At 34.6% G+C, this 288,358-nt stretch overlaps 1 protein-coding gene across 1 annotated transcript; it reads right to left on the bottom strand.

Moving 5' to 3' along the window:
* Window positions 1–64,185: 64,185 nt before the first annotated feature.
* Window positions 64,186–164,665, bottom strand: LOC150098086 (LIM/homeobox protein Lhx9-like). Its single transcript, XM_090406244.1, has 4 exons — window positions 164,328–164,665; window positions 88,976–89,403; window positions 70,535–70,779; window positions 64,186–64,905 (listed from the first exon to the last, which is right to left on the bottom strand). The coding sequence occupies exons 1-4, from the start codon at window positions 164,540–164,542 to the stop codon at window positions 64,558–64,560; spliced, it is 1,236 nt and encodes a 411-aa protein (XP_090262370.1). The 5' UTR covers window positions 164,543–164,665; the 3' UTR covers window positions 64,186–64,557.
* Between the last annotated feature and the right edge of the window lie 123,693 nt (window positions 164,666–288,358).

Raw genomic sequence — 288,358 nt, 5'->3', positions numbered from 1 at the left:
AAAACTACTTAATCACCTTGTAATTTTGTGCATTAAAAATGATTTGGCTAAGCGAGTTGATTTTACTGACATTATTGATAAATTTGCGTCGACAAAAGCTAGAAAATATACTTTGAAGTAATTTTGAATATTATTATTAGTTTCTATTATGTAGATGTTGGTAGTTTTTTAAATAAATATTACTTTTGTGTTATCATTTAAACTAATTGATCCTAAACCATGGAGACTGTATAGCAATGCGTTGTCCTTAACTTGAGCAACAGGTAGGGGGCCCGCCAAAATTCCTGGCCTGGGGGGCCCGCTTCAGGATGTGGAGGCCATGCATACAGGAAATTAAAAATACTAAAATTTCGGAGTTTAAAGGCGAGTCTGTACTGGCATTTCATTTCATAAAGTCATTAAAAAACAAAAATATAATTTAAATAGATACATTCTTCATTTTGCAGACTTCTTTTCTTTTCTGTTTTTTTTAAAAGAAAGTTGGCTTTATTTTTATTTTTTTAATTTAGCATTTTGAACAAAGCTAATAAATTGTTATACACATTTGTCTTTAAACGTATTCTTCGTTTGATTAAAAGAGATGCATTTTGTCTTTCCTCCCCTTTTTTACCAATATGTAATAAATCTTATATTAATGTTTATGTGTAATATTTAATATTGAATTTTCATATGGACACTTCCTCCATACATTTCTTCTAACATCACTAGCTTTGAATATAAGAGTTACTTTTCTATCATGACATTATAAATTTTGTTTCTTGCGTGCAAGGAGTACATCCAGTGGTGTAACTAGACTTTTGTCGCCTGGGGAGGTCCCTGAGTTTGCCGCCCCTATCAATACACACCAAAAATACTACAAAAAAAGTCAAAATGACACATAAGGAAATAAATTAAAACGCTATGTTTATTTTTGAAGTAAAATTTTAATTCCAACATTCTAAAATGTTATTTTTCTTGCTTTTTCGTTAGCAAAATCGTCGATGACATTGTCGAAGTCTATTTCATCACTCAGTTGCTGTTCTATAGACAGTATGGCAAGATTTCTTAAACGCAAAATGCCGCTCAGGGAGGACCGCCCCCTTCGACCCCCTCCCCTAACTATGCCACTAAGTACATCTACGTATATTACTATTAGCTGATACATACACGTGTATTGCTATTAGCTAAATAATCCAACGTGACCTTTGTGATCCTATTCCTAGCTCAATTACAACCGAGAGGAGACGCAGCTGTAACTGCCTTGCATCGTTAGTTTTAATATGCAAGGACGACGATCACAGACTCTCTTGTTCTATTTTTCTTGCTGTGACCGCCTATCAAAGGCATTGTTCTTCTGTGCCGTTTGCCTTAGGGACAGAGGCGAAGACTGGGACACAACGTTGACTGTCCTTTCGAGAGGGTCAATGAAGAACAAGCGTCTTCCTGTTTTAAGACCGAAAAAAAAAAAAAAGAAAAAGAAAAAAAAATACTGAAACGAAACATACATATACAGGCATACTGTGGGGAAGAAAGCTGTCATTAAGCTAGTACGAAAACTCTGCAAAACGCCAGTTATCCGCTACACCATTATCAACACAAAAATACCACATGACGTTTGTTAACACCTGTTAAATTTATCGTGCGGTTAGCAGGTGCAGGGAAGTATTTCGTATGCAGCGAAATGATTAGGTAAATACACATACATCACCTATTATATCTACGTTAGAAACAGGTTTCTGAGACATGTTTTTTTTTTTTTTTAATTATTATTTGTTTATTTTAGTAGTGGTATTGTTAGTGTTTTGTGTCAGGGTTAACATCTGTCCAAATCTTTGTCTTCCCCTTTGTTGACGCCCTAGTAAAAAAAAAAAAAAAAAAAAAAAAAAAAACCTGCATAAATTTTATAATGTCAGGTACATTATATGTTTGATGTTATGACACCATAAAAACTATTTTCTTCAAGTTTCATTATATATGACAGATATATATTTTTAATATTAAAAAAAATTTACGAAGATTTCACTTACTATGAAATCTTGGGTACTACAGCGAAGTGGAAACTCAAGTTACAGTGAAGCGTTCAACAAATTGTTAGTTTGTATTTTATACCTTATTAATTATAAAAAAAAAAAACAAGTTAATTACCATTAACATAACAATATTGTTCAGCACCTTTCCTTGCTTGACTAGCGACCCCTTTCCCTTGACCCACATTCGCTTTCTCTATAGAAGGAACTCTACGAAAGGGGGATAGTTCTCAAAATTAAATTACCATCGTTTTAAAGGATATTACATACAAATTTAAAAATGAGTTTTGCGCGCATGCGCCGCATCCATGGAAACCTATTGCTCATTGAACAATATCTAAAAGCTGATGAAATGTTGACAATTTTCCATCATCAAAGGATGTTCTATTACAGATTTTAGCGGGATCAAGAGACTATACTCTATTAAGTTAAGAGATACAAAATAGCATCTGAAAGGGAAATGAAATTTTCATAGAGCTTATGTTAATATATTTTCGCATAACTCTCCTTGTTTTTTTTTAAAAAAATTTTTTAACAAACAACACATCTTAGATATTCAGCTGAAACCGATTTTGAATGAAATATGACTTAACATCTCAGATGCAGAAGACAACAGCTGTGATGAACCAGCGTTTAAGTTTCCATCACATTGTCCTCGTGTTTTCGCTGCTAAGCAAGGAAAAAAAAAAAAAAACTGTTTGCACAATCCAGATGTTCAACAGGTGGTGTTCATTTGCTAATAAAAGTACCTGAGATCGTTAAGATAAGCAATAATTTTTATGTCAAATATCATTATGTATCTTTCTTAGTTAAAAAAAAATGTAGCCTGTTAAAATCTCGAAATCTGTAATTGGATATCCCCCATCATAAAAGAAATAATTCGCGGTACTTATAGGCTATAAACTATCCACTACGCTTCGTGACAACAATATAACATAACGGGGTTAGTCGTATGCCTAATATGTATTTTTAGTGTAAGCTGCATGTTTTCTTGCCAGTTTTCCTGGTGGAGAGATGAAAAATCAGAGTTTCGGGGAGGGAAAATTCTTTCACTTCCTTATGAGGTCGGCTAACAAAGTAGGCTATACTTAGACAAACTTTTGAATAAATTACTTGCAGGAATAAATTCTTGCAAGTAATTTATTCCCTTGTTGGAGGCATTAAGCGGCTTGGAAAAAAAAGTATCATGTTTTTGATCTCTAGAACTATATTTCCGAATAATCTTATCCTTAAATAAACTGCCGTAATAATCCATTATAGGTTCACAGCCCTTAGAAAATTGTAGGATGCCAAATGTAATACATTATGCTTACGCATGAGCAGCATCGGTGCCAGATTATTTTGCGCCCTACGCAAAGTTTACAAGTGCTCCCCTTATTTCACAAGTTGGATATTTTTTAAAATGAAATTTTAAATATAAACATTTTGGCATGCTTTATTAATAATATACAAAGTAATGTACAATATGTATACTATATGAAAATCAAAATTTAATTTTTTTTTGCTTTCAATTTTGCAAAATTTTCTACCATTTCCTTTAAATCTAGTGTAGAAGCTAGCTCGTGTTCGATTAAAATTGTTGCCAAATCTGTTAACCTGTTTTGGGACAAGTTAAATAGTAAAATAGTGTGATGTGTGAGGGATAAGGAAATAATAATCGATACCTAAATCATATATCACTATTTAATTTTGATATTTTAGTAAAGTATGAATAAAGCATAGCTTGAAGTTTTGCGCCCCTTCATGGCTTGCGCCCTAGACGGTTGCCTAGTTTGCCTAAATGGTAACGTTGGCCCTGCGCATGAGGTTATCCTAAATTGAATTATTTTGCAGGTCTTCTCATTTACCTGTAGGAGCCTGTGAGCTATATTGGACCCACCATTTTGATTACCTTAGGTAGCTTGCCTTAAACAGCGCAACTGTTCTGTGTGTTTTGGTCTTTTGTATTTTTATTCCTTTTCTTCTATTCCCCCCCCCTCTAACGATTATAGAGATAAAACGTCTTTCTGTTTCATAATAAATAAATAAATAATCTGAAAAATGGATTGCTGTAGCTGCGAATAGATTCCCACTTGAAGCAGATTACGTCACTTGCCAGGATTGACCTCGGGAACTTGTATTTACATGATCTGGCTAATCAGAAACTACTTTACATGCTCTGTTTATTAGAGGCAAAATCCAACGCTCGAGGTTACAGTGGCCGTGCAGCATATGCAGAAACAAAGCGAAATCGATCCATACAGTGGACACAAAAAATAACAGGTCAAGGGATGTAGATAGCGTACTGGAAACAAGTAAGCAAAATTTTGATTTTAACTTAGGAAAAGGAGATAACAAAAAATCATCGAGACATCATAACATTTCTGGAATTTCATGAGGGAGATTCGACAATAATAGCGTTGAGAAGGTGTTATGGTCATCAAGAATAATCATAGTAATTGAACAATATTGCAAACTAAACTAAACTAAACTTGCTAAAGAAAATTAAACACTTCGTACGGAATTGAATATTATAAAATTAGCAATAAAGTAATTAATGCAGAAAATTTTTACATAAATCCACAGGCAGACGGACTATCGAACAGTAGAATACAAAAACTATAAGAAACAATTAGACAATAAATGACGGATTAGGAGATAAAATAGAAACGGAATGTTTCAAAGCAGTCGACAGAATAACAAAAGGAAACTCAGGAAATTCAAAAACAAACTTCAGGGTAAGAGTAATCAGTCAAGAAACAGAAAACTAGCTGATCTCACTTTGAACTACAATAATGAAATTGTTATAATTACTGATATGAAAATCAACACAGCTGAACGAGACTTATCTTCCACATCAAAATACCTGGATATATTGGTCAGCAACAGATTTAGAAATTCTATGGCAGTAACTAGAGAGGAAATTAAGGAAAATATCCTGATCAGCTCATACATCGATCACATCAGCGCATCCGCCCCAGATAGAAAAATCGGCACTAGAACTTAAGGTCAGCTCAGACTATTTTATACGAGATTCAACGTCCATTCAACAAATCCAGAACACTAATTATGGCAGCTTAAGCTATGCAAATCCTCTACAAGGAATATAATTCTGTGATGAATAAAAGAAAGCAACCCGTTCACCACGAAACAAAAGAAAAATGTGCATGCACCTTGGATTAACAATGACATTCTTCTCTTAATAAAACAGAAAAATTCTTCCCTATACAGAAATATTAAAGATGATTATAAAATATTGCAGAATTTAATAACAAGTGAAGTAAGAAAAAAACTCATCTGAAGATGACTTCCTAAAGAGAACGTGAATGGAAGGAACAGCGTTGGCGTCTCAAAGGCTCGAAAAACAAATCAGTCCAAGATGGGATCAGATCCGCCGATATAAAGAACAACTTTAGCTTTCTAAAATGAAAACGCTCATTACTCTAATTGAAAGCGGGAACAAGAAAGACAGAATAATGGAAATAATTTAAAAATAAATAACTCTCTCGCTCTTGATAAGTATATAATACCATATAATAGTTATATTGCAGAACTTAAGTAAGGCATTTGCTACAATATAGCACATTGTTCGAATTAGAGTACTAGCAGCAATAACTACCTCTCAGGAAAAAAAATCAATGCGCAAGAGTAGGCAGGTAATTCGATGCCAATAGAAATACGATGTAGCTTGCCTCGAGGGGCTATTTTGTTTCCGAAGCCATTTAATACTTTATTTACATGAATGATCTCTACACGCTGCTCATAAATATGCATCTATTCACGATGCAGTGACACGGCACTCATTGTAATTCAGACCAACCTACAGAAAGAGCAAGTAGAACAAGCACAAAAAAGATATACATCAACTTTCAAAATAGTTCCGCAAACAATTCTATTCCCCTCAACATGGTAAAGACACAAAATATGCCCACTAAAATTCTCGGACTTTAATCACCATCTACTGAAAAGCCAACAATTTTGCATGAAACAGATCGTGGCAATTTAGAAGAAAAATGCTATGTATTTCCACAACACGTCACAATAGTAAAATATTTCGACCTTTACATAGATGTGAAGATAGATATTCGCATAGATATTTACTGCGTTTAAAAGAAATTAAGAACTATCGCAGCGAAACTGTTCCAAGTTAAAAACATAACCCTACCCAACCTCACAACGGTGATATAGAAATTTTTGTATATCAGAAGCAATAATCAGTTGTTATCAGAGATAATAGTCCATTTATGGCTTAAATGTACACGGAAGAGCAGGTCAACATAAAATACAGAAATTGATAACTTGAAAGAGAGAGAGAATCGTGCTAATGGCAAATTACAAATGTAATTTGCAATTTTTTGCGTTTACATTGTAAAGCTATGACACTACTACAAAGAATACAGAGTTAAGTTATTATTATTATTATTATTATACACAATCGAAACACATCTATCATTACACATGTTATTCACAAAATATTGACTGATGATACAGTTAAATTTTACTCAAGAATCTAAAAATTGTATGTCAGATGCTCTTTCGTAAAAATCGGACTGTTCCAAGTAATGCCGGTTATTTTTATTTTTATTTATTATTTTACTTTTGCCAATCATATGTGTGTTTAAATCTTTGAAACTGCACCACGTGCACGTGGGATAATCTTGATCTGTTTTTGTAATTTCTGGTCTTTGCCGTTGATCAGCAAAGAATTTGTTAACCGAGTACTACGCTATCAATAATCCAAATTCGGATGTTCTATAATTATAATATCAGGTCGATTGTTGTCAACAGGACGATCAATTTATATTATTTGCTATCATCATTCTAAAACGAACTTTAAGAGCATATTATGCAGGATAAATCTGTCGTTAACATACCTTACAGAGACATAAGATGCACTATAGCAGGAGTTCAGGAGTTCCACTTCAATAATGAATCATCGCATTCCGTATCTCTGTATGTCCCATCCCACTTCAGTAACGTGATATATATATATATATATATATATTAGATCTATTTTTAATGCATCAATAAACAGCGCTAACCAAACCAACGTCATCCTCAAATAAGCTAAACAGAATTTCTTCCTCCTCCCACTAAACAGAATCTATTCCAATTCATGCTTTTAATACCACTCAGATTTCCACTGAAGAAGAAGAGATTTCCCTTTTTTAGAATAACAATAATTTTCAAGCATTCCCGGACATGAAATAATCTCCTTACTTAGGATAAAAATTTTGGGCTCTTTGCTTCACTCTATGTGCTACTCTTTTCACTGAACAAGCTCTTGACGTCTAGAAATCTCAAATCGGTCCTGGTAAACTAAAAGTAATTAAAAGTTCTAGATTCTATTCAGCAGAGAGCAATGAGATGAATGAACTTGGGAGAGTAAATATTTTGCGTGGCAAATAGGATTTTACATAATTTGACGAGGCCTGATAATGACTAATTCATTCTTTTCACTCATTATCTCTTCCCTAGAACATAAATTATCGAGCAGTATTACACAAAATCATCAGGAGAGAGAGAGAGAGAGAGAGAGAGAGAGAGAGAGAGAGAGAGAGAGAGAGAGAGAGAGAGAGAAGTCTCAATAACATTTTACTTAATCCCTGACCGACTCAGGGATCTGTTCTATAGGTAACGAATGTTGCGTGTGTGAGATTGCTACTAAAATTGTTGATATTTATAAAAAAATTTATAAAGTACAAATTAATAAATATTAAAAAAAAATAAATAAGTAAAGTATATATATAAGTAAATTTATAAAGTATATAAATGCCAATATTAAAAAAATCTTGCTATCGAACGCTATTTTATTATTTTTACAGTACGTATAATGAATTTGTATTTTCTTATATTTTACCAATATCCTGTAAAACGGGGGGGGGAGATCGGAAAGCTTATCTGTTTTAAATATTTTGTCCCTTCTCATATTTATGGAAGCTGGGTCTTTCTGACACTACAATTATTATGTCTGTTTACACGTCTGAGAGATGTATTTGTTTTGCAATTTCGTAATCTTATTTCATGCTTTCTTGAGACTGACAAACATTCTTCAGTTAGGAAAAAAAAGATTTTCTTAATAGCTGAGAAAGAGATTGTGATCTTTTTCAGATCACAATCTGTACAGAGTTTCTTTTTCTTAAGTTCAAACATATAGGAAAATCGTATATAAAGAACGACAACAGAAATGCTTTATCATTCGCCATATGTTAGTTTATTTTTAATAGCAAATTGCTGAGAGAGAATCAAGCCTCCTTTCAATAAGAATTCAAAATTGTGTTATTATTGCAACATGTTCTTCACACGTGTGCAATTTCTTGTTTATTTGTGTTTCATCTTTATTATTTTTTTTTAAATGAGATTTCTAACTTTCAGTAGTTCGGTGATTATCAGAGATTTTCTTCTATTGTTCAGAATTCTTTGTTTTTAGACACGGATAGTTATATTATGCAAGTTTACCTATCTAAAAGATAATACAAAACACCAATAAACTCAGACTTTGATCTACAGATATAACATAAACATGGCAAAGACTGGCATTTCAATCATAGAGAGTAGCCTTTTAAATAATTCTCGTTGCAAAAGAATGGTAAAATTCTTAAGTAAGAACAAGAAACAAACCGTATTAAAAAAAAAAAAAAAAAAAAAAAAAAAAACAAGTTGATAAAATTCGTTAAAGATAGAGAGACGAAAGGGGGCGCTTGTGCATTGATATAGCAGTCGTACATGATGATATATGCATATGGTGCGATGGGATAATAATTGTAGTAGGCGAAAAAAAACAAAGAAAAAAGAAGACTTAATTTCGTTAAATTTTTTCTAGACCTTTTTTTTCCCCTTCAACTGTGCTGTAGAAATTTCACCACCGTTAAGTGCTTTAAATACAAATGTCTGTTATTTTCACATGTTTCACACGTTCTGGGTTTGTTTCTTTGAATTCCAAATAGAAATAACCTGTTTTCACCCGAGTATCATTATTATGATCGAATCAACAATAACATGGATTTTATTTAACGAATGTACAAACTAAAATAAAACGTATTCAGCGCAAATGATAATTTTACCATGTATAATTTATCTGTGATAAAAACTACATAAATTCTAATAATAATTTAATATGGTGAACAAAGTTTATATCCTGAAGGAAGCATATTTTGGGACAGTTTTGGTTTATTGATTTATTTTTGTTTTTTGATATTTGGAAAGCTTTTAAGTTTTGGAATTCGAAAAGATTACATTCATTACGAAGTCAAACTCACGTCAGAAGAACATTTATTCTATATAGATACATTATGAAGCAATTTAATTTATATAATTTCGGTTTTAAATTGTCTCGAACATTGGTTATTTATGAAAGTCAATGAATGAAACATGTTTAACCAACAAACATTAATAAAATTCAACAACAAGGTGTCTTCTTTTTTCCTCTAAAAAAAGCGTGCCAGTGACTGACAAGTTAAAATAATCCAAAACGGATAATATGGACTTGTTGTTATTATTATTATTCCTGCGATAATAAAATGCATCATATTACCTTTAGTAATATGATGTCTATAATAATTATATATACTTTATTCACTAAAGCCTTTTTTAAAGGGTGTAAGCAAAACTTTATCGGTCTTTATTTTCAGTTAAGGTTCCTTTTGCGGAACGAAAAAAAAAAAAGCATTAGAAAATTTATATATAGAGAAAATAATGTCTGTAACACTGGGGTCATATAATCTTTAACAAAAAAAAAATTGAAGATTATTTCATTGTAATTCCCAGTCGTCCTATATGGCTTACGAAACAGCTGTTTATTATTATTATTATTATTATTATTTTAAATTCATTTGTATTGCTAGTAACAGATGGCGCCACATATGAAAGTACGTTAATTTCAACTGAGGGAAACGGGGGTGAGGAAACTAAAAGATTTATTTTATTATTAATTAGGCACTGGATTATCATGTAATTCTGTTTCCACAGAAGTAGAATGCATTCCCACTAACAATGGCAGAAATAAGTAATGTTCAACAGAACAATAATTAGAGGAACAACGTTCTTTGCATATTGCTAAGGATTATTGGATTTCTCAATACAAATCGAAATACTTTTGTTATCGTGATAACAAAAGTATTCACAGAAACCCGAGGATCATTGTCGGAAGCATAGCAGCTTTCTTTAAGTCGATCACGCAAGAAGAACCTCCGTATCGCAGGACAATGTTCTTTGAGTGGAAAGTCCAGGGTTCAACGTCCGTCATAATACGAGCGGAAAGATGTATCAGACGCATTTTGCTCTTCTGTTTTCCCCCCTGTTTCTTGCAAATCAGACAAACTGGAGAGCATACACAATTCGTAGATATACTATACAGAGTTGAGTTAACTGCTTTCTGCTACTAATAATTAAATTAAGAAAGCTAAACTTCATAAACGTAATTTTTCTTTAACTTCTTCCATTCACTTATTACATGATTTGGTTAGTATTTGAATGGAAGAAAAAGAAGAAGAAGAAGAAGAAGAAGAATACATCTTTATAGAAAGAAGCCAAAATATGTGTGGAATAGGAGACTAGACTGCTGATGCGTGTTAATTATAGACCTGAAATTCTTACGATTTATTCAACTCAGTTTCTCAATAAAACCAATTTTCAAATTTCTGGTGACAGTCTTTTATTTTATCAGAATCTGGAATTATATGCAGGGCCGGCGAAAGCGGACATGCAGGCGCCGTCGCCGGGGCACAGTTCATAAGTTCATCCTTAAGAAACAAAATTTTTATCATAAAAACAAAAAATTCTTAAAATGGTCAATATTAAAATAAATAAGGCCGGATACACCAAATAAAAATTTAAAAAAAAATTATATATTGCCGCCTCTTTGATCAGCCGGCTGTTTACAATTTTGCAGCGAGAACAGGCTAAATGCTTGCCTGCAGAATGTTGTGTCTACTGCAGTCTGTCTAAAGTGAAACGGTGAACAGTTTTTATGCGCAGAAACGATTTTTTGTATAAAACATTTGTTGCTAGTTAACCAGTCATATGGTATGCATCTCAGTAGGCTACTGACAGTAGCGCAGTGCGGACTATTATTTCGTCTCTGTGTCGTGTTGTGTAATAATTTCTTGTGGGTATAAAATAGAAATGGAATCAAAAATTAAAAAAAAAAGTTATCCAGTGCACAAAATCGTAAGCGTCATGCTGCGAAAGAAGCAGATGTTAAGAAACAAACTGGGGCTCTTAATAAATTTGTTAAAATATTAAAATATTCTGATGCAGATTGTAACCAACTCGATACATCAGAAATCAAAGTTGACGAACCGTGCATATCATCCAGTTTTCATGAAAGTACTATTGAACAAGATAACAAGACGCATGATTTAAGTGAAAAGCAGTTAGGAGAAGATTTAGTTGTAGTTGACCACGAAACTAACACATTGTTAGTCTCTGTAAATTTAGAAGATCCAGGTGAATGGGGAAATATTGATGAAAAATTACGAATTGTTTTAATTGAAATGGGGCCTGTTCAACAGAAAAATATAATATATCCCAGAGATACATATGGTCGTAAATTTGGCTACACGTATTATAATAGAAAAATGGAAAACGGGGAGCTCGTGCCAAGAACATGGCTCATTTATTCCGAAACTTTAAATTGTTTTTTGCTTTTTTTTTGCAAACGTTTCGCACCTGCTGAATCAAGTAGTCTTGTAGAATGTTATAACGATTGGAGAAATGTAAGTACAACTTTGCATAGACATGAGACTAGTTTAACTCACATGAAAAATTTATTAAAATGGAAGGAACTTGACAAAAAATTAAAAAAAAAAACTACTATTGATTGCCAAGACTCAAAACATGTATGAAATGGAAAAGAAACATTGGACGAGTTTTAGAACGTTTGGTTGAAATTATAAAATTCCTTGGTAGCCAAAATTTAGCTTTTCGCGGATCATCCGATAAATTATATGAAAGGAATAACGGCAATTTTTTAAAATTAGTCGAAAATCAGCGAACTGTTTGCGAAGTTTGATCCCGTTATGGAAAATTATGTTGAAAGGGCCCTACAACGAAACAATAGAGTACAGTATTTGAGTAAAGACAGTCAAAATGAAATATTGGAAACTTTAAGTAACGCAATCAGGAGATAGAATTTTATTATCAATTCGAAAATCTAAATATTATTCCATAATTTTAGACTGCACACCTGATGCAAGTAAAACAGAACAAATGACCATTATTATTCGCTTTGTTTCCTGTGACAATGGAATTGCCAAGATCAGGGAAAACGTTTTAGGTTTTGCAGATATATCAGATTCCACAGGACATGGTTTATGTGCAACAATAGGGGAACAACTGGAAAAATGGAACATTCCCATTGAAGACATGCGAGGTCAAGGGGGGGGGGACAATGGGGCAAATATGAAAGGGAAAAAATATGGGCTCCAAAATTTGCTTTTGAACAAAAATCCTCGAGCTCTTTACGTGCTATGTGCTGCTCATACTCTAAATTTAATCATTAACGATGCAGCCAAAGTGAATGCAGATACAATTAGTTTCTTTGCAATTATTCAAGAAATATACAATTTCTTTTCATTCTCTCACAAACGTTGGGAAATCCTTTTAAAGTTTGTAAAAATTTAACATTGAAATAGCCATCAGAAACGCGATGGAAAAGTAAAATTAATGCAATCCGCCCTCTACGATATCAGTTAGGAGAAATTTGCGATGCACTTTTTGAAATTTTAAATAATGAAAATTTTAATAAAGAAATTCAGCATGAAGCACAAATATTATGCTAAAATAAAGGACTACAAATTTATTTGCTCTCTTATAACTTGGCATGATTTACTTAGCAGAATAAACCCTGTGAGTAAAATGCTTCAAGACAAAATATGAACATTACACTTGCTTTACAATCTATCGAAAACTTTAAAATATTCTTACAAGAGTATCGATCAGATACAAATTTTAAAGAAGTTCTAAAAACGGCAAAAGAACTGAGTGAAGAGGTGGATGGAGAACAAGAATTTAAAACTGGTACGGAAGTTCAACGGCGAAAGAAGACACGACAATTTGACTACGAGCGTCATGACGAAACGCCACAATCGCCAGAAGATAAGTTTAGAGTGAATGTGTTTTATACACTTCCAGACGTTGCAATGTGTTCCTTAATAGAACGTTTTGAACAACTAAAAACATATTATGATAATTTCAATTTCTTGTATTACTACAAATTAATAACGAAGATTTACGAAAAAAATTGTGACGATTTAGAGATTCTCTTGAAGGACGGCGACAATAAAGCAATATAACTATATGACGAGTTATGTGCTTTCCGGGATATTTTTCGGAAGGATAATTTAAATATTCAAAACCCTTTCGATATTCTTAATTTTATTGTGTCCAATAATTTATCTTTCCCTAACTTTTCAATTGCTTTAACAATACTATTAACCTTACCTGATAGTGTAGCGAGCAGTGAACGTTCCTTTTCCAAGCTGAAATTGATTAAAACCTACTTAAGAGCAAGTATGTCACAAAAAAGGCTTGTTAGTTTGGCGTTAATAGTTAATGCTTCACGATTAAAGTGAAGCGGCTTTATCAAAATTTGCTTGAACTTTTTGAGAATTTTTTTTTAATATTCTGGTTTTTAACGATTATCCTGCCTAGTCAACATCCCCGGTTCGTTACATTTAGCGAACCAACGTGTGGCTGTTCTGTTAAAATTTATTTAAGAAATTTCAACTAATTAAAATTTTGATTATCGTAAAAGACCCACACACACGCCCGGCTCGTTACAGGGGCGCTTAGATAGAAATTGAATGCGGGCGGCAAAGACCTTAGCGTCGGCACTGATTACATGTACATCATTTCTATTGATAATTGTTGAACTTGCTACCTTAAAACGAAATCTAAACAATTCAGAAATTATTAATAGTTGCTTCCTGGAATTTTTTAACAGCATGAAACAATAAATTATTTTTATAAAATAAAAATGAATCATATAACGACTTTTTTCCCTTCAGAAAGGAAATAACTTTGGCAACCACAGTAAGCGGATCTTACTCATGATTATCTCAAGTATGTAGGAGGGGGAACGATCTACACCCACTCTTAACCACTGTGGAAGTTGAGCGGCTTTCTCTCAATGTGCTCGATGGAAGGTGATGAGAATACGGTAGACAACAGTAGCCATTTTCTGTTTCTCATTCCAATTGGTATTATTAATGCACATCGATCATTATTTCTGGATTCTGAAGTTTAAAACCTATGTTTCTTCTTGGAGGGAAAATTCTATTTGCCCGCTGAAAAGATCGACTAACTCTGGAAATGGACATAAAAGTTCGTCTTGTGGGTGGCTGGAGTTTCTATTGTAAGTCTTTCTTCTGATGACACAGATTAATGGAAGCTGCAAAGACTGCAGGCACCAGAATTCTTTTACAGATATAATATTTTTACAGTGTCGCTAAAACTAAGAACAAAATAAAAAAAGGTGTGAAATAGAGTTACCAGTTAAAAATCTTATCTATAGTTTATTGTATAAAATAGCAACACTTAAAACTGCAACGCATATGTCTGCATATTGTATTTATACAATATTTCTGAATGCGTTCATAATTGCTGAAACCAAAGTAGCAGTTTGGTTTGAGCAATTCTGTTTTTTTTGACTAGGATACACTTTCCTTAAAGACTTGCAACCAATTATTATTCTGCTGTCTTCTGGCAAAGGAACTTCGCCAGAAGAAGTTGTTTCCTGTGTTTGTTCGACTCTCGTTGTGAAGATTCAGAAATTAAGATTTTTCTCAAATAATAAATAAATAAACCAGATGATTCACTTTAATATTTATTGGGATAACACCCTTTCCAATGGATTCCATCCATAAATGTGACTAAATTAGCTAAATATCGGTTAATTAGCTTTTCATCGGTTTATCTATAAACGGAAGCTTAATCCAAGAACAATCTCAATTAATCAATATACGGAGAATCAGAATCAGCGAGCCAACGAAGTCATGGATGTTTTAAATGTCAATAAAGACATTCATAGACGTAGTTGTCTATAAATGTCTTTAGGTTATAAATCACTGGAAGCCTGAAGTGAATTGAAAAAGGTGCGGTGTGGTCTCAAAGAATAGGAAAGGATACAGATTATCTAATCCTTGGCCCACCCATAGTGTTAAATGTAATGAAGGTTTCCAGTTCTTTTCGTGAGTGTGACTCACGTTAAAAGGAAGAATAAAAATCTTTCCTCAATGTAAATATGAATTGTTGAGTTAATTTGTCAAAATCTGTAGTGAATCACAGGATAGGTCCACATTTTACATCTTTTCTTTCGCACAGAATTTTCATCTGCATTTTTCTCATCTTGTTTTTGTTGGAAGAACAAAATTAGCGAGCAATGATTTATGTGAAGAAATATTTCACATAGTCATCGTCCGTTTACAACCTGGTGGACGACATATTTTCACTTTCTTCAGGCAATGATTTAATGAAATTACACTAAGACTAATTAAACTTTTTAAACTTCTTTTCATAAATGGGAAAACTACATGCAGCGATAGCACCGGAAATGATCAAGTGCACATTTGACCATTGGATCAGCGAAATTAATTTAGGAATGGGTCAAGTGAGTTCATTACAATTATGGTTAGCTGATTTAATAAAATAATAATTTATTAAAATAATTTAATTAAATAATTAGAAAAGTTCCGAATTATTAATATTGTTTTCTTTCTGTCCTATTATCCTCAAAAATCGGAAAGATAGAGAAAGAATTTTAGCATCCGCCTGATGAGACTAAAGAGGCTCTATCAATCGACCAACCTTTGCCAGCAAAGGTTGGTCGATTGATAGAACCTCTGCTACTAATGGCTCAGTTAAGTAAGTTTGAGCGCGGTTAGTAGTTGGAAGGGGACCAATCGTTCGATGCTGTTGGCACACTCTCCCTCGATGAGTCTTTGGACTCCCTGGAGGTGTCAAATAATAATAATAATAAAAAAAAAGTTTGTGTACGGCAAATGGACTGATCATTCTTAGAACAGAGTCAATGACTGGAAATGCAGATGTATAAATCTGCATAAATCACGAAGTTACGGCATTCTGATCGCAGTTTGTGAATTCTGTTGTGCATTTTCATATTCAGGCCAGTTGTTTTTAGAACAGGTTGTTAAACACTAAAAAGATTAAAATCGTCCACTCGTTAGTTTTAAACATATGGAAAATTTAGAGTTCATTCTCAATAACTGAGAATGAACAAGAAGAAAAAAAAATCACAAAAAACTAGCTTTTGTAGTTCGTGTACAAAACCACGTGTAGATTGTGAATGTGTGTGTGTGTGTGTGTGTGTGTGTGTGTGTGTGTGTGTGTGTGTGTGTGTGTGTGTGTGTGTGTGTGTGTGATATGCAAAAACGGTTTCAGAGAGCAGCAGCAAAACGTTGAAATATTCACCCTTCATTTTTTTAGAACTAAAACGTAATCCTAAAAATGAAGGAAATGGGACTACAGTACATTATTTGAAAATGATTATTGTGTCCCAAATAAAATAATAATTAATAAAATATTTCAAATATAAATGCATGAGAAACAGGTAAAGAATCGATTGCATGTAATCATAAAAAAAGATGTCGCAAAAAATCTTTGTATTGAGGCCATTCGTTATCGCAATAACTGAACTTAGAACCCATTTTGGAAGATATACACTAAACATATACGTTTAGTGTATATGTTTAGTGTATATCTTATTATAATCGTGTGATTATAACTTATTATAATCGTGTGAATATTGGTAAAATTCCTAACATCAGATTTCAAATCCATCCAGCAAGAGCCATTAATAATTTAGTTTGTAAGTACATGCGTACGGACGGACAAAATGAATCTAGAAGGTGTTGACACTCACCTCAAAACGGAGGAACTTGAAAACGTCAGTCGGGATCATCATTCATACTCTATTGCATTTTTATTACCGAAGATGACCTTTTAGCTGCCGTGTCTTGAATTTAGCTATAAGGGGAACATTTACAAACACTATTCGGTAAAAAAAATGGAGATGGTAGGTTTCTTTAAATCTCAGTTTGTTGCTGTTGTTGTTATTATTATTATACCTCCATGGAGTCAAACGACTCATCGCAGGTGGTCTTGCTGTCACATGCACAGTTCATCATATCAAACTTTAATATATTCACTGTCTCCACTCACCACAGTCTTGTGCAATGCATTTTTAGATTTAGTTTATTTGTAAATATCGCAGGGATCTATCTAGGAAAAAAAAGTATAAAATGTTATTTAATTATCTGATTAAAATACAGTGGCAGCTCGTGGCTTGAAATCGTGGGTTGCCGCAACTTTCGAAATATACGTACACACTGTAAGTACAGTGTATACGTGTTTGGATAAAATATCAAAATTATGGTAAAAATTAAAAAAAAATAAAATAAACATGAAAAAATATTGGTTATTATCAATTATCAACAGAAATCACGAAGACAACGTGATTTCTGTTAATGAAAAATGAAAAATGTTATGGAAAATGACTAAAGCCCTTCGTAGTTATAAATGTTATAAATTATACATTGGTATAATTCAAAATTACTTAAAAATAAAATATATTCTTCTTGTTTTGCTTCATGAAAAAGTATTGTTTATTATCGATAAAATTATACAGTTTAGTATTATTCAAAATTACTTAAAAATAAAATCTATTATCATAATCCCAATAATGTTCTAAAATAAAAACTATAACAAATATTAGGTATTTAATCGTAATGTCTAAATATTTAAAGAGACGGAGTAAACACGATAAGCACTACGAACACTCTACTACTGGTGCAAACTGCATATAAACAACAGTGGGACTACGCACGGACCGTCAAGTAATCTTCTCAATGATAAGCAATGACTAATACGCCTGCTTCAAATAACTTCATTCAGATCGCATTCTGGAATGCTAACGGTCTAAGCAACAAACTTCTGGAACTACAAGAATTTACTGTACGATATAGAATAGACATCCTCTTAACCAATAAGAAGCACCTTCGACCCTGCGACAAACCCAAACCAAGGTACTACACACTACTTAGGAATGACAGACTCAACGCCAGAGGAGATGGCACGGCTATTTTTGTCAAAAAAGACATAAGGTACAACGAGATCAAGAAGACCACGACCACAAACCTGGAAGAAACTGGAATTAAGATACACACGAACAATGCAGGTAACCTAAAGCTATATTCAGTCTACAACCCTCCAGGCAAACCACTCCTAGCCTCGGATCTCTCCCAGCTCCTCGACATAAACGAAGCAACAATAGTGGCGGGAGACCTAAACGCAAAACATCCCGCATGGAACAGTAAAAACTCCAACAGCAATGGCAAGAGCCTACACAAGTTTGCTATGAAAAGAAACATCATCATAGGAGGCTCGACCAAACCAACACACTACGGACCGCTGGGCAGACTTGATGTACTGGATAGCCATTTTCAGGAACACCTCGCACCAATTCCAGTTACAGGTGGTTAATGATCTTAAGCCTAGGCGGGGAAACAGAAATCACCCCCAGACAGACCTACACAAATTTCACAAAGCTCAATGCTACTCTCAGCAACCTCACAGGCCCCGTCCCAACCATCTCCTCCCCCTAAAGAAATAGACACAGCGGTCAGTAGACTCTCAAACACAATCCAAGCTGTCCTAGCAGCAGCCTCCACTGTTACAGATCCCGCTCAAGCCAACCTGCTCTCAGAAGAGATTCTAAAGCTAATAAGCTAATCCGCAGCAAAAACAGGATCAGACGCCGTTACCATACAACACTATCCCCCCCCCCTCCCAGGATAGACATGAGCTAAACAGGGCAACAAACCTAGTTTCCGATATGCGATCAAAGATCACAAGAACCAGCTGTGGGAGAGGAAGCTAAGCTCCTGAAAACCGAAGACAACTCGTTATGGAAAATGACTAAAGCTCTTCCCAGTGATTGCTTCAACATACAACCAATTCATGGAGAAAGGGGCAAGCCTACAGAGACGACGAGAAAGCAGAAGCTTTCGCGGATGCTCTGAGCTGCAATTCAGTCCAAACTACACGCATGCGGACTTGTGCTTCATTGAAAAAATCCGCAGGCACGTCCACTGTATACTCCATCAACCCAGCAACCGAGAAAACACAAGCTATGTTACGCCAAAGGAAGTTTACGAAATCATCAAGAAACTCAACAACAGAGAGGCACCGGGTCCTGATGAGATTAAAAAAAAAAAAAAACCATAAAAGCACTCCCTCATGAAAAAGTTTTGCATCTGGTGGCTATCATCAACGCAATGCTAAGATTCAACCACTTTCCCACTCGCTGGAAGCAGGCAGACATAATCCTCATCCACAAACCGGGGAAAGCGCCTCAATTCCCCTCAGAATTACAGACCTATCATTTCTGGGAAAAATCGCGGAAAAGGTAATTTTAAACCGCCTACAAGGCGAAAAGGACAAAATCGACCTAATCCCGAAAGAACAATTTGAATTTCGCACAAGCCACTGCGCAACTCAGCAGGTCCACAGACTAATAGAATTCATAAATACCGGATTCAACTGGAAACAACACACAGGCAATCTTTCTGGATGGCGAAAGCCTTTGACAAAGTGTGGCACAAAGGCCACCACAAACTAATAACTAAACTACCCACTAAACCTCTTCAGAATCATAGACTCTTATCTGAAAGACCGAAAATTTCAAGTCAAGCTATGTGGCCTCAGATCCTCCGCGAGAAATATCACAGCAGGTGTGTCCTGCAAGGCTCCTTCCTATCGCCGCTACTCTTCAACATTTACATCTCAGACGTCCCAAGCACAGCATCAACCACCATGGCTTTCTATGCAGATGACATGGCGATACTGACCACATCACTCAGGCCACACAACGACTACAAAACGCAGCAACAAATCTCGAAAAATGGTTTCGAAAATGGAGGATAGATGTTAACGCCGGCAAGAGCACGGCCATACTCTTTACAAGAAGGAAAGCAATCACCACAGAGAAGTCACGATATTCAACGCTGATATCCCATGGCAAAAAAAAAAAAAAAAAAAAAAGTAAAATACCTGGGAATCAAACTAGATAATCGACTCATCTTCAAATCCCACGTCTTACATGACTGCAACAAAGCCAATTCAGCTCAGCTCAACTCTGCCCTCTACTCAACCGAAGAAGCAAAGTCAGTACAGAAAAAACAAACTAAGAATATACAAAGCAATCATCAGACCCACGCTAATGTACGTATCGCCCGCGTGGAGCCACACCTCCCCTAGCAACATCAAAAGACTACAAGTACTCCAAAATAAATGCCTCCGAATGATCTTCGGAGGAAGGCTTTGTTAGGAACGCTCTCCTCCACCAAGACGGAAACATGCCAGACATATCTACGTTTCTCAGCCAGATTGCTGCCAAGTACTTCGCACAAGCATCACTCCATCCCAACCAACTCATTCGTGAATCATCAAATTACGATGAAAACGACAGATGGAGACACAAACCCCCGAAGGCAGCTTTGATCATCGATTCAAACGATTCTACACAGCCTAATTTGGGCGAGCCAGACGCTCAAAATTTCTCCCACTAAATAATCAAAACCTAAGCGATGAAGGGATAAAAATCCACGGGATTGACGTCCATCTCGCCATAGAAGTTAACAGTAACAGCGATGGACAGTGCCGCATTACGCTAATAGCTCGTATCTCACTATGACGTGCATTTGCTTGTGCGCGTAGCAATATGACACTGTGGTAAGCACAGTGCTGCTAGCGTCCTTCGCCCTCCTAAGTGCTACAAGATGGATTTTTATTATTTTTTATACAAAATAAGAGAATGGTATAGGATTGTTAATGATAAAATTAAATATTACAAGCAAATATAAATAAATTAATAAATATATTTATATAGCGAGAAAAATTGGGGCTGCTGCAGTGCCTATGCACGAGTCGCCCCTGCTAAAATCTATAATTATGATAAACTGGCAGCAAATTGTGAAGGATTTGTTTATAGACGAAGTGAAAATAACATTTACCAGCACTGAATGTTTTAATGTTACTTCAATTATAGTGTCTTAACTAGGCAGGTACAATGAGTGCACAGGCACCGGACGAAGGGGGGGGGGCTGAAATGGGATATCAAAAATTAATCAGTATAATATTTTAATTTCAAATTTTAAATTTTGTCGCCATGGGGGTGCCAAGTCAGTAACGTTTTTGGTTAAAGTTAAATATTAAGCGATTTATTTCTATCATATATATTTTCCCTCCAAAACAGGGGGGAGAATAAACGCTTGCACAGAGTCATTGAAAAGCTAGTTATGGCACTGATAATAGCATTTAAAGACATACGTATATAATTAAATTAAATCCAAATACGTAGTTCATTCCATCCCTTTGTGTACGTCTGTTGAAAACAATCATATCTAACAGCAACAAAGGATTTCTCAGTTGATTGCACGATAACTCAGAATTATCAACGTGTTTTCAAGTTCGTACAGTTGTAATGGGAACATTGCATATTTTTGTTATCCGCGAGTGATATTTGATATTACAAGGAAAGAGGGGAAATACCAAATAAACAACTAGGTTGGAATTTCATTAATATCTTGTTATAAAAGATAAAAGAGTAAAATATTACTTTCGATTTGCATACTTTTTTAAAACTGTTTTAAAATCTCTCTCTCTCTTTTGGAGTTAAGTCCAAACTATCAATGAAAAATGCATATGTTTTAAAGTTGTTCAATTTTTTTTTTCTAATTATTAAACTTCATATTATAACTTTACTATCGAAACTGCTAGAATTCGAAGCTCGTGATGCATGTTTATTTCATTTACTCTCTAGATGGAAATAATTGTTATGAAAATAGTATTAAAATGCATTTATGAATTGTTTTATTATGAAAGATTTATAAAGTGAAACGTTACCAAAAAATGTAATTATGATTTAGAAACGACAAAAGACATTACTAGACAGTAAGTACAGAGAAAAAAAAGTCGATGAGCTAGTTCCTTCTGAGAACACGTGACAAAAAAGTAAAGTTGCATAAATATTACTGGAAACAATTTATTTTCATTACTATAGTTTTTAGGTTACTGATTTGTACATTTTTTCAGACCACTAAGCGAAACAAAGCAAATAACAGAAAGTGTGTGTGGATTCCTTATAGTCTGTACAACAAAAAGCTAGAATGAACAGACTTAACTGAAATCTATAAGTTAGTTCAGAGCATACGATAGAAATCTACAGTTTGTTACACTTAGTTGATGCAGGCTCTATTAGAGGACATATTAAAGCGTTAGTGAAGAGAAGAGTTAAGTATATAAATACATGGGGGGGGGGGCAGTCAGCCAAGGGTTATAGAAGCAATGAATTTAGGTCACTTTAAGAAATAATGAGCTAATTGTTGATGTAGAACGTTGATAAATTAATCTAAATGGAGACATAGTTTGCATGTAATTAGAACAGTTTATCATGTCGACATTGTTTGTTTGTTTGTATGTATGTGTAACAAATAAAAATGACATAAAGATGGGAGAAAATGAAAAAGGAGAGTTCAAATTACTCATCCTTCCACTTCTCTCTTGCACATATGGTAACAACAATAAAGCCTGAAGATATTTGAATTGAATTTCTTAGGACTGTGGATTTTTAGGGGGTGGGGGAGATGTCACCCCACTATATTTCAAGCTTATGGATTTATAGTGTCGGTCTTGTGAATTGTCGGTCTTGTGTCGGTCTTGCCTGTGGTTGATTTCATATACTGAATAATCATTAAGTGCTATTAATACAGGGATAGGCCCGAGGGAGGGGGGGGGCGTCTGGATAGTTCTGATAAAGATCTAGAACAATAAGTTTTAAAAGAGGTAAACCGTGAGTAGACATATCGGTACACAATAAATAACGGAAAAAACTCACGTAGAAAGATTATTTATTAGTCTCTTCAATTGACTCCTACCCGGAGTCAATTGAAGAGACTTAATTCTCTTATAGATAATGTATCTACATGGAATGAAGATCAAAAGAAAAAACTTAAAACCTTCTTCGGTCGTCCACCTAGATTGTATGGTCTTCCGAAAGTTCATAAACCAGGCATTCCGTTGAGACCAGTCGTAGATTGTATAGGTTGCCCCACTTACAAAATCTCAAAATTTTTATCAAATTTACTCTCCTCTTCCACTAGAAGAACTGATACTTATATAAAAAATACTTTGGATTTCAAAAATAAAATTTCAGATCTTCATTTGGACGTTTCTGATATCATGATCAGTTTAGATGTTGTTTCTTTATTTACAAATGTGCCTCTTTCGGAAAGTATTGAATTACTACAACAGGAATTTCCTTCGGACATTGTAAACGTATTTGATTTTGTAATAAATTCTGGTTATTTTTCCTTTAAAAATAAGTTGTATCAACAAATTGAAGGAACAGCAATGGGTAATCCTCTTTCTCCTGCTATCTCCAATTTCTTTATGGAACATTTTGAACAACGTATCTTTGACAATATTTCTCCCAGACCTACTCATTGGTTCAGATATGTCGATGACATTTTTGCTGTATGGAATGGCTCTTCTGATGAACTTCAACAATTTCTCACTAAGTTAAACGCATTTCATCCTAGGATCAAGTTTACCCTAGAAGTAGAATCAAATAAGCAGTTAGTCTTTTTAGATCTTCTAATTCTTCGCCAACCAGATGGTAACTTACATTTCTCAGTTTATAGAAAGAAGACTCATACAGGCCATTATATCCATGCGGAATCTCATCACCATCCTCCCAGTCAAAAGGCAGGAACTATTAAAACACTGGTTCATCGGGCCCACTCCTTTTGTTCTACGGACGATCTTTTACAGAAAGAACTACAATACATAACTTCTTCCTTTCTATCTAATGGTTATAAGAATTGCTTCATTAAAAGAACTTTGAGTAGTTTTAATATGTCTTCCTCTTCAAACACAGAGGAAATAACGCGCATTACTATCCCTTATGTACAAGGCATCAGTGAACGTATAACAAAAGTTTTAAAACCACTGAATATTTTTGTTGCCTTTCGACCGTTTAGAAAAATCTCCACCTTTCTCACTTCTGCTAAGGACAAGCTTCCACTTCTTAATCATCCAGGTGTCTACCAGATTCCGTGCTCTTGTGGATTATCTTATTTCGGACAAACGGGAAGATCCGCCTCTATTCGGCTAGAAGAACACCAATCTTATATTGAATACTTTAAACCTGAAAAGTCTGGACTTTCTGAACATGCCATCTTCACTAGACATAGAGTTCATTGGAGAAAGACTAGAGCTCTTCACAAAAGTCAGTTTCTCATGGAACGCCTTTATAAAGAAACATGTGAAACTCTACTTCATTCTCCTAACTTAAACAGATCCGACGGCTTACGTCTACCCCTTTATGGGAGATAGTACTTTACAAATCAGCTAATCTTTCCTAACTTTTTATTGTATTAATTTTTTTTTTTTTTTAGAGTTATTGACCTTTTTAGTTATCTTACATCAGCTACTTAGGTGGCGCTTTTTGGAATTGTCAGTTAGTGTTTAATTTTGAGCTTAATGTACTGAAGATGCCTGTGACACACAGGCGAAAATTATACTAATAAATAATCTTTCTACGGGAGTTTTTTCCGTTATTTATTGTGTACCGATCTAGAACAATAGAAAAATTGACATTAAAGCAACTGATATAACCACAAGAAAGAACATACGAGGATAGAAGAATATAAGAACATAATAGGTATCTTCTTTCTTGTGGTTATATCAGTTGCTTTAATGTCAATTTTTCTATTTGTTCTAGATCTTTATCAGACCTTTCCCTATCCCTCTCGTATTAGCGCAGTCGAAAGGTTTCGCGTGAATTGTGAGCAGCTATTTGTTAATCCATGTTATGATGCAAAAAATAGAAGTACATACAGTGGTGGCTCGTGGCTTGAAATCGTGGGGGGTGCTGCAACTTTACATACACACTGTAAGTACAGTGTATACGTGTTTGGATAAAATATGAAAATTATGGTAAAAATTAAAAAAAAAAATTAAACATGAAACAATATTGTTTATTATCGATAAAATTATACAATTTGGTATAATTCAAAATTACTTAAGAATAAAATATATTCTTCTTGTTTTGTTTCATGAAAAAATATAATTTTATTATCGGTAAAATTATACAGTTTAGTATAATTCAAAATTAGTTCAAAATAAAATCCATTATCATAACCCCAATGATGTTCTAAAATAAAAACTACAACAAATGTTATGTCTTTAATTGTAATGTCCAAATATTTAAAGAGACGAAGTAAACACTACGAACACTGTACTAATGGCACAAACTGCATATAAACAACAGTGGAACTGCGCGACGGACAGTGCCGCATTACGCTAATAGCTCGTATCTCACTATGACGTGCATTTGCTTGTGCGTAGCAATATGACACTGTGGTAAACATAGTACTGCTAGCATCCTTCGTCCTCCTAAGTGCTACAAGATGGATTTTTATTATTTTTTATACAAAATAAGAGAATTGTACAGGATTGTTGATGATAAAATTAAATATTACACACAAATATAAATAAATGAATAAATATATTTATATATCGAGAAAAAGTGGGAGTGCTGCAGTTCCGCAGTGCCTATGCACGAGCCGCCCCTGAGTACATATCCAGTGTTGCGCAAATATCAGCATTGAAAATGGTTTTAATTTTAAGAGATTAAGAATTTTCTCCTACTTTGGAAACAAACTTTTCAGAAAATCTTTTATTTCTTTTGATCACATGAAATCCGAGGAGAAAACGGTGGCTTGTAATATTTTCTCAAGAGACTGGCATTGTGTACTCTCTTGTTTCCCTCGTTTTCTACATCATTAATATTACTACTACTTCTTGTCACTTGCAAGAAGTCATCATTTGAGATTATTTCTTCCGATTTGTCTGCTAATCGTGTACAGTATTTCTTGGACCAGTTGTAGGAAGAATTAAGTCGATTTTCAGTAAACATCTAAACATCCTGCCACTTCCGTATGAAACAACTCATCTTCTTATCTTTGAAATGCCAGAATAACTGCACGCATTAATGCTGAATGAAAATTAGAGTAGTTTATTTAATATTATTTAAAAAAATTCACTTATAATAACTTCATTTTAAAGCAGAACAAAATAATTTACGTGCACTAATACTGGAGCATTTTTGGATTTTTATTTATAAACCTATCCATCAGATGGCAGCACTAACTGAACTTGGTGTAATTAATTGCATACACGGTGCTACAAAGAATAATATTTCAAAGATCTTTTGTTGTTATTGTTGTTGCTGACATGTTTTGAGAGTCATAACTGAATAACGTTCTGTAAATACTGATTTTTTTTTTTAAATATTCGAGAAAATGGGGATGCAAAGTACGAGTTTTGCTAACTGTTTATGTTTTAGTAATTTTGATAAATGGGGTTAAGAACTGGCAACGTTAACAAATCTGAGTTTTTTAAATTTTATTTTTTATATTTTTAAACATATTTGCGTAATCCAGAAACCCTGCTTTAGAGATCAAATATTTAAGTTTATCAAGTCATTTCAGGCCTCCAATGAGACGTGCTGTGGTTCATAAATTAATTTTATCTCTTCACAATACTTATGCGTTTTTTTTTTTTTGTAATTTCGTCGAGTTTGCTTTGCTTTTTAACACAGCAAAGTAAATTATTATTACTTGGCAATCTTAATATAATTTTACAGAAACAGTTAAATAACATAGCTGAATAATAATATCTTTAATGATTTCTAAGTTTTGATACTTGTAGAAGTCCATATTACGGGAATAAAAATTATGTTGCACTGGACTACGGTGAACAAATAAACTGAACCTCTCAATGGTAAGAACTTATAAAGTTTCTGACATGCTTGAAAAACGAGGTTCTACGTGTGAGATTAAAAAAAAAAAAAAAAAATTACGCATATTGCTTGACAGTAATGCTTAGATTCAGTCCTGGTCCATGATTCTTCTTTAAAAATTCAGTGACGTCTCGTAGTTGTCTTGTAAATATTAGTCAGTATGCACGGGCGGCTTGTGCATAGGCCCTGCGGAACTGCAGCATCCCCAATTTTTCTCGATACATAAATATATTTATTAATTTATTTATATTGACTTGTAATATTTAATTTTATCATCAACAATCCTGTACAATTCTCTTATTTTGTATAAAAAATAATAAAAATCCAAAATAATAAAATAACAAAAATCTTACCACAGAGTCATATTGCTACGCGCGCAAACATATGCACGCCATAGTGAGATGCGAGCTATTAGCGTAAAGCGGCACTGTCCGTCGCACAGTTCCACTGTTGTTTATATGCAGTTTGCTCCAGTAGTAGTGTTCGTAGTGCTTATCGTGTTTACTCCGTCTCTTTAAATATTTGGACATTGCAATTAAAGGATTTAATTGTAATTTCCAAAATTGTAAATCCATTTTTTTAATTACAATTAAAGGAATGGATTTTATTTTTAAGTAATTTTGAATTATACCAAACTGTATAATTTTATTGATAATAAACAATATTTTTTCATGAAACAAAACGAGAAGAATATATTATATTTTTAAGTAATTTTGAATTATACCAAACTGTATAATTTTATCGATAATAAACAATATTTTTTCATGTTTATTTTCTTTTTTTTTTAAATTTTTACCATAATTTTGATATTTTATCCAAACACGTATACACTGTACGTACAGTGTCTATGTATATTTCGAAAGTTGCAGGACCCCGACGATTTCAAGCCATTAGCCGTCACTGTCAGTATGTATACTGTGTAAAAAATTATCTGAAGGTGGCCTACTGATTGTCTGGGATGATTCTACTTAGTGCTTCGAGGGATTAGAAAAGAGTGTCTATAATTTAATAAATTTTGGCAGCCATTTTATTAATCTTAGGTTGGTCTGTGGTTGCACAGACCACCGTTTTCGCTGGCTTTTAACTATTCTTCTAGTACTTGGGTTTTAATTTTATTTTCATCTAATTATTCAGCTACATCACTAACTTATCTCAGTGCTCTAATGCTTGCTGGACAACTGAAATCATTCCAAGAAAAATTGACAAAGCGTAAAGGTTTTTACGAGTATCTTGTGGTATCTAGTGAGAACAAATCTTCAACATAAGAAATGGCTACCTCTAGAGTTACACTCGTAAATAATGATATGCCATACAAATTAGCTAGATATGTCAAAATGATTTACCGGAATTCTTGAAAGCTCACCAAAACTTAATTTTTGATAACCCATATAGGCGGTGCTGATTTTTTCATGAAATTTTTTTCTCATTTCCTAATTCAGGTAAAAACCATTTTGCCATTTCAGACTGTTTGAAAGGAGTATCTTTGTTTACGAATACAAAACACAAGAAGTCATTTTTCTTATGTATAAAAAAATTAATTTTTTTTTAAGATAAAACGTTTGAACTAGTTTATAACATTCTCAGATTGAAATAATTTCGACTCATATAATAATTATTTTAATTAGTAATGGTAAGGATTTACTTCCACAAGCATACATCTATATACTTTGCCGTTTTGAAATATGCGACGCTAGCTTATGAGAAAGCCAAATACTATGCATCCCCATATATATTATCTTCTCTGTATGCGATCTTCAAATATTAACGTTCGATGGCCACAGATCGAAGGTCGGAAATGCAAGAGAGAGAGAGAGAGAGAGAGAGAGAGAGAGAAGAGAGAGAGAGAGAAGAGAGAGAGAAGCACATTCATGCGCCTAAACATTATGACTACCTATGGCGTGTCAGGTCTTCTTTGGGTGAGATGGCTATCGGTATTAAATCCACTAAGCCACAGAAGGTATCCTGAGGTATTCAGAACTAACGAGACAGAATAACGTCCGGGAAGTCACGACCGAATGAGTTACATTTGCGTCGATCGGCGGATATCGAGTTCTATATGATCCCATAAATGTTATATGGAATTCAAATCAGGAGAATTAGGTGGCCAAGGGGAGCACATGATATGCTCTTAGGACCATGGTTAATCAATGCGTGCCTTGCAAAACGGGTCGCAAAGCTTACAAAGGTCTTATTGAAAGAATCCAGATTCATTGGGCCACATTGTAACCATTAGCGCAATAACTGGTTCGAAACAGTCCCTCGTTGAAAATTAGCAGTTAAGGTATGTTAAATTGGAATCAAAGGAATCAGTGATGTCCATGACAATAATCCCCATACAAAGATATCCCACCAACGGCCTGTTTCCGACAGTGGCTGATGCCATCAGCCAGGCCGTGAGATTGACTGTCTTATTTATTTTTGTTCCTTGAACATTAGCAGACTTTGAACTAGTTTCAAAAACAAATTCGTCTACTGTTATTCGTATAATTTCCCCCCCCCCCCCAGTATATCTATTCTTTCTTTTCTTATCCTAAATAAGAAAACAGCATTTTCTTTAAAATGAAGAAAAATAAAGATTTATGGCTTCAGGCAGACAAAGCACAAACCTGACCTCTAATTTATGGTGGCACAGGTTTCATTTACCGAATGTGGTAAATAATTTGACTAGGTTCAGGAAGGACTTTCTGTTGGATAGCTCAGTATATTTTAGACACTTTTTAAAGTCATGATTCACTGCACTTAAATCCATAAAAAGTTTTGAGCATTAATGTCTAGACGTGTTAATTTTTAGATCATCGCTATCTGTAAAGTAATAGTAATAATAATAATAATAATAATAATACCTCTTGAATATGGGGCGCACTCAACACTGCGTTCTATAAACAGATTATCATGTCAGTATGCAATTAGAGAAATCATTCCTTATATATTTCGAGTAGACCGTGATATTCACTCTAAATCTCAGCCGCAATGATTTCGTTTGCATGAATGAGAGCTAAGTTTGGTTCCCTTAACCTACTTTGATCTAAATTTCCTGTTTGGATTTAGAATTGAAGTCAGTCTTAGACATCAGTTGCGACATCGAAATATTTTTTTTATATCATCAAAACATTTGGAGCGTTTTGTTATACACGAGCGACGCTGTTTGCATAAGAACATAATACTGTTGTCGGATTAGGTGATAGGATATTGGATCCAGGGTTAACTGTAGGATTTTCATAAAGTGTTCTTCATCACTTTGGAAACTTGAGCTATGGTATGTAAAGATAGATATGTCTAGCGCTATAGTAGACGTGAAAAGTTTCATTGAATAGTACATCAAGAACCATAGTGCCTCTTTTATCACTTGACTAACTTTATACAGTGAGTTAAAGAATAACGACTTTGAGAACTTTTTTGCGGTAAACAGTTCATAAAAAATTTCAAACATCTAAGATAAGAAAAAAAAAACTGCAGTGATCTTATTTCAATGCTCTTGTAAATCTATTAAAATAAGGAAGTTTATAGACTATAAGAAAATATATCAATTTCAAAGAGAATTCGATGGATGCATGAATTAGAAGAGAGAGAGATGAAATATGCGGGAGGAGGGCTGAAAAGTTCTGATAAATACTTAGAATAAAAATGATATTAAAGCAACTGATATAACCACAAGAAAGAACAAATCTTAAAACCTCATGTTTCATCAAATTGTAATAATTTATTCTTTTTCACTGGTTCTACCTCATGGTTCTACATGGCTCTACCTCAATTCCTTCATGGTGATTCTCACAACTGTTTAGCACACCCTCGTATAATTTACTATGAATGCATATATGCATACATTGACTAACTTACGTTTACAGGAAAACTAATCAACCTCCAACAGCAAGTAAATGGATTGAAATTACTTAAAGAAAATATGGAGAATAATTCAATATATTATTATCTAAGTTAAGAGAACTAGTTAATGAGTTCAGTTCAAATCTGGACTGTAAATTGACCATTCCGGAATATTAAATATACTGTATTATGAAATATACTGGGTGGTCATAAATTAACTTTCCCTCTTTGAAGGTATCTGTGGCTAAAACTAATACACGGAATGAGACCACATTTTATATTGAGTCTTTCGAAGGCATGGGAGGATGAATTCCGCGAAAAAAGGATTTAGTACCAAAAGTTTGCCGATAGGGAAATTTTGGCGCTTAGGAAGCCGAAAGCAGTCAAATATTTGCAGTAAACGCAGGTAAAAAGGATTATGCAAATTTTACTGTGCGTACATAACAGCAGCGCCACCAATTCCACTTAAAAAGGGATTGGAAACGTTCAGGCAGTTATTCGAATGACTGACGAATTGTGCTCAATATGCGTCTACCTTGCCTCAGCGTGCTTTACTTGTTAAGTTGTTTTACTGGAGAGATTAATCGATGAATGCTGGAAAATTTTGTCATTCCTGCATTGCAGCAAAGACAATGTTTGGACTCCATTTTTATGAAGGATGGAGCATGGCCACACATTGAACGTTCAGTAAAGAATTTCCCCTATCGGCGGCTTTTGGTACTAAATCTTTTTTTCGCGGAAATCATCTCCCATGCCTTCAAAAGTCTCAATATAAAATTTGGTCTCATTCCGTTTATTGGTTTTAGTTACAGATGTCTCCAAAGAGGGGAAAGTTATTTTATGGCCACCCTGAATAATATAAAATGTACTATCTTATTCTATCAAGTGACATCTAGAGGAGGTTGGCTAGTATCAATCTCCATGTATTCCTATCCTGATCTATTATATTCTGCTGTGCTGTAAAGTCAGTTTGTTTTTTAGATAATATTACACAACACTCATCGGAAAGCAGAAACAAAGGACATAGTGTTGAGCAAGAAAACATAATTTCCATTTGCACATGAAGCACGTTTTGTACTTTTGGTTTTTCGAAAGTTGATTAACATCGTTTTTGGTATTTCTGTGTATACTAAAGGCGTTTAAAGCTTTGGAATATGACAAATCAAGACAAATAATGACAAATCCCACGTAAGGTTGGGAATTTTGCTCATAGAGAAATATTACATACTTAATTTGCATAATAAAATATTCAGACTCGTTAAATAAAGATTTATTGTATATTTTAATTCGGAATCATACTATTTTCATTTTTTTCGTTACTATATCATTATCATCATCATTGTCAAGTAAATGAAATGAATTCAGTCCAACAACAACACCACACGTGCTGGCCTGAATGGTGTAGATAGTTTATTAGTATGGTGAAAAAAATGCTTTGTTGCCGTATAGTTTATTATATAAACTATACGGCAACAAAGTATATGTGGACTGTGGGTTCAAATCGCATGTAAGGCATGGATGTATGTATATTCTGCAGAGGAGCTGAAAAGCTTCGAGAGTGCGTGTGTCATTTGTCCCCACTAATTTTGTTAGGGAAGCTCGCAGGATTGCTTGGTTATTGAAGAACACACAAACAAGAAGAGATAAGGAAGTTAGCATTCCTCTTTATAAAGTCTTCATATGACCACATCTGGATTACTGTGCTCTCAGGTCTGGTCACCTGGATTTCTTGGAGATGACGAAGTGATGGAGAGGATTCAGAGGAGAGTGACCAAGATGGTGCGTGGTCTGTGGAATGCTCCCTATGCTTATAGACTTAGGGTTTGTGGGTTGCAAAAGTTCGTTGATAGGCGAAAAAAAAGAAGGGATTTGGTTAAAAACAGTTAAATTACTTAAACGATTTGATAGGATTAATACAAAGGAAATCTTTCACCACTTGGCTAGAGGGAACAAAACAAGAGGTTATCTCTGGAGGTTGGGTAAGAGCGTGGTTAGCAGCTGGACGAGAGACTAGATTTTTCGCTTGGAGAGTGGTGAATGAATGGAATGGGTTTACCTGAGTCAGTTGTAAGTGCTTTGTCTGTTAATGGTTGCAAGGAGAGGTATATATATATATATATATATATATATGAAAGGTAGCAAATGTAGCAAGCTAATAAAAAAATGCTTACATTTGAAAATTTAACGTTTATGGTAACTTCAAAAACTGTAAACTACCAACTTATTTTTACATGTGTCATTATTTATTTTGTACGCATTGTTTCAAACATTACATTCAAAACGAAGTCAGAATAAGTAAAAAAAAAGGCATTATATTAAAAATAAGAATATAAGTCTAGGTTTTGAAATAATAAAATATATATATGCGAGTATTGGAATTTCAGTGAATGGATCTCTTTTCAATAAAGAATCATCTAAACTTTAGTATTTGAATATTTTAATAACTTATATTCCCACTAGATGGCAGGCACAGACGGTCCAATGCAGTTCCATACCTGTAGTGTTGAACCACAATGCATATTTTACAATAAGTCAGTGTCCAGTCGAAATGATAGTATTTTTTTAAGACTCATGCGGAGCACTCATATTTATCTTGAAAGGAAATAACTTAATAGAAAAAATTCAAAGGTTGTCTTGTGAATGGTAGGAAATGCACAATCACAAAGATATCCAAGGGTGAAACTTCGGTGTAAAGCGACAGGTTACCTGGCATTGAACAGCCACGCAAACAGGTACACAAGAGTTATAGCAACGTAACTGTGAGAACCCTCTGACCTTTGACACATGCTCTGACAACTCACAGCAGGAAGCTGTCATGGATTCTTAGTAGTAACACATCTATACTATTCTTAAGACAGTAGCGGAAAAACGAATAAAAAATAAAACGAATGAAAACAAAAACAAACTACACGCAGATTTAAAAAAGAAGCATAGTATATTGGCTTTAGATAAAATAGCAGAAAATCTTGGAAGGTCTAAAAACAAATACTTAAAATACTCTTATACAGAAAACTTTTTTCTTTCTTTGTTAATCATCTTTGTTCTATCAAAAAGTATAATTTTTTTTTGTTCCTATTTTCTTTCCCGATTACTACGTAATCAAGGGCAAAATTATATTGGGACCAACCTGATAAATAGGAAACAAGATATTCACCTTTCCCAGGGTTTTAAAATTAAAAAAAAAAAAGTGCGAACACAGTTATTCGCCTTTGGATATTGAATTAATAATCTAAAATTTACTGTCAGAAGTTAATGGTGAGATCGTTTAAAATGTAATACAGGATATATTTGATGATGTATTGTTCCGGTGTCTCTTTGCTTGCTTGACAGCATTTTAATGCTTATGTATGAAAAACAGAAACTATATTATTGTCAGTGACCTCTAATCACAACAACCTATCTGGAACTAGTCACATGCCGGAAATATGTTTATAATGGATGCGCGCGCGCGCGCACACACACACACACACACACACACACACACACATGATATTCAGTTTTGGTTTTCATTTTTTTAAATTATTAAATATTAAAAAGTATAAAGATCTCTTCTGAATTACTATATTTCATTACATTCATTACTAAAAATATTAATACGTCGTTTCAATGCGCATTGCATTTTTCTAGGTATTTTCAAGCGGAGCTAAACTTCATCCTCTCTCGGATAAAGGTCTCAAAAGTTGTTGTTTTTTCCTGGTCCAGTTTTACCGTGACAGTTACACCAATAAATATGCTAATCTCTTATGTATTATATTAACATTATCGAATTGTAATCTTCGCTGTTTTGAACTATTCATGCAACCAAACCAAACATTACAACGAAACCTGTGTGGTTATAATCTAGACAACTAAAGTTATGACAACCATAGCCTAGATAACTAAAGTTATGCTGGTAGTGTATTATATCTATTAATTGGTTGTATTTTTAGGCTGTGTCTGTTTTCTGAGATGGAAAACTCAAGTTTCCGACAAGAAAATCTTTTTTTTTTATTTTTTTATCTAAGTTATCTTCAGGAACCATCATTCAAATCAAATACCCGCGTGACACCGATTCAGACAGGCACCATTGCGACTTGAGTTAAGATCTCAACCCACTGAGAATTCTGCACATTTATGATCCAAATTCACATCTATCCGGCTACAGATATGGATTTTATGTTATTTATGGAATTCATACTATTGCTGCTTCAGACTATGTCTTCAGACTATGCCACAGGTATAAGTCCAATAATAATAATAATAATAATAATAATAATAATAATAATAATAATAATAATAATAATAATAAACTGGAATGTTGGGTGTATGCAGACCAAAATGTCCAACAATGGGATGTGGACTTGTTATGTTGAGGAAAGAATGGTTCAAAATATTTGAGTCACGTTGTCACTAGAGAGTATGCCTGAAATAATGCAAAATGTAAGCGGGACCAAAGGAGATGCCACCTACTACTGAAATATATGCAGTTTAGTTTTCTCTAAAGTATAGTTCCATTCAAATATTTATTCACCATAGTGTATTTCCGATTTAGCGTAAATGTGTAACTCTCCATTTTATTTAGCGTCTGTTTGGCTTCTGTTCCTTCGATGATATTTTGATTTTTTTTTTTTTTGTTCTGCTTGTTTCTGTGAAACTTGAATAAAACGATTAATTCCAATTATTCAGCCTAACCAGAATGCATATCTGAAAATCTAGCCGTGTTTCTTTCTGGTAGCTTTCGTTTTTTTTTTTTTTTTTTTATTTAATTTTTATATCATCCCATTCGTAAAATTTTGTAAATCTATTATACTATAATCGGACTATGTCGAAACCCTTTTCCAGATAGCAAATATGATACTTTTTCAACTACGCGTGAGGCATCCAGTAAGGTGAGCGGTACTTTCACACCGGACAGTGAAAATAAACCACTGATTTTAAAATCATTTCTAAATTTAACTTCATATTGGTATATTGAAGTCTAACCATATCTGAAGTATACTGAAGTATGGGTATACTGAAGGGGGAAAAAAAAGCTTTGGGAAGGGATGTGTGGGAATGGATTTCAGTGTATCTCATGGATTCAAGAACTTGACTTTCTATGGGGTTTAACTTTGCTCCTGCTGGGATTCTCTAACTGTTTCTTTCACTAGAAAAGGGAGGGATGGAAGGTACTTCTATCGCACATGCAATGCCTTAGTATTTCTCTTTTTGCCATATAATAGAAGAAGATTTAGAGCTAAAGACGCTTCCTATGGTCATACATGGACATCACTACAAATTGAGTTACACTACAAGAGAAGAAACGTGGAACTTCTGTGGGAGTTTAGTTTTACTTCTTTAATGGTATATAACACCCTTGTTACACCATTTGTGCCTCGATCCTTCTTATTACCACTAACCACAGAAGTGCACATAGATCGCCTGTTTGTTGTCTCCCAATCCATCTATTCACTGAACTTTAAAAATTGTTTTTAAAAATCATTTAATGATTCTGAAGTTCTATTCTTTAATCTTCTTCATGTGCTTTTTCCCGTCTATTTGAGGTCGGCTTTTTTTTTACATGATGCGACTTTTACGCGCGCTCCCAACCAACTGGTCGCAGAACTTGACGTTGGAGGAAAGGTATTTATATTTGTAGATATGTGTATTCACGAGACCGGTTTGCCTGCTCTGAGGGATGATAAACCCGAGTTTCCGGAGAGAAAAAACCTTCCACCTCTGTATGAGACCGGCTAACTCACCTTTAGTCGAAAGAGACCAAATAAAGGTTCTCCACGTCATGGACGCGAATCGAAATTGGCCTTTCCGACCAAAGGGCTTCGTCTATGCCTACTGAGTTACGAAGGCTCTAGTTCTGTTCCTTAACATTACAATATAGTGACTATTGGGATATACTCGTTTGTCATCTTACAGAATCAGTTGTATACAAAGAAGGAATCAACTCGTACTTTGAACAACAAGCTTAGAAATTTGTATAAGTAAGACGAGGGAGGTTACTTATAGATGAAATAGCTTCTGACCGTTTCCTTTCTCTGGAAAAAAATGCTACAGTTATATAAAAATGATTTTGTATTTTCCTATTTAACTAGATCGGAACACTTTTCACTCCTCTATAGAATTCGAAACTCTTGCTTAACTGAAAGAGATACTGCCACTCGATTCATGGCTATCGTTACCCTAACTCGCAACAACAACAACAACAACAACAACAATAACAACAGTATAAATACTGCAGGTTGGCAATAATGTTGATGTTTCAAACTTATAATAATATTTGTTATTATTTCCTTCTTTTTCCTGCCTTTATCAGTAGTCTTATTTATGAATTTTAGGTCATTTACATTTTAGGAAGGTTAAAAAGAACATAATTTAGGAAAAGTTCTGGGGAGTCGTAGCTCTGTCAATATTGTATTTTAAAATCGCAACATGTGTGCTTGAATCAATCACTCAATCGGAGGTAAAGAAAAAAAATAGTTACTTTAACCTAATGAAAGTTAATATTTATAGATAAAAAATTAAATATTAAAGAGAAATAACTTTTCCTTTCTCAAATGGATTGAGAAAGGGACGGTTAATGAATGAATGAAAGAAAAGAGAAAAATGAAAAAGTTTTATGAGGAGAGAAGATAGTGTAGGCATGAAATTTCTAGAATTTTCTTATTACTGTCGAACCAATATTGCTAAGATTCTGTTTTGCTGCATCACAATGAAGAGTTTAAAGTATAAGATATCTGGAAAAAAAAATGAAAAAAAAGTGAAGGACCTTATTTTGGAATTACTGCATGCATCATATAAAATGGTGAGTTTGTTTAGAACCAGTTGTAGTACCATTAGCCGATGACTACTCTTCTTGGCAACTGTCTTACCGTTAATCAAAGTAATTCACCAAACGAACATTTGGAGAATTACCTTTGTCCACTGCTGGAAGTTCACCAAACGTACACCTGTGTCTACTAAGACGAATTTTTCTGGCCGCGAAGCATCATAAATAAGCAGAAATTGATTCACCACTTCTCATAAGCGTGTTACCACTGATTCTGCCATCTTGTAACTGATGGTCTTGCGATTCCCACATGACACTATCTCAAGGCTGTATGAAGAAGGCTACATGCACATTCTCTCTTTACGTATTAAATCCCCTGTGAACGATGTGCTGCTATCATTTGATGTGCTGTCATCTTATTTTATGAAGCATCTTCGTACTTAGACACTTTCCAAGTTGTTGAGGTTATAGCCTTTCGGCTGTTCAGGGACAGCTGTACCCCCACCATCTAGGGAAATGACTATTGGTTTCTCGTTGCCTTCCTGTACTATATCCTATAATTGTGTGTTCGGGATCGGTTTGTCTGTTTGCGGGATGAAAAACTCCAGATAAACTGGCGGAAAAAACTCTGCTGCCCACGCCCTAAACCGACTAACTTGGCTCTGGCCGAGGAAGATCCCTACGCTCCTCACGTGTTCGACGAGAATCGAACCTTGGACACTTCTTCCGCAGGCATATGGTTGTGGAACGCAAAGCCACTAGGCTAACCGTACTGGCACTTTCCAAGTATGACATTTTAAATCAAAGTATATTTATTTTTCCCCTGAAAAAAACTTCCGTCTTGCCTATCAGAATTATACAGACATCGAAACGATGTATACTTGGAGTATTATTTGAGAGGCTCCATCTTGTCAACTGAAGATAAATAAACTGATTTCATACGGATGGTGGAGTTTTTCCTCCAAGAAACTTGACTTTTCTCCTCCCGTAAAATAACGAATTTGCCAGAGAATACTACAAGGATAAAAACTTTACCTTATTTACTTAATTTAAAGCTTAATCTGTTTAGCTAACGCACGGTATTTGGTGTTTTAAGTTCATTTTCTACTACGTCAGTTCTGTGATCTTTTACCTTAGAGTGCAGCATATTTCGTTTCCAAGACTGTTGAAAGAGCCTGTTTTTCCAGATAACATCTTGAAAAACAGGCTCATGTAAAAACTTTGAAGGTAATGTATATGAAAGAAAATGTTTGTTTTTAGGCACAAAAAATTCTAGTACCGTTCATATCAGGGCTAACTTACTTCCCATTGAAAAACCTAATAGTATTTATTCACATCTAAGACAAGATTCGAACCAAGTTTCTTACTTTAAGGGCAAATTGGTCTTTCTCACTACTGTTCTTGGTACAAAGAAGACTGCTAAGTGAGAATGGAGTTTCGTAGTAGTGTTTCTAGTATAAGAAAGAAATTTGAAGCCAAGATCTTTGATGTGACCATTTAGTACAATGTACATTATCAGGTTTAACCATTCAAAAAATTCATTTCATTCTTCGTTTATTTTTAGTAGCCATTAAAATGCTTAATGTAGGTTGCAAGTATTTTAAGTAAACGTAAAAATGTCCAGATTCCCATAATCTATTTACTTTTTTGTTTTGTTCTTCGTTTTGCAAATTAAAATGAATGATCGAAGATTAAAAATCTTGCAAATGTTTCTATTGGATAAATCTATTCCTGAAAATCCATATTATTCACTCTTCGAAATATCTTTTTACCATTTTTTTCATTTATGAAATATTCTTTGGACAAAATGAGAGTAACAGTTATTTTAATCTTACGGTAATTCTGTAATCCAAAAGCAAACGATATAACAACCATATAAAAAGAAATAACAAGCCTTTACTTTGCCAGTTTCTTTCTTTGTTCTTTCTTCTTTTTTTGAAAGTTAGCCACTTATTGCAATCACATACCCAAGTCGCCCATAATTTTATATCGAACAAAAACTATACAGAGTTGGAAATCAATTTTCGATCGATTTTTTCCTTCTGTTATTCTTTAATAACTCAGGACACTGGCTATAATTGTACGTACTTTCACCTTATATTTGACACTGGTACGCTTAAAATACCGAACATTCACCAGTAGATCGAAAATTAACGAACAGTTGAACAAATTAAATCAGAACACATCAAGAAAGAATATATGTAAATAATCGACATAACCTACATTAAAACGAAATATAAAGAATATGGAGGTAGAATCTCCCCCCCCCCCCAAAAAAAATAGAAAATTTTACTCTGGTATGAATTTTGATGTAGTACAATTTATTACATTTATTAGTTTTTATTATTTATCTCACCGCGCATGTGCATTGTTTTCATTTAAATCGCTAGGAAAATGAACAATACAAATTATAGAGCTTCCTGAAAAGAGGTTGAACTATCGTTTTCATCATATGTACCTGTCAGGAAAGAGGGAAAAGCAAAAATGAGGAAGTGAAAACATGAGTCAAAATCTCAGAGATCTATTGAACGACACAACACGGAAGCGATGACATTGAGGGATCGGAGAAAGTAATATAAAGGAGGATGGCGATGAGACGCAGGTCACGGTACGGTGCAGCGAGTTTAGCATGAACAGAAAGGAAACATGGAAGTAAAGGATGAGAGAGAGAGAGAGAGAGAGAGAGAGAGAGAGAGAGAGTTCTCCACAACGACACCAGATCAGAACCAACGTCCGTTAGAGCTATCGACCATGCGGTGCTCATTAGCGAAAAAAAAAAAAAAAATCTGGAGAACGTCGGCAGTTTCCAGGTCTTCTGTCGGAAAGACTTGAAGTCCACATCGTATGAGGAAGAGAGGGGACAGGAGGGGACGAAACTCGGAGCTTATCGACCGACACTGTCCTCATTAGACGAAGCTTAACAATGCCCTGCCGACGTAAGGATAGCTAGAAGAGCTCTTGGGGCTCATTAGTACGACGCCCTCCCCCCTGCTTGTGGCGGGACTATGTGCTTGTCGTCCGAGCGCCTTTAGACACGTACGACCTGCGTTCTGAATGTCACCGTGAATACACCGTATTGACAGCAGCAGACGCCCTAGCCACGAGCAGAAGCCCGAGCTTCGTGACGACACAATAGCTCCCACACTTTGAGTCTGGCATATCAAGTGGTGGGGTTACGAGGGACAGAGAAGCTTAAAAGCACAAGCAAACTTGAAGGAGGTAATCTGTTGGACATGTAAACAAATAAAGAACATCTGGCTTTCTAACCATTGCCAACTTGTAGATTGTAACTTATTTTATACACAAAGTTTCCTTAGACAAACCTGTGGAGAGTTCGAAGAGAACACCCCGACATACTTGTGATTATTGAAATATCTACTTTAGAGATCAAGTAAGAAGTTTACAGAACTACCTTCGTACACTGCAAATCGAAGAGGTTTGAACGTAAGAAGATTATAAACTATTTATCAGAGATCAGCTCGAAAAGCGGATGTTGCTACCTCATTAATTTTATTTGTTGTATTCTACGGAAAAATGCTTTATCAATTAAGGTAAAGAGGGGAAAAAAAATCCTTCACCGGAAAATTGCCAGAGTTTTGATGATGTTACAGTTCAAGAAATCCAAACGTACAGTACGATAAAATCTTTAAAAAAAATTAACGATGTTTTCAGTTGAATTTGCTTTTTTTTTTAATATGACTGTCAGCTACCTAGCTCATAGTAAATCTATGTCTGCTTAGTTTCCAAGAGGTTAAGAAAGAATCCCAAGACATTACTGTAGCTGACTTTAGTCGTAATTTATTTTTAAAGCACCATCGAATACATTTGCAGAGTTGTTTAAATTTTAAATATTCTCTTATATAATGTCACCTACTTTTTTTATATTGCTGCTACTTAATAGTCGAGAAGTGATTACTGAATCGGAAGGATTTAAGATTTTCTCTTGAAGTAAAATTTACAGTTTGCACTTTGTTCAACATTAGCTCCAATTAAAATAAATAAATATATAATAAAAAATTGGCAATTAATTTTTATTCTACAGGCGAACAAGTTTTATATTTTGTATTCAATATATATTATATTGAATATAAAATAAATATAAAATACAAATATATATATATATATATAGATATACTCGTATCTCAAACAGCATTAATCATTGCTTTAACTTATACCAAATTAGGGAGTCTGTCACTCTGTTATGCTTTTCAAACATTTCTTCCCTACTGTAATTTGATTTATGATTCTATCTACATTTTCATATCATCACATTGTGATACTACTGCAATTTGTATTGCCTAATTACACTGCTTTGGGAGTCCTGAAGTCCGTGTTAGGATTAGTATTGGTTAGATTATACCAATTTAATTTAGGTTGTGTGTTATCTACGTGTGCTTTCACACACCGATTTTCCTCTTTTCCGAGACCGGCAGTTTCACATGAAAAGCGTCTTATGGTTGTCCTTTCATGTCCTATATGAAATTCAAGAGCAGGTTTCCTACCACGGCATTACAGAAGCATCCATGTGAGGACATCACACGTAAGCGTATCATAACTAATTTAGACTGATGATATACTTTTGTCTCTATTAATTCTATATTAATATGATTTAATTACTTCAATTGTGTCTAATAATAATTGTAATATTTTCTAAATTTCAATCTCGAAGATGGTTATGTAATCATGTGCATCCTTATTAAATCCAAAAGACTGAAAGCAATATCGAATGGTAATTTTAGAAGAACTGAAATTTTCTGCGAACACGGAATTACAGTAGGCGTCATCCCTTCGGTCAAAACCTCCAATTTTGATATCAAAGGCACCAGACATCCAGGCCCCAATCTATAGTGTCCGAAGCGGAAGTGAGTTGAAAAGAAAGGCCGCTAGAAGGCAGCCATGCAATGCAAGATTATCTCTTCCTAATGGTTTTGTAAATTACAGACACCATGCCAGTGCGCAGATCTATCGCCAGATCGAGGGAGGACTTACAATCATGTTCTTTTACCTACTGAACTCGCCGTCTCCAGACTTTCCTATCAAGCAGTCTTCCGGTCTTCTTTGGGTCGTATTGTCGCCATGTTAGCGATCTTACGTCAGCTGCGACGCAAAGTTTCTTGGAAATTTCGTGTATGACTGAAAAAGTTGAAACACGTACACACACATGTTAGAGTGGATCACTTCCCATGTTTTTAACCTTGCTTTAGGATGTTGACTTTCTTACAAAGATAGTGGATTGAGTTTCGTTTTGATGGGGCCACTTTGAAAAAAGGACGATGCCGACAACCCGCAATGAGGTTGGCAATTTCCAAACATTTTTATATCTGCCCCCCCCCTTATGACGTCAATGAATCAAACTGCAAACTTTCAATTTTGTAACAATTCAGAATTATTATTGCATTTTCATTTAAAAATTTCAAACAATTTTTTTTTCAATATTGAATTAATTACTACTATTTTGTTTACAATTCATAAACATGAGAACAGAATATTAATTTAAGATTTCGAACTCTTTTGTATTGTATTTATATTTATGTAAACTTAATCTTTTTGCGACAATAGTTGTGAATTCTATTTTCAAAACCACGTTATTTCAATAAATGTCATTTCTCAATCAACCACGAAAAATGAAAATTATTAACTAGTATAAAGACATTTCTATTATATTAATCAACCAAGAAGTAAAAATTGTTTGCATTTTCCCCGATTTATGAAGAAAGAGAGAGTCATGACAATGATTTTTCCGATAATGTAAAATAAACATGTGATAATACATAATATTATAAATTAAGTAACAACTCTTCTAGAAAAAAGTCAATTTAATAAAAATTCATATTTCCACCATTCATTGAACTTTTTTTCCCAAAAAATACGCCTAATACAAGTATAAACATCTGTATGCTCTGGAGAACCCCGGCAAGTTGTCAAAGAACCCTAGGATTTCCCAGAATACAGTTTGAGAAACACTTATGTATAGCCTCAGGAATATTTATATAAGCTTTTCAAATGAAGAAAATTTATGTAATCCATAAGGAAGTGAAAAGGTTTTTCTTCTCAGAATCTTTGGTTTTTGATCACTGCAAAACCAACAAACACTGTAATACATACATGTAACTGCCACATTGAAGATTATGCCAATAGCATTAACCGTCCTCCCATAATTAATGTTTATAAAACCCAACTGATTTGTCTGTAACAAATCAATGAGCTAGGTACGTTAATAGAAGATGAAAACAAACAAATAAATAATTGAGCGTAGTCACCAGACAACGGGATGAGATAGAAGCAGTTTTCAAAGCATCCAAGCGAGTTGAAAAATCAGTGGTGTAATCACATTACCATGAAATTCCAAATTTGGGTGCTGAAGATCTTACTTGGACCCTGTGGGTTCTCAATAAGCCATATGAACATTCTCAAGATCAAAAATAGCCCATTGAAAGTTTGTTTATGTGGGGAAGAAGAATAGAAGAAGTCGAAATCCCTTGTTTACTGATGTGACAGTTTTGGTAGTGAAGTTTGGAGTGTATTTTTCAGGTTCATTTGAGTAATGATTCCTTTACTTAGCTGTGCATACTAAAGTTCTGAATGATAGCAGAAATCGCTACCGAAAATGGATAACTAAAACAACTGAAATAAAAAGAGTTGCATATATCAGGTTTTTTTAATTTAAAAAAAAAAAAAACGAAATAAACAACAACAACAAAAAATAATTTGACTATATACCAGTGATTCTCAACCTATGGAGCGATCCCCCTTTGGGAAGGGGAGCGAAGAAAGTGGAAATCAAAGGAAAAGCTACTTTATTGAAACAAAAGCATTTATTGAAACTATTTATGACACAAAAACAATATAAAAACAAAACATAAAATACACTCTGAAAATAAAATAATAAAATGCACTGTATTGAATAAGCTAGTTACTCTTACGGGACGATGTCAATATTGCGAAACATACCGAACAACTAATTACAACTAAACAATAACAATGAATCTAAAAATTAATGGCAAGAATTGCAAGGGGGGGGGGAAGGTAGGGGCATCACAAAAGCTAATATTAAAACAGTGGGGCATACATGAAAGGAGGTTGAGCAGCACTGCCATATACGAATCATTGCAATTCTTTTTTCAATCCAGAGATAGCTTCTGCTACTGAAAAAAAAGTATTCCTCCTCAGCCAACTTTATCACATAATTATAAAAATGACCAATTGAAGTGTTTTGTTTTCAAAAAGTTTTTTTTTGCTAAGTAGGTTTCTTTCTTTTACGTGTTTTAATGCCTATTATAACCTCATGCAGGAAAGTTATCCCAGTGTTTATAACTGGTTATTGGTTGAATTCAAGCTATACCATAAACTGATTATAAACAGAATCCCACATTTAGTAGTTAAGGACAGAAGGTTGCTTATAAGTTTTAAACTCTTTTACAAACTTAAAAATTTTAAATGATTAACCTCGTATTGAAGCTATGATAATAAAAATAAATATACTTTTATTACCAGTATTGCATAATGGCATTTTGAATAGAGATAAACAAAAAAAAGGGGGGGAAGCATTTCAAGAACAGCCTATTTATTCAGTACAATGCCAAATTTCACTTATATTTTGGAAAAGGCGATCTATTCATCCAGCTAAGTTTTAATTAAAAGAAAGAAGAAACTTTAGATTTAATGGTTAAAGCTTCTCAATGAGATAATATCGATTAATATATCTTAGTGATGAATCTTTCCCGGAGTATAACCTATTTTCGCACCTTCATCAAGTCCTGAGGACTAGACAATCTTACGATTATTCTTATTAATCCTTGATATCTGTCTTTGATAAATATTTTGACAGAAAAAAAAATAAAAGAAATAAAAACCATTCCGTTGTCGATTATTCATGACACTGACAGGTGAAAAACTAAAAAGGAGGCATCTCCCTGAAGAAAGGGAAAATATCGATGTGGAATAAGATATCCATTGAATTTAGCGGAAGTTTTGGTTTTCTTTTATTATTATTCTTTTTTTTTTTCATTTAAGAATTTAATTTTTCAAACGAAATGACACAATGCAGATTACCGATTATCAGAAACCTATAAGACATTAGTGCCATAGGTGGTGCTATAAAAACCAGAAACAGCTCTATAGACTAAACGTAGTCTTTTCTCACTGTTTCCAACAAGTAGAGTGACAGAGTAATACCCGGCAGCGAAAGATCATGCATCAACTAAAGTCTTTCACAAATATCAACGCAGCTGTAGATTTGAACCATAGACCAGTGATTACAAATAGACATAGTTCACTTGGTCACCCCTGCTGATCAAGGAATGCATTTAATCTAACGAACTCAGTTGTCATCACAATTTTTAGTGCCTCAGTATTTTCAGCATGCTCCTTCCTTTATGTTACTGTGTAACTGTTCAATCCCAAACACCATTGGGATTGAAAAGTTACAAAGTAATTAAGACTATCAGGAGAGTTTATATGTCTATTAATTCAGAATGTAGAAAGAGGAAAAAACCCAAGTTTAGAGAGAAATTGAACTATTCCATGTCAGTATGAAACAAATTAACTCTGCTTTAGTAGAAAAGCCTTTTTACGTTCCTAGATGGGATTTGAAACCCATTTTTCCCCCCCACTCAACGCTACCGAGATGTTTCAATATACACATTGAAATATTATATCCATTAACGTTAGAATTAGTCATCAATACTTTATAATAATTATCTTAATTGCGATTTAAATCAATATTTTTGAAATAAAATTTGATAAATTTAAAAGATCAACATAAACGGGAAGGGCGGGTCTGATAACAGGTAGCAAAGGAGGAGAAAGGCAGTATAAGATTTTATACAGGTTCAACTTTAGATCTGCCATAGGAAAAAATATAAGATGGATAAAAAAAAAAAATTGACAAAATGCTGTCATAGCAAAAACAAAATCTCTTTAATGATTTCCTACATTTCAGTACACTTTAGTTATATTCAAATGAATTATCTGACGGACACAGACCAGTTAATAATTATCCCATGCGTGTATTTAGTACGTCTCATTTTCAACAATAATAAAGTATTCATCATGATAGGCTCTCGCTAGAACCCATCTTTTTTTTTTTTCTCTCTCTCTATGGAGACACTCTCGGTATTAATCCATATCTATATCACAACGTTTTTATTGTCTCACAGAATAGTTTCCAGTTACAGGTGCTAGTTTATAAGAAAAGTATTCCTAATTAATATACAGTTCGAAGAAATTGAACGAAAACGAAATCAGACTCCGTTTTTTTTAATCGCAAAAAAAATCCACAATGAGTTGCAGTTTTGAATTTGGAACGTTATTCCTAGTGACGATGTCATACTTTGGTTTCTTTTGATGCTATGAGGCAGCTGACACTGTAAACCGCCATTAGAAGAGTGAGCACAATTTGATCCGACAGTGGCAACAACTGTTAGGTCTCAGAGGGTTGTGCTCTATGTCTCTCTCCTCGCCCCCAACTGTGAAGTAAGGGTGAGACTCGAATGTGCCAAGAGTGAGCGCTTTCAGAATATGCGGACGTGCCTTATAGAGACAACTTCTTAGAACTCGATAACCTCTAAGGCCTTTTAATTTTTCAGTTTCTTTTTTGGTGAGTGACCTAAGATACAGAGTTCGTTCCTCTCCGAGCGACACTATCCTCTTGGGAACAACAAAATTCAGCGAATTGTATAAGAAGTGAAGTGATATTGACACCTAAAGTTAAGGGCAGTTTCGCTATCAGATGGCTTCCCTGCTCTCGACATGATTTTCCGGGTCAGTACGAATGATGCTGGAGAAAACAAGAAATGGGATCAGCATCTAAGACATTAATGGCACAAAGACTTTCTCTGCGTACATTTTGGGAAATCCGTTAGTATCGGCTTTCATCTCAGCGTTTATGTTAGACAGAAAAGTGCTTGGATTAAGAACCAAGAATTCAATGTAATCTAGATGCCTATTGAAATTTGAAATGTGACAAAGGCTCCATTTAGTTTGGAAAATCGCATATAATTCTATAATGTTATCATTGTTCTCTTGACGATCTCAAATGATAGCAGTCAAAGGCAATAAAATAGAAACAAACATCTTCTGCTAATCTATGCTTTTACATAACTTTAACTGAAATGGAAGAGAAGAAAATTACAAAATGAAAGAAAGTGCTTACTTCCTTTCCTTATAATTCATGTTAATATAATTTTTATTATATAACTTAAGGATAACTTTAACCCATTCGCTCATCATTCTAATCCCAATGAGATGTCGATTTCATCGATAACGCCTTGGAATGTCATTGGTGTGGGTATTTTATCTCTTACCTTTCATGCTGTTGTGTGTCTGATCGATTACAATCATCTTCAAATAAAATTGTTTCCTCGTCAGCATACAGAATAGTTCAATAAATAGAAGTCATTTCATATTATGGAGATAACATTATTTCAGTTAATAGCAAATGATTTCTTGCTTGAAGATTATATCTCATTTATGTATCGGAATAAGTTCGATTCCTAAAGATTCTATCTTGAAAGAGCTATAATATGAAATTGAAACCAGAATATGATCCTTGAAGAAGTAATGTTTTCGTGAATCGATATACTGAACTGTTCCTTTGTAATTCCGTGCTTCAAATGCAAATTTTGACTTTTCTGGCTGGGCTTTGTAAAGAACTCTTGATTTGGTTTTTGGATGGGGAAACCTCTCGAATCATATTTAGGATGAGAATAGAGTATTTTATAACCCAAATATGAGTTTAGCCGATCTCATACGTAGTGGCAAACAGGTGTTTTTTGTTTTTTTTTTCCAAAAAACAAACAAACAAACTTGACTTAACTAAGAAATGCTCTCAGCCGTCATTCTGGATGTGTAAATTAGGTTCGATTTGAGATGAAGAAAATTTGTTATAGTTTGTTATATGGAAAAAAAATTCTTATAAAGCCTCCCATGAAGTATCGGTTGTAAACCGATTTACAAGTGCTTCCGATTTTTACAAATTTATTCATTTTTACAAATGCCTCCCATGAACTATCGGTTTGCAACCGATAGTTCATAGGAAGCATTCGCAAAAAACTTGCATAATTTAAAGCAAGGAAATTATAATAAAACTAGTTAAATAAATCATGTTGACATGGTTAAAAAATACTCGGAAGCTGCATTGGCACTTCATAGCGTCCTTGCATAAACGCTTCAGTTTGGCTTCCAAGATGTAAGGGAATTCAAAATGCTTCTTCCGGTTTGGAAACAGCTGGAAAGAATTAACTTGAGTTAGTAAAGATGAAGCATATTAAAGAGAGACTGGAGACAGCACCTTCGAATGAAGAAAGGAAATGCACTCGTATTCCATGGAAATATGACGAATGGTTTTAGCCTGGATGGTTTGCATTTGTAGGCTACGTTGAGGAGTACATTTTCAGATGTTGAAGAAACATGAAGAAAAACATGAAATAGTAGTAAAAAGGATAACAGAAAGATTAGAAGTGATAGAAATTATAAAATTACAATGAAAAAAAAAAAGATTAAACGTGATATGCTGTTCTGGAATGCAGACTCACCGTTATCCACAACCTGGAAATCCATTCTTAAGAGTGAATAATGGGAAAGAGACGCTACTGAAGAGTTACATATCTGAAAATACAGCATGGAATTCAGCCAACCACATTTTTGTACAGATGAATAATGAAGAACAGAAGCCATGAATCTAATTTGAATGATGTTTAGACCAAATACTCATGCCGAAAGCGAAATGTTCTGGAAAATACATTAGTACTATACGCTTTTGTTGATCGTGGTAAGCAAGGTAATGGTCAAGCGGATTTCAACATTTTATATGCATTAGATATCTAAATCAGTTATAACGAATTGGAACTGATATTTCACCAGAAGCGATCTGCCTTATAGATGTCTTTTTAAATGATTGTGAATTACCTGTTAGAAGCATTCATCTTGCAATTTGAGCTAGACAGAGGCGTTGTTGTTGTTGTTGTTGTTGTCGTCGTCGTATGAAGTTTTCTCCAATTTCCTCACTCGTCCCTTAGGACAGGTTGAGACCGCCAATGAGGGATTTTTAAGTATGTATTTTTGATGGTAGATCCGTGCGTCTACACAGGTTGGTTTGCCTGTTCTGAGGGACGAAAAACCCGGCTTTCCGGTGAAAAACCCTCTACCTCTACCTAAGCGTATAGTATGAGACCAGTTAACTCACCTTTAGTCGTCATGGACTGGAATTCAACCCAGGTCTTTTCGACCAAATGGCTTCGTCTATACCGGCTAAGCTACGGAGGTTCCGACAGAAGCAATGCAACACCATGATCAAAATAAATAACCATGATCAATAACCATGATCAAAATAAAGTGGAACGTCAAATATATTTTTGGATATGTATATACACACTTAATAAAATCAAATGTTTATATGCCTATTCAGATTTGTTATTAATAAATTTAATTAAAAATGCTATAAAATTTACAAATAAAGCTAAGTGAACTATGTGAATATAAATTTTGGGCACAAGCAGCCGCCCTGTATATTCTGCGTTCCTTTTATTTTTATTTATTTATTTATTTATTTTTTGTTAAAAAGCGAACTTATGAAAATAAAAAAAAAGCGGAAAGTATGAATGCACATTTACCTTTTATTCTTTGGAGAGTATGGAAAGATACGTAAACGATTCTTATTCTTACATACTTGGAAAAATTTCAGTGACTTTATGAGAGAAGGCTTAAAAATTGGGGAAAGAGTGAGCGATGAAATTTAAATCAAATGCATCTCCATGTTAGCAACAGATAAAATTAAGATGTATTAAATTTTTTCGAAGATGTGGTCTTGTTTTATCTGTTAAGGTTTGGTCTAGATTAAAATTTCAACAGAAGAATAATGTATAAAATTGGAACCAGAGTTTAATATAAAAGACTTGCCATGATTTTAGGAGGAGAGAAAAGCAGAGTCATCGTAGGCAAAACAAGAGAAGAGGGAGAAGATGACATCTAGAAGTTCCTATAGGATACAAAAATAAATTGAAATATAAAGACACACCCAACAAAGTGTTTTTATTTAGTGTTGGATTGACAACAGCAGATTGAGTTGAAAGCTCACATGTGGTTGATGAACAGCCGTATTTAGAGAGGATCTCGTTACTATCATCTTGTGCCTGCTTTTTTTTTTCTATTTTATTTTAAGCAGTCCAAAGAACAACAACAAAAAACTTTCTATTAGATATATCAGATATTCTATATTTAAGATCTAAGGACGAAACTTCTTAACCACAATTGAAGGGTAAGAACAATTGTTTCATCTAATTTACACTCCATTAATAACTCCTATAAGATAATTATAGAAAATCTATTCCAATTATAATCCCTATTGATCATTTTCATGTGGTGTATTTAAATCAAAAAATAATATATGATTTCTCGATTACAGCGGAGGTGATTAAAAATGTTCAAATCTGTCAAAGACCTCTTAGTTTTATGACAGTGTTTATTTCTTCGATGTTTTGCTTTTCTACGAATTAGTCAAAGTGCAGTCCGCAAACAACGTCAACTATTCCGTGCAGTGTGAAAAAATATTTCAGGGTAACAGATTGAATTACACTTTTTTTTTCACCTCTCTTTTTCTCTCTCTCTCTCTCTCTCTCTCTCTCTCTCTCTCTCTCTCTCTCTCTCTCTCTCTCTTAAGCCTGTACGTGCGTGAGAATTCTTTTTCTAGAGAATTAGGCTTAGCTACTAGGCATAGCACTTAAGCCTAACCTAACACCGTTTGTCTATCAGCATGACGGACACCTATCGCATTTCTTTCTGGCACGAGAGTTACGACCTGACGCGAGCTTACCAACAATGACTTTTAGTGAATCTCTTCTTGGAAGTGTATCGCTGTCCTCCTATGAAACCTTAGTAGCGTCTGCAGTCCCGCAGACCGCAGTCTAAAAACCCCAGGTCAAAGGACACACTCTTATCTCGGTAATCAAGATGTGATAGCTGAAAAGAAGGACTTTTGATGTTGGTTTTTTCTTCCACCCACATTACTGCCTTTCCCGAGGTTTGCTGTGTCTTTCGAACAGATCGGATTCGTGTGCTGACGGATTTTGATATTTCGCAGACTTCCCTCTTGTCTACAGGACGTACCCCAGTAGGCCAGGAAGTTGGGCGCATAATTCGTGCACGCGCCGCTCATGAGGTAATTATTCTGACGATAATATCGTCTCCGAATATAGAGCGTGGACATCTGGAAGAGTTCCTTTGGGTTTTTTTGTGCACTTTTTGAGCAACCGAAAACATATTAAAGATTTCACGATAAGTCGAACAAAAACAGAGATGTCCGAAAATCCTTTTACTCCATTGGATAAGAACAAGGGGATATATGCTTTGATCTTCATCATAATAGCAGGCAAAGTTTTCATGACAGTAACCATAATGAGATGAATACTGATATACAAATTTAAACAGATTGATTCTTTAACATTCCAGAATGTGAAATATAAAGAAATCCTGTTAATTAGCATATAATGTAACACTGAATTGAGCAACAGCATTTCTAATTTATCCTCTCATGTTTGTATTGAGCCTCCGCAGGTTAGTCGGTATAGATGAACCCCTTTGGTTGGAAAAAATTGGCTTAGAGGAGCGAATAGCTTTTATCAGGACTTTTCAATTGAAAGTGAGTTCGCCGGTCTCATGCAGAGGTGAAGAGTTTTTCGCCCAGCTCGGGTTTTTCATCCAACAAACAGGCAGACCTGCCCCGTGAACACACACACACACACACACACACACACACACACACACACACACACACACACACACACACACACACACACACACACACACACACACACACACACACACACACACACACACACACACACACACACACACACACACACACACACACAAAGGCATGAATGTTTACTGCTGGGTGGGAAAGGCAACAGGAAACCAACTTGTTCTTATTATTTCCTAGTAAAAGTAACATTGCTACCCACTAATCATTAGGTTGAGGAGAGAAGAAGAAGATATTCTACTCCTCTCCTATTGTAGTGGCCTGCTACAGGAATGAACGTTTTTATGCCTTTTCAGCAGATTCCAAGTTAGTCGATCTTTGACACAGCAAATAAGTTTTTTCTCAACAAACAAGTAGATATCTATAATTGAGGTTTTAACCTCACAACTCAGAAAATTAACCTTAGTATTTACACTATTTAAAATAATAATAATAGTTAGGGTTTAGGAACACAAGATGGCAGTTGTCTATAGTAGTCTCACTCCGAAGTATTCAAAAAGTATTCAAAAATAAAAAAAAATAAATGAGGTATTTTTCTGACGATAATATTCTCCGAATATAGAGGATCAATATCTGAAAGAGTTCCTTGGAGTATTTTTTTTTTTTTTGTGCACTTTCGGGTTTAAGAACCCGAGATGACTATCCTAGTTTCACTTTGAAGTATTTAAAAATCATCGGTGACCATGAACTGTGACTAAAGATGATATCAACCCCTTACAGGTTTCAAAAGATTAGTTAAGACTAAAGGAGCTCATGCTCTATTTGGGGGAAATGAAAACTGTGACAGAGGATTTATTTATTTATTTATTATTTATCCTTCCCTTCCATTCACAGATTCTGTTCGATGCAATGTCACAACCAAACTTGTTTTTACAACGTTTTCTTTTTATTTTCATAAAGCTTTACGATGTCACGTTGTATTCATAGCACCTCACGAAATCTATATCAATAATGAAAATAGATATTATCTGAAAATTGTATCATGGAGCTTGTAAATGTATTATTTTACATAAACTAAATTTATACAATTACATTTAATGCACTGAAGCCAGAAGTAAAACTGAAATTCAAGAATGCCATAGGAACAGAGCTTAGCTTTCAAAGCACAGATGTAGAATTCTGTTATTCCATCAATCGAACAAATGGATAAGATATACGAGACTCGTTCCTTCCGATAGAAAACAGCCTACCCTGGATTGGTCGACTGCAATGCAGCTAAAGAGACTAGCACTACCTAATTCTTCTTTTTGTTATTGTTTTGTTTTTGGATATGAAAATTAAGTTGAAAGAGCGCAGAAAGGAAGAAGTTCAACATGGAGTCGCTGGTAGCAGCAAATGTTATCTCTGAGATGGTGTTCAATGCTATTTTCGGAGGAACTGGAGAACTCACCACGTTATCAATTGCTTTGAAGAGCATTAGCATTGAAAGTTTGTTTCTGTTACACGAGTCAGGATGTTTGCGAATACATTCCCAAAACTTTTGGAATGAAATTCGTATGTTCTTTTGCATGTTTCTCAATAGATTTATTCGTCTATTGGGAACGTTGCTTTCACACTAAAGTTTGGGTATTTCAGGTACGCCACACAAGTTATTTTTTATTTATTTTTTCATAATGCCAACAGCGAGAAGATCCTAATGAATGTCGACCTTATTGTTTAATGTTGAATTCTAGTACGATTATCTTCAATACTTTGTCATACTTCAGGAGTGAAGCTCCGTACATCTAACTTTGCATTCACGAATTCTGCTTCAAAATAATCTCACTCAAGTACTTGTTTATGTCAGTTTTGTTATGGTCGTTGTTGCGAATGAAGATAAATGATTATCTGAAATCTATGCCTATTAACGAGACTTAATATGAGGGTTTGAAAGTCCACATATATTGTCTCTTTAATGTTTATTATACGGGCTGGATTAAGGATGTTTTTATATTTTTAATTAATTTTTATTTATTTTTACTTGTCCAGAAACCCCACTCTAGAGACCAAACATACTTTTCCAAACTACTTCAGATCTCCAATAATCGGGGCCGTAGTCTCAACACTTAAACAAACAGCCAGTTGGTTAGAGAGCGGATGCACTAACCACTCCAGGTCAGAAAAATATACTCTCCCATGTTAAATATTAAATACAAGGCCTAAGAGAAGTTAGGGGGAGACTCGCATAAAAATTGTGAGGTCCTGCAAAATGAAGTCAGTACAAACATATTATAAGCTACCTTCATAAATTTAGAAACTTGGGAATCAATGCCAAATAGGATAAATGCTATACATATTCAATCTTGTAAGTGAGGCTTAGTTTATATCTAATGTTATCTATTTATTTTTATTCTTTGTTTTCGTCAGAAATGCTTAGTGTAGTTTAGAGCGCTTTATTTATTCATCATTGAATTCTTATACTCTTTAGTATTATTCTATGGAACGCACAGAATTTCAACACTCTGTGAACTTATTTGAATGCGCTCTTGCATAAAATTGCTTTGAAAGTGGCACGCACTATATAAATGTCTCACACTTCATTTTTATAGCCGTTAAATTTACTTTCTTCATCTAACACAGCTGTCACTTTTTGCGTGCTAGTTCCTGCTTTAGTTTTACGGTACTAAGTCGTCCTTTCTGAAGAAAGCCATACGTTTCAAATTAATTAGTTCTTTGTGAATTTAGTGAGACTATTACATACGTTTTTCTCATTCTCTTTGCATATGCGTTGAAATTTGTTATTCGCCGTTTATATAACTTATTGGGACCATTTTCGGACCAACTTTAGTTGTATTTTACACACAGAATTTGGTGACTTCTAACCATATTGATTTTAAAGACTATTAGAAGAATTCAACAGCACTTTTTACCTGAGCATTTTATTTTAAATATAAAAGATTTTTAAAGTTGAAACTTGTAAAACACTGGATGCAATATCGCTATGTGATAATAATCTAGGAAAGCCTCATGCCGTACAAACAGGTCAATAATACAACAGTATAGTATAGTCTGTAAGCTGCCGTTGCCCACAAACAGTAAAGAAAATAATAATAAAAAAAGTAAAGGAAAAAAATATGTGTTGTAATAGAATATTATCAATTGTCGAAGCAAGTGAATGTAGAATTGCTTTTTTTTGGCATAAATAAAATCTTTTTATACTAAAAACTCCCAATCATAAAAAAATAAATAAATAAAATAAAAATAAAATAAAATAAGAACTCGACGATTCAACTTGAACCTGAAAAAAGAAAATCACTACACTGCAATGCGTGTTATCAATTTACAATACAGTTTATTGGTGTTATCCAGAATACTGACCTTTCAAAGTAGGTATTTCTCATGTTTTTGCGAGAAAGAAGCAGCATAATGTTTGTGACAGATTTATAATGTCTAAATAGGACTACTGAAAGTAGTACTGTAAAAACGAATGTTAAAACTTAACACTGCAGTATTTAATTTTGGCACATTTCGCCTCTTTACTACACTGCAGTTATCCGACTGAAATCAAAACTGAGATGGTTCTACAAAATTTGTGGAGTAATCTTTCGGATTATTTGAACCTCTACCTGAATACTCAGGTAGAGGTTCATAATAGTCAACCATTCTAGATAGAGATGACGCTTGATAGGACACAAAAAAAGAACTTTACTGGAATTTCTCTAGCATACGTTAATAAAGGAAATTTATTACAATACTGGATGATATTTATGTCAAAATATAGAGCGTTAAATAAAATATATTTCTTAATATTATAAGCTAATTATCTCAAAATTAACAATGACGGGATTAAAGTCTGATTTCTTTGGATTGCTTATTGCGTGTTCTAAATGGATTTTGGGATTTTGGAGATCTGAATGAAACATTTATTACACTGCTACTTACTTCGGTTTAATTTGTTCATGAATGTCATTAAGGATATGCCATACTAGATAAAGGCTCATGCTGGTCACACACACACACACACACACACACACACACACACACACACACACACACACACACACACACACACACACACACACACACACACACACACACACACACAAATCTAAAGATTTGTTCGTTTTCTTGATTTTTTGCACTCCTCTCTCGCCATTCAAGACCGTGCAGATGAAAATGGGAAATCTCTGTACCCTCCTCCCATCAAACTACAGTTCCCATTGACGTGCTGCAGCTATGGATTCACTTCTGAAAGCGAAAGCAAAAACACTACGCAGGGTTTAGAGCTGTGAGTATCTTCCTGACAGCCACTCACGAGTGAGTTGTTGTTACCGTGGAGAGACCGTGATGACAATGGGGTTTTTGTGCTGAGCCCTGACTGGAGGGCTCTTCACGAGTCATGCGGGCCACGTGCAGCGACACAAGGAGGCGTGACCGCTCACATGCGGCACACGAAACTTGTCCTCTTGAAAGAAACCCGATTTTTCGGGGAAAAAAAAAAAAAGGAAAAAAGGCACGAGAGACTGTTAGAGATGTTACCGAGATACTGCCTTGAAACTATCGTTCGACATGTGACTTACGAATGTCGCCATCAGAGAACAAGCCGGATATACTCAAGATCGACAGGAAGGGGGGGAATAACAGGGATAAAACGTATGGCGCAAACCAGAGGAAAAAAACGCACATTGTCTACTCGTTAAGATTTTCTACGGAAACAGCTCTTGGAAGAGAATGTCAGGAAACAAATTGCAAAGCACGTAATGATGGCAATATTTAACTCTCGTAATGCACCACTTGAGATCTGTGATTTGTTTTTCTCATGCATGATACTCGAAAGAATATGTCGGATTTCTAAGGTATCTTTTTCTAAGAAGCAGCTTTTATTATTATTTCTTTCTTTTATTTCTTTTTAAGAAGAGAAATAAAAGAAACTCTATGCAGGAGTTCTATCGTAGGGGCATGTTAGCGTACACATAATGCGATTCAGATCTGTGAGTAGAGTAGGTAAACATCATATCGTCTCTCTCTCTCTCTCTCTCTCTCTGTGTGTGTGTGTGTGTGTGTGTGTGTGTGTGTGTGTGTGTGTGTGTGTGTGTGTGTGTGTGTGTGTGTGTGTGTGTGTGTGTGTGTGTGTGTGTGTGTGTGTGTGTTGTTTAATAGTGGAGACAAATTTGACAAATATGCAACAGGCTTGTTACACTGCTTATTTTCTTTCTCTCAGAAATAATAACGTAATTATATTTTACTTATAATCTGCAATTTAATATTTTCTGAAACTTTAAAAACATAACCTAAATGTTTCGTATCATAATATGACAATTATAATTGTCACAATTGTCACTCTCACAATTGCTGTACCCATTAATTGCTGTACCCATTAATTGCTGTAACATAGCATAGTCTGCAACGTTATATACAACTACTATGTTGAAGTAAGTATTGGAGCAACGCTATATCATAGCAGAGAAATTTAAATTGCACACATCTCGACATTTAGCTTACTTTGGAGCTAATTACTTCGTGCTCATCTAAGCACGATTTCACCAGTTTGTTATAATATCACTCAGATATTTTGATCACTCTTCTAGCAACATTATCACCAGTCTACTTATTGCTGGTGAATCCGGAGATCTGGACAATATTCCGAATGCTCCAAAGGTATTTAATTAGGTTAGAAAAGACCCACAAGTATTGCATTTCCATCGATGTTTATACTTCCGGACAAACACTCTGACCAAGGATCCGAGGTGATACCAGAAAAAATAGCTCCACACTATACTGTCTCTACATCACACTAGTTGAAATGAAGATATGACGTTTACTAGACATGTACCAGAACGATACTCGTCCATTCAATCTGGTATAAGGTACAGTATGACTTATCGTGCAATTTTACAGATTTCCAGCGGCCTGCTGACCACTGTTTTTTTTTTTTTTAATCGATGCGATAGTCGATTTGCGGATTGATACTTAACTAATGTGCAACTTCTCTTCTGTAGAAGCGGAAACTTTGCAACTCTTTGTTTAGTATCCTGTCCTAACACTTAAATTCTGATTGATCGTTTCAGAATTTATCTTAAGGTTTCTCTACTACCACTCTTCTGAGTACTCGTTGGCTTCTTTATGTTGTCTTTCTTGGTTTTCATGTGAATTTCTTGGCTGAGGTTTCGCTCTTGTATTTTCATCTGTTGAAAATGTTACTTACAGTTGATTTTGGATGATGCAGTCTTTTTACCAATATTGCGGACAGATAGCTTACCGATATATCATTCTATGATATTACCTCTCTCTCAATGTTCGTTTTTCCCGTGTCATCGACAGCATACAGATGTTCAGTCGATTCTAAGGGGTTATCTGTTTGTCCTATAATGTATGATTTATTCTAAAAATGAAGTAAACCAATAATTATTTCAGTATAGTAGTATATGAACGTCTTTTCAAATTATCTTGTGAGGCACTTCCATATCACCTTAATCTTAACAAAAATATAATGACCCCACACTCTCGTGGAGTAGTTGAATATAGAACTAAACATATAAAAAAAACTTGTTTTTGAACTGCCTGCTGCATCGTGGTGGTTTTGCGATGCTTATTGAGACAATGAACGAAATATGACCTCTTTAAAGTAATACTAGTTCATATTAATTATTCGTGTCTTCTCTCCAGTTTAATAAGTTTCATTGATTCCGTATGTTTTAACATCAGAAATCTTTTAATGGGTGTGATGAAGTCGGTAATATCAACGTATGGTATCGCATAGCGTTCTGTTGAAATAAATTATTTCTAATGAGGGGGCACTTCTTGGATGCGAAAGATACTATGTCTCAGACGATTTCCTTTACTAAGTAATTACGCTGATGTTTTGATTATCAAAATATCGTGTTACTTTGCGATACATTTCCAACATGTGTTGCCGTTGTTGTGGTTGTTATTATTTATTATGGCCTAAGTAACAAAGGCTACAGCCAGTATATTGTGTCTACTAATCGCATGTGTTCTTTGGCCTTTTTTCCTTTATTTTCGGGATGACAAACCTGAGTTTTCGGGAGGTAAAAAGTCCTTTCGGCTCCGTATGAAATTGGCTAACTCATCCTCAAAAGAAAAAAAAATCGTTATAAAGGTTCTTTACATCTTAAACAGAATTTGAATCCAGGTTCATTCCAACCAAAGGGCATCGTCAATACCTATTGAGCTTAGAAAGCTCATATGCAGAAGAAGATACAAAGTTTGTCTTCGGCGTAATTTTATTCTGAAAATGAATGAGAAAGTTTCAGTCCTGATAATGTGGCATTCGTTTTGAAGAATACTGTGATTCCAAATTAATCAGAAACACTTTGATGCTAATCCTATTTGCCAATTAAAATGAGTTCCGGACTACAAATACGATTTCTTTAATGCTAACCTTCATTAATGTCTTGCTTCGGGATGATAAAGGAAAATAAATAAAGAAAGAATAAAATAAACATAAACAATATCAAGAGTGTCTTGGATATTTCCTTTGACTACGTTTTTTATATCCTTTTCATATTCCAATGATGTGATGTGCTGTTGCAAAATTCAACCTTTTTTTTATTTAATCTCTGCTTCGAGTTATTTTATGAATACATGTTATACACATAACACAGATTAAGAAAAAACCGTATGACTTGTTGCATTTATTTCTTGAATGTACGTGATTTCATGCTATTCACTCCTAATATCATTATAATGAGATATTGAATGGTGTTATAATTCTCTGGAAGGGCAGGCAATGAAAATAGAAATAACATCTGATTAATGTTAATCTGATGTGTAACAGTTGCGAGGACTTTTGTATTGATAATTTCGATTCAGGAGTTCTAAGATAAAATAGCGTTGTTTTAAAACTGAAAATGATCTCCAATTAATGAATTAACACCTTCTATAATTCCTTCCTGTGGTTACACCTAGTTGTTTTGCTATAAAAAGGAGAGTGCATTTTCGATATTCACTATTCTTAATTCTCCTTTACTCTACAAGGAGTTGAAATTTTACATTTTGGGATGTTTAATCCCTTTATCAGAATATCCATCCACCTAAAGTATATACATAGTTGTTATTCCTAGGATTATAATGTAATGTATTGCTAGTGTGATGTATTTCTTTTTCAATTTCCAATTTCTAACATGATAGTCTCCGTCGCCATTTTCTAGAGCTCTTGCATTGCACAGTGGGCTCACTTTTCAATTAAATTTAATTAATTAAATTTAATTGAAATTAAGAGTTTTTCATCCTACATAGACATGCAAACCGGCCTGAGGATACACCCAATTTATAGACATTATATACTCCCTTCAGGATCTTAATTACTTTGGCAAATAACTTTAGGCATCCAACTTAGGCAACTGTTTTTTTCTTTATCTAAATAGCAAAACTATTTTCCACTTGGATCCACAAAATTCTATAGGGTCGTATAAACGCTTTCACAGACAGTTTTCATGTGTTGTTGTTGTTGCTTTGTTTTATGAGCAATTTTCCCTCGCATTGAGTAGAATTAGTTTTATTTCAAACACTTCTTCCTAGTTTGTTCAGAAGTAATACGAATATGTACTGATCTGTCTGTAAAAAGAGATAAGATGCAGAAAATTTTAAAGTATATTTAAATCGTATCTATTTCCAAATGGTGAAAACTAAACGTGATTGGTTATTGTTTATGAAATACGAAATCAAGAAATAAGAAACGAACTGAATAAACCTAATAAATAATAAAATAACATTGAAAGAAAAACAGGAAAGACATACTAGGAATGAAAGATAAAAGACTATCAAAAGAAATAATTAAAAATAAACCTAACAAAAAAATAGATACAGAAAAGCTTTGGAAAAGCTTTTCTATATTTATTTATTCGTTAGGTTTAGGCAGTAGATTATTTTTATTAGCAGGTATAAGATTACTCATACCTGGTAATAAATCCCACCTTGCTTGTTGTAGGACTAAAGTGATTTGAAGTGGAAAAAATCAGGATTGTTCTTAGAGTTTCCTAATTATGTAACGTTAGTGATATTGTCATGAACACATCCTATTATAAGATAAATTGGTTCATTATTGCTCAGATTTCGGATTAATATTACTGGAAATCAGTGCACCACCAATCTTATTCTACCTTTGTTTATTTATTTTATTGATTCCTTCTTATTCTTTTTTTTTTATGTATCGTTATCTTCATAATCCTCCTCTTCATAGTAGTTTTTGCTGCCCATCCAAACTAGACAATTACTGTGTTTCCCTCACCATATGGGAAATATAGGGGAAACGTTAAGACTGTATAAAGAAATGAAACTTCTCTCTGAAGGAAACTACTTTTTTTGATCTGGTTCATTTTCAGTTATTTTTAGATGCAAATGCGGTAGTGAAGTGTTAATTAAAAGAGCTTTTCAAAGGCTTGCATTGGAATTCAATTTGTTTTCCCTCTCACATATCGTTTTCGGTGTTCAGGAAATAAGCTTTATTTCTTATGATTAGTGCAGAAAAGTAAAACAACCTTGGCCTAGTAATGAGCGCGATACATAATGCAGTCTACTTTTAAATATTCTTCAAAACTGTTCTCAGACGTCTTTGAACTATGCAGCAGAAATTTATGATGTTGTTTTTAATCGTGTTAGGAAATCTTAAAATGTCCAAAAGGTCCAGTGCTTAGACTTATATATCAAAACGGTTTGAACATTTTTTTATCTCTCTGAAGTATACTCCCAAAATGAACTACATTTTTGGAGATTATTTTTATAAGGAAAGTTATTTACCCTTTTTTAAAAAAAAATTCGTTCAAAAAATTAATCGATGTCGCACACAATAGTAAGGGTGATATTATTGATTAAAGATGAAAAACTTTCGAATAAATAGTGTTGCTAATGGCAGTAAACTTACAACGCTTGCCGTCAGCAAACAATGCATTGTATCTGGATTTTAAGTAGGACAACACGAATTATTGCAATCCTGTTTAACTCATTTACACTAAGTAAATCATCTGAATTTAACTGAATTTGATTTAACCGATATACAACTTTTTAAAATCATCAATAATTTGGCTTAACCTGTTATTTTTATATAAATAACTGATGAAACCGAAAGGACATAACTTGGTTCGATTTAGATGAATTTTTTAAGACTATGAATCAGTGCCTTTTGTTTGTTTATTGCATGTTCTCTGGTTAGTTTGATAGTTTTGCGGGAATAAAAAAACGATGCTGTGGGGCAAAAAAAAAAAAAAAAACATTCTACTACCTCCTCACCAGAGGAACCAAAACCTTATAAACATTTTGCAGCACTTCAATGGGATGCGAACTCATGTCTTAAAATCGACAAGTAAATGTTACGGTCCGTGGGACTGCGCTATGAAGACACTGATTTTTCATTCCTAAGATTTAGTTGCAATTAAGAACATTTATAATAGAAGTAATTAGCATCTACCAATAACTTTCTTTTCAAATATTGTGTCATTTGAGTTTGTTAATTGATTTTTTTAATGAATACCGCTCACGAAATGTAAAGTTCTTTAAGTACTGGAAAGAGGTTGAGGGATAAATAATCCATGTACTTTACGCAAAAATAACAAGCAGGCATGGATCTTTTTCAAGTCACTCCGTAGCTAGGTGGTCGACGATAAACTTTTGGTTGAAGAAAACCTGGATTTAAATCTCGTCCAGGACACACGAAGAACCTTTATAAGGATTTACAATAAGGATTTACATCTGAAGATTAATTAGCCGGTCTCATATTAGCGGCAAGCCTCCCCCCCCCCCCTTTCTGGAAACTCGGTTTTTCAAACGTGTACTTCCAAAGCATGTGTTTTATGCCAGGATGATTCCAATCTGCTTAAGTGAACTTACCATCTTAGATGTGACTTTTTCGTTCTGGATAAAATCCATTTCCTTGTGTTAAACTTAAGTAATCAAGACAATAATATGATGTGACTGTTCGTTTGTTTAAAAAAAAGTCATTAAGTCATTTGTGGCGATCCTTGTATCGAAACTTCGCTTTCGAGAAAAATAAAATAAACAACGCAATCGTTTAGTTGTTGCAACCCGGCATAAAAAAAGGATTCTTATTTGAGTATTAAAACAAATTTAATGACATCAGGAAGATGTCATTAGCTCAAAGTATTATTTTCGATTTTTGCATTCTGCTGATTGCAATTTTTGTTTTCAACATCTGTCTATCTGGATTGGTTGCACTTATTCTTCTAAGTAGCGATCTATTCAAATAGACAAGCGTTGATAACCAAACTGCAATATAGATTAAGCAATGTGACACTGTGAAAGGGGAGATGGGATGGAAGTAGTTCGGGAAAATATGATACTCCATGATAAGGTGAAAAAGGAGGGAGGTAACAGTTACTAAGAAAATGTTTCGTCTACACAAAATAACCTAAAATACCATTTTGGTTTACATTCGAAGCACAAACCTGCAACATACGCGTATTTTAAAACTCATGGAAATTAAAAGGGTCCAACAAAAAACCAGTCCAGTTATTGCCTTTTCTTATGAGTTCATTATATGGTATTGTATTCTTGGCGTAGTAGTAATCAAACAAGTTACAAATGTAAACACATTTATCAGAAATTTTAATGTTTTTTTTTTTTTTAATTGGACAAGCAATACGGTGGAGGGATAAGAGAGCGTTGCGACAGTTCAGCAGATGGACATGGGTCTAAAAGGTCCAGAGGAAATTGAAAAATCATTAAAGAATGACGTCGGAATCGTTGTCTGTACAACATCTTAATGCTTATCAATACAAACTGACTCGTTAGACAGCCATTCGTTTTCTCTTGCTAATATCTGGTTTATTCAAGAAAAGCGAAACCATGAGATCGATATATTAAAAAACGGTGATCCTAAATAATATTGCAACAGCAATATTATTTTGTTCTGAAATGTGTAGGTTAATATTTAGTAATTTTTTATTTCTTAAATTACTCAGCTCATAAAATAATATTATGCTAATGTTGAACTAGAAATTCTTCTTTGTTTATCCATATAATCATCGCTAAGGCTTTCTTAAGCATGCTATTGTTCGAATCGTGTTTGTGGTTTGCAGCTGCAATAAAAAGACAGCCAACAGAATTACTTTTATTTGAATTTATTGATTTAAATTACTGATTTGGCATCATGTCACAATACATGTAGATGAATCTAGTTAAGCTACATTGCTTAACCGAACGTCAACACTGTTACTGATTGCTGTTTCACTGAGCGTTGAATTTCGAATCCGACCCAGAGATATTAACTGAAGGACGACAAAGTGACTGGTGCTCACGAGGGCGCGCGTGAGTCGTGGCAATGTTTCTTACCCTCTCATAAGGATGTGGGAACCGTGCAAGAAGACTGTGTTTAAATTATTGGAATCACTAAAGTTACAACGTTTATGGCAGTCGACAGTAATTTAGTCAATCAGTCAGTCAGCATGCATGAGCAGACGGTAACACTGTCTCGCGGCTAAAAAAGTTCTTGGAATGAAGTCAACGGAAGGGGCTCACTGCTTCCCGGGCCCGAACCAGTAACGTGGTGAGACACTAACGAAGTTATGGTGGCACCGGTATCGTATTCTAATGGCGTCATGGACACAGCAGGATGAGGCGCGACAGAACCCACTGTCGATTCAGGTCCAATTCCACAGGTTGCGACGGGACTGGGCTCGGAGAAGGAACTTGTGGCTCCAGGACTTCCTACATTCAGGCTGTGCTGTTGTTGTTGTTGCTGCTGTTGCTGCGTTGGTTGGGGATGTTGTTCCTGTTGTTTAAGATTGTTGCGGCGCCACTTGGCTCGTGCATTCTGAAACCACACCTACATAAGTACGAATTGCAAATCTTTGATTATAATAATTTTACATATTTTCACAATATATATATATATATATAAAATATAATATATTATGAATTTGATTTTAGAGATTATAGAATTGGTGTCTAAAATGTCAATTCTCTTTATTTAATTATATTTCGATAAGCATTACAGTTAACACAGTTAATTTAAAGGTTACTTTAATGATAACTCATATTGCTTTCGCTAAGTAACATTTGTACGGTTTGTAATCTAATAGTAGGGCAAGCGATTCTATTACGATTTCAGCATACCCTCAGTGGGTATCTTTAAATCGTATTTTTTGAAGAACTTCTTGTAACCATTTATTACTAAGGTGGCACACGAATTATTATACAATCATTAATCATGCTTGTAGACTGAATCGAATCAAGTTTATTCGTTGGATGGAGAACTGGGATTTATTAGCTGTCACTCTTACTCTCCGGAACTTTTTTACAGCATTACTACTGAGTACTAGTTATGCTAGTTATGTCGTTTCCATATTATGTCATGTACAAGGCTCAATTTTTATTTACTCCCAGAAAATTAGCATATCCTCTCCCATGTCGAAAAATAGAAAAACTGCCGGAGAAATACACGCTCAACCGGCACAATACATGGCTCAGTACTTAATAATATTCAACAAACTCAATATAATCTGATAATCATGAAAGGTTCATCCAAGAGTAGTTTTTATTTTTTTATTTTTTGCTTTGACGGCAAGCCTTATAAAGTCGCTGAAGCTCATTTAGAATAGGCTTTTACAAACATCCATGTCCATGTCTGGATTCGAACTCAAAACCCACTGGATGGAGAGCCGAGTTTTTCAGAATCATTAGAAGATATTAGTTCGTTTGTTCTCATACCTGAAGTTCAAAATAATGTTCTCATTCGAGAATAGTTTGTGTTCTCTTTGCGTTCTTGAAGACAAGATACTAAATAGAACAATGTGTTGAGCACAAAATTACCATGAATCGAACGAATATTTATCTCATTATAACAATAATACTTTAGAAAATTATCACCTGTTTGTTATTTGCGATATTACTTTCACGGTACATATGATTCCTAATAGATCATATATAGTATGATTGTAAATTGTAGCCGAAACGCTTTAAAAAAACGTTTTATCAAGAAGTTTAAATTTGCTATTTCACTGTTAAACGATAACACTCATATAACACTATATATCTTAGTCTCTTAGGAATTGAATATTTATGCCTGCAGTTCGTATAATGCCAGCTGTGAACTGCTGACTGTTGGTAAGCTTGATTTAGCCTAAATGGTATCGTCAATTACCAAATTTCAGTCAGATACCAAAATTCTGCAATTTTGGTATCTGAAATTCAAATTGTATATCTAAATGCAATTTGAACGAATAGTGCATTTATGGTAACCTTAAAAAGGGAACATTCTTTTGAAATAGTTTGCATACCACTTTGATATCGTCTTCCTTTATGATCTTTCCTTCTTAAGGAATTATTTCCCAATCATTCTGTTAAGGTACAATGACCAGACTCTTTAAGCTGTATCATGTTCTAATACATGATGAAACGACTCCAAGGACACCGATATATACCATCCAAAGGTCAATAACTTATTAACAGGTAAATGGACCATTTAGGTTTAATGCTGCCATTACTAGGTTTCTCCATCTGTTTCTGTCCTAGGCTGCATCTGGTGGCAGTCTGATTGGACATCAAGGAGAGGATTTGGGAGATCAGTTGTATCAAATCTGAAGTTTTCATTTCCAAGTTATCTCATTTTAAGGCATCCAGAAATTAAACATACTACCATAAAAAGACTGGGTTGTTTTAAATTAAACACAAGCAACTACTGCTATAAAATGAAGGTATTGGGTCTCTGGAATGCATGTTGGATGGGTTGTATTTTAGAAGAAAAACAAGAGAAACCTAAAGGAAAAACTCTCTATTCTACGACTAACTAATAAATCTTCTGGTTTGATAGCAGAGAAAATAAGCTACCTGAGAGGCTATGGTTTCGTATTTCTGTGGGTGTGGATATTTGTGAATGTCTTCAGATGGAAAATGGTTTTCATCGCCTGTGCGAGACCATCATCACCACCATCCTGATTATTGGACTCCTGAAGTAGATCGAAAATTTTACGTTTGGCATCTAAAGAAACAGTATTATCTAGCCTTCATATGTATATGTATACTGTAGGTTTACAACCTTCCTTGGGTGAGATTCACATTAAAAAATAAACATTTATCTGAAAAGCTATTATAAATGATCTGTCATAAGAAAAACAACAAAATTCTTACCGAGGGATGATCTATTGGATCATTAACAAAAAGGAAATCAGTGTATTTAACTTCTACATCGGATATTTCTCAGCTTAGACGTATAACGAAGTTGAGAAATAATTATCTGAGCTGCAGTTTGCAACTAGAGACTTCAGTTCTCTACTCTCAGCTGTCGTCAAGAAATTATGCGATCTTTTCAAGGATTGGCGAGTTACTTTTAATTAGCCACTGATTCGTATAAAATTTACTTAAATATCTATAGTATTATCGTATTGTTGAATGAAACAATGAAGACATTGACTCTGCTTTTATGGGAGTACATATTTACTTTCCACATGCCAGTAATCCTATTAGAAATCTCTTCCAGACTCTGCAGTTACCCTCAGGCCACATTGGAACGAGGTAATCGGGAGAACAATTCGCCGCTAGTAAAGCTTCCGGGTTAGTTGTCTGATGGGTGGTGGACACGCTTTTAATGTCAAATTAAAAACTAGTTCTCTGCACTTTAATCTGCGCTGTTGACAACATCTCGCTTCTGATGTAGGTAGCATTTTCGAAGACGGAAGCATTCTGTGGTAGTGATCGCCTGTTATGATGGTCATCTGGATTATTATCTTGTATTGTTTGGATCACCAATTGTATGCTGCTCACGTCATTAAAAATAAATAAATAAAATAAATGCTGCATCAATAAACCACATTCATATTATCTACACGCCCATAGCAGGAACCATGTTGGCCGTTTTCAAAAGAAAATAATTCCATTTTCTAGATTTGAAGACGAATTTTATTTTACAGTTGAAGTATGCTTCAAAAATAATTCACAAAATATCTCGACGTGCCCGTTATAAAATATATATGATTTATGAAGCGGTATCTTACGTTCATTAAAATGTATTTAAATAAACTGTGAGCAATAACTTATAATAATAAAAATCTTAAATGTTTATTTAATATTCGTATAAAAATGCTATGTGAGTGGAATTTTCATTTCTAGCAGGTTGGTTCAAAGACCCGAGTGGGCGACTGGCCATATGGAGGAATGTAATTTGAATCGGTGTTTGTGTCGGGTAGTGAAGTAACCAACTGAAAACAACGATAGAAACGTCTGGAGTTTGGAAAGTCTGATGGGCTGTTTTCTAAATATGGGTGTAGTTATAAAGCGGGAAAAGTGACGCAACAAACAGTCTGTAAGGGTATTTTTGCTTTGTTGTTGGACCTGCTGACTGTATAAAGTGGACTGATGATCCCCAGAAAGAATACATAATAGTACGAGTCAGTATATAATTGTGCACAGGATTATAAAAGTAGGAGTAAAGGCAGTTAAAATTTTCGTTGTTTCCAGAAACTCATTTTAAATCTAATTTCACTGTAAGGATTTACAAAGCTATGCATCATTATTATTTCTATTATCACTGACACGATTCTTGACCAGAGAAAATGCTAACTAGAAAGACTGTAAAATTCATTTAAGAATTGAATAGTCTTTAAGACAATTTAACTTTATTAATATAAAGTGGGTCATTTGTTGCAAACGTTTCGAAGAAATTTAACCAGGAAATTCTCAAGAGAACCATTATATTCTTTTTTATGTTAGCTGTTGTCACGAGAATGCTATGAGCTTCATTAGAATCGTTAGCGTATATGAAACAGGAAAGGATTCACTTCGTTAATTTGCATATCATTCTAATATTATACATTTTTAGAAGATAAGCTGTTTTGTGGACTGGCTGCATTATTGTTATAAATTAAATATGCAGTAATTCTGTGGGAAGTATGAGTTTGGAGTATACCAAACATGGCATATACTGGTGAGCGATCTTGTTTCGTTGTGAAGACGATAAAGAATCACTGTAATAAGTTTTTTTTTTCATGCTAGTTGTCCTGGTTGGTAGAATGGATAGCGATCCGGCACCCTGCTTATGGGAGGCCTAAATTGGTTTAATCTCTGTTTTGCCTATAGAGCACGGTTTCCAGATTTCTAATTCTTAGTCCACACATTTCCTATCTAAGATTAGCATGCAACCATTCGGTAGAGGATTGTGACTGGATTGCCATTATTCCCAAAGAAACACTATTTGTATAGAAGTAAGGAGTCCCTATCTAAGAACAAAATGGTTCGAAGCCTAAATGACAAGTTCATAAATGTAGTCAGCTGAATATTCGTTTTCCTTTCTTTCTTTTTATTTTATTTTATGTTGCTATGTGACTGGAGCGAGTCAACAGGTGAAACGAGCCAGGTATTCAACATCTATTTTAACAGATATTGGGTATATGACGAATAAACTAAGCTAATTTCCTAGCATTTCTCATGTACTGTGCCTTTTTTGAGCAACTTGATTTGTTAAACCAATCTCCCTTCTAAAAATTGTCATCCAAATAGGTGCAAATAGTGTGGAAACCTTCACGATAAAAACAAAACCATATTTTACTTTGAGAAACCAATCACTGACCTTCATAGTGCAATACTAGACCTGCTTATGGAAGGGATGTAAACAAAGCAGTATGAGAATTTCAGCCTGGGATAGAATTTTTCTATCCATCCAGAAAGACAACATTCACTTCCTGTTTCATGAAAAGATGCCCAAAGATTTGTAAAATGGACAAATCTCGCAAGCTTTCCCTGTCAGTACAAGTTGCTCTTACACAGAATGCTTTAGGATCCCTGAAAGGGTAGAAAGCTTTTTGCCAAATAGTAGCAATTTCACATAAGCGATGAAATCTCTATTCGATTACCCTCAGTGAGACTTATTGTACAACATTACGAAGTTAGGAGCTTTTTTGTTATGGAATTATATTCACTCTTTAGAAAGATTGGTAGGTTTAGATTCTAATTCGGAAAATCTGCATTATAATTAGCTGAAAATATCTGCCCAGAAATAAAATGTTTGTATCCATGCATAAAGTTAATTCGTCTTCATTAAGATTTTCAGAATATCCTTACCATAATCATTTCGAATAATAAACCTGTTGAATTGTTTGCGGTTATATATGTAATATGTAGGGTCACTCTCTGAATTACTTAAAAGAAAAGATAATAAATAAATAAATTATCTAACTCATGTACTGAAAAATTCGGTCTGAAGAACACAGCGTTGTTACTTAAGAATACAGCATGAGCTGCCATTAATTATTAGTTGCCATGACATCGCTCCATTTTTATAAATTAATGTTTATAAATACGCAGAGTACATTTATAAAATAACTCACTAATTGACTAAAATTTTTGACTAATTTCTTTTATTTTAAAATTTATTATTATTCAGTACAGTTATCAATGTCTTCAAAAACTGTCACTATATAAAGATTAAGCAAAACCATTTGTCTCAATCTAGCTCAACTCACCTGTAATACCCGTTTCGATAGACCTGTCTTTTGAGCTAGCTGTTTCAAGTCTTTGGCATCGGGATTCTGATTGATGGCAAAATATGACTTCATTGTCCGAAGCTGGTGGTGTTTGAATGAGGTTCTCATGCGCTTCGTACGAGATTGACTGTTGGAATGAGTGCCGTGGGCATTCTGATTTGGTGTCCCACCTTCCATCTGAGGAATGTGAAGACTGCATCCAGAGGGATCGAGCACCGGGAGACCTGCGGTTATCAATAACAATCTGTTAGTAGATATAGTTCTTTGTTTTTTTTTAAATATAGTTATTTTTATTTGACAGAAGTGTTGCACATCCTATAATTGTAGTGCTATATAGTACCAAATAATGACGGAAATCTTTCAAAGAAATGTCCTCACGCACTCGCATATTAATCATATCAGAGATCAATTGTGATCCGGGTCATTAAAAGATGGAAAAGAGATGAAAAAAAATGGAAAATAACTAGGCACACCACACAAATTGACAGAAAGGGATAGGAGAGTGTTAAACTGAATACTGTTTATGTCATAAATCCTACGCCTTAGTCTACCCGGAAAGCTGTTGTAACCAAGCCATAAACCACTTCAAAGTGGGCTCTGGTGTGGCTTATGGATTTAAAAATCAAATGGACTAGATATATGGAGCTACTTATTACTTAAAAAGACTTATTACTTTCATTTATAATCTGATATTTCACAGACCAGTTTAAAAAAAAAAATATATATATATATATATATATATAAATATATATAATAGTGGGGATTTAGATGATGTGAATCACTTTATTCTTTTGGTTAGCCCTTCTTGGTTATTACTGGTTAATAAACTACGATTGAGCAGAACATAAAATTGTTTAAGGCGTAAGGCGACATAGAGGTGAAGCGGAAGTGCGCTGTCTACAATAAGAGAGAGAAAGAGAGAGAGAGAAAGTCTGTTACCATCAGCAGTTTTAAACCAAGGTGAAATATGAAAAAAAATTACAGATCATTACATATAACGCTGTTATATTCCCAGTTATGGCTGGCTGGCAAAGTTGCAGACATTTCCGTTTCTCTCTCTCTTTCTCTCTACGGGATAGGAAATTAGTACCTGGTTGAGAACACAGCAGGGGAGAGTTAACGTCTAAAGCAACTGCGATAAAATCATAATATACCAAAAACTATTCTTGGATCTGATATTAAAAAAAAAAAAAATAGAAAAGACTCTCAAGTGTAAAAAATTTTAGTGTTGATAACGAAAATGGGCTGTAATTTTGAAGAAGTTAATTTCTTGATATTTATTAAGTAAATTTAAGTATGTGTGTAAATATATATATATATATATTTACACACATACTTAAATTTACACACATACTTAACACATACAACAGTATATATATATATATATATATATATATATATATATATATATATATATATATATATTTACACACATACCAAGTTAAAGATACCAAGCTATTTTAAATATAAACCTGGATTTTTACTTCAGTCAAATTTGCGCCTGCAAGTGTTGCAAGTCTAGCTGATCCTGCACGTAGTGCAAGCCAAGGCAATTCGTGGTAAAGGAAGAATAAGCTCTGATCACTATTCTTAATATTTACCTTTAATGCAAAGCACATCTCCTGGAGGAGATGTATGATGCTATGTATTAAAGGCAAGGGGCCACTATCCAGACCGGTTTTGACCTTTATTGAGGTGTATTTTAAGTAAAGACCTCTCTAAAAATTAGGACGATCCCTAGACCACTCCATAGTGGCCGAAACACCGTCCAACTCAGCGTTGTTACACTCAGTGACAGGCTCACCCCGTCACCGAGAAGAACTTCTCAGCGTTGGCTCTACCCAGTGGCAGGCTCACCCCACCCCACCACCAGTCAGAACCATAATCTCAGCGGTGGCCCTACTCAGGGACAGGCAAAAATCTATCCTCAAGCAGAGCCTCTCAAAGCCAGCCCCACCAGTTCCGACCTCTATCGAGGTCTCATCAGTGGGAGCCAGGCTAAGAAATACTAAGTTTTAAGTAAATACAGAGCTTATAAATATTTTACGAAAACAAGTTACCATAAGGTGCTTTGACCTTATTAAATAAAAATCTCAGGATGAGAGATAGATGTAGAAAGATTTTTACCTTGGGTATAATATATGTTAAAGATACCAAGCTATTTTAAATATAAACCTGGTTTTTTACTCCATTTCCGAGCTTATTCTTCCTTTACCAGCTAGCTGCCTTGACTTGCACTACGTGCAGGGTCAGCTATACTTGCAACACTTTCAGGCGCAAATTTGACTGACCTGTCTGTTTGCTTACTTGGGAAATGGAGTAAAAAACCAGGTTTATAATTAAAACAGCTTGGTATCTTTAACATATATTATACCCAAGGTAAAAATCTTTCCACACACACACACACACACACACACACACACACACACACACACACACACACACACACACACACACACACACACACACACACACACACACACACACACACACACATATAAAAGACGGAAAGCTTTCAAAGGTCACTTACTAGCATATTAGTCATATTAAAGCTCAATTGTGATCAGCGTCATTAAAAGATGGAAAAGAGATGGAAAAAACTGGAAAATAACCAGGCACACCACACAAATTGACAGAGAAAGGGATAGGAAAGTGTTAAACTGAATACTGCGTTTATGTCATAAATCCTACGCCACAGTCTACCGGAAAGCTGTTGCAACTAAGCCATAAACCACTTCAAAGTGGGCTCCGGTGTGGCTTGTGGCTTCAAAAATCAAATGGACTAGATATACTCTTCAGATACATCTCATGGTTTGAGCTACTTATTGCTTTATAAAAGCAAAAGCAACATCAAGGAAAATAAGTATAGTAATTTCAATATTTAAAAGAAAAATAATAATAAGCAGAAAAAAACAACTAAGTTTAGAGGAATTCATTTAATAAATACACGCTCTAAAATGTAAAGTAAGATTATTAAACGAAAAAAAAAATAATAATGAAAAAATACCATTTTATATAAAAAAAGACATTTAGAGAAGATCACTTTCTACGGAAAAGATTCTGCATTTTCCTCGAAATTGCTTATTAAAAAAGAAGAAATTGAATTGAAATAGTCCAATTATAATATTTAAACTGTACTCACAATTTGACTGGTATAAAAATATCCAAATACCTTTTTTTAGGAAAAGAAGTTCAACAATTTTCAAATGACTGTTGAAAATAATAGTCAGAAATGCACTCAGTTTCATAAAATAATAGGATAGAATAAAAATCTCGTTTGTTGATTTAATTGATCATAATAAAATATATATATATATATATATATGCTTTGCAGTACTTACACTTGGGTAATGGATGAAACAAGAATATGATTTCTTGTAAAGTTTAATATGTTATATTAAACTTTACAAGAAATCAAGACATTCATCTTATTATAAAATATAACACGAACGAAACAGGCTGAAAAATTTTAAATTTGGCAATTTATTCCAGTTTTAAAATAATTTTTTTTCTCTTTTTTGAAAAAAAAAACCTCATGTTAGCGATGTTATAAAAGGCAGGTGTTGTAACTACAGAAGTCTCTGCTGCTTTTTATACTATTCGTTATTTTCGTTCGCTACGTGAGACATTTCAAAATTAATATTTGATTTCAATCTCAAACATATCGATATTTTCAGTTCCGAAATAAATTAAATTTAAATTAATTTAATTCGAAACCAATTTAAATAACAATAGTTCATAGTTTACTGTTATTTAATAATATCAAATCTTAAATTAATTTATATTCAATAATTAATAATTACACCTATTTGGGACGCGCTTTCTGATAAGGTTGCGTGGATGATGCCTGTTGATAACTCAAGGTTTCTGATTTCAAAAATTGAAGGAAATTTTGTTTCATGTTTCACTTATACGGTTTTAAAATATAACATGCTTTAACCTTGAGAAAAGTTACAATGTAGCAATTACTTTATGTAATTAATTTTCTCAGGGCACCTCATTAACACAGATTTCTGCTTCATTAGAATTGTTACAGCAAAAATGTGTTCAAACCTTTAAGACAAACTCCATTTACCTAACAAAGGCTTTATAATAACTTCGATTGAATTACCAGTATTCAGGGACATTCAACTACTGAGATTACAAACAGGGTATTGAAATATTATCACGCCTATTTATACACTGACCAGAAACTAGTTTTAGACAGTCATAATGGAGTCTTTGTTCATTTTAAAGACAGGAGTTGACTATTTTTGCTTCATCGGGTACTAAGGAATAAGGGGTAGTTAAAATATTTAAGTAACTATCGTTTCTATTGATTGTCGGCTGTTAAATCAATTATTAATGAGTAATAATTTACATTATAAAGAAGAAAGCAGGGTGTAATCTGTTGATTTAAGTCTTTCATTCACTTATTAATGCAAAAGTGTAAACAAGGTTAAAGGTCACCCGCTCTTCATCTGTTTACATGTGTTAATAACTGGTCTCTTAAATAATACTAAACATTTACGTAACATCTGATTGTGGTGAAGTAAATTTAAAAGCCAATACACGAAAGAAAAGATACTAAACAGCAGAGAACAAATCACGTAAGGCATATGCTAGCATAGTATTAGGTTGTAGGTATCTTGATAAGAAAAACGTATGCTCAATCTGCATCAAATGTAAAGTGAAATTGAAATTTTAATGAGGAGACCGCATACTCAATGATTTGGTATACGGTATGCTGACTGTAAACTGGTGATATTCCAATCCATTGAGCTATGGATTCGAATTCTACCATGGGTACAAGTGTTCGTAAAGGGTGGTATATGAGTTTCATTACACTTTAGCAAGGCTGAAGTGACTTGAAAGAGTTCCACGTTTGTTTGGTCTTTAGAGCAGGATTTCCTGATTATCTAACAGGCAGCTCAGGTGGTTCTAGTTGTTCGGAATTACGGCCAAAGCAGCTGTAGTTAGGAATTTATTGGCACAAGGTAGCTAAAGCTATGGAGACCCACGTATTACGCTTATAAGTTGTATGTAGTCTCTGGCCTGCTTGCTTGTTTAGTGGGATAAAAAAACCCGAGTTTCTGGGTGTGTGTGTGGGGAGGGGGGAAGGAACCTTCCAACTCTGTAAGACCAGCTAACTTATCCTCAGATGAAAAAAAACTCTTATAAAGGTTCCTTGCCACCTATTTAATCGTTGGCCCGCCTACTGTACTAATATTAATACGTGTACTATCGGTTTATATATTTCGTAGGTGGAATTCATATAAAAAATGCAACAAAGTATCTCAACAGAAAAAAGAGTGATAATAACAGAGCAATGTTTGACAAAGAATTATCCTAATCGATACTACATATCATAAAGAAAATATTATCCCTAAAGAAAAGAAAATAAAGAATAAGTTTTAAAAATGATGCAGAAAAACAGATTTAAGCGTTTCTAACATCGTGTTTCTGAATGTTTGTGATGAAACATTCAGTATGAATGTTTCATTACGAAAGGCGAATTTGTAAATGGATTCATAATAATATTTATCAGTCCAGTTCCAGTGGTTTTAAGGATCATAACAAAATTTCTCTACGTTGAGAGAGAGAAAGAGTATTGTGGGGGGGGGGGAAGGTTTATAACTGAATATTAGTAAAAGCTGTTGTTTTATAATGCGACGATAACACAGTGCAATACAAGAAGGGGGGGGGGAAGTGGCCTGTTACTGGGCTATCTTTAGCCCTTCTAAACCGTACCTGTTCCGAGGATAAGGTGGTTAGCCGTATGCCTCCCGGTGTGCCCTATGTCTGAAGATGCGTGTGTTCACGGGGCCGGTTTGCCTGCTTGGGGGAGGAAAAACCCCAGATAAACTGGGGAGAAAAACGCTGCTATCGACGCCCAAGATCGCTAACTTGGCTATGTCCGAGAAAGATCCTTAAGCTCTTCACGTCAGCGACGGGAATCGAACCCAGGACACTCCTTTCCCTGGCATATGGTTGCGAAACGCATAGCCACTCGGCTAACCCCGAGGATAGGAATCTTGTAAAGGTCTGAATTAAAAAGAAGAGTATTATTCTTTTACCTTCTAAGACGGAGTGAGTTATTTTGTGGCCGTAATGTTTTAATATTTCATTCTGTATATAACACAAGACAGTGCTTTCAATTTAGGGACTAAGACTTGACGTGACATTATGCTTGCATATGTATACATGAAGCATGAAACAACAAATATCGCCATACACGCAAGTAAGTGACTTCGCTTAACATTATTTTTAAGTGAATCTCTCTCAAGAAAGGTTTTAGATATATGTATAATACACCGTGCGTAGATCAAGATAATCTAGAAATCTTTTCCTCTGGAGACAAATTATGGAATATTTTCAAGCCACGTTTAGGCCTCCTATAACTAGAATGGTGATTGTGTCACACCAGGTGATGATATTCATCTATTACCCAACAATTTGTACAGACATCCATACCACGGTGGGATTCTAACTCCTGCTGTTGGTTGTGCAACAGAGACATTATCCACTCGGCCAATTGACGGCAAAATAGGCACTAGGCGACGATATTTTCCAACAGCATGCTTTTTTTTTTCATTTTCATTTTCTTTCTTTAATTTTCTTTTCTTCTTTTCCTTCTTTTTTTCTTTCTTTTTTCTTTCTTTTTTTTTTTTTTTTTGAAGACGTGATTGCTTAATATTTCTTTCTATAGTTTGAATATAAGAAAAAATGAGACCTAGAAAGGAGGGCTAATATTTCTAATATTTGTACTAACACGGCACTATGTTGGGCAATACATAGCGAAAAAATATAATTTATTAAATGTATTCATTGAGCCGGCATTCCTTTATGGAGATTCTAGTTATTCACTCTATATTTTCCCGGTGTTGTACTACCTTACTCCAGTCCTGAAGATACTTTCAGGCGCAAACTTTGTTTGCTCACACTTGGATAAAGGATTAAACTAAATTTATTATAGTCTGACCAAGTGAAAAATAAACTTTCAACATCTTTCTCTAAATCCAGAGTAATTTATTAAAAAAGTGGCACACCTTTTGGCAACTCCTATAGGTAGAGATGACCTTGCTATTGCTTCTGCCTGGTATATCCACATCTGGGCCTGGCTTCCACTGAAGAGACCTCAATAAAGGTCGAAACTAGTCTGGGTAGTGGCCCTTCCCTTAATGCATAACAAATCCGCAAGGAGATATGTTTTGCATTATAGGAGATACTGAGATAGGAGTGATGTAAGCTTGCTCCACCTTTGCAACGAGTTTCCCGGTGTTGTACTACCTTACCCCAGTCCTGAAGATACTCTCAGGAGCAAACTTTGTTTGCTCAAACTTGGATAAAGGATTAAACTGAACATACGTTTATTCTGTGAGTCTAGAGATGAAGTTTGAATGGAGAATACCTCATGCGTGTCTTAACAGTTTAGAGGAATGTGAGGACATTCTATTTGTCCATTCTAATAAATAGCTGCCATGGAAATAAGTATAAAAATTTCATTTATGTGAAGTAAACCTATCTCTGAAAGGAAAATAGAGTAAATCAGTGGGATGAAGGGATTTATTTAAACTAACTGCTCCTTTCTGCATGAGAAGATTTTCTTAGCGTGCTCTGGTAGCACAACCTGTCCACTGGAATGTAAGTTTACAATTTGCTGTAAAGGAAATAAATATTTTTGTAGAAGGAGAAGTGTTCGAGTCGATCGCTTTTGAATCTTCAGTTATAGTAGTACACAAAGTAAGACATTCACAAACTCCATGCACACAACGAGATTCGAACCCGCAACCAAGTTGGTTGGAGAGCGAGTATGCTAACAACTCGACCAATCAGGCTGGCCATTATCAGAAGCAATGTCAGATTTCTAAGAAGTCGCAACAGCTACTTGGCTGGTAGGGCCATTAATCTTAACATGAAAGGGAATATGAGACGAAATGGGACTTGAAAACAATATTTCAAATTTCAGTGAAAGTAAGCAAATTAATACAATACATTATCTGCACAAAAAGCTACCGGAAAAATTATACTTCAGTACATATTGTGATCTGTGGCAACATATCTGAAACGAGTTTAATCTATTTTCTTGTCTGACAAGCTCATTCAAAGAAAAATATGTATCACTAGTGCGTTTTTCATCATGAAAGAAACAGAATACTAATTGCGGCCATCTGGGATATAAACAACATAAAAAAAAAATCAAACAAACTCGATCCTGCCACAGCGTGCTGTGTAACAGCTAAACTATTTTATCACACCCTAACTTCAGCTGCCGAAAACAGAGTCTCCATCCATTACAAATCTTCCTCATAGTATGTAATGACACCTTCCTCTTAGTCAGCTCTCGATGCTCTTTTAAACGGCTCGGTCGGTCCAATGGCACTTTTTCTTTCTCCATACTATTAATTCAGTTACATATATCAATATATAATATGCAAACTATTTCCGTGTTTTTCTAAAACTCGTCTAAAATTTTATAACTTATAGTTGTGGCTCTCGCCTCATATTTGAAAACATTTCACCCTCTCTCTCTCTCTCTCTTATCGAGTTTCTATGATTGATTATGGTTTTCCCATTATATGACTCTCTGTAGAACTGTGTTCTAATCGGTATAATCAGATTTACAACAGCAAAATCATGACTACGGAAACCATTATCAAGTTTTTTGTGTAGAAGTCAATGGACATTTACACGGAACTTTAAGCTAAAGGTGGGTTAGGTAGTCTCATAGCTAGAGGGAAGCGTTATTCTCAAAAAATTATTTTCTTTTCTATTAATTAAATAAACTGTAGAGAACACAGACGTTAATGACACAATGCACATGAATCATGCATGATTTAATTGTGTTCTCAAAGGCGTTTGAAATTGCGGGATAACGAGTTACATTTGAAATGGATGACCGAAAACAAAAATTACAGCTACGAGAAAATATTAAAAGATGTATGTACAAAAGGCTATTGCTGTTAATTATTATTTGATCTTGTTAGCAGCACCAAAATTTATACGGTCTCATACAGTTTCGTTCCTGAAATTCAAGTTTCTTTTTTTATCCCTGAAAACAGGTCAAAACACTGAAAGCAAAATACACAAACCAGCCAGAGGAACATAACTCTATTATGTCTGTTAACTGCATGATTAACAGATATAATATTGGTCTCTTACCTTAGCTGCTTCGGCCATAATTCCTAACAACCAACCAAATTCTAACAAGTATGTTTCACATCATAATTCTGTTTCCATAGTTGGTAGTGCTACTGCTGATGGATCAGATTTCATCCCCAGCAGGTGTTTTATTAAAATGCATGTTAACCTTCGCCATCCCAGATATGCACTCTTCCCAGTAAAGATAAGCATCGTATCACAGCAGGTATGAAAGCTTCAACCTCATTTATCTGTAGATAAAGTAATCCACTCACAGCTAATTTGAATATTTTAGCGCAGTGGACGTCTGCATTCCAGAATCTCCTTAACTTAGATCTGGCATTTCTTCCTTCGTCTTGTCAGTAGGAAGTCTTTAATGAGAAACCGGTACTAGAATTGTTTTTTTTTTTCTTAATTCTGTTCCTTTCTTACAATTAAATCGTTTTTATTATTGTGATAAGAACAATATTCTTATCAATATAAACTATTTAAATCTCACATTTAAATATTACTAAACATACAAATTCTTCATTCATCCTACTTCTCTAAATCTTGACCGCAATCACCTACAACATATCAGCTCGGCATCAGACAGACGAAAGTCGGCCTTTGAGAAACGGTAAAATGTTCCGCTGCTTTGAAGATACTAATCTGTTGTGCTGCCCTTCAATAAAGTATAAATATTCCTTATCTATTTGAAATTAAGGCAAAAGGTAATTTATTTACTCGTGAAATTATCCGAAGCAATGACTGCTTATAATGAGATCGAATGTTCATGATATTTATATCTTAGCTGAATTATTTTGACTTCATACAATAACCGATTTATGGTATTTAACGGAGTTCAGGGTTGCAGTTGAAAATCATCGCACTTTTTTTAAAGATAACAATCCTCGGTTGATCGTATGTGTTATATACATACAAAAATTTAAGGATAATCACGTCTGCTAATAGGATTCCAGTTTTGTTAAATATTAATTTGAGCATTTTTCTAGTAAAATCTTATTATTTTATTATGAACAATTTACTCCGGTTCGTCATTAAAAACTATTGTTAGATTTGACCCTATTTGATAAAGATTTTCATATCTTTCAAAACTAATTTTCGATAAAAATGAAAAAAAAAATCACAATTCAAGAATCTACATTTTATTAATTCAATCTGAACAGTTTCTTTCTTCGCACAATAGTTTTACACTTTTAAATTTAATTTACTAGAAATCAGATAAATAAACTTACGGGAACATCTAACTGTTATAGTTTAATATTTTTAATAAAATAAATTTGGTAATTCATATATCTAAATTAGAGATCAACTAAAATATTACATTTTTCCTTGCTTTTTTACGAGAAAAATATGAAACCAATCCTAGATAAGGAAAACGCAAAATATCAGTTGGTTAGAAATCTGTGATGTAAATCGACATGAGTGCATGACCTTAAAAACGGGAAAAAAATTTAGAGTTCAAAATCATCCAAGAAATGAAAGGTTTGTTTTCATTGCCAACCTTGAGCACTAACTTTAGTTTTCCTCTTAACTTGGAAATAAAGCAAACGGTTTTCCATGTAGCCGATCTTGATTTTTATCGTTCTATTTACTGATTTTTTTTTTATAGTCTGCCTCATTAAAAAGCTCAAACTTGCTGTAGACGAATTTTACTCTGTTTGTAGCGATATATTAGATTAGCGTAAAGGTAAGATGTAAATAAGGAAGGTATTTATGTAATGAAAAAAAGTGACTTACGTCAACGGAGAAACCAAGAGTCAACAAAAATGGTGAGTCAGAGAGTGAAAATACACACACACACACACGCGATGAATTGTTCCGCTGAATCACTGTGCTAATAGGGAGAGAAAATCCCTTAGTGACACATCTGAGAATGTCAGTGAAGAACTGGTAAATATCTGAAGTCAAATAATCATTATACAATCGAGTAGAAGCTTGTTTTTTTTATTATAATGAATAATTGCGAAGAATGTGGAAAAATCTTTTTTGTCATTTTGTATTAGAGAAACAAGGAGTGTGTAAAAAAAGGTTTTGATATGAACTCAGTTCAACTCTTCGAATTATAATATCAAATGCACCTGCACAAGAAGGGATGCAAGGCGAAGTTTTCGTTTATTATTTTTTGTCTTCCATTTTTTTCATTTTTTTTTCTCTTTTCATGTTTTTTCTTGTAGGAAACCGGTTGTCCAGTTCTAGCAACCTATAAAACTACTTCGTTTCACTCGAACAATACATTTAGATATTACGTTTCACTTTGGCAAGTTGCCAAACAGTATATAAAGAGAAATGTAATATTAAAACTTCGAAATATGTGATCACTGTAATTATCAAAAAAAAAAAAGTTGTGAATTGAACCCATGCCAAACTCCAACTAACACGCTATCTTACTCAGAAATGTGCTTTACTTTTCTAACCTTGCACATATCTTTAGAACTCCGTAACTAGCACTGACGATTTCCACCATCCATTGCAATAAGACATTTTCCACAGCCTGCTATTTTTTTTAACTTGCTATTTCACAGGGGGAGAAAAACAACGTTGTGGTAAGAATATCGTTCGTAGAAGTTTTACGATTTGCAATTTAGCAGAATTTATCGCATTGCCAGTGCTATTAATTTATCATTAGTAATACAACTGAATACGAATTTAAGAAAGTCAAGTATCGCTGCTAATAAAACATTTTTATTAGCAAACGTGCATTCTCAGGAGCATTCCTAGCGATGCGCTCGTAGCTCTACTCCTGAGTGCATCTGAGGGGAAGGCGGTCAGTATCGTGGCTTCGATGGTCACCAAGTAGACTCTCTGTTACTATTGACTAGCCATGGATTTCCTAATCTCACTGCAACATGGGTGTTTGTGAAAGTCTTTAGATTGTAGATGATTTTTAACGCTTGAAAAACATTATGTTTGGTTGGAAATGCAATGTAGAAGCATCGTTCTACCCTTACTTAGATAACATATAATAGATAATAAAAAAATGGAATATTAGCTAAGATTAATATATTTGAGGCAGAGTTTTTAAGTGTAGCAAATTCTAATCAATTCTTGTGGGCATTCATGCATACGTTAAGTTGCAAAAATTATAAGGCACTTGTATTGTTTCAAACCTTTTTGTTTTCAAGCCTCAGTGCACATTGCTGGCTCAGCATTGGTTTTCATTATAGATCCCTCTGTCCTGAGTGCATTTTCTACTAAATGATGATAAATGAACAAACGTATTTTGGCTCAACAAATCACAACCAATTCCTGCATTGAAGTGTAATGTAACGTAATGGTCTAGCCCTCATCCCTCATGAAAGATGCCATGATCCTTATGTCATAACACTATTGCCTTCGTGTTTTTACAGGTGGGACAATGTAATGTAGAAAATAATGTTCTCAGGCATCTTCCATACCCAATGCAAGTCGAAGCTGAGAATGTTTCGGGTAATATTCGGCCACAAACTATAGCAGAAATCCTATCCAATCCTTCACTTAAAGCGGGGTTATGAAGTTCACTGCTTTCACAAACAAACTCGTATGTCGTTATGGTTGCCCTGCATTTGTGTTGACAGAATCTACTGATGCAGACGGGAGGATGATACACCTTTTTCAACATTCTCGTAGCCTTTTTATCAGTTTATATGACCTTCCTGCTTTTCACCACCGTGTTTCCATATTTTAAATAGCGCCAGTCAGACTTTATCTCTGATGGCTAATTTGCACGTTATTTGCACAGAATGATTGAATGATCAGGCATCATATTGATAACATTTATCAGTCTAAACCAGTGATTTTCAACCTTTTTCATAATATGGCACACCTAGACTAATTATATTAAAATTCTGCGGCATACTAAAAATATATTCTTTTAATATTTTGACGATCTGGCAAAAAATAGGCATAATTTTGATTGATTTACATACAGAAGATATTAATAATAGTAATTACTTATCCTTCTTGGGAATAAATGCGCAAATTACGACATTATTTCTTTCAATTAATTTGTTTTCACAAATCTCGCGGCATACCTGAAGACCTCTCGCGGCGCACCAACGAAAATCGTTGGTGCGCCGCGAAGTTTAGACCAGCGATTTTCAACTCGAAAATCGCTGGTCTAAACTATGTTCCATTTCACGTACTGTGAACAGTTTAGCGAGTATTTTCTTTCTTTCATATTTCAGGTGTCTATAGTCTGTCAATAATATGCAAAAACCGAAAAAAAGTGGAGTGTTAGAATACTATTTACAACGCAGTGTATCATTCATCACTATTTATTTTTAATTCTCATAAAATTTGAAATGTTAAATGGCCTGGTTGTCCGAGTGGTTAGCGTATCCACTCTCCAGCCAAAAGGCTGCGGGTTCGAATCCCGCCGTGGGCATGGATGTTTGTGATTGTCTGTAAAAGCACTAGTGGTGGTAGTCGGTGGTAGATGGCGTTGGTGTTAGATGATGAAGGTTGGTGGAGTAGTGAGACGAGGAGTTGTAGAGTTGATGTCCTCCCTCAATGAGTCTTTGGACTCCCTGGAGGTGTGATATAATAATAAATGGGGAACAAGAATTTCCTGTTCCCCATTAGATCAATAATCTCTTATTTAATATGAAATGAACTTCGACGAATGTCCTGGACTTTAACATATAAATCACGTACGAATCAAACAAATAAATTAAACTTATTCATTTGATACGAAATTATATTATTGTTTTTATCCTTTATTCAAGGATAACAAATCCAAATATAGTTTCTTGTCAAACAAAATTTACTTTGGCACCAAGCGAAAACATTTTTTTACTTTTTTTATTTTATTTTAAATTATTCCTTATTTTTAAATCATTGAATAGAGTTTGTTAATTTCGGATTTGAATGGGTAAGGTACAAGCTACATAAGACATTAGTATAACTGACTAAACTTATTAAGATGCATTTAAAAAGACAAGTTTCATTTGTAGATTGATTAGATGATATAACTAAGGAGACGACATTAGGTGATAATAAAAGTCTTAGCTCCAATACCTTCGTTTTACGATTACACGACAATGAATAGGTCCAGGATTTTTAAATCATTAAGAATTACAGAATAAATTTAATTTCAATGTTTATAAAGATTTTTCAAGCTTAGTCTCTTTGTTACATAACTGTATAATAAAAGATCATTGTGATATGCTGTGAACAAGGGTTTTCTAATCTTGAACTGAAAGGTTTCATGAGAGTTTCGTGTAATCTCTAAATACCAGAATAAATCCTTTGTCTTCATAGATTACGGAGCGTTAGCATTGTTTGTAGAAGCGCTATGTAAGCTCTACTCCTTTAATGATATCGTACCTCTCGTAGTTCAGTACAATATTGAACAATCGCAGAACAAACTTGTTAGAGAATAAACAAACAAGGGTTAAACAGACGTGTGGCAATTCGTAGTTGTTGTTTTTTTTTCTAGAAGATACAAGAATAATTCCTGTAAAAAAAAAAGAACCTATGGAATACAACGGACTGTCTAAACCTTAAAATGTCCAAATACACCCTTTATCCAAAAAGAAACCGAACTTTTCGAAAATAGAAGAAACTAGTAGCGCCACCTGTTGCCGCTTTCGATACCTGTTGTATCGAAAGCGGCAACCTTCATTAGTGTTGCGTCAACTGTTTATGACATTTGTTTCATTAGAAGCCGAGTTATTGGGCCAAGAGTGAGTGTGTTTTGACGAACAGTCGGTCGTCACGATATTCATGCCGTACGTGACGAATTTTCGCTATCAATCGCTTTAAAACTTCGAGATGGAACTCACTATTGACAGGCGGAAGGAATTCTTTGTGGATCCCTTGAAATCGTAGAAACAAATCAACATTGTCTTTACTTTTGACTTCTCCAAGCGACTTTTTTTCGGATGCCCCTCTTCTGGTGGTCTCCACTCGGCACTCTGGCGCTTTGTTTCGGGCTCATACTCAAAGCACTACATTTTGTCACCAATAACAATCTTTTAAAGGAAGTTTGAGTACTTACGAGCGGTTTTAATGAGGTCCTTGCAGTGTTAAATTCGATACTTTTTTGGTTGTCGGTCAACTTGTGGTGTACAAATCGCGAATTCAATTTACGAAACCCAAATTCTCGGTTAAAATGTTGTGCACAGTTGACTTTGGAATCCCCAATTCATCTTCAATCAATCTCACGGACGATTTCGGGTTTTCTTTGATGAAATCACGCACTTTGTGGATGTTAATTTCGCTCAGTCCAGTTTTTGGACGGCTAGGCTTTTTGTCGTCCTCAAGCATCTCACGATCACTTTGAAATCGCTTAAACCACTCGTAAACTTGAGTACGGGATAAGCATTCACCACCTTTTTGAAGCATTTGATGAGTTTCGGTAAAACGTTTACCAAGTTTAACACAAACGTCAATCGCAGCTCTCTGTTTGAAACTCATTTTCCGACCGTTCGTCAAAACACACTGTCACTCTTGGCACTATAACTCGGCTTGTAATGAAACAAATGTCATAAACAGTTGACACAACAGTAATGAAGGTTGCCGCTTTCGACAACAAGAAGATACAACAGATTTCGCCACTACTACTTTCTTCGATTTTCGAAAAGTTCGGTTTCTTTATTGACAGAGGGTGTATTATTCCTAGCTTAACTTTCATTCCTAACGTTAACTCAAAATGTGCATGAAAAATATAAGGTATGATGCGTAAGATGTCCTTTTATACCTTCAGATTTGATAAGATTAACAAACTTTAGAAATTATAAATTAAGATTGTTGGATATTCATTAGCTTTTGTAATCAGAGAGCTTCTGTATTGCAGTAACGAAGACGAACTGATATTTGATCTTCGGGGGCTAAAAATGTCAGGGATGCGAGGAAATTTTATAAAGGCTTTTAAATGAAGGTGAGTGTTAGTCGGTTTCATGAGTATGCGGTGGTTTTTTTTTTTTTTTCAGGAAAAAGCGAGCTAACCCGCGTATTTAGCAAACAGCACACTGACCTCATAGCCTTAATTGCTTTGATCGTAATTTCAAATACGCACCCAAATTTTGAAGGCCAACAAATTTTTTTTACTTGGTTCTGGTTCCTCATAACCAAAGGAATCCCTAAGTTATTTTAAATAGCTAATTTTGTCATTAGACCAATCATAAACCAATCATCATGGCAGCAATAATAATAATAATAATAATAATAGAGAAGAAAAAAAAACGAGATTGGTTTCTAAAACATTGAAACCAGTCAATATAAAATGTTTTTGGAATTAGTGAAGTCAAGTATTCATGTTGATTAATATTAACATCTTCTCTGGAATTAAAATATTAATTCCAGAGAAGATGTTAAAAAGAAAGAGAATAAATGGACTACAAAATAATCGTAGGTAAACTACGAATTACTGTTAAAACGGTAAAAAAGAAAAAAAAACAAACAAATAATCGCAAAACACAGAATACCTGATGCGCAGTGACTCCAAAAAATCATTCAATGTGTTGATAAAATAACAATATTTGTTGGAGTCACGCATTTAATAATATGGTGTTGTCGCGTGAAGTTTTTTGTTTTCCCCTCAAATTTCTCATTCAAAATGAAACTGTATTTCTTCTAGCTTCTCATTATGTATCTATCTGTTTTCCAATTAATATACTAGAAATTGAAGTTTTTTTTTAATCCAAAAAAACAACGTTGTGCAAGTTGGAAGAATCATATGACTTGCTTATATTTCTCTTCGAATAATTTTCATACTATGTTTCATTCTTACTTTTGAGGTGTGATTTTATTCCAGTATAGCATCCAAAGAAACACTTCATAAGCTATTAAAGAAGAGAAGCGAAGTTAAAAATCATAAAGAAACTTTATATTTTACAGCTTCCCTGTTTAAGAAGCTACGGTTTTAATGACGTACTCCAAAACAAAGCAAACACCTGCAGGGGATTTGTAAAAGTCACACCCTTCTGGACTCTTCTTGAAAGCTGTGTTCCTAATTATGAAGCACCTGTAACAATACACAGCTCTACGATAAATAATTTTTTTTTGATCCTAAAGAGGTTGTTCAACCTATACTGCACTAGTACCCTGAATGAGCACAAAGTGAAAAAAGAAGGAACTTGTTAACGTTAGTTTAGAACACGTGCATTGTAATTTTTAGGAAATATATGCGAGGGAGGATGGTCCAAACGGCAGCAGTATGCAGAAGAACAAGAAGTAAAAGATTCTGCACGTTTGGAGGTGAATTGTAAAGCGCTAGTGACTATTCACGTCTTAGCAGATGAACAGAAGACCAGACAAATTACAATTGCCAGTTCTGATGAAGCAATGATCATGAAAATACATGGTGTCCCAAAACTCCTTGTTCAGTTTGAAGCTTTAATAACTAAGGATATATGAATTTCCAAATTTATAGTAAGGACCATTCTAAATTAATTCACTTTTTATATCCCTTGCAGGTTTATTTTCGAACTTTGACATAATCGCCATCATGCGCGATACATGATTCAAGCCAATTTTCAAATTCAATAAAAGGATTCATCAGCTGTTGCTCAGTGACTAAATGGATTGTATTTGCAATCATAACCCTAAGATCAACCAAAGAACAAGATTTTGATGTAAATAACTGTTTTGTACAGTTATTTATTGTTAGTTAAAACTGAACAAGGACTATTGGGACACTCTGTATTTGTATAAATATATGTAGTAAAAGCTAAATATCTCTCTACGAAAAATAAATAATTCAGGAACTCAGGTCTTCTATCGGTGGGATCCTAGTCGCATATCGCGAAAGAAAAGCTGGTACCATTAACTGCTGTCTACGGTACCGAATCAAGGATTTTTAGGTTGCCCTTTGGCACCAAATGCGAGAAAAGCTGGGATCTTAAGAGTTTTCAATGGTTTGTCGGGTTTATGATTTTGCGGATATTTAGGAAGTGATAGTCATGATAAATGACACACTAAAAAAATGAAACCAATTTCAAGTAAAGGCATTTCGCCTTATTTAGAGATGTGGGTGCTATCAAAGTTCGGAGTGGAATTAAAAAAGAACCCATTTTTGCGATTAAGAGAGAGAGAGAGAGAGAGAGAGAGAGAGAGAGAGAGAGAGAGTTGTTGATATATAAAGAAAAGAAAGAAGGTAAAACACCGGCATCCATTGGTACTTCAGCATTAGTTGGAGTACCAAAAATAAATATAAAGACTAACGATGAAATGTGATAATGCCAAAAGATAACAAAACCTTTACTGATTGAAAGAAATTCATAATATTTATTACTGATAAAAGTAAGATTCTTATAACGAAATACACGAGTCTCACCATGTAAGGAGATCAACATTTTACGATAAAAAGCTTACCTAGATTTTGCGTCGTCATCCCGTCTATCGACATTTCCGCCGTCTTCCTTTTTCGCGGTCTTCCTTTCCGCACTGTACCTACACTGGGGAAGGTGTACGGAGTTGGGTGGCTGTCTACAGTTCGCTCTCCAATGCTGCCGTTTCCCGCGACACCGCCGACGAGTGCTGCACCGTTACCGTGCGGCGGAACTGGGTGCCCCGTGCCGTCAGTCGCAAGGAAGCTGTCTCCGTGCACCATAAGTTCATAATGTGTCCGACAGTACACCAGGTTGTCCCTAAGTCCGAAATAGTCCCCCTGGGTCAGAGCAGCATTACACCAAGCACACGTGAAGCAGTGGAGATGATACACTAACTCGCGCGCCCTCATCACCAGTTCGTTGGCGAAGATCCCTCTCTGACAACGGGCGCATCGTTTGACTGCGAACAACCTGAAAATCAAATAGAAAATGACTTGACAACAGATCTAATCCTCCTCCTCCCCCCTCCTCCTCTTTGAGTGAGGAGATTTTCGTTAGTGTTAACAGCTATGTGTAAATTTAGGCACAAAGAATCTGGAAATTTTCCAGGTGATTTCGTTTTTCTTTTACATTTTTTAAGAGTTATTTTTTAGCAAACGTCTAGTTGAAAAAAAAGCATGTCTCCAAAATCCTAAAAATTATGCAATTAACTAATTTTTAGTAGTTTCATTAATATAATTTACTCCTCCTACTACTACTCTTACTACCACTACTACTAATAATAATCATTAATCAACAGATTAATGATTATTATTAATTTATTAATTTAATTAATTATATTAAAATAAACATCGAAACAAGTTTATTTTCCGAATCATGAAGGGAGAGGGACACTTTTTTCCCATTTGGTAAATCTGTACCAGGTTACTTGATATTTCGTTAAGAATTTCCAACTGTGGACGTTATCGATGAATTCCATCCACACTTATTGAATTAACTAAACCTATAACTTTGTTCATTTATTCAACTACATGCAGCTTTGAGAAATGAACAAAGTCATAGGTTATTGTTTTTATGTTAAAATGTAGAATTTTTTTACGTTTCGCTTATATCAATAAAAGTATAATTCGCTGTTAAGCTGTTCCTCTTGCTCATGTAGGTGATGGATACAAACCTTTTTTTCTCCATTAACTTAATATATTTTATCAGTGAAAATAAAATTTTCCAGAAAGAACTTGTACCGCTTAGGACTATTTTTCTGGATTGAATTTTGACCAATAACAGTTACTGTAAATATGTGTCATACATATTTTTTTAGTAATATCGTGTTAAAAAAAGTTACAAACTCAGTGCTGTTATTCATCTGATAGGCTACCGTATGTATGAATTAAAACAAGACTCTATTATCAGTTTTTTTCTTCTGTTTCTGGTTTAAGTATTACGATTTTTGAATTTTCATTTCCTTATTTTTCTTCTTTTTGAAATCCTTTTATGAAGATTTTTTTTCTTTATACGAACTCTTGCATTACTTATTACGAGAGTGGTCGGAAAAGCGATTTCGATGAACAAATTGGTTCACTTTTTTTCTATTTTGTTGATGCGATTTGCTTTCAGAAAATTTTCGAACTCTGAACTCTGAAATTCTGTACGTTATGGAACTTGAAGTTTGAATCCATTGATTAAGACTTAAGAAAATTAAAATATTTTCCTTCAACCAGCGAGTCCACTATCTGAAATGATGTATAGCCTCTGTTGTTCGTTGCAATTTTTGTAAATATGATGCGTATATAAGAAAAACTGTAGTGATATTGTGCGCATGCGTATTTAAGCGAGTTACCTTATTCAAAAGATAAAATCCTTTTTTCTTTCTTTCTTTTTTTTTTTTTTTTTTTTATAAATGAAGCACTTCTTTAAAATAAATGTCCTTGGTTATAAATCGAATACAAGGGTATCGCTGTCAATCCTAAGAAATCCTTGGAACCTTTAACGGATATAGAAAAGACATTTAATATCAAAGCTTAATGAAATAACAATGTCTCAAAGTTTTCAAGTAGACATTTTCTTTTATACCTAAGACGTTGAAGAAAACTTTAATGTTGCCGCTAATAGACAAACTTTCAACATTTCGAATGATAAATGATCATCTCTACAGACCACCACAACAAGGACCTTGTTATATTGCGTGTAGCTAAGCATAACACTCATTGCTAGGCGGTCTGGGAGATTTCATAACTAAGTATTGTCATGTCACGCACAGCTAAGTTACATTCGCTGATATTCAAAGTACACATTGCCATTCCTTATGCGTTTTTTCCCTTTTTTTTTTTTAGTTTTCATATAGATATTCTTGGATGCAAGTCGACATCAAAGCATATTTTGAAATCGTGGCGTCCATGCATTCCACAGTCCTTTCCCAAAGGTCAAATCTGCGACCTTTTGGATTGTTTCAACAGAATTGCATTTCATATCTAGGATTACTTCGTGAAATAATAAATGTTGTTATAAAAATGAACAAATTTAGGACTGTTTTATGCTTTCCTACCTAATAAAAAGAATCCTTGAGTTACGCTATAAAATACAGTCATGCATTGTAATTATTCATATTAGTGGTTAATGAAGTAGGGATGTTAGTGGAGACAAGAACGGTTTTATTTTTTAACTTCCTATGTGTTTATTAGAGTTGATCATATTTTAAATCCACATATTTACTCTGAACATTATAAATTTTGATGTGATTAAGATAAGCAGTGAATTTTTAATTAGCCTGTATGTTATTATCGAAGTCATTTAAAAATGAGATATTTAAGATTCAAATTAGATATTTGACCGAAGAAATCTCACAAAACATTGGTGAATTAGGACAAATAAATTAAATTTCTTGAATATGCATAATGATATAAAAAGAAAACAAACGAAAACCCAAACGACAAGAAAGAATATTTGATGTTTTTAAGCATACTTCGGCCGGCCTGGTTGGCCGAGTGATTAGCGTATCCGCTCTCCAGGCAAAAGGCTGTAGATTCGCATCCTGCCCAGGCATGAATGTGATTGTCTTTCACCTTCATACGCTCATTCATACAAGTGTATAAATACTCTCCCAAGATTAAATGGGTTACCATGGGAGAAGTAGACCCCAAAACCTCCCATTACGGGAGTTTTAAGGGTCAATATAAAATCATTGAACTGCATGTGATTTTCGAACGGCTTGTTGGTTTTGTGATTGGCAATATCCGAGTCGTTGGAGGGGAAAAGTCCTGTCGACTCACCTTCACTTTAAAAGCATCTTATAAAAGTTCCTCTCAACCTATAAAGGATCAAACAGAGATATTTCAAGCCAATGCGTGTCATTCATCTGCAAAAATGCAAAAGAAAACGATCTCTGCATATATAGATGACTCTGAGTCGTTGCTAATTGAACTATTTTTAATGATAGAGGCCCAAAATATTATTTAGCATAAAGTTTATTAACTTTCCTAATGGACAAGAAGAAAGTGATGTGTGGATTGACAGACTTTTTTTTTTTCCTTTTTGATGGAGTGCAATGAAGTTAAAACTTGCTCTAACTAGATTGCTAGGGATTCTGTGCAAGCTGGAACAAGAAATTTCAAATGAATGGTAGGTCCATTATGATTTTAACTACTTGCCGATATGCAAAACTAGATGTAACAAGGAACTCATATTTTGTGGGTTTACTTACGCATGCGCATAATGTTTGCATTATTTCCTTTTTAGTAGTATGCTTGTGTAGCAGTCATTTATTAACTCTGTAACTGAATTAAAAACATTTTTTTGTTTTGCTTAAAGAAACACGATTTCGTCTGAAGTGTTTAAAATACAATCTGGAATGAATGCCATCTTAGTCGCACGTGTTGTAATATTTTTGTTTTACCCGTGGACATTGTGAAACACCTGTGAAATAATACCTGCAGGTGTGAAGATGCTTACGTTAGCGCCGAGTCTTCTTTTAAAGCAAATACGTTGGAAATTTATATGAATACGGAGACTGAACAATAATTTTAAATATAGATAATCATTTATATACAAAAGGAGAAAAAATCCCGTTTTCATATGTAATCGGTATAAATCCGACCTATAACGCGAAGAACTTTCATGAGGAATTTTAAGTAAAGATGTGTTAGCCAGTCATCTGGAAGTGATCGAAAATATAGCCATTCATCCCCTTAAAACATGCCACGATGCAAAACACACGCAGTTTACAGACGTAATACAAAGGCCTCATCTTATAGCCTTAGTTACTTTTTTTTCTTAATTTAAACAACCCATTCCAGATTTCTATCGATAGTACTCTCTAGATATTCCTCAAACAAACGGTGATGGAAAAACTGTAACCACATTCTAGAGTGTTAATCATCGAATTAATTTATTTACGGCTAAGCATGGTGGTAGAGTGTTAAAGTCGCAGCAATTCTTTCTTGCTTATAAAATTTATTACTGATAAAAAAATGACAGGTGTCACATCGCCTGATGTGACAGCAATGTTACCTATCCTGGAGAGGGTGTCTAAAGTTTCTGAAGGGAAAATAAACAGCGTACCAACAACATGGTGCATGTCGAAACATTTTCATTTTCCTAAAATAAAAACAAGCAACCCCCCCCCCCCCCTTTACCCTTTTCTTCCTGAGTCGTGTGTTTCGTGATGTAAAAAAGTACTCCAAAACCAGCATACGTACAATGAATTATTCAAGTAGTGTCAGCTAATGTGGTCACCTTTGATCCAGACAGGTGGAAAATTAGCAAATTAGCAATACGTCTTAACATTATTATCAAACTTAACTCAGCCCTGAGTAAAGTGTGATAATAATGTTATCAATTGTTAGTGTAGAATACAGCTAGAAAAACATTTTATTCGAGAGAGAGAGAGAGAGAGAGAGAGAGAGAGAGAGAGAGAGAGAATGCCTGTCTCCTCACGTTACAGTAAAGTCATTATCACGACTACCAAAGTTTTACAACAGTGCGTGCTTGTGGATATGAAAAAACCCTTGAGATAATCCATTATGGGGGGGGGGTTACTCCCAGTACTATTACCACTACACATTTTTTATTTTATATGTGAAAATGTAAATTGTATAATCAGGACAACGAGAATTGTTAGGATTAGTAATTTCTTACATTCATTTTTCGTAGATGTTGATATATATACAATATTAAATAAGGCTAAGAGAGTCTTAAGGAATCCATCTACTAATTCTCTGCTCCTGTGTTTACTTCAAAAAATTTATTATTCATAAGTTGTACTGATCACTTGTATAAACGTTTTTGTTTGTGATTTAAAGCAGTTTACTAATCAGCAGTGTCTAAACGAGTTATTGGACGTGCATGCCTTTTCATGTTATTATTATTGCATCGATCACTGCATCTTCTGGTTTAGATGCGTTTCCATGGTGAAATCAAATCAAGGAAAAACTTTATGCGGAATGCAAATGAACAAATTTTTACTTATCATCGAAAAGCAAGCAAACAAGAACTCTTCTTATAGTGTTATAACATTAGTAAAAGAAATATTTCAAACAACATAACAACGAAATAAGTTCGTTCTGTTTGATGTAAAAATCATAAGAAGTAAACACTGATTCGAAAATTTTAAAAGCATTAGCAAAATCAACAGTGTTTTGAATTTCGTATCATGATAAGTACTATCTAAATTTATAAAATCAGTCAAACTGCTTGCCCATAGGCTATTGGACTTATGTAAAAATATATTCGGACAAATTTATCTACTACCTGCAATGCTTTAAAATGTAATGTAGTCCTTGGAACACTAACTTCTTGGAATTAAAAATGGTGGTAAAAGTAGAGTCATAGCATTCTGAGATACTTTGCTGAAGTTAATATTTGAAAGATCATACAACGGTAGAGTATTTTTATTTTTTTTTTTTTCAATAACAAATAGAATATGTTTAAAAAGTTTCAGCGCAGAGCGGGCTGTTTACATTCTTTCTTAATTATTTCATTTGGCAAATCTAAATTCTTCACAATCAGACAATTTCTTTGCGAAAGACTAAAAACCTCTCGCTATCCATTTAAAAAGGGTTAAAATAGTGTTAGCAACTGAGACATTGAGGCCAGAGCATTATGTTTGTTAATCGTGTGTATTCTTCTAGCCGGTTTGAATAATAAAAAAATAAAACAGAGTTTCTGAAGTAAAAATCTTTCTAATCTTTGTATAAGCCCAGTTATCTTATCTTCGATTGAAAACTCTTAGATTCCCCGTTATAGAAGAGATTCGAACCCAAGTTATTCCAACTATAGATAAATGTCACGAAGTCTTCCCAACATATCTACAAGACTTCTGAAACAGAACTTCTTAGTAAATAGAGTAGATATCCCTATCTTTAGAAAGCCACATCTGATTTACTTAGTGAATTTGAAGATGCGGGTTACTCTATATGATAAAATTTACGCTTCATTGACTATAGATATCAAAAGATATCTTTTAGCTTAAGCAAAAAATGTTAGGTCATCTAAAGACTGATTTTATAGGATAATGTTTAGATTGCGAAATGAGTAGAACTTGACAACCATTTCATAACATTGTAAAATGATTTCGAAGTGCTAAAAATGTAAATATACCAGTATATATTTATCATCTTCAACTGAAGTGTTATTAATAGCATTAAGAAATATCCTCACTCAGGCAAAACGATATTTCTAAACTTAAAGTCAAATTAGAAGCATGGGGGAAGTTAATAAAATCCGTAAAGTACAGCAAATTCTCAGGAAAGGTTTAGTCGACTACCTTTATAACTTGAATCTTAAGGAATTTAAAAAAAAAAAAACAATTTCTAATGCATTTTTCATTATTTATTCATTCGTAAATCACGATCAATTTATGAGGATCTGAACTACACTTTACCGATTATAACATAAAAAATTGTTCATTTTTTTACAGTTTAAGAGCTTGCTTCATCATGCAGAGACTATTCTGTTTAAATATACGAAGAAGGAATTATTCCTAGCGATTGTCTGCAAAATCGTGTAGAATCGCCCGCTGGAGATTTTCACTTCAACCATTCCCGTCTTTTCACTAGAATAAGTTTCTTCAATCATTTTTGCACTCGCCACCTTTGCATCCTTAAGATCGAGCAAAATGGGTTCCCATATTTATACGCGAATTACTTTAATCTATTCCTTATTTTAAATTATTCAATTCCACGAAAACTTGAGCAAGTTATTCCCTGTTTTTACCTATCGTCTATTTCTTATGCTTCATTTCAGAGCATAACGCATTAGTTGATGACAAGCATCTTCGCACGGTGTTACTCGTGCTGTTTCTATGGTAACACGGTGGATAGCATCGATTTTTGATCTTCAGAATATTTAAATTTCAGTTAGAGCTAGGAGGTAAACTGTGAAGTGATAGAAAAGTTCAAGAAATTCAAGCGAGTAGGTCCTTGAAGATGATGATACAGAGGAAAGGAAGTCAGAAGAAAATGCGGATGGCACGTGAGTTTATAATTCATTTGGGATAGAAAGAAGCGCTATATGCGTTTACGATTGAATATAGAAAGAACAAAGCCTTTTTTTGTAAATTATTTTAGCACGAAACATCCATTATTGTTTCCTCTTTGTCTAAATATTTTGATATAAAGTTTTCTTCTTCCTCGGGCAAGATTCGCTATCACAGAGGTTCTTTAAAAGAATAAGTTAAAAATCTTCATAGTAGAACACTTCTTCATAGATATCCAATCTGTTCTATTTCACAATGTTTGCACTCACTGAGTCCTGAGTATTGGGAAAGTTGGGCTTTTGATGAAATAATAAAATCAGTGAGGTGATGCGAATTGTTGTGGTTATTGTAGTCTTCCGAAGATCGTCACATGCCATTCTTAGGACGCGAGAGACCTTTGTACTGATTTTTTTTTTTCTAAATGAAGGTAAGTTAGTCGTTCTCATATCGATGAAGTTTTTCTCACACAAAACTCAAGGAATTAACAGTCAGCGTATTAGCGTTGTGCCTTTAGCTGCCTCAACTTTAGCGTTGTGCCTTTAGCTGAGACTAATTTCAGTTACATACCCAGTCGACAATTTTAGCAAGCATCCTTACTAAAAAGAAGTGTTTCACTAATTATGCGTTTTCTCCCTTTATACATAGAAAACACATAATCTTCCAAAGTAGGCATCAGTACCATATAACAAATATTATGTTACATGGGTACTGTTAATATGCATTACTATTATTAAAGTAATACATCTCAACAGTTAGTAATATTTCCATATGCGAGATGTATATTCATGAAAATATTACTCATTGTCATAGTAATACTTATCGTACTTCAACATACGCTTGATCATTTTCTTATTCTATGATGTAATTTTCTCTTCACATTAACGAATTTACTCTTGATGTTTGTGAAAGTATTTTTTTTAGTATTTTTTTTCCGTAGCAGGAATGTCAATATTGATAAACAAACAACTTTTTCAAGCAACTCCCACATATGGGTGATGCTGCACGTTATGGGAGTTAGCTTTTTTCAGCTGCTTACTTATACGCGATGTAGGAAGATATCCGGTAGTAAACCCACTCATTTGCAGTAGATTTTGAGAAATTCTAAGGAATCAGCTTATGATCAAAGAAGAAGAAAGATGTTTTCCCTGGAAATACTCCCACAGAAGTCCGTATTATAAACTTGTGAATGGTTACATTGCACATCTTGGATACTGTTTTTGCTGCTTCTCGAAGTATTTGTAACGACCGTTACCTCATAATTATTTTGATATATCTACCTAATGAGCAAAATATCATGAAGGGACATCTACGTAGCCTTCTCTGGATAATGAAATAACACGGAACGAGTGCTTATGTTTAGCAAAGGATGTGGGATGTGTAATACTCAACATACCATGTTCTCGTAATGTCTGTTTGGTTAATTCTTCGAGTAAAGTATATTCGATCTAAAATTATGAAACAAAGTTTTTGTCTCAATTAAAACTGAAACTTAAAGACAATTTTGATTTTCGAATAAAATTGCATTTTTTCAATTTGTTTCTCAAAACTGTTTGTTTTAGTATTCTTCAAATGCAAGAGCTTCGATGTTGCATATTTGAAATTACTAATCCCTTTAGGAAAAATGCAATGTCTTTCTTAATAGTTCATACAACAGAAATCTAGACATTATAATGTAAATTTGGAAATATTGCTTTTTATATTAATTTTTTATTTGTCTGAGGGAAAAAAAAAACAGAAAAATTCCAGCTAGTATTTGCGAATAAATCTTTTGTCTTAAATGAATGCCTTCTCTTTAATGGATTATTTCATGTTCAAAATACTAAAATTGGTATACTAGTTATCGAATTGGTTGATTAGATTGTTAAAGTCTGAACTGAATCTCGTTTTGAATTCAAAAAACGTTTTTCTTTTGGTTCATTACGTAACACTGCATTAATCTGTTGAGATGATAGACCCTCAACGAATACATCAAAGCATACATAATGAATGCTCCAATTCTTCATACTTTAATGCACCAATTCTAATCCATCTAGTCCAATGTTTCTCAATAATTTTTAATAAAAGCATTGCGAATCTTTTAATAAAATTATCCATGTAAATTCAAACATTTCTACTCCACGACCTTGTATATGTTATTCACTCATCAAAGTGAATGATAATAAAAAAGGTCAAAAACTTAAGTATTTCAAACATCCCCGCTTAGCAAGTCTACTAAAATAAGTTAGCTAATCGTAGATACTTGAGAAGAAAAAGAAAAAGAAATAAAACAAAGCAATAAAATATACGAAATCAGTAAAAATGAGAAGTTGCTTAAAGTACTATTAGCTATGTTGAGTCATTGACCAACTTGGGTGGAATTTTTTTTTCAAATTTCTCGGAAAACCACTTCAAATCCCCTTAAAATAAGTGGTTAGAAATTATTGACTTAAACCGAACTCTCGGAAAGGCTGATCGGGGGAGGGGGAGAATTCAGTTAATCATGAATGATGTGCTGTATTACAGCAATCTTTTCAATCAGCCTGTCGCAAAAAAAAAAAATTAAAAAAAAAAAAAATAAAATAATAATAATTTATCGTATTATAGAATACCGAATAAACTGGTGATAAGAAATTTGATTCTCTGTCAACTACAGATATACTAAAGGTTTACACAGATAATCTAAAGACAAACTTAAACGAACTTTAGACATGCTAAAGATACAGAGATAAACTAAACATATACAGAAAAGTGGAAATATATTTCTATAGAAATCCAAAATTTTAATCACCACTTTATTGAATGAGGAAATAAGTAGCGTTGATATCAATTTCACTCCTGTTTCATTTACAGCAATTTCACTTACGATAGTTTAAAAATCTGTGATGCCAAGTTCCCATGAGATCGCTAGCTTGTTTCCTGTGTGTCCTTGTCTCCATGAATAAATGTATAACCTTGGAAAAATTTATTTGCTTAGAGACCTTGATGACATACCTGCTGTGGTTTCACCAGTATTACGTTTCCTAGCGGACCATTATGAGGGTCACAAAGTTCGAATAATTAAAAAAAAAAAAAAAGTCATGTATATTGTGGGCACGTTAAAGATTGCAATCGCCTTCCATGCATATTTTGCACGCAGATAAAGCCAAACGAAAAGCAGAAGTAAAAATTCAGAACAAAACTCTTTGAAAATAAGTAAGTAAAGAATTAGGTGGGATGCGATTTGATTATGATATGAAGAATGTGATAAACATGTAATTATTATGAATTACTACTGTCTCGCGATAAGAATTGTAGCTCACATTAAGCCTATTATAATAAAGACTAACCCCGAAAATAATTTTAAATATAGAACACCGGGAATTAGCTTTTTTTACGATGTGTATAAAGCAGAACAATTATTACATCTTTATTTATAAACTGGATTGAAATTCTCCAAATTCTTTCCGCATCTGTTTAGATAGATGTCAACTTTGTTTAAACCATTAAATGCAGTATTGTACAGCATTAAACGCGTGTAATTTTTAGAAGTTGTTTCCTTGTATTAAAGCCCACCTTCCTCTTTTTAAACTTTCATATAGGTCTCTAAGAATGTACACGAAGGAAGTGTCCAACTATCTGGATTCAGCGATGCAGTAAAAATGCAATCACGAACACCTTACTCTAAAGTCTATCAGGGCTAACTGAGGTTCTGACTTGTCTTTGCATGCTGATTCCCATCAAGATAATGCGGAGGACAGAAGTACGAAGCACAAAGTTAAGTGTTTGCGCATCCATGTGAGACAGCGCATAATTAGAAACGTAACCTCCCCCCGTAATTATGGAACGCAGTGTTACGGAATCATCAGGTGCATCATCCGTCGCTGCAGGGAAGTGCCAATGACACGCACGTCTGTAGGGCGAGGCGCAGACAGGAAAGATGGCATCTGTAATCTATGCACGCGGTAGGGTAAAGAAAAGGAAAAAAAAAAAAAAAAAACTCCCATTTCTTACTCATAATGCTTGTAGTTTTAATGCTTTTTTTTGTTTGAAGGGGAAAGACACACTCTGATGGCTTGGGGGCGTGATTTTCGTGCTACGAAATAGTCGAAGTAGCAACACATAAATTAATTATATTCTTTCATAAAAGTAATGGACTTTCCGCGGATCTGTTAAGAGCTATATAGAAACATTTAAGGTTTACGGATAATAATGAGTCGGCGAAGACAAATAATAATGTTGATGTCAGTTTACAATGCTGCCTTTTTTTATTGTTATTATTGAAATGTTTACATTTTCTGATCAATGCCTAGATTGATTAGTTAGATCTCTGATATATTCTTTACTAACACAAAGAAAGATTAGCCAGAAGATTGATCTCTTAATTTAAAAAAAATATATATGGCTTCCATCTTTAGATTCTGTGTCACCGTACTTTTCGAATAACAATTCTATTTAATATCTATCATGTTATTATAAAATATTACAATAACAGAAAGAGTCTTCGTAGCTCATTCGGTATAGATGAAGTCCTTTGACTGGAAGATTTTCACTTCTGTATACCGAGAATGTTTTGCATAAGATGGCCTGATTAGTATAAAATAAAACTCTTAAGGATTGTCATACTTGAAAAGTTGTGAATCTAATAAACATTAATACCGTGGATGAAGTGAAGGTTTTTTTTGTAATGCAGGAAACCCCCCCCCCCCCGATTTAGTGATTAAACGACATTTTTACATGCCATTTCAGGCCACTATCAAGTAGGATGGTAGTTGTAGATCATGCTGTGCGGTGAAAATCATTTGCCACCGAAAGAAATTTAAAAACACCCATGTCACAATGGGATTGAGGATTAAAGACACAATCTCTTTAGCCAGAGAACAGACTACCTTTTGCTGAAACTCTAATATATTTCTACTAAAAGTTTCACATCAACAGAAATATAGATGTTCTTTTAAAATCCACTTTTAATTTCCTTTTATATAGGCTTAATCTTTAAGCCTATTTAAACATTTTTATTTTTATAGGGGCTTAAATGATTCCATTAAATATGGTGCTATGTGAAAATTGGTTAACTCACACTACAATATTTTACTATTTTATTTTTTTTTTGCTATGAAGTTTTCGTAATTTGGAGAATAACTCATATTTTAAACATCTGTAATGAGAACTGTACAAAATACGCGATGAAAATTTCTGTTGCATTCATCAGAAGCTTTTGTCGGTATAGATCACAATATAGCATTTACCGGTTATCCATTTTAGTGTAAGCACGGCTTGCAAGGTAAAATTAATCTGTCAAGTTGTTGACTAACATGTTGTCTTTGTCTTGGACACTTTATATCTCAGAGTGTCGTTTAAGTTTGAAAATAGCGATGGGTATACAATGCCAACTTCGCATCAAGAATTTCTCAACCAAAAATTGAGTGACGTCATCTCCATTAATCACATCAGTCACTGGTGGCCTAATTTGCTTTAGGCCACCAGTGAGCCATATAAGCAATGCTTTTAAAAGCTCCGTCAATTCTTCTCTTTCTTAATGTTTGATATTTTATGGAACCTCTATAAGTTTGGCCATTAGAGCTGAAATCTCTCTTATCGCAAGATCCATGCTGCTCTTCCAACCGCGGAACGTAGGTATCTCCCAGAAAGGAGGGAAATCGGTCAGCACTTCTTGCTCAACAAACCAAATAGAGAGGTTGACCACTCACCTTGTAGTGCTCCCATAAAAACAAGTATTAGCGTTATAGAATGTTGGAATCTCAAGAGGCTGAACATCCGTGCCATGACTATGACGACTTTTGACAATCCTGTAATATTTGCAAGATGGAGTATGAGCAAAATACTATCGATTAGAAAATAATTTATTTGGCATTTTTACTATTGGTTAAGCAGCCTAAATCTATAAATTAAGAGATGTTATTAATTAATTGATAGATTACTAAATTGAAAATAATTAACGCTTGCCGGCCTAGTTGGCCGATGGTTAGCGAATCCTCTTTTCAACCAATAGGATGCGGAATAGGAACATTTAGAAGAAAGGTTTCTCAAAAGATTTGTATGATTTGTACAACTATTCAAGTTGGTGGAATGATCAAAAATACTCGAATATCTATATAATTTTTGCAACGCAGTAAAAATGATAATGAAAAGAAATATACTAATACGCCCCCCCTCTCAAAATGAGTAATTGGGGTCGTTTAGCAATATCATTTTTGGAATTTAATATAAAGCTGACCTTTGTCTAAGCCAGTGCAACGATTTAACTCATATCAGATACTGGAAGAAGAAGATGAAGAGAATATGGAAGATAACCACCTCATTTCATGCTACTAATCCTAAATGGTGTCATTGGTATAAATGATAAGAAGTTAGGATTAGTTCCTAATAGGTGTTATTCATACCACGTCTTGGAGAAAAACCTGCTTATTAACTGCAAAGATCGAGTCAAGATCTCAAGACCAAATTAATTCAAAATTTGATAATCAGATTTTGTAATCAGTCAGAGTGGAACTGCCATGAAACAAACCTATGAATGAACTATGCTTATGTATTAAATGAAATGCAACCAACTTAATCTGCTCTGGTTTGGTGTAACTGGAATTGTGCCCAAAGCGACTAAAACAACGAGGGAGAGACGGTTTCCGAAAAAGCAAACTTACTACCTTCTGATGAAACTATCTGTCTCATTTTCGGTTGAAAAGGCCTTATAGAGATTCCTTGCATCCTAGATAGGATTTAAACCTAGGTCTTTCCAGAAGGGGGAAATGAGTTATTCTGTTTAACTTCTTTGGAATGCACCCCTGCAACTTAGGAATAGCACAAAGAAGTAGTTTCGGAATACTGTGGATAAGTAATATGTCTTCTGAAGGGAAAAAGCAATAGTTAGTCTGTCCGTTAAATTAGTAATGTATCCTCGATAAGTTTATTTTGTGATTTATTTTCATCTTCCTTTCAGATGGCAGGGTATGGAGCTAATCAGTGGAATGTTTTGAACCAGTTTCTCTTTTGATAATTCCAACTAGGTTCTCGTGTGACACATATGAAGGACACTGATAGTGTCCTGTTATCATCTAAACATGTTTCTGTTGGCGTCGTTCCAGTTATTATAATTTAAAAATGAATGGAATTCCGAAGAAAAATCATGAAAGTCCCAAACAATGCTGCAAAATATTTTTGTATGTTATTTTTTCTATTATTATTATTATTAAAAATATTATTATTATGCTATAGCAGCGATGAGGCCTATGCGGACAACTACTGCATCATTTTATTAAACTAGTAGTTTGCTATTGTTGTATGTATTTTTGGCTGGAAATAGCCTGTATTCTGTAACCTGTGTTTGAGGGATGAAAAACCCGAGTTCCCAGAAGGAAAAACCATACCATATCCGTATGAGACCGGTAACTCGTTTTCATTTGAAAAAAAAAAAAAAAAATCCTTCAAAAGATTTTTCGGTTCCTGCACGAAATTCAAACCCGGTTTTGCACTAAAGAGCATCGCCATTACTGACTAATTTACAGATAGCAGTCATTTATTAATAATGCTCCATCGAGTACAAAATTCTGAACATAGTGGTTTGCGAACAATTATAGCTTATTGAGACATTTTCAAATAGACTATGATCCTCTGGAACTCAAATAAAATTACATGCTACAGGGAAAACTTAGAAGCATATTCGAAATCATGTCGCTATCAGTATAAGCAACAGATCACGTATTATGCAAGAAATATAATTCCACGTGACAAATATTTATTTGAATTGATCGATATTTGTAGCAAGAGAAAATATGTTGTAAACATAAGGACAAAATGTAGTGTCTTTTTATTTTGAAAACTTGTTCAAGTGATTAGATTTATTTTGGAGTTTAATGATGGGGATGGGTGTAGAAAATCACGACGTTTTAAGTATTATAACAAAGTGAAATATGTCGCTCATGTTTAGTGGATTTCAGTTTCAAACCAGCTAACTCACCACTTGATTAAAAAGATCCGATGAAGATTCCTCACATCATAAACAGGATTCGAACCTGGGTCTTTCCAACCGAAGACTCATCTACACCAACAGAGCTGCAGAAGCTCATTTCTTTGTTAATTATTGTAAATATAACTTTCATTTCTTCATTAATCGTGTACATTCTATAGCATCAGAAGCAGTTTTTGAATATTGGAAACATTTTCCAGTTTGAAAAGTTAATAAATTAAACTCTGGGTAAGGTGTGAAGAGTGAAATGAAACTCTGGTGAATGAACAAAAAATTATTCTATTGTAACACAAAGAAACAATAAGGAGCGATTTATTTATTATGCTGGTCATTCCCTCCAATGTAAACTCATGTGGGCATACAATATGAGAAGTATTTATCTTAATTTTGAAAACGGAGAAGTTTTTCTGTCACGCAACATATTCTAAGTACAGTATATAACGATGAAGTCGTATTTACAAAGTCGTATTTATGAATTCTTACACCTTAAATTTTATGATAGTCCCGTCCCAAAGAAGATCGAGAACCATAACACATTAATTAATGTTATAGTTCTCGATCTTAGATGGGCTAATGGTTAGGATAATCCAGAAACCCTGCTCTAAAGACTAAATATGAAACTTTATCGGAGAAAAAACATAATTTCACTGTTCTAGAGACAAATATTGCTGGCAATGAGTTATTTCTGTAAATCAAATTACTCATCAGTCACTCATTTTTTTTTTTACTTTTTTTTTAAAAATTATGTTCAGCCCATACACGAGAGGTTGGTTGATCAACCTATAGTATATTAGTAACTCAGTAACGAAGTATCTATTTGGCAAGGATGAATCATGTATAAGAAAAACTGCAGCTAAAGGAGGCAGATCTTAATATGCCAGTGTGGCATCCTAACTGCCACAAGATGCTGCCATACGAATTTTATTTCTACTAGAGGCCATTTTTCAGCAGATATGGTTTTTTATTATAGTTATTCTTCAGGTGTCGTATTGTCATTTGACTGTACAAGTAAGACAGTTAGTCGGAGAATTTTTATGGTTATTTGTTGGGTGTGTAGAACCTGCACAAAAGGCACTTTCAGTTGATGAATTCTCTCTCTCTCTCTCTTACCTTCCAGTATTTCAACGATCCTCTTGTTATGTGTGCAGATCGTCAGCCTCTTATATCGAATAAACGTCTAAACTCTAGCGTATAATAGATTTGAATGCCGCCTCATGTTCGGGTATTGGTGTGGTTCTCTCGAAGGAGGAGTGCCTTCGGTGCCAAGAAAACAGGTAAGTGGAACCATACAAAGCACGAGATGACAACTTTATTGCGAATTTAGCTGCGAGTTATGTTGTAACGGCATCGAATATAACACGCGTCGATGCTACTGATCAATAGACGAAGCGTTTCTGAAGCAGCGTTCAAACGTAGCACGTGAAGCGTTCGCGCGTGGCCTCAGCGAATCAATTGGCCGCAACTATACACCTGTACAAAATTTAAAGTAAGAACTTCCCCTCGAAACCTCCTCCCCCTTTCCCCCAAACCTCCCGGAGGCTTGTCGAGAACCGAAACAAAGTTCTGCGCAAAGCAATGCACACATATACATAAGTGCGCGCGCTCCCACACACACACACACACACACACATACGCACATCCACTCTCACGGTTGACCCGGATTAGAGCGCCAGCGTGAAACGGTTCGTAGGCACGCGCGCGCCCGTGCATAAGTAAATGAAAGCTAGTATCGCACTTGTCATGGAGACGCCTTCATACGGATTCGAGGCCTGCACGTTCATTCGTTCAGTAATTGCATTTGTTTCCTGACTCTCAGGGCAGAAGTTTAATCCATGTGTGAAAGGTTGGATGGAAACTATAGACAGAAGACTCGAGATCTTTCACACTCTACTGGACGATCGATGGGAGGAGGATGGTGGACCGAACGAGACACAACGAATATTACAATATTAAGAATAGAAAACTAACGTCTTATAGGAAATCATCGTAAAATAAAAATAAAGAAATAATAATAAAAAAAAGGCTTGTTAAAGAGAGCTTCGAGAGAGACTGGTTTCTTTGGGTACGACTGCTTATCTGGTCGTCTGCATTTTATTTCCTTTCTCGCTGCCTTACAACTTTTCTTAAGTAGTTTCGCTTAGTGGAACTAACTTTGTTCCTTTGTTTTCAACTTATGCTCCTTTTAGTCCACTTGAATCCAGGTCTTTCAGAGATTAAACACACACGCGCGCGCGCGCGCGTGCACACACACACACACACACACACACACACACACACACACACACACACACACACACACACACACACACACACACACACACACACACACACACACACACACACACACACACACACACACACAATGAAATGAAAAATGGAAATTCTTTTCAATTCCCATTCTTCAAGATATTACACTAGAACTCCATTTAATAATGAAAGTTCCTAACCGAGAGAAAATTTTATTTTCTATAATGAATACTCATCGTAATTGATTAGACATTTAAAAAATAATTTTAAAATGTTCAGAATCTAATAATAAATATCGCAGTTATCTTTCTTTCATTAAAAAAGCTTAAAACAAAGGATGCCCAAAAAGTCTTAAAACAAAGGATGCTAAAAGGATGCACAAAAATTCTTAAAACAAACAATTACCCAAAGTACGCAAACAATGTTTGCTTTTTGAAACTAAAAGTTTCGAAATTTATCATCCAGCATGAGCTGCTTGAGTAGTATTGCACTACTTAGTCTTTTAAATCTCTTCAGGAGCTTATAATTTGTAACTTTTAAAGTTATTTCTACAATATTTATTTTACTATTTTACTATTTATTTTACTATTATACCACACTGGTTTTAGGCAAATTAAATAACATACTTATTTTGCTGAGAATTTACAATCAATCATAAGAGAAGGCCATTTGCATAAATTTAAGAACCCCTGCAGAACATTCCTTTACTCATCTTTCATAAACTCAAATTGTAACATAATCGAAGTTCATACTTCGAACGTGTTAACTATGAATTGGAGCAAAATGAAGTTTGCATTATTTGGAAGAAAGTGAAAAATAACACTTGCTTTTAGATTTGGACAAGTTACGTAACTTATTGACCAATGCGCTCAACCTCAGCGATGGTGATTGAAAGTGTATGGAGACTAGCTGTTTTTCTGATTCGCCAAAACTTTGACCTAAGAGAATGCCACTTTACTTCCTTTGAGAAATGAAAAGAAGTTTTGGGGATTTATTATTAATACTATTATTATTATTTTACTTTCGTAATCCAGGTCACATTAAGAAATAATAGAAAATCAAAACATTTCCTCTCTCTTCCGCATTATACTGTCTTCAATCTTGGGTGAACAGTTTCTCTTGAAGTCCGTATAAGATTTCAGAATAAAACTTTATAAGAATTTTCACGTCCACTATATAGTAGAAGAACATGAAAATCTGTGCAACTAGCTATAAAAAATATTTCATACGTAATAGGTTTATCTGAACTCTGTAAATTATAATTCCATTAATATTAGGTATTCCACATTTTGTATTATTAAATTATACAAATTTCATAGATGCACTCTTGACTTCAATGTGTTTAATACTCTCTCTCTCTCTCTCTCTCTCTCTCTCTCTCTCTTTTTCTCTCTCTCTCATATTATCGGATAGGAATTCTTAGCATGTTAATCAAAGTAATCTTCATCTGGATGGCTCATTATAGTAATATTTATTGCATTTTTATTAAAAAGTTAAGCGGGGAGATGATTAAATCATTATTTATCTAACCAATTATCATCATTCTTAAATAAAAAAGAACATTAAATACAAGAACTAAAACAGATAAAATTAATGGGACATCATTGTTTTGCTATGAAGTGTAGCTTTACCTGGATGATATGCTGCTCTTGGAGCATAGCTATGATTTGTTCCGCATATTTTGTATTCGATTTTGAAACAAATATCGCTGTTAGTAGCATTAGAGAGAGAGAGAGAGAGAGAAAGTAATTCTCGAGCAGGACAATAGGGTCTTTTGTTCCTACTATTAGTTGTTTTTTTCATTTGCGCAATTACTATGGGGTTGGGAGTCATAACAACTATGTATGTTGCAATGCAATTAAAAAAAAAATGGTGTCCAGCGTTGTTACGGTCTGATTAATATGAGTAAACTGCATGGTGTCCTTGCTGCTAAACTCACCTCCTTGGTTAGCAACTAATCCTTTCAGCGTTCCACGTCGGTTAACATGTCAGAGAATGGAAATTCCAGTAGGCTGTTGTGTGCTACCTCGAGGTCCAACAGGCGCTAGATGTGCGCGTTGCACTTCGCTGGTTGGAGTTAAGTGTTATTAATCGCTTGTATTATGGACAGAATTGGTAATGTGGCCTGAATAATAAACAGGTAGAAAGAACCGGGGAAAAACACGGCTGCGAAGAAAAAGAACAACAGTCACGCTGGAAAGATGATTGTTGATTTTTTTCTTCCTTCCATTAAACTGACCTTAGAACACGCGCAACTGACCGACATGACACTATGTTAGTGTCATGTCGGGCATAAAGGGTGCTTTCGTTTTCTCGGGATGATCTAGAATGTGCAACTCAATGTCATCCTCGGCTATTCTTCTAAGGTATTCGTTCTTTGAGAAAAGTGTGACCCCTTGAGGAAACTTAGATCGTCATTAAGGATTGCAGTCGCACAGTGTTTTATTTATACATTATAAAACAGCGATAATACTCTCATGATATCTCATATGATATTAAAAGTACACCTGTATTGAATTCTATGAGTCTTGTGAAGGATTGACAATATTTGATAATATTAAAATGACTTCTCATATTTGAGAAAATTAGCTTCACATTCTAACTTGAATCCTTTATAAATATTCGGCAGTTTAGTTTTGTTTTGTGAAATTACCTGACGTACAAGAAGCATCCTGTGAGGTTGTTCGCCAGGAAGTTAAATTTCAGCGAAATGTCGCTACTCCCTCTAGAAATGTGCTTTTGTTTGAACCTACAGACTTAAGTTTAAACAGCACACTATTTTGTTTCACGTTTTGCTAGTCTGGACTATTGGAATTAGGTCAATTTCATCAAGTGATGTCGGTTACCCTCTAAGAAGAGACCATCTTTCTCTTGGCGGATAGGAAGGACATCTTATCCACAGACTTTGTGAGATAATTGCATGAAGACTTTATAGAAATGAGTAGTTAACGTTCCAGTTTGGATTATGGAGAATATTGACTACCTTCATGCTAGAGATTACAGTTTAATTAACGCCGAAGAAACATTTACTCACGTATACTGCGTACAATACAATGATCTTCGAATGAAGAAGAAAAATAATGAATTGCTAGCTTACAAGAGTAATGTTCCTGAAACTACATCTCTTCTCTCTCTCTGAAATAAATTCAACTACATATAAAAAAGTGGGGAAGAGTTTCTGCGAAATTATTGAACGAGTGGTTCGACTTCTTAGTTTTACGATTTAGCCTCTACACATGAATATTAAGCATCATTCATATTTTTTAAACCCAGTTAGATTAAACTGATGAGAACAAAAATTGTTATATATCACTTGGTTCGCTATTTTCAGCGAATTCAAAATACTGTGTTCTGAAATAGCAAAACAATTAATCTAAAATAAACTGCAACAAAGGTAAAAAAAAACTACGAAACAGGAAGTGGTAACTTATAATAACCAAACTGCTGGCAGTTACAAAACGGACACACATCAGTGAAGCCTGGATAAATATTTTTCCATTTTTTTAATGATACAGCTGCCGTAAATACACATCTGGAATAAAATAATAATAATAAAAAAAAACAGCTGAAGTTAAACATTGGGTAGATCACTCTGCATAACACGACATTGAAATGCCTTCTGAACAAACATGAAGACAATGCTATTCTTTCAATACACCGCCTTCTCTCTAACCTAAACATGCTTCCATGAGATATGTATCCTAAGGAAACTCTTTGTAGTGTCTATTTATTAATGTTGGTTTTGTAAAAGTAGTCTTTCGGGATTTGATATTTCAAATATTTCAAGATCTGAAAAATGCGCTTGCTTGTTTTTCAAAATTTTTACGTCATCAAAAAAAGGGAATATTTTTTGAAAATCAGCGTACAACCATTGATATAGTAAGTTATTCAAATATAGATCCTATTTAACGAGATGCAGTTTGTCCACATACATATATATTACTGATAAAAGACGGCTTTGTTTTTTTGCTATTATTTAATTTGGTTACGTTTTCTTTCTCATGATTTAAAAAGGATGAGTTAAAAGAACGATTATTTATAATGTGTTGTTTGAGTAATTAAAGAAAATAGATCATTTTCACATATGACTTTCAAACGCATCGAGCACATCATATAATTACAGTAGGAAAAGACAAATCGGTTTGTGTAGAGTTGAGTGAAGAAGTTTTGGTTACGCCTCTTCCTAGTTCTCTTCTAATATTTGAAATTTACAAAGCTGCAATTCGTATTATACAGAAAAACAATCAAAATGTTTTTTATTCTTGACATTTACTAATTTATTTATTCCCGAAATACTTACAGAAATGTCATTTGTATGCAAAGTGGTATCCCGTATAATAGTAATTTTGAAAAGTTGCTTTCAGTGTAATCGAGAGAGAGAGAGACAGAGAGAGAGAGAGAGAGAGAGAATTTTAATTGATTCTCTGGAGAGTCATTAATATTTAATAAACATGTAGATCTCTTCACTGAATAATGTACTGCTAATGGAAAATATTTCTTTTCGTCTTGTCTAATTACAACACATTCTGGTACAGAGGGACTCAGAGTTTTGAGATTAAAATGCAGTAATAACTATTTCGTAACACGATTTTAAAAGAACGTTCTGAAATTGCTTAAAATACCAGGAAAACGCAACCTTTACATTTTCAGAATGAAACAGCAACTCAAAACTCTTTTCTTCTGATATAACGCAGATAGCATCATTGATACCAGTAGAGGTGAATGTCTTTTAAGATGTTCAGGTTTGTGCATGATGAACACACACACACACACACACACACACACACACACACACACACACACACACACACACACACACACACACACACACACACACACACACACACACACACACACACACACACACACAAAGAAACCGCCGCATAGACTTATCACTTAGAATGCCCAGAAATTTATCGCCAATTGCCGACATATAATGAAGAATATTAAACAAATAAATCCAAAATGAATAGAATTCATTTTCGATTTATCCAAAATGACATGAAAACAAACCTTCGAGGCCTTTACACTAGAAAATGATTACAATGGTGTGGTTCTTTCTAATTTTTAATCTTCATTCGAAAAGCAAATGACTAAAAGGATTCTAATGGATTCATAAAAATATATTTTAATTTATAAAGTCCTCTTTTAAGCAAATAATTTTTACTTGTTTATTAATCATTAACATGAATTCGGAAAGCCGGATATAATATAAAAAGAACTATTAGGTTAAAAGTCCATTTCAAAACAATAAGTTGTGTTTAATTATAGTTAAAATTACTTTTGTTACATTCGAGTCTTTTGGAGAATTAGTGTTATCATAATCTGTACTCAAAATGCAGTGATTTTTCATTTTAAAAATTGCCGTTAGGAGTACTCATCGGCAGAAACACTGATCAAGTCCAACATCGATACTAATTAGCAGTTAAAAATGAATGAATTTATTCTCATAGATCATTAAAATATTTCTTGATGATATGTTAAAAAGTAGCAAAACATGTTGTGTCTGTTTTAGCTAGTCTCGGAAGTTTTGTGATGAGGTTTTTCAAGTATAAAATATCCCAATTAGTGACTTCCACCTTAAATTAAGGCTAAAGGTTTGGTTGAGAATATCTTAAATTATTGTTTGCAGAACTGGCAGCTATAATTACGTCAGAAGCTTGCCTCTAGTAACAATCCGTGAAGGCAAAACTTTATGAAACATAGAGTTTCATAGTTTTTTTATTTTTTATTTTAGTATCCGCTGAGAATAACTGCGATATACTAATCTTTATCTGAATAGCAGATTTTCATTTGGTTTGCTTTGTTTCTAAGCATTATCAGTGGATTAAAGCATTCCATTGATGTCTAAAATAATATAGAATCATTTTAAAGATCATTGAACTTCAGAATGAAGTTCTTCTACCTATTCTTAGTTACAAATATGTTTCATTTAACATTCCACTGTTTAGTTATATCTGAACTCTGTTCTTGTTCGGTACAAGCATGCGCACTTTCTGTTATATGAATCTTCATTGCATTTCTTGTGAAAGACTGAATTCAAAATTGCGGGCTAATAAAACTGAAAGGAAAGCAGTTCATAATGAAGTGTTTTTTGCACACGTTTGAGAAAGAATGACATGTGACGATTTCTATTCATTGTCACATTGGCTTTCAGAGTTTACAAAACTGAAGTATTGTTATATTCACATTGTACAGAACAATCGAAAGGCATGTTTGTACCTCTCACTATATTTATCCTCTCTCTCTGCGCTGTATATTGTCATAATATTACCTTCACTCTGACCCAAATATGATTAAATTTAGAAATTGATTAGATGCAGTAACAAAAGCGAACGTCCATAAACTCTTAAGAAAGCAATTCTGACCCAAATTCCATATGGTTAAGCTTTTTTTTTTTTTTTTTTTCCAAAAACAGCTGCAAAATCAATTTTTTTTCTCCCCTATTTTATGCTCGAATACACTATTTTGTAACGCCGAAAAAAAAAAAAAGTTAAAATTATTAATGAACGTCGGCTACAAGAAGATGGAAAATAAGGGTCAGTCCCACACGGTACACTTACACCGACCGTTATTTTACTGTCCTTCCTCGCCTCGGGCTTCGTATGTCCACATAAGTGAACTGCTGGTGACTGCTGACTGTGGTAATCAGCTTACGGCTATTCTTCCGGGTGAATGTTTGTCAGTCATGATAGAAAGTTTTTACCAAACAAACAAACTGCTTCTATTTGTGTGCAGTTCACCTGCTTTGAGTCTTTTTTTTTTTATTATTATTTTATTATTTTACTTTAACTACTATCTCTGTTGCTTCCCATAGTTTTATCGCAAGAGTAAAAGGATCATTCAATATTTAAATATTTGCTATCTCTATGAACACGTGCGGAAATGTATTGTTTAAAAGCAAGGAACAAGAGCTACACTTTTTATCATTCATATTCCGCTTAATTTAGTTTTTCACTATTTCTAAACGGAAGCTGGTTCAGTTAGTTGTTTAGATCACATCTGCGCAACTAAAGGCGCGAGAAGAGAGTATTATGGGCCCATGCTTTTCAGAGAAAAATGAACCCCCGTTAGCTCACATTCGATTGAAAAGTCTTGTAAATATCCAAATGTCCCTTAGATAGTATTCCATGGGAATCCTTCGCCTCTTCGAGGAAGAGGGGAGGTCTGTCTTTTTTTTATAAAGCATTTATGAGTATATTCCAATGTATGTGTGTGTGTGTGCGTGTGTGTGTGTGGGCGCGAGCTAGCACATTTCAAGGATAATGGATCTACAGTGTGGCCTAAGAGTTTGCTAGGACAAAAAACATAATGAATGAAAATAAAACCAAAAAGGAATAAAAGAAAAGAACATTGCTAGACTTCCAGAGAACAAGAATCACTGATATGGCGTAACGTCAATAAATTTGGAAACATTGTTCTTTTAAGATGAGAAAAGAGGAAAACAAGAGAAAACTTCAAAAGATGTTTGCACGTTTGTAATGCAGCCGAAAGAGAGACATTTGCCTCTGGATTAGAAAGCCCTCTACTAAAATACCTTCCAGAACATAAAGAACCCTTGACGAAGCCAATGCTGTTGATGGTGAATTAGCCGATTTGATGCACTGGGGGCGGATGTTTTCGTGCCTGAAATTTGGATTCCCTCCTTACCTCGAAAACTGACCACAGAACACATTCTGTTGATTTTCCGCAATCTTAACGAACACATCAATCTAAAGGACATTGCGTTAGCAAAGAATGCTTTAAGATAGTTTCAATTCTATAATGGGATAAATGGTAGGAAACATGAGACAAGCTTCCGATATGGTTTAAGGAAGAACTAAATCTAATCTATAAATTCCCGTTGTTATACGAGCCGGTAAAGGAAAAACAGAAAGGTATGTTAGATATGTTTTTTTTTTTTTTTTTGTTCTACGAGGAAAGAGGAAGCAAAAGAAATAATTACTACGATAATGAAGACAAACTGCAGTACGAATTGGTAACGATAATATTGCTATTTAACTATACCTTGATATCGAAATGAAGTAAGCTACATTCGGGATGATCAGCAATGGCCCAGTTCTTCAGTTTGATTGCTGATGAGTTCAATGAGCAAATAAGGAAACTAACACTTTTCAGAATTGCTTTCTGCTAATAACCTAATCATTATAACGTCACTACACTTCAGAAGACATTTGAAAACTGGCGAAAGCCTAAATGAAGTGGAATAAAAATTAATCGTATTATTTAAGAAATATAGAGCATGATAAGAAGGGTAGGGGCATATCAAGAGACGATGAATTTGAGCAACAAAAAAAAAAAACGAACAAACAATGCAAAAGAAAGTAGGTGTAAGAACAGGTACGTGTAATTGTGGTACCGAATGAACTTAAAGCACATTCCGGTACAACTGTTTTCGCAGTAAGAAGTGTAGTATTCATAAAAATGATCCTGGGATGAGGTCTCGTGAAAAATATCTTCAACAGATTTTTTATTTTCCTAGGGAAAATACTACCAGTATCGAAATAGCAACTGGAGAAGACAAATACATCGGATCTCAAGTCCTCAGCCATGGACTTGAGAAATTTCCTTCAAATCCATTGTGAAATGGATTTGAAGGAAGAAGTGAATCTGAATAATCCTCAACGTGCATGAGTCAAGTTCGGCTGCACGTTGTATACCTAATGACCATAGAGAAGCATGAAATGTACGAGTATCGACCAAATGCGTCAAATATCCTCATCATTTATTTCGACGAGGTTATCTGGTGCATCGTCAGGATCTTTTTCTCTATTCCAGGCATAGAATCAGGCTCGCAACTTAGCCATTCTCTAACTTGTCCGATATGCATTTCGTAGAAAACAACTTCACAATTAGTCGTTCGACACATGTTTTCTGAAACACAATGGCGCTCGGCTCTGAACTCTGAGCTTCCTGGAAGTGGTTGTCAATCGCACTATCCTCGTGATTTCCTACTGTCTTTATTCACCAAATGTTCACCAAATTTGTGTTCTTGCTTTGCAGACGGGTTAGCATACTCGCTTTCCAACCCAGGCTGCAGGTTCGAATCCTGCAGTGCTCATGGATAGTTGTGAATGTGTTTAAGCGGGAGATTGATTTCATCGCCCGTGGTGTAAAACACTCCTCCCCTTATTAGAGTTCTGAAATGACCAAAAATTTTCTTGTTGATCTCTAGAACAGGGTACCCTATTATGTAAATAACAATAGAAAAAATAAATAAAATACCATAAACATTTCTTATCCTATCCTCCCTCCAAATGCACTAGAGATTTACAACTTTTCGTTGGTGGGAATCATGTTAAAAAAATCAAAATTATATACGTTTTGTTTTGAGTTCTTACTCAAAGTTATTCAACACTTTGTTATTATATTTAGTTGCTATATTAACTTGAGAAACACAGAGGTTATTTTTATTTTTTGAATAATCCTCAATATACTTCTATCGCGCTGCTTAGTTATTTTATTTGTTCTTTCATTTCAGATTAATTTCTTTGGAAAACACTGGTGGACTAAAATCACGAACACAAGCCAGACCAATGTCTAGTTGCTGAAAACATTTTGTCACTGTATCTTCAACTGAACGAACTATTAATTGGACTTTTTTTTAATAAAAAGTGAAGAAATTATCTTAATAAACAGCGGTATTTTATAAAAAAAGCTATCGAATAGTTGAAATGAAGCAAATCCAAGTAAAGTCCAGGTTATAAGTACCAGATCTATCCATCGGAAGATTCTTATTCCCAAACTGTTTCGTTTGCGAATAAGAATCTTGATGTGAATCTTGTATTAAATCTTCAGATAACATGATGGACTTGAGTCCCTAAATCAGTGTTTCCAACGTTTTTTTTGGATCATACCCTACCTCAACGCCTCAAAGATTTTGATGCCCCCACCTCTAGCATAATAGTCAACCAAGTTCTGAAAAAGTATAATATAAATATGTACTTTAAATAAAAAAGGAACATAGGTAAAACTGTTTTTAATTTGACTTTCTTCAATGAATATAAATTTTATATTACACTTTGTGTATTATAAAATATAAATCGAGCTGAAATAGGAAAAATAAGATCCAAGTTAATGCGATCCTTGAGCTTGATGTCTGCTTGCAAAGAGTTTTTATTTGAGGTACTAATTTAATTTAGTCATTTTCAATCTCAAATCCCCATGGTTTATGATATCCAGATGATTTCTTTTTTCCAGTCGCAAGTCATTTACAGCACTAAAGCCACATTCAACTAAATATGACGCCAGAAAGGGCAACAGTATTTTTTTCGCTACAAAATTAATAATGGAAAGTATTTTTTTTTTCAAAACGAGTTGAATTTCGGTATTTCGTTTTTGTCTCGTCAGAAAGCCACGCCATTGTTCCTTTTATGTTAAATAAATTTCTGATAGACTCACCATTTTGCATTTCTGAGAGTTCTTCTTGATACTGTATTTATGTTGACTGCTGTACTATTGATGTCAGCTTTTTGTCTCGGAAAGTCAGGGTTGCAACATCGACAATTTATCGCCGACAACGGTGAGATTTTTGAGTATATCGGTGATGAGGTGACGAATGCAACATCATTTTCTAATTTTCCCCAAAATATTCAAATTACCCATCCCCCTGTGAGGCGTACGCCCCACGTTGGGAAACACTGCCCTAAATGCTAAGCTATGACATGTGTCTCTAGGTAACGTTGTTAGGCAATTATGTTTTCCCATCACATAACTGTCAAATGACATTGCTTACGGTTACATTTGTTAAAGACAAGATGGCTCTGGTTATTATTATTATCATTTCAGACAATATCCGGTTCCAGCAAAAACATCTTCCCATGTGTGTTTAGTTGAGAGAGTAAGGAATAAAAACTACTGAACTATTCTTATGTACACCAGCATGCATTCGGTGATCAGTAAACGGAGAATCTCACCAATGTATCATTTTTATTCCAAGAAAAAAAAATTCCAATATTTGTTTTAACAACGTGAAATATGTAAGAGGTAACAAAAGAATATTAGTCTTCCAAATGTTTCTTTAACGTGTTTCATTTTGTTAGGTACGTTCTCAAATATTGAATAAAAATTGTTAATGATATTTTAGATGTTGATTATTTATTTACTTACGAGCAACTCTGCTCAGCATAGCTTCATTATGCTATTTAAATAAACAAACTTAATTGTTTATTTCAATTGCATATGACAAGATCCTCCACACTTGAGAATTATGTGTATTTACACATAATTGTCAAGTGTGGAGGAGCTTCAAAAATTACTGCTTTTTCTCAAATTTCAAACAATATAATATTTGTAACAGAATTTCTATTGAAATTATCTTCAGTGTTCCCATATTAGTTTCATTTCAAATGTAAATTAAAATTTGTTTTAGAAAATTGTCAGATGTCCAAATAATATTAAGTGTAAGAGTAAGATTTTCATAATCACAAAAGATAATGTATTGCACTAAGGAATTTTGCTGTTTTTGTTGTCTTGCTAAGCGGACACTTCTTTGTTGACTAAGTCAACAAAGAAGGGAGAAAGCCAATGAAGAAGGTTCACACCACTTTCGAACCTCTCTAGTGATTTAAGCAAAAATATACAGCATGAAACATTGTGAACTTTACTGCAGAGGCCTTTTCTGCAGATCGAGTGAGAGAAAGACAGATTGAGATTCAATATAAAATTTGTTGGTGGCATTACTAACGATGAAAATTTCTACAGAAGACAAACATACATGCGATAATAATTATACACTGCTTGGAAAGAAGTCAATGGACACCATAGTGTGAGGAACAAACAACCATGGCGCCCACCTTAATAAGATGTAGGACCTCCTTTCGCTCCGATGATTGCTGCGGTCATAGTCATATAATTTTTACAAGCGTACGATAGCGATCAATGGGAATTTTGGACCATTCTTCCTGTAGGCATGAGGTCCTGGACTATTGTGGGGCAGACGTCCCTTGACCTCATTCTATATTCCAGTTCATCCCACAGATGTTCAATAAAGTTGAGATCAGGGCTCTGTGGAGGGCAGTCAAGCGTGGTTATGTTTATGTCTACAAACTACGGAGTCACAGCAGTAGTTTTATGACAGGCACATTGTCTTGCTGAAAGAGACAATGGTCAGTTTCGTAGAAACGCCACAAAGTAGGTAGCATTGTATTATCCAGAATGTTGAATTCAATGTTCAGTGTTCGTGGCACTATAAACAGAAATCCAAATCAGGAAAAAAGCAGGACTACACCATCACATCACCATCCCTGAATTTCATACTTGAATTTCATATGAAATTCAGTAATAAGAGTATGAAATTCAACAATAAGAGTTGTTCACCGGGCATAGGCTCGGTAGAGGGGGTGTAGCGTGATTCATCGCTCCACAGCACAGTTTTCTAAGCTTCCATGTCCCATTGTACAAGCTCTTTGCATCACTGAAGAAGATGTTGCATGCTATTTCGCGTAATGTGGGGCTTGCATATTGCGATCCTACCATGGAAATCCATGTTGTGAGCCTCGGTTCTGAATGTTTTTGTGCAGATTCGTGTTCCAGTCGATGCCCGGAACTTTCAACGGGTTGTCCGACAAATGGCGGTTTTTACATATTATCCTTCGTAGCACTACGGTCACGTTCAGTGAGCTAGACGTTATTCGTGCTTGAATGGATGTGGTCAAATTCTGAAATAATATTCCTGATTCGTCAGTCTAAATTACAAGAAAGAATTATCATAATTAGTGACACAATATTGTTTTTTTTATCGATTTCAACATACCGAAAACTTGCAGTTGTATTGAGCTAATGAGCGACCAAAGGATACGAGGAAATCCTGCTCTAGAGATAACGAAACATTATTTTATACTACTGTAGGCCTTCTTCCATTAAGCAGGGTTGCATAGTCGTGGTGATATCATATAAGGTGATAGAAATATACCATATGACATGTCATGGGAGATTTTTATGCACCGTTACGCATAAAAATAATTGAACGCATATAAAATTAAGTGTCCGAGCGGGTTAGCCGAGTGGCTATGCCTTTGAAAGGGGTGTCCTGGGTTCGATTCCCGTCGCCGACGTGAGGAGCTTACGGATCTTTATCAGACAGAGTCAAGTTAGCCGGTCTTGGGCGTGGACTGCAGGGTTTTTCTCTTCGGTTTATCTGGGGTTTTTCCTCCCGCAAACCGGCCCCGTGAACACACGCATCTACAGACATAGGACACACCGGAAGGCCACCTTACCCTCGAGACGGGTACGGTTTAGAAGGGCTAAGGATAGCTCCGTAGCAGGTCACTAGGCCTAATACGCGAAGGGAAGAAGAAGAAGATAAAATTAAGGTAACGTGTTCAAGTTAAAAATAAAAGTTTGTTAGAAATTTCCTGACCACATTTAAGGTACATGAAGTAAAAAAAAAAAAAGAGGTGGAAGAATATGGAGCTTGCAGGTTAAATAAATACGACGATATCTATTTTTCTTTACTTTTAGCATATTGCGTAATCTCAATTGTATACTCGCATGCAACTTTATCCGACCAATGAGAAGGCAGAGTTTTTTTAAGATTCATGTCTCCTCTAAGTGACATTCATCAATTCAGTCTGTATTATAAACGCCTTAGCAAAAGTTTATTATTTTTTTACAGGATTTTAACGAAGATTTTTCTGTGAGGCTTACCGTCTATAGCTCTATGGAAATCGAAAAATGCCGAGGTTTCAAATGCATAATGAACGAAGAGCGAGAGACCGAAAATAATTATCACTAATAATAATAATAATAATAATAATAATAATAATAATAATAAACTGAATTTCCTCTCATGAATAGATGAAAGAAAGCGGGATCTTTTATATACTGAACACGAATTGCTATTGGCATAATGACCCTTGCAATCTTGCAGTTCTTATCTATAAAACCGAACTTCTTGCTTATTTAATTTTAAGCAGTTAAACTGGAAACGTTCTTTATTTTATAAGAACCACTTGAGCTATATTTTGATAGAAAGAAATTAATCGATTTTTTGTTATATAATGGGTATACATAATATCCAATATACATAATATACATTACGTAGTTCATGTATAAAGAATAATCGGTATCATCTAAAAGTGTCAATATTGCACTTGTTAAAATGTTAACTGAATCTTCTTCTGAAATTCTAGGTGTCACGAATTTACAGTACATTTGTGCTTCACAAACGTATGCAGTAATATTCCTGAGTATGTTCGTACATTACATGATAACACAGCACGTACAGTGATGTGAACTAAAGACTGCAGTTTATAGCACAGATGATCACATCAGCTGGAAATGCTGCGTTAACTTACAATCTTGACCACTATTGTCATGGAGGTAATCATATAGTTTGTGCTCGTTCTAGAAAAGATACATCCTACGCTCATGTATTTTCTTATTTATTTCCACGCATTTAAAAATGAATACAGATTTCTGATAGGAATTCAAGTATGGTTTGTGTGTTGCAGACTAGTCTTGCATATTTGAATTTTCAGTGCAGTCATTGGGTCTCCGTAGATCAATACTACTGATGTGATTTAGCCCATTGCATACGAAAGCGGCCAGGGTTTTTCATCCCACAAAGCAGGCAAATCGACCAGAAGAATACCCGCAATTAACAGAGATTTTTGAAAGATTCTTCTTGCTCATAACAGTCTTGTTAGTCCTGGCTATTTATAGAACATCAGAATCGTCGTATTTCGATAACTAGCAAAGAGTGGTATATTCAGCTTATGTCCCCTACATGGTGTGAAACTGGTTCTAAAAAAAGTCAAATGGTTCTATAGAACCATTTGACTTTTTTTTGTATTTGAATATTTCAATATCCGAATTTAAGAATGACAAAATTTCGATTATGGGGAGTTAGTCATTGAAAATGTTTCCTTATTACAATATTAAAAGATGAATCTCAGGATTTCTCTCTGACATTGCATCTTTAATTTCAAACATACATTGCCGTTTCATTAAACACTGTCTGTCATGTCTGTTCGTAATATGCGCTGTTGTAGAAGTAAAATATAACAAATTAAAAACAAATGTTGACAGAAGCCTTTAGCTTTAATGTACGTCACTGCACAAACCGTGTTTACAGCTGCTGATCGTATGTGCACAGGACTGTTGCTGCATGCATCTTCAACTGTGAAATAGACATATAATGCCGATCCTGACACATGGAATCCGAGCGTGAACTGCAACCAAAATATACTGGACTCTTGAAACTTTTAAATGATTACTGTATATTCAATGCATCCTTGTAAATATATGCAATTTCTTCTCTCTGGTTTCGTAAGCATAAGTAAATTTCTAGTTTCAGGATATAAGATCGAGAAAAAAAATTCAGCTTCATGGATAAGAACTCATAGATTACTAGGGTCTTAATTACAGTTATTACACTAATGGAGAGTGTTACATGTAACTAATGGGGTGTATTACATGCACGTTCCAGTCTGCATTTCTTTATCTGAGTGGAAATCCGCTTTTCTAGTTTTTCTGCTGTTTCTCGGTTTCCTTTCTATCTGTAGTTATTTTTACTTTTAAAAATATTTTTGTTCTTAGAATGAGAATTGTTTTCCAGTTAATGACCACTGTATTTCAACGATAATTGCCTGTACGAACTACCTTAAATAATTAAAATATTCCTCTATCAATATAGCATGACAAGTCAATTATTAAGAAAATTTACTTACAAAGGAAATCGCTTAGATTCAACATTTAAGACAAGTTTTTCCCACGTTTCCTTTACTAGGGAGAAGATTGTTTTTCTCACAGTCGAGAAAAATAATCTTATAATGCACGCGTTGGATCAGATACGTGGTTATTAATTCAGACGTTGTTAGTGACATTAAGAAGAAATTTCAAGTCCAACTAAAAAAATCGGAAAGTTTTCTTTGATCCCATTCATCCTAGACGGAAGTTGAACCCAGAAATATTTTTGAGTTTTTTTATTTGAAAGTGAGTCACGTAGTGTCATAAGGAGGAAGCAGTAATTTTCTCAACAAACATAACAACAAACCAACAGACACGAAAATTATTCTAGGCTCATAGAAATCCTAAACTACAGAACAGGAAGAAAATATTTTTAAAAATATTGCGGTAAAGAGTTTTGGAAATGAATAAAATTCTTATAAGGTTTCCAGAACGCGAGATTCAAATTTCGACCCAAGCATTCGATTTCCTAATTTCTTTAAGTCGCCTTCAATTTTTCTTTCTTAGAAAACCCACTAACATCGTATTTTCTATCTAATCCTATACAAATTTTCCTTATTTATTTTAATACATTTACATTTGTTTTATTTCATCGCTAACTTCATAAGACTCTCTCAGACTTTAATTTTCATTGTCTGTAGTTCATCTTGCTCAAAATCGTGTTAACCGATGACGTTCCTGTGCGAACCTCCAAATGGCTCTTTTCTCTACTTTGATCAACTCAGAAGGAAAAAATGCTTTTTTTACTCTAAGAGTACCAAAGAAAATGACTACTCTTCTTATTCTTCTTCCTCCTGAGAAAATTAATGCTTTCAAATTTCAGATCGCAACTTCCTTTCCACACATCACGAAATAATTTTAACCAGTCTGAGTATATTGTTCTTTATTCCATTTGAATTCTCTTAGTTTTTCAATCACATAAAAATGAATTGTAGTAAAGTGAAGCAGGAAAGTAAAGTGTAGTAAAGTGAAGCTGGGGATTTTGATTTTAACCTGGTCTGTTAAGACCAGGTTAAAATCAAAATTGGCGAAACTTGTCGGTGTTTTTATTATTAAAAATTCTTCAGTCAATATACAACCCTGTTTATGTTCATTTCTTATAGAATATTATTCACTGCAGAAGTAACAGTTTATCCGTGTCAGTCTCTTTACGAATCAGTTCTTTTGCATTTCTTCCAAAGATATCCACGTGACATTTACTGCTTTCTGTGCATCTAAGAAACTTGGTTTTATTTTCTAGGTTTAGTTACTCCTCTGCAATTATGCTTTTATTTTACAAATGGCAAACATTATATCTACCAAATCTCCACTCGAATCTCCTACAAATAAATTCTATACTCTCAATACTTAACAACTCGTTAATGATGTCTCTCTCTCTCTCTCTCTCTCTCTCTCTCTCTCTCTTACCGACGATGTTTGCTTCTTTACTTTCTCGAGCTGCTGCTATAAATACACATCTTATTTCTACTCTTCAAAACTTCAACAACAACACACACAAAACAGAGCACGAGCTGGTTGTCATAAATCTGCAGTCCAATAGTGAACTGACTAAGCTAACTTCCTTCCTTTTTATTCATTCGAGATGCTGCTGTCGAATGCAAGGCTTTCCTCTCTTTCCCTCCTCAGTGTTTTCACAAACTACAATATACAATCCTTTCAATCTGTATTATATTATAATTTGTCAGTAATAGTGACCGATTATCTTAAATGGGAGATAGTAGTCTCTACCTGCAACATTTATATAGATCCTCAACAGGGACAGTAAACAGACAAAACAAAAAAAGGAACTTCAGCTCATTGAATTAAATATTTTGAATAATGACGATCTTAAATAATAATTTCTATCCTAATATTGAAATCATTTTAGGAAAAATAAGAGGAAACTCAGCTATTTCCGCAATAGTTAGTCACAGTGTTTATAGATCTCCAGGGAAATTTACAATAATTAAAAGCTGATTTTATCAATTTTGTGATTGTTTTTATTCCTAGCATATGTTGGTTTGATCTTTACTATAAGAGAATCAGACATTCGCTGTTGTTTGGGTGAAGATGATCTTAGTGCAAAAACAAATCAAGTGTTGGTAACAAAACTGAGGAAAAAAAGTATACGTGTTTCACAAAATTTTTAATTTTGTTTCTCATTTGCGATGATAATAGATCCATTAGTGTCTCAGAAGTCATGGAATGCGTTGGACAATGGAAGTTGGCAAGCAGAAGGAGGAGGAGGAGGGGAATGAACCTCCAGGATAAAATGAATATCGTTTGTATTTCCATGTCTGACGTGCCTGTGTAGCCTTATGGCAAGGTTTTTTTTTTATAATGCTAGCTGTCAGAAGAAAACGTTATAGGTTCTATTCTAGTGGATGACTAGAGGAATAGGTCTCTTTTTCAGCCGAATGCCTAGCTAGCCGATCTCTGGCGTACCAAGTGGGTTTTTTCCTCCTGGCACTCGAATTTCCAACACTATAACTAAAATCGACCGCAGAACTCACACTGTTTCAGACAATAATATATAGCTCTCAGGGTTTAGAACAACAACATGGCTGAATTATCTCCATGAATTCTGAAAATTATTTAATAGCCGGCTTGGTAACGGCCAAAGGTGGGCCCGTTACCCATCAATTTCCGAAGGCTAGCTAAAACAGTTGAATGTACTTCTTTTGAAAAATAAAAAGGCATTCGACTTTATTTCTTTTTTATCTGAAATTTGGAATAGCTTCACTGGGTATACTTGTCTGTAACTTTGCAGCTCTTTTTTTTGCGACATTGCTAAACAATATCTGGTTCTGTATGTTTTTTTTTTTTTTTTTTAAAATCTGAAATTAGAACACAAAAGATTCTAAGCTATTCAGGTATTTTATTTAGATTATTTTATTTAGATGTGCATGATACATATTACTCTATCTTAACTTGTTTTTAACATCAAAGAATTGTTATAATACTGGAACAATCAGCAGCATGTTTGCAGGAGGAACGAAAGAGTGTAGCGGAGATGAAATTAGTTTAACCTAGTTATTGCTCTACTGCTGAAGAAGGAGAAGGTGCCATGAGACTGTGCAATGAAACTAATATCAAGAGGGCAAGTCAACTGGACTGCAACTATTTATTTATTCATAGTTTTATTTATTCCTCTGTATTATTTCTTCTTTTTTCCCGCTCTCGAGTTTAGAGACTCATCAAGGTGAAGAAATACATCCATAATCATGGATGTATGATTATGGATGTATTTCGTATTTTAAAAAGGTAATATGTCGAGATGACTATATTTTTTTAAATATTGTATTTTCCCGCCAGATGGCAGTTTGACCATTTTGTAGTGTAGGGAATTAGCACATTTAGCAGCATTTTGACCTAAAACTAACTGGCAAATTACAATTGACGTAATTAGCGTTAAATAGATCATCAAAATACCTGACACAGGACGCACCTATCGAAAGCAGCAAGTTAAACCCACAAAACATTAATTAAAATTAAATTAAGCAGTAACAGGAGCAATTTGGTGCGAATATTTGGCAGACAGAAAGGGTGTGCTTAAAGTACAAAAAAAATCAGCTTTTATTGGTTCCTAGATCAGTAACATTAAAGACCGTTAAATTTTACGATGCCATAATGGTCAAGTGTTTTCTATGTCCTTGTCTATTATTCAAAAGAAAAACTTTCTTAATTTTTTGCAAATAAAATCACTCGATTCTGTTCGCTTGAACTAATGGTTCATGTTCAATTGGTGGTGATTGAATTATACAGAAGTGCTGCTATCCCTTGATATTCACTGAGTCGTTCATTATGATTTGTCAGTTCGTAGAAAGAATAAAGGCGTTAGTTGAATTGGATTAGATTGTTTGAATTATGACCGAAGCAACTAAGGCTTCTGATCGGATTGCTTGCTTTGTAGGATTAAAAACCCAAGTTTCAGTCAGGAAGAAACATTCTCCCACATTCATATGAAACTGACGATCCAGTTTCTTGAAAAGTCTTCATTAGAGTTTGCCCGGAAGGGATTCGAGCCCAGATCTATAATATCGGGAAGTGATATCTTAAGATTGAAAGTACTTTGCAACTACAACATCTGTAACCAGATTTTGAAAAGGTTAAGTAATCAAATTGACGAAGAGTTTCAATTGTTTTTAAACTGCTTAAAAGAGAAAACCAAAAACTTTTTAAAATCATCTTTCTCGTGTTGTCTTGTTATGTTTGCAGCCAATAATTGATAGTGGCAGTGGAGCATGCCATTTTTTATTTCTTGTTTCTCTTTTCTTGCTTTTAACCTGAGAAAGGGTGGAAGAGGATAAAGCAACTTTATCCTCTTTAATTAGTGGTGATTATCCAAATTATTGACTAGGATAATTTTTAAATCACTTCAATTTCTCGTTTGTAACTTGACATCTGTACTAATTTAAATGAAGGTTTAAGATGTTTCTTGGAAATGTCAGAGTTTATCATTCGTTTAGAAAGATCACAACAAACACGATTAAAAAGAACTAAAATATCGTAAACTGAAAGACGATCAGAAATATCCAGAATAATGATTAAAAATTAAGAATGATTATCAACGTGGCAATCATGCAGGATATTTGACAACATCACCTGACAGTATCTATCAGAAAATAAAGGGGGGTATCTTGACACAGTCAGCAGTGATCTAACATCTAAAGTATTCTTTTCTTCCTTAGTGCTGCGAAATGGATGTTTTAAGGAACAGCTTCTGTGAGCATCAAAATCTAATGCAAAATTGGAATTAAAGAAACGGAATACGAATATGAATTAAGAAACACGTTCGGAGAAAGAGGATCGAATCTGTCCAAATTGCTTCTTTTATTAGCGAGAGTTCGATATGTCAGGAATTTTCTAGCAATGGGCTATGAATTATATTGAGCGATTTAAATGGAATTCTTAGAGGAAATAATATAAATCTTATTGTTTATAATATTACAAAAATTACATCATTCCATCCTACTTTATCATGACATATTTTCTGGTATATTATGATGAAGAGAGAATAATACCCGCATGTGGTGCTGAAAATATCATGAGTTAACTTTTCTAGTGTTTTCGGTTTGTTAGATGCAGTTTACATTTTAACGAAACTGTGCATTAACTATAATTCAATTCCTAACTGGAAGTGTGTGGGATTCACAGACATGTTAAAAATATGCTACAATAAATACGATCTGATTGTTATTAAAGCCGAAGCAGGTAAGGGTATTAAGTCGACTTTCGACATAATATCAAATTATGACCACCTATCAAATATCACGTGTAGTCGCTTTTCACTCTGATAACAGTCCGTAAACTCCGTGATATTGATTCCATTGGATGTTTAAATAAGGTCGGTGTGAATCTGTGGCCACGATATCTGCAATGCAGCTTGCAGCCTCTGACTGGAGGTGGGAGGCAGAGGTGCCTATGAATCTTACAGCATGTTCCAGAACATCCTACAGTTGCTTCACTGAAGTGAGAACCCTTGAAGTAGCGTCATTCGAGATGGAGAAAGTAATATGGTGATTGAACACTGAGAAATAAATGCAAGTTACCAAAAATTCGCCTGCAATCCTTGGTGATGAATTCTATATTAACAAAGAACTTTAATTTAATAAATGGTGGTACTGTAATATCATGAGTCTCCGTAGCGCAGTCAGTATAGAAAGAATGACTCTCTTATTTGGCTGGGAAGTCATGGGTTCGATTGCCGTTTAAGACGCAAAGAATCTTTGAGGGCTTTTTCAACCGAAGGTGAGTTAGTAGGTCTCATACGGATGTGACAGGGATCCTGAGTTTAATTCCGAGTTCCCGGAGGATTCTTTATCTGGGAACTCAGGATTTTCGTACCGTAACCAGGCAAACCGGCCAGTAGAGCACACGAAATTTACAGACAAAGAATACTTATAATAGGCATAAGACTAACCGCCTTATTCTCGAATTACGGTTACGAAATCCAAGGGAAGCTGGAAAGTCGTGGGCACTTAAGGGCCTCTTAGAACCATTGATGTGCAGCATTCATCTAACACAGAATGTGTCTTATTCGCAAACGACAATACTGTATTCGAGGATACAGTTTTGTTGTTTGCTGTTGTTCCAAAAACGTAGCCTATGAAGGTTTTGAGAGTCCATCTTCCATTTTCTCTCTAAAAATATAACAGATGGAGCAGCTTTTATGATCTCTTGAATAGTTATTTCCATACTTATTGTTTCCAATTTATAACTCTCTTCGCTGTAAATATAACAAATATATCGCGAGCTTGTGTGTGTTCGGTCAGCTGCATGTGTTCGTAGATCAGTTTATCTGTATTAAAGAAGAACATCCTAAATAAAGAAAACTCTGCCACTTCATACAAGAATGTGTGTCATTCCCAGCAAGACATGTAATGAAACCCCTTAGCCATGGAATTTTCAGATATTATGCACAGATTTTAAACATAATCCTTTCGCAGTATAGTAGGTAAGAAAGCTTCGAATCCGTCTCTGAGAAGAGGGAAATCTTTATGACTTTTCAACAAAAGATGAGAAAAAAGGCTACTATGGCAACCTATGAAAATAGGAAGAATAGTTCTATAATTATAAAAATTAAGATCTTAAGAAGTCCGATTACTTGCCCGTTAGAGGGCATTAGACTTATTCATATAAGAAGATGACATGGGACATGTACACATCACATGTACACATTATCAAGAGTCGTAACAGTGACTTTTGAGAATCATGCACTGCAGCTCACTGGGTACTGAGTAATAAGTATTACAATGATTAAGGCCCAAATTCGAAGCAGACTTATAACTCTGCTTTGAATATTAAATACTGTGGGCCAAAATATTATTTGAGTATTATCAGTGCATCACTTTTCTTAGTTAATTAATGAATACTAAATACAAAACAACAACTGGAGAGCATTTGGAAATAATAAAAAACGAAAAATGTCCAAAATGCATGCTTGTTTCTTTTTGTCATCTATAGATACCTTTAATAATTCCTTCTCTCTCTCTCTCTCTCTCTCCTCTCTCTCTCTCTCTCTCTCTCACACACACACACACACACACACACACACACACACACACACACACACACACACACACACACACACACACACACACACACACACACACACACACACACACACACACACACACACACACACACACACACACACACACACACACACATTAACCAATTTCGAGTTAGAATTTAGAACGCAGTTGTTTCTTGTACAGGGTGTTCGGGATAAATTTGACATATTTATAATTAATTATATTTTTCCGTAAGTTACATGTATTAACACACACTTCTCTTCATTTAAAAGTTTGGACCCTTCTTCATTCATATACAAGATGTCAGAAAGGATGGATAGCTGGAACCCACCTGAATCATGGAAGAGAATAACTTGTATCATGATGATTCGTGCCCGCCATCAAAATAAGGATATTACGACTGCTGCCCAATGCTCCCTGAATACAGTAAAAACAATCAGGCATGAACTAGAGACTTGCAATGGTGACTACGAGGATGTAGCAAGAAGAAAGATCCCTAGCAGACGATCTGATTGCGTTCGTACAGCAGAATTCCTCGCAAATCTGCAGGAACAGGTGTTGAAGAACCCTGGCATTGGAATTCGGGCTTTGTTCGTGGAGTTGCTAACTGTAGTCAAGCCCTGGATAACAAGGGTAGCCAATGGTAGGCCGTATGTATGGCAGCAGGATTCGGCCCCTTGCCACACCTCTGGGAAAAGTCAAAAATGGTTGTCTGAAAATTTCTACGACTTCACCAGTCCAAATGTTTGGCCTCCAAACTCCCCAGACCTTAACCCCATGGATTATTTTGTATGGGGCGCAGTTGAAAAAGACACCAGTCGTACTTCCAGTAATACAAAAGCCCAGTTAATGGATAAAATTAAAACAGTTTTTGCGGCCCTTCCCAGGGAGACTGTAGCATCAGCTTGTTCGAGGTTCCGAAGCAGAATTGAAGCTGTGATCGATGCTAATGGTGGTTATTTTGAGTAAATCTTGTTGATAGTATTGTAATTAACTCTGCCTGTAATGTTTTTTTGTCAATTCATTAAATTTAATAGATACAAAGAAGATTTTCTTTTTCCTTACGAAACTGTCAAATTTATCCCGAACACCCTGTATTTGTTGAAGGTCCCCCTGAGCAGTTCAACCTATTCGAACTAAAATGAAAGTTCAAATACCTCTGCAGGTCATTTGATTCAACTGATCGAGGAAATTTGGAATTTAAGATATATGTTACTTCGCTCAATAGGAAAATATGGAGTTGCGTGTTAAGTGCAGGGGGAGGATGCGTCTTTCACATACTTGTAGAGGTCACATCGTTCAACCGATTTCTTTCAAATCGAGGTTATAACGATTTCCTGCATTGTTTCTTGATAAAATTAACCTAATCTAATCAAAGCAGTGATGGTTTTTTTGGGGGTGGAATAATTTGGAGGAGTATCTGTTCTTTGCAGTCAAATACCTCTACAGGTCGCATCGTGTCGCTCAACCGATTTTAACCAAAATTATGATGCGGTTTTTTCTTACTCTGCTAAATGTCTCCTGAGAAATTAAGACGTAGGGTACTAAGATGAAAGAAGGATTGCACTGGGGGTCTGTTTTTCGTTGAATAACTGTATAGGTCACATCGTGCAATGTTGAGTTAAGGACCCTAATAATTTCAGTATATGACGGGACCAAAATAGAGATCACAATTGTAGAGAGGAAGTAGAAGAAAGTAAACTGCTGTTGTCACCGCTACAGATTGCGTCGTTCAAACTGATTTCTACAATTTATTCATGCAACGCTTACCTTATAAAAATCTTTTTCTTTATATTTTGAAGAAGTGAGCCATTTTTTTTTTAATCCCACACGAGAACCTTTAGCACATTAGTGCCGTGTGTGAGGTAATTACCGGGGATGCAGAGGTTTGCAACAATTTATAAGGTGCGTCTTGTCTGACAAAGTTTTAATTGTTTTGAGAATGTAAAATTTCCTTGGAGATTAAAAGAATACCAAATAAGCAGCAAGAACAACCATACTACTTATTAAAATCAATATTAATATAGTATCCTTGTCCAAATTGCAGCCAACTTCCTGCAGACTTGGCTCACATTCCGATTATTTATTTATCTTCGGAGCGATGTAATCGATCGTATTTCTGAGACATTCTAAGAAATAAAGGAACGATTTATTTAAAAATTATTTAAAGCTGCAGTCTGAGGTTTTTTTTTATTAAGTCCCGAGATATTATATTATATTTTAATATAATTTTAATATAATTTTAATATAACTTTAGTATTATTAAGAGGCTCATAAAATACAAACATGAACACAACATAAAAGTCTCATATGAGCAAGGGTTACTTCAATACCTTTGCGTTTGGTGTTTATTAAGTGTCACATCTGACGATGAAAATCATATGCACTTTTCTTCACTTTTTTTTTTTTTTGTGGAAAAGAAACAAACGGAAAGCATGAAAATAAGATTGGAAAAAAGAGTGCTATTCTTCATTAATTGATGCTTCAGTCAAATGCCTTTCTTCTTTGTATACTAAGTGATATTAGAAGCATCATCGAAGAAATGAAAGCTACCTGTCAATGACAATAACTTCTCCCTTCATCTTGTATGACTGCACGTGAATATTGACTTCCTTTTAGATAAAATGTCTTTCTTGTAGACGACATTAACTGATTTCGAATGTTTGTGGCGGACACATAAACACAACACACACAACTTTCAAAGATGTGAAGGAGATGCTACCGTCTGTGTGTGTGTGTGTGTGAGAGAGAGAGAGAGAGAGAGAGAGAGAGAGAGAGAGAGAGAGAGAGAGAGATTTCGTCTTCTACACAGTAAACACATGAACCGTGTTTTTTTGTGTCCGTAGAGCAGCTGATAAAACAATACCAAAATAACCAGTCTTATTGTTTCTCTTTCCAAGAAGCTACTGTTTTCGCAGAACTTTCCTCTCTCCAGATATATTTAAGTCTTAACAAAGGTCACTGAACAACTTCTAACGGACATCTTTGTTAAAACTAGCGAGTACTTCAAAGCGAAACCTGGTTCTATGGTTTCACACCTATCAACAGTTTAAAAATCGAATGTCACAGCGTTATCCACAGATTTATTTGTATTATTCCAATATCACATTTAACGAATCAATTTCTAATTTGATGTAGCGTATTCTTTGAGTTCCACAAGCAGCAGCTGTATAGTTTCCAAGGGTTACAGGGAAGCATTGACATTAAGATGTAGAAAATGCAGGGCATCGGATTGCAGTCTTTTTAAGAGTAAAACGGCTTTTTAACTTCAGACATGCTGATGAGTACTCGGACAGCATATATTCTTGATTTTCCATTCCTTGAGGGATATGGGGTAACCCTTGAAATTGATCTTTAGGCCTTCAAAACCAAATAGATCGAAATTATCCTTAAAGATACCATTGGATTCTTGATGAAGTTAGATGTGGAATTCAGATGAGTTGCTGAACAATTATATGATCGAAAAGTATTGATATTTAATATCCTGTATCACGGGATATTTAAAAATAAATATTAAAAATAAATATAAATATTAAAAAATAAAATATTATCATCGGAGGTTCATTATTAAAAGTATATACTAAAGTGAGACTGAAATGGTTAATTAAACATACTGCTGAGAACTGCTGTAAATATAGTGAATAGATTTTTATATATTTATTTTATATAAATTCTGTCCAAAAGATAACTTAGATAACATTGCGAATGAATTAATAGAGCTTGGTGTAGTGAAAAGTGACAAGCATCATGTAAAGCTGAACATTCAATGAGTTAATTAATATCAGTGACGTCAAAGAACTGCTTAATCTGAGTGTACCAATGAAGTTTGATACACTCAATCATATGAAACAAATCTGACACACTCGGTGATATGAAAAACCTCAAGCTGTAGTTAAAGCTTCAGCTTCAATCAAATTCGGCAGTTGATTGCTTGAAATAAACTGAAATAATCGTTCTCTCTTTCTCTCTCTCTCTCTCTCTCTCTTTGCTCGTTTTACAAAAATGGGAGATATGATCTTCATACCTCCTGGTGGTTCGATATATTTGTCGTCCACCAGAATTTTTTCACTGCATGTTGTGACTGTTACAGTCGTAAAAAGAATTTATGGGTATCACTTATTTCGAAAAAGTAAAATAATATTAATAATAATAATATACTGAAAGTAACAATAGGCTAGCAGTAACAGTGTATTAGTTATGCTCCGGCAACAAGAATCGTTTTATTGATCTCTTATGTATGAGTATACATAATCTCAGACTTCCTTTGGTGACTTCTGTTCCTTAATAGCTATCAGCGAGACAGATATTCTAGACACAACAAAGAAGAAAAAGGAAATTCTACTTTGGGTATCCAAAAGCTAAAGATAAACTACATTTTCACGTGTATATGAAAACTTTTTCATGACTACAGCCAAATGTTTACATAAATTTATTCGGTATATTAATAAATTATATTACACAAAAATGTGTTATACATTTCATACAAATTAAATTGTAATACTTTTTTGGAAAAAGTTACAAATTTCCTAAGGACACAGTAAAGGAATTAATGTACAGTTGCATAAGACTATGCGAAGAGACATTTAGTATGGAATATGCCCACCCCGAACTGTGATCCAGCTCTTACAACGTCGTACCATACTTAGAATCAAGTGATTCAGGAGTTCTTGAGGAAAACTGGCCCATTCCTCCTTCAGAGCAAGGATAAAGCCCTGTTTGTTTTCTGGCGGGGAATATAGGGTATCAATGCGTCTCCCTATTGCGTCCCAAATGTGTTCTATAGGGGTTGAGATCGGGAGCGTGCTGGCCACTCGATTCGATGAATATCCTCTGTCTGCATATATATATCTCGTGGTGTGATGTGCGATGTGTTGTGGTACTGTCATCCATAAAAATGAATTCTTCGCCTGCAACAGCACGGATCAATCGAACCTGACGTTGAAGACTTCGGTGCAGTATCGTTCACTAGTCATAGTCACTTGTAGCTCGGTGCGTCCATTAAGCATAATGTCTCCTCACACCATGAATCCAGCACCACCGTATCTATCCCTTTCGAGGACATTATCGCAATGGTGAGCAGTATTCATTTCACGCCAGACCTAGCATCGGAGGAAAGATAAAACGACTCTTATCTGTAAAGAGTACATTAGCCCACTGGTGCCTTGTCCAATTTTTATGGATACAACGCCATTGAAAACGTGCTCTACGACCAGGTGCGGATAAAGAGACGCAGACTACAGGCAGTTTTTAATTCAGTACAATGAATCCCTTTCTAGAACTTACAATTTCTTCTTAGTTTTTTTATTATTTTTTTATAATAATAATCATATTATTAACATTGATATACAGTATATTTGTTTCTTGAGACGAATGCACGAGTTTAACTATGACATTCTCATTAATAAAATCTGATTTTGCTTTCACTGTTGTTTAGGCACGTTTTGTTATGAATATATTTTAATTATATTATTGTAATACATAGTAATCCACCATACACAATTTAGAACATGCTGTGGTGCATTTTCTGCTAATAGCATCTCAACAATTAGAGGTGTCTTTTCATTGCGGTCTATACACGTCAACTGAATATACCCAAATATCTCTGAATTAATAATATTTGGAAAATGAGAATTTGTTACTACCATACTTTTAAGGATTATGCAATTTAAAAAATGCTGGACATAATTTCCGACACTTAAAATGATCGAATATACGAAATCCTTATCGTGTTCAGGAGTTTAGTCGGATGTATTTGAATTATCCTATGTAGCTGCTAGTACTGTGCTTATTTTTTATGGTAAGACCAACTACAAAAAATTGTAAATCTATAGCACAGTAGTGTTATCGTACTGAAGGTAACAATCAGATCATCCGGGAACCCTTTTCTAGAAATCAAACACGGTGCTTCTTCAAACCACTTCAGGTCTTTGAGTAGGAGGATTATCTTCACCGTACGATGAATTTCATCTGTCACGAGCAGTTCACAAACATTGGCTCCAGTGAATTTCAAACCCACCAACCGTTGGTTGTTAAGCAGGAGATATTGTCTACTCGGCCACCCCACATGGAGGCGGATCCCTCCAATCGGCGAAGTGTCATCACGTAACATATCAATCATTATTTGTTCCCAAGTGGCACTTGGCAGAGAATTGGAATGTGTCGAGAAGCATCCATCACGGTCACCGAAAGGTGCAAAAATAACCCAGCGTAGTAATTTTGTGACTACGAAATGCAATGAATAGCCAAAAGCACTTTGAAATGTAAAAAATCGATTCTTTCTGCTGTGTCTTTGTGGGATTATAATGTAACATTTTGTTCATGAGATGGATTTTCACAGGTACTCTTCCTTGAAATGCTTGGCAAATATCCAAACAACTTTTTATATTGAGTGGAAGGATAGTCAGATGGACAAACAAAGAAGTTTTGAAGAAATGCAGATATCTTTTTCGTAAACAAAGTAAAGAGAAGGTTTTTTTTACCAAGGAAAACCAGACCCTAATCAAATAACAAAATCGATTACAAGTCATTCAAACTTCTCTATAAATAACTAGTTATCATTTAATAAGAATCTTTCTTAAATGAAATTAACTTCTAGATACAACTAGAATGACTGTTTGTCTTTTATAAATTGGAACTGTGCTAGCTGAAATAAGTAAATCAATCTCTATTCATTCTTTCCAAATTTAAGAAGATGAGGAACGGTCATAGAGATTAGTATTTATGGATTAACTTAATACCACTACTAACGCGATTTATAACATTTACAGTGATTTCCGGTCCTTTAGGGGAACAGGTTAAGTTTCCGTAATCCAATTCTCTCCACCTTGACAAAGAGCAACGGTACTATTCAATTAATGGAAGATCTTGCTACGATAGATCGCATTTCTTTTCGAACAAGGGAGTATAAACACAATAGTGAAACCTTCACAATCCTTTTATAAAGAAGGGACAGATAATTCTATTATGGGGCATTTAATTTTATTTTAAATAATAATAATAATAATAATAATAATAATAATAATAATGCAGTATTAATTGCAACCATAATGCAGTATTAACGGCTTACCTTCCTTTTTTTCATTAGATGGATTAACATATTCGTTAATACTGACACGTGTTTCATTTATTGACATCATTACATTATTCTGAATGACGTGGCATTCTAACACACGATAATTTCACAAATAAAATGCGAGCGTCGATCTACACCCTACCATACAGACTCCCGAATTCAGAGTCGACAGAATGGGGGAGGAGAGGGGAGGGTAATTCTTATTCCCGTAGTATTTTATGTCTATACTATGTGTGTTCTTCTGGTCAGAAGACCTGTTTTGAGGATGAAAAAACCCAAGTTTCCGGAATAATAATAAAATAAAACCTGCCACCTTCGTATGATGCTGTCTAATTCATGAAATGTCCTAATAAAGGTTCTCTTCCTAGACCGGATTCGTACCTCGGTTTCTCCCATGAAAGTACGTCGTCGAAATCGACTGAGCTACGAAGGTTCGCTAGATGGGAGTAACTAGCCGCTATTTAAAAAAATCATCGATATTGTGCACTAAATCATTTCATTCTATCATTAAACATAATACTTGTGCATCATGATGAAAGCTATGCAATGTTACTGCCTTGCTAATTCCAAAATTATGATTATTACATACAATGGCATCTCCTCGAGTTAGCATAACCACAACTACATTACTCTGAGATGCACATAGGGTTTGTGTGTTAAGTACACTGGTGACTCATTTTCAGAAACTGCGTTGCGTTTTCATCAGTTTATAGGTGATTATTGTTCAAAGATAGTTTTAACTTTAATTTAATTTAAACTTTAAAATACAATACAACCCTATAAATCCTAATAGTTACTTATGTTGCATCCTTATTTGCACACGAGACAGAATGCACCTTACACGCATGTATAAGACACATCTGCACGGACAATAAATAGATACGAGAGTCAATTAATGATGATATTATCATAGGGTAACTACTAAACCCGGAAATGGCTGGAGATACTCACCTTGGTATGAACCAAGATTAATTCTAACATAATATAAGAGAGTTATTATCAGAAAAGGAAACAGATAATAATAAATTAAGGGATTGGAGATCAAAAGTGATATCTTAATAATTAATCTAGAATTTCTTTACTTCTCCAAAATGTAAATAACACTTAGTCCAAGAAATCTTTAATAAATCAGCTCACTATGGTTTGAACATTACATTCCTTAGATGAATCTATTTCTTAGAACAACTAATATAAATCATCCCTTGAACGCTATTCGATTAATATAAATTTACAAGAACTGCTTTATTAAATGTATCTTAATGTGAGGGGAGAAATTCAATCGGAAGATATTCTTTGAATGTGGCCTAATGTGATGGATGCTCACTTCGCGTAAGAAAATTCTTTTGCAATTAAAGCTACATAAAAATTTACAATTTTCGCATTCACTATTATTTGTATGACTATTTGGATCGCTATATTGATGTCTTTTATTTACATGCGTTAAATGGTTTGCAACCTAATTCTGTTCCAAACACAATACCGACAAAATCTCCACTTTAAACAGGAGACCCTAATTAGTTGAAGCTCATTGATGTTTGTCATTAAATGTGAATACAGTTAATTAGCTGGGTGATTACTACTGGCTTGATTCGCACACACACACAATCTCTTCAAGAAATAATATACAACGAGAACAGTCTAATACGAGGAGGCCATTAAGAGAGGACGTTCGACTAACTAATACTTCCCAGAGTGGCTAAATAAGCGTTTCTTGAGCTTCTGTAGAATGCTTTACAGACTTCGAAGGTGTTGATATTCGACTATATAGGAAATAATTAGTGCCACAATAGCTCGTGTGACAAGACTTTACAATGAATGAGTTCTCTTGAAACTCTCGTGTAGAACATGAATGAAATTATCTATAACGAACCCCTCCAGCGATCGGCAATACAATTTATCAAGTCCTTTCGTACATATCTATAGCTGAATTTTCATATTTGATGAAATCGTTTATTATTCTTTGCAAATGTTTGGCATTTTCACTACTTAAATTCATAGCTTATCGTGTAAACGACTTTAGAAATGATGTAGATATCAATGACATGCATTGACATCTACAAAACAGACATCGTAATCTGCCAGAAGCGCAGTTTATTAGAATTGCATTGCAAATAGCCAAAAGAAAAACATACAATTGAAAGTGTAAAAAACAGACAAACCTTGAAAAACTATTGTTAGAAGTAAACTCCGTGTGAGTAGAAATTCCTCAAAGGATGTCTTCGATACTGATTACTTTGCGCAAGCACTTCTGGAGGAATGGTGTATAAAATCTGTGCATGTTTATACACTTCTGGGATTTAATTCAATTCAAATTTGTCACGCTGGTGGCCACTCTGAGGATCCTATTTACGACTCTAATATAGTAGTATGGATAGAGTGACTTCAGCTAACTCATTCGTTGTTTCAACATGTTCAGTTTTAAAACATGCAGACTCCTCTCAACTTGTCTTCGTGTGTAATTCTTTAAAATTACAAACACTCCCCTTCCCCTTCCGAAGTTCCACTATTGACTTTTCGGGATGCCATTAGTTGAACAACGTCCTGTTGTTGGGGTTATTGCAAAAATAACAAAACTATACATCATTCAAAAGTTCCTGGCGATGTAAGAAGTACATTTGAGTTGATCAGGAACAATCGCATATAATTTAGCGTATCTTTTAAATTTCAGTAACACAGATTCCTCTTCTTCTATGAATGGATTCAATAATAAGATGGGAAAATTATCTACAGGGACATTATTATTTCATAAAGATGGTATCGCATCTTTCAGTTTTGAAGTAATAGAAGAGAACGAATCAGTGTATTTAGCAGAAGTAGTCATGGATGCAGAGAAGGAAAGAAAAATAAGTCATTTTGTCTATTAATGGAATTACTCCCGCATGATGTGCACAATATTAATGGAATAAATCATAACAGAGCGTGTTAAAAGCAGGGAGGGTAGAAGCATGTAATTTATAATGATGTTTATTAGAATGATAGAGTGAGGCGTTGGGATCCGATAATAACGAGTTCTTTACTGCATCAATTGAATTACAATGTCCCGTTGAACAGGATACAACAGAATTACTTAAAAATATAAAAAAAAAATTCATTCAGTTTATTTTATACTTTTTCAATAATTCCTTATCATATTTCATTTACAGGACAACTTACGTTTAAATTAAGAAACGAATACAGTTGTTATGTGGCTTCGTCAGACCTGATGATCCTTCCTAATCTGCTGTGTTTCTTTGCCTACTGTAGGCGGGCCATATTTTTATTTTTCCCTGGGAATATTGCCGCGTCATGTCGGACTGTTGTTGTACATAATAAGATCTATATTGCATTCTTGACCACAACGTCGTTTTTCCTTCCAGAAACTCAAGTTTTTCATTTCGCAAACAGACAACTTACAACAACAGTGTTATTAGGACATGAATTGAACCCAATGTAGTACGTGGGAGTTTTTGATAAAGTAGCAACTGTGTGCGTAACTGTCTTGTTTATCAATGGAGTGTTTTCTGTCAGAGTGCAGACTGTAAGGTTTAGTATCCAGTTATTATAATGAGCATAATAATGACACCAGTTTAAGACGCTTGTCTTAATTCACGATGCCATCCCGTTAGGTTACAACAGTAGTTTTCATCTTCATCAGAGTGGAACATTAAATATCAGAACTTATCTTGTTAAGTCGAATAAAGAACAAAGTTGGTGAGAAACTCGTTTTGAATGGGCTTCCTTTACAATGGACATTCAGAGATCATTTATTTATATTAAAATAACGTAAAAACATATCGTGCAACATAAAAATGCAACAACAATTCAGATATAATTACACTTTATGACCAAACGTTCTACGGTTTAGTGAGAAGTTCGAGGGAATACACATAGCTGTAAAAATGCCTTGCATGAGAAAAGACAATAGTCAAGCAGACGTACTTCTATTCCATACTAAGCTAATAAAATATGTCTTCATCATTGTAGTTTCTGATAACGCAGACCAAGCTAATGATGCTTAAAATGAGTGCGTGTGGAAAAAAAAGACATCGAAACATAAAACTTGAAGGCCAGGCGCTACTAGAGAACCCTGAAAAGGATGCTGCAGGATTATAATATCTTAGGACGGGATATCGAAGGATTTTCTGACCAAACGGCTACTTCTCCGTAGTCAATGATACAAGAGGTGTCTTCTAGTTCCTTTAAAGCTTCTTTGCTTGGCCATTTACTTTCAGGTAAAGGGAAGTGTTAGAATGAGTCCATCAATATTTCGAGAGCAAAGTAGCATCCGATTTATTACTTCGCATTTATTACTTTATTACTTCGCATTTCAGTGAAATAAGAGTAACGAGGCTAATTTGAAAATTTATATTACTAAATCGAAACTGTAGCTATTATTTTCATGATATTCGTTTTGATTACTAACATTAAACATTAACAAACATCCAGCTTAGTTTCTTTAGGCATCCATCTGTGTAAACTGCATATATAAATTCATTTATCTCCGTTTTTACAACCTTATTGGTTTCTGGGGAACTGTCGTTAAGCGAGCAGTCGTAAATCGAACCCTGATTTCCCATAGTCTCCGTGTCATGAAATGAAGTTACGTTCCTAGGTTAAAATACGGTTTGAACTTTATAATATAACACAATATAAACTTTTTCTGTATTCTAATTTAAGATAGTGCTTATCGTAGAATAGGGCAACTGAACCTACAGTAATTCCATCAATTTTATTCTGGATTCGTAAGTGTGTATGCGTCTCTTTTTTTAATGTTATTGCTTTATGTTTCTTCTCAAATTTACTTTTCCATTTTCCGGATATTTTAGTACATAAATATGTGCTACGCTGTAATTAATTTTAAATTAAATCAACATTATTACAAACTGGAGTTCGCTTTCACCGTAGACTTCTCTGCACATATATGAAATGATCCAGTCATAGCAACTCACGTTCTTGTTTTTTTTTTCTTTTTTTTAAAACGCAAATATATATTTTGTGACTTAAAACTGAGTCATTGGGTAAAAAAATAAACCATGTTGGTTCAGTAGAAATCATTCATACTAATCAAGATAATTCATTCTTGACTATGTATCATCATCACAGTCAATCTGCAACCTTAGGTGGAAGGATAGGTATCCCGATCGCCTCATATTTCATACAGCTGTAGTAGGAAATTTTGACCCTTGCTTAATGCCGGAAAGGCAATGAGGATATCGTGAAGCGTACTGTATAGTATATAAGAATGATATGCAAAAAATATATTGCACACTCTTCTTAAAAGAGTTAATAAAAAGTGTAACCAATAACTGACTATTTTTCATAAACTAAACATGTGGTGGAAAATATTTTTCCATAATAGAAGAAATGATAAAGTAATGCTTAAAACAAAGGACATGAATTTGTATGACCTCGCTAAGCATACGATACGATGTTCACAAGTATACAATACTAGTATTAACATATCATTATTTTTACTGACTCGAGGATGACCTCGGTGGTGACTGAAAGACCAGGTGGTCACTTACATGTTGTACGAAAAGATGCATTTAAGTAGTACATTTCTATCAGTATTGGAGTTAAACGTAGATTCACTAACTGAATACACAAGCGCAATTTAAAATTTAAAATAATTCTGATCGTCAAGGTTGCGCATAAAGCTAATTCAAAGAAAGATGAAAGGTTATTATCCTTTTTTTTTTTTGGAAGATCACATAAAAATTAATTGCTTATAATATCGTCCAAGGTTTTGATAATATTAATTAATATTCTGTATTTACTGCTGCTACACACATATGAGTAATTGCTTTAATTTATGAGCCGTTTATAATAATTAAAAATTTGGTGTAATGTATTTGAATAGTTCAAAAATAATTGTAGTTGTGTTTTAATACCAATTGTTTGATGTAAAAGTTTTATTACAGTTACAGACTGTAGAAGTTTCTCATGTGATAAGATTGAAAATATTTTTGCTTGCTGTATTATACGAGAAATAAATTTAAAAAATAGTAAAAGTCATAGATGGACAGACAGGATATAAAATGAGGATCTCCAGCAAAAAAGGACTTGGTAAGTATTGTTAAAGAAAAATATTGCTGAAGGAATGAAGATTTCGACTTTTTCGTATTGACATAATAAGTGCGTTCAAATTGAAATGAAAAGAGGTGTGTTCTTCCAAATGACGATACCGTTGAATGTAGACATTAATTTAATGCGTCCAGAAGATCGGTGGAGAAGACCAAAATTGTGATTGTGCCGATGTAGTGGCCTGTGATTGGTTTTCAGTTTGTCTTGTGTTGGACTTGCAAGGATTATTGTTGATCTTCTTAAGAAGAACATTCACGGGAGATTCTAGAAGCATGGTCGACACTGAAATGCACAAATCTGAATAGTCTGTGGCTAAGGCGGTGGTTGATTCAGGCAGGTGACCTCGTGAACACATATATACAGACAGAGAATACTATTAGACAAGAACGGCAATGGAAAAGTACCTTCTTATGTGATCACTATTCCCTAGTAAAGAAGCAGAATCTTCGTAGCTCAGTTAGTTTCGATGGAGCCCTGTAGATGGAAAGACCTGGGTTCGAATCTCATCTATGATGCGAGGAACCTTTATCAGGGTTTTTCAGTGAAGGTGAGTTAGTCTGTCTCAACACACACACACACACACACACACACACACACACACACACACACACACACACACACACACACACACACACACACACACACACACACACACACACACACACACACACACACACACACACACACACACACACACACACACACACACACACACAGGTAGTACTAACGGAGAGAGAGATGGAAGAGATCGGATCCTCGCCATCTTATCTTTCTATTGCACGTTATGGATCTGAAGTAAAGATCCATAATAGTTAACCTCATGGATGGAGATGACACTTGACAGGAAAGTAGAGAAACATTGCTATCCTAACCAGTCTTTGTATTGATGCACCAGAGAGAAGAAGAAGGAGAAATCACCAAAATTATGCAGACTGATCTTTACGTGGTTAACGATGACAAAGTGTTAGGAGTACTTGTGGGAATTGATGTTTTATTAACAAACCGTCTCTAATACTTTACAGGAACTTAGTTGCATTCGAGTTATTCGCAGTGCTTTGGTATTTGTAAGTCAAATTATTAAATAGTCATTAACATTTACTGCCCTACCTTCCTCCCACATAAAGACCTGTGGAAAATGACATTTATAGTTAAGCAAATGTTACAGTTCGTTCTTTCCACAGACTTACCGAATAACAAAATGTATTGTCGTCGATATACAGAAACCAACTATTAGTCTGCAAAAAAAGAAAAAAAACTGAGGAATTAAAGGCAACAATCATAAATTCAGCAAACGCAGAAGAGGAATTCCAGTTTCAGTCATCTCTCCTGGAACCTACGCATCGTTCTAGTTCTATTATCAAAGCACTCCTCGACCACATGGAAATGATAATTCAGAAGTTTTCAAAACACGTAAGTCTTCATACCAGCCGAATAAGAATTTGAAGAAATTCTCTGTATATTGAAAACAAGTTGTTTCGAGAAAGAGTTACGTGTAGGACTGTTAAAAGATAAAAATGCTGTCATAGACATATTGGCATCAGCGAGAATGATGTCAAAATCAAAGCAGAATTGAACTAAAACTCCAAAAAATGTTAATACAAGCAACAATAGATTCGTTTATTACTGATAGAAAATCATATATTCAGGAAGCGCTCCTCCAGCTCATAGGTGGTAAAAATGGAAGAAGTACCTCCTAAACTTCATATTAACTTGATTAGATGCTGAGTGTGTACATATTTGACATATTGAGCAAAAAATGCCAGTTTATATCTAATGATCGTATCGTATAGTTAGAAAGCCCTGAAAGTCATCCGTAATTTGTAGAAGCAACCCAACCCTGCCTTCAATTCAAACATATTTTTTTCTAAAGATAGTAGAGAACCTACTCAATAAAAGAAACAAAGGCAACATTGAGTTCCCTTAAGCAATTAATTGTGTTTTTGTCTATTAAACTATTTTGCCACCTGCATCCAGGTCAGAGCAGAAGGAAGTACGGGCTATTACAGATAGGATATCGCAGTGTAGGTTCGATGGTGGCTTCCTCATACTTTTCCGGTACATTACCTTGGTTCAGGTAAGGAGACCATGCGATAGGACATTATCGCATCATTTCAGAATCGAGACGCCATATTTTCCTTTTTTTCCCTGTTCATTTTTTTTATGTTACTAATTTGTTTCGCATGCACTGAGATGTTGTTGGTGATTACGATTCGTGTACTAACATAAGGGAATTCTTTTGCTCGTATAATATTTTACAATTAAATTAAGAACATAAACACACGTGCTTTTTTTCGACTTAATTAAATCAAGGCAAAGAAGCATCCTCCTGCAGACACATCACCTGAAGTTTTTATTTATTTAGTTATTTCTTTTTTGGTAGGAAGACTATAGTTTGTTCATGCTTAAGACCTCGCTTCACAACAACAACAACAACAAAAAAAGATATAAGCTACACTTATCTGCAATAAAAACCTTAGGAGTTGCAAGCTTAATGTCAGTTATATTATTAATAGGCAACTATTAAGATTGCAGATTTTTGTATTGCAAACAAATTTTAAATAGCATGCTCTTCATATATAAGAAGTATTTTTTTTTTTCATTTAAAACATTTCTCTTTTAATTCATTAGTTCCTTTATAATTAAAAATCATTTTGTATTAATAAAGCTAATCATAAAAATACTTGAAGGAAAACATGTCGTGTGGGATTTCTTTGCTGGATTCTACGACTCCATATTTAATGAGATTTCTAAATGCTTTATTTATAAATTGGGAAAACATAAAAAACAAACGATGTTATTACAGTCAGTATTTAAAACGTAGAATTTAGAACGATTATTGTATTTAATATTCGTTTTTTTTATTATATACAATCAAATTATACATCCACTAGTTTCGCTCACTAAGAGCTTCTACAGGATTGGCAGATGAAGAAAGGATTATACATTATAAAAACAAAACTCGGATAAGTGTATGAACAGTAACAAATAAAACGAGGTTCCTGTTATGTATGTCACGCATCAAAAGACTGATTAAAGATGATGGTTGGAAAAGTTAGACTAAGTACGTTGAGAGATCTTATTCCAGGCACAAAAAGATGAAACCCTGATTTCTGTTGAGGGGTTGTGTGAGTGAGTGAGCAGCAGTGGTTCTTTGATAAAAAGTGGTGGCTGTCTCACAATCGATGGCGTGATTTGTGATAGATGAATAATTTTAAAACCGATATCTTCTCTTCCGTATTCAACGTTGCTGAGATGTTTTGCTTTCTAATTTTGAAACTTATGCTTGCCTAACTCATTTAAGGTAGAACATAGAATTCTGTAACACTCGGATGTTTATAAATGGGATATTGTCTTTCGGAGATCTACCGACATGGAAGTTACCTACAGTTTTGAATAAGTTTGTAAGCTGCTTTGATATTATGGCTCCTAAACAGAACCGAGAATTTGTTGGAAAGATTTCTGACCTACGGGATAGAAATAATGACTGGACTGGATGTACGGATTTTAGTGAGGAATTTGATGGAATCCAGTGTTTCACTGATATGACTTCTTTAACAGAAATCAGGATTTCATTTCAATGACGTCGTTGGGAAGCAAATCTCCCAACATACTTAAATTTAACTTTTCCAACAAACGTATTCAATTAATTCTAATCAGTAAAGATAAATCCTAAAAGACTGGTGCCTTCTTTGATTGTTACTATTCTAACTGTTATCTGAATTTTGGTTTTAAATTTGTAGTCCTTTTTTGTCTGCCACACTGAAAAAGCAACTGGTTCATAACGGACGCATTCCGTTTTTGGATATATTGTTTTTTTGACAATCACTATAACACATTAATGGTGTGGGTATACTGAAAGGTTGGTAATTCTTTACCCACAGCTGTAGAGGGAGACCAAACATAGAACTTTTCAAATATCCAATAAGCAACATGGTGTTCTTAAACAATGTCATGAAATTTTCACTCGCATGAAGACATTCTCGTTGTGGGACGATTCAAACTCACGATTCCATAAATTTGGTCAGACATCCAGGAAGACAAAGTTGGCTGATTTTCTAAATGACAGAATAGCTGTTTGAGAGGAACAATCATAAGAAGTGAACCTGAACTGGTTTCAGACCGGAAGTTTGGAAATGTATATTATAATGATTATTAAGAAGGGTAATCATATAATCATACTATTACAGTCTAATACTAAATCGAGCTATTTATTTATTTCGTATAGGATCTCCTCCCTTCCTCCTTAGGACGGATTGAACCGTCCTAATGAGGGATTAAGTATGTATTTTACTGTAGCCGTGTTTGTTTAGCGGACAGATTTGCCGGCTCTGAGGGACGAAAAATCCGAGTTTCGGGATGAAAAAAACATCTCTCCCGATATGAGACCAGCTAACTCACCTTTAGGCGAAAGAGACCAGATAAAGGTTCCTCACGTCATGGAAGGGAATCGAACCCAGGTCTTTCCGACCCTTTGGTCGGAAATACTTCGCTTACCTATACCGACTGAGCTACAGAAGCTCTACTTCGAGCTATAATATAAAAATATATTTTCTTAAATTGTATTTACTATGAATATCACAGTGTATTATTGTAAATATTGTACTATTTTACCTTATTCTAAAGCTGCATCCAGAGTTCACGTAATGTTTGTTACACGTTTTTGCAATTTTTGCCAACACAGTGAAATTGTTTGCGAAAGGTCAGCAAAATTCGTATAATTTTATTAAAACTCAAAGTGAATCATTGAACATTTAACGTAAGCCTTTAAAATTCTTCCATATTAAAAACTTTAATATGGAATATGGAAACGTTGATGCCCTAGGATAAAATCCTGTGTATGATGTGGACATTTAAAAGCTTTTCAAATGAAGGTAAGTTGGCCAGTTTCATATTGAGGTAGTAAAGTTTCCTCAGGTTATCTTTCCCTTTGCAAAACATGAAACCGGCCCGAGAATAATAGTAAATCTACAAATAATATTAGTTGAAGTCTTAGTTTTTAAGGGTGATCAAAAGCAAACAAACAACCATACAAATTCATGTTTCCTAGTTATTTCCATTTCTGTATTAATTCGTACACTTGGTAAATGTTAGATGCATCTAAGAAAAGCAAGTTTACCAAAACCTTACAATACTATTAATAAAAATATATATCTTTGAGGTAAGGATTTCTATTCAGATTTAAAATAAAAAATAAATAAAAAGAAAACCCTTCTAAAAACCGGAGTGCAGCAGTCTCCACCTCTAATCATCGAATGCATTCCCAACGTGTATCAGATAAAAACAAAAAGTTAAAATTTCCTCATCTTAACTCCGTTTTTATCTTTCTCTTTCTCTCTCTCTCTCTCTCTTTCGTGTGAATTTGTTTGTGTGTGCGTGCGTGCGTGTTTGCTTGCGCGCATTGTATTGCGGATTAACTTATTAGATCGCATTTTTCTAGGACTTGGGGGAAAACTCTTCTCATCAGCACTTAACATCCACTAACTCTGAAAATGATAGAAAAGGCCTAGAAAAGCTCCCTCTAGTTGGTGACTAGAAACAAACCTCCGATGGACATTCTTTTGCGAACTACGCTGGCCTATGAGAACTAACTATAAACGAAGTTAAAGAAGACTGTTCATCTGCCTAACTTACTCGGTTTACTAATTCTATATATTTTCAGTCTTTTAAGTCAAAATGAAATTTAATTAATCTATTTCAGGTAGCTGTAATTGTTTGCATTCAGTTTTAAATATCTCCGCCCATTCACAGTGAGTCCGTGAAACTCACAAACTATAGTTAAACTACAAACTGAAGAGGATAAGAGTTGACTTCTCTCCTAAAGGTTTTAATATTTTACATTCTTATTCTTCATCATATTGTGGAAAGGGGATCTCTTAAAATATTTGATTAAAAAAACCATTCTGTAAGAATGATTTCTGAATAAAGCTTTACTTCAGCAGTTGTAATTCATAATTATAAATACTTTTTCAAATCTTGATTTTGATTTGTAAGAAGATGATCCATTCTTTTGTAAGTGAACTTCGCTTAATAAGTTGAAAGCTCAGTTTGTTGCTTCATGAGTTATACTAAAGCAACTAACGCTACAAGACAAATGTTGAAGCCCCAGTCTACAAGTTAGTCGTAATGAAAAAGAAGTTCTCATTCCGATGCGTAAGGAATCAGAGTATGCCACAGTGCTGACAGCAAAAAGGAAGAAATTATTGAGCAATTCAGTCACACACACACACGCGCGCGTTCATCGAGAAATGCGGCAGATTATATCTGGCTAGAAATGTGACTTAAAATCTCAACCGATCTTTTCCAGAGAAAATAAACGTGTCATTTGCTAATTCCAAAGCGAAGCTTTTAACCATCGTGTTGTATTACGTACTAAACCTTGCATGATGATGTACGCGTCCGTTCACCACGAAGAAACATGAAAATAATACTCCAGTTCAACGAAACCCTTTACACAGGTTTGTCAAAGTCAGTAAAAGTAAGAGTATGCGTGTGTGTGTGGTCTTAATAATCTTGCAAAAAGTATTCACGCGTTTGAGACTTTCACAAACCTCAGTTCATGATTAAGACCATCTTTCACAACCATTACAGATGTCATTTACTTTCCACTAAATCAGTGGTTTCCAAACTGGACATAGCGGGGCTCCAGGGCACCGCAGCGAACTATTATTAGGTATTATTTTTTTAAACGCCTTCTAAGTTTTTAGAACACAAATGCTTAGTAAGTAGCTTGAACCTAAGTACTTAATAAACGGAACTGTCGGGTATTTCTTTTGGCCTAGGGGAGCTGTGAACTGAGAAAGTTTAGGAACCTCTGCAGTAAATAATGATAGGCAGGCAAGGGTATTTTGGTCTATTCCTCGGACAAAATATCAAGGCAGTTTAGTAAAGTCTCTCCCCCCCCTCCTCCCTTTGTCGGTGTTCCAATCACTGCTAGAGGAATTTCAGTGGTAGTTTCAGTAGGAATTTCAATAGCACTGAGTTCCGATTCTTATCGGATGTCATTTGGATAGTTTCCATGGAAAAGCCATAGCAATGACAACATAAAATTGTTTAGAATATGAATATGAATGTGCTTGTCTGGAGTAGAACAATCGGAGTTTTCAGAGGGGATAAAATCCTACTATCTCTGTATACGTGATCGAGTATTTTTTTAATTGAAAACTTTATACATATTCTCGAGTACCAGATTGGATTCGAATTGAAGGGAGAAGATGTTAAGACGTCATGCAACTGTACTACGGAGGCACCCAGAATATCAATATAAAATACTGTGGACAGTGCGATAAGGGCCCTGGTCCAAATCAGGAGGTATTCTTGCATATCATAACATCACCGCCACCATATTAAACAGATGGGACGATCCATTTCTTGTAAATAACGCTTTCATGGCAGTTGCCATATCCCAATTTGTCCGTCTGATTTTGGAGAGTGTGCATCGAGATTTGTTATTCGGTACATCAGCATTCAAATTACAGCGAGTTCTTAACGACAAAGATCAAACAGGAGCATTATTCGAGAGTGATATTTGTCTTGTACTTAGCAATCCTAAGAAAGCAATTGAGATGGTGCAGTTCAGTACGTAACGTTCTAGCCCATAATTGTGAACAATTTAGTTGAAAGAAAGCTGATATACCACCAGAAGAAAACCATCAATTTTGTATTTTTTTGTAATGAAATCAACAATAATCGATCACTGATGCTGTACATGTATTTGTAATTGCATGAGTCGACTGATAATAAATATCATATCCTATGAAAACTCATTTGCTGCAATTTGGTTATCTACAAACCACGCCCTGTTTCAGTACAGGTACAGCATTTGGCGTGCAATCCGCTGTTGCTTTGTACCTTTCTGTTGTGGGGAGGGTGTCTATGTAAGTTTTGCAACGTAATGAACTTACCGAATTGCTTTACTCTCTCTCTCTCTCTCTCTCTCTCTCTCTCTCTCACACACACGTTTCAATATTTCCATATATATTTCTTTCTGCCAATTGGTCATCTAAAGCCATTTGTCAATGTCTATTTTGATCATTAATATCTAGGTTATCCAATCGCTACTGATGATTAATAATTAAGTTAGACCGAAACGTAGTTGCGAAATAAAAATTATCATAATGGAGTAGAATTTTGTTGTGTAATCGAGAGTTATAAAAAAGATCTCCGCTCACCTTTGCTGCACTGATCTCCAATATAAATTTGAGATCAGTGCAGCAAAAGGCCAGAAACTGTTGACTGATTATGCAAAAGATAAAAAAATAGACTGCGCAATAAAACTAGCTTAAATATTACAGCAGCAGAAGAAGGTGAATTTTTCGCAAATGAAGTAAGTGACGAAAAGTGTAGGCACTTTCATTACTAAAAGAACTGTATTAATTTAAGACAAGATTAAAATTTAGGATATAGAAGTCCAATGTATAATCAGGACATGTACTTATCGGATGTGTTTTTAGAAAAAAAAAATGTTAGAAAAGAAAAGGGAACCGTTCCCTATTTTAGTTTTCTTTCTTAACACATTTTTATCAAGTAAGAAAGTCAAACAAAACGTGTGAATAAATAAGGAAGGACGCCGATTCATGGGATTAATTTCTTGCTTTATTAAAGAAGGATGGATGGGCGTTTCCCATTCAAAGTGCCGACTTTTTTTTTCTCGTTTTTGATCCATAACTGGGTCATTCGGTCTGCACTTTTTCAGTACGAGTTTGATCTGGCAGTCGTGGCTTCTCTACAACAATTTAACAAGCCTGGGAACAATATATAAAACTGCTTAGTCGTTTAACACACTTCAAATTAAGGTTCTGAATGTAACTAGAGACAGGGTACCAGATCTAACGCAGTGCACAACATTCCATCGTTTGGAAGATGAAGAATAATAATTGAGTAAGGAGTAATATCTGTGATATCTTAAAAACTATTCGGCGTAGAATATGTAAACACGAAATTGTGAATCTATCAAGATAATATGTATTTATTTTAGTACAACGAAAGAAGGCACCTTATTTCTCCTGAAGCTAGTCAGAGATGCTTAATAGGAGGTTTTAATGGTTCTTTTTCTCCTGTCGGTAATCTCAGGGTCTAGTGCTTACAACCGAGCCGACCATTGTGCTTATTTTCAAGACCTTGCATTATATTTCACTTCGTTATGCCTAGTAAAAGTTGTATGCTACAATGCTCTCCTAATCATGTAATGAAAATCACCGGGTTATTTCAGTTTTCTTTCCATTTCCTTTCTTTTAGAATCTAAATGATATACTACTACCCTTTAATTAAAAACATAGATTTAGTTTCCTATTACAGTCGGTAGAGGTCGTCAACCTATAATTAACGTTCTACTTTGAAGTAAAAGAGATGCTCTAGAATTGTGACCCTCGATCATGACTCTTTCACATCAGTAACTTTATATGCACTTGTGTCATTTGTGCTCTTGGTTATGGAGATTCCGTATTTACGAAACATCTTCGAAACATTGTGAAGTCTTAAGTTCGACCTTTCTAATTCTTCAAACAAAGCATCACTAAATTATAATCCTAATGAAAGTTCTCTGTTTGAGTCATTCATTTTTTTTATCGATAACTTAGAACGTCGCAGTTGCCTAAAGGAAAATACTTATCAAGACATATGCGAGTTTTTCTTAAACTATCCAATCTCGATATTGGACCGTTCATTATTTCTGACTTTAATAAAAAAAAAAAAAATAACAATTGTATACATCGTACAAGAAAATGTGCACATTTGGTTTTGAATAGCCCTCAGGATGTTTCTAACGGATCTATGAAGAATTGCACTGCGTATACGTTAAAATTATATTCCACACTGATTCAAATGAAAGGGTTTTCTCCAGTTTGTTACATAACTTTAATACTTCCGTTATTATATCTGTAAATTTTATATGCTTAGTTTATCCAAAGTTCATTTTAAGGAGAAAAACTCGAAGGTTTGGTTAAAAAAATTCCAATGTCTCTCTGAAAATACATTGAGACGCATTCGGCATCCCTTCCAAATCCTAACCTTAGACATTTCAGTAGCAGATCACAGTGCGTTATGCAGATAGCAAATTTTCGCCATTAAAAATATAATTAAACCAGATTTGAAACAAGACGCAAAGTCATGATTAATTTTGAACTGTTTCTCATGTATTCGATAAAGGGGATTAATGCTTGATAGTTTCTACGATATGAATATTATGAGTGTTAATATTTTCTGTGCAAAGATTTTTTATCGCATGATCGGAACCAGATTTTTTTAGTCAAGACGGAGGTATAGACATGGGAGGTTTTTTTTAACCAAACCTTTGAGTTTTTCTCCGTAAACCACTACAAAGGCACGTCACGCGTATAAAAATCGCCAATGTGGACTAAATAGACTCATGACCGCCCCATCTCGTCAATTTTCCGGTAATGCATAAAAAAAGTCTCCCTCACGCTGTAGAATGATTTATCACTGATAGGAGATCCTGCATTTTGGGATATTTTTTTTTAGACACGCACACACACAATTTAAGTATTTTTTAATATTTTTTTTTAATTTCGAAATGTACATCTGAAGTTGAATTTTTCATTCTCTTTAGTTTGGAATTGTCGCTTTCGTATTATAAATTACGAAAACGCAACCCCCCCGTTTTTTTTTTTTACGGTTGAAATCATTATCTTTTAAGGCTATAATTGTGAAAGATAATATCTACAGAAAGTTTACATTAATATAATTTTTAAATATACTTTATAGAGTTGTCGCGTTTGAACAAGAATTTTACTTAAGAATGGAGATGAATCACCGGCGTGTACTTTATATCTTTACCTAAGATACAATTCCAGTCATTTATTTAAGTTTAGATAAATCATTTAACGAATCAACAAAGCACTTTGCGAGCATCCGTGAAGTACTTCGCATCTTATAGTTCATAGTTTTTTCACTGCCATTTCAATGTCTTCTTATTTAACATTAATACCCAAATGCCTCAGTAACTCTTCATTCTTCCAGTATCGATGGATTTTTCTGATTCAAAGTAACGCATCTTGTCAGGTACCTACGATGAACTCCATCTATCGACTGTTATGCTGAATATGCCGTGGAATGATGCTCCGTCAAAGTAAATAATTAAAAACTGAAATAAATCTTGCTAATTGGAAATGAAATGTTAATACGTGTATAACTTTGATAAACAGACTTTGAAAATCTTAGCGTGCTCGCTTTGTTTTATTGACAGTAATGCTTATTATAAATTTCAGGTGAATTAATCATTGCAAAGCATCCCACTCCAGTTTTTAGCAAGAATCAGTCTTGAGAGGATGAAAGAATGCAAAGAACTAATATTAAATGGAATTAATCGCAACATGGCAAATTAAGTATGAGAACAACTCGATTTGTCGAGCAATAAACAGATTTCGTAATAAACATAAATAAAAAAAATCAGACGAAAATCTTCAGATACGAATATCTGTTCTCCTCATTAAAATATTAAATCCGAATCTATTCTTTGTTCATATTGTATCTAATAATCGTATTCTGTCATTTTAACGACTTTCTTACTTATATCTCAGGCTTTAAACTTTTATAAGATTAAATGGAGCAAAGGTAGGTAATATCTTATATATGATCATTTCATTATTATTTTTAATTTAAATTTAAATAAGGTGCAGTCCGAAAAAACTCGTTCTGATCAATGGTGTTCCATAAGCATAAAGGTTTGTTTATCTCACTGTATCTAAGATTATCAAAGGAGCTGCATGAACCATAGGTGAAGAAAGAGAATATAAAGTCCTAATTGAATATATTTAGTTGAAGATCCGAAGACAAGATTTCCAAACTTCGTCAAGACGGCTCTGTTATATGCCTCCATGTTACATCTAATTTTTCAGGAAGAATGCCTCGCCACAGAGTGCCGGCGAAACACACTCTTGGAAAGCTTAGTTCTTATTGGATGAGATACAGTGACAGCATTAATGCAATACAGCTTAAGATGTATACTTTTAGAATGGCCAGAACAAGACCGGATAACTCTTCATTCACAATCTCTAACAATTCGAGGTTTCAGTCATGTCTTTACCAATAAATTTCCAGCAAACTGAAAATTTACCCGAATGAATTAGAAATAAAAGGTTCGATAGAATGATAATATTGCAAGAAAAACCAGAAAAAGCTATAGGGAAATAAAAAGTAACATAATTGCCGAAGTTCGCTAGTATTACTATTATTCAGCAACGTCATTAATTTTGGGTAGCAAATTGGACAAAGCAAACGGCCAATTCTGTTCATTCACGTTGCCAGCGATGAAAGGAATGGTGATATAGATATACAGGAAGGAAATACCATAAAGGAGTCATTCTTTATTTTTTTAAGGCGTAAGCGAATCTTAGAAGAAACCAGATGTAAAGAACGAAGCTATCAAATTCCGAATAGTTTATTAGTAAGTATGTCACAACATCGTTTCACAAGAAGACAGCAGGTGACATCTAAGGTTACAACTATGTCGAAACGAAAAAGCTAAAAACAGTATATTGTATATTAAGGAACGAATTTAATGTGAGGTGCCTTGTGACGTTTCATTTGACACCGGAACAATTTTTCTAGACAATTCTGAGGTATTTATCGAATAATGTCTTAACGGTTGATTAAATGTAATCCACTACTTCGCCATCGCGTGTATACCTAAATAAATACTGGAGGAAAGCTAAGAGAAGATCATAAAAAAGTCCTAAAATAATTGAAATTTGGTCCTTTATAAAGTGTGAAACGTATTTTTTAGGATAGAATGCTTACAAGAAAATCAAATATTAATTAATATAAACTCGATTGCATTACATGTTTTTCTTGTTCATATCATTAAAAAGAATTAAGGACTATTTTAAATAAAAAAGACACTTCCTTAATACATTTTCTACATGAAAATGTAGTATCGTCAGTGGCAAACACACCACTGAAGATTTTTTAAACTGAAACTTGTTAGTTTTTTTATTTTTTTATCTTTTTTTTATTCCTTGAAACTCGGAGATTTTTTTCCTCCTGTCAGAAAGGCCAATCATAAAACGCACTAAACGAACACAAACGGGATTGACGTTCTTATGTAGATGGCAACTTGGAACTTTTCAAGCCATTTCGTGCCTCCAATGAGCAAAATGGTGGTCTCATACCTAGCAATGAACACCATCTTCTGTTACCATCTTCATAACAGGGCCTAAAACGTAAATGAAAGTGGAGTAGCTATACACTTGGTGCACCAATTACGCCGAACAGTTTATAATGCGGTGAGCGAAGCTTTCTCGGGGATGACGCATTTGCTATTAAAAGAATATTTTGTAATCAAAATAAATGTTGTGCTGAAAGATGGTTTTACGTCGACCAGTACTTAGTAAGGCGCTCGGCAATACCTTAACAGAAAAGAAATAGTACGCAAATTGCAACTTTATCTTATAATAAAATATCTTTGAAAATTCATTAGAATGTCGGATAAGATCCATTGCATTACATTTTCCGTTTCAGAGTCCAATAGCCTCTAAATACGCCCTGGAGAAGTATGCGATTCAAATGGACACCTTTTTGTGAAGTTTTTGTTCTCATTTAAATGACAAAAGAAATGCGTTTTAATTTATTGCACAGCTAATCTGAAGATAATCAAAGAACTAACCAGTATTTAGTTGATAATCAGAAATAACAGAAAATGCCACAAACATTCTTTTACCGGAAACCAAAATGAAAGCCAAAATCCGATATGTTTCCCGAGTTCAGACCTTAATGCAACAGAATCGTGTAGCTAAAATAATATGCAAATATTGCATCACTAAACCAAAATGTCTGAAATAAAATATGCAAATACTACAATAGCTTAGGGAGATTCCTTAAATATCCTTACAATGTCTTGCAAAAATGTTCATGCTAAAATGTTTATTGCAGAATTATAAGTATATAGGAGAAAGATTATAATCAATAGATCATTTAATTATGCTTTGTTTACAAATATATTAATTAAAATACACTCTAAAGAACTTTCTTAACTAAAAAGAAGAAACTAACACAAACGTTTCTTTTTCTTTCACGTATCTACTCTCACGTATCCCAAACTATAAGACATCTGTTTTTATTTAACAAAAAATAAAGAATTTTCCTTTAAAGAAAATCTTTACTTATCTGCTACAAAAAAGCGATTACAAAATCTTAAATTTTACCTCAGTCCAACTAACCATCTACTCTAACCTCAGTATACCTGACTTGACCACTTGTAACCTTCAACCTACAGAGGAAGTGGAATACAAGAGCCGAATACAAAAGCCATCAGTACAAGCAGAACTGTAGTGTATGACAATCACCGAACAATGGCCAAAATTAGGAAGCCAAAAGAACAGGCTGGAATCCCATGCTTTTCATTCGATTAATGTGAATCCTATCAGTTAAATCTGAGGTCATATTCGAAGGTAATAAACAGTAATTCACTTCATATTTTGAGACAGTTAAACATATGTTGGCTTTCTAATGTAGGTAGTTTTTTTGATAAAGAAGAAGAACCAACAGCTACTACTACATAACAACATACTCTGTATCTCATGTCACGTCAACTATCGGTCATGACTCCCCAGTTACAACGCTTAATTTTACCCTTATGCTCCGTGCCGCAGAATGCTCCGCTGTCACTAAACAAGTTCCGGACTTCAGTTCAGAGTAGCATCCCTATAATCATTGTATAAAATCCTTTTGTATAGCGATGAAAAATAGCAGAAAAAGAAATTGAGAGTTCGGTTACGAAACAAGACTATGAACACGTCAAAGAGTAGGTAGGTATGTATTCCAGGAGATGAAAAAGAAGAAGAAACGGTGGACACCACGGAGTAGTCCGTACCCCGAGGAGTTATTAAACACGTTTTTCTTCGCTCGTAGCCTTATCGAAGTGACAAGATTGTCAGAACAGATTGATTATACCCAAATAAGATTACAAAAACTAAGGTGAAAAATTCCACAGAGTTGCGACTACGTTACAGTCAGGTAAAAATATGTATTCAACTATATGTGCGCACGCACACATACTGAAGTAGGCCGTCTCTAAACACTCTGTTTATTAAGGAGTGTATTTCTGATTGCTGTTATAGCGGAGGATTTTTATTGGACGCGATAAATTCCAATGTAGTAGTCGCCAACGTCTATAATAATAATTTTTAACTTCTTTCCATTCCAAAAATTATTCGTAAAATTCATAAGATCAGATTAATTCGTTATCTTTAATGGTTGGCCTTGAAAGTAATATCATCATCTTTGTTTAAGCTATTTCTTATCTTCCGACTCCAGTTCAATATTTCACTTGACATTCTATTTCGAGTTCACGAATAGAAAAATCAACGGAGTGTGACGAAACTTTCCTAATGTGAGCTTGATATGTGACGCTTCTATTATAGTAATTAGAAAAGAAAAAAAACCCATTTTTGTTGGTGACAGATTCCTCCCTCTCTGTTCAAAAAAAAGGATGGTCCGAACTAGATAATAGACAGTTTCTTAAACTACCGGATTCCAAGTGCATCCACCCAAATACATCAATGCTTAGCGGCTGTAATCCGATAAAAAAAAAAAAAAGAAAGAAAAACGAATTACAAGTTTACAGTGGGTAATTAGGAACAAATGAGGAGTACCTTTTACGTTTGTCTTTTGGGTGTGCATCTTGTGGTGCAATTACTTTGAGGAAACAGAGTTGCAGAAGAATATGAGTGAAGTCTATAGAATTTGAAGTCGTTCAGATTTTTCAGAGAGAGAGAAGGGGGGAGGGAGGGGAGTGTGTGTATGTTTTCCTCGATTCGTAGAAATATATATATATATAATATAAATATTTATATTTATATAAAAAGGACATCTCTGTTGACAAGCTACTTCGGAGATAGTGATCAGCATGATTACACTTTCTTGAACGAATGATAATACGATTCATGCTAATGCAATCCCCAGATAATATCGCTCCTGTTACGAGTGGCGTGATGTCGAGTACAGACAATTACCAAAATGATTTTAATGACTCTAAAACCGCAGAAGATTGGAGGACATTAAAAAGTAGCAGGAATTTCTTCTGGAGGCTCCGTATCTCAGTCGGTATAGACGAAGCCCTTTGGTCGGAAAGACATGAGTTTGATTCCCGTCCATGACGTGAGGAACTTTTATCTGGTCTCTTTCGACGAAAGGTGAGTTAACCGGTCTCATATAGCGGTGGAGGTTTTTTTTTTCTCCCAGTAACTCGGGATTTTCATCCCTCAAAACAGGCAAACCAGTCCAGTGAACAACACGGCTACTGCCATATATACTTACGGCAAGGAAGGCAACGGGGAAACCAAATCATCTCCCTAGTAATCAGCTGTAACCCTCTCAAAGAGAGGAAGCCACAGGATTAGGAATTTCTTCTCTTTTTATTTTAACGCAAGTAAAGATTTTGGTGAATTATTAATAATCATTTTCGAGACATTCGTAAGACAGTTTAATCGAATGATAATGCAATCTTTGCAATATAATGCTAAATAATTTTTTTCGGGAAGTAATTCATTAACAAAATAATAGATTGGTCTAAATTGGTCTAAATTGGTCTAAATTTACTGGTTTTAAATATTTTAGTTTGCTCATAGTAGATTCCTTCCTTCTCACCAGTCCATTCATACTTTTATGAAATCTCAAGAGTATCCTTACTAAGAAATCGGAACGTGAAGAAAATGTAGCGAAACTGAAGTTTGCTTCCACTTGGATTTCAGTAAATCATAGTAAAAGTAAAAAATTCTTCAAAAGAAGAACATCACCAAGATAAGCCTTCGGATAGATTTCACTGGGTGCGCACTTCTAGGCAACCAAACCTTCATGGTTTACTTGATGCTTATCTACAGAGCTGGTCAAGAATTCTCCTGCATTCGGTCAGCTGAAAGAAAAATAATTACTTTCCATGGTTTATCGAACATTATAAAAATGTTTTCTGTTCTTGCTATTTCCTTGACTGCTATTGGCTGGTCTTGTTTGCTAGGAATTGGGATTGAAATCCTTTCAAGGATGTGTTGGGCTAATGAGACCGAAATATCCTGATACAGACTAAAGCTGGTCAAGTTCTTAAATCCAGAAACTATAATATTTTGTCAGATAAAAAAAAAAAAAAAAAAAAAAAAAAAAAAAAAAAAACATGCTACGAAAAGTAAGATGCGAAAATTCTTGAAATTGACCGATGGAACTATGATATCTTATGCGCTTCACGCTCATCCTAAACATTCTTACATAACTATGATTTAAATATGTTTGTAGTGAAGTGACTGATGATAGAGACAATCGCATGATTTCTACTATGTGTAAAATGGTTTCGAAGATTTCTTCCTGTCAGCTCTGAGTTCATTATGATGAGAATGGTGGTGAGATCTTATGCATCTGGAAAAGGAAGCGACAAAAATGAGTAAATTTTATACTTGTAAGATGCATGCAGTTTTCTCTGATTCATCGAAGAAAATCTTTTGACAGAAATATCACTCTTACTTCCTTCTATCCTAGACAAATTTGTTAAAAGTCCTAAATGTTCTGCAAGTCTTTGATTGTAGTGGTTGCTGGATTTTTTTCACTAAGCTGCATATATGCTAACGACCGACCACGGGATGTCTTTACGCACTGGTTCCTTCCTTCGCGAGTTAGCTACAAGTGCGTAAAGGTGTCCTTTATGCACTCATTCTTAATACGTTTCTTTACATGCCTGTTATGGTATATTCGCATCTCTTCAGCGCCTGCAGATAAGTAGCTGTCGGAATATAAACTGAGCTCAAGAAAGTGCATTTTGTTCTTTTAATCGGGTACCAACTAAAATGTCACTTGGGGTCACTTCTGTTTCAAAGTGATGCGTTCAAAAGAAGAGGCCAAACAACAAGAAAGGGTGTTTTTTATGGTTTTCCTTAATAGTAGTGTGGATATAATTCTTCTGCCCAAATTAAACAGCGTATGAAAAAGACAATCCGAAAGGATGAATTCCAAGTGATCATCAAGAACGAAGCGTTTATTGAAACTGCAAGAGATTTGGTAGCTCTGAATGACGCGCTGTGCCGGTCAGAAACTGTGGACATGCTAAACATAGTAACAGTTTTAATACCTGGAAGTTGCCATTAAAATTACAGACAGTGAAGTGTAGGACTTTTGATTTAAATCGTATTCAAAAATATTTCATAAATTTATATCTATCACTGCATCGACGTAACATAATGCAGCATATCTATCCTGTACAACTTTCCAGCTACGCTATAAATGAATTGCGCAAATTTGATTTAGTTTGCTGATGAAATTATGCCTTCATTCTTTATTTGATAAATCTTGTTCTGCTTGTGACATCTTCCGAAAGATTAGCTTATATTTCTATCTCTAAACTCTTTTCCAATGATGAGTTAATCTTTTTAATTTGGATGATTGAAAGATTACGTTTCTTATTTTCTCTTACTTATATTTTCATCTCTAGTCCTACTTGCAGAATTACATGGCTATCGAGTCGTCACCGAGAAATGAAATTTATTTTTGCACGAAGTATTACATTTAATGTGAACAGCTTGAACAAAGTCCTCCGTTTTGTACGAGAGAGAGAGAGAGAGAGAGAGAGAGAGAAAGAGAGAAGTGTTCATATCGCTGCTTCTCTCATCGTTTCACTGCATTACCTATCTCAGAGGATTCACATTTTACTAAATGACTTTTCTCTGATATTCTATGATCTTCATTTTATTTATCCGAATTATCCCGAGATAATTCGGCGATAAGCCAACATGTATCTTTTTCTATTCGAACTTCAAACTCCTCATGTTAAACTAACTTCTCTTTTTTTATTAATTCCACCGTTTTCTCAAACAACACATTATTTAAAATGCTCACAGTAATGCTCTGAGAAAAAATGCTCTGAGAAAAAAGAACGAAGTTCTTTTTTCTCAGAGCATTTTAGTCAACATTAGTTGTTTTAGTCAATCATTAGTTTCAGACAACTAATCATCTGCAATAATAGTAAAATACAATAGATTTACAACTAGGGTGAGTTAACATTGGTAATTGATTTCAGAATAGGAAGCCCCGAGTCTACAGTTAATTTTAATGATTAGGTTTCGGTTAGACACAGTTTTAAAGCCATAAAGCTCAGCTCAATAGAGTCTAAACCATGCCTTAAGTAACCTAATACTGACCAAAATAAAAAATAAAAAATTCTGACTTTTATACGTACTACTGGTATTTACGCAAAAATTCTCTCTCTCTCTCTCTCTCTCTCTCTCTCTCTCTCTCTCTACTTAAAAGTTGTGTTATCACACTTATTTAGGAAAGATAAACTTTATGAGCTGTTTATGTGAGTTACAACTAGAATTAAAGCTCCGATGAAGTTCAGTAACTTGTTTCTGTTCCCTTATTCTACGCTAATTCGATAAAAAAATTCTGATGTGCTAAATTAATATAAAAGCAAGCAAAGCTATAGGGCCATTATATCGTATTTATTAACTGAATATGTTCTCTGTCTAGTTTGTGTTGCAGTTTCCGAAAGGAGAAATCCTATTACCTTAGGATTTTTTCTGAGATAGCAAAAATTGATTCCGCTAAATGTCCTTATAAACGTTCTTCGCGTCCTAGACAGGATTGGAACCAGAATCTTTTCAAGCACGACTGTACTTATGCAGGTAGCCACTATGTAAACAGGCATCACTAATATTCAATATAGATGTGAAACAGGATGAATGTTTTGTGTATGCTTTGATTATTCCGTGTATTATAAAGTAATATATTGATGCATCAAATGGAAATAATTTTTTATTTAAGCATGATGTTAGAAGTTTTCAATAAAGTGCATAAGTTCAGTGGTAAATTCGACTTCACCAAAGTTTTAATTCTATCAATTGGATAACCCGGAAATTAAAGCGTAGGAACACAATGTCGGTTTTTTTTTATTACCTAAAAGCAAATGGCCCTTTTATGCATCTGATAGGGCCTGCAAATGTTATGCAGTGTGTGTGTGTGTGTGTGTGTTTTCCATCCGACATCAAAACCTTAATAGAGAACTGCACGCACATCATACGTGCTGGAATGCGAACAAGCTGGGGTGCGGCATCACATGACAGACTGGCACACTCTTTCTCTCCCGATGAAATAGCTGATGACAAATTAATCAACTCCAAAGTGGAATACCGTCCTGAATTCGATCAGGATTAAATTTTAATCAAAATTAAAAATAACAGCTTACTGTTAGTTTCCGAATGTTAGTTTCCTAAACTAAGTTCCTAAATAGGTAGAACACGACAGCTTCCTAATTTGTATTGTAATGACGAAGCTAAGTGAAATAGTGACGAAATAGTTTGCAGTTCTATTTAATGTAATTCTTGGATTGAAGAAGTAGTGAAGAACGTTTGTTTTCTTTTATAAACCGTTGAATAAATGGCACTGATAGTACCGAAAACAAATAATATATGCTAAGTTTTTGATATTCTTCATAAACTGTCATAAAACATTCACAATATTTTTTTCATATCAGCTAAATGATTCGGTAACAATATCTAAAAAAAAATGCAGAAGGTATATAAATCCCGATGACAATTAGAATCGTTCAGTTAATATCCAACTTGGAATAATCCGCTGGTTGTGATGACAGCTCGCTGTATCAAGATACCGTAACTTATTCGGTCTTGTAATTATTAGTTAAGCCGCGCAATGTCTAATGGATCATGATGTCACACCTGTTCACACCTGGAAGAGCGAGAGAGAGAGAGAGAGAGAGAGAGAGAGAGATGAAAATAAGGAGCAGGTGTTTGTATCGTCCACCATAGCCTTCGATGCAATTTCCGTCTGTCAGAAGAACGCCTTCTTCTCAGACAGGTTTCTTGCAGATTTATCTTTGACTGCTATTCGCATCGTTACAATGAATGGGTTACACCCGATAAGGTATTTATGATTATTCTTTAATCGGAAGAAATGGAAGCAGGCAGAAAGACAATTGTCATGCTCTTTGGGTTATCGCAATCAGAATGATCTACACCATGAAGCGTAGCGGTGAGAGTTGAATTTTCCTTCAGGGATGGGATGAATTGAAAAACATAAGGACAGGGATGTATTAAATATTCCGGATTATCCTCTAGTACAAGAATGATTTTCACTAGATATTGAACAAAGGAATAATGAAGATTCTTAAATGGAAAGGATTCGATCACACTGGAAAGTGCCGGTCAGATTAAGAGTTAGATTATTGCGATCTCTTCTTATCATCTACGTTCTGTTCATCGTTTTTTCTTCCAATCTCCTGAAATCCAATGATAGTTATGATCAGGTAACTAGTTATTTTCGAACCAAATGTCTGATAGCATAGGAAGGCTATCTCCATCATCTATTATGTCTGCCTCTTGATTTTCACATGAATAATTTCATGTGAAACTGTTTCCACTCAGCTCAGTCCTCAGCTGAGCTGAGTGGAAACAATTTGATACTTTTGTAAATCGGTTAGAAATGAACCATTTAGGTTTCTTCGTCACCTACTCTACAAAGATAAAAAAAAAGAGGAACGGACATACGAATGGCATGACAAAAAAAAAAAAAAAACACGAAAGAATACAAGAATTTGATTTCCTCTCCATTGATATTAACGACACACATGCGGAAGAAAAAGAAATTTAGTTTTAATGTAAGATATTAATGAATTGGATTTAATTAGGGGTAAAAACAGATACACCTGTTTTTTTTTTTAAGGAACTTCCTACCGGTTTGCAGTTCATACGATGATCTTTACCCAAAATGTAAAACAGAATTTTCTGATGATTGCTTGCGTTTAATAAACAGTTCCAAAAATAAAATAAAATAAATCAATAGCTATGCATTCTCTCTCTCTAAAATGCATCAACTGGTTTCCCATTCTTCACCTCATAACAACAAAAGCATCGAAGTACACTTCAAGGAAAGCGATAAAAGACGAGCCCGACTTACCTGTAATAATCTTCTTTACAGTAAATATTTCCGTCTCGCGCGAAACACGTGAGTTCCGAGTCCAGCTGAACTTTGCACTCGCTGCACGTGAGGCAGTGCACGTGCCACTGACGGTCGACAGCCAAGAGGTAATAACGGTCCGCAATCTTTCCGCCACATCCCGCACACAGATGCGGCGCCGGAGGTTCATAATCGCCTACACTGATGACAGGCATTTTCGTCGGCAGCTGGCAGTCGCCCTTCTCTTCGGGGGTTACAGTTGCTCGTGCGCTGGCTGACCCCCGCGAGTAGAGCGGCCCGGCCCTGTCACTTCCGTCTTGTGCCAGCCCCGTTCGTTTTTTCAAGAATCGACGATTTGTTCACTGCTTGCTTTCGTTCGTTTGCGTTCTTTGGCTCCGAGAAATTTGGTCGGAGGAGAGAGAATTCCAGGCTGACCTTTAGCCTGTGCAAACCACCAGCCACCATACAGACAACCCGGATAGACACAGTCGACGATCACGCGCTCCCCCAAGTGGGCTCTCTGTACTGCCTAGACTCCGAGCCTCTTCATATACAGCATCTACGTATTGGGGTAGGGCTGCAGATCGGCGACTTGCCCGTCTACCAGATCCGCAAGTCCCACCTGTCAGTTAAGCCGCAAACTGCCACGCCCGTCTCTCCGACTACCAATCGGTCCGAACAGCGGAATGAGATAGGCGGTGGTTTGAGCTGTCACGCGCAAACGTGTTTCGAGATCCAATAATGCAAAGGCGAGAAAGTGAGAAATAGTTACGTCACGATGTAAGTGCCGCGTGTGTGCTGCACGTGCGGCGATGCTTTAGTTTTCACTGTCGGTCTGTGGCGAAAAAGTCAGGTGAAAAGGCGGCCCCGAAGAAGAAAGAAAAGAAGTGGGAAAGAAAGAGGTGATTGTGGCACGCGAACTTGACACGCAGAACTTCAAAAGGAAATGGACATTTGCCGATTGGTTCACAAATTGTCGCTTCCAATATTTCTTTATTATTAGTTCTTCATTCATTCTCTCTCTCTCTCTCTCTCTGCAAGTCTCCATGCTCATGTTAACATGGCGCAACATTCTATGATTTTATCTAAGTGACACATTTTAATATCGTAAATTAATTAAATAAATAAATGGACTGAATAGCTTTTCACAGACACTGTTAGTAATAACTTCATTTGCTGTTAATTAATTTAATTAATTTAAAATTGCTGAATTGTTTCCGGTTGTGAAAAAATATAAAATTTAAAAGAATAATTAAATTTTTCCTATTAAGCAATCACAAAAAAGTGAATATCTTTTGGGAAAAAGAAATTTCCTTGTTGGCCATTGGGATTGTTAATATATCAATAAGTGAATCTTTGAGGATAGAATGTCAGTAGTTTCGAAAGTGATTATCCATGAAACATATGCACATTTTAAAATATTGATCATCATAATATTACGTTCGCGTTAAGAGGAATTCTCTGAAGAGTCTATGGCATTAAAAATTATACGTAATTATTTTTTTTAAAAAAAAAACGTTTTCAGTTGTGCTTCTCTTAGTAGTCTCTTCAAGAATTGAAAGTTAAAATTCCATTGAAAGGTGATTTATCAGAATGGAGAATTAACACCAGGACGGACAAAGGAGAAGTGAAAGAACTCGTATTACTATTGTCGAAAAAACAAAATCAAAAATGTTACGGAACAAAGATTACAATGGATAAATATATTTGCCATTTTAATTTACTTAAAATAAGTTCAGGAAATAAGAACCTCTAAAAAGAGCGAATGGAAGATTTCTTGAACCTCGGCGAATCCATCGAAGAAGATTCTTTCTCAATAGCAGAGGTCTCTTTCTTGTTTTTGTGTTGATTTTGGTGTCTCAATTGTTTAAAATGTGTATAATATTTAGCATATTCCATCATTTTTTGTTACTCATGTTGCGGCTTTTAACACTTACTTTTATAATCAAATAAATGTTAATATTATTTTAAATGGTATATACTTTTTAACAAATATATCACAAGTCATTACAAAAAATATTAGGTTTTACGAAAATTAAAGGAGTTATCTGCTAAAAATCAAGATCGCAGACAAAAATATGGCTTTATTAATATTCAAGAATGATTTAAACACAACTGATTTTAGTTGATTTCTCGGAAGTTAAACAGAAAACGATCATAATTGTTATCTTCTCCAACCCTCAGCCCACTCGCTACTAAATTAAGTTTATTATATATATGTTAAATAATGTTAATTTTCTTGACCATAACAGTTATAAAAAGACTTCTAATGGGACTATATTGATCAAGTACATATAATAAACAACTATGCTTTACCAACTAGGTTCACCAACTAAGGCTGTTCGCATCTTCAGGGTACATAACTGATGTAAGGCACTAAAAAGTAAAAAACTGTTACAAATGTTAATCAACCGATTCCAATTATATTAATCAAAGAACAGAGCGCGTACAAAACATGCATTGCATAGAGCGTGGATGATATCACTTGTTATTTAGGAACGTCCTATGGTTGGCACAGTTCGGTTCTGGTGAGTTAAGAGATCTAATAAGGCTCTACCAGATCACGGGCAAGATTAGTCCTTGGTTCCCGTTAAGGATTTGTGTACAGCGGACAACTGCTGTGGCTTCTTTAATAAATCGGGAGCGGAAGTCCTCCTCCATGTAAGGAATTGTGCTTCTATCCCACTCTATGGTATGGTTCGTTCTTGAGAAGTGAAAAGCTAACCCCGATTTTTCTTCTCTGTTATTATTGACGTCACCAATGTGTTCTTTTTGCCTAATTTCAAGGCTCCTTGAAGTCTGGCCGATATAATTCAAGCCGCACGAGCAGAGTATGTTGTAAACTCCAGCATATTTGAAGAAAGGATGGTTATCTTTTGGAGATCTTAAGAATTGTCTAATCGTTTCTGTAGGTTTAAAGGCCACTCTTATTTTTTGTGGTCTAAGGAGTCTTGCAATCTTATTCGAAACTGTCCCTAAGTATGGAATGACGATGGTAGAAATATAACGTATGTCATCTCGTTGTCTTTGTGGCAGGTCAGAAAAAAGTATCTTGTGGACGAGTCTTCGAGGAAATCCATTCATGGTAAGGTTGTTAGATATCAGGGATAGTTCTTCCTGGAGGTCCTGTTGCTCTGTTGTAAGGAGAGATGCACGGTTCTTCAGCATGTGCACAATGCTAAGTTTCAGAAAAATGTGGTGGGAGGAAGTGAAATGCAAATAACGTCCTCTATTGGTAGGTTTGCGGTAAATTGAGAGGTTGATACCACCATTCGTTAGCTTCTTAATTAAAGTGTCCAGAAATGGTAATTGGTTATTTTTTTCAAGTTCTAGAGTAAATTTGATTAGGTGGTGTGAAGAGTTGATCTTGTTTAGGAAGTCTAACAAGTCCTTTTTTGTGTGGTTCTAAACAATAAAAATATCGTCCACATATCTCCACCATACTGTGGGTTTAGAGTCTACTTGTGATAGGATTTTACTTTCAAAATCTTCCATAAAGAGATCAGCACAAGAGGGAGAGAGGAGGCTACCCATTGCAAGGCCAGTCAATATTGCTGATATATGGTTTTATTCCATGTGAAAAAGTTTGATGTTAAACAATGACGGAACAGAGAAGTAATATCTTATGGGGGCAAATTTTCTAAAATGTTGACGACTTCCTCCACAGGGATGTTAGTGAATTGAGATGTAACATCTAAGCTGGCGAGTAGATCCGTATTGGAGATTGAGATGTGTTCAGTTTTTCTACGAAATGTTGCGAATTTCGTATATAAGTATCCGAATTCTGGACGTGTGGTTTGAGGCTTATCTGTTATCTAAACACGTGCCATGTGTTTTAATAACAGATAAGTGAGCGAATCGATTCCATCTACCATCGGGCGTATTGGTATTCCATTTTTGTGTACTTTAGAAGCACCATATAGTCTTGGAGTTAGTGGATGCATAGATTTCAATCTTCGTTTTAAGTCTATAGGCCAGTTCACCATGTGACGTATTAAATCGTTGGTGTCATTGTGATTTTTTAGTGTTGGATCTGTGGCTAAGACACGGTAGATTGATGTATCCAATAGAAAGCTGTTAATCTTATCTTCGTAATCAATGGTGTTTAAAATCACTGTGGAATTACCCTTATCTGCTTTTAATATGATAATGTCTTTCTTTTTCTTCAAATTGTACGATGTTCTTCTTTCCAGAGGAGTAATGTTTTTGTTAGGAGTTGTTGAAGATGAGAGGATGATGCTACTTTTTAATCTAATATCATTAGCTATAGGTTCCGGTAACGACGAGACTGCCTTTTCTATATTACAAATGATATCCACTTTAGGGACATGATTAGGTGTTATCGCAAAATTGAAACCTTTTTTAAGTATACTGATCTCTATACTGAACAAAACCAGAGATCGGTATATATACTTAAAAATATAAGTCATTCTTTAACATCAAACTTTTTCTTATGGAATAAAACCATATATCAGAAATTGACTGGCCTTGCAATGGGTAGCCTCCTCTCTCCCTCTTGTGCTGATCTCTTTATGGAGGATTTTGAAAGTAAAATCCTATCACAAGTAGACCCTAAACCCACAGTATGGTGGAGATATGTGGACGATATTTTTATTGTTTGGAACCACACAAAAAAGGACTTGTTAGACTTCCTAAACAAGATCAACTCTTCACACCACATAATCAAATTTACTCTAGAACTTGAAAAAAAATAACCAGTTACCATTTCTGGACACTTTAATTAAGAAGCTAACGAATGGTGGTATCAACCTCTCAATTTACCGCAAACCTACCAATACAGGACGTTATTTGCATTTCACTTCCTCCCACCACATTTTTCTGAAACTTAGCATTGTGCACATGCTGAAGAAACGTGCTTCTCTCTTTAAAACAGAGCAACAGGACCTCCAGGAAGAACTATCCCTGATATCTAACAACCTTGTCATGAATGGATTTCCTCGAAGACTCGTCCACAAGATGCTTTTCTCTGACCCCCACACAAAGACAACGAGATGACATACGTTATATTTCTACCATCGTCATTCCATACTTAGGGACAGTTTCGAATAAGATTGCAAGACTCCTTAGACCACATAAAATAAGAGTGGCCTTTAAACCTACAGAAACGATTAGACAATTCTTAAGATCTCCAAAAGATAACCATCCTTTCTTCAAATATGCTGGAGTTTACAACATACTCTGCTCGTGCGGCTTGAATTATATCGGCCAGGCTTCATGGAGCCTTGAAATTAGGCAAAAAGAACATATTGGTGACGTCAATAATAACAGAGAAGAAAAATCGGGGTTAGCTTTTCAATTCTCAAGAACGAACCATGTCATAGAGTGGGATAGAAGCACAATTCCTTACATGGAGGAGGACTTCCGTTCCTGAATTTTTAAGGATGCCACAACAGTTGCCCGCTGTATACAAAACCTTAACGGGAACCAAGGACTAATCTTGCCCGTGATCTGGTAGACCCTTATTAGATCTCGTAACTCACCAGAACTGAATTACAGTGCCAACCATAGAACGTTCCTAAATAACAAGATCATGCACGCTGATTGCATGTTTTGTACGTGCTATGTTCTTTTGTCTAATATAATTTGAATGGGTTGATTAACATTTGTAACAGTTTTTTACTTTTAGTGCCTTACATCAGTTATGTACCCTGAAGATGTCAACAGCCTTAGTTGGTGAAACTAGTTGGTAAAGCATAGTTGTTTATTATATGCACTTGATCAATATAGTCCCATTAGAAGTCTTTTTATGATATATACTTGCAGGTTGACGAATGAAAAGTTGAAAACATGTTACATGCATTGCTATCGTATCCTATCTCGGAAAAGGTCATACTGGCCAGGAAATCCTACTCTAGAGACCTTTTTTTGTGTACTTTGGCCTTCAATAAACAGATTGATGGTTTCATACAAAGAATTGAAAAGCGTCTAGTTAAAGATTATTAAAAACATCCACGCCATCAAAAGTGAACTCGAACGCACAACCTACTGATTGCAAAGCAGTAAACAAGCATTTGGGAAGTTTTGTCATTGGCCATAGAAATCAATATGTTATACTTCATTTAAAAGATAATCTTCAATATTCTGAAGAATATTCAATTTATTCTTCAATAATAACACTTATTATTGAAGAATACATTGAGTTGGAAGAATTCAGTGTAAAACAAAGTTTTCAGTGAATCTGATGGTTATCTGAACGTCAATTTAATTAACGTTCTTAATTAGTGGTTCCACCAAGGTCAATAGAAACCTTAGCGAAATCACTAATAAAAGGCAACAATACTGACTGATAGGATAATAAAGTGGACCAAATATAAAACTATGTTTTTACCTGTTTGATTATAAATCATGTAAATAAGTTTATGCATTCTTAAAATAAAACAAAAAAAATTAAGTGACGTACTATCAATAAAATTTTCGAACGGTTTAAAGGTCTATATATATATTATAATGTGGTTTAGAATTCGATGAAAGTATTTTTCTTTTTTTTTTTCGCGAATCTGAAAAACTACCAACGCTTGCTATTCAGAACTAAAACTTTGATCATTTTATCCCAAAGACTAACCCATCCAAGAATTGCAACATTTTTCTCTAATATAATATTCTGACAGTAATTCAGATCTAATTCAAGTTGAACTCGCAGCTTGAGAACTATCATCGAATTCGAAGTTTCATGTACGTGGACGTTTAAAAGAATTTTCATTTCTTGTACATTCTATTTCTTCAATTTCTTCATACACTTCAAGATTATCAATTGTACTTATGAAAATGAAGTACCACTTTGGTGAAAGAGGAAAATCGATAGCGGTCTCGTATCATCCACGGAATAAAGAACTGCGATCATTAAGGGTTCGGAATGTTGCGTTTTCCGTGTCTGATGTGGCTTCTTTACGTCGATAGAATTCCGTTATGAATGACGGGCGATGGAGAACGTCAAAATTTTGAATTGCTGAATTCTATAGAAGTTTCGCTTCCACGATGCATCCTGATTTACTTTCAGTGTTTCTTGTGGTTCGTAAATCAGTATTGATTATTAGTTTTCCTTTCCGAACTTTATAGACTTTGTTTTGGGATTGCAGATCTCCATCTTTGCAATTCAATTGGTTACTAAATATGGAAGAATTTCAGATCGGTCACAGTGCAAGAATCAAAACCATTAGAATAATACAAATCCATGCACCAACTAGCAGTTATGAAGTAGAAGAATTCTATGACGGTGTCCAATATATTATAGCAGGATTCTACAATTACGCAATACTGTTGAGAGATTGTGATGCACGACGGAAAAAAATAAAATAGACTTGAAAAGTGTGTATCAAAAAATGGCGGAGGAGAACAAAATAAAAGAAGAAATATCATAGTAAACTTCCTTATGATGAGGAAGTACTTAAATGCTACGAATATATTTTATAAAAAAAATTCTTAAGGGGTCCTTAAGGGCAATAATCGTCCCAGGTATCCTTTGATTTCTTAACCATGTTTCCAGGATAAGCTGGTTAGTGCTGTGCCTCTGAATGCACTTTATATGTCAATTGCATGTGTTCCCCTGGCCGGTTTGTGAGATGAAAGCCCTCAGTTTCCAGGAGAAAAAAATCCCTTCTATAAGACCGGATAACCCACCTTCAGTAGAAAAAGCTCTGATGAAGGTTCTTCGTATCTTAGGTGGGATTCGAACCCAGCTCTTTCCAGCTGAAGTGCCTCGCCCAGACCTATTGAGGCTCTTGGGAGCAACGCAAATACAAATCTACAAGTGGATATTATACAGTAAAATCTCAATCATTAGAGGAAGCACACATAAGATTGACAAAAAGATTTTAAAAAAATCTGTTGGAGAGAAGAAAACTAATTAGAGAGAGGAAAATACAATAGAACTTGAGAAATAAATAAAACAATTAGGGAAAAATCATTGCAGAAGATAAAAAGAAATGAGAAGAAAAATTATAAAAGAAACTATAGATAACGACAGAAATATGAAAGATCGCACACTAGGAAAAAAAAAAAGAAATACTAATATTAGAAGATGAAAATGGACGAGATATCAAAGATTAAAAATGACATAGTAGAAAAGGCTAGACAACATTTTTCAGAAGTATATAATACCTCATGATATTGTGGCAAAAGTCAAGGACAAAAAAACAACGAAAAATGATGAATGCATCAAACACAATATCAAACACGTAGGATTATACATAAACTATGAAAAAAAAAAAAGATTCAGCTAAGCTGGCTTTTAAAAGGAAAAATATTCACGTGCATTAAGATAAAACCCGAAAACAGAGCCAAAGTTTTCAACCAGTGCATCATCTAGTTATGATATATAGACCAGAGACACAGCCAATAACCAAATAAATACTGGTAAAAATAAGGAAAACCTGAACGTAGAATGGAAAGAGAGAAAGAGATATGGCCATGATAAATATTACACTTCCAAACAAAATAAACAATGAAGCTGTAAGAAAAGAAAGAAGAAAGACTGATGGATATTGGGGAAGAGATTTTAAAATGGAATTGGGCAAGGCATATTGCACGGATGAAAAGCGATAGATGAACAAAAACAATCATCCAGTGGCATCTGTACGAAGGAAGACGAATGTCTGGATGACTAGAGAGATGGTGGAAGCATAACCTCGAGGAGATGGTTGGAGAATGTTATCATCAGAAAGCTTTCAATAGAGAAAGACGGAGACTAATAGGGGAGACCTATAACCATAAATGGTTATAAAAAGGGCTTGAAAGAAGAAAACTACAAACAAATAAGACGTGTGCTAATTCAAGTCAATGAGAATTTCACATGGTTCTGGGACTTATAATGATTTTGAACTCATGACATTACACTAAATATAAGCAAACAGGCGGGCGAAGAGTTTAAATGAGATACACGAACTTGGTTATTGAAATATAACGTAATTAACCTTGATAGATATGATTATTACACTCTGTATTAATCGTGTACATAATTTTTCCCATTATGCTGACAATTTTTATATTTTACTTCAGAGAATTTCCAATATCTATTTCATTGTAAATTATAATTTTTTTTAAATTTTTATCTCTCGATTAGCAGTATTTGCCTTAACTAGAAATTGATAGAATGCAGTTCCTAGAAACTAACCAGTTAAGATTACTCGTGGGATTATATATAAAAGAGGAATTTCGTGTATCGTTATCTAATAATTTTATTTACGTTAGCAATGAACTATATCAGCTGGAAAATAAATTAGCTAATTAAGTCCAAAACTTAAAATCACTGAGAGGAAATAATAGCTAGAATCTTAGTTTTTCTTCCCTAAGTTCATACTTTGTCTTTATAGTTCTACAAAAAATGTGTTCCCGAATCTCAGTGATGAGATTAGTATGAAACATTGCACGATACATGTGATCGAGTGTTTCTCCCAGTTGAGAAGTTGGATGGAAGAGGTGTAATGATACGGAGCTTTTTTTTAATTTTTTTACCATTCGTACCTTTGGTTGTAGTGCTTTGGCTAATGATTTAAAATCACACACACACACACACACACACACACACACACACACACACACACACACACACACACACACACACACACACACACACACACACACACACACACACACACACACACACACACACACACACACACACACACACACACACACATATAAACAATCATCAGATAAACGTTATTTGGACCTATACGTAAGGTGGAGTGTTCAGAATTAAAAACTGTATCCTACCCGTTTCTGTATTAACAGAAAGGAGGTACAATCTTATAAACATTAAAGAGTATATTTCAATGTATTTTATGCAGTCACATTTAATAGAAAGGGTTTGTTCATTTTCAAGTTTTATAACGTGTAATATATTACTGGGATTTCTGTTAAAGAGAATCTTGGCAGACCTGTTTTTATTGCGGCGCTTGAACATCAAACAGATCAACAGTTCTTGACCATGTACGGCAATTTTGCAAGGGATTTAATAACTGCACAGTAGCAGACTCTCATATATGATGAGTTTTTTTTTTTTTTTAAAGTGATTTGTCTAAGCAAGCGGAGTAATGATTCAACCCAAAGAACCCACAAAGGAGAACAGATAGATATGTTTAGGCAAAACCGGTCACCATGGAAACGGCACCTAGATACTTCAATGGGATAATTCATTATTATGCGCTACTGTGGATCAGTGATTCACTATCAGTCAAAAAAAAAACGGTTTTTTTTTTTTTTTGGAGATAATGTTTTCTTTTTCATAACACAAGAGCGTCATGAAAATGAAGAACTAAATAAAGGAATTATGGGATGTTCAAGATTTATTCAAATATCTTGCTCTGTCAGCGAACCATCCAGTATCTATCATTTATTCTTTTCAGTTTCAGTGCTGGCAGAGGATGATCTGAGAACAGTTTTTGTGGTTTATATATTTAGGTAATATAAAGAATACGTGGTTGTAGAGGAGCAGTTTTCATTTTGTTAATAAAAATATTACCACGAAAAGTTAGTTAACATTGTTAATTAGAGTGGTTAAAATGAGATAATACGGCAACCGTGATTTAGACACCAAAAGCGATACTTTTTGAAGCTACTTCACGTCTCAAATAAGCGGGGTGGTAGCAGTCTTACTCAGAGAATGAAAATCATCCACCACTTATACCGCAACGTCGCAATGAGGGAGGATCCGTGAGCTTAACGGCACAATGAAGGTTCTGACTGTCCTAAGAAGACTGTAAACAGATGCCACTAGTGCAGAGAAAAGAAAGTGGTGGTTATAACGCTGTGTGATACGCCATGTTCTGGGACAAGATGAGCGAGAAATAATGTTCTTTTAGTTGCTTCTGCTGTTGTTTTCTTATAATCCAGACATGAAACATTTCCTAAGAATATTTTTAATATTTTTAACGGTCTCAGCCTTGCTTACGGGACTTCTATAATTGTATCCAACAACAGAATCGGTTCCTTCAGCTATACTGGATGCCCTTAAATTTTAGGTGGTGTTAAAATATCTTTTCCAACTCACCTTCATTTAAGAAGCCTCGATAAAGGTTCTTGCATCTTGAGAGGGATTCGAACTCAAATCTTTCCAGTCGAAGAACATTATCGATATTGACTGAGCTTCGGAGGCTATGATGCTAAACTTTCATAAAAATATGATGGGTCTTTCGTAATATATGAATGAAGATAGAAATCCACAAACACCACATTTGCCTGATTTCTCTGTTTATGGATGTCATTCTATAAGTGTATCACTCAATTATATCTGGGTAGTGCATTTATACATATTTATACATAGAACTATAAATGTGCGCATTTATACTTCTATGTATGCCTTTTCAAACTTGGTAACTCGTTTTGGGTTTACACAAATGATGCCTTTTTATCATTTCAAGTTGTAATCTGAAATGTTTTAGCACCTTCCTATCGAAACCGAGAATCTGCTTCGCTAGGACTCATTCTGCATTGTTAGGATTGAGTTGAAGTACTCTCATTCCATCGCAGTTAATAATTTGTTTAATGAAACGTCTTGAAGACTGGTAAGCAATTTTCCACACCTATTGATGCAATGCTGGTGGGGCTTGTTCAGATGTTGATTCGTGCGAAACATATGGACAGTCTCTGTTGAGGCTTGTCAAGCTGGTTAAAATGGTGTCACACGGTTTTCAATCAGTTCCATTTTAGCCAGAAAACTACATGTTGCTTGAGGCTGGATCGGTTTAGAAAGATAGAAGAAGTATCTCGGAATCGAGATAATTTCAAAGATGTTGAACATCTTTGAAATTTATGAAGACTGGCACTGCACCACTCAAGCGCAATAGTAACATTTCCCCATGTCTTAGGCATGGTGTGCTCAACTTCAAACTTGATATTACAAGCTTCTTCTTTACAAGTTTTCGATGTTGGCAATTCTTTCTAAACAATTAAAAAAAAATAAATATTCATTCCTATACACAATAATAAATGAAATATCATACAAAGGCATAAATTCCAAAATCCGTTGGGGTCCTCTTGCACTTTGATTTCTGAAAAATTTATAATTTAATTAATCCAAATTGTAGATCCACCTTACTAAAGACTATTGCTACCCATATTCTCGTGATATGCTTACAAATTCTTTAACAAGTTCGATTTTCTCCAACATAGGCGGATGTGTTGCAAGTCTGGTTAGTCGGTGGATAGCGTATCTGCTATTCAACCAATATATTCTGGGTTCCAATCCCACCATGAACTTGGATGTTTATGATTGCCTTACTGAATCCGTGCGGAAAGAGTAGCTTCCGTCTACCTTTCTTCAAGCAGAGATTTAACTTCCCAAACACTATGAGGTGCAGTGGCCATACAGCGTTCAGTAAGAGACATCACATACGAAAAACTAACTAAACGTGAATGAGTTAATCTCTGAATTGTCTGTAAGTACGCATTCATTTTCACCCTGCTTAACACATTCAACTTTAGCTTCGTTCTGTTTCTACGTACAATTCTATAAGCATTATCAATTGAAATTTTCCACTGCTGTTCCATTTCTTTCATCGAAACCTTTATGAATACTTAAGGGAAAAAAACGTCTTTCGTCTCTCGCTTCTGAAATCATCATCCAAACAACGAAACTCTTTTTTTTCTTTTTCTTTTAATTTATTCTAAATTGTAATAATAACTAACCTTTTGGTGTATTATAAAACTGAACATTAGTATTGTCACTGGAATAAAGTTTATTATATTTTAAATATATTTTATATTATTTATTTATTTATATTATTTATATTTATGATTATTATTTATAATATTTTATAAATATTATTTTATAATATATATTATAAATTTTATAATTATATACATTATATTATAAAAATTTTATAAATTATATAAATTATTTTACATAATACAGAAATCGTGCTCTTCAGACCAAATATGGAACATTTCTTGACACTTCAGGCCTCCAATACGCGGGGTGATAATTCCATACCGAAAGATAAAATGCATCTCAAATCTAAAGACATTCTCAAACGATCATGCTCATAATCAGATTCAAACACACAACCAAATGGCTGGGAATAGGAAATGCTATCTACTGATCCAACTAGACTGCTCAAACTGCATGCGTTCTCGAGCCGGTTTGTCAGCTTCGCGAGATAAAAAAAAGTCAAGTGTACAGTAAGTAAACTTCCCACTTCCGTATAATATCAACTGACTTATCTTCAGTTATTAAAAAGATTCTTCGAGTCCTATACTGGACACGAACTGCGGTCTTTCCAGCCAAGTAGAGTGTCATCATTGAGACTCATTGTCGTAAATACACTGCCATCGATTTATGTACATATTTTAATCTTGTGTTTTGGGAGGGGAACTCTGAGATGATGACACAGTATTCATTCAGCTGTCTCTAATGTGATGTATTATCATGTGAAGCACTACTCTGGGTTTGTATGAAGAAGTAACTGTTATTGGTTTGGTTGTATCACTCCTGATAATGACTACATGTACGTAAATAGTCTTTATTTAAATTAAAGGTATATTAAATCCCACATTGTTTTAAAACCGAATAAGAAACTCAAAGATTGGAATCAGAGAATTTCTTGCCGAATATAGTAAACTATAAAGTATCGGCGACCACTAGCGTGAGCTAATGCAAGTGACCCTAGTACGTAGTACAATACCGGACAACTCGTAGCAAAGGTGGTGAAGTTCTGATCGCTATTCTTCGGTATTTTCCATAATGTAAAAATACATTTCTTAGGAAATGTATGCTGTTATTACATTATGGTGGAAGGTCACTACCCAAATCGGTTTCAGCCTTTTTTGAGGCTTCATCAGTGAGTAGCTAGACCAAATTAATACCAAAGGGTATAGCGAAAAGAACTTATATACTCTGCTATACGAGTTTCCAAACAGGTGCAACCATTAAGTTACTTAAATATAAAGAGCTAATAAGCTTCATTTCGGCGATATAAACATTATTTAAATTAAGGGGATATTAAATCCCACATTGTTTTAAAACCGAATAAGAAACTCAAAGATTGGAATCCAATCTTTGAGTTCCAACAATTGATTCCAATCTTTGAGTTTCTTATTCGGTTTTAAAACAATGTGGGATTTAATATCCCCTTAATTTAAATAATGTTTATATCGCCGAAATGAAGCTTATTAGCTCTTTATATTGAAGTAAATAGTCTTTTTTTTGTGCCGATTGCAAAGACAGTAGATTTTGGCTCAGGCAAGTATATCTTATTTTATTCCGTGAAGAAATTTATTCTTATTTCACCTTTCCACAAAATCGATTTTATAGCACACATGAGTACATGCAAATAAATAAATGCTGGTTGGAATTGGAGCAATGAAGGCCTCTTCTCAGTACTCAGTTAGAAGGAGAAGTGAAGACTGGCTAACCATGGATTTCTGAAAAAAAAAAAAAAAACTGTTTCCTACTGTAAACGAAAAACAACAGAGCATTTATATTTTATAAAACGTTTTGCTGAGAGATGTCAGAAAATAAATATCTCAGAAATTTTAAATTGATTGCGTCATTAATCTATCCAACTAGCATGAAAATACATTCTGCCAAATGATGTTGCATGACCATTACGTTCCGTAAAATACTAGAGAAAGAATAAAGGAAGAAGTGTGTATGTGAGTATTATTCCATGAGGAAGAGATATCATGCTGTTCCACCCCTCTCTGTGCTTGTAAGTCTGCATCTCTCTCTCTCTCTCTCTCTCTCTCTCTCTCTTTCTTTCTTTCTTTCTTTCTCTCTCTCTCTCACGGACGCATTTCTGAAATACAGAAAGTCTTTCGTACACACTCTCAAGTCTTCCTTCAAACTCATAACACAAAGAGACCTAATGGAATTTTCATGCGAGTACTCAACCCTACTCCCATGTCAACGGTTCACGAATTAAAATCATGTCAACGGTACACGAACTATAGCAAGGTACCCATAGAGGTATTCAAATTAGATAATGGAGATACGGAAAATGCAGTAGCCGCCATATTTGATATTATCTTGATATCTTCATCTCCCGTTGTACATCATTATAAATATCCTTCTGTGGAGAAGCAAGCTCTTTTAGAAAACTCATTTTTCTGACTTATGAGTGTAAACAAATAATACATTGGAACAAAACAACACTTGTTGATCTCTGGAACTTAGGCGTGATTTACTGCATTACATGTGGAATGAATGAAACGTAGTTAAAGGCGGCATTAAGCTATGAGAGTAAAGAGTACAAGAAGGGAGAGAGAGAGAGAGAGATGGAAGAGGTGGTAGTAGATGGAAACCAATTAATGATCGATAGAAGGAGTGTAGAACTGCAAATTAAAGACTGCCAAAGGTGGGTGCGTACCTACAAATCTTAATCGGATTCCCACGACTATTAACTCTAGTTGCACTTCAAGTTAACCTTTGGGTGAGTGCACTAATTATGAGTAACCTTCAGGGTCACCAGAAGATAATTTGTTCCGTTCCCACGTTTTATTAGAGGCATCATAATTAAACTCACTCTCCTGACTCTATTTACATCGTTTAATGCTTTCTCAAAACCAGTATTGTATCAGGGCGGGTTGGTCCCTGGAGTGACAGCTGATGCAATGACGAGTCATTGACACGTTTCTATTCATGGATCCAACAATCTCTCCAATCGGATTGGTGTCTTTGAACCATTAGTCGCATCAGGTCGGTAGCTACTGCGGCTGCTGCTTAGATTCGTTTTCCTATCAAGAATGAAACTTCCGTATAAGACTTTTCATTCACCCCCCTGAGCTTTATGGATTTTGCTCGGGGATTATTTCCAACTGAAGTCTTCAATCTCTCATTGAGAAATAATGTTCACGGCCATCATTAACAGTGGCGGCGTGATAGCCGAGACAAGTAGCTGTCATTCTCTGATTAATGATACACCTCACAGCGAAGCGGGGTTGTTAACACCCCTCGATAAAAAAAAAAAAAGGTAGGTTCATTGAGACTTACTGGCTTGTGGGCAAGGTAAGAACACCGTGGAGGGTACCTTTGTCATGGCCTTCGGTTTCAAAGGAAACATAAGCGCATAAGTTTGAGAAAAACATTTGGTGGTAACACCCTGAGCTTTTTAGTGCTCCGCTAATGATTATCGTACGAGTTAGCCTTTGAGCAAATATAGCAATACTGAGAGTAGTCATTAAAAAATAAGTAACACAGTAGTGAACTTCTTTATATCACTACTTCCAGGTATTCGTATTATTGTGCTACTACCATTCAGACGTTCAATCATAAAAAAAAGGTGATGCAAGTAATAAAGTAAACATGGTGACCCAAGCTGTGGACCGTTTTCTTGTTTAAGAAACCAAATTGCCCAATGAAATCACATTTCAGTTCAGCTGCTTTAGAATTACATAAACGTAACAGAGAAATCATTTTAGAGAGAGAGAGAGAGAGAGAGAGAACGAGTTGATATGTGTGTGTGTGTGTGTGTGTGTGTGTGTGTGTGTGTGTGTGTGTGTGTGTGTGTGTGTGTGTGTGTGTGTGTGTGTGTGTGTGTGTGTGTGTGTGTGTGTGTGTGTGTGTGTGTGTGTCTTGAACTGTGTGCTTTAGCCCTATTCGTTTTGATTGACATTCGATACCTTGCTTTACCAAGCACATAATCCATTAAGAAACCCCATTAATGGTGTATTTTCTATATTATTGGTATATACATAAAAAATCGTAATGAGATTAATGACTCCACTTATTCGGCAAGGGAGGAGCCTCCTGGACACTACTGGTTTTGACACAATACCATAACCGCACACTAAAGGTAACATTGCCACAAAGCGATCTCCAGGGAGATAGAGAAACTCAAGAATTACAGGTTTATTCGCCCTCAAGGACCAGTCGTCGCACTTATGGATACTGACAACCGTGAGAAAGTGAGAGAAATTATGAAGATAATTGTCAAGCATGGAATACATAGCTTGCCCTTGTAATTCATCTCTTTCAAGTTTGATTTTTTTCCCGTTGGTTAATTCTGTAACCTTTGGGATTTTTCATGTTATAATTACTCATTTTGGTAACAACTTAATGGCTGTGTATTTAGTTCAGTTCTATCTTGCGTTACGTGCTACAATCCTCTTATCTGCAGGCATCGTTCCATTTTGGTAGAAAAAGAACCTGCTTTGATGTTCCATCTTCTACTTCCAGATGACCTTTCCTTATTTGGTAGTGCTGTCAATGGCGATGAGTACTGACTGTTACAAACAGAAGTTAGTAAGTTGTAGTGAACATAGGCAATGGTAAATTATGCTCTGTTATCATTTTATTTCAGACACGTTATATTTTATCGTGTATGGATTAATGGATCTAGATTAAGGTGTCCGGATTTTGTAATGAAATTTAATTGCTTACTAAGTAATTTAGTTTCTTTACAAAATTTGTCTTCTGTTAATGTTGGGAGGTCGTGTAAAAGGAGACTGCAAAACTTCTCTCCATTAACTTGTCTTCCTATTTCGCTCTAAGCCTTTTCTTCACTTCTCACTTCTCTGACTTTAAGTTGTATTCTATCCCTGATTATCTTGTTCAAGTACACGAACCATCTGAGATTATGAGACTCCTCTATTTGTTTAACTATGTTTAACTCAAGAATTCTGTTGAATTTCTCATCTATCCCTTTTTTTAAGCCTTTGTCATGGGTTTATGAAAAAAATGAGTGAATGCTCATGTTTCACAACTGGACGACGAAGTTGTGATTGTGATGGGGGTGTAGACAGAGGAACAGAGAATTGAATTGATCTTCTCCTGTTTACCCATAAATCTATTGTTTACTGCACGGAGAAGCTTTCAACATCTCCGTATTATTCTGCATAAAACTTAAACTATTTCTTTTCGGTCATCACCATCTTCCGTCGTTTTCCTAATTTTATATGTTTCAACATTAAGCCCACTGTGCATTCTGCAACGTTACCGCATTAGGGAAGCGGAATTATTTGTACGTAGTTTACATATTTTTAATATTTTTCGTAAGATTAAATTTTGCTAATGAAAGAAGGACGTAAATTTAAGTCAAGGACGATGATATAAAAAGTGCTATCAAATTAAAGAGCAATAACTAATGACATGTAATTCATTATGCTAAACTATAACTCGCGCAAGTTATGAAAAATTAAACAAAAGAAAGCATGCTTTTTTAAGAAAATTACCATCATACGGTCTTTACCATTGGACAGAAATGTATACCTAAAGTTACTCATGTTTACTAACTCGATGGAGCTAAAGAAAGAGACAATTCGATTTTTGTGTATTTATGCAACTTAATCTTCTGGCTTAAGAGAAATTAATCCAAGTGGTGTGATTTCTGTAAGACGATACCTGCATCATTTATTGTATAGTATCGGCATAAATTTACTGATGAGTTTAGCAGGTGCATCTCTACATCAACAAAGAAATCAAGTCAGAGCTGAGCATTTACTTCTGGTTTTCAATATAACAACCATTACAACATCAGAACAAAAAGTGCTGTTCTTCATAGGAAATATCATTGTCAATTTAAACTGAGTAAACTTTACAGTATCTAATAGCATCCTTTAATCATTAAATTCCAAAGATTAAAGTTATTCTAAATCATCAAGAACGTATTATACTTGATTAAACAGCTTTTGTTTAAGATATAACAATTTGGCCATACTAACTATATTTGAATATCGTATTAGGAATATTATATGTCCTCTCATTTTCTGGGGTGTTCCATGTCGTATTGGTTATTATTACGTTGTCATCGGAAAATAATAAGTGCAAGATTTGGATAACGATCTTAAAGTTTATGATTTTTAGTGAAATAATCTATTCCAGTTTAAAACCATGTTGCAAATTTTGAATGCTTTTTTTTTCATTTATGTATATGCTAAACAGAAGCATTGAACAGCGGTACATCCCCAGAAAAATATCAAACTCAGAAATTTTTTTTCGATGAATGGCATTAGATTGAATACGTGATCATCAGGAGTTCACCGATGATCATACTTTCGATCAACAGTGGACTACTGCTGCTGATCACACTTTCGATCTAAGTATGATCACTAGTAGTGAATCATCCAACCGTGGAGGATATAAACGAATCTTTGTTATTGAAGGAATTTTTCCCTTTTGTAATATATCAAGACCTAATATTTCGTGTCCTAATATTTCAGATCAACCGGGAAAATGAGAGTAGATATACTATTCCTAATAATATATCCTGTTCTAATATTTCAGGTGATTCTTTGTAGGTTTTGATTTTTTCTGTTTATATAGACTTTCGCTATTTTAATATAAAAATGTTCTTATAATTATATCATATTTCTAAAATGGAAATTTTATAGAGATAATTAATAGTAAAAAATGGGAATAAAAGTTAATTAAAAATATTTCGATTAATTTCGCTAGTTTACATTGCACTCGCTATTGGAAATGGCCCGAAACCAAAAGTTGACCTTGTATGAACGATGACTGAACGATTGGAATTACGGCGAAATCAACTAAGGCTATGGCTAGTGCATTTATACCTATTAATTTTTTTAATGTGACTTCAACCTCCGAAATGTTTTTTTTTTTCAAACCTATAGTGCATTAATACCGTGGGTCGGCTAAGGAGTCTTTTCTCATTTTTTTTTAAATGAATGTTTGTATAATTTTCTATTTTTATTTATTTTTACATGGTCCTTGCTCTAGAGATCAAATATGGATCTTTTTCAAGCCACTTCAGACCGTCCAAAATAGCAAGAGTGGTCTTACGTACTGTCTGCTTGGATGATTTACAGAATGAAAAAAACCCAGTTTCTTATAGGAGAATACTTCTATCTCTGTTTTGAGACTGGCTGACTCACTTTCAATCGAAAAGCTGTTATAAAGGTCCCTAACACTGGATCATCCAGCAGTAGTGGATATGAATGAATCTTTGGTATTGAAGGAATGTTTGTTCTTCTGCGTCGTTAAATAATGTGAATAAAAATTCTTTTAAGGTTTGATTTTTTCCATAAATGAATATTCAAATCTTTTTTATTCCAAAGAAATGAAAAAGAGTCTGTAACCCAGAACACTCTTCAAAAGAAAACGATTTAATTATAGTCAAATTTCAGAGAAGATCAGAGTCTAAAATCGGAGTCTAAAATCAGAACATTGATGAGCTTGCTTATTTTTAAACATGGAGAGCAGATAATGTGTATATCTAATTTTGGATCTATTTCCTCATAGGAGGAGTTGAATTACTCAATTAAATACGCGTGGACCGGACCAGCATTGGAACATGCTCGAATAATTGCTATTTTGATGCACTTAAGCAACAAAACTAGCGATCTACGATTCCAGTCGCTCATTAAACGCGTGACTGGTCATTTCCTGCTATTCTTACTACAAATAATATTTTAAAACTACCTGACTTTTTTTCCCCTTTAAACTTTAAATCCATTTATGATATCATTCTTCACGCGCCCTATATACGAGACTGATTGTTAACTTTATGCAGCATATCGTGTGACTCATCTTTATTGTTGTGATGTTAATATATTAGTCCTAGCAATGTTTAGTTTTTTATTACACATTTTATAACAATAATTTTTTTCTGTATCATTATTATATAAAACCGATTCAAAAGAACTAGTTCTTCATGTCCTAAAAATAATAAAAACTTTTTATATAGAAAATGAAAATGAAAATATCATTTTAGAAGGAAATTCACTTCAGTTGAGTAACCTCTGATATGAAAACTAGATTTCAATGTTTAGGTCTCTGTGACGTTGCTAGCAAAAGATAAACGGATACATAAATAAATAACAAAATAAAATATACTGGAGTGAAGAAACCACAACTGGCAGTCTAGTGCTGTAATATTCCCTTGAGCTCACACCTGCATTGCTTTCATCTGCAGGCTATTTTCTGTGTTTCATTCATGGGTAGCTTCCTCTCCGCATTACTACTACTACTGCATGTCACTTGCCAGGAAGTTGAAAAGGAGGGGCGCAGATAGCCTTGAGACAAGCCAGTTCTTGTTATCTCACAACACAAGAAACGTTATTAAACATTTTGTGTGTGATAAGTGTTCAGGGTTGAGATTATTGCAATTCGCCGGTTAGGTCTCCTTAAAGGATGTAACAATAAAAAAAGATAGGAAAAAAAATCAACTGGAAAGTCTTTCGAAATATGTAAACAGCAAACTCTTATTTGGTGCTTTAGTGAATTCTGTTGTACTCGCTAAATGAAATATTTTGCACTACCTGAAAGTTGTTAATTTTCTAATATAATAACAATGCTCAGGATCAATTGAAGTTGGGATGGTGTCTGGCTATGAGACTAATGTATTGTGTATGTTAATCGCGTGTCTTTCCTTCTGTGCGATTTACTTGTTTATAAAAACAAACAAAAGAAGGTACGAAAACCTTTCCACTCTGTATGATACCTGCTAACTCACCTTCAACTAGATAGTAATACAAATCAGTTTTTTTCTAACAAAGAGCATCGTCAATACCAATCCAAGCTATTGAGACTTTCAGCCAAAGTAGGGACGTTAACATTCGTTCTAGATTGAATTGTATGAAATTTAAAACCATTAAAAACAAAGCTTTGATGTACTGTTTGTGATTCGTTTACTCAGTTGTAATAACGTTAGTTATAAGAATCAAAGCAATTAATTACTTGATTATTTCCATTGTTCCTCTGGTTAAAGATCAACCACTTCAGAGAGAAAAAGTCCACCCTTAATTAATACAAAGTATCATCATTAACGCAAATTTCTAAGAGTAATTGAAAAATTGGGATATAAAAACTTGATCATTAAAAATATAGCACAATCATCCTAATCTCATTATTTGTTATTCTTGAATTCATTTTTGAATATCCTGGTAACGTAGATTGTGGAAATATGAGAATAATATTCATGATAGGAAACTGCACTAGAATAAACTGGAAGATGAAATAGATTTCGTTGCAGAGAAAAAAATATCCTCGCTATCTAATTACTTTTGCAGGTAGTAATTAGGTACTTATTAGTGTAATGTAGACTTCCTTTCTTCGTTCAGCACTTAACTTCCTAGAACATGAAACAATATAAGATTCATTGTTGATCTTTTATTTTATTCTTGATATCACTAGAGACAAACACTAAGAAGAGCATATCAACTGGATTCAATAAGCTGTAGAACACTTTATTATTTACTGCTGTGTTCGTAATTTGTTTGAACATTTACTGTAGCCACTTATTTTAAACACTGTTAAAAATCATAATTGTTCTCTCATCTCTGGAGATCTTCTGAAGATGATAAGGAGCAGTGCTCTTTGTGTGAATTGATATCCCTAACATACGCGTATGGAGGATTATAATATGTATCAGATTTGTCATTGCAGGTGTGAAGAATGACTGAAAACAGCAAAATTCTGCTTTCGGGCCATTAACTTCTGTCTATTTGTAGTTAGACTGTGCTTGAACATGTTTTAAGAAAGACAACAGTAAAATCCTTCCAAAATCCAAAATAAGCATTCATTTTTTGAAGGTTTAGTTTATACTTTTGATTTTGCTTTATAAATTTCAAATTAATTCAACATTAATAATGATAAACCTCTTCAATAATATGTTCTGTTCCTTGCATTATTCATTCTTTTGCCCAATTAATTATGGAGAATTTTCTCACGCACATAGTAATGCTAATTAAAATTGCTATCATTGCTTTTATTTATGACAAAATCAATAATAAGTGTTTACGTTTATGAAGTATGTACTTATTATTGTGTTTACGTCATAAAAAGTAAATTTACGCTTACACGTAAAACAGTATGGAAGATGTACCATGCAGGCTTTCGATACCGGATCAGATGGAATAGGGTAGATAATCCTTATTTCCGTAGACATACCGTATTTCGTATGTCTACGAAAATAAGTTCCCGATAAAGATTCTTTGTGTGCTGGACGAGATTTTTTCCTCCATACTATATACGAAAAGGACGTCCATATTATGGACGTCCTTCACGTGGATCATCCTCTAAGGCTGGAACAATTAAATTCGGCAGCCCATTTCTTAATTGTCGAAAACGAAGGAGAAGAGTGCCCATAAACTTTTATGAACTTGGAATGAATTTCTTTTGGCGTTAAACCTTCTCTTACAAAGAATTTTATAACCGCCCGATACTCAATTTTATCCATTTCAAGGGATATAGACAACACTTTTGCTTCAGACAGCTGTATAAAAGAAACTACTTGATAGAATGATTACCAATTTCACAGGGATGCTTATGACAGATGTATCAACTTAGAAAAAAAATCTTGCCGATAGTGTTGCCATCTATGGTAAAGGCCGAGAACTTTTCAGACCACCGTCGTATATTCTATATATATATATCTGTTTTACTATTCTCGTAGTTTAATCGAAGTTGCAGTGTAAAGTTTAGACCTTTTATTCTAATTTATCAATTTTAACTATACTTTGTGCTTGTAATTGAAGCGCCTCTAGCTCGGTCGGTATCGACGCAGCCTTTCACATGGAGAAATCTAAGTTCGAATCCTGTCTAGGAGGCAAATATCTCGGGGCTTTTTAAGTGAAAGTGGTTAGCCATCAAATGTTCAAATGTGGTGGAAAGTTCTTCTTCTTCCTCCGGGAACTCGGGTCTTTTATCCCGCCCAACAAGCAAACCGGCCAGAAAACACACACAATTCATAACTATATACGCTATGCAAATAGAATTAACCCTTCTGTCATACGCATTTGGAGATGATTAGTTTTATTCATCATAATAAGATTAGCAGACACCTTTAATTAACAGTCTTCTTCTTCTTAGGTGCGTCAATTCAATGACTGGTTGGGGCAGCAATGCTCGTACTTTACTAGGGAATCATAATTACAGAACAAATTGGTTGCCGTTGCCTTCCTTGCTCTAGTAAGTATTTATATTTGTAGGTATGTGTATTCATCTCCGAATGAGATCGACAAACTCACTTCCAGTTGAAAAACTCTGATAAAGGTTCATGTCCTAGACGGAATTAGAACCCAAGTCTTTCCAACCAAAGGGCTTCGTCCACAGCGACTGAACTGTGGAGGCTCCTAAATGTAACTTAACTTAAAAAAAAAAAAAAAAAGTCCCAACCTCTCATTGGTTGTGTTGTTTTTGGAACAGCTAAATCGGGCTACTGTCACAAGCACCATTACATCATATCCAGCTAAGCCTAAGCTATCCTTTTACTTCAGCGATGGCTGCTCTGAAAAATTTTCAAATAATAATTTAGTTCTGATGAACTAGTTTAGTCGCTGGTGTTCTCTCGGAGACCCGAAATCTGGGAGGAAATTTAACTTCATTCAGATGGCCAAGATCCCCTTGGATCTTTTGTAATTAGGTGAGATCAATCATTGAACCTTCGTTATTACAGCTTTTAATACATCACATAATGACAGTATTGATGATTAATCAGCCAACCTCTGACAAGTCAACAGGTGATTTATCAGCGGTGCTGAATTCAGATCTTTTTCAACATTTCGTCCTGGGGTTGAGGGGAAAAAACTGCGATGATTCCAAGTTTTTTTTAGCTGATGGATTCTAAGGGAAAGATGATTACAGCATTAACGACTGGCAGTTTTTCGCTTGGTAGCTTAATCTACTGCATCCCCAAAGTTAAGCTGCTCAGAAAAAAAATAAAAAATAAAAAATAAAAATAATTTTCAACCGAGAGACAAAGTTCATTGATCTAACTGTAAAAAAAAAATAATAAAATAAAAATTATTCCCAATTTCTTTAAACAAATATGTGAATATGTTAATCTAAATAAAGTAACATTTTGTTCCAATTTTTGCAAAATTAATAAAGAATGCTGGTTGGTCAAGTGGTTAGCGCACCCGCTCTTCAACCAGCAGGTTCGAACCCCAAGTGCGCAGGGATTCTTATGATTAAATGGCTTCAGAAAGGTCCATGTTTGGGTTTCTGGACCATGTAAAAATGAAATAAAATAAAAATTAATAAAAAGAGAAAAAAAATCTTTAGCTCCACCCACTGTACTAATGCACAATAAGTTGCTTTTCGTAGGTGGAAGTTACATAATAAAATAATAAAAGAATTCATTCTTTCAGCATGACTGAAGCTGATGTGACGAAATAGGTTTTTTGTTCCCATAGAAACAAGAAAATTGTTACGTCACAAACCTATTTTGTTTTGCAACTACTAAACAACCGTCTCTTAATGATAAGATGCTCCCTGCAAATAGCAAAATTGCTTTTTTAAGAACGAAACAAGCACATATTTTAGTTCACAGCCACTAGTATATATGACCATTGCATTTCAATAATGAATAAACAGCAATGAACTAAAGAGCGCTAACAATATGTCTGGCGAGAACTATACTGTTGTTCCACATTAATTTCGAAATGTTGGTAGCGTTCTTTTAGACGTAAGAAAACAATAAAGCAGTTTCTTCTAAAAATAAATAAAATAAAATGTACTTCCTGTAAAAGTGAAGTGCTATTGTGACTCAGTTCAGGAAGTATGGCGGAGTGGAAAGTAAAAACAAAGTGTCATACATCATTGGAAGTAGGTTAATTGCAGCAGTGGTCACATGTCCTCACTAACGGCTAAGGTGTGTCTTATTGGTTTAAAAAGAACCGTTTAGTGGATGTTTAACTTAATTCTCATCCCGCAGTACAAGATAGGACGGTTTGCTGTAAGTGGAATCAGTAAGAAAGTATTGCACCAAGCACAGTTTGGCTAATCTAGGATATTAAACACACATACGCAAACTACACATTTGTAAATGAAAAAAGTAAAAAAAAAAATCAAGCAGACTGTCTGGTATCAATGCCGTTTGCAGTGAAAAGTGATGTCGTACGGTTCTCAGTTGGAGTCTTTCTTCTCCGACATTGCTGTTCGTAGAAATCTGATAATGCATTCTGAAAGCCTTAACAAACGAGTTGCTTTGCAAATAGGTTAAAAAATAAAGCACTGTATAATTCGAATCCCGCCTCTTTTCTTTGAAAAACAGGAAGAGATTCCATCTCCTACAAAACTGGCACTGATCCCATGTGTTGACGCGGTACCCTCTTCAATGTCATTCACTGTCGAAAGCGCCACTACGGTGTTGGCTGCATCTGCCATTAGGAAATGATACTGTAGTTGCTAGATTTTACTTACTATTACTTTTCAGGACGCTTCCATGCGTGTTATGTTTTTAAATGGGTGCATTCTAAACGCTTGATTTTCAGTTCTTAATAAAGATTTGTCAAGCCATAGCAATTTGAGATTAAAGCTGACATCTCTGAGTAGCTAAATTAAGCAGGATTATATGAAGCTCATTTTGCCCTCCTCTAACTTTCTAGGTGTCTGTGCAGCCTCATAATGATTTCAGTGATTCTACACGGTAGAAAATGACTCTTCTAAATCATTTTTTCCCCAGCTGATCCCCAAGTTGGTTAACCACTAGAGCATGAAAGTGTAGTTTCACTAAAAAATAAAAATAAAAATTCCGGAATCTCTGATTGTTAGTCCTACAAATAAGAAATGTGAACAGCAGAACTCATACTGCTTACTTAATGTAATCCAGTTAGGGTATTAAATTAAGACTTTCATCAACGCAAGTCTTCTAGTGTGTGTTAACTCAATTATCAATGATGACTAAGAGGGGAGATAGCTGCATTTTTGTTCATTATCTTCTGCTTACGCGAAGAAATGAAAGTATATATGAAGAAAATGAATCGGACCAGTGAATACTACAATTTGAATTCGCATACTTAATTTGAAACTACTGATCAGCAGCATTTATTGCAGACAAATAGGATAACTTTGGCCTTAATTTGGTTCATCAACTTAAATTACTTTGCTGATGAATGATCGTATTTTTTTTTAAATTTTATTGGAAACGTATTGCAAGCCTATGCTTTCGAAGTATAAATTCATCTAGTTACTGTTAGTTATAAAATACAAAATAAAAAAAAAAACACTTGCTACATCATCTTCAAAATCTCTTATTACTCCCTTGGGACAATTCTAAACTCACTTCTGAAAAACCCCAGTCTTTGCTTTATAAACATTTCTTCTAAATATAATATAGATGTTAACGATTCTGCAGGCAACTCAACAATTTCGTTAATATTTTCGTCTCCAACGCACCGCTTTTCTTATTGCCATTTTGAACTATACGTTTCGGGAATAATAGCACTAACAAAAGTTTTAAATTCATTTTTCTTTTATTTTCTTTGACTATTGTTGTTAATCTTACGATAGCATCTCTAAAATAATTCTTATATGACTCAATACCTTTTATTCCTCATTCATTTTATGATCTCCTAGTGTAAACCTTTCGCAATAAATGTGTCAAGGGCATTGAAGATAAGATTCACGTTTATCCCATCTCAAACATGTCATTTACTGTTTATTGAAAACAATTGCAACAGTTGCAAGCGAATTATTATTAAATCCAAAATTGATGTTCAGTGTTTAAAAGAACACCCGAATCGTTTGTCCAAATGGAAATCCATGCTGTTTTGCATTTTTAGTAACTTGTTGATATGAACGAGTATCCAATGTTGCAATCATGCAATCACTTCCTCAACTTGAATACGAGGAGAGTAATCTTGAAAAGTTTTCATACCAAAACAAATTCCTCATAGTAAGTTCTTCATTTGGTCTGGCTTCAGTTGAATGATAATTAGATTGTTATTAACAAAAGTTTCAATTATAAATGATATTTTTTTTTGTTTTAAATATAAATCGAGTTCGTGATTTGACTGATGATTGGGCATTATATTTTTTATCATTGGATAAAAATGTGCAGGAAAAAATCACAACACAGCTAGCTGATCCAAAATGATCTCCCATACATTCTCTAATAGGGGAATAAGAGTGATGACTCTTACTTGCTGAAAAAGATCACTCATTCCTGTCATGTTTCTAAAATGATTTTTTTCCGATAAGATTCACAGTTACAGACAAACTTGGTATATTTCTGCATTCTGAATAACTTTAATTTTGAACAGTTCTCTTTTGCAAGTTGCATCTGTGTTTTTAACGCATTTAAAAGTGAATGACGTTTGTTAATCAAACTCCCTCTCCTTTTCTTCGATGATTGATTCTAATCCTCGGCCAGCAGATGTCTTCATATCTTTCGAACAGATATTTAGAGCAACACTGCTCATATCAGTCCATATCTCGAATTATTCTTCTGTCTCAGAAACATAGGATATATATCACAAGGATGATCTATCTTCTTAACTTCAATATTCTTAAAGAAACTTTCTTGTAAAATACGTCTTTCTTCAACTTGCTTTTGTGAGTTTCGTTAGACGTAAACAGCAAAACATATCTTATGTACAATATGAAAAAACTGAAACTCATCAAGCATATATCAATCAACATGTAAACTTACACACTAGAAAACACTAAATGCAAACAATGCAAGAGAAAATATATGCGAAACTATTTCTAAATTCGAACCACACCATTTTTCCTTGTTTATAAATCTTATGTATATCAGCTGCGTATGTGTTCGAGAATAAAAAATGAAGCATCATTGAAAACAATCCCGTTTTGCTTTAATGTGAGATGACAATTCAGTTTTCAAAAATTTCTAAAAACCGTCCTTGAGAGAATTGGTTTCTTTCCAAAAGAGAGATACACCTTTCCGAACATAGTATAAATATGACACTTTTGATAAGGAAATTCACATCTGCGGTGATGACACTTTTGATAAGGAAATTCACATCTGCGGTGATGCCTCTTCTGATAATGTCAGTTCAATATTTTGAGAAATCAACTTTAATATTTTGGAAAATAACAGTAAAAAGGTAAGGATTATTTCAGATTTTAATATTTTACTAATATCACAAGGTGATATCAATATCACGAGGGTGGGAAAATGAAGAAAGGTCATCTATGGAAGTTGAGAACGAATGCAGTGAGGTAGAGTGAGACCTTGATTTTTCTTTTGTACAATAATGAGTGATTGAAACTGATTACCTTTGGAGGTTGTGAGTGCAGGCAGTGTGAATGAATTCAAGAAAAGGTATGACAGCTAATTCAGGTGATATGTGGTCTTCTGGATTAGTCCTGAACAACTTGGAGGTCTATCTTAATAATAATAATAATCCCCCGAAGGAACACGGCGTTGTCATGGCGGTGGGGCTTGCGTGCATCAGTGATGTTGAGAGCTATTATGGCGGGAGCATAGCTGCCAGCAGGGCCACCCTTGTCAGACAGGTCTCAACTGAGGAGTCAGACTAACAGTATTCCATCCTACATCTTAATGGTGAAAAGTAAGAAGAAATCCATACCGGATCAGTCGACGTCCGGGTCATCAAGGACTGCGTCAGATGTTATGGATCCTGGGCATCAGGCGACGAGTGGGCTACAGGACCCAGCTCTCTTTGGTTGACAATCAGGGCGGGAAGCTGAAAAGCGACTGGAAGAAACCAAACGCAAAAAATGGACTGTAGAAGAAAACAGAGAAGTTATGAAATGTTTTAACAGATCAACACCAGAAAAACGAGGTTTCAGAAAGCGTATGCATTTAATTTGGAAACAAAAATTCCCAGAATCTGCAATAACAGAACAAAGACTTATTGACCAAAATAATTTCATTTTCCGTAACAAAATATTTACTGAACTTGAGCTGCAAGAGTTACGTAATAAACCAACAACCCAACTAACAGCAAATCATCAGGAGGTAGCTATATCAAACTTTGGAATTCAATTCAATAAGCATCAAGCTGACAAACAAACCTCAGAATGTTTTGACAGAAGTGCAATGTAAAATGAAGTCATGGATATTGGAACATATGAACTTAATAAATGACCGTATAAGACTACACCATTAAAAGCTTCACATAAATCTAAGCTAAAACAGCTCCTCTTAGACGTAAATGCTGTGATTAAAAACTTCACAACCAACAACATAAAACACAATACGGTTTTCAGAAAAATAAGGGAAAACTCTCTCTTGGAAAACTTTACAGACGTAATTAATACCACCTTAGATAAAAACAAAATTTCCATGGGTCTTTATTGACCTAACTAAAGAATTTGATACACTCACACATCAAACCTTATTAGAAAAGCTGAGACATCTTGGAATAGATGGGATTCTCCACAGGTGGTTTATACACCTCCAAAATAGAAAGCATATCACAGGTATCCGGACAAACAGAAGCAGAGAGCTACCAGTAACCTGTGGAGTACCACAGGGAGCTGTACTCTCTCCAACTCTATTCAACATTTACACACACGAAATTAATCAGCTACCACTTCAAAGGTAAGATATTCCAATACGCAGACGATACAGCAATAATATCCATCCATAATAACGCAAACAAAGCCCAAACAAATATGCAACATGACATAAATCTGATCATAGACTGGCTCACGAAAAACTCCATACACCTAAACTCAGAAAATGATATTCAGAAATCCACTGACTCGACCAGTTGATAACAAATATATAACCATCCAACATCCACTTTCCAACATAAAAAACACACAGAACAGCAAAACTACTACAGTCACTCAGGTTGAAACAATACGATACCTTGGGATTTACTTCGATGCAGATATGAACTGGAATAGCCACATAAACCATCTACACAACAAATTCCGAACAATAACTGGCAAACTCTACAGGTTAAAAGACATAGTCCCCATACGCCTAAAAACACTAATATACAAAGCACTATGCCAAAATATACTAAGATACGCTATAACAACATATGCTTCTGTGCACCCCTACAAACTAAATAGATTAATGTCGTTACAGCACAAAATGATAAAACTGATCTTTTTAGAACAAAGGGACAACATCGACTTTATATACACTGCAATGTTAGAACACAAAATACTGACAGCAAAATATTTATGTCACTATGCAGCTTTGCTAAAACATTATTTCGATGCCAACTACTGGACAGTCAGAAATACATACCGTAAAACAAGACCTCAGACAACTAATTATATCACATATAAATACAATAATCACTACGGAAAGGCCACGCGAAACTTCTCCATCCCAGACATGCTAAACAAATTATCTTTTGAATACAGGAACCTTACAAACTACAATAGCCTGAAAAGAGCTCTAAGGACATACTATGAACAAGAGACGTGCACCCTAAATACCATACAAACTTAATGAAACACAATATATTAATTCAAGCTTCCGTTTCAGTGATGCATCAAGACATTCCAAGTTATTGTGTGTGTGTGTGAGTGTGTGCGAATTTCTCAATCAACGGCTGTAGTGGAAATCAAACTTATTAAACATCAGCCTACTTCCCAACACAGCAAACAAACCCATAAATTATTAACTAGCTGGTGTCATCCTCAGATAAGCTTGACAAATAAGCTTCGAGGATGAAAGCTGAGAAATTACATTTCATCCAAGATCTATAAAAATAAAAAAGGGGAAAAATCCATATATCACATTTAAGTGCTGTAGTTACAGCGCTTAAATATATTAAAATCAAAATTGCAAATATTTATAACTCATTGTTAAATGAATAAATGCTGTATTATTATTATTAATACATTTTACAGGAAAAAATGAAAGAAAAATCTGTACGAATTTCATTGTTACAAAATAAATAAATAAAAACAGAATTAAACCTGTTGTAAATATGTAATCATAATTTTAATAATAAAAAAGGGATTGAATTTTTAAAAAAATATGTAATCAATGTATGTATCATATGTAATCAAATGTATGCATATATCACATGTAATTTAAATATGTAATCATAAACTTTAATAAAAAAATATTATTATTAGTGGTAAAGAACATCAACTCGATGTCTTAAAAGAGAAAAACGGAAGACTGTTGTTTAGTTTACATAAAATTACTTGTCCTTCCAAATCACCCAAACATAAGCTTGTTAGTGAAGCCAGCGAAGAATTCCTTTAATTTAAGCCTTTATTGATTTACAAAGTTTATTCTTATTTAAGGTCGTAATATTCAAAAGAGTAAGGACTAAATTGAAAGGGAAAAAAATTATAATGCAATAGCCTCTCGAAACTCAATACAAAGACGAGTTCTTTTGTGAGCAAACGCCCAGGCAGCAATTCCATTTAGAGAAACAATGCTTAACATTAACAATGCTTCAAGCAAAGGCCATTCTTTCGCAGGAACTCTTACTGCGTAGAACAAGTGTATGTATGTTTATATTACGCATGAGTTTCTTTCATTATTTATTAGTTCTTTGTTGTAACCTTCTCTTCTTGTTACTTCGGTTTACTACGATATTTGCCAGGGGCTGCGTTCTTAATGTAGCAAGTCAATGAACACAACAGGTTTCTCATGGTGGTGACTGCTATCAAGATCCGTTCTAATTAATATTCATGTGCAGCTTTTCTTAGATACGTGAGCTACTAAAACCCTTGTTAGTTACTTTGAAACAGTCAGGATAAATTTTTACCAACAAAAGGTTTACCTTCGGTATGAGTGGAATAAGGGAATACGGGTGAACAGATGGTCAGTCGAGCAGTGGAATTTTTTGTGTGTACAATTTCCTGTAGAGAATTATATTTTAACTTGCTGGAGTTAGCTGGGTGTACGTACACTGGTTACAAAGTACAAAATTTAAAGAATTAACATGTAAGAAGCTACCGAGTTGTAGTAAAGCCTTATCTAGAAACGATTTATTTGGGAGGTTTGCATTCCTTCTGTGTTACTTCTTAGCATGATGAATATTTGCAGCTGACAGCAGCCGAATGTTTTCCATTATGGTGAATGGTAACTTGAATTACGCCATCGTACTTTGAAATGTGTTTATTAACCAACAAAACATCGAAGTAAATTCTTTTACCCACAAAGAAAAGGTATACATGCATTATTCATTAGCTGATTTTTCAATGGAAGCAGCGCCCCTGGGCTTCAGACACTTTTTGTTTCTTTGACATTAAGAAATCTTCTAACTCAATTCAGGATGGAGCCATATTAGAAACTAACAAAAAATTAATGGCAGTTAATAATGGAGCTTCACATAAATGCCTTTAGCTATTGCACAAAACCTTTGAAACTAAAAACAAAAGTCGGTTTTTTTTTTTTTTTTTTTGTTTATTCAACACCAAGCTTCGTGCTTGTTATAATGGTAGTTTGTCATACATGACAGTAGCACCATTGATCCACATTTCGAGTGGTTCATCTCTCACACACGCGTATTTGATAAGAGTGGCAATAACCACTTGAAAATGGATATAAAAAAAAAAGCCTGGATGCAGTGACTTTTTTCTTATGAGAAAAAAACAGTCGTATTATCTAACATAGTAAACGACAGAATTCTTTGGAAGAATCTGACGTTCGGAAAATTTTTTTATTTGCTATTTGTTTATTCTAGAAAATTACATAAAAAGTAGGATTCATGATGAAGAATTTTATGCCATAATCATATTTGAAGGAGTCAAATTAAAAGAATGTAGACGACATCTCCATGGTGATGTTTTGTTGAGGAATATTCAATATAGAAATGCGATTAACAAATTTCTAGATTGATGTCCCGATGGCACTTCCGAATATAATACAATATTCTTTCACCAAGTGTGGTAGATAAGTATCTTCTTTACAAAGTGCATAAATAAGAAATAATACCTTGTAAAATATTACATTTAATATAAGAAAAAACATCACACGAGAGGTTGCAACACCTATAGTATAAAAGGTCATGGGGAGCAAGAAAAGACTTCAAAGATCTCCGCGCGTATGAAAAACTGCCCCAGATATTAAAATGTTTTCGTGAAAAGAATAATGAGCAGATCGCAAACATTTGATTGATTTTCTAAGTTCAAAAAGGGGAGTCACGCCTGATGACTTGTTATTTATTTATTTTTTGGACAATCATAGAATCATGCATTAACGAATTCTTTTCTTTGCAATGTTTCTATTTGGGGGTTCTGCAGTGTCAGTTTATACTCGGAAAACAACCATACCTTGATAAAGAATTCATCAAGGAACAGAACTGAGCCCTTTTGTCAGGGCTCCAAGTCACATGTTTATGACACCAGTTTCGACAAGCTCGCCTGCGGTTTATGGTTAATATAATAAAAACTACTTGTTGCATCCTTGCGTAGAGTCTCCTTTAATCGCGTCCTGCTTAGCACAATCTAGTTGGAAATATTTTCACCTGTGGACGCAGCAAATTTAAGAGACAGTTGGTGTCACGACATCATAGGATTCCTTCTTTCTGTGACAGCCAAATGGCCGTATTTTCTGGTTGAGGTAGTCCTCAGCGGACTCGAGTCGGCTCTTTTTGTAATGGTTCATGTTTCTATAGGCATTAGTGATTTGAATTATGTGCGAACCTGTTGAATGGTAGAAATTGGTTACTTGGCAAATTCCAAGTAACCAATTTCTATTGGTTACTTGGAATTTGCATGCAACAAGAATGCCTATTATTATGTCAAATATTCGTCTTGTGACACGCTTAGAAATGAAATATTCATGAAAAACATTTTATTTATTCTGTTAATTTTGTCAAGCTGTGTCGTAATTTTACAGAAAGCATGAACTCCTATTTCGTGTTGCATCTTCACCCTTTCTTTCAATATCTGACCACACGCGCACCAGACACACACGCCCGCGAAAGGTGAAAAGACCTATCACACAACAGTGCCGTTTACAGGCAAGGGGGTAAAAAGAAAGGAGAAATCTGTTGACGTACTTTTATTCTTTGAACTGTTAAAGTTTGGGGAAGACAGCGTGAGGGAGGCTGTTCCAAAGAACACAGGAACATGGAATAAAAGAGGAGGAAGAGAAGTTGGTTCGGTAAGACTGAAGCTGGTGTAAATGGATGTATGGTTTTGGAAGAAAGTGGAGAAATTATAGTAGACAGTTGAGTAGAATATTTTCCAAGAAAGTATCTGTAGAAGAGGCATGGAGCAAATGAGAGTCTGTGAAAAAGGGACTGGAATTGATAGTAATGTTGAGCGCAATCAGATGACATTTTCCAATATTTCCGAAACTTGAATAAAAAGTAGCGAAGTCTATAAATTGAGTGTGTTTTACTGACAGATGTTGGACGAAAACTCAAGTTTCCGGGAGGATAAACCCAGCCACCTCCTTACGAGGCCGGCTAACTCACCTCCAGCTGGAAAACTCTGATAAAGGTTCTTCGCGTAGTTGAGATTAGAACCTAGGTTTTTCCTACAAAAGGGATTCGTCTATACCGAATGAGCTACGGTGGCTCTTGAAATCCACACTACTGGTCAGTAATTATCAGGTGGGCCTTCAGACGGAGAAGACTTTTACTGTTGATGACCTTCTCCATTGCTTTTGAAATGAGAACAGTTAGACGATAGTTTGTTGGATAACAGTGAAAAAAAAATTTTTTTTTTTGAATAGACTGAATGTAGACTTGTTTCCATGCAGTAGGGTTTATGTCAGTTGAGCAATGACGATTATAAATATTAAAGAGTTGAAATAATATGAGTGTTAGTTCTGGAGTAAAAAATTAAGATTTGATACAGCAGGAGATACTCTCAGAAACAGATGCCTTATTCATATCTAAATTATTCAGGATTCATCTGATATCTTTCTAGCTGAAGATTAGGAGTGGAATGGAGTAAAAGTTCTTGATAAAGTGGCGGGAACTTTGTGTTGGATACCAGTGCACGAATTGGAAGACAAGAGTGCTACCAGCTAATTATGGCTGTCTTTGGCTGATGTTACTATAGCATCATCTGGATGTGAGAGTGACCATAGAAACCTGGAAGGAATGTGAATGGACAAACTGTATCGAATGTCTTGACGAGGGACAAGAATCTTCAACTGCCTTTTACCCTGTGTAGTTGGAAAGTTATTTCAATAGCCACAGTATTTTCCTACCAATCAACGACCATTACTATAAATTCCTCGATTCTGTTATGTCTCCGCACAGCTAATCTTAATTATATTTTTCATTGTTGAATATGTGTCACGGAAACCTAAGAATCTTAGAATTTTACATAATTCAATTACTGCACTGCTGTTTGATATTTCTAAGGTATTCGATATCCATTATGACATAAAGGCTTAATACAGGATGAACCAAGCACGTGAAATTTTTTAAATTTTTTTTAACCTACGTTTTGCAACTGAGCTCTAGTTTCTTCTCTGGAAGGTCACTTGGGTAGCAGATATCTTTATATTCTTGGACTTTATTAATGCAAATATTCAGTTTCTTCTGCTAGGTTCTTTCGTATCTTTTGAGGTAATAATGATAATCTTCCTTCCATGACTCTATCTCTAGCTTCTGCTGATAACACTTCTATTTTATCATTTAAAAACCATACTCGAAAAAAGATGTTACTGACAATCCTCCAAGAAATGGAGTCAATAGTTTATTTAACTTTATTGCACCTAAAATATATTCTGTCTCATTTTCAGCAAAAGAAAAAAGAAAAAAAAATCGATTCGCTTATATTTAAGTATTTAAGTATGAGGAATATCAGTGAGAAAATATGTTCTTCGCTTGTCATTAATCTCCGTCCTAACTTAGCATAAACCATTTACATCTGGATCTGACTCAGCCTTCAAAAAAGCTTGACATTCATTAGATCCAGTTCATTTTTTTTTGTTGACAACTTCTTAAAAGAGCTTCAGTTGATCGGTGGTCTTTATTTTAGTGAATCGTATAATTATTTGGGACTATCACGTAGTATATATCTCCATTTTGCTTTGCTTCCATCTCTGTGCGTATGATTGGTGTGGTATTAAGAGATTGCGCGATTCAACGACAAAGGCAAGCCGATGATTGTTGAGTTGAAATGCTTATTCTCTTCAACCGAATACCAAAGTATCTGAAACTGCCATAACAACAGTTCACAATCTGTTTCTTAAAGTTTTAAACTTTTTTTCGTGTGCGAACTATAATTTCTTTTTAATTTATTTTTCCGCAAGTTATACGCGAGGACGAGCTGTATTCGAGTAAATACGGTATCTTTTTTACTTTGCTACTTCAAAAATCTTAGCAGCAACAAATAGTCAACTAGTTTGAAGTTTCAACTTCAAACTCTGCTAAGTGGTATATTTTTATTTTCTTTTATCGCTAATTGAATTTCTTTTCTTCTTGTACTGCTTTCCCAGATTCCATCAGGAACATCTTTCAGATGTTCCCTCTTTTCTTTATCTTTGCTATTGGTCTTAGTTCAGGAGAGCTCTTCTTCTTCTCACAGTCCATCAAAGTCAATCTCTCTCTCCATGTATTTCTAGGAAGGCCAGTCTTTCTCTTTTCTTGTGGATTCCATTCCAGGGACAGATTTCTTCATGAGCTTTCCCAAGTGTATTTCTAATCCATCTAAATATTCGTTCTCTGATTTTAAGGTTAACTTTTTTTTTAGATTAAGGACATGTATTACTCTTGTGATAGACTGAACCAGTTAAATTTTCACTCATTACAGAACATGAAGCAATTTATGTTCAAGAATTTTGAAAGAAAATTCATGGAAAATTAAAATGAGAAAAATGGAAGCAAAAATTGTACGAAAAGAAACTAAATAAAAATGAAGTAAATATTCATGAAATCTGAATTAGCATCTCAAATATCCATATCGCACTTTGTTGTCTATTTTCAAATAATTCTTACAAGAATGAAACTGTCGAGTTGCAGTTAACTGCAAGGTTGTCTGTACCTTCTAAAGACTCTTAGATTTACCCGGTAACATTGCATCATCATATGCGGTTACAAATTTATTTGAAAGTGAATATTTCAAGAGTTGTTGCAAGGAGTTCCAATAAGACAAAAGTAATTGCTTCAAGAATCCCTTCAATTGGGGTTCCAATGGCAGCAAGACATTGAGCGAATATACCACACGGTGCAACAATAAATACACAATAAAATAAAATAAATAAGCAAGTCTATTTTTTTTTTTCAAGGAAAGTATATTTATAGAAGTAAACGAAGCATTTTATAGTCTTCATACAATATTTTCTTTTCGTAAGAAATACTTAATCAATTTATTTTGAAAATTAATTAAATATTTTGTTTTACTTTTTTTTATTTTACATCTAATTTTGTTTTATTTTTTGTTTCGAAAAAAAAAAACTTCGCGGGTCATAAAAAGCCACCGATTTCTTAATCTTTGGCTAACCAGAAACTTTGCTCTCCGATACAAATCCAGTCCTCGTAACACTTTGCGGCTTAAATGAGCAAGATGATGGCTAGGGCAGTGGACATGAAAATCATTTACAATTGAATTATTTATTTCTAAATGTTCATTTGGAATAAATTTCCAAATCATCTACATGTCTAAAATATTAAGAATAGTCATGTCACTGAGAAATTTGACCATAGATTCTGTTGGAAGGAAACAAGACTCTTAACCACTACACCACGGAGGCCGATTCTTTATTATTCACTATTAAATTGGACAGAAATTTTCATATTTCTTACTTGGATTCAATATAGAGCAAACAGCAACAAATATACTAGAAAGGCTACTTAAACATTAGGAAGTGAACGAACTATTGTGAGCAAGTTCATATATATGAGGAGTGGCAAAGAATAGGCACTGTTTGGAATGAAAGACAACACTTCACTTAATTTATAAATGCAACGTCTACAGTTTATCCAGCATCTTCAAGAGGGAGAGAATGGAAGATAAGACCGGAGACAGGAAGGGAGATCAGATAATGACCTTGACTCATTTTTTTTACTTGTCCATAAGTTTAGCGGTATGAAGCTGATGGGCGTGTAGCACGCAACAGAGGCTGTCACGCGAGGTCTTTCACCCGTTCTTTCTTACATGGTCAGTGTGTGTCCAAGAGGACAGTGAATGTTTCGTTTTAGCAAATTTATTTGTTATTAAGACAAGAAATGTCCACGCCCAAGGCATGATGTGTCATCTGTCGTGTTCCTCAAGGAGTTATCTTTAAATACCGGATGTTGTTTTTAGGCAGAGGTGTCTGTCTTGGGCATTTCCTATTGACTGGCTTTGTAAAGAGGCATTTTGTCTTTTCGAGTGACACGACAAAGAGCGATAACATTGTAAACCTTTAATTTTTAATAAGCATTTTTTTCCCCTTTTTAATTGCAAACGAGTTTTAGTTTCCTCTGTTTTAACGTTAACGGAAGGACCACGATCGTTTTGTATGTAGTTTCGGAAAGTGGCGGAGTGAGGGCGGGTGAAACTCTTTTTATATAGTTGGTTGACTAGTCAAGTTTCTTATTTTATTATAACAAAGCTACCGAACACATATAATTTATTTTTTATGTGACTACCACCCACGAAAGGTTATAAACCTATAGTACATTCGTACCGTGTGTGGGCTAATATATATTTTTATTTTTTTAAAATTAATTTTATCAATTTCTGCATTTTTTTATATTTATACCATTGACAGGAAACCCTGCTCTAGAGACAAAATGGATTTTTTTTTTCAAGTTAATTGAAGCCTCCAATAAGCGGGCAGTGATCTTACACTGGGAGAGTGGAGATGTCGCTCGATCCATCAGCATTGATGGAAAATGAATACATTTGGAATTTATGTAAGAAATTATAAAAATACTATTGAATTTCATATGAGTTCATCGGCTAGGGGTTTTTATTTATTATGTTTTTAGGAAGGCCACTCTATATAAAAGTAATCGTGTGACGATGAGGTTCATGTAAAAGATGTTTCCAAAGTTTGCTGGGATAAAATAGCTAATTCTCTTCACATTGTATTATATCTATCAAAACAGAAAAAGTGGTGTTCGCAGGTAACTTTTTCTGTTATGATCTTTTCAAGTCACTTATTTATATTTTTGTATGATTTGGATATACAAAAAAACTGTGTCCTTGAGAGACCAAATACGGAAATGTTTTTCAAGCCCCTTAATCAACGTGATGGTTTCCAACAGCGCTATGAAATTCATGTCCTATCCAAAGATATTTGCAAATATTCATGTTCGCAGCGGATTCAAAAACCGCAGATTTTCTTGTTTGATGAGCGGGTTTGTTATCCACTCAGCTATCCAGGCTGGCAAAACAAGAGGTAAGTTTGAAGAAGACTTAATAAAACTCTTCTTATTAGACGGAGTTTGAACTCCGGTGAAAGATATATCTTGCTCTATATTTCCACACTTCAGTGATGTAAGTAAAGGTAAAGAAAAATAATAAAAAGAAAAACAGAAATCCCCAAGTGAAATGTAATGATTTTACAGAAGAGAGTATATTCACCACAAAAGTTAGTTCTACAATAGAAGTCGATTTATTGATTGTTATTCTTCCCGATAAGAAAGGGCATTGAATTCCTTCGTAGGCGAAAGGGATAATGACGAAAGGTGATATTAGCTTTTTAGTACTGCTAGGTTACCGTCTATTAGCTCAGTATGAAGACTTTTTTTTTTTTAGCAGTTGCACGAAGTTCGTTATAGGATGGAGAACTAACATCATCGTTTTCACTTATCTTATGCTTAAAATAAAATGTTACAATAGGTATGTTCATAGAAACTCATCGAATCCTAAATTAAACAAAAAAGTAAACATTGGGAATTTTTTTCAGGATTTTATTTCAAGTATGACGTAGAGTTAATGATGCTGGTGTAAAAAGTCGATGAAGTGGCACTTTAATATATCTATTTGAATTATTACGTTATTGAAAGATACTAGGTATTATCTTCTTTGTTTCGTTTGGTTGTAGTTCGTTGTTTAGCAATTGTTACATTGTGTTATACTGTTGGCATAGTCATTTCTGACGCGATCTTTGCGTCTTGAAACAATACTTCAGTGTTTAAAACAGCTACCGAATGAAATACTGTACATTGAAGCATGGAAGCTAAGCCTAACTTCTACTTTTAGATGACAATGCAGAAATCCTGATTTAATGTGGACATCCAGTTTTATTGTCGGCTTTTGGAAAGATGATATATAGTTATCAAAGAAAATTACCGCTGTCGCGTGGAGCTGTATTTGTCAAAAAGGACATTTTTATGACGATGACTGTACACGATATTCTGCGAAGAGATATCTTACTGCCAACGGTACTAAAATAATCCTCGCAAAGTTTAATTTCAACATCCGACTTAAGAAATTTTCTGGACAGTGAAACACTAACAAAAGGAGGCCGATCTTACTGCTCGAGGGCTAGAAATGAACCCGTAATTTATACATGTCATGGGAATTGTCTCCCTGTCTTCTGTGGAACGCTATCAATCATCGCGCGGCAAAAACAAAGACTGATCGCCGGAGATTAGTTTCGCCTTCTTTTCTTAAATGGCGGCTTTTGTTCCTTGTCCAGTGTTGTGTGTCGATATAAGGCTGTCATCCCACTGTCCTGGTCACTTTGAGTTTGGCATCCCTCTTATTCACTCACAGCAATCATTATTTATTTTCAGCCTTTCTCAGTACGTGGAAGTCGTGTTGTGAGAAGGTAGGCGACCAGATGTGCAGAAAATACAACTCGCAAAGGAAATAAAATATATAGGAAAAGGAAATAAACTTTATCGGGAAAAAGAACAAAGAAAGGTTAACAATCCTCATCGTTTGGGGTCTAATCAAATATTGGTTTATTTTTAAAATGTAAATTAGTGTTAGCAAACTATCTCGGTTTAGGCCTTCACTAAGCCTAACATCTGTAATGTTACTGATATTAGATAACATTTTATCAAAATATGCATATTCACTATAACAGGAAAATATGCCATTTGCCACTATTCTTAATGATACCTATTCTTTATTATTGATTCGTGTAAATTTTGAATGACAATGAATATTAATATATTGATTGTTTAACATACATACCAAACCGACTTTTACAATCCATTCAAGAAATATATACAGGAAATAAAATAGCAGTTAAATTAGAACACATCTCAGAATGGAAAGATATATCAAGAAGAGTACGACAAGGATGTACCCTCTCACTTCTGCTTTTCAATATATATACATATATATAAAATCATAACAATCTGGAAACAGTATAACCCATTTGGTATATAAATAACTCCACAAGTGAAGATAGATACACTACTATTTGCATATTTTCAAATAGTATTAGCTAGATCAGAAGATGATTTACAAAGATCATTAAAATCATTAAATGATATCTCAAAACAATCTAATATGACAATATCTAAAGAAAAAACAAAAATAATGGCATTCAAAGGAGAAAACCCAATAAGAAGTAAAATAGTGGTAGATAATAAAATATTAGAACAAGTAAACACTTTCAGATACTTGGGATGTGGTCTGTCATACGAAGAAGAAAAAGACACGGACACTAAAATATCAAAAACTTTGTCCAAGTAAATGGCATAATAAATAATATATTAAGCCATCCCTAGTACAAAAACACACTAGAATCAGACTATATGTCTTGTCAAAACCAACTCTACTATACGGAAGCGAAACATGGACAATAAAAAGGAAAGATGAAAAACGAATTCAAACAGCACAAATGAAGTTTCTCAGAAAAACAGCTGGATATACCAAGTGGGACCACAAAACAAATGAAGAAATCTTACAATCCCATTATTACATAAGACAGTATAAACAAAAATGGAAAGAACATTTAAATCGAATGGACAACAGCAGACTGCCAAAAAGATTATACAGATATATAATAAGTGGAAAAAGAAGAATCAGAAGACCAAGAAAGAGACGGCATGAGACCGGAACAGGCCACTTGGCCTAAAATCCATGCCTAGGAAGAAGAAGAAGAAGATTGTTTAACATTATCAACATTTTTAAACTGTTGCTATTACTTTTTTCATTGTTAATCTTAAATAAAATGAAATGAGTCATTATTTCGATTTTTAACGACAGCTAATATGAACAGCAAATTAGTGAAAGATTATTATTATGAAATTATAATTGTTGAATGGTTGAATTGCTGTTATTATTAATTGCTACAAATAAATATAGCAATTAATATATATATATATATATATATATATATGAGTAAGCACCTGTTAGATTATTTAATTATTTATCATTATTATTATTAATGATAACATTGATAAAGTTATAGTGTGGATAAATGGCTAATGATTAATATGTAATTAGCGCGATAAAAATATTGTGTTATTTGGAATATAGATAGAAAATAATTCTGAAAATAAATAAAAAAAATGAGAGAAAACAGAAGTGAGAAAATATTCAAATGGCTTAACTCTGTTAATTAATATTTTTTCCTCTTCATGCACTCAGTCAGTTTTGGGCTGTGAATTTAGATGTTTGATTTTCCTCCGGGTGCTCCGTTTGTCACTTGAATGTTATAAAACCTACCTGAACAACGTAATTCGTGGAGTTCATCGTTGTCATCTTGCATGGATTTTTCTTGGTGGAAGGTTAGTAGTAATAATAACAATCAAAAGGATAAAAAATTGTATTTCATGGTCCTTGTTGCCTCTATAATAATCTCATTGACCACTTCCTTCACATGACACTTAAATTACTCTTTGAACAATCGCGTAATGAACGATTTCCTTCAAAAAGGCCGTGCGATCATAAGAACAAAGGTATGAATATCGTTATGATTATAAACACATTATTTTTTCATTCAAAGAAATTGTTGTTTAAACGCCGTATAGAAAAGTAAACAGAGGTCAGTGCAACTTAGAATGACTTCAAATGTATCCTTCGTTAAGTATCCACTTAACAGATTACAATCTTTATCGATACATGACAGTTTTCTTTAATCCTGTTTCTCCGTATCCATGCCATGGTCTACGCAAAATCAGAAAATAATCTTTAACCTTTTACCAGGAAACCAGTAGTGAGAAAATGGCTTCTGTATCAGTAGAAATATCTCGTGAGAAAATAACACTACCAATTTTTTTTTCCTCCCATTTTATTTGTTTTTGATTATTTTTTATGACCCAATCAATGTCGCTATAGTTTAAGGATTTTGTCTGTTATGTTGCAACCCTTCCGGTACCTGTGATAAATAAATAACAACAATAATAAAAGAACCTTTATGGGCGTGTCTCTGACCTAATAACGTTCAAGTTTAATGTATTTAAGCTTCACTTGTCTTTATTTGTCTTAAATTAGAAAAGCTTTGTCTCAATTAAACAAGTAAAAATCCTGGGAGAAATACTTTTGTTTGATGCAACTGACCATACGCTTTAAAAGAACAGTGAAAAGAAAGAAAGAAGAAAAAAAAAATAGAAAAGGTTTTCAATCTGTGTGTGCGCGATCTTCTCCTTAAAGTATTTTTGTTAATAAAACCAAGTATTGTTTTAGGCATTACAAGACTTCACTTTTATTTGATTTTAATTATTATTTATGATTGATTGTAAAAATTTACTAAACGAATGACGCTAACAACAACTTTTATTATTCTTAAAATAATAAAAACTTGGTCATGAGGACAATGTTAATGTATACGTCGGCAACGATTTTCTTTTACACACTTAATATTATTGAATCATTAGGCTGAAAACAGTAGTAGGTCAACAGGACATTTCGTTGTTTTTCCGTTTAAATAGCTATTGGTTGTTTTAAATTATGGCCTAGGCAACTAAAGCTTCGAAGCTAATATATTAGGATTAACAGCTTTCAAGCTCAGTGTGTCTGTTCTGTGCAATGACAAACCCCATCTTACAGGAAGAAAAAGCTTGTTACCTCAGAACGAACATTTAGGTTAGACAATTAGGCTTCGTATGAATTTATTTGCATATCTGGTTTTGTTTTTGGCTTGTCCATCTTTTAGATTATTAGCTGTGCTTCGCAAAATGAGTAAGCACCTGTTAGATTTGTGTTGTCCAACCGTATACATGTACTCCTCGGCTTTGGTTTGATGGATTTTATTCACACTCGGTATTTTAAATTTCTCCCGAAAAATTTAAATCAATAAGAAATGTTCATTTTTCGATCGATGTAATGAAAGCATAAAATCTGGTCTGGCTGAATGGCATCAATGAAATTTGATATTTATAATTATTATTAAACATTTTCAGAGATTTTTAATTTAATTTTGATCGAATAATTTGAATGATAAAATTAGTCAAAAACAAAATTATGTCTAGATCATGTACCAAAAACAGCTGTAGGATCAACTCTTGTGAAAATGAAAATAATGTACTTCTACGAGAATGGTATTATGAAAAGCTCCTCATTATGATTATTCCATTGTCAATATTGAGAATTATAATTGTTTAAAATAACAATTGATTAGATTACAACCAGATTACAATTGATTAGATTTACATGTCTTGAATCATAATTTTGACTTACTTGTTTAGAATTATAATTGCTTAGAATTATAATTGTTTAGACTTACTTGTTTGGAATTATAATTGCCTAGAGTTATAATTGTTAGAATTGTAATTGCTAGAACTGCTTGTTTAGAATTATAATTGATAGAACTGTTTGTTTAGAACTGTTTAGAATTGTTAGAACTGCGTGTTCAGAATTATAATCGTTAGAACTGCTTGTTTAGAACTGTAATTGTTAGAATTGCTTGTTCAGATTTATAATTGTTAGAATTGCTTGTTCAGATTTATAATTGCTTGTTCAGATTTATAATTGCTTGAATTGTAATTGTTAGAATCTTGTTTAGAATTATAATGGTTAGAATTGCTTGTTTAGAATTGTAATTGTTAGAATCTTGTTTAGAATTATAATTGTTAGAATTGCTTTCTCAGGGTTATATCTTTTAGAAATGCTTGTTAAGAATTATAATTGTTAGAATTGCTTGTTCAGAACATGCAATTCTAACAATTGTATTTGTTAGAATTTGTTATTTTTAGAATTTGGTATTTGTCTAACAATTATATTTGTTAGAATTTGTTATTGTTATATTTGTTATTGTTAGAATTGCAATTGCTAGAATTGCTTGTTCAGATTTATAATTGTTAGAATTGTAATTGCTAGAATTGCTTGTTCAGATTTATAATTGTTAGAATTGCAATTGCTAGAATTGCTTGTTCAGATTTATAATTGCTAGAATTGTAATTGTTAGAATCTTGTTTAGAATTATAATGGTTAGAATTGTTTGTTTAGAATTGTAATTGTTAGAACTGCTTTCTCAGAGTTATATATTTCAGAAATGCTTGTTTAGAATTATAATTGTTAGAATTGCTTGCTCAGACTTATAATTGTTAGAAATGCTTGTTAAGAATTATAATTGTTAGAATTGCTTGTTCAAAAAAAACATGCAATTCTAACAATTGTATTTGTTAGAATTTGTTATTTTTAGAATTTGGTATTTGTCTAACAATTATATTTGTTAGAATTTGTTATTGTTATATTTGTTATTGTTAGAATTGTAATTGCTAGAATTGCTTGTTCAGATTTATAATTGTTAGAATTGTAATTGCTAGAATTGCTTGTTCAGATTTATAATTGTTAGAATTGTAATTGCTAGAATTGCTTATTCAGATATATAATTGTTAGAATTGTAATTGCTAGAATTGCTTGTTCAGATTTATAATTGTTAGAATTGCTTGTTCAGATTTATAATTGCTAGAATTGTAATTGTTAGAATCTTGTTTAGAATTATAATTGTTAGAATCTTGTTTAGAATTATAATGGTTAGAATTGTTTGTTTAGAATTGTAATTGTTAGAACTGCTTTCTCAGAGTTATATATTTCAGAAATGCTTGTTTAGAATTATAATTGTTAGAATTGCTTGCTCAGACTTATAATTATTAGAAATGCTTGTTTAAAATTATAACTGTTCAGAATTATAATTGGTTAGAATTATAATTGCTTAGAATTACCTGTTTAGAATTACAACTCCTTTACATTTTATTAAATATGCGATAATCTTGCTGCAAATGAATTTCAAGTTTGTTTTTCGGAAATTCGGGGTGTTGGATACTCCATTAATAATTGAATTGAATAAGTTATGAGATATATATACTGCAATGCGAATTGAATGCAAATATACGGCAATAAAAATATTCATGTACCCCTAAGGGTACATGAATATTATATAAACACAAGTGGCAATTGTTAGAAGTGGTCATCTATTCTCAAACTGAATTCTATTCTTTATTGCGTTAGTTTGTTTACTCTGTATTATTTATAATTTTATCGTAGCTATGCAGATTATTTCTTTTACACATTCTTCGAAGTCGATTAGCATGCTTGGGTGATCTGAGTAAACAGTGCTTCCATTACTTCTACTCCGTTACGATTACTAGATATATTACAGTTGAACAAGCACTTTTGTTTGGTGGGCTTCTCATAAAAAGTATGCATTAAGCTTATACAAAAGTCAAGCATGTGATACTGAAAAGTAATGCAACAAATATCGTTGTCCATGAATAAGAGAAAATTTTCTGTCTTTCCTTACTGAAACAGATGATAGGGTTCTTCTGGCGTAGTATTATTGATCCTTTTATAATAATAAGTGTGTGTGTGGGGGGGGGGGGCAGTTAAGTGAGAAAAGTGATTCCCATAGTGCACATGAGAAAGTCTCCGTGGTAGAGTTCTGTGATCAAGAACTTAGCAATAGCAATAGTTACATGGAAATTATGATTTTCCCGATGAGAGATGGCATTCTCTACAGTTCTATCCGAACAGCAAGCATCTCTGTTTCAGAATCTAATATGGCCAGGTCAATGATATCAATATATTCCTGAATGACACCGCCACTTTGTAGAAATGATATCTGTATACCTATTGATTGGAATTATGGCAGAACAAAATAAGGCTATGAGATTAGAATGGTATGTTGGTAACTGCGTGTGTTTTGCCAGATGAAAAACCAGACCCTCCGAGATGGATAAATCTTTCCATCCCTGCACGATACCAGCTAACTCACTTTCGGTTGTAAAGCCCTTATAAGAATCGCGTCCTGGGTATGATTCTAACCCAAGTCTTTCCAAACGAAGAGCGAAAGTCACGTCGCCATTATGAAGTAAGGAGGTAATGAAAAGATAAATCATCATCATCAATGCCCACGGACTTACAAATATCCTTGGATTTCATAACCATAATTTGAGGATAAGGATTAGTCCTAGGCCTATAAACAAGCTTAATATGTAAATTGCGAGTATTCTCTTGGCCAGTGTGCCTGATTGCGAGATAAAAATTCGAGTTTCCGGAGGGGGAAACACTGCAACATTCTCATGAGACCCGTTAACTCACCTTCCAGTTGAAAAGCCTTGATAAAAGTTCTTCACGTGTCAGACGGGCCTCGGACGCTGGTCATTCTAATCAAAGGGCATCATCACAATTGAATGAGCTACGGAGAAGGTAAAAAGCAACCCAAAAATATCTACAAGCACTCCCTTATTTTTTACTCGGAATGGGTACGTACATGATTCGTAAATGTAATACTTTGCTCTTTTTTTATTTTAATTTTAAAATTTATATTTTCATGTGTCGGTACCTACAAGGCTCTTGGGTTAGAAAAAAGATCTAGTTTTGGTTCTCATCTAGGACGTATGGAAACATAAACGATTTTCTCCTCAAAGCGAGTTATCCCATCTCTCATAGGAAAGCGAATGATATTCATTGCAGAGGCTTGACGTTTTTTTTTTTTTTTTCTGCAAAATATCTACCCACAGAATGCTTGCGATTGTATATATATAAAATATGTAGACAGGACTAACTATTATATTGCAGCATTAATTAAGTTTACATGCACCCAAATTAATTGGTGGAACAGATCATTGAATGTAACACGGTTGGGAACGATGAGTTGAGCGAAGTTCGCATCTTCACATTCCTAATAAAAAAATAATAATAATAAGAGGTTCAAGATCCATGAAATATTTATGATGTGTGTGCATTGACTTAATAAACAGCATACGTCATTTTTTAAAACTCTTTACATGTGCTACCCATTCATTACTAGAATGAATGGGTAGCGCGTGTAAAACTTGTTTAATTATTCATTGCATTTACTTGGTGATTATCAGTGATTGGTGATTAGTGGACAAATCAACCTATAAATCAATCAAACTACAGTATAGAAATTCGCATACTATTGTTGATCATGGATGTATAACGATCATTCTTTTGATCATTTGGCTGCTGTTGTTGTTGTTGTTGTTGTTGTTTTGTTTTGTTTTGAATTATGACGGAAGCAACTACGAGTATTAGTCCAGTATGTGTAGTGTGTGTGTGTGTGCGTGAGAGAGAGAGAGAGAGAGAAAGAATTCTTCAGCTGTGTGTGGTACAAGTACTGCCTTGTAATTTCTCAATACGAGAGTGTCCATTTTGTATAACATCCTTTTCCAGACATGCACGCATCAGCTGTCACTCTTTTTTCTTAATATCCCTCCACTCTCTTCCCTTCCCCCCCGCTTACCGATCTTTAATATCGGACAGAACATTCACCCTGCTTGAGACGTGATAACAGAGGGTTGTTTACCGACCGAGACTCAGATGGTTGTGAAAACGCTGGACACTTTGGTGGCACGCTCCCAGTTTGACAGTTACCCAAGCGGAACCACTTGGAGCCTACCACCGTTCTCACGCCGTGTCCGTGGTTTCTCTCTCTCTCTCTCTCTCTCTCTCTCTCTCTCCATATACTGGTCCTCTCCCTCGCTTAGAGAAGGCTCGGGTAGTTGCTTCATATAAAGATGGATCATTGACCTGCTATTGAGACTCCTTGAGAAACACGTAGCCTTGGTGCAACGCCATCCTCTATATAACAGTCATACATCTGATAAGCGTCATGAAAATGGAAGTGAGTGAGATAATATTCTTGAAACACCTGAGGTGAGATCTAAGAATAACAATGCTTTTTGTTTAGGCTATTTATTATTAGGAAATAGGAGTTGTTGCAAGTCACAGGGATGCAAGTTGGACTATTGCTGTTATTACATTTCAGTCTGAACATTAAATTATAAATCTTGACTGATTACATTGCAATTTTACAATGAAACAATACAGAAATTCTCTTCGTGAATTCAATTGACTGTCTCTTGAAGCATAAGAAAATTTTTCATTTGGACAATCGCTTTTAAAATGGCAGTAACGTGATTTTCCTATCGTAAACTATAATTGATAATTATAGCGCTTCTAATGCCTCGTGCGTAGGCTAACTGCCATAATATCATCGTATTGTCCTGATTAAAAAAAAAAATTGGATCTTGACATATATTTGTTTGAATAATATTTGCTAGCATTAAAAATACACACCGATAGGACCTTTTTAGAGAGTCGCTGGTTATGAGGAATTAAAATCTTTCTTGGAAACTTTTTGCAAGATTGGTAAAAGTAAAAATGCACGAAAGAACAAATTTTGAAATGTTCTTTTCAAAAACCACTTTATGCAATTCCCTGAAGTCATGTTCAACTGAAGGAGATAGCAAACTTACAGAACAGTTTTCAATTTCACAGAAGATTCTCCGTGATAGATGGAAGAATGAAACACGTTCTTTAGTAAAGACTGAGGACCAAATCTTATTTTGAATGCAAAGAACAACAGTTACAAGAGCTTTTGAATTTAGGTGGTAATTAATTGGTCTCATACGGAAGTGGATAGGATTTACTGGTAACGCGAATTTCTTCCTTTTATATTAGACAGACTAGTTGGAGAACGCATGTACAATGATAGATACAGTACACTGACATCGTTTCCTTAGTTGCCTTCACACGCCTTTTAAACTCAAAGATTTCGTCATATCAGTGGAATTGAGTAGAAGATTCTATATTACGCGGGGGTAAGGGTTAGATAAACTGTAAGTTGTTTAGAAACTGATTGCATGGGTTTTAATGACACTTGAGACCTTCCAATTAGAAGGAAGGTGGTATAGATAGTATAAATGAGCCACATGGTGAAAATCATCGACCATCTAAATAATTTTAGTCAATATCCATACTCCAATGGAACTGGAGGCTATGACCTATCACCAGAGGGAGAGAGAGAGAGAGAGGGAAAGAGACTTTATTCTATCGGTCACTGACACTGGTAATCTTATAATGAGTTGGCTTCGTCATGATCAAATATGATTTGCTGTTATTCATACTTCTAAGAGGAGGATAGAAGAAATTTTACATAATTTACTTTCTTTCATTTTAAGCCAATAGTCACGAGATGCTTTTCAGAAACAAATGATCCATTAAACACAGCTTAATTTTAAACTTTCAATATGATCTAGTAAAGTATACATCGAAAGATGTTGAGAATAAAAAGAGAGATTTGAAGAATATTTATGATAATAATGAACAATATTCTCAGACTGATTTTCTTCTTTTTAGGAACCCCTTATTATCGAAGACTTGTTAACTGAGCCTGAAAACACGTATGAAAATGTCAATCGCTCACGCGATTTGAACCACTGTTTCGTTTTTTGGACAGTGAAATAATTTAAGAAATTTTTTATTAGCTCAATATTAAATATTTCCTATTAGATAAAGAATTTTGTTGAAGATCTGTCATATTAAATTTAATCAAACCAATTCCGAATTATTTTATTTTATTGATAATTAATGATTTAAACTGTATTGTCCTAATTCAAACCCTCAGCTGCAGATATAATATTGGTAACGGGCTTTCTTGCGCATTTCTATTATTATTAACATACATGAAAATATATGATGATGATCGTATGCATTTGATGATAGCATTCTTGCGTAGTAACGTAATTCAAAATCACAACAATGAACCTAGTTGGGTTTGGCGACGCAAAGCAAAACTCTTAGAACGCCTGTTACATTCGTTTTGCATCCATCTATACATATAGAAATGATCCCACTCTGGTCGAAAGGCTTTCAGTTTAAAAAAAAAAAATACTATTTCGGATCCATACAATAATTTTCGAAATGTGTTTAAATATGACTATTCAGAGAGATAAAATTACGCAAAAGTCTCGAAAGGATACGAACAAATACATATGTTCTCATTGGACGAAATATAACATATAACATTTGCCACTATTTCAAATATAAAATAAATACATCCACTAACGCATTTGTTTCAAATGGAAATAGATGGAACTTTTTTTTTTTAGCAGAAAATAACTTTTGGAAATCGGTTTGTGGAAGGTCACTACACTTAGTCGTTAACAGTAGTTGAGTTCAGGACCGCCGACGGTTTCACGACTTTGGAGGGGGGGGGGGTAAGGGTAAGACAGAAAACTACTTTCATCTCATATTCATAAATTCTAACCGCTGTACTTCTCTCTCTCTCTCTCTCTCTCTCTCTCTCTCTCTCTCTCTCTCTATATATATATATATATATATATATATATATATATATATATATATATATATATATATATATATATATATATATATATATATATGTGTGTGTGTGTGTGTTAAAGATACCAAGCTATTTTAAACCTGGTTTTACTCCATTTTCTCAAGTAAGCAAACAGACAAGTCAGTCAAGTTTGCGCCTGCAAGTGTTGCAAGTATAGCTGGTTCTGCACGTAGTGCAAGACCAAGGCAACTCATGGTAAAAGTAGAATAAGCTCTGATCACTTATCTTAATATTTACCCTTAATGCAAAGCACATCTCCTGGAGGAGATGTATGATGCTTTGTATTAAATGCAAGGGGGGCCACTACCCAGACCGGTTTTGACCTTTATTGAGGTCTCATCAGTGGGAGCCAGGCTAGAAATACCAAGATTTTAGTAATCCAGAGCTTATAAGTATTTTACCCGAACAAGTTACCATAAGGTGTTTTAACCTTATTAAATAATAAGGTTAAAATAATAAATAATAACCTTATTAAATTATTCTACTTTTACCATGAGTTGCCTTGGTCTTGCACTACGTGCAGGACCAGCTAGACTTGCAACACTTGCAGGCGCAAACTTGACTTGGTTGTCTGTTTGCTTACTTGGGAAAATGGAGTAAAACCAGGTTTAAAATAGCTTGGTATCTTTAACATTTATTATACCCAAGGTAAAATACTTTCTACATTTATATCTCCTCCTGAGATTTTTATTTAATAAGGTTAAAACACCTTATGGTAACTGGTTCGGGTAAAATACTTATAAGCTCTGTATTACTAAAATTTTGGTATTTCTAGCCTGGCTCCCACTGATGAGACCTCGATAGGGGTCGGAACTGGTGGGGGATGGCTTTGAGAGGCTCTGCCTGGGGATAGGTTTTTGCCTGTCTCTGAGTAGCACCACCGCTGAGATTATGGCACTGGCTGGTGGTGGGGTGAGTCTACCACTGGGTAGAGCCAACGATGAGAAGTTCTTCTCGGTGACGGAGTGAGCCTGTCACTGAGTGGAACAACGCTGAGTTGGACGGTCTTTCGGCCACTATGGAGTGGTCTAGGGATCGTCCTAATTTTTAGAGAGGTCTTTACTTAAATACACCTCAACAAAGGTCGAAACCGGTCTGGGTAGTGACCCCCCTTGCCTTTAATACAAAGCATACATCTCCTCCACGAGATGTATGCTTTGTATTAAGGGCAAGGGGTGAATTAAGTGTGAATGTTAAGATTAGTGATCAGAGCTTATTCTACTTTTACCATGAGTTGCCTTGGTCTTGCACTACGTGCAGGACTAGTTAGACTTGCAACACTTGCAGGCGCAAACTTGACTTGTTTGTCTGTTTGTTTACTTGGGAAAATAGAGTAAAACCAGGTTTAAAATAACTTGGTATCTTTAACATTTATTATACCCAAGGTAAAATACTTTCCACACACACACACACACACACACACACACATATATATTTATTTATTTATTTATATATATGATCCATCTCTATAGAAGCAGAAGCGTTACCAGAGGACTGAAATAAAAGTTATTTAGGATCTACACTAAGCTATGTCATGTGATGACAACATCGGATCATTTGCAGGACAAAATTAAGCATCATGTTTAGAAGTAATGCACACTGAATATTCCTCTGATTACACTAATTTAATGATATTTGAAACTCTCTACTAAATTTTGGTTCATCATTTCGATTCGAGTATACAATTAAGCCAACCTTGTATCTTATTACAATGGCTGTTATAATTATTGATCACATTGCATGAGAATGCTGCTACGAAACGCACCATTACGTGTTTGTCTTAAATCAATACCATGCGACTTAATACATTTTGCTTAATTTGACTATAAGAACTGACCGATTTAAACCCAAATTGGCTTTGCTCGTCAAATCTTAGTAGCGATGTTAAATACAAAATTCCAGTTCGTTGATCCATATTATTTAATTAGGGTTGCTTCAAAATGCTTTGTCTAATTTTGATCCTGCAAGTGGCGAAAAATTATGCAAAACGTTCTTGACAATCTTTTAAACTGATTCCAAATATCCAATTTTATTAACCATCCAATCAGAGTTGACCAGAGTTATCATAAGCTTGCAGACGAATGGAAGGATGAAAAATCAAATATAATAAGTGATTATACATTTTGAGCTGTATAGATTATACAGCTCACTTATAAATAGTTCGGTCATAAATAGTCATTTGAAATATAATTAAGCACTTTGTGTGAGGCCATAGATGAAATTGCTCACTGCGAATCAAAACTGAATGTTATCAGATTTTAAAAGGTCACGACGAATAACAAATTTCTGCAAAATCTGTCAAGCAGTTCGGAAGATTATGTATACTACACTACAGACAGACATACTCATAAGAGGCTCTGTTGCTCTTTCTGCTTCTTGCGAAAGAATTCCTAATAAATTGTTAATTATTGTATAAAAGCTGCGCTTAATAATACTTTTAAAATAGTATAACACTATTAGTACTTTTCACGGCAGTCTTTTTTTTTTTTTCCGGTTTTTGTTTGGTAAAACTTTCAACAACCTGATGAACAACCTTTTTCTTTTTTTTTTTTTAACCAGTTTGAATAAATTAACTGCACTTGCATATTTTAGTAGTATTAACTATTTACTTCACTTTTGAAAAAAAAAAGTGTAGCGTGTTTATGACTCATTCAGTATGTTTAATTTTCTTAAGAACGTGTTTTACGATCACTGATGCATATTTTATTTATAAATCATGTATAACTTATGAAAATAAAATTCATGTTACTTGAATTGACTATCGATGAAAAAACGCAAGTAAAGGTATTAGCATAAACAAAGAGAAGTACAAAATTTAAATTGCATTCATAATAAACTACGCGTTTGGATATGCGCATTAAGTTTGAAACTTGTTTCTTGCGCTGTATGCTGATGTCAACAGTACACCGATGACAACAATAAATAACATCGTATACGGAACACGAGCAAGCTAACATTCGTCAGTCATACGTTAAACAATGCAGATAAAAATCTTCTCAAAAGAAACACGCTAGCAGTCATAGATCAATCATTAACTGTGAAGTATCATTTTTGTTTGTAATGAAGTTTAGCGTGTAGTGCGACACTTTACAATTAGATAAAAATAATGGCTGTGCCATTATATACACGACCTAGCTACCGTATCAAAAAAATGCAATTTGTTTTTTATTGGTACGCTATTGGTCAAAATTTTCCATGCAATACACAGTTCAAAAAGCACTCAAAAAAGTTTTATGCCAAATGACTACACTCCTTTGCTTAATAGGAGTAACTAAGTGCATTAACGAAACCTGAGTGATAGAAAGATGACGTGTTCAAGATTGCTGAATAACAATATGTAATTAGTATGCTGGAGGAGAAAGACAAGTAAGCAAGAACGACTAAAAACCTTTATCTACCGTCTATTTTGTATGTATAGCCTAAGCAAGAGATACGGTATTTAATAAGACAGAAACTAGGCATGCATAGAAACGGGAAGAACTAAGAAGACAAAACGATAAAAATTTTCCCATAGGAAAAATTTCCCAATGCTACACACGTATAACACCGAAACAGGAAAAATCAGAATGTGCAGTTTTTAGGAGACACTGTGGATTTTCTTGCAAAGTTGTTCTTGTCTTCTGTATTATGTTGTAAGATCCTAAGCTGATCTTGGATTATCATACTATTCGAATGGTTTTTGTAACAATTAAAGACTGATTTGTAAAGCTATTCTAAAATAGCATGTGGAAAATTTCTGAACGACGAAACACGAACATTTAGACAATGATTAAAGCTGTAATATTGTAAAATAGTGATTGAAAATGCATATAGAATTATCTTTCATATAATTTAAATCATCATGGGCTGATTATCTTGAAAAATTTCTTTTTAATAATCTTGAATAATATCTTTAATCAGAGGGCGAATTAAGTTTTTTTTCTGTTTTAACTTGAATCAAAAAGCTGTTGCGGGTTGGAAATGAAGTAATTAGAAAACAGATTGTTAGTACAAGCGCGGGCATACACACATTCATTCACCCACCAAAGAGAGAGAGAGAGAGAGAGAGAGAGAGAGAGAGAGAGAGAGAGAGAGAGAGAGCTTTAAAATTTGATCGAAATTTAAGATTTGATCGAAACTTGAATTTCGTTCAAGTTTCGATCAAAACGTGTGGGTAATTGAAAAATAATTATTAGTAAGAAATAAACAGACCCTCATAAAGTGTACGAACTAACTGAGTTAGAGTAGAGCACCAAATGATTTAGTTCCGTCTCCAGTAAGTGTCAAATTAATCCATAGAAATCAATCTATCCACAATAGTATTAACAACGTGGATCGCCACGTTATTAATGCAACACCACCAATATTTTCCCCTCGTGCAAAACATCCAATGAAATTTTTTTGTTGTTATTCTTTGTATTAACTTGGAATTTCAGTGATAATTGATCTTGCTAAATTCCCTTATAAACTTATTTAAGTTAAGGGATATTACATCCCATATTGTTTCTTAGCCGAATAAGAAACTCAAAGAGTTTCATGCCGAATATAGAAACCCTTAACTTAAATAAGTTCATGTCACCGAATTGAAGCCTTGGGCGCTTCATATAATTAGTAATCCCTTATAAACAATTTTATTGTTGAATTAAGTGGGGGGAAGAGAACGCTGAAAAACAGTGGTGTCGTTGCTTTGTTTAGAATTACGGTCAAAATAATTAAGATATTTGTCCAGTATAACTGACAATTAATGGGAAACGTCTACATTTGATCTGAGGGGGTGAAAAATTGAGTATCAAGGAAGAAAAGATGTCAGTGATTTGAAACAGGCTAGCAATGTACTGCGCCTCTCTCTCCTTATTTTTCATAATAAATATTATGCATTTATATCTAAAAGAATAATAATAATAACATTGTGCTAATTTGACTTAATTAGTTAATTATTAATATTCTATCGAGTAATGAACCCCATTACTCGAATTAGCATAATTATCTTATGACTTTTTGATTCAGTCTTGTTGTACAACAGAACACAAATCATCGGAAATAATAATAATAATAATAAAAGATGAAATATCTAATCTCTCGATTAAAAGCAGAGCTGCGAGTTTCCGATCATAATTTGTTAGCCGATCTCACACGAGAAAGGTTATACTCTGCAGTATATTTAATCCTGATAGCAGAGAGGGGTCCTTTTTTAAGCAGGATATGTAGGATAGCGATCTTACTTTGGGAGATAAAATTTATCTGCCACCTAAAGACTTTCATAAATATTACTGTCAAGGTTGGAGATCCATGGCGCGGTCAGAGTGGAGTGGAAACATTCCGACAACCAAGGAGGCTAATTACAACTTACATGCTTTTTTTTTTAAAGATTCACTGAGAATTTAATGCAAAAAAAATCATTGAAATGCTTCTAAAATTTTGAGTTAGCCGTTCTAGCGAACAACGTCAACGAAAACCGTGACTGAACTACACGTATTTTTGTGAACTAACTACAGTATATCTACCATACCGTGAAACTTCCCATAAATAGATAGCTAGATGAAGGAGAGAGCGAGAGAATTTAATCCATATGCGAGATGGAGAGAAGGAGACCAATACGAGTATACTGTAAAGTGTGTATGTCTTTTTGGATAAGCTGCTAGCACTCGATTTTCTTTTTTCCAGCAGAATAATAATAAACAGAAATGGGATGATTCTTATACTATACCTAGCGTCCAACTTTCATAGACTTATTGCTCCATGTCGGAAGATGAAAATAACAATAATAAAAAGTACGTAATCACACACACACACACACATAGGTTAAATGATCGGATGTGGAAGTAATAATAATAATAATAATATTCACCAACACGAGAACCAAAGACAATTTATGTGAGGTTCATTAAATGAGAATATGTGCGGCGTATCACAAATGTTAATGTAGTCAGCTACCCGATTATTTTTTTATATTTTTATTTTTAGCAACTGTAATTATTTCCTAAGAGTTGTACCTGATGTCCGCATCTGTCAACCGTACTTCACTGTTGATTTCTACCCGGTTATCAACTTCATCTTTCTGTTCTTTCGAGTTCTATCCTTTGTGTTGGTTCCCCTCATTCCTTACCACTACCGTGCCCTGAAGACAAATCGCAAATCCTCCCCCAAAACGTTCCTGGAGGCACTTGTATACAAACCAGTCCGCAGATAGGTGGCTCGCTCACTTTATCATATCAGCATCAATGAAAGAAGCAAATGCTGACCCTGATCGGGTCATGGCAACTTCCGGCGTTTCCCGAATGACAACACCGTCGCTGTCGTCCGATCTCTGACCTGCAGAAAGAGAGATTGCTGCTTCCCTCCCCCCCCCTGTCTTCGTGTAAGCAGGTGCTTGACCTTGATGTATACGTTATAAGAGAGGAACGCAGCCACCCGTAGCCCGCCGACCACAGATCCTTATTATCGCCTGAGAGGGTGGCTAGAGAAAGGAAGAAGATGAAAGTAAAACCAATTCAAGTATAATTTTGGATGGCTCTCTACGCACAGCTCCTTTCAGTTTATAAGACGCTTTACAATATTCCCAAGCTTTCGTGTAGCACACAATCAAAATATGAACTTGGAAACGTGAGGATACAAGAGTAAGTACATCTCTTATAACACTCGAAAATATTTAAATAGAACACCCCTTTTAACCAATGCCATCATCTGAAGTGGTAGCAACAGTGGCTTTCAGCAAAGAACTAGTTGGAAAGAGCATCCTATTGAACTGAAGGAATATTTTATTATGTATACTTGGAATACTGAGGATGCTGTGCATTTAAATTTCAGTTTTGAAGTCTCCAGGATACGTGACAAATTCAAAAATAAACATAAAATTATCTTTCTTTGAGCTTTCATACCTTCAGATGTATGTCGATAGGAAATATATACTTTGTATAGAGTGAAATGAAATACTTGCATATTTAAGCAGTAATATTGCATCATAGTCAGTTGCTTTGAAGTAATCTAAAATAAATACCATCGCAAACATAGGACATAATTCTCTTAAGAACTTTTTATTATTTAATACAAGGCAAATGTCCTAAGAATTGCTGCCTGCTTATTTCATGAAGGTTTAGGCTTAATAACTCAATTGTGTGAAAATAGTCTTTAAAATCGGAATACTGGACTTCATCAGGGCCTCATTTAATAAACCAGAAATAATGGATATTTGTGTTGTAGTAAAAAACTCGAACCTGATTCATATTATAAAAGAACATCACATTTCACTGATATGAGCCGTCAAATTCATCATTTTTTTAGCATTGCAAATGATTTTAGAAGGATAAAGCATATTTTGAAAAGTTTATTATGTTTAAATATCATTGCTCTTTCGAGAGTTAAAAATACCCGCTTATTTGGTTTAAGATATTTGGATCTTCAGAACAAATGTTTCTTCCAGTGCCAAATACAGTTGTACAGACATATATCTTCATTATTAAATACAGATGTATCACCACTGACATGCCTAAATTGACGTCGCTAAAACCAAGTAATTGACAACCTTTGATAATCAAAGCACTCATATTACGCCCTAATTCACCCGTTTCATGTTGAATGACAAGTACCATAAATATCGCACATGCACAGAGGCAACTGATGCATGCCCAGTTGCCCTCATCCATTCTTTCACGACAGTAAACTAATTGTATCCTTTTATATATTATTATTTTAATTTAAAAACTTTGTCGTAAAACAAAACAAATTGCAACTAATTACTTAAACTGTAATCGTAATAATTGGGAGAAAAGACGTAGGTTATTATTATTATTATTATTATTATTATTATTATTATTATTATTATTATTATTATTATTATTATTATTACAACAGAACACAAGTAACAAAAATAGGTAGACCCTATATGTCACAGCCGGGGTATACAAATAAAACACGGTGTTCCTCAAAGTGTCATATTATCACCCACTCAATTCAACATATACATTAACGATGTTCATAATCTGCCCATAAGAAGTCAAATATTTCAGTACGCAGATGACACCGCACTGCTAACAATCCACACAGACATCAACACGGCTCTCTCCAAAGCACAACAAGACCTAAATGAAATCACAACATACTTCTACCAAAACGCAATTGTAATCAATGGCACCAAAACACAGATGTTAATAATACACAACCCGAGAATCATGCACCCCTCACCACTATCGATACACTGTCACCCATACCGCTGCATTAACAACAAAAAAAACCTGCCAATGTCCCGAAATTAAACCTGTAACACATGCAAAATACATTGGTCTTTACATAGATTGCCACCTTAAATGGACAAAACATATAGATTAACTACACACTAAACTCCGCATCATCGCAGCAAAACTCTTCCAAGTAAAAGACATTATTCCACCCACCATAAAAAAACTCATATCACGGTATCTGCGAATCCCTACTCAGATATGTATAACAGTTTATGCAAACACATCAAACAGCCACCTAACAAAATTAGAAACATTACACAGGAAAATTGGGTCAACAGTGATTTGGACACCTTACACGCAATATCCGGTAATTAATATCCGGCAAGAACATGGCGATACACAGAATTCTGAGCATTAAAAACATGAAACACTACATGACATTAACAAGGAATTACTTCAACATCACCTATCGAAACAACAGAGACACATGTCGTATAACACGACCTACAACAACTCTCTACATCCCTACATCCTTCAACAACTCATACGGTTCTTTTGTGAGATCACATCAGTAAGCTTCGAAGTAGATGGGATTAACCCGCCTCACTCATCTACACGTATGCAAATATTTGAGAGATCAATAAAAAATTATTATTATTAAAAAAAAAATGAATAAGCACGGCTTAATTAAATAATCCTTATTAGCTAATCACTACAATTAACTTCAAAGTCACAAAAGTCACAATTATTATTATTAAATTATAACACAACAGTTTCTCTTTAGAAGAACTAAAGTTTGATAAAATTAAGGTAATGAAAAGTTCTAAATAAAATAAGAACTGAAGGATTTTAATAGGTTAAAATGAAACAAATAATTGCTATAGCATTTTGATGAAGAGATATTTCCATTCACATGTTCCTACTGTATACCCTGCCAGCAGCTCCCCCTGGTTAAGAAGATAGAAATCAAAATCGAGCAAGTAGATAAGAAGGAATTGATAACAATAATAAGAATAATAAAAAAAGAAATATATCGTTTCCTGAAACAAACCTCACAGCTGTAATTGTATTCTGAACTAGTCTGCCAGATTATTTCCAGGTCGCGTCGCAGGTCGTGTGATGTCACGGTTTCGCCCCTAGCCATGGAAGTAGGTGTGGCCGTCCACTGCGGCGTCGGAGCTAAACAATAGACAAATCGTGCAAGTATAAAGCAGTTTATAGCACAAAGGGTAAAGACATCGGAACTATATGCAAGCCGCTTCTGTTGTTGTCCTGGAGCACTGAATTGCTTATTCACGTGGCTCTGTTCCCGTGCGTAATGGGTGTCTCTGCTTTGTAATGACTGTTTATGAAACAGGAATGCTATAAACAAGAGCCAATAAAAGGATTGCGAGCAATATCCACTGTCCATAGAGCACCATCACCATTATAGGAGCTTCATCATCCAAACATTGAGAGAAAAATCTAGGCTGAAAAATCAAGACACCATCGATAACAGTACTTGATCGATAACAGTACAAATCACTAGCTTTGCAAAATGATATTAATGGATTAAAAAAAAAATCTAATCAAATGAGGTGGATATTGAATCCAACATGATTTCATAGCCGAATATAAAAACTACAAGCGTTTCATGCCGAATATAGAGACTATAAAAGTTTCCGCGGATACAAGCGTGCCTTTCATGACGGGCAACTCGTAGTAAAGGTGGAGCAAGCTCCGATCACTGTCCTTAGTATTTTCCCACAATGTGAAACACATCTCCTAGGAGATGTATGATGTTATACATTATGGGGGACTTTTATAGTCCCCCCCCCTATTATAGTCCCGCCGAAACTTTATAGTCTCTATATTCGGCATGAAACTCTTCTAGTTTCTATATTCGGCTATGAAATAATGTTGGATTCAAAATCCACTTAACTTGAATAATTTTGCATTGCCGAAGTGAAGCCTTTTTGACTCTATTTTTCAGTAAAAAAAAAAAAAATCTTTTAACTTCTATAACTGTATCGAAATAGCCAGAAAGAATGACTGGTACATTGCTAACTAATCAGAATGAACAATGTAGAAAAGCTAACAGGTATGTGTACCGATTCTATTAGATGCGGATTGGTTTTTCGGAAAGGAAAAAGTTACGTCAATTCTCCCGTAAGACCAACAAAAATTACCTTCATTTAAAAACGTATAAATGTTATAAAACTTATATGTCCTTATAAGCCCCAAGTCTTTCTAACCAGAGGGCGTGGTCACCACTGACTGTATTACAAAGAAGCCTTTTTCACCACATTTGCGTTAGGTCTATTTTAGATTATTTATTTTTCCTAACACTTGACTTCCGTGATATGTTTTAAGGCTACATATCACTATTAGTCCAATCATAGGTGAAGTGTGGGAATGTCGTAACCTACCTTACATTTGTAGCCGTCATGTACGTTGCGTGTGTATAACGATTGATTTTTCTGTTTGTTAGGGGGAAAACCAATCTTGGAGGAAAATCTCACGATCCCAGTTTAAGACAAAGTATCAAAAGGTTTCCGTCACGGAAAGGAGATTTTTTATAGTGATGTAACCTGCTAAACTTATATCTACAATATTACTTTGACACATTAAAATGTTTCGGGGGGAAAAAAACTTTTTTTTTTTTTTTTATTTAGGAACGCTAAAGAATCAAACAGTTCTCTGTAGTATGCGTATATCCGTAGAAAAGTATCGATATATCTTTGAATATAATATTTCTTGTGTGATTTCATCGCATTAAATTTAAATTTAGTTTTGTTCAAATCTCAGATCAACAACACTTTTTGCTAACATCATCATGATTGGTAGAGAAGTGCTGGAAGGCGTCTCTGTTCATAGCGTTGATAATTGTGCCTGTCAGAAATACAAGATCATGTTTTAGCAACTTGCTCAAATTCTATAACAACGTTACCAATGAACTAGACAAGGGGAATGGATACACCATGATACTTTGGGATTTTGCTAAGGCTTTTCACAGAATACATGGTAGACTGCTGCATAAATTGGAGAAAATCGGTTTGGGTTGTACAATATTAGCATGGATAAGAGGATGGCTAAATGACAGATATCAAAAAGTGGTATACGGAGGATCTGAGTCTGCAAGGTTTAAGGTAACAAGTGGTGTACCACAAGGATCACTGCTTGGTCCACTGTTATTCAATCTGTACATTAATGATATTGGGAAGACTTTAACAGATGATGATGCAAAGATAGGTAGGATAATCAGGAATGCTGCTGATATACAGTCTTTGCAGAATGATTTGAATAGGCTGGAATTGTGGGCATGGGAAAATTAGTGTCAGTTCAAGGTAAGTAAATGTAAAATCATTCACTTCGGCATGAGTAGATATCCAGTGTCATATTATATTGGTGGGATTAGGCTAGAAGGAACTGATGAGGCTAGGGATCTTGGAGTGTTAGTAGATAGAAAGTTAAAGTTTAGGGACCATGTGGCAAAGATTGCAAATACAACTCAAAAGATAATTGCAATGCTGAAACGAACGTTCACATGTAAAGATAAGGATGTTATTTTGCCTCTTTACAAGGCCTTGATAAGATCTCACTTGGACTATTGTGCGCAGGTCTGGTCTCCTGATTTCCGTTGTGATTCTGATATATTGGAGAGAGAGTACAAAGGAGCGTGTTAAAAATGATATCAGGATTGTGGAATACTGACTGTGAAGACAGATTGCAAATTTGTAGACTGCCGATACTAGCAAACAGGAGAAAGAGGGGTGATATGATTGAGACTTACAAATTTCTGAAAGGGTCATACAGGATTTTAATTGATGGAATTTTTCAATTTATGGAGTGTGGGGAAAGGACGAGAGGGCATCCTTGCAAGCTAAGAATGAAGGCTGCCAGTGGGGGTGTGAAAGCTAGAATTTTCTCTCAGAGGGTGGTGTGTGATTTGAATGGATTGCCATTGGACGTTGTGAGTGCAAACAGTGTGAATGAATTGAAGAATAAGTATGATAGCTGATGTGTAGTATGTGGCTTCCCTCGATGAGTTTCTGACTCCCTGGAGGTCTCTCTTACTACTACTAATAATAATAAATATTCGTTTTAAATAACAGGAAAAGAAATTACAGAAACTCTGACGCAATGAAGAAAACGATTGTCCAATGAGCAAGCGAAAACTGTTGACGAAAGAGGAACAATGCTGATGGATTAAAATTCAGGTTAAGAGAGGACAAAATACTCATACCTGCTGGAAACTCTACAGAAGAATGAGGAAACCAGATGGAACGCATAGGCCGCTTGGTTTCCTCGTGTTTCCTGTGTTGTTATCCCACTGTGTGTGGATGTCTAATTGGACAGTAATGCTGTGGACAACACCTTCATATAACACACATGCGCGCCTCGATTAGAAAAATATCTGAATTCGATTCTCGTCGGTGACATGAGGAGCATTTCTATGAAGAAGATGATACTTTTTTCAGTGAAAGTGAATTAATTAGCTAGCTTCATCCCCGGTGGTAACAAGGTTTTTTTTTTTTTTTTTATCCCGAAGCAACAGTCAGAAACAGATCTGAGAACACACAGAAAAATTCATTCAAAAGGCAGGATATATACAATGGGTCCTTAAATAGGTGGAGGCGCAGAGTACAGGTTTAAGGATAGTCTAAGGGTTGCAAAATTGAACCTGAGGGTTATCTAATGGTTGGAGATCCAAATCTAGGCATTGTCTAAAGCAGGACCAGGAATGAGAAAATGAAAATCTGATCTAGTCACTAAAATATTGGGAACCTTAATTTAGAGACTGAAACATTAGAATCTTTAATACAAACGCTCCTAGCAAGAAAAAACTAGAACTTGCAGCCTATCCAAGCAAGGAGAATCTTGAAACCTTCCCGCCAACCAACTAACACAGCTAGTGTTAACATTTTGTTAATATTGGCATTTTGTGCACGATGACTGGCGTTCAGGATTCATTTCCATTTTCATCCAAAGCATGAAGTTCCTACAGTTTCTATTACATGTATGTGAATAGCGGCAGTGCAAAAAGATAGCATGAGATCGCTGCATGTTGGGCTTCCCATAATCTTACGATAATTTCACTTAAGTTACCCTTTCCATAAACTCAGCAATACATTCTCCTTTCAAAATTAGATTTATTATTATTATTTTTATTATCCATGAGCTTCTGTCGTAAAGACTGGCTGCTTACACTCCTCAAGATGCAGTTATCAAGCCATGCGCACAGGCGCTCTCTAGTGACGTTCTTTCAAATCACAACAATGCCATTGTTGACTCTTCTATAACCTTTCCACACAAATTAACTAATAATTAAACATCAGAGATATGACTTTTGCTCACTAGAAAATTTGTTTGGTTTGTTGATTTCCTCTTTTCTCAACTATTATATAATCAACAAGACAATTTTAAACTAACACACTTCGTTGCAGACTACATCATTCTGGATTATCTTCGTCGAACGAACTGTTCTTTCAGCTTCATTGGCTGCTGCTATAGTCGAACAACTCCCTTGTGACCGATAACCACCATTTAATGAAACGATCTGTGCGAGTCACACTAAGCTAAACCACGACCGAATTGTTAAAATGGATTAAGTGCCTTGTTAAGGTTTGATTGATATTTTAGCTGCACGCTTTCCTATCACGCATTGTAAAGATGACCTGCACGTTTTCAATAGGAGAGCTCCTTAATCAAACGCTATTATATTTTCACCCTAGCCGTTCCTTCATAAACAGTTCGATAAATTACTTTAAGCTGAATTCACTTTTCATGTAGGGCGAATAAAACTTCTTATTATGCTTTTTAAATGAAAAACGACTAGCGGAACCATGTATTTATTTATTTATTTATAAATCACTTTTGAAAAACTTTACTACTATTTACTGTTTAGTTCTGAGAAAGGAATAGTTCAAAAATGAATAATGCTGGAGATAAGAATTGTGTGAACACGATCTATTAGATCTAAAAGCCATTATTTACTTGTATGATCAGAGCAGAATTTAACCTATAGTTCTCTCTGGATAAAACATACCCTTGTGCAGATTGATGGGAATGCAGATTTGAAAAATAAAATTAATTCAGAAGTAAGCAAATATACTTTTAAATTTTATGTTTTGTTTACTAATTTATATGTTAATTCAGTCTCAATAACCATTATAATAAGTTGCAAAAATTGAGCCTAAATGTAATTGAGTTATATGAGTAAAATCCATTATTGAACAAGTCAGCTTGTCTTTCGTTATACATCTTTTCTTTTTCTTTTTAGATTCCCTACCCACACATCATTTTTTAGAGATTCCGAAGTGTTCACTGTGAACAATTATTCCAGCTTCTTCTGCAACGCAAAACTATTCTTCTGGAATTCAAATTGTCTTAGTCGTACCCAATCTTTACGTGAAGATTATGCATGGTCCTTTTCAGACTATTGTCTTTTTCTTCTAGATTATCGCTTCCTCAGAAGAAGAACTGCAACTGAATTATTATTTGCATCTTGCATCATACGAAGCTATGTTATATCGTTTATCTGATTTTCATTGTGTTCGATACTTGTTTATATATAGCCATGATTTTCTCCAAGACTCTAGCTCATACTAAAGTAAACAGACTTCTCCGAAAAGGAAATACAAAAACAAGTTATCCTCCACAAAGTCTAAATATGAGAATGATGTTTTATGTTTTCGGGTGGATACAATTTCAACAGTCGGGTAACTGAAAAAAATCTTTTCATGTTTTTATAACAAGTGTTAATATATATATTTCTGTAACTTCAACCACGACAAGTTCAGATGTTTAGCGCATTAGTATGGTTAGAGATAAGGATTTCTTGAATTATTTTATTATTTATTATATTTTTTACATAATCCGAAAACCTTGCTTCACAGACTATTTTCATGTCACTTTAGGACTCCAGTATTCGAGAAGTGGTCTCACATTGGGCGAGAAAATTCATCTCCCATCCAATACCCATGGACATTGTGTTCGTGAGTGTCGTCGATGAAATTCGAACCCGCAGCCAATTGGTTAGAGAGTGGATACGCTTACCACTTGGCCAAACCAGGACAGCAAAGATTATTTACCTGGCAAGATAAGACAACAACAAACAAGCCTCTATCAATAAGTAATAAATGAAATGTATATAGATCAATAGTGGTTATACTTAGAAAGAAAATACTTGGAAATAAATGGAAAAACTAGCACGCCTACTTAGAAGTTCGCTTGAAATCTTAAATGTCAAGAAGATTAATAGTTTTCTTAAGATTTTATCAATAATCGGATTTAAACGGAATGTGAATTTAGAGATAACTAAGGCCTTCGACGACTTATGTAAGTGATAGTTTTAAAACTATCGATAAAGGTCAGCTTTCGGTGACGTAAAAAGAATTTAAGCTTTATCAGTTTCGATATTTTTTAGTTTTTGTGAGGAAAAAAAAAACTTATTTTAAAGACCAGAAAAGTTTTTAATCTTCCTAAATAGCAAAACATAAAACGACAATTTCTTTTGAACACAATTGATAAAAATGAAGGATAAATATAAGAAACTGCAAGGATTATTTTCAGTAACACGCATGAAAACACAACTGATGAATCTACAATTTAAGGAAGTCTGAACTGTACACAGAAAATAAAGGCCACTTCTTTTCGAAAGTTGTATTCATATTTAACACAATAAAAGCCAGAGCGTGCTTTGGTCTCCTAGCAAAGTCTGCAGATGCGTGCATGTGCTTTTTCGCGCAAATATGAACGATGCATGTCCATAATGACATGAAAAGTTAAAGCCAATTACGACTTGAAAAGATAACGAAAAGTAATGAGATATTTTTCTTCTGTTTCCATCTTGGGTAGCCCTTAACTGAGGTGTCTTGTGGCGCAGCTTGGATTTACGGATTTAAGAATAAGATGTCTAAAACAAGTCATTAGGGCAGGGCTCAGAACCGGTAAACGTTGTCGTTGGCGGGCGAACTTTTATACTCGCGATTTTTGCGCGTGCATGTCCGCCTATAAAAATCTACGAGCCTAATTGGTGGGACAGATGAACGCCCTGGATAAGCTTAATTAGACTCTCGACGTTAGCCCGACGATCGAATGATAAACCCAGTGACTAGTCGACGAAACACGGAAAGCCAACGCAGTTGGTGGGCAGCAATTTGAACTATAGTCTTCTCCAAACATAATGAACAGAGGAAGAATATTGGGTAACCTTGATTAAAAAAACAAGCCAAAAAAAAAAAAAACTAGCATTTTGTTTTATTTTTTTAAGTGCTAAATTGTCTTATAAAGCAATGAGATCGTTGGTTGGCCGAACACATTTAGAATTCTGGAGTGGGCAATGGGACTCAAGTCATTCAAAACCATTCTGTTCAAGCCTTACAAATAAAGACTGCACTTTTTTTTTAATGTTTGACGAAAGAATCAAAAGAATCTAAGACATTGATTAAATACTTAACTGTGAAATCAGGGATTCCCTCAACTGTCAGAGATGGGACTGACCTCATTTTTATTATTTATAAATGATTTTTGGAGGTGAAGGATAGACGAATTCATATTTATTTTGGTATTTTTATTATTCTATTTATTTATAGTATTTTTATGTTTTATTTTATTTATTTAAAGTAATTTTTATATTTATTATTGTATGTATTTACAGTATTTATTTATTTTTAGCACTTTTATAAATACTTTTTGTAGTTTATAGATTCATGTTTTGTAGATGATACAGAATTGATACACAAATGACAGCTTTTCCGACGTAGTCATTTTCAACCCATGCAAAATATTGGTATTGCTGTGTATAAATAAACACCAGATATCATACGGAACACTCAGCTATGATATGAAAATATGAAAAAACCCACTTTGTATTCCACTACCATGTAAAACTAATTTAAAGAAACATTTTGCATATTTAGTTCTTAACAGCAGCTTTGCTTTAAAAATAATTTTTAAAAAATATTTAAAAATATATGCGAAAATAATCGTTCACAATTTAAGATTTTGCAGAGAAAACATATCCAAACGGATATGTTTTCTCTGCAAAACAGAGAGAGCTTTTTTTCAGAGTTAACTATATTGTATATCGTGTGGTAACTGATATTTTCTCTTGCATACTGTATCTTAAATAATAATAGTAATTAATAACAAATATTTTTATTTGAAAGTAGCAGCAAGTATGTTGCCACTGATACCAGAGGACTCCTCTCTTTCTTAACAAAGTAATATTAACCTAGTATTACAATTCAGCCTAAGAATCGAGGAACGTTTATAAGTCGGTTTCGGGCAATGCTGAAAGACTTCGGAAGGATGAAAAGCTGAGAGTTCATCGTGCAAAACAGACAACCTGGAGAGAACACATCCATAATGCACTGACCTCATAGCCTTGGCTACTTCCAAAATTGAAACTAAATCCAGTTTTACATAAGTTTAATCAATCAACTGTTTAATCAACAACAAATTAAAGTACTTTATTATAAATTGAGATGTACAAAAGTTCATATTTTATATATATATATATATATATATTATATATATATATATATATATATATATATATATATATTATATATATATATATATATATATATATATATATATATATATTATGTGACTCCCAATCAAAAAGGTTGTAAATCTATAATAATATATCATTAGCTTGGAAGGGAGCCAAGGATTTTATATCATTTTATTTATTTATTATTTATTATTTTTACTTAGTCCGAAAACCTAGGAAATACAAAACTAGAATTTTTTTCAAACCACTTCAGGCTCCCAATAAAATTTCACACTGAGGAATGATTCAAAAATAAAAATTATACTTGTCAAGAAATTATATCCTGTTTTGATTCTTTACCCAAGCGTATGCAAAAAAAAAAAAAAAGTTTACTCGTAAAGTATCTTCACAACTAGGTACTTGTATTTGGAGACAAATTACCCCAGTATCTCATAATGTGAAGCATACTTCCTTTCGGACGTGCATATTTCATTGCATTATGGGAAGCCTACTATCGACCTTTATTGAGGTAAAAAAATCTTTCAAACTCAATTTCTGCTACAAAAAAAAAAGCTCTACTCTATGATCGATCAAAAGAGATCTCTCATAGAGTAGTTCCACTGTCAGTCAACACTTTGTAAAACTAACGCTGCAAAAAGTGGCAGACAGATCCTCAGCACCGTTCGAAACCTCACCTGTACTAAGCAGCAGCCAAACAAAATTTACCACTTTTCCAAAACCACACTGCACTAAGCAAGAGGCAAGAACTCACCACTTTTTGAAACCTCTGAAATACTGAGTAGGCAGGCAAAGAACCAGTTGTCTTTCAAACCTTGCAGTAGGCACGAATCCCCCATGTAAGCTACTACCCCCATTCTACACCTCAGCTTTACTTAGTGTCAGGAAAGAACCTCAGGCACCTCAGCAGCAAGCAAAATTCTATCACAATCGTATCATTTAATTCAAAATTTCACATTATAGTACAGAATTTTGCATAATCTGTGACTTAAGAGAAGAGCTCGTCAAGGACAATCCGCATAAAGTTACACACACACAGCTATGTGATACATCATCATCACTATATAGAGATTTTTTTTTAATTACATGTACAATTTTTGAACTAATTTTACTCATTTCTGTTGAAACAAATAGTATTTGATTATTTATTTGTTATTAATAAAAGGTGGGAACTATAATGTTCATTATTTGTGTGATTTGGGAATATAGTATACATACACATACCGACAACTGAATTTACAATTATTACTATTATTATTACTATTATTACGGGAGACTCCAGGGAGTCCTTAGACTCATCGAGGGAGGCCCTAAACATCATGTCCACACAACTATACGACATTCTCACAGTATCTATCATACCTTGCCTTGAACTCACTCACCGTCATAGCACCCACAACAGACTCTGGCAGCTTATTCCACTCATTTACCACTCTAAAAGTAAAGAACCCAGCTCTAACACCCCTGCTAACCACACTCTTGCCCAGCTTCCATAGGTGTCCCCTAGTTCTCCCACCACCAGTCCTGATCTCAAAAATATCCTCTGAATTAATCCTATAGAAACCCTTTAGCAATTTGAATGTCTCAATCATATCTCCCCTCCTCCGTCTATCAACTAATTTCTGCAACCCACAAATCTTCAACCTGTTCTCATATGGTTCATTCCATAGACCTGCTATCATCTTAGTCACTCGCCTCTGGATCCTCTCCGCCTCCTCCCCATCAAGAAGGAACCGAGGTGACCAAATCTGGGCACAGTAGTCGAGATGAGGTCTTATCAAGGCTCGGTACAGAGGTACAATGACTTGCTTGTCTCTGCTCGTTAAGGTATTTTTCAACAACCAAGTGAGTTGATGAGCTGATTTAGCTACTTTTGCAATGTGCCCCCCCCTAAACTTCATCTCCCTATTCACCAACATTCCTAAGTCCCTGGCCTCATCAATCTCCTGGAGTACAGTTCCACCAATGTGGTATACTGCTGCTAATCTTTTCACCCCAAAATGCATAACCTTACATTTTGTCACATTAAATTGACATCCATTCTCCTTAGACCAGAACTCCAATCTATCCAAGTCCTGCAAGATTTTGACATCTTCTGCATTCACTATTGCCCTACCCAACTTTGCATCATCAGCGAATAAATGAACTGTTCCTCTTAGATCCTTCCCTATATCGTTAATGAACAAATTAAACAGCAGTGGTCTAAGAACAGAACCCTGCGGCACATCACTACTCACAGGCCGTCTTTTGGACTCTACTCCTGAATAAACTACTCTTTGATATATCTCTCCATCACCCACTCACCAACCTATCCATCTCACCAACCCTATATCCATTCCCATATGTTGTAGTTTACGGATTAGAATTCCATGTGGAGTCCTGTCAAAGGCCTTAGCCAGGTCCAGCAGTATCACTGTAAACCCATTACCCTTATCCAGTTCAGCCATCACCGTGTTATAAAACTTGAGTAAGTTACTGGGGCGTGATCTACTCTTCACAAAGCCATTCTGTCCCTTGTACAGTATCTCATTTTCATCAATCCATTCCTGTATTTTTCCCTTGACTACTTTCTCCAAGACCTTGACAACGACTCCCGATATGCTGACCGGTCGGTAATTTGCAACCATAGTCTTGGATCCTCCTTTATGCAGTGCAGTGGAACTATTTTCCCTCTTTCCACACCTTCGGGACTAAACCAGACCCGAGACTCAGATTAAACAACATGATCAAGGGCACTGATAATTCTTTAGCCGCTCCACGCAAGACCCTTGCCAGTATACCATCCAATCCCACAGATGTATTCACATTAAGGTTCTGTAATAGACTTATAATAAGGTTCTGTAATAATTCACCTCCACTTCATTCATCACAATTCCCGTATAAACTAATGGTTCCTTCATTTTTTCAATGTCACCACTTGGATGATATACTTTTGCAAAGTGCTCGCTCAGTAACTCCGCTATATCGACTGATTCAGTGCCTCCTTACCATCGTCATTCCTTAAAATCATTTTGCCGTGTTCAGTTCTTTTCTTGCTTGCAGCATATTGAAAGAACTATTTGGGATTCTCTTTTGCTTGCATAGCTAGTTTCCTTTCATAATCCGCTTTTGCTTTTTTTTTACCACACTCGTTACCCTTCTGGCCTGCACTTTATACCTCTTTCTTTAAATTCCCTCCACAGTTGTTTCTTTTTTTGCAGCTCAAGCTTAATGGTGTTATTCATCCATTTAACCCCTACTTGTTTTACTATTCGGACCCTAGGTATACAATCAGCCATAACCTCCTGTAAATGCTCCTTGACCACTTCCTATGCTCTATCGACATCCAGCCCTTGCAGTTGTACATGCCATGGCACTGATCCAAGCAAATCTCCTAAGCTTGTCATACTTTCCAGCACGGTAATTCCACATATACCCTGTCTTAATCGAAAATTCCACACCTTTAGCCACCTCCCAGGTCAAGACCTTATGATCACTCTCACTAACATGGTCATATTCATTACAGTCAAATTCTCAGATGCTATTACCAGGTCAAGCACTCTCACACCCCTAGTATTTTCAATTACATGCTCCCTCAGATAGTTATCCCTTAATAATTGAATAAAATCCATTTCCTTCCTCACATGAGTCCTCTCCTCCTTCCAATCAATGTTACCATAGTTGAAATCCCCCATAATAATTACCCTCCTTCCACTCATTTCATCAATTTGTTTATGCATACTATCTCCACCATCTATTCCATCACCTGGTCTATAGCAACACCCAACTGTATATTTTATTCTGCCAGTCTCAATCTCACACCAAATAGCCTCAAATGAGCACTTTTCACTAACCCGCGATACAACTTCAATTCTCCTTGGCTGCAGTTCATCATCTATCATCAATAACACTCCTCCCCCATTTTATTCTCTCTGTCCCTCCTAAACACACTATAACCCACACATTCTATCCCACTAACTATATCATCTTCCGTCAGCCATGTTTCACTAATGCCAATAACCTGTGGCCAGGAAGAGCCAACCAAGGCCAAAAATTCTTCCTTCTTGTTCCTAATACTCCTGGCATTAGTATACATGAAATGCAGTGGTCCCTTTGTCCCACCCCTATCTTAATGCGTTATTCTAACTATCCCATTCCGATTTTTTGTCCTTAGTACTGGCTCGGGTACATTATATACATTCTTACACTCAACAGTCTCACTGATGTCTGCATATCCACTCCCCCCCCCTCCTTGGTAGTTCTAGTTTCCCTGGTTCTGCACATCCATTTTCACTTCATTCAGCAACACTTTTTCCAGTCTCCGCACACCAAATCCTTTCAAATGCAGGCCATCCATCTTGTATAAATCCTTTCGCCCATCAAACTCATTCCACACGTCCATGAATTTCACACCATACCGTCTACATAACCTTCGCATAATGTCATTTGCGATTTTGGCCCTCCTTCTAAACTCCTCTCTGTCATACCGCGGAAACAGACTCACCATTCAAACTCTGTCACTCTTTTCTTTTGCTACCTATAACAATACTTTCAAGTCCTCTCTCATAAAAAATTTGCAACATAAAGAATTAGAAATCTTTATGCAGATATACGTAACTCCACTTACAGCAGTGTATATGCAAGCGACTGCATGTTCTAGGCAACTATTTAAGAATGCTGCTGACAGCAATCGTCAACAGCGTTGATCCCAATAGGAAAAACAAAGGATTTTTTTGGAGTTCGATAAAAGGCTTGTTGTGCGTGCCCCCACGGCTGCAGCCACAGTTTTAGAAACAGCATAGCTGACTAGTTTTTCAAGAGGTGAGATATCCCGGGTGTTTAATCAGTGGAAAAATAATCACATTGCTTGTCTAAGAGGCGTAACTTTGGTCCTAAGACAGTCCGTAAGAAACGAGATTGCCGTCATCTGAGAACGCTTATACGGACTAACAGAACTTCCTATATGCAACAGTTGACCGAAGCATTTAATGAAGGCTGTTCCCGACCAATATCTCACGGAACTATGCGCAGGGAAATGAAGAGGATCGGTATTGGCAGTCGCTTGTCTATACGTCCATAAAAGTTTCTGATTTAGTAGCAGGTATGTGTATTTCGTTTATGTGTACTGTGGATCAATACATAGACGAGAAAATGTTGGATCAATACATAGACGAGAAAATACCTAATCAGCGATGTTCGCTATTGAATTCTCATAACTGACCAGTTCGGTAATTCTGATCATATTTTTCCATATGCAAGTTTCAAAATGGTGTTGTGTTTCTTCATATAATCAAAATACTCTATGTTAGAATTAGATATGATTAAAAAAAATTAAAGTAAATTATACTAAATAAGCAATTATATTCTTTTTTAATCCTTTAACCCAAGAGTGAAGTAATTGCACTTGAAGTAATTTCGGATTTAATTAAAGTGTCTTGAACTGAAGTATCATCAAACGAATAAGATAAAATTAATTGTCACATATATAGTTTAAACGAAAATTAACCAACATCTATTCCTGAAACCCCACTCCATTCTCTCTTTAATTTTTTGTAGTTAAGTTGTCTTTTTCTCAGAAGACTAAAATATCGGTTTGGTCTTCTGTTCGCTTCGTTGGTGTACATGTTTGGATATAAAAGAAAACGATGAAATTTTCTTGAACACAAGTGCCTACCGTCTTCCTTCAGAAATGCTATTTTGAGTCGCACTCCTGTCTAACCGTTTAGGAATATGAGGAAGAATATAATCAGAAGAATGTAATTCTTCTCATTTTATAGTTTTAAAAGACAACAATATCTCATAACAATTATTATCTGTTCAGGAAACAGAATAATGACCATTAAGTAATTCTGAAGTTTCTATTTGTCAAAGCAATAAATGCCTCCAATGCTGTGAACCTAATTACAAAATCTATTATGATCTCGTGTTTGTTTCATAATTTTTTTTTCATTATCTCCACAAAAATATAAACATCGATTGTATTTTGAAACTTTTCATAAATTGTTGTAATAAGTGATTCTGTTATTAAGTTATTTATATATTTTATTAATGAATTAAATATAAATTTTTATTACAGATTTTAAAAAAAGAAATGCCAACCTAGAAAATGTACAGATTGTTAAAGCTCGTTGTTCTTTCAGATTCATAAATCTGAAAGAACAACGTAAATCCAGGCTGATCCATGCAACATGTAACTTGTCCGTCGACCAACTTTTGTGTGCAAGTTTTTACATCTTCCCTAAAATCCAGAGATAATGTCTATAGACTGAATAGCTAATATTCTTAAATATAAAGAGCCAATACTAAGAATAGTGATAAAAGTACTAAGAATAGTGATCAGAACTTTCTCCACCTTTGCAACGAGTTGCCCTAGTGTTGGACTACGTGCTTTGGCTTACGATAGTATTCGCCGATACTTTGATACTATATTCGGCATGAAACTCTTTGATTCCAATCTTTGTGTTTCTTATCCGGTTATGAAACAATATGGGATTTAATATCCCCTTAATTTAAATAATGCTAATATTCTATTCGAAATCTCTAGGAAAGTGCCTAAAAAGGCAAAGATCTGTGTTTCTCTAATTCAACAATGAACTTTATGTTTGAATGAATATCGTTAAAATGATTGACAAAGTCCTGCAATTGTTTGCTGAGGATCGTATGATGAACATGTCATCCACACAGCATAGCCAAAATTTAGGTTCTAATTCGAAGTCCTTCACGGTTTTTGAACGATTTCATAATCCCTTAAGTGAGATATGGTGTACTCATTACTGGGCTTTCTTTTTTGCTTGTAGAATTTCTTTCGGAATTAGAAGACCGTCTTATTGATGCAGCGTTCAAATAACATCACCACAATGATGTTATTTGAAAACTTTCTTGTAATATGGTTGTTGAAGGTTCTATTAAAGTAATCCAATGAAGTATTCAGCGTTCTTTACGTAGGTGTCCCTCTTGTCTATAAGTGGAACAACAACTGTGAGGGAAACATCGAGTGCAGAGAGAGAGAGAGAGAGAGTTTTCTCTCTCTCTCTTTTTTTTATGTTTTGAATTTTTCCTTTAGTTTGTTATAATTGGCTGCGGAAATTGAAGAAGCTTTGTTTGAATCGAGTCTATCAATCAGATCTTTGCTCACATCATTAGTAGTAATCTATTTGAATTATTCCATATTACTGATACTGTCAGTTTGCCTATTGCAGAACCCAGTCAATGTAATATCAGTTTTTTTTTTTTGTTTTTTTCATTTCACTCTCCTGAAGTAGTGCACTGTAATACACACGAAACTAGTAGGGATTACAATTTAAATTCCTCAACATGCAGTCTCCATGTAGCATATGACCAGACATAAACTTTCAACTTTCATCCACAAAAGTCTCCGAAGCAAGATTTTCACAATTCTTCTTTATGTGCAGATAGATAGTTTATGTACTGTGATTAGTAACATACCAAGGGGATTATGAAAATAATGACTACATTGTAACAGCACTTTACCCAAAAGGGATATGTGTGAGATTAAAAAAAAAAGATTACTTTCAAGTCTCTTCATTATTTTCTTACATTAGTTTTACATACTGTCCCTCTAATTTAATGCATTTTCTCCACCGAATAAAAGGTTTCGGTTTTTCTTTGTGTTGTTTAGAAACCATTTTCTCATCTCTCTGCATTGACGTTTTCGTCATTTTCAAAATAGATGCTCATGAAATGTGTCGTCAGTTTAGGAAATAACTTGTGCTTTTGAGTCCAGGCTGTAGGTCGGATGTTCCACCACTTCAAATTCGATTTCTTCGACACTTATTAAAATAAACAATTTCTAGAACATCCTCCCTACGGTCTGAACTCGGCTCTATAAGAATATTGGTAATTTCCTAAACTAATGACACATCTAAAAAAGCATCTATTTTGATCAAAGCAGAGGTGATAAAATGGTTCCGAAAACAACCTGAAGAATTTTCTGCTGCCTCTGAAAAACATATTAGGTGGCGAAGAAAGTGTAGAGAAAAAAGGAAACTATTTATTATTATTACTAATTTATTTCATTGATATATCTCTTTTGAGCTGAAGCTATCACAAGGAAGGCTCTTGGTGAGCCTTCCTGGTGATATTACAGATCACGTCCACAAAAACAAAAGCGGGAAAATGGAATAGTCCAGCCCAAATCGAATGGTACCTTGTGCCAAACAAAGATGAACTACAAACGGAATTAACTACAATATCCAGAGAGCTATCTTTAAATGGTTATCCAAAAAGACTCTACAAAAAGATTCTCTTGACTGATATACCACATAGACAACGTGATGACGTCCAATACATCAGTACTATTACTATTCCATTTGTCAGCAGGATTTCCAAAAAATTGGCTAGCCTTCTAAAACCACATAATATCAAAGTAGTATTCAAGCCAGTCAACACTATTCGGAAATTTTTAAGATCACCGAAAGACCCTCATCCATTCTACAAGTACTCTGGAGTATATAATATACCTTGCTCATGTGGTATTAGTTACGTAGGTCAGACCTCTAGAAGCTTTGAAACTAGAAAGAAAGAACACATAGGATATGTCAGAAACAACAGACAAGACATTTCAGGCCTTTCTTGACACTTTGTCTCTACCAACCATCACATTGAGTGGGATAAAATCCTTATTCCCTATATAGAAGATAACTACCGTTCAAGAACCTTCAAGGAAGCAGCTACAGTCGCCCGTACAACTGAAAACCTAAACAAGAATCAAGGTCTAACCTTACCAGAAATTTGGAAAGCTTTAATCAGATCATTAAACATCAAAGAAATGAACTTTCATGACAATTACATCATGAGTCATAACAAATAAATCAAGTTACCGAGACACGCGCATTGTCTCGCACAATACTAATTTTTTGTATGAATTAGAACCATCAGTTATAACCTAGTCTGTTACCTTCATATAGCTTACTAATTTGTATTCCCTGAAGATGCCGATAGAAAAAAATTGGGCGAAACATCTAGGACGATAAAATAAAAAGCAACTTGACTAACATTGTAAAAAATGTGTAATAGTTTATATACATAATAGTCAAGAAAAAATACCACACAAAGAACAGCCATGTTTATTTATAAACATTTAAGATTGTGGTGCGGCAGTGATAGTGTAGGGAATGATTTTCTTGTCTTCTAGAGCCTCTGTAGCACAATCTCGACGATATCCCAACATTTACTATTTGCTTAGACTGGGTCTGAATAAGAAACGAGGAATCTTCATAAGGACTTTTTCAGCTGAGGTTCGCGCTGCGTTTCTACAGAGGCAGCACAATTTGTCATCCTCTAAAATAGAAGGAGAAAGTGAATTGACAGTTGTATTACTCACAACCGTCAGCCATGATTCACACCACACATAACTATACCTGTCACTTTCTGTGTTCCACGATACCAGTAAAGTAATGAGTGAATGTTGCTCCTGTCTGAGTATTGCTGTCAATCAAGCACAACCCGGTCATGACTTTATCCAAGCTTTCCTTTCCGATAGAATCACGATGCAACAAGAACAGTGATAGCAATATGACAGTGAATTTACTTTTTTGGATTATCCCTCCAAGTTTTAAGATTTAAGATGTCAGTCCTGTTGAGCATCATTAGGACAGGAGATGAAACGAGATGTTTACAGGAACCTGCCTCCAGAATCTCTGATAGCACTTCATGAAGGATGGTAACAAGGTCATTTTGTCTGACGTGTAGAATAATTGTGTAACTTCTTAGACAGGATATTGGAGTATTGAAGCAGTTTTTGAGGACTCATGGTGGTCCAACACTCTAATTGGAGGGTGTCTCTAAAAACTCGACCATTAATGTATGTTTCTTGTGTAATTATTGTATTTTATTTATATTTTTATATTTTAATAGATAATGGATAAACCTATCACGTGCTTGCTGAAACAGCAAAACGACAGGAATGTGCTTGATGTGTATTAGTCATACCTTATCTTCCTAAATGCAACATTCCTATTAAATCCAGATCATAAATATATTTTGTAACCAGATATAAACTTAGCTGATCTGGAACTGATATTGCACCCAAACAGAAACCGCTTGCGGCATGCGTTTTCATATGTTGTCTGTATTAGAAAAGTGATTGATCGATACTGATGTTTGAAACCCAAAGAGCAGTTTTATTGAATAAGAGTAAATTTTACTTATGTGTTAATAAGTATTCACTCTTCTACCATATTGAGGAAGATAAAACCTGAGTCAATGATTTGAATATTTAGTTCATTATGTAGCACAAGTAACTGTTCAGGTGGAAACAGCTTATCTTTAAATTAAGATGCCCTATCCATTAAACTTTAAGAAATGTCTAATATCTTTCAGTAGAGTCATAACAAGTACCTTCTTTATTTCATATCGAGTTTACTTGGTTTATAAATTTGCGTAGTGTAATGATGTGAAAAAAACAGATACACGTTTTCAATACTCCATATCAGTACCTTGATTAGAGGTACTGATATGGAGAGGTACTGGTATTTATATCGATGCCCAATATATAAACAATTGATAGCATCTTAAATTTCTGTGAATCCATTTCAGTGATTCACTGAAAGAAATCATTTATTATTTAAAAGGATATGTTTAAGTGAGCACTGAATCCAAATTTCGACATCTACGCTTCTCTTCGTCACTTCTGTGATAAATATACCAGTCGAGTAACTAACTCTCAAATCTGAAGATCTTTAACAAGTAATTGATAGAATTACTTACAGTGTTACTCCTATTATTGCATGGTGTCATGTAAAATAAATTTTATTTGAGAGGATAACGTGTTCCAATTTTTGTTTAAAGAGATCTGGCATCATAGATGGCATTTCGAGTTGGTTTGGCGAGTATACTAAGGAAACCGTCTCATTTAGGAGTAAAATGTGTAAACATCGGTATCACGCATGATTAAATCATAATAGGCCTTTGAATCCGTTGTCAGAAATAATAATTAGTCTACTGAAAAGATTGCAAAGTACAAGGCATCTAATAAATCTTAAACTGCATCGCTTGAGTTCGTATTAAATTTATTTGTGAACGAAACCTTCCTTTATCATGTAGAATCTGTTTTCTATTAATTCTGACCCAATCGCAGTTTGCAATGTGACCAGGAAACAATTGTAACAGTAGAACCAGAATATTGAGAATATTTAACACATTAGTAGATTTGAAACAGGAACCTATAAAAAGAGAAGTTTTATGTTTCTGTACTTATAGTGTCTTTGTTTACGCGTTATACAAAAAATTAAATTATAAATCTTAAAAATACACTCTTCGTTTTGTTTTATATGTTTTAAGAAATATAAATAGACGCAACTTAAACTGGCCATCAAACTTACATGCAAGAACCTTAAAAAAAAAAAAACATCCGTTTGGGTGTTTGTTTGGGAAAAACAGTGGCTGCAATTAAAACTACTTCTTTAATAACACATTTGTATCATTAAAGAAATTCCATGTCAAAGAATGATATTCAGCTTATCGATTGGCCTAGGTTTCTATGAGTATCTACGATACATCTGAATCTTCTTGACCGATTGACATCGTTCGCAGTTCCAAACAAAAACAGCCCTATTTGGTTAAGCAAGAACCGAACGAGTCACAGTACGAAACGGCCTCTCGTATACGCTGGCCAGATTCTCGTACGGCCAGGGGCGAGGGAAAAGGAAAGGTTCCTCCCTCCTCTATTGACAACGACCTGCTTCTCACGGTCAAAGAGGAGGTATATATAAAAAAAAGAGTCAGCAGGTCGGTAGCCGTGAACGGAGATTATGAACCCCCGTCACGTCCTGCTCAGAACAGGGATCTCACAGGGGCGGAGGTCTTTTTTTTTTATTATTATTGTGAGATCTTTGTGTCCGTTCATGTAGGAAGGCCGAGGTGGACGCTTGTCATGCACGTGCTCACACTCTTTAGTGTACATTACATTTTTTTAATGCCTTTGTGGTGTCTTTACAGCGAAGCCCACTTTTCGAGTGGGCTTTAGCGTGTCTTGCTTGTTGTTTCTGTCTATTTCGTGAGGCACAAATTATACTTTGCGTAAGCAGGAATAAATAATTCTTGAAGTTAATGACTATTCCGAGAGTTATTCATGACTTCCAAGAGAGAAGTTTCTTTGCTGGAGTGAAAGTAATGTTGCTGCGGAGAAGACTTACAACACTCCATAAATAATCGGGACGATAGCTGTGAACTGCTCACATGACTTGTTATAGTGATTTTATGTTCTGAATGTTACGTATTAAGCTTACATTAATGGCATTCTCGTATAAAGTAAATCTCTGGATTTTAAATAAATCGAGATGATGTTAAATTTGTGCCCATTTTTTTTTTAACGGCAACGAAGATAAATTCAACTGCCGTAATTTATTTCTCAATATGTGAAAGTCATCCCAGTCTACTTGCCACTATGACACTTCATTTCTTTGTTGAACGATAAATCACTTGCAGAAAGAATAAAAGAAAAATACGATTAAATATTGTCGTTTTGGACTTGATAATATCAAATAATTGAATCATCATCTTTCTTAATGATAGTAATTGGTTTTGATAAATTCGGTGAAAATACACTTCGGCGGAATTTATTTCAGTTTATTTTAAAGGGTTAAAGCATATGTGCAGCCTCACTTTAATTCGGACGTTAATAGTTCTACAAATATACATTTACCCAGTTTGTCTCATCCTAGAGTCGAATTATTTTCTTAGATAACCTTAACTCCATCACTTAAAAGATTGTGTTTTGTATAATTTATTCTAAAAAATTATCAAAGAGATATGCAATAAACTATCGCATCTCACGTACTGACATGTTAGCTCATCCCCATGCACTTATATATTAGTGCCAATTGCCTCTTAAGTCTAACTTGGTTTTCTTAAAGCTGTTTCCTAGAGTAGTACGACCCATAAATTATGGATCTCAGGGGAGATTCATAATAGTCAAACTCCTGGATGAAGATGGCAGTTGACAGGACAGGCCCTACTTGACTGAGTCAAACACTGGCTTAACTTTGGAACTGCCTACAGTGTAAAAAGCCTATAAAGATGTCATGTAGTCAGTGACTAGAACCGAACCTCTAATAAATTTTTTTCTGCGGACAGCTTCACGGAGGTAAGCAGAAGGCTGTGCAGTTGTCCTTAACGTTCCCCCGCTAACATAACGATTCATTTAGTCCTGATTACGTTTATCTATCGTGCATGTTATTTCATACGGTCAGTTCATGTTTTGAATAATAACTAACTGCCTTCGATCCCTTTAAACGCAGTTGTTCTTGCACAACAGAAAGCCTCTAAACATTTACTGATGTTAATTCAGCAAATGTTCAGAGGCTTTGAACATTTACTGATACTCTTTTGCTTTTGGGGATATTACAATAAGATTTAAGCAATTCACTTTTTTTTTATAGGTGGTCGGAGATGCTTTTAACCTCCCATTAAAATTAAGGATTGGTTGGCTGAATTTGGCTTAAGTATCTATTACACTGTATCATGCCTGACCATGTCTGTTAAATGCTTGTTTTCTATTGTGAATATGCTAATAATAATGTACTCTACGTTTGCATCATTTCGTGGTTGAGATTCATATAAAAAATAAAAATAAATAAAATGCAGAGTACAGTTTTAAAGAAAAAATGCGTCCCATTCCAGAAGAGATCAGCAACGTGGTCCTAGCAATCTTCGACAGGGATAACGAGAAGCACGTGATAGTTGTTGTAGAAACTATCTAACAAACTGCAGTTATATTATATCAGTGATAAGCAGCTCTATTTGGGTAATGAAGTTCATACGGCAAGACTATTTTACAACAGCCAGATTAAACTATGGGAGGTGAGAATAAAATCCTCCGCTACAATTTTATGCGATTTTTACTCAATAAAAGTTGAAAACCTATAGAACATCAGTACAGTAGGTGGGATGGCTTTTTTTTTATAATTTTATATAAATTTTATATATTTTTTAAAATTAATGTTTACATAATCCAGAAATCTTACTCTACAGGCAAAACATAGAACGTTTTCAAACCACTTCAGGCCTCCAGTGAAATTCATCTCCTACCTACAAAAACGTATACACATCTATGCTCACTACAACATGTGCCTGTTGCTTGGAAAATAGATACATTAATCATTTGATAACCAACTAATGGACCTGAAATTCTTCAACACAAACCAAGAAACAGACATGCCAAGACAGCCTCTAACCTTAATTAAGTAAATGAATAAATTTTTTGTATTATGATTTCCATTTCGAGATCAAGATGAGATTTTATTAGGTGAACAATTCCGGTGATATATCTGTATTAACTTATACTTATTGCTAACCATTATCCGGAAGAATTATTTCAGTTTTTTACGCCTACAGACAAGTTATTAAGACATACCATAAAAATACCATTTTAGCCTTTATAAATAAAACTAAACAAATAAATCCTCTGGCTGTAATATTTATTTTTTTTTAATGAGAGCAACTCTCCATCCCTAAGAGACTAGACTGGACCGGAAGCCGATCAACTTAGGGATAAGAAAAGATTGCTGCGATCTTGATCTCTAGCCAGTGCTCATAAAAAAAAGTAACACGGATATCCGGGAAACATTTACTGCCATCTTATGTCCCTAATCATAGTTTATAATGCGTGGGAAATGTAAATAATATATAAATAGTATGTAAATAACGTGATAAATTTGCTGTCTATTTTTACAAGTTGGGTCTTCCGGAAGAAACAAACTCTTAATTACCTGCTAAAGATAGACTAACTTTGAAACACCTCGAATAAAGAACTATAAAATTTTTTCTACTCGTCACTAGAATGGAAAATTTTTCTATCTTTCTTTCCTTTTTTTTTGCATTGAATATATATATATATATTGTATATATATAATCATACTTTATTCTTCATTTATAGTGGAAGTATTCCTATGTTTTATCAAAGAGAGTTCAGCATATTTAAAATCTGTAATTGTTCACAATAGCTGCAGAAAAAAAAAAAGAAAAAAAAAAGAGAAATCCATCCAAAATGTGACTAATAGACAGTATGAAAGCAAAAGGTTATAAGAAATTAACTTAAAACGTAAAAATAATTTGCGCATTCAATTTAGCAGACAAATGCTAGCCTGGTTGGCCGAGTGATAAGAGCATTGCTCTCCAACAAAGAGGCTGCGGATTCGAATTCTGCCATAGACATGAATGTTTCTGAAATTCTAAAGAGATTCAGAAACAAGAGATGAATTTCATCTCCGGGTGTGAAACAACAATAATACGAGGGTGGTATGTACAGTTCTCGGCCTGACAATGAAAAAACGAATTTATAATTTCAAAATTATTTTTCTTTTTCAACTTAATCTCCCTTAAGACTAATATATTTATTCCAGCGATGCTCCAGCGCCATTATCTCGTTCCTATAGTGGTTCTCAGTAAGATCTGCAAAATACCCCTCTACAGCTGCAATCACCTCTTGATTCGAAGAAAAACGCTGACCAGCGAGGAAGAGTTTTAGTTTGGGGAAGAGATAGAAGTCAGTGGGAGCCAAATCTGGGGAAAGGGTGGATGTTCTAACAATTCATAATGTAGATCCCTTAATTTTCCCATTGCCAAAACACCTTTATGGCAGGTGCATTGTCCTGATGAAAGACGATTTTTTTATTCTGCAAACTGGGTCTTTTTTCGTGGATTTTTTTCGTCTGGTCACAAGATCGGAATAATATTCCCCGGTTATTGTTTTACCCTTTTCAAGATAATTAATAAACAAAACGCCTTTAGCATCCCAAAACACCGATGCCATGACCTTTCCTGCTGATGGAACCGACTTTGTCTTCTTTGGCACTGAACAACCGGCTTCTGTCCACCGTTTTGACTGCTGTTTGGATTCTGGTGTGTAATGGTGAATTCAAGTCTCATCTATGGTAAACAATCGACGCACAAAATCAGTTTTATTCTTGCTAAAACGCTCCAAGCACTGTTCAGAGATATTCATGAGAGTGCATTGTTGATCTGCTGTGAGCAAGCACAGCACCCATCTTGCGCAAAGCTTTTTTATTTGGAATTCTTCATGAAAAATATATCCTACACGTTATTTTGAAATGCCTATAGTCTCAGAAATTTCACGCACTTTAACTGTCCGGTCATTCTATACCATTATCGTGAACTTCATCAATGATGTTTGGTGTTGTTACACGTTTTGGACGTCCTTCGCGTGGATTTTATTACAAAGAATTTTATAACCACACGATACTCAATTTTATCCATTTCAAGGGATACAGACAATTTTGCTTCAGACAGCTGTATAAAACAAACTACTTGATAGAATGACTTGCAGTTTCACATAGATGCTTATAACAGATGTACCAACTTAGGAAAAAAAAAACATCTTCCCTATAGTGTTGCCATCTATGGTCGAGGCCGAGAACTTTTCAGACCACCCTGGTATATTAATGAAAATGGGAAAAAAATACTTAGTCCACTCCCAGTATGAATGATTATAGATTTAAAACTTTTCGTGAGTAGGAGTCAAATAAACAGAAAACAAAAATCATCGCCAAGAGTGAATTCTTCATCATGCTTAATGGGTGTCCGAAGTGGTTTGAACAAATGTCGCGTTTGTTCACTGTTATCTGGTCACCTGGTCCACTATTTAGTAAAGCAGATTACCTACTCTTTAGCTTCCCTTTCTTGGGTGAGATTTGCATAAAATATAAGAAGAGAGTTACAGTTATGTCTGAATGCGTTTGTTAAATTGATAAATTGCTTCAAATTGCTGCTTTTTCAGAGATCATTGTGTTTCGTGCAGACGCGGGTTCATGTCAGCTCAAATTTTTGATTGCGCAGCTAATGAGCAATATCTACGAAACTCTAATGCTCTAATAATTATTCTGCTGTCAAGGATGGGGTGGAGGTTCGGAACGGTGGAAACCTTAATAGATTAAATGATAATTTTAGCTAGGTATAGTTATTTGTTTTAGATACTTAAGTATTTAAGAGAGCATACGAGGGGGAAAAATGAAATTTGTTATTCTCAGAAAAGATAAAGAAATATTCTCGAATCATTTTAAGATATCGTCCTAATTATCACCTTTTTCATAACATGACAAAGAAAAGTGCATTCTTGATCGCTTAAGACCAACACCGAAATAACTTCTGAAACTGCATTAAGACCGAAATAACAAGTGTTTGGATAAGTCAGGAAAATATTTAAAAAATTAATTCAACAATGCGTTTAATTTTTCCTTATAAATATAATAAAAATACATTTTCTGTGCTATTTAATATATTATCGTATAAATGACTTTCGACAGAGAAACAGACAGTTCGATGCAAGACGAGTTTTGAGAAAGACATGTCCTTATTTGCGACAAGTGCTCTGCTAATCCATACACCACTGGTCTACCTCCTCGTCACATTGCAGTTCACACTTGACGCACGAAAGTAACCTGTGGGTAGACTAAAGAAAGTTAGCAACGTTATAAAGAACTCTGGATGTTTAACCAGAATTGAAAATGTCCGAAGGTAGCAGGAAAAAGAACTATTTTATAACATACATCGAGAGAGAGAGAGAGAGAGAGACTCTCGCGATGAAATACGTTATTGCATTCCAGATTTTTTGATTTCTTGCTTAGAAGAGAGATTAAGTTGAACATTGCTTTCAAACCGCGAGGTATTGTAGGACGATATCTAATCTCTCGATATCTGTCCATCCTCTTTGTAAAGCCTGGATAGACATATGTCTCTCGCTCTCTTTCTCTCTCTCTCTCTCTGAAGAAGAAGTGGTGGATCTCATGAATGGATAGGGATGTATACGTTTGTACCTAGTAAATGGCCACTCTGTTCACCACTATACCAGGCGAACCATTCATCTCACAATGATTTCAATATCAGTATTAAAAATATTCACGAGGTGATTTTTCTTTCAGTAAATATTAATATGCCTTATTCCTGATTAGTTGGATTTATGGCAATAATTAAGAAAACGTACACGATGTTTCCATTTTAAAGGAGAAATGACAGCTTTCTTTTATTATACTCTTGCAAGCTCACTCTCAAAAACATCGTTGCAGGAACAGGTGTTGCAGTCTTGCGAATTAAATATTTATATTAAACTTAGAATATTTTCTATGGAAAGTTTAGAAATGACAATAAAATTATATGGAATATTATTTAGGTGCAACGTTTTCGTGATAATCAAATTTAGTTAATCCGTTAACCTTATTCCAGGATCCGAATTCTTTTCCAAAGCCTTTTTAGATCTCCAATAAGAAGAATCGCAGTTTATTAATAATGCAAATTAATAAACTGCGATTCTTTACAATATACAGCGAGAGAGAGAGAGAGAGAGAGGGAGAGAGAGAGAGAAAGAGAGAGAGAGGTTAAGTTGAACATTGCTTAATAATAAAAAAGACCTACACTTTTTACCCTGTAGGCATTCGAAACCGAAACTAGAAGCATAGGTGTATATAATAAATTCTCTCTCATTATCTCAACGTGTTCTGCAAAATTCTAATGAAATTCCATCAATCTCTGCATGTATGTCATTCATTGCCTCAGATGATAGTATGTCCTGATTTTTACTGAATAACTTGCGCCTTTAGCATACCCCCAGGAAAGTAATCAGTGCGGTTTGTTCGGATCTGGCGAGCGTGCAACTCACTTCACACGGCCACGTATTCCAATCCAGTTTTGAAAATTATCATCCACCCACTCTCTCATAGTCTGGGTTAATGGAATGGTGCGCCATCCTGTTGAAGCTACTCATGGTGATCTTCCCTTAGTCGTCAAGAGTGGACATTATTTGGTCACTTAATCTTGCCAGTTACGTTACTCTCAATGAAAACCGGTCGAAAGACATGTGCTTTCACAGTCCCCACCTTCTTTTCTTCTTGCTGTTTGGTAGGGGAAATCCCGTGCAGATTGTTTTGCGATCAATACCGCATGTTCTGCTCGTTTGCCTCCCAGCTCACACAAAAAGGTAATGTCATAGCTGAACAGCACACAGTCTTCGGTAAAGTAGATTTTATTATCTAGGTGTCAGTGTTTCTCAAACTTCAGATATCCGCGTACCCCTTCTTAAATTTTGATTATCACCAAGTAACCCCTAACTAATTAATTAAAAAATTAAAATTAAAAAATAAATCCATTAATTAATTAACTTTTAATTAATTGATTCATTAAAAGTAGTAAATTAATTTAAACTATTAATTAATCTTGCCAGTTACGTTACTCTCAATGAAAACCGGTCGAAAGACATGTGCTTTCACAGTCTCCACCTTCTTTTCTTCTTGCTGTTTGGTAAGGGAAATCCCATGCAGATTGTTTTGCGATCAATACCTATTATATCTATTATATTCTATTATAATACCTATTATATTATATTATATTATATTATATTATATTATATTATATTATATTATATTATATTATATTATATTATATTATATTATATATATAATCTCTAGAGAACCAAAATTTAAAAATAAGTCATATTTTTTGTTTACATGAACATATAAATTCAAATAAAATAGATATTTTATTCGCCAGACGACACACTCTTATCCATTTCATTTGATCCAGATGCAATATCAATGTTTTCTTGTTGCTTACAGCTACAAGAAATTTGTTATTATTGCTCTCTTTTGGGGCTTTTATAAATCCAATCTTCAACCAATGATCCATACGTAAGAATTTGAAAGCTAAAAAAAAATACTGTATTTACTCGAATATAACTATAACTTTTTTCTCAAAATTAAAGCTAAAAAATCGTGTTGCGAGATACGTGCGGAAATTTTCGGAAACTAAAGTTTTCAGAAAAAAACTGAAAACAGTGCGACTTACCAAGAAGCTCCTACTCGCTATCACTACTTTTGGCATCGAGAACAGTTTCTTTGTGTGCATCATCAACGTCATCTACCCAAATGGCGTCATCTTCTTTCCCATTATTTCAAGCAAAAATTACCAGTAATTTACAAGACTTGAGATACATAGAGCAGCTATGAAGAAGTGCATATGATTGGTGCGGTATTAATAAAAGATCACGCGAACCAAAGACAAATTAGCATTTCAACAGTTGAGTTGAAATGCTAATTCCCTTCAACCGAATTCCATAATATCTGAAACACATGCACTATATATTTCTTAGTTTTAACACGTTAACGACGGGGGTGGTGTCAAGCAAAACCATGTGTTCCATCCGCAACATATGGTTTTGCTTGGTTTATATAGCAATTTTTGTTGGAGAGGGGATGTGATCATTAGTTAGTGCTGTTTTATCCAGGTTGTCTCTAATTACACTGTTTGTTGAAAAATATAATGCTCCTTTAATTATGCATAGCCGAAAATTGCCACGTACCCCCCTAACGACCTTTCGCGTACCCTCGGGGGTACGCGTACCACACTTCGAGAAACACTGATCTAGGTGATCCGAGAACCAAACGATGCTCAGGATCATCTTCGGATAAGCTTTACAGGACTTGCATCTAGAAAATTATTTTGGAGGGTACTACGAGGCACCCTCAGTTCCATGGATGTTCGGCGAGTTTCTCGGGTTGACTATTATCTTCGCTTTGACCGTTTCATTCACCTATTCGGAAGCGGATGGTCATCCACAACGGGGTTTGTCCAACACACTGCCCGTATCCTTAAATTTTTAAACAGCTTTCCAATTTATGCTATGGAAGATGACACCTCTTCCAAAATGACATGCGTTGAAGTGCTCTGCTTAGTCATTATGACCAGCCCTGTCCCGTTTCCACTCAGCCGTATCAGCTGAAAGCGTCCGTCCTTCGTCAAGGACACCTTCAATCTGTAACAAAAATAAAATAAAAAAAATAATAAAAAATATTATCTATGTTTCCAGACTTCATGGCCGTCCTGTAGTTTACAAAACAGTTAGATTATTATCCCAAGGCATATCCATTACATCTGGCAGTTGAAAATCATAGAGAAACTTAATGCAAATATTCCACGATACTTAGAGAAACAGTAACTTACAAGAATGCAACGCACGTCTCGTCTCGTCTCCTTTGGTACGTATCGACGTGTTTATAATTTCGCTACAATTTTGGTTCCCGTAGAGAGTTGTTTTGGTTGATAATAAAGCTTGAAGCTACAGGATGCTACAACCTTCTACAATGTGCCAAAAATCGAGCTAATTAGAACCGAATCCTCATAAAGCGCAATTGTCCCTGTAAATAACACTTCTCTGCTTTACAAATGAATCATGATGGAAAGCGGCAATACTTTCAACAACGTAGAACCAGTGTGGAGACAATGATAGGAAGATTATTAAAAACAAACAGAAATCATTTTATAACATTCTCCAATCTGCGTATACTGGAGGAAATGCTCTCCTTTCATTAGCTATTTTTATTTTCGTTTTCTTTTTCTGAAGAAACGATTGAAGGATATGAATAGCAACAAAGCACAAATGACTTTAAGCAAAAGTTAAGAGAAAAATAGGTTTCTGGGAAACAACATGAATCTAATTTATGTGTAAAGTCGTGCCCATTGGATTAAAAAAACTTTCCTGAAGATGTTTAAAGATAGTTTATTATTATTATTCATTTTAAGCATGATTTTTAAGGATCACTCATAGATCACTTAGAATGATCCCTCATATGAGGTGAAATGATTTCGTATTCTGTATAATCAGATTTTATTATTAATTTAAAATAGAAATTATTTTATCGGAAAGGAATACAGAAACGTAAATGGTGCATTCTCATTAAATAAAACTATTTTATTTTAATTTAAAGAAAACAGTCATTGTAGTAGTTTCGTCCATATTTTTTTTTTTTTGTTAATTTTAATTAATGATTAACCTCCCCCTTCTGTGATAGACATAACTAAGAGATAACCACAGTTATGTTCTGCGAAACAAGTGCTACAGTTGACAGAAACGGAAATCTTGAAACGAAATATTTGTAAATAAAACGGAAGTCGACTCTCCTCATCAAATAGCCAATCACTTTACAGATTCATCTTAAGAGACTTGCTAGTTAACTTAGAAGATCGGAAGTGTTATTCCACACATTTAGTAAGTTCTTCTAATTAATTTTAAGTTAGTAATGAGTGATTTCTTTAGCGATTAAAGTATTCTATTAAACTGCCATTGACTAATTAATTAATGGAAAATGAATCAGTTATTATTAATTATAATGAGGTAATATGTGTAGAGAGAGAATAATTTCTGCATCGGCGTTCCGCAATGGATTTCCTAGCAGGATATAAGTGAAATAAGATTTAGTAAATTTTTTTTTTCATATAATATAGAAAGTATACAAGTAGATGAGCAAAAAAATTCTTTCGATTACCAGAAATTATTCGTGTCAAGTTATTTCTACAAAATTTTCAACTTCTTGTAGTCTTACAACAAAGTAATGCTAAGCTAGGCTTGCTTTACAAATGCTGGCAATGCGATTAAAAAAGTAAATTGCTTAAAACTTTATTTAAGTAATTTAGTAATAAATTATTTTTTCTGTTTAATTAATTTTATTTAGTGTTTATAGTGGTCATAAATCTTATAACGGCACTAACGTGTGAGTGAAGGCGATACTTTCTGTATTGGCATGAATCAGTTGATTATAAGAATGAGATTGCTGGTAAAAATGGACAAAATAAGCATAACCAAAATAAATTACGATACAGAATGATAATCGGGAAAGAGAGAGAGATTAACAAACAAAAAAACGACTTATCAGTTTTACTATTTGATATGTGCTCGTAAATTACACCGAACTCTACTTCAATAGATAATGTCTGAAAAGCTCATTTGCAAAATCAGAACATCGCATTCTTCTTCCTGTTCCGGTGTATGCGTGTGGAGAGGGAACTTTCTTTAAATATTGTCAGAGCACATGGTAATTTTTATTTTATTTTTATTGGTGATTAAGATAACCGATGGCATGCGTATTCTACCATTATTTTACCTTTGCAAAAAGGAAAATTACCTTGAAGGCAAACACAGTTTAAATATGTAATATCCTAATTTTTTTAAAAGTGTTAGTCATCTCAGCACTGTTCTTAATCAGTTTCAAACAAATAACTGAAACCGAAATTTCTTGCTCATTAAATCACAGACTGGCCCAAGAAATATTCCAAAAATTGGAGTTGGTTTGTTACTTACATGCCCTTCTATGGCAGCAATAGTTATTCACCTGTGACAAAGATGCAGATGCAGTTCACTAGTTAGGGTGCTTTGTCCTTGATGAGAAGTGTAGCCGTAGTGAATATTTATTATCTTTTGAAATGTTTTATTTTATTCTTTACCATCTTTCTTTGCCTTATTAACAGTCCTGTAATGGGATTTGAATGACTATTAACTATTCAGAAAGATGAGAGAGAGAGAGAGAGAGAAATTTACACAAACACACATTCCTTTTTTTTTTTTTTTTGGAATCTAATTTAACTAAACAGATATGTAAGTTGAAATTTTCGTTCCAAAAATATGCAACTAAAAACGTCTTCTAGCATTTTTTGATGTAATTATTTGTCGATGTAAACTATAAATACATTATTTCCATTTTACATCAATTTTAATGATCTTTAATTCTTGGAAAAAAAGTATTCGGAATTAATACAGTTTTTAGCACAATTTCATATATAAAAAAATTGACCTGCATATTTTATTAAAAGTCAACTAATTAATTCCAAAATCTTAAATTAAATTATTTCAGTTTAAAAGAAAAAAAATCATAAAACTAACATGTAAAATAATATTAAATTACATACACTTACCTTTTAAAAATGTATTTTCTGTTTAAATTTGTTTCACTATAAATTTACAATCCACACTTCACTCAGTGACTCACTAGACGCAGAGGAGGCAAACGAACTGGTCTCTGTTCACAACAGTAATGAACATTTTTTCACAAATCAGAAAAAGATAAACCAAAAACAGGAAAGCATGTTTTATTGCTGCAATAAAACATGTGTTTAATGGCTACCCCGCCGTGGGCCGAAACAGGCCAACCCATAATAAAATTTTAAGACAGATAAAGCGTCCCAGGGTCGAGAAGTAAGATTACATATCTCAATCACTATTACGATTATAATTTGTGGAATTTTTTACTCGATCCAGGGGGGAGTGGCCCGTACCCTCCTTCCCTCTGCGGACCATGTGATTGCATTTTTATCGATGCATGAAACTTTTAAGAGTGCATAGTGCATCAGCGCTCATCTTAATTGGTCCAATGCCATTAATTGCAGGATAACTTTGAATACTTCTGCATAGAGTGGGGAAACAATCTGTTTGTTTTAGGATTTATTAGAAAACAGCGATGAAGGAGAATGCTATAGTTGGTTGGTATATTTGAAATACTCAAAGATGAAAATATGTGAACCATCATTTATAAGACATGTAAGAATAGGAAAGAATAAATGTGAGTAGAAACACTTTCATTAATGGTAAACGCATTATTAATAATTATCATTTGTGATATGAGTGTCCTATAAGTTGCTGGGTAGAGCGCATAGCACGATCCTATAAAGTCTAAACATGAATAAGTGAATTTATGATGCGATAATTAAAAAAAAAACTTATGTATGAAGAGAGAGAGAGAGAGAGAGAGAGTATTGCAGGAATAAATATGGTTTGATGGAGCAACAAATCATCTCGTAAAATTTGTTGCACATGTTATGTGTATTTCTCTGGTTTGTGTATATTTCGCTCCGTTTTCCAAGAATGTTTTTTTTTGTTTGTTTACTGAGACTCAGTATACATAACATCCGATCATTATCGGAATTATCCACACTTTCGGGAATCCTAAATTCATTATTATTGTTTTTTTTTTGTTTGTTAGTTTTAGTATCAGCTGTTCTTCTGTCTTATCAATCTCACATATGCTGGTATTTTGTTGTAGATCAACAACGTCTTATAATACACTGAATATTCATTTTTATTCAGGAATATATATTAGTAGCTGAAATGTTTCACTTGTTCTATAGGTTCTCCATTCAAAATGCAGTTAATATTTCAATGCTACTGCTTATTTTCATTGTATTTATCTTGTTATTGCTGACCTTCATACCAAATCTATTACAACAGTTATTCAATTTAGGCAGGGAACAGAAGTATAACATCGTCCACATAAAGCGACATAACATCTGATCATTATCGGAATTATCCACACTGTTGGGAATCCTACATTCATTATTATTATTTTTTTTTTTTTAGTATCAACGGTTCTTCTGTCTTATCAATCTCACATATGTTGGTATTTTGTTGTAGATCAACAACGTCTTATAATATTCATTTTTATTCAGGAGTAGATATTTTTTAATGTCTGTTGTTTCCGAAGACTAGAATAATAATGTCTCTATACTGTTAAAAAACTTTGCAACCTCAACAGATGCAATACTGCACAAGCAAAAGAAAAAAACAATTAGCTTTTTTCTCCTAATATCCGCTTTCAAATTTTCAGTTCCAGAAAACACGTGTAACAGCTGTTTGTAATAAAGCCATCGGATATAGTAATCTCTCAACTCCTGACAACATTCAATTGGATTGATTGAAACAATAACCAATCACAGCCGCTAGGTGCTGGGTGAGCTCAAAATGTTAGCTCACACAGTCTCGCCTTCTCAGTGGTTTAAAAATACTAAAAAGCTAAGAATTTGACCCGCTGCACCCTCTTTACATCATTTCGAAGGCTGAAAGGTGTATGCATTTCGACAGTAACCCGGGGTAGGCTATTAACGCGAATGTGACGCAATGTTTACGCATCGAAAAGTGCCCCTCTTCATGAAGCACTAATGCTTTATTACTCTCGTGAAGAGGACAATGAAGCATTAGTATATTGTGTGTTTAATTTTAGGAATCAAGCCAAGTCTGCAAACAATTGGGGAGTCTTTAATGGGAATAAATGCAAAAATATAATATCGGTGATACTGATATTTCGTGGATGAGCACCGCTCACTTAGCACACCCGGAATATTCGTCCCTGATGTGTTCGAATGGACACAATGGACAACACCGAATGTTTTGTGGTTAAAAAAAGAAAAAAAGAATTTTCAGGAACGAAAACACCTGGTTTCAGAAACCGTTGTCCAACTTTATATAATTGTCTTACATTTAGCAGAATTAAAAAATTTTCCATTGGTCAGCTTTATGTTATCTGATCAAAAATATCCGAACGCTTCTGATCCAGAATCTAATATGGAGTTGGTTCACTCTTTGTTGCTACAACAGCTTCAGTTTTCTGGAAAGCGTTTTACAAAATTTTGGTACGCTGCAGTAATTTCCTTCTTCTTCTTCTTCTTCTTCTTCTTCTTCTTCTTCTTCTTCTTCTTCTTCTTCTTCTTCTTCTTCCAGAAGCGTATTAGTGAAGTTAGTCAGTGATGTTGAGCGATTCGGTCTGACTCGCAATCGGCATTCCGTTTCATCCCAAAGGTATTCGAGTAAGCTGAGATCAGGGCTTTGTGCAGGTCAGTCAAGTTCTTCAACATCCGTCTCATCACTCCATTTCTGTACTGTCCTAACTTTGTGGACGGGGTCATTGTCGTGTTGATACAGGAAACAGCCTTCACTGAACTGTTGCCATAAAGTAAGAACAGAATTGTCTAGGAGAGAATGTCATTATAGGCAGCAACAGCGTTAAAATTCCCCACCACTGGCGCGAACCATGAAAAACAGTCACAGAAAATGATTCCTCCATCACGAAACTTCACAGATGCCACAACATATTCCAACATGTAGCATTCGTTCTCCTAGCATTCATCAAACCCAGACTTATCTATCGAACTGCTAGATGATGGAGCGTGATTCATCGCTCCAGAGAACGTTTCTTTCCACTGCTCAAGAGTCTAATGATGGCGAACTTTACACCACCCCACCCGTCGCTCAGCTTTGCTTTTGCTGTTGTTAGCTTGTGTGCGATTGATCTGCATTGAAAACTCATGTTATTCAGCTCCCGACGAACATTTGTAGTGCTCGCGTTGCTTGCCGAGGCATTTCGGAACTAGACAGCGAGTGTTTGAAACAAGAACAGACGATTTTTTCGCGCCATGTGCTTCAGCCCTCGGCGGTCCATTGCCGTGATTTATGTGACCTATCAGGTCGCGATTGCACTTTTGTTGCTCTGAAGTGTTTCCACTTCACAATAACATCACTTGCTGTGTATTGACGGAGCTGTAATAGTGCAAACATTTCCCAAACTAAGTTGCTGTAGAGGTGGCATTCTGTGATAGTATAACGTCGAAAGTAGGGATCTCTTCAATACGGCCGATTTTAAAGTTAATATTTGTCTTTGAAGAGTGCAAGACTGCATAATTTCTTTTAGACTTGTCTGAGCCATGATTGTGTTGGATATAGCCATACCCACAACTACAAAGAGGTGTCAGAATATTATTTTTGATTATATACGAGTAGTGTACCAGTGACGTCATATTTTCTCTTAACTATGATCGCGTACACTAGCACTGGATTTGCATGAAGTTTTCATAATGGAAGGAATGGGAGGTATAATATAAAAAACTTCCAGGGGATTTTAGCCAGCAGTCGAGTAAATTGTTACTCATATAGGTTAATGCTGAGTTTCATTAAATCCGCAAACGCAAAATAGCTGAAGACGAATTTTTATCCTGTGCCAGACCACCAACTTGTTCATATATTGGTCAGGGACATATTTCAATTTTACTTTCTATAACAGAGTTTCGAAAGAATCTAATTCATAGCCTACTAACTCTACTTATATTTCGTACTATATATAGTGTACAACATTTGGTAGGAAGATCAATAAAAATAGTAGTAGTATATGCTATCATATATCCATTTATACTTCTTAATAACTTAAAATTCTGTGACAAAAATGTAAGAAGTTTTAAATAAAATACGGACGATCATCTGAATGTATTATTCCAGTTATATGAATATTTTATGTTTTCTTTCCCTTAATAGGCGCCCTAGCCTCTTTTTGCGAACAAACTTGGCTTCATATAAAATTAGTTAATATGATGAAGTCGATAATCCTATTTGTAGGATAAAATACTACAGTTACCGGAATTTCTTCTACTCTTAGGAAAATATTCACATTCTTGATGGAATTCCAACTCGAATCATTCCAACCAAAGGTGTTGTTGACATCATCTGAGTTAAGGAGACTGCTAAAATTATTATTATGCTCTTTCTGTAAGAGCATTTCGTTTACTCTATTTTAATTTTATCCATGAATTAATACATTTTATAATGGTTTTTGTTTCCTATTTGTTTCTACAATATATAGACTCAATATATATTAAAAATTATTGATTTCTCTGCATATTTCTACATCTGCTCTACATGCTCTACATTTCTACATGAGCATATTGGTATATTTTGTTCAGTATTTTCTCGAATACTTACCAGAGATCATATAAAAACAACAAATTAAATAAAAGCATTCGCTATCGTTTTCTTTAGTAGCAGAACCATGTAACTGTCTACAGTTGTTACAATTTTCGTTACTGATGTTGAACATTGAACTTCCACTGCACTAATGTGTGTGAAACTAGCATGAGTATGCACGAGCAATATCTTGATTGTTCGAGTATTCAATAACATCATACCTAGCAAAAATTATTAAGTTAATAAATTGACACCTGCAAAGAATTCGGAGATAATTAACGAGTTATAGATAGATCCCTGGTGAAAAAAAAAATAGGAATTACATTTTATTCACCATTTTATATCCTGCACAGATAATGCACTGTTTGATTTTTCGGAAAACGTTAGCGAACAATAAGTCAAGTTACTTCTTATTAACTTCTTGGTTAATTTGAAAGGAAGTGGAGTATAATTTTCACCAGATCGATAGTAGCTTCAAGGATATAGTGTTAGAAGTACTTTTTTAAAACCAAGCAACTTATCTCCTATTCATAAAGCACTGTGGCCAGTTAATATTATAAAGGGGAGCATTTACAATGGCATAAAGAGCACGCCTATTTTATCTCGGAAATTTCATATTCATTAGATATTTAATTTACTCCAGTTTATTAAGTTGACTAATAGCATAAGAAAGTTTATGAAACAGAAATTTATAGAAATTATAATGAAACTCAAATTACGATTCTTTCATTCAATGCAATATCGAGTGACCACTTTAAAAGCGAACACCTAAACGCTCTCAGATGTATCATTTAAATTTGAATAACAAAAATAATAAAATGCTTGTTTTACTTCTTGATTTTCTCCTTGTGCATTTCCTTTCCGAAAATTTAGTAAATATGAATAAGAATCCAGAGCCTTTTCTAACATACTTTTACGAGATCTATAATCATAGCATCTAATAAACATATCGTATTATACAGCATTTTAACACATAATGATTGAATTCGCCTTCGATCATTAGGTGTTATAAAAGTGAATAGGCCTGTAGGTTACATGGTCCAAAGAACAATACCTTTATTCAGTAATAAATATCAGCGACCGACTATTCTTTTGATTGGCGATTCAAAATTAAAGACAGTGAATCTCATCAGTGGCTCATCTGTACAGCAAAAGACATCGTTCCATTGGAATCAACAAACTGGTTCTTGATCTTATTGTTGTATAGAAAATATAAATCACAGATAAATGCATTTATTTAGAAAATATATTTTTGTCACTGTTGCTTAACATACTTAAAAATTAAAATGAATATAAATTTTACACCACAGAACTCAAATTAGAACACATATTCGAATGAAATATTATGAAAAATCATAATATTCGTGATTAATTATTAACCAATGCGATACTAAAGAAAGGTAGTGGAAAGGAGAGAAAAGGAAGTTGTTTTTATTATTATGCATTCACAGTTTGCTAGCAATTATGATAACCGACCAACTGCATATTTTTATGTTTTGTAGCCAAGAATTCTGTTTGTAGGATAATGTGTCTAAATATTCGCAAGAGAAATCGCTGTGTGAGACATTACGTGATTGCGCTGAAAATGCCTTGTCTTGATTCCTTCGATTCAAATTGCTTACCAGGTTTCGCCACGTGGAGTGCATGTAGTATCCAAAAAGTGTCGCCTCTATGACCCAGTTTAGAGTTAAAACGATGCAGAAGGAATGAGAGAAGTGAGTACATATTGAGTACATATCGACTGCATAACTGAAGAGTAATCATGATAAATACTGCAATCATGATAAAGAGGAATAACCTGTTAATAATAAGCAAAAATCACCATCGCTTTCATTGTAATTTGTACTTTTTTAGGAAGGGGGGGGGAAGTTCAGTCTATTACCGAGAGTATGATTGCAATCACGATCCACGACTATTGTTCTACTTTTGTGAACATATTCTTTACTATCGAACTGCTGCTTGCGCTTAAAGGTTGCACCTATTACGGTAAAAACTATCAATTGTCTTAAGTTGGTGATTCTAGCGGTGTCGAGTCACTCTCCTATCAAGATATGGCAGTAGCCGTATCACAATCTGTCTAATATTTTGTAGAAGTCTGGTTTAGAAGTGGATGGATGTGTAGCATATTTCTTCAATGGAAGATTTATTTGATTAATTCGAAGAACTTTAATTATTGGTGTGCTCGTTACACGAAAAGAATGACTTAATTCCTTAAAGATATAATTTGTAATCTCACTTTATTCATAAATTAACAGAAGTCGTAAAGAAATTCAATGGTTTAAAACAGAGAGAGAGAGAGAGAGAGAGAGATCTGCTGAAGGTGAGTAAGCTGGTCTCATACAGAGGTGGTTTCTTCTCCCTGATACTCGATTTTTTTTTCACTACAAACAATTTATGTGAACAAACGCAATTTACATATAAAGTATACGTATAGGGATAACCATCTCACTCTAGAATTATGTTACGAAATCCAATGATCTTAGATGATCAGGGCGCTTAAGGGCCTGTTAGAACCAATAATGATGATGATAATAATAGAGAGAATATATATCCCCGCCTCCACGCATACGATATTTATTTTTACCATAGCCAAAGAATGTCTACAACTTTACTACTGCGCGTGTTAAGAAAATCGTTATATTTATTAGTCATAATAGTGAAATGTTTTCATTATTAAAGGTATAAAACGAGGTACTTTACGGGTCATTCTTTTTAAAACGAATGCTATAATGCCCGTAATAGAGAAGAAAAGAGCAGGTTGTTCTTTTTTTTAAGGTTTTTAATTTACTTTGCTTTTACTCTCTCCATACCTCCTATAAAAGATTGGAAAAAATGTATAATATTACTAATGTAGAAACATCTATGATTAGATTAGTTGGGGAACCTTCATTGCAAGGCCAAACGTAGTTCATTTTATATCGCTTTGAACGCTAATAAACCAAAATGGGTAGCACCACCAATTAGGCGTAAAAAAATATTACAACAGAGGCTTTCGCAAATGACCATGATACTTGGGAAGCTTTTTCTACTATGCCAAAGAATCAGAATCAAGAAATTGCACTGTCATTTTAATGTACAAAAACTGATTAATCAATGAGTGAATGAGAAAAAATTGAAACCACTTTCTGACATGCTTGGGAGATAATTCGCTATTGGTTCAATACATTTTAGTTGACTTTTGAAATCATAAACCTGTTTTTGAAGAGGTGTCTTAAAGTTCTGTCAGATGGTGTAATACGCTTGCACCTAAGGATCGGCTCAAGAAGTTACATAAATTAAGGTCCTGCAGAATGTAAGCTTTCAGATATCCTAGTCAACTTTTGTTTGCTTCTTACATAATTCATAAAGGTAATGGATCGAACAGGTTCACAATAATTATCTTAACCTGGATAATGAGTCTCTTAATGATCGAAGATTGCGGCTAGTATATTTTTCTGTTAGATGAAATCAGCTACATTGCTGTTCCTCTTGTTTTTCTACAGACAAACTCATTTTGCCGGATTTTTGATTTCTGTACCTTTAAAAATATTCTTTAAATGACATCGAAAATATCATTTCGAAAGAAGTTTTTTTTTCCCAACGTATTATGAGTACTGTACTTTACGTAAGCTTTCTTATTCTGTGTTACTAAGAACAAATACTCTCTTAGATTAATAATATCATTTAGTAATATGATGGCTTTAACTAGTTTCCCAAACTTAAGCCAATTTCTAAATTAAATCTAGTCACATGTCAACTGATCATCGTAAAATTTTGATAAGGGAGTTTATAGACATTTTTTTAAAAATATTCTGATAAAGATACATGAGGAAAATTTAATGAGTTAGCTAAGTTTAGAAAAATATTGCTTCGTTAATTATGTTTGCAAATATACTTTCTAGCTTCCAAATTTTGTCCGATATAAAAGGCAATCTTCTGGTTCCTTTACTAGTTTTAGGGATCGCTCAGCTGCAAACAACAATATGACAATGTACAGACCTGAATGACATGTGCTTGTATTCTGCAGATATTTGCAATAACTTCAAATGTATCTTTATTTCTTTCCTTCCATTTTGGACAAAACGGCACCAAAACACTCGCAGTGCATTTAATCCTTGCCTGGTGTTTTTGTTAGTTATCGTGGTTCGTCCCCCAGCGAGAGTACCATGAACCACTGATGGCCCTAATCATCTCTCCTCTCATCTTTTTCAGTTGGTCCCACTAGAGCAGAGCAGTCTCTGTGCAGCCGCCTCTCTTTTTGTTCGGCGCACCGCAGAGAGTACTGCGATGGCATCTAATGTGACCTTTAGGCAATACGGCGCGAGTCGAGGCAACGATGTGCTTTCCGGAAACGAGGCAGTAATATACGGCGTCGTAAATCAAGGCGGCGGGCGGCATTAATGCACGATGCTGCTCATTACAGCCACCTTAATGTCGTGTAGACACAGGATAATCAACAGCGCACTCTAACGGCGACTAATTTATAACCTCTCCTTTGCCGTTCCTCCGCAGGCTGCATCGAGCCAGCCGAAGAAGAAAATAAACATTCATGGTGGAGGATGTCAAATATTCGGCAGTCCGTTGAAATCCCTCACGTGCTTCCGACCTCTCCCATTGGCCAAACTAGTGATTTTGTTGCCAGAATACCGGAGGACATTGCCCGCCTCTTCGTTTAATAAATGACGGAGAAGTGGTCTTTTTTCGGATCGTGTCTCATTCTGACATCCTATGTTAACAAGATCCAGTAATCGCATCAATTCCCAACTTTTGGAGGTGTCCGGTAGTTGAGGAAATTAAACGTAAAATATTGGTTGGTTACACATTTAGTATACTTATATCTGTGCTTGTGGGAATTTACCGAAAGACGACTTGTGTGGGCGTATATTTCATTAGTTCAATGTTTCTTGGTACTCTATATTTTTTTCCCCTTAAAATAAAACTGCTGTCATAAAAGAAATGTAATTTGATGTGGTGAAAAAAAAAAAGGATATAAATATGAACAGAATTCTAAGTTTAATCAACATTCATTGAAGAAAAGCAGTCTGATTGTTTTGTTTGTTTAGGTTTCATTAAACTGAAATCTTTGAAATTATTTCTTCATTTTGAAGTGCTGTTTACACTTCCACAAGATACAAAACAAACGAGTGTCTACAACTGGAATTTTGAGTGATTCGTTTTTTAGATAACCTTTTAGATAAAATAAATTCAAACTATATTCAAACGTTTCTTCTCTCTCTCTCTCTCTCTGAAGAGATACGGATTTTTTTGGCCTGTTTAATCTTAGGAAAGTGGATCAGTTGATTAGTTTCCGAGCATTCCTTGAGTGAGTATAGCCACAAGATTTCCTTAATCTCTTAAATAACTGGAATTTCCCAAATACTAGAGAACAGTTGAAATTAAACTCTTGTTAATTCTGTCTTGTGAAAATAAATTGAGTTTATTATAGAATTAGGGCATATTCAAGAAAACTATTTTGTTACTTTGCGCATGCAAACAAGATTCAGTAACGAATAGAAAGCATCTATTTTTCTTGATATAGAGGAATATTTAAAGAAACTAAACGAAAAAAAGGGAGCATCTTAGTATGATGCAGTACATATGACAACATTCAGATTTGTCCATAATTTGTCACGCTAATTTTCTTCATGTTTGTATCATTTTTCTCTATTACGGATAATTAAAAAGATTAATGAGAATTAATTAATTATCGTATGATGATACAGCGGCCGTGAGTTCCCTTTACGGGAATGTACGGTACTATCTCATTCCCCCCCCCCCCCCCAAAAAAAAATTTATCCGGGATAGCTGACAAATCAGTATTCCTGACTGTAATCGTTTATTACAGGATAGACGATTACAGTCAGGATATATACAGGACCGGTTTGCCTGCTTGCTGGATGAAAAACCAGATAAACTGGCGGAAAAAACCCTACTTCCCACGCCCAAGAGCGGCTAACTTGGCTATGGCAGATCCTCAAATTCCTCACGTCTTCAACGGGAATCGAACCTGGGACACTCCTTCCCCAGTCATATGGTTGCGAAGCGCAAGGCCACTAGGCTAACCGCGCGGACATTAATGAGAATAATAATTAGTTATTGTAATATCCTACATTTTACCATACTTTAATATTTTTATGTAAATTCCAACCATGGAAAAGGTTGTAAATCTGTAGTGTATTATTATACAGTGGAGAGGCTTAGCTAATCTGGAACAAATCTCTAGAGGCCAAACATAGACCTTTTTAAGCCACTACAGCCCTCTGATAAGCAGCGGTAGTATCACATCGGGCGATGAAATTCGTCTATATCAATGCCCACACTGGGATTCGAATCTACAGCCTTTTGGCTGGAGAGTGAGTATGTTGTTCGCTCAACGAATCAAACTGGTATATATATATATACAATGTATTGGAAAAGCATCAATTTATCATTTAACAATAATGACTACATCCAGTTCGTTATCTTTTTGGTAAATTGGCTTTATTTGGGGTATACTGTTGTATATAGCGATATAGCGACATGTTATCTTTTGGGTTCCTCCCCCCCCTTCCAGACGCACGCATACATCTCCTATTGTCAGATGCAGTCCAAAAGCTGTAACATTTTTCGTTACATAATTCATGAACGAATCCGTTCGTAAGATCCCCCCCCCCCCCCATCCTTGGCATAAACTGAAAACAACAATCAGGATTTCTCTCAATACTTATATTGGGAGAAAACCACAGTTACTTTACAGAATACTATTGTGGCTAGCATTATCGATATTAATCAAAAGGTATTACAGTTTTTCTCCAAAAAGTATACTTATGAAAATAGAAAAGCGTTTTTTTTTTAATTCCAAAAAAAAAAAAAAAAAGAATGATATTGCACAACTTTTCCCAGCAAAATCTGTCAACATAAAATCTCACGTTCCACTCATAACTGACAGACCCAAAATCAGCCAGGAAGAATAAACCAGAGCTTCATTCTTGTCTGTCGATCAACAAACAGAGACAGTAACAGAAGACAGTATTTGGAAACAGACGTCTTCTTCTTCCCCCAGGAAGAAGAAACCAGCTAAAATGCTCCCTATGTTTTATTCTTAAGTAAGCATTCAGAACACTGTCTAATGTTTCCGTATTTATTTTCTCTTTTTATTGCATCTGTCACTCTTTTCCAGCTTTACTTCTGACTTTCAACCCCTCGTTCTTCCTTTATTTTGTGTTCTTCCCTTCTAAACGTAATCGCTCCGTCATTTTGACGCCATATGGCGATGCACACGTCACTGTCCGATATGTGTACCTTGACGGTGTATGCTCGTTGACAACGGGAAGGCGTGACTCCAAGAACGGAAGGACGGAACATATGCGGGTATTATGCTGAGCTGAAGTCTGCAGTTTATAAATGCAAATGAAATCGGTGTATGTATATTCATGGTGTACTTTGGATTAAAGCTGGTGAGAGAAGCCGTAGCCATATGTCACACTAGCGAAAAAGATTTAATCCGCTTAGAAAAATGGTTGAAGACTGTTCTTTTGAGGGAGTTTACCACTCATGTAGGATTAAAAATAAAATATAAAAAACGCTATTTTTCACAGACTATTACTTTATTGTATAAATGTCAACCAAATAATTAACCTGCAAATAATTTTTAAGCCAATAAAAACTGTGATTAATTTGTAAGCATTTTAATTGTCAACTAATCTGCTATATGGGAGAGCTTTTCTAAGTATTTGCTTTGGTATATTCCTAATGAGGATTTGGCAAATGAAGTATATTTTGCAAGCAATAGATGGCAACAATAAAGTTCATTGTTTGCTCTCACGTGAGACTCTTTATTTATGTATTTGCAGTAAAAATGTTATTTCAGATGACCGTTTAATAGAATACATCAGTTTCGCAGTTATTGTTTGCATGTAAATTTAAGTCTGGATTTTTTATTTTTAAAAATGAACCTAATTATAGTACGCCCACACTTGTTAGAGCTTCGCTTGGCTTTGTGCCAAGAATAGTCAATTCGTGCTGAAGGTGAGAAAGAAATGAAGGATGTACGAATTGGTCGCCAACAGACGAAATCACGTGCTTCATAGGTAAAATTTCCAACTGTTATACAAGCAAAATAGTTACCACTTTAAAAACTACAATGATCATAAAAGAGAAGTTAATTTTCCGACGTGTAATAATAAACAACTCATTCCACAATACCGACTGATTACCCTATTATCGGAATGGATCCTCCTGTTGACATGCGCAGAAGTGTCGAAGGGTCTCGTATCTATGGGATTACATTATTTCTCTTTTTAAAATAAATTTTCTCATCTCAGTTTTTCATCTAAAAATGATGTAATGTTAATTTCTCAGATATATGTCCGTACTCCGTTTGTGTAGATATTTTAAAAATTATTAGATTATTCAAATTTATAAAATATAATAACAGGAATAAATGATAACTGCAACAGCGCCAAACTCAACTGGTAAGTGGCTCTGACAACAATACTAACTGCATGATAACTGCCAAGAACACCAAATTGCCAACACTGCAATATCTCACAAATCAGTATCATTACATTTTTATAGAAAGATGTATAATTTTATTTCTTTGTGTGTAAATTGAATGGATCGAATTGTATATTCATTATATCTCCGATATATATAGTTAATTATAATTACTCATAAAAAATAAACCTCAAAAGCTAACAGATTGTTTTACAATGCATATAAGGAAAGGGAAACATCGTTTGGATCATAGATTAAAAATAGTCTTGCAGGTACGGCAAAAAAAGCGAAATACTCATGGACTACCTCTGTGTTTGTATCGTATAAAGCTAGCATGCGAACTCTGATAACCTCCTCAGGGTTGTTCAATTAAGGTCCTTTACTCTTCTGAGATTAATGCGAGTGGTGTAGGCAACTTTAAAGTTGTTGAAGAGTGGGATAAAAAAAAAATTAATAAAGTCTGCGGGCACATGCCGTGAAAAAGCCACCATTGAAATATTCACGTACTAATATTTATGAGTGACGAGGTGAGCTATAATCAGGAACTTGCCGAAACAGGTAAAAGAGTTCAAAAACAGAATTACAACTGCTTCAAATAATGTTCACACACTTCTTGAGCAAGCCCAGCGCATCTTAAACATTCGATACTGCGAAGAGGGTACACAAGTAACTCTACTCATCACCTTCCCCCCCGACTGTCCCCTGAGTGCGTTGATACTAAGATTAAGGAAACTGTTCCTTGGGATGAAAATTGTAGCTGAACACGCAAAGCGGTGGGCCGCCAATGAAAAATCGACACGGAAAGGAAGAAAAGTGTATTTTTTTGTCTGTTTGATTACGGACGCGTGACCGGAAACCAAGAGCATGACCACGAATTAGAAGCGGTGCACGTGCTCATAACTGCTCACACCGTGACGTAATTAGCAGTTGGTGGAAATGAGCTTTGTCACGCCTCGCATTCGCACCATCCCAAACTTTTCCGAAGGAGGGTAGTTTTCGGGTTGTACCCTCGAGCTTCTTACAGGTGTTTCGCCTTTAGCCACTGCTGCGCAGAATTTTCCTCTTTCTTTCTTTTCTCCTCCCCAATGATGATAGTAATTTGCTTAATACCGCACACACAAAATCAGTTTGCAAAGTTTTTATTAGAATTTTTCTTTCTTTCCTTATTTTTTTTTGTTCTTCTTTCGCTTTTGTATGCTTCTCGCGAATACTCTAGAAACTTTTACTCTACCCCCCCCCATACTCACACGTATAATTCCCCAATTACGAAACAATTTACATTCGCGTGGAGAACGCAGCGATTTATGTAGAATAAATAGCTCGTAGGAAAGTTAACACTGTCGATGCTCATTCTTTATCCTCTGCTTGTAAATTATTCATAGATAGAAAAATAGGGAAGCGTAGGCTAGTTTGCTCTGTGATTACGTCTTGCGAATTTTTTTAAGTATTAGTTTGTGTCATATACATAAACATCAACTGAAATTCGTTTCTTATTTCATATTTTCCGAGGACGATTAATTGGAATCAAAACCGAGGCAACTAAGGCTGTGGAGCATTTTATTCGTTAATTGTGTGTTCTCTTGCTGGTTTGTCTCTATGGTGAAAGAAAACCCTTTCGATGTCTATAAAACTGAATAAGTTTTATAGAAACTTATTCAGAACTTTTTTTAAGAATAAGAACTTGTTTTAAGAACTTTTCAACTTAAGTTGAAAAGTTCTTAAATTTGAATTCATTTTCACGCATATTTGCAAACTTTTTAGCGGCTTTGCTTTTGTTTTTTGTGCTTAGCAAACTTCCTGTTCTCTCTATTTCCTTTATACTGACTAGTCTTACTACATAAGGAATAGTCTACTTTTGGACACATTAATACATAAAAGGAAACAAAAATATTGAAACTCTGTGTTTGTTTGTGCTCCTCTTAGTATGGTGGGCAATGATTTCAAGAAGCAAATCGCATAAGAATAATACCATATTTTTATTTTAATATATTGGCCTAAAGAGAAAAGTTTCATTCTTAAGTGTAGAACACTAAATTGATGATATTTTGTGAGACGAAAAACCCGAGTTTCCTGGAGAAAAAAATCCTCTACCTCCATATGGAAAGAGACCAGATAAAGATTCCTTACGTCATTGACGGGATTCGTTTGGTCTTGCCAACCAAACGGCTTCGTCTATACCGACTGAGCTACGGAGGCTCTAATAGTAAAAATACTTGAAAATAATAAATCACTAGATCTCTTGAACATTATTCTCTTGGTGTATCACCGTAGCACACACTTCGAAAGTATATTTTCGTGTAGCCTAGCAATAGTTTATTACTTAGCAATGTTTCATTCAACAGATATTTAGATTTGTTAGCTTTTGACCACGTGGTATTGCTATTTCTTTACACAAATAGCAAATAATAATTTATTAATTAATGTATCTGCACACTTCAAAGTGATGATTTCAAGGTATATTACCATAGCTTCTAGTTTCTTTCTTTAATCATTCAATGAAATAATTAAACAAAAAGATACTGCGCACAGTGTGTTGCCTGCTGTTTAATTTAGCCCATATGACGAAATAAATAAGTGAATTTTCCACACGAAGCTGTGACTAGAGCCTCCGGATTAAAAAAAAAAAATACATAAATAAAAATAAAATATAAAAAATAATAATAATTAATGCTGACCAATAATGCATTTGATAAAAAATGAACTTTGATTATAATATTAATCGAATTAATTAGCCCCATTTATTAAATGATATTAATAAAATGGAAATGTGTTAGGAATTTTTGGATATGATGGAATAGGAAAGTTGCAACTATAGCGGATAGTTCTGATAAAAAATTATTATTAGCAGTAATTTTAAGTACTGGATTTTGTTTTGGTCTTAACAAATCTAAATTATCAATCAAAGCATCCCACACAGTTAATGTGGCATATATTACCGAACAACTTATTGCACGATAGGGAAGGTTGTGGGTATGTGAGGGTTGAGAACAGTTCCTCTTTGGAAAATAGCGAAATAAACACTCACAAGCACGCACAACATACAGTAGAAATAAATCAATCTTTTATATACTTTAACAGGGATTCATTTGCACATTGGAAGAACATTTAGTAATTCGGACTGTGCTGTTAGGCTACTCCAAATTCGAGAAAGCACATTGGAGACGTTACAGTTCAATATTGAGAATATCACAATTCCTCAAGATTAACAGTCAATCCCCTCAGTCCCCCAAAAAATCTGAATGCATCTACAAATCTCAGTTGAAGAATAATCCAGTATACAAATTCCAGGCTTGGAAATTGTATTAGACCATTAAGCGTGATTTTCCAGTGCAATACGGAATTAAAACACTTAAGATCGCTTAGCATACAGTAAAGTTTGGCTTAGCTTTCTCCATGTAAAACAAATGTTATTATTCAGTGACGTATATTTGCATTACTGGGTTATTTTTGCCCCCTTAACCCTCAGTGTTAGAGCTCTTATTATTAGCCTTTGATCGATGTCATTGATAATCGACTCGGAGGTTTTATTTTTAATTCCCTAAAACCAAATGATGACGGGTTTAATAGTGTATGCAAATTCAATCATGAAAAGGGGAAAGATGCAGTAAACAGTAACGAGAAACCTATCATCGCTTAAGAAAATTCACTAATAAAGATTCTGAAAACTAATTATTCGAAGTGCCACCTGACACTATTAAGGATTTTGATATTTCTTCGTGCATTTTGGCTAGATAATTAAACCCTTTTTTTCACTGTCCGAATTATTCTAAGTTTATAATGTAAAAAGTTTGAATGAAGTTCGTTTATATGAGTACCTGGTTAAAAAAACACGCGAAAGATATATATTTAATTTAAAAATATGCAACATAACCCTTGAAGTCTATATATATATATATACGATTAAAGTAACCTTTTAAATATAATTTTTTGTATGCATCAAAATCTACCTTTAGAGAGGTTTTGCATTTCACATTTGTTTTCGGGATCACAAGATAGTATTCGAAGCAATTTCGAGAAAATGAATACAGCAGTTCGCATTCTCTTTATCATTATAACTTTAGACATGATTTTCTTAATTTCTATCTGAGTAATAACGTGCAATATCATATTTAAATGGTTTGTAAAACTACAAAGATATTTCATTTATTTTTATTGCTGATTCAACATTTTCCGATTTTTTTTAATACTCAGCATCTATCTAGCAAAACAGAATTTTCTCTGTTCCAAGCAGAATAGGGCATTATATTTCTTCTTCTTCTGGTGCTTTTTCTTTTTTGTCTTTTTTATGCTATTTCTTTAAGTTGCCGTCTCTTCCAGCATCAGATATCTCGGATTTCACTTTTCTGACAATGGTCGGCGAGGGTAAGTAAATGTCACGCTACCTCTGACGTCTGCTCAAGTATTCTTGTAATGGAATCTTCGGGACTGCATTGGAGAAGGATTCGCCGGAGCAGTGCACTCGTAACGGACGCACACACGTACACGCTGAAAGGAGAGCAAGAGAGAGAGAGAGAAAGCTACCATCCATTGAACATCTTCGAACGGGCTAAGCATGGAGAATTGGAGGCCATGGCTTCACCAAAGCGTAACCATTAGCGATAATTGGGCGGTCTCCTTATTGTGCGACTCAAACAGAGCATATTCGTGCGCACGCGCAGGAGGGGGGGAAGGGCAAAATACGGGGGTGGGGGTGGGGAAGACGCCACGTGCACAGTCGAATTGCGCGGTGCCACGCTGGTTGGCCATCTCCGGTGTGCGCTTCGATGTTTCTTTTTCTGTAATGATGAGCGCGGCGGCATACGGACAGTATTGTAACCTCCGTACTACTACCTACTACAAGTAACGACGTGGTTCCCTCCCTGCCCAGTCATCATTCAGTCAAGCGGTCGTCTGTGACCTTTATCGATCTACATTTAACAAGCCGCTATTGACCTGAGATCAGGTCACTTTGTCATCGTTTCCTGTTCCGTACACCCTCCCGATGTATCTCTCTCTCTCTCTCTCCGAGCTGCACACGTTACTCCTTTACTAGATCATTCTGATGTGCGACTCACACCTCCTTTCACAAACTATACACTTAGGAAGTAATGCGTGCGTGCTTATATCGTTCATTCTTCGATCCCACCTGTTTTTCTTACATCATAAACAACGCAATGATATATTTATGCATTTATTATAGACCTTTACTCCAACTCTATTGTATTTGTTATCCGCTTCTCATCTTTTTTACTTCATATTATAGAAAGCGTGTTTGAAACATAATCGCTGAAACTAAAATTGCAGTCCGAATCTTAAGACAATTGATTGCTACATCCACAATACAATTGTTATTATGGTACGAAAATCGTCACGTTATTATCTACACAACCAGGGCAGGTTATGATATCATTTCTTTCATATATCTTGAAACATGTACTGCATTCTGTTTCTGATATTTAAATACTTAAAAATAGTTTTGCTTCAAGACACTTTTTTATTAGATGAATATGATGGCTATTGCAGTTTTTTTTTCCTTTGTTATTTCCAGACTTTACTTTATGCAAATCAGGCATAGCATAATAAGGATATAACAAGGAATGAATAAAAAATGTTGTGGTGGTGAAAATGTGCTAAATGTAACTTGCATATATTCCCCAAAGTTTTTAATGACAAACAATTTTATGTTGAAACAGTCACAAGCTTTAATGCGTGCTGTATAATTATATTAAATATTATAGTTGTACTTTGTATTGTATTATCATTTATGCATCGAAATATATTCTGATGTGCGTACGTTTTGTTTCATTAATTCTGTTTTTATAAGAAAAATGAGTTTCAACGTTTGGAAAGTACTAAATAATTGATAATCTGTTAAGATTAGCTGCTCTTTTGGGATAACCTAAACAATCCAATCCCATTTTTAAACGTGAATGATTTAAAATATTTCACCAACTTTTCAGTAACATCCAGACATATGAACATTTTAGATAAAGATGAAAACAGCTTATAAAAGGCATTTATGGACTGAATTTATATAAATATCGATGTTATGCTACCACTCTCTGACTTCAAAATGATGAATATTGCATTGCTGAGTAAATTGCTTTATCATCTGTCTAGATGCGTGATTACCAGTAAAAGACTCTGACAAACGTTCTTGTTATTTCATGTAATTCAGTCTTTAGAAAAAGTGAGTCAAAAACGTTGGAATCAGCCCATTATACCTTTTAACATGTGTGCTAAATCTTGTGAATCTCCAGATATTTTCCAAAAAAGTGGTTCTTTGGGACATTTCCATTACGAACTACTTTGTGTGCTAGTTCACAATGATTTGTATGAATGTACCAGTATGAACATTCAAACTAGAATGTACATAATGAACTAGAGTGCGAATTGCAACCTTGGTGTTCCTTTTCAATTTTTTTTTTTTAAATGTGAATCCAACTCTATTGACCAAGCATGGTTTGGTCTCTAGAATAGGATTCATTTCGAGCCACTAAATATTAAATCCTTATATTTGAGATTGGCAGTAGCAACTTTAAAGTTTACGAAGGCTTATCCTACTTGACTTTATTTTGTTGTCAATGGCAACAAAATAATTAAACAAATTGTTTAGCCAAATGACGGAAATTTTTCATAACAACATACACACACAAACTACATTGCAATATAAATTAATATTTCGAAATTATGTAATTGTTTAATAAATAAAAATTTAACGTATTGCTACCACATTACTGATTTTCCTAATATAGTTAACTACCTTTGTTTTCTAATTACTTTAACTGCTTCAGAAATATCTACAAAGTAAACTTTCTTCCAAACGAAAATCTAAGTATTTCGTTCCTAATATAAAGACATATTTAACACTATTTTAAATGGAAATGTATTTTGTAATGAGCAGTTGAAATAAAATCTCATCGTAATGGGCACATTGTCTTTAGTATATACCGAAATAGTTCGTATTTTTATTCAAAAACCAGAACTCTTATCAAAGAACTTCTTAACCAATTGAAAAAGTCTCAGAGAAGAGTTCTGGCTAGTTTTGATTCAACGATGTAAAGGCTTAAAGATGTGAAGGCTAAATCTTTGGTATGTTTGAACGAGGTGACGTAATGTCTCTTTTGGATATAACGAAAAACTGAACATAAAAATGCAGCCTTTTCTGAGAGAGTTGATATTCTGAAATAAATGATTGCCTTCCTATTTTGCCATCCGCCTTTCTTTTCTTTTCTTTTAATTTTTAGCGGGAGAAAAACCTGACATTCTTTGTAACAAAACAAATAGGCTAGAAAGAAAAGTTTGTGTAATTTCTGAGTTAGATTCTTATCCAGCCTATTCCAGGTAATCCTGGTAATTATTTAGTTTGGTGATTTCGTAAGAACTATCGTCTTCTATTAGTTATTATCCAACTGGTAAACAGACAGGGTCGCTAGAAAAGTTGACTTTTCCTTAATAAAAATCGACTTTCTTCCATACTCACAAGTCAAATTAAAAAGTCCTTAAGCTGAAAGGACTTGTAAGCTTGCCGTTTTTCCTCGTGAAAAGACAAACACAAGGAAGCAATGGCCATTACTGTGTCATCGTCAATTTTTGTCTCCAAAGACGTAATTACGTTCAGGCTAAAGGGGACTGATGAGGATTAACTTTTTCATCTTCCTCACTCATTACGATAAAGGCGGCAGCCTTTGACGGGCACTTTCCGCTGAATAGTAATGACGTATGGAGGAGTGAATGTTACGCAATTTGCAGACTTATCGTAGTTATCTCTGCAAGCCTTCTCATGTGAAAACGGGTTACATTCGTACTTATTATCCACAATTATTTTTATCCCAACTTGCATTTTTTTTTTAAAAAAAAGAACTCCCATATCTGATGTGAAGTTATGCGCGAAAACTTGACTGAAATACCAAAAAAGATAGAAAGAGAGAAAAAGAAAGAGCTAGAGAAAGTTAATTTTCAGTAGTGATGTGAGACGAACATGTTCAATTTGATATTTCATATCGTGGTTATTACTACAGCTTACTATTGATTTCCTCTTTAGAAACTTATAGATCACCATGGTAACGCTACTCTTGAACCTTTGTCTAAAAACGCATTCAGTATTTTTATTGCTAATTTCATCCATTTATATAAAATATTTCAGTCCTGTGGAACCAACACTCCTCTGCTGATGCATAGTTTTAATTTGTGATGGCAGTGAATAGTGGTGAATAAATTTTCCATAAATGTTCTTTATATTAAGGAAATGAAACCTGAAAGAAATTCTCATTTGTCTTTGGGAAATCTGGAAGAAAATCTCCATTTGTTTAATGAATTTTCTGAATATCATATCTTACTTCGATAGGTGAGTTGATGTCGTAACACTTACCTAAGCAATAAATGCAAATCAGGAATATTTGCCCTTATGATACATTAATCATAAGGGTTAAAATTCGGCCTACTGCTATTCCATTAGTCCAATTTAGATATTATCGATATGCCAGTTTTATTCACTAGAATTATTCAATCCATAAAATTCCTGCCAAGTGAATTGAAAATAACGAAAAATGGTTCAACTGTACCAAAATGGAAAGGAATTTCGAGATGGAGAAGATACACCATTAAAAAAAAATCTCTTTTGTACGAAAAAAAAAAAAGGTGAGCTAAATACCGTATAATAGTTTGAATCCTAATAAGACATGATTCAGTGAATATGCCTAATGCAGCTCTAGAGGCTGTCTCTTTTTCCTTTTTCTTAATTTACATGATATTCCAATTGCAAATTCCACGCAGAAGGTACTACACCGTCTTTATTAAAATGATATATTATTGAGCTTAGATGGATTTCCACGCATTAATTACATGTAGGGTTTGACATCTATCTGCCTACTAAATTTTGCATTTATCTTAACAACCTGATGATTTGAACCAATCTTATTTATAACAGAAATTGTGCAATGCTGTTTCGAAGAATTGTTTTATGTCGATAGAACATCTTGTTTAAATGTTTGCCAGCTATTGTGTTACTCTTAATGCTTTAAATAGATGAGATTTTTAGTTTACAAGACAATTAAGTTTAACGAGGGGTGTACTTTGCCTATAAATTGCACATAGCCTGTTTGCTTACTTTGAGGGAGATAAAAAAAATAGATGATGCGAGAGAAAATTATACCACTTTTTATGAAACAAGCCAGTTCACTTTCATCAATTCCTGTCCTATATTTTTTAGACAATCTTAGTAAAGATATCAGTCCTGTAATAACTTGAACCGGTAATTTGGAATAATGGAAGCAAGCCTATACCTCCTTTTTTAAAATCGAAATGCAGTGGATTCCAAAAAAGAAAGTGATAAAAGTCAGCAAACTATGAGGCTATGGTCCCATTGCTCAAACTTCATTCTTTCAAAAAATCATCAAGGTGTCAACAGCCAAATTTTTCTCTAGGAGGAGATACATCCTCTAATTGGTGACCAGCAATGCCTTTAAGTGTACTAATTGGTATTACTGGTTCTATTTTGATTGCATCACCAGAGTTCACTTTCAACAAAAGAGAGTTTATAAGAAAAATTGAAGGCATAATGTTAAACAAATTCAGGAACGCTGTGGACACAAAAATGAAAAGAAGAATGCGGGAAAAATTCATACAGAAAGACGCATGATGACAGATGATGGGGGAATAAACTACACATTAAAGGGAATGAGATGCCGAGAAAGATTAAGGCAGAGGGATGGTCTCGAAAACGACAACGCTCCAAGCATCTAAGCTTAATACTGAAGGAAGAATAAGGAGAATTTTTTACTTCATTAGCTATGAAGCGTTTAATACTGGATGATCATAAAAACAGGTTATAATAGTGTAATAAGTATTCTTGGGATTAAAAAGTGATTTTGTACTAAAAAAAAAAAGATTTTTATTTAAATATTTCAAAATCGGAATAATGTCAAAATCCTTAGTTGTTTTGATTATAATAATTAAATCATGTGTTTAATTAAAACAATATTTAATTAATTAGCGTGATTAATATATTAACATTGATTTATTTGGACATGAAATAATGCATTTATTAAATAATTAAATTTATTATGACTAATATCAAATTTAATATTTTCATCGCCCATTATGAGACCATCCTATTTACTGGAGACCGGAAGTGGCTTGAAATTGTTATTATTGCAGACGTAGACTTCTGTGGCTAATTGGTTCAAAAGATATATTTCGGTGATTACACCACATTTTTTTTATTATTCAGTTATATAAAACACTGAAATAATAGTTCCCGACAAGTTTCGTAAATCGTAGGATTTACATCTTCAGGGAGTAAATAGTATAACTTAAAGTTTAAACAAGAGAATTAATAAATACAAATCATAACCGTCTGGCTATTCATAAAACTCAAATAACAGAATGCAGATATATAATTATTGACGTTGAACAATACTGGACGATGTCACGTGTTCTTGTTCTCGTTCATACAGTCCGAGCTCAGATTGAGGTAGATTTTTTATTAGAGCTGACCACACTTGATGGAGAATTAAACCTTGATTTTTATTGCATTGGGTTGGGTTTTTTAGCATATTAGCAGCTTCTTTAAATTTTCTTATATAACTATTGTTTTCTATGTACGACATCGTCGTTTTTTGCCAGAGTACATCGTGTCCAGTGGAAGTGGTATGGAAAGCAAGACCCGTTTTTTGTTCTCTTTTGTATTGTACGTCTTTTTGGTGTTCAACCATGCGTATTTCTACAGATCTTCCTGTCTGTCCTACGTAGCAAATCCCGCAAGAGCAATGGATTTTGTACACTCCTGGTTTTTTAAGAGGATGATGAGGTGGTTTTGGTGGATGTAGGAATCTTGAGATTTTTTCCATAGGAAGGAAGGCTAATTTTATGTTGTGTTTGTTCATTAATTTGGCTAGCTTGTCTGTAACATTTTTGATATAAGGAAGCGAGATTGCGTTTTTGTAATCCTGTTTTATTGTGTTGTTAGCTGGAGGCATTTTAAGGATTCCCTTGATGGTTTTTGTTTCATATCCATTCTGTTGGAGGATTTGTGTTAAGTATTTTAGTTCTTCATTACATCTTTCTTGTGTGCTGGAGATATTGTATGCTCTGTCTCGAAGAGTTTTAATTAAGCTTATTTTTTGTGAAAGATGGTGGTGTGAGGTTGCATTTAGAAATCTTCCAGTGTTTGTCGGCTTCCTATATACTGAGAAGGAGAGTTTACTTTCTTCATTAACTTCTAATAGAATATCCAGAAAAGGAAGTTTTTTATTTTTTTCTTGTTCTAAAGTGAATTTTATGATGTTGTGCAAATTGTTGAGATAATCTTTGAAATTGATAAGTTCATCTGTTGTTCCACTGAATATGATGAAAATATCGTCCACATAGCGTAGCCATATTTTTGGTTTTTTATGGTAATTCTTAAGAGCATTGTTTTCAAATTTTTCCATAAATAGGTTTGCTAATACCTATTAATAATTAATGGAATAATTATTATTTTATTAATTAATGAAATAATAATTTCATTAATAATATCATTTTCTATTATTTAAAAAAATAGCATTACGATGTGTTCATAGAATAATTGTGTTTCTTTTTTATTTTTGGAAACATAAAGAGTCGTTTTAAGTTAAATTTTATTAATCGATGATTGTACGATTTAGCGGACTCCAATTAAGAAGTTCAGAAGCTCAATAAATATTATTATTTGTGCATATACTGATATTTAATAACATACATTTGTTTATAAGTCTAAAGCATTTTCCTTAACTTCTAATTTAGATTTTATGCTAATGAAAAACTGAAATTTATAAACTTTTGGGACATTAAAAACCGAGAGACTTGGATTCTCGCTTCATCAGTCTGTCGTTTGGTGCATCCATTCTTTCACTTACGTTGCTCTTGGAGTAATGATCTTAGTTATGATCGATCATTTATGATCAACAGACAATCGGTCATAGGTTCGAATATCACTCTGTACACAATTAGTGCACTGAGTGTGTGAATGTCTTTAAGTGTGTGTGTGGGGGGGGGGGTGATTTTCATCGTCCGGTGTAATACAACCACCATGTCTGTTTTGCATTTATTGGAGAACTGAAATGGCTTGAAATATTTGCGTGTTATTGTGGAGCGCAATGTTAACATGTTTAATCCTCAATCTACCCACCCAAGGTACTAAAAATGTTATAGGTTAGCAACCTTTCGTGGGTGGAAGTGACATAAAAGAGATGTAGTAAGAAAACTATTTTAAGTATTTAGGTTAGATATCGGCCTACTTCTTCTGGTTGCTTCCTTCCTTCCCCAATGAATAATTCAGTGTATTGCCAATTTTTTTCTTATTTCCATCAAGGTTAAATTTAAAAGTAGATTGATTTAAAGCAGACATTACAGTCCAAATGGGGTCTATACCCCGATGCTCCCTTTTTCTGTCCCTCTTCGTTCTAACCCTATGTTGAAGTAAATTTTCAAATACACATGTTTTAACTGGACATCCAAGAAGACTCCACTTCATAGGTGGCGCCGCATTCCTGCTTGTTAATGTGGCATGAAGGAATGCTCTCTCCCCTCACTAGGCGGTGGTGTAGATAAAACTGTTCTCTTGCCTTGGTCGTCTGTTTGGTTGCCAGGTTTCCCCTTTGCAGTAGTTCACTTTCTGTCACTAGCTGGTTAGCTCTCTGTAAATGAAGAGGATACAAAAGGCATTATACAGGAACATTCTTCTCAGCAAAGTTGTGGTATTGCAAATGAGCGAGTTCAGCCATCAAGTTGACTGTGAGTGATGATGTAATTCACTCTAATCAACGAGTGCACATTGCTTCACTGTTAGCAGTAAGGGTGTGGCTAGCTGCTGTTTGGCATTCAAAGGAGTGTCTTCATTTCTCTGGCTAATTTTAATCGGCACTTTACAGCTTGAGAAATCCTCTGAGTTAGACGCAGTTATTCCAAAAATTGGATAATTACTGAGCTGATTCTTTCATTCATTCATTTCTTCTTCTTTTTTTTTCTTTCTTTTTCGAACTGTAGTTTGATTTTAGCATCTTTTATTGCTTTTAAACTTTTAATCATAAAATAGCTCTCGAGGCAAAGCTACAGTATAATTTCGTTCATGTGTTATGTAATAAGAACCGAGTAATTCACTGAGTTTATTTAATGTCATTCCACTCGACAGTAAATTGAGTTTGGGTTGTTTAGAATTAGGACCGAAGCAACTTAGGCTATGAGAATAGCGTACTGTGTTTGCTAATTTCGTGTGTTTTAAAGCCTGTGTCTTGTGGGATGAAAATTTGGACAAAAAGAGAGTTTCCAGAGTTAAAAAGCTATCACGTTCTTATGAGATCAGCTAATTAAAAGTCCTCGCGTCATCTATCATATTGAAACAGAAGTCAGGGCGACACATCCACAATATTCAAAATTAACTTCATTAAAAAAAAAAACTTTTAATCTCAGATAACGAAAAAATCCTCAAATTTTGCTTCAAATACCAAAACAAATTTCAGTCCAGATTGGTCAGAAAGAAGTGGGTTCGATTCCCGTTCAAGATGTAAGGAACGGTTTTACGAAGGAGGGGTTTTTCACCCGGAAACTCAGGTTTTTCGTCCCCGATAACAGGCGAACCGGCCCATGAACATGTAGACACGCAAGTCTACAGTCATAAAAAAATGGTTTCTCTCCCCCCCCCCCAACGCTAGACTCTTTGACAAGTTTCCCATAGTCGTCTAATCATAGCGGACCCTGCACCAAGTAGGATAAAAGGCTCTAAAGAGAAAGAAGAAGATTTGGTGTATGTTTGCCAAAAAAAAAAGTACTTTTTTTTCTTTTCTCTTTTTTTGCATTGATTAGTTGTTTACAATTTAAATATCAAATTTAAATAATTATTCAGTAATAATGAATAATATGAAATCAAAGGTTTTTCACATATATAAATGAATGTAATGTTTGATTAATTTTGGGCTCTAATACTTTCGAGTTAATAAATAAAAATAAAACTTTCCTCGCGATCACGTGTGCACACACAGACATATATAAATTCTTGTTTTTCTAACCAGTATTACGAGTTTTATGTTCATGCATATTGTTGTGTGTTCAATTGCAAGTTTTGGTTTTCCTGCAGGGAAAAAAAAAAAACACTCTACTTGCTCCTCCAGAGATCGACTAACTCTCAGATTTAGCTGAAAAAAAAAAACCTATTTTAAATTTCTAGACTTGAATCTGTAATGGTCTTTTTTCTATCGACTCAGATTCCTCCAAGTCGCCACTTAGTTATGCAAGATAAAAATGAATCTCCTCCATCCTTTCATTTAGGTTTCATTATTTTCTTATTAGATTCTTGTTTCTTTTTTGAATTAATAACAGCGAAAATCAGTTTACAATTTCTTAAATGAAAAGCCTAATTAGATGTCCGTTTTCAAATCTTTCAAATTTTCAAGTCGTTGACTGAATTAAGCGCTGATAATCTTGTCTTGTTGAAACACATGGAGAAGCGAAACTGCATTCAGATGTTTGACTGCTTTTTAATGAGGGAAATGGAAGTTTCCTTGGATCGCTAAATGCAGTTCTCCAGCTTCATTTAATAAAACATATGGCTTTGTCTTCAATTCTACACACACACACACACACACACACACACACACACACATACACACACACACACACACACACACAAGTACTTGACTATTTTCTAAGGTGATAATCATCTCTTATCGTCTTACATGTGCATTGCTCTCTCCCCCCTTCCAGAGGAATCGTGGCGACCACCGGCGTCGAAGGATCTCTGAAACAGCTCACCACAAACGAAAGGCAGACAAGCCATACCTGTACTAACTGAACTTTTTATTTCCAGAAGTTTTGCTAATATAAAACTTAATGTTAGTTACGTGTAGGGAATGCAGACAAAGACCGCCTCGTGAGACTGCAAAGAGCGATCAATTAATAAAAGAGGAATTTGGCACGTTGTGGGGGGGAAAAAAGAGTAAGATTTAAGGTGGACAAAAAAAATTTAAAAAAGAGGAAATAAAAAATACTTTAAAGAATTTTGAATTAATGAGTAAACTTTCTGACTATGAAAGGTTATTCAAAACTTGCAGATGAAGATTTAGAGCGATCTTATTTTACTAGATGTATTTCGTCATAAAATAGTTATAAGAACTGCATTATATGTATACAAAGAGAGCAAAAAAGATCCCCCCCCCAACTCGTTTCATACCTTCAATAAGCAAGGTTGATGGCCTCACAGCGGACGATGAGATTCATCTTCTACTTAAAGATATTCACAAGCATCCACGCCCAAGAAAGGACTCGAACCCGTCAGCCTATTGGATCAGAGAGGGTTACGCTGTCCCCTTGTCCAACCTAGCAGGAATCTCTTAAAACTCTCTCAATATAAATGATTTTTTTTAACCATCTACGAAAAAAAAATTTTGAAGCTTCTCCTGTTAGGATTCTTCTAATCATGAATTCATTTTTGGCAAGATTGCCACAATAGAAATACGTTGAGGGCCATCACAATGACATCATCATCTTCTAACCATTTATTATATTTGCCCTAATTATATAAGGTTCGTTTGGAGATTTTTTTTTCCCGGTCATTTTGTGTATTGTGCAGGAAAAGTCTCCTATCAACATTTGGAAGATCAGGCAATGCCGAAATATAGAAGAAAATCGTCAGAAACTGCTGTATCCAAGTGCAGAAAAACAAAGTACACAAAATTAATCAGAGAGAATAAAATGATGTTCCATGACATTGATATAATTGCGTTTAGTGGAAGTTTATTTATAACCCGCCGGAAAGCTATAAAACGTGTACGCTATACAATACACGTTATTGCACAATCCACCAAGGCAACAACTGTGGACAGTCTTTGGGAGTATAAAAATAATAGGACTACTACTACTAACACTTTTTTTTTTTAAGTTATAATCTCATCCACAAATGATTATGATTACTAACCTACAGCGTAGTCAAAATTAAATAATCCAGAGGCTTAAAATTTTAAAATACGGACTATTGATATACCTATAATCGACATCAGAAAAAATGTATCAAATGATATTGCAATCACGTGATTATTTTATGCAACAATTGACCTTAGTCATAATTCATCAGCAAATAATCTTGATTATGAAAAAAAAAGTAAAAAAATTATTATGAAATATTCATTGTTTAATATGTGATGCAATATATATTGTTGAAGTGTTTGATATGCGTGTCAATTTGAATTCAATTTATATAGAAAAATTACTTTCTAGAATATTTAGAGTATTTTGGTTTCATTATTTATCAGACATTTTTTTTAATTTGACATGCTTATTGGTAAGTGTGAGAAAGTGGTGTAGCTAGAGCTTTTGCCGCCCGGGGCGGTCCCTGAGTTCGTCATCTCTCTCAATACACACCAAAAATACTACAAAAAGTCAAAACAACGCATAGGGAAATAAATTAAAACACTGTTTATTTTTGAAGTAAAATTTTAATTTCAACATTCTAAAATGTTATTTTTTTTTGCTTTTCTGTTAGCCAAATCATCGATGACATTGGCGAAGTATATTTCATAGTAATGTAGATAATTCTTGATCTATTTTATTTAGAAAAACTCCTCTCACAACTAGCAACGCTTACAGCAATTGTGAGGAAAATTCGCAGTAGTATTACAATATTTGGAAATGAGTTCTCGAGACTGTATTTTAGAATTAACTGCAAAAGTTCAAAAAGGTTCAAAGTGTCGCCTTCCTAGCTATGTCTCCGGTGTGAGATAATTTGATCTTGTAATGCATTAGAATTTAGTGGAATCGCAAACGATGTTTCTCTCCCTCTGTAAACAACCCCCAAGGACGTTACAGCACGTGTTAATGAATAAAGCGTCGATCAGCGATCGTTGACAATTACTTACCCATCGACTTCCACAGGAAAAGACAGAGTGGCTATTTTTAGAAGCGAACCAACATGCCTGTAAGAAGTCCAAGCCAGTCGACGAGCAGTTTTTTTCATAGCGTGGCGTCTTATTTATCAGATGGCACGAAGAAAAGCAAAGAAGAATTTCAAAATGCCATTTTCATGTCGTCTCGGCTCTTGTCGTGTCTCGGTCTACGCTGTCAGCTTCGGGTTTGCGCCTCGTGGCAACGCTGATAAACGACCGCCAATTTTTGGCGGAACTACCATGGTTCCCTTACGGAATTAATTAGGGAGGCCGTGTCGGTAGCGCGTATAAAATTCCCGAGTCATGTGAAACAGTTGGGTAGAGTTTGGTTAGGGAATGATGGATGCTCGACTATTTTTGGGAACTCGTTTAAAGAGGGGTTCTTATGGATACAAGACAAGCGCGCTATAAACGCATGCACAGCAAATTTAAATAAATAACTGAAGCACTATATTTTGTCAATAAAATCGAGGAATTTCCTCATAATATAGTCAAGTTGCAAAATGGGTTTTACTTATTTTATTAAAGTCTAAAGGATCAAAATAAAACAGCACTTGAAGTTGCGATGTTTAATATTTTTGCCGCTGAACTTCTATATATTTAAATAAGATGACTATGAAGCGAGATCCACTCAAGTTAAAGCCTTTGATAAAATGATTGAAGATATTGGGATCCCTTCACTAGTTGAAGCCTTCGCTGCAACTAGTGAAGGGATCAGAAGGAGCAGTCCCTTCATAGACTGAAGAAGACATCAGAAGTAATGATCCTTCCGTAGATTATTATTTAAAGCCTTTGATGAAGGGA

Source organism: Typopeltis vanoorti, chromosome 16 (genome assembly GCF_054136105.1).
Source record: "Typopeltis vanoorti isolate ZY-2024b chromosome 16, IOZ_Tvanoo_1.0, whole genome shotgun sequence".
In the NCBI taxonomy this organism is placed as follows: Eukaryota; Metazoa; Arthropoda; class Arachnida; order Uropygi; family Thelyphonidae; genus Typopeltis; species Typopeltis vanoorti.
This window is presented reverse-complemented; position numbering and strand designations above follow the sequence as displayed.

Bases quoted from the DNA above. Each gene is read 5' to 3' on its own strand.
- LOC150098086 (XM_090406244.1), bottom strand. From the start codon at position 164,542: ATGCCTGTCATCAGTGTAGGCGATTATGAACCTCCGGCGCCGCATCTG. The intron at 70,780-88,975 runs GTAAGCTTTTTA...TGATAACCGCAG, and splicing joins GATGACGACGCAAAATCTAG to GTCTCCCGGTGCTCGATCCC. The intron at 64,906-70,534 runs GTGAGTTGAGCT...GTACTTATGTAG, and splicing joins TATCGAAACGGGTATTACAG to GTGTGGTTTCAGAATGCACG.